Raw genomic sequence first — 243,793 nt, 5'->3', positions numbered from 1 at the left:
AGTGGGCTCCCAATAGGGTTTGAGGCAGCAGGGCGTCCTGACTCCAACACCCCATGGGGTCTGAGGCAGAGCAGGGCCATCAGGGCTCTGGGGGAATGTGGGTGGCCCAGGAAGGCTCTGACCCTTCAAACCACCTCTGGGCTCAGGTTCCAGCTGTGTGTGTGCCAGGGCAAAGCAGTATCTGCTCCTCCTTTCCCCATCTCAGAGGCTGTCCAGGCATGAAGAAAGCAGCTTCTCCAGCCTGGCTTCCCAGACGATGCCCTTTAACTCCAGCAGTGCTTTTGGCAGCAGTTGAGTTCATGACCCTCCTCCACAGAAGAAGGTTATACAGCTCGGAAGGGGCTGCACCTGGACTAAAACCCATCTGGGCTCTGCCCAGTCCCCAGTCCTCTCTGCTTGGGCAAACCCAGTCCATGGGCCCTGGGCACTCACATTCCCCCAAACTGATCCTGCCCCCATCTGAAAACAACCTAGTAATTTTCTCATGTTCTTGAGTTTCCTCAGGGGGCCGTTCTCTCCCAGTAGCCAGGAATAAATTGGCCCCTTGACCTCCCTGCTCTTACCAGCCTTGAGGCATCCCAGAGGGGTTAGTAAGAACCCATATAAGCTGCCTCCTGCAGAGGACAGTGCCAGCTGGGCTTCCAGGGCTGGGACGATGCATGGGGCCTGTGCGCTGGTCTCTCCTGGGAGGAGGGGCAGGCAGGCTTGTGGGGTTCTTGAAGACTCACATGGCTTCCTGTTGTATACAGACCCAAGGACCCCTCCCCCTGTCCCTCGTGCTCCTCTGAATGTTCTCCTGCCCAGAAGTGGCTCTGAGAAGCCTTGAGTCAGTTTTAGAAGTCTGTGGCTCTGGGAGTCTGGAACCAGGCCCCAGATCGGTCACTTAGAAGCTGTGCGATTTAGGATAAGCTGCCACCCTCTCTGGCCCTCCCCCTCTGCATCTGTGTAAGAGTGGGGTCATCACCATCACTGCCAGTTGTAGAGGACTGACTGAATGGCAGGCACTGCACCAATCCACAAGCCAACCCATGTGCCTTCATTTCATCCTCCTAATGACCAGAACAAGTAACATCGTCTGTTTTACAGGCGAGAAGTCTGGGGCTCAGAGGAGTTAAGTAACAATGCCGAGCAGCTGGCAAGTGCTGGAAATGGAACTCAAACTCAGACCTGACCTCAAACCTTACAGCCTTATAATCACTAGTCTAGGCTGCCCACAGGGACCCTCAACCGTTGCACACCAATAGTCCAGGATCCTATGGGGAGAGGATCCTGTTTCTTCTCAGGGGATAAAGCCATAGTTCAGAGGGCTTGAGCCTCCCCCAGAACCAGGGACAGTCTTAGGTGGTGGTTGGGAGATGGGGGAGAGGGCAGGCTGGCCCAGCTATGGCTACCAACTGCTTCAGCTGGAACCAGGAGGCAAGCAGCCTCTCAGAGATGCATTTAGATTGAATGAATAATTCAATTGATTGAGTGCCAACTCCATACCAGACTCCGCCCACCATGCCATCCCACCAGAGGCTTGGTTTAGAAGGTGCTAGGCATGTAGCTGTGACAGTTTGGGTGGGGGCGTGGGCCCTGGGAAGAACCCTGGTGGGAGGAGCTGCATCCTGGAAGTCTCCTGGCTGTGAGGGCTGACTTCCCTATTGCTCCCCCTCCACGTTCGGCTGGGTCTGTGCCCACTGATTCTTGCATCGCTGGGGTTCTCCCCTAGCCTGAAGAATGAGCAACAGGATCACCCTGGGTCCACTATGGGGCTGGATCCAAGGAGTTCCCAAGGAAAGAGGGAACCTGGAGGGGAGAAACCAGGCCTCCCTGACCCTGAAGTCCCTCCTTCCTGATAGAGATTGGGGGTGGTCTGCTGGCTGACCTATTGGCCCAGCTTTTTGGGTCAAGGTCCATGGCCGATGGGGAACTTACAAGGTGACTGCCTGGCTCCTCACACTGTGTTGTCAGGGGCATCCCTCTCCAGGGTCAAGGTTGGAGCTGCTGAGTTTGGTTTGAACGGGCAGGGCTGGAAGCAATGGGTGGGGAGCTGTTTTCTGAGCTGCCGGGTCTGCTCACGTTCAGGTGGATCCCAGCCCCAACCCAGAAGCCCTAACAGTCCAGGACAGGCTCAGAGCATGGCCTGGTGGAAGATGGGACTAGACTGGGCCTGGGAAGCCTCAAGGGCAGCCCCAGAACTGCTTCTCCCAGTCCCCACAGCCTGGGAACTCTACATGGGAAATGGCATACAGTAGGTACTTGATAAATGCTGTGCAAAGAAGGCTTGGGGAGAGCTGTGCTCCCAATCCTTGCATCAGTCTAGGCCAATGCTGTAGGGGGCCTCCAGCTTCTGGGGAGCTAAGCCTTGAGCCCTGTAGAGCTGTTACCATCAGGCCTGTCAGTCAGACCCACCACCAGACCAGGGGTGAGGGACTCTCTACGCCCACAGCCTCAGGATCCCCTTCAGGTCTAGAGCCCCTTTCTCCAGCCAGTGCTGCCGGCCACAGCCCCAGCCGCTGTCCTAGGAGGAGCCTCTGGAAGTCCCTGGAGCGCCACTCCCCCTGACAGCCCCCAGCCCTACCCCCATGGAGGGCCCCTCGGCAGCCCCATCCCCCACAGTGAGATAATAATGACCATAATGAGAACAGTCACCCACACGTGTGCACAGCGCTTTACAGGTTACAAAGTGTTTCACATACATCATCTCATCAATTCCTCACAACAGCCCTGTGAGGTAGGCAGGGCAGGGGGTAATGTTCCCATTTGTACAGATGTGGAGACTGAGGCCCAGAGAGGCCAGTGACCTGCTTGAGGTCACACAGCAAGTGAGCAGCAGAGCTGGGACCAGAGGCTGGGGTGGGCCCCACCTCCAGCCCCTGGCTCTCTCTACTGACTATGCTGTCCCCCAGGAGGACCCCAGCCCCTCTCCAGAGTCTCAGCCACACCCAAGCCAGGCTCCCACCCCTTGCAGTAGTGCCGCCTGGCAGCCCAGCAGACAGGCTCCCACCCCCATCGGCAGACCTGTCCCCTCCACCTGCTCCCTGCAAAAAGCCAGCCCCGAGCTGGGCCCAGGCCTGCCCCCTAGCCTGCTCCTGATGGTGCCTGGGGCGGGGTGGGCAGGTGGGTGGGGCTGGAACCTCCTTTCCTGTTTTCCTGAGTGATCCCTCCCCACTGGGGAAGAGAAGAGAAAGGAGGAAGAAGAGGAGGAGGAGGAAGAGAAAAACAAGAAACTGAGTTGGAAGAGGGCCCTGGAGCAATCAGGACGTCAAAAGTTTGCATTCCGACTAGCTAGAGGAAATAGTTTTTTTCTCTTTTTATTATTTCAAGTTTTCATAAAAATCCATAATTATTGAAACCCAAGTTACAGAGAAAGTTCGTAACTTTTTTATTGAATTATTGACTCTGCCGCGTGTCTCGGTTTGTCGGCTTTCAACTCCAGTCTGTCAATGCCCCTGTGTAGGTGGGGTCCCCAGGCCTGGGCTTCTGAGGTCCTGGCAGAAGGAGGGCAGGTGGTGAGGGCTGGCGGGGGGCAGCAGGGGACGGAGGCAGGAGGGAGAAAGAGAACGTGTGTAGAAGGGTAGGGAGGAGGTGGGAAGGACTGGAGAGTGAGCAGGTGGCGGCCAGGCCCCTTCCCCTGCCCGGCCGCCCGGGGGTCCCTGCCCCCCGCCCCGGCCTCATATCATCTTCATGTTGAACTTGCGGGGCGCGTCGGCGGAGCTGATGCCTGCGTCCGACTTTCGGGGCACATACTCAATCTCGATGTTGTGCTTCGTGTTGCCCTTGCCCCGGCTCCAGAGAAACAGCAGCACCAGGCAAAAGAGGACGACGCCCAGGAAAGAGATGAAGCCCATGGTGGTGGCGATGATGAGGGTCTTGATGTCGAAGGGGAAAGGCACAGTGGCGCGGGTGCTGTTGGCCTCTCCCTCGCCCGGCTGGTTGGAGATGAAGGCGAAGGTCTTGTTGGGCTGATGGGGCCAGTCAGGCGAGTAGCTGCGCACATGCAGGTGGGCGGGCATGGAGTCGTTGCCGCCCGCGTTGGCCGCGATGCACAGGTATGTGCCGTTGTCCTGTACCTGGGCGTAGCGCACCTCCAGCGTGCCATCAGGGAAGACTGTGAGCCGCCCATTGCTCTTGGCTGACACCAGGTGCTTTCGGGGTGAGAGCCAGAGGATGGCGGGCGGCGGGTCGCCATCGGCTCGGCACACAAACTGCACCGTGTGGCCCTCATCCACAAACACTTGCTGGGCCTTGCGGTCCCGGATGCGGGCGCGGCGGCAGGTGAAGTAGTTGGGCAGTAGCACATCAGGGAAGTCCTTGAACTCCTTGCCCTGGACGAACTCGGGCGTAGCGCACGTGGGCTGCTGCCGGTTGAAGTTGAGCCGCCAGCGGCGCCGGAACACCCACAGGAGCCGACAGTCGCAGGCCAGTGGGTTGGAGTCCAGGATGAGTGTCTCCAGGTTGCCCACCGAGTGGAAGACCGATTCCTCCAGCGTGGTCAGCTGGTTGCCAGAGACATTGAGCACGCGCAGGTAGTTGAGGCCGCGGAAGGCATAGGGCTCCACCACGGCCAGCTGCCCGCCCACCAGCTGGATCTCCTGCAGCCGGAGCAGCTCATGCAACATGGAGCCCTCAATGGTGCTGATGGGGTTGTAGGAGAGGTTGAGGAAGCGGAGATAGACTAGGTGGCGGACGGCCAGGTAGGGCACAGCGGTCAGATTGCAGTGTGTGATGGACAGGGACGTCAGGTTGAGGCCGTAGAGGCAGTTGGGTGTCATGGTGTCCAAGTAGGGCCAGTGGGAGATCTCCAAGACCTTGAGTCGGTACAGCCTCTTGAAGGAGTAGTCCCGGATGGCATTGATGTTGAGGTGCCGGAGCCTCAGGACGATGAGGCCGTGCAGGTGTGACAGCGCCTCGGTGGGGATGGAGGTCAGGTTGCATTTCTCCAGCGTCAGCTGCTCCAGGCTGTTGAGGCCGCTGAAGGCGCGGTGGGAGATGTAGACGAGGTCATTGTCGCCAACCTCCAGTGACTTGAGGTTGTACAGGTCCTGGAACATGTAGTCCAGCAGGATAACGATCTTGTTCTCGCTGATGTCCAGCTTGGTCAGGTTGCTGAGGCCAGTGAAGACGCCTAGTGGGATGAGCTTCAGGCGGTTGCTGCGGAGACCCAGCGTCCGGAGGTTGAAGAGGTTGTTGAAGGCGCCGGGCTCCACGGCGCTCACGATGTTCTCGTTGAGCTCCAGCTCCTCCAGGTGCGGGAAGCTGGCGAACTCGTCCTGGTTGAGCGTTTTGATGCGGTTCTTCCCTAGGTCCAGCAGGCGCGTCTCGGTGGGGATGCCCTCGGGCACTGCCACAAAGCGCTTGCGGTGGCACAGCACAGCACGGTCCTGGGCGGAGCACTCGCAGCGGGGCGGGCAGCCCGTGGCCGAGCCTGACAGCACCGAGCCCAGCACCAGCAGGAGGATGGGCTGCCAGCAGGCCAGGAGGGGGCTGGGCATGCTCCTCATGCCCCCCGCCAGCATCCTCTCGCTCACCTGCAGCCGGGAGCAAGCACAGGACAGAGGTGGCAGTTAGGGGGCAGTGTGTGTCTGGACCCCACCCCAAGCCACCTGGGCCCCTCCTGCCCTGTCACGATGACCCTGACGCAGATAGAGAGGCAGGGTCCAGAGGCCCAGGCCAGAGGGCCTCTGGCCTCCTCATGCTGCCCCCTCCTTGCCTCTTACCCTGCCTGGAGTCTTCCCAAAGGACCCTCCCAGCATCCTTGGAATGGAGGGGCTCAGGGAAGGGGCCAGTCACCTCAGACAGCCTGGCATTGGTGCCACCTCCTTTACATTTCACAGGCGGTTGACTCCAAGCACACACCCTGCCCTGAATCACAGCTCCCCTGGTGCTCATCAGGGATAAAACCAGACCTGCTGAGCCGCCCTTGGGCTCACAGTGGGGATCAAAGGGGCTCAAGGGCTGAGGCCTCTAGGAACAGCCCCCAAGAAGCCAGAGCAGAGCAGCCAGGAGTGTGGCTACCCCTAGCCTGCACAGCCAGGGCTTCTGAGGCTGCTGGGGGCCCCATTCGCTCAGCCCTGAGCCCTGAGCCTCCCCAGGTGCAGACGCCATGCCCCCTCCCCATCAGCTGTGTGGCTGGGTCTGCAGTAAACCAACGGCACCTGACACTGTTCACAGGTCTGTCACCCATGGGGTTCCTGGATTGCTGGGGGACACCCTCATCCAGAAGGCCCAGCCCTGAAGCTGCCCTCCCTCCTCCCCCTGCACCTGCAAATCCAAATCCAGCCTGGACTCCTGGTGGGATCTGTGACTCTCCACTTCCTCTGGGTCCCATCGGTGACCCAGCTCAGGCTCCTGAGCCCAGGGCCCGGAGAATGTCTTTTCCTGCCTCCTGGTCTTGACTCCTGCACTTCTTTCCTTTGGTAATGCCCCTTCCCTGGCTGTTGAAATTCCATCCACAGGGCCTAATTGAAGTCCGCTGCTCTAAGAAGTGTTTTCTGTCACCCAATAAGAAGTGAAGTGTGCTCCCCTTAGAAAGACCCTCCAGCCTTCACCTGTCTGTCTCTCAGGGCTCCCATCACCTTCTTCCTAGTACCAGAGTTCTGCACAGCCGCTAGTCTGAGGAAGGCGCAGATTCCCACAGGCCAGGACAGCCAGGCAACCCTGGAGGAGTCTGCCCTCGCTACAGGACCGAGGCTTGTTCAAGCTGGGCCCTGAAGCCATGCAGGGCTTGGGAGGTGGTGACATGAGAAATCGTGCCAGGAGCGGGGTCCAGCTTGCATAGAGGCTGCAGGTGGAGTGAGCAAGGGGTATGTGGGAGCCTCCGTGACCCTCTCCCACCCCCTGTTCAGAGACCACTTGTCCCCACTTCTGCCCCAAACTGCCTCCCATCTCCTCCTTCCCTCTTCTCTCTCCATCCACCCCCGTGAGAAACTGGCCTGGCAAATAGGGTGAGTAGGGGGGTGGGGGGAGGGTAGGTCAGACCCTAGGAGCTGCTCCAGGGATGGATCAGATGGCCTCTGGGAGCCAAGCTGCAGTCATCTAGCTGCTGGTGGGGTAAAGACCCATCCCTGCTCCTCTACTGCAGCCTCCAGTGCCCCTGGGGCTTTGCTGCTGTGTCCACACCCTTGTACTCATGGCCCGGAGGGGGCTCAGTGCAGGAGGAGGAAGCCCAGACTGGATGTCCCACCTCTCCACCTTAGCTCAGACCCTTCCCACCCCTTCCCACACCTCAAACAGCCCCTGCTTTCATGGCCACAGGCCATCCATCCTTGTCATCCATGCATCAGCCATTAAGGCAACTGAGGCTGAGAGAGGCTGTGGCTGTCCAAGGACACCCAGCCAGTAGAGGGAGGAATTCTGGGATGGGAGCTCTGGTCTATCCACAAAACCACACACTTGCAAATGCTCCACCAGTCTCCCAGGACTGACGGGAGCTTCGTGATTGTTGATTGACTAAGTCACTGATTAAGCAGACAGGATTCAGGGTGTCACCGACATGTTATGGAATCTGCAAGGGTTTTGTTATCCCCAAGGGCTTTGTCCACCCTGACCCTCCCTTCAGCCCCTCTCATCCTCTCTCCAGGCTCTTCTGCAGTTCAGCTTCTCCCCACCCCACCCCCACCAGGCTATTTTCCACAGTCACACACGCTCCAGTGACCCACCAGAAAAGCAAACATCCTGACAGGCGATCAATAAGTAATTGGGCCGGCAGCTGGGGCTGGCGCGGGTGTGAGGCTGGGGACCTTAATAGGTAAATAGTACTTTAAGCATCCAGCTTGGGGCTGGGCTGGCGGGTGGTGGGAGCTGCTGGAGAGGAGGCTGGGGAATGAGGGGGGCTAGTGAGGACACGGGCCACCCCGAGGTGCTGGTAAGCTCCTCTCATACAGACACGAATCTGGCACACAGGAAGCTTGCACCACCTGGCCTCAACCTGCCCACCCACCTCTTTTCCCACCAGTCCCTGAGCAAAGCTACCTGGGCCTCCCCACTTTGTCCTGCACACTGCTACCTCTAAACCACCTTCTTCTGGAGAACTGTCCCAGACTCCTGCCCCAGCAGCCTTTGTAACCTTCCACCCCAAAGGCCGCCTCCTCCAGGAGGCCATCCTTGACCTACTCAGTCAGATATCACCTCTTGTCCCCAACATTGTTATTCTTATAGCAGTGATTTTATGTAATTGGTGTATAGCACACCCCATTCCCAAAGTGATTTGAACCAAATGACAAAAATTATGCTACAAGATGATAAAAAGCTGAAAGCTAAAAAAGGGAAGCCAGTCAGGAAAGAATGCCACCAAGTCCTGCCTAATGACGAAAGGTGAGAGCTTCCTAGTGACCTTGAGCAAAGAGGGAAATATGCTCCAAAGCCTCAGCATTTGGCATCTCTCCTGTAATGTATGTTTAATCCTGGTTCAGTCATGGGTGTGTGTGTCTCACCTGCTACAGAGTGAGGTACCCAAGGGCAGAGAGTATGTCTGTAGCTCAGAGTGAAGTGTGGCACAGAACAGACCCCCGTGAACGTTCTTTGAAAGGAAACATGCGCATGAGTGAGTTTTTGCAGGGGTGGAAGCCCTGCGGGTGGGGCTAACCCTACATCAGGCCCAATGAGCAACGAGAAACCTGAGGAATTGAAGTATGTTGGAAGCCGGGCATGGTGGCGCTGCAATCCCACTCTTATCCCATCGTAATCCCAGCTACTTAGGAGGTTGAGGCGGGAGGATCACTTGAAGCCAGGAGCTCAAGACCAGGCTGGGCAACATAGTGAGATGCCCACCTCCCATAGAAATTTAAGAATTAGCCAGGCATGGTGGGGTGCACCTATAGTCCCAACTACTCAGGGAGATTGAAGTGGGAGAATCCCTTGAGCCCAGGAGTTTGAGGCTACAGTGAACTGTGATTGCACCACTGCATTCCAGCCTGGGCAACACAGCAAGACTCTCCATCTGTAAAAACAATAAATAAAATAAAATAAAATGAAAAAGAAATACATTGGTAGAAAAGCTGGTCAGCCTTGCCCTGTACAGCTGCCACCCCCAGGCCTGGCAGTTGGTCCCACAGAGCCATGGGCCATGCTCCGTGGGAGCAGGACAGCTCTGGGAGGGTACGGGCTCTGAGATGCCTCATCTCATGCCTCTTACGTGCGGCTGCCCTAACGGTGGGGAAGCTGAAGCTTAAGAGAGGCTAGGATGCCTGCCCAAGCTGGCACAGCAAGGGCACAGTCTCCGCTGGGCCTAGTCTCCTGGTCTCCCACCCCCATGGGGTCCCTGTCATCTAGGGATGCTGGCAGAGTCACGTCTGAGGGGTCACCCAAACTGCTGAGTGGGCAACGTGCTGCTCCTGCCATCCTGGCACCGTTCATTCTGCCGGCTACTCCTGCAACTGTCAAGAAGAGGTATTTTATGCATTTTAATCAGTGTTTTATTTTGGATCCTTGCCCCCTGAAGGGCTTCCTACAAGGGTAAGAGTTTAAAAATTGGACCAATAAATACAAAGGAAATAAAACATCAAAGACAGGCAGGTGGGCAGGCAGCAGAGAGCTGTGCCTGGGGCACCACACACACAACCTAAAGCATCCAGAGTCCTTCCCAGGCTCAGGGCAGTGGGGGACCCTGAGCCATCAGACCAGCACTGCAGAGGGCAGGCCCCAGGCTCTGCACTGCAGAGTGGGAGGGACAGGCTGCTGGCCACCGGCCACACCCTCCTTCATGTCCCGGGGCAGATACGGCCTGGTTCAGGCAATGCTCCCTGACACATGCAATTCTCTGTGGCCAGCCTGCTGTGTGACCTCGGCAATGCCTGCCCTCTCTGGCCTGCACAGTAAGGGCTCCACTTCAGGGTCCCTGAGGGTGCTGCCAACAGAAACTAGCCTTTTTCCAGCTGGAAGGTCGACATCCTCAAACCTTGCTAAAGGGTAAAGGGGAATGGGAGGCTCAGGCCCAATATTGCAGTTTCACTGGGGCTGGAAAAATCTCTCTGTGGGAGGGGGGCTCAGGATGGTGGGCTCCCTTCTGTGGGGCACTACATTCAGGGTGTGCCCCCAGGGTCTCAGGGTGAAGGAGGGTAATTAGGGGAGATGGAAGCGGCCTGGGATCACCCATGGACAGGTTCAGAGAACACTGAGAGGGCTCAGGAATCACTCTGTGCCATAGGCAGCATCTGGAGGCCAATGGGGGCAGGGGCGTGACTCCCCCACAGCATCCTCTACAGGCTCATCCACCAGACACCTTCTTTAGAAAAGGGGAGGGACTAACACTTGGACAGCCCCTGCTATGGGCCAGATTTAGGGCCTTTTTTTTTTTTTTTAGATGGAGTCTCACTGTGTTGCCCAGGCTGGAGTGCAGTGGCGAGATCTTGGCTCACTGCAACCTCCACCTCCCAGGTTCAAGTGATTCTCTGGCCTCAGCCTCCCAAATAGCTGCGATTACAGGTGTGCATCACCATGCCAGGCTAATGTTTGTATTTTTACTAGAGACAGGGTTTCATCATGTTGGCCAGGCTGGTCTTGAACTCCTGACCTCAAGTGATTCACCCACCTCAGCCTCCCAAAGTGCTGGGATCACAGGCATGAGCCACTGTGCCCAGCTGAGGTTTGGGGCTTTATACACATTGTCTCAGAAATGCTTTCAAAAGAGATCTTTCTTACCCATTTTACAGATGAGAAAAACAGAGGCTCTGAAAGGGAATTTGCTTGCCCTGGGCCTGGGTCACAAAGCTAGAGGGTGGCAGAGCTCTGTGTCTCCTAGTTGGGCTGCCTGCTCCAAGAGCTGCCTGGTTCTGCAGGCCAGGCCAGGGGAGGGGCTGTCCTGTCAGGGTGGTGCTAGGGTGAGGCCCCAGGGCTGAGGGAAGGCCCTAGTCCTCAGAGAGCTACACCCAGGCATCTGCCCCCAAACCCGACAAAAGCCTTTCCCCAACTTCCAGAAAACGGTGTATTAAACGCGCCACGTGTGCTCAGTGTTTTTCCGCCACACTCCTTTCCTGTGCCTGCGGCTGCTGCCTGGGCCTGAATCTCACCTAATGTGGGGCTGGCTGAAGCACAGGATGGCAAGTTTAGTTATTCTAGGTTTATGATATCAGTATTTCACAGTGCTCCCACTCAGCGTTCCTCGGGGACCGCAGGGACCCCCTGCACACCCAGGCATGCGATCTGGCATGGAGACTTCTGCCCCATGAAGGCTGGGGCCCAGGGTCCTCCGGGTGCTCAGCCTGGCTGTGTGGCCAGGGCAGCTTCTCACGGGGAAACGAGGTGGGTGTGCATGGTCCTCGTCTTGCCTTGATGCCCGCCGTGCCCATGACTGAGTGGGCAGCAGGAGGGACGGGGCGAGGAGGACGGCAGGCCTGGGAAAGGGGCTAGAGCACTTCGGGAAGTCTGCCCAGGGCTCTGCCCAGATCCACTGCCAAGAAATGATGGGGAGAGCAGGAGAGGGAAAGAGACAGAAACCAAGAACACCTGGGAGACACATGGTGGGTGAGGCTGCAGAGGAGAGGAAGAGAGAGGCAGAGAAAGCAGAGCTGGGGGAGGGGAGAAAGAGGGGGACACAGGCTGGGGGCAGGGAAGGGAGAGACAGAGGCCAGAGCTTGTCCTGCAGGCACAACCACTTTCCCAGCCCCTACCACCTGTGCATCAGCCTGGGGCCTGTTAACACAGCCCCGTCCTGGCCACTCCACCAGGTGAGTCTGAGCACTTGCATATCCAGGTGGGGAGGGAGACTCAGAAAGGTGAGGGGACTCACGCCGGATCACCAAGGAAGAGAAGCAAAGCCCAGCCTGGGCTCCTTGTGGCTTGTCCTCTCCCCAAGTCCCTGCCTGCCTGAGGTCCCTTCTTTGCTTCAGCTTCAGTATGCGGGATCCGTTTCAGGAAATGATAAAGTGTGTTAGCGGGAACTGCGAATGCTCAGAGATGACTGGGGTCAAGTGGCCAGGAGTGGGGGCGCAGTGGGGCCCATCCAGAGAGGACTGTGACGGTCACCCTGGCCTGGGTTTTTCCTTCTGTCGCAGCGGCCAACCATCCATTCCCCATGCCTAGGGGCCTCCTACTCAGCTTTCAGAAGCAGCTCAGGGTTTCTCCCACGCTGGCTCTCCTCTAGCCTGGGAAGAAGCGACAGCCTCTGGTGGGTCCCCTCTGGATCTCCGGCCACCCTCTGCCCGCACTGCTGCTGGGCTTCTCCCAGCTCCGTTGGCACTTCTGCGGCCTCCTCTCCTGTGGTCCCCAGACTGACAGCCTCCGAAGTGGGACCAGGCCTGATACAGCTCCACACTCCCAGGCCTTGCCTGCAGACGCGCCCACCTCAAAGGAGCAGAGACAGCCCACCAGACAACTGCTGCGAGGAGCAGGACTCACACTCTGCTCTCCAACTCCCAACCTAGCTCTTAATGAAGGCAGGCTTCGTGGTGAGGGGCAGGTGCTGTGTGAGCTCAGGCTGAAATACAAACATTTTCCACAGGCCAAAGAAGAGGCAGGGGGAGGGCACTTCCACAAAGGGAACTGTGAGAGCAAAGGTGTGCAGGGGGGAAGGGACTTGTAGCCTGGTCAACTTGAGAGCATCCTGGGACTCCTAATGGCTTCTCTCTTAGCCCAATCCTGACCCCGGTCCCTGGACTCCTTTTAAAGATGCTCCATTCTGGCATTCCAGGGCTAATCCCCGCTGAGGTGTGAATGGCTGATTTATATGGCTGATAATGGCATAAGGTAGGAACTGCTAATGGGAGAAATAATTCCATTGTTGGCCAGTCTAATCTGGGGGGCTGCCTCTTGGCCCATGGGGAGGTGGTGAGGCAACCCTGAGAGCTGCAGTCCTGCACCCAGACTGAGCTCCTGCAGGAGAAAGCCTGGCGGACTGCGCGGCTCCACCAGCTGGAGCCAGGCAGCCAGTGTCCACCGTCTCCCGGGGGCTGGTCCGCCCCGCCCCCACCTGCCCCCCCTTTCCCCTCCTCCTCCTCAGACCCCCATGGGGACAGAAAAACCAACCCGGCAGAAAACTGAGGTCATGTCCTTTGTCGTGTATAATTCTTTATTTTCCTCTGGCTCTCGGTTCTGGCAAAAAGTTGTTGGGCCCCCGGGGTGTGTGTGTGTGTGTGTGTGTGGCCTCTGTGTGTGTGGTGTCTGTGTGAGTGTGGTGTGTGTGTGAGTGTGGTGTGTCTGTGTGTGTGAGTGGCCTCTGTGTGTGTGTGAGTGGCCTGTGTGTGTGGTGTGTGTGAGTGGCCTGTGTGTGTGTTTGGTGTGTCTCTGTGTGTGTCTGGTGTGTCTGAGAGTGGCCTGTGTGTGTGTGGTGTGTGTGTGAGTGGCCTGTGTGTGTGGTGTGTCTCTGTGTGTGAGTGTGGTATGTGTGTGTGAGTGGCCTATGTGTGTATGTGGTGTGTCTGTGTGTGAGTGTGGTGTGTCTGTGTCTGTGTAAGTGTGGTATGTCTGTGTGTGTGGCCTCTGTGTGTGAGAGTGTGGTGTGTGTGAGAGTGGCTTATGTGGTGTGTCTCTGTGTGTGTGGTATGTCTGTGTGTGTGAGTGTGGCGTGTGTGTGAGTGGCCTGTGTGTGTTTGGTGTGTCTCTGTGTGCAAGTGTGGTGTATCTGTGTCTGTGTGTGAGTGGCCTGTGTGTGTGAGTGGCCTGTGTGTGTGTGGTGTGTCTCTATGTGTGTGTGGTATGTCTGTGTCTGTGTGAGTGGCCTGTGTGTGTGTGTGTGTGGTGTGTGTGAGTGGCCTGTGTGTGTGGTGTGTCTCTATGTGTGTGTGGTATGTCTGTGTCTGTGTGAGTGGCCTGTGTGTGTGTGTGTGGTGTGTGTGAGTGGCCTGTGTGTGTGGTGTGTCTCTGTGTGTGTGTGGTATGTCTGTGTCTGTGTGAGTGGCCTCTGTGTGTGAGTGTGGTATGTGTGAGTGGCCTGTGTGTGTTTGGTGTGTCTCTGTGTGTGAGTGTGGTGTATCTGTGTCTGTGTGTGAGTGGCCTCTATGTGTGTGTGCTGGCTGTCCCTCCTCCCCCACTCCCCGGCCCCCAGCCCCATCACTCAGGTGCGCTCTGGGAAGCTCCATCCTCCCCACACGTGCTCACTGGCCTCAGTGCCTGCTGGAGGTGCCTACTGGGCATGGTGTGGTTGTCTGCCTGTCTGTCCTGGGTCACCCTAGGCAAGCACTCGGCCGCCCTGCACTGAAGGGAGGAATGCCCCTGCCCACCTCACCAAGGCACAGCCATCTCGAGAGCCGCCAGCCTTCCGGCCAGCTCGCAGCCCCCGGCCATTTGCGGGATAAATTATGAATTTTAATTGTCAGAGCATCTTAATGTTTAAAGGCTTCTATATATAGGCTCTGCCCTCCAGGAGCGGCAGGCTTGGTGGAGAGGAGTGGGAGTCGGGCAGGGCTGACAGGAAGCCCATTCTGGGTGAGCAAAATGGGCTCCAGCCAGTGCACCCCGCCCTGCTGTGTGATCTCAGGGGAGTCGTGGACCACTCTGGGCCCTTCCCGCCCCTTGCACAAGGTTGCCCAGTACCCCCACTTAGATGGGAGCTGTCCCAGAGCTGAGGTGGGGCAGGCAAGTGCCTATTCGGGGGGGGGGGTAACCTGAGAGGGGCCCAAGGACAACCCCAGTCCTGCACCCCAGTATCTCCCTTCTCATGTCTTGAGATGCCAACCCAGGCTCTTGGGGACAGGAAGATGCCCCTCAAGGCCCCCAGCGCCATCCCTTGCCCAGGCCAGTGGCCCCTTGGGACACGCTTGCCTCATCCCCACTCGTCCTTTCACACCTTCCTGGGGCCCCCGGGGGACCCCTCTCTGCAGCCCCAGCCATCAGGGCCTCTCTATTTGGGAATAGCTCAGGCCTGGAAATCAGCCAACCCCCACCTGGGAGAGCTATAGGCCTTGTGCTTGGGGTGGCGGGTGTCACAGCCTCATAGACTGAGGCTGGCAGTGAGAGGCTGAGGGGTGTGGTGGAACTAGCCTGGGATTTGGGATTAGCCAGAGAGCTAAATAGAATGATGATGAGAATGATGATTGGAAACCCCTCATAGGTGGCCTTTGGTGTGCCAGGCATTATTTCAAGCACTTTGCATATAAAAATTCATTTAATCTCACACCAACCCATTGAGGTAAGTGCTGCCATTATCCCCATTTTGCAGATGGAAAAAGCAGAAGCACAAAGAGGTTCCATAACTTGCTCGAGGTCAGTGTTAGCATGATTTGAACCCCAGTGGTTTGGCTCCAGAGTCCATGCTCTTCATCACTTCCCTATAGTGCCTTTTTTTTTTTTTTTTTTAATCTAACACTAACATAGCATCAGCTATGTGCCAGGCATGAACCTGTATGATCTCCATAACCACCCTAAGAGGCTAGTATTATCCCCATTTTACTGATTAGAGAACTGAGGTGCCAAGAGGTGATGCACCTTGCCCGAAGTCCCACAGTGATGAGTGGCAGAGCTGGGACTGAGCCTGAGGCAGTCAGACTCCCAGCTGTCCTGCCCACTCCTGCATACTGCCTCCCTCTGATTCAGGTTCAGGGGCCTGCTGAGCTTCGTCATCTTGGGCAAGTGGCTTTGCCTCTGGGGACCACAAATTCCTCACTGGGAAGCAGGGAGGGCAGACGTCACACTGCCCTCACTGCTGGGGGCTTAGAGTTCAGGGAGAGGGAAGGGAAGAGACGCTGACATCGAGCACACACACTAAGTGCTTTGCTGAACTACCCCACCAACCCTCACCACGTTACACACCCGCTTCACTGATGGGGAAACTGAAGCTCTGAGCCATTAGTTCACCTGCCCGAGGTCCTGAGCTTGTCTGGCTCCAAAGGCATAACACCCTTAGAGACCCTCACACAGATGAGGAAACTGAGGCCCAGGGGCATCAGGGACTTGTCCAAGGTCCCACAGCATCTCCGGGCTAGGGCCTAGGAAGGACCCCAGCATCCCAACCGCAGCCACCTTCTCTCCCCAACATCATACAAGGGTCACATGGCCACCCCATGGCGGGGCTGGGTCAGGGACAGGTGAGAGTTTGGGTTATTTCTGCCTCAAGAGGGGAAAAGACTGAAAAACAACCCTCTAAAACATCACAAACCAAGGTCCAGTGAGTTCTGTATAACATGGACAGGCAGATTATAAATAAAACACTTGCCTCTCTCCCAGCCCTGGCAGTTCAAAGCCCTCTCTACTCAAATGAATCTTGGCCACGCCACTGCCAGAGTCCATTTTTCCAACCTGGTAAACTGAGCCCAGTATCCAGGAGGTGATGGAGCCTCCAGTCAGACACATACAGGAGGAATGTCCTGTTCAGGCACAATGGATGCCACTAACCGGCTGCCCATTCATAAGAAGCCCAGACTTGGGAGAGGAACTGGCACCTCCACAAATCTCTAAGGAGCATATCAAGGCAGAGGCTGCAAAGGTCTACTGCAGGCCTAGAGAGGGGAGCCAAGACCCATGGGTGGGCTCACGGGGGAGGCCCATTCAGCTCAGTGTGAGGAATCTGATGAGACATTAGATGGCTCAGGACAGAAAGTCTGCCTCGGTAGTAAGTGAGCAGCCCATCATGGGAGGCATGCAAGCTGAGACCATGGATCGAGGCAACTGCAGGAGGCCTCCTCTGCTGGGATCTACACCTCAGTAGCCCCTCTCAGCTCTGAGATGCCCCTGTGTTGCATCCAAGTAAAGGAAGTTGAGATGGCCAGTCCCCACCCCCCTACTCCCACATCTGCAGCCCTGCACCGGGCTAGGCAGAAGCAGCTTGCTGGCCAGGCCCCCAACCCCTCCCAGAGCCGAGAGCAGGTTCTCTGCAGAGGGAAGCAGAGGAGGTGGCAAAGAGGGATTAATTCCCCGAAACAGGAAAAAATAGAAAAACACACACACCACACACCCTAATAACATGTAATAAGAGGTTGGAGACGAGGAACAATGCCCTGGTAATGTCACCCTGGCGGCAATCAATTTGGGTGTCACATGAAATAGGCATAATTATTCCGCCAGCCCCGGTGCTCATCTTTAACCAGCTCCAGGGGCCCAGGCCCAGAGGCGGGAAAGGCAGCGTGGAATCAGTCGTTGGTGTACCAGGCTGGCAGAGGGAGCTGCTCCAAATTAGCCTCCCAGCACCCAGCTTCTCAGACCCTCTGGACTGGCAAGGATCTGGAGGGCCTTGCGGGGTTCCTGGAATTTGCTGTCCTTTGTTTGCACTAAACACGCAGGGACTTAACCCCTTCTTGCTCCTCCTTCATCCCACTTGCTTGTGGAGTCCTCTCTGATTGCTCGTATCCATCCCAGACTTCAGGGATGGTAGAGACAGCATCCTCACCACTGGGGGAACGGGTGCCGATGGGATGACTGCTTAGTGAGCACCTAGTACACACTGGCTGCTGCCCATCTCTCAGCCTACATTTCATATACCAGAAACCTTGAATTCCAGGAATGCAAATCAAGGCCATCATGAAATACCATCTTACATTCATTCAATCAGTAAAAATCAAGGCCCCTGACAATACCAAGTGTTGATCAGGATGGGGTGCAATGGGAACACTCATCTCCTGGGGTGATGCAAACTGGTCTAACCAATTTGGAAAACACTTTGGCACATATCCTAGTAAGAGTGAATGCAAACATGCCATACAGGCCAGCAATTCTGCTCCTAGCTCTGTGCCCCAGAGACACTGCACGTTGCCTCAGAGATGGGATGAGAAGGTTCCTCGCAGCATTGTTTGTAAGAGCAAAAAATGGAAATAACCTAAGTGTCCATTGGTAGGAGAATGTTAATTACACTTTTATGATCACATGACAGAACATTATACATCAGTGAAAATGAGCTACATCTACTATTATTCACAACAATATACATGAAGCTTAAATGTGATGAAGAGACAAATTCCAGAGGACTGCATATAGTTCATGCTTTTTTTAAAAAGTTCAAAAATAACTAAAACTGAACTACTTATATATGTTAAAATATATAATTTTAAAGAGGAAAGGGATTGTTAAATACATAATTTAGCGTAGTCATTGAAAAGGAGGCAACGGGACGGGGTGTGCAGGAGCACATGGGGAGATGTACATCATTACTGGATTGCTGGTGTTTAAGTTGGAGAGTAGGGTAACAGTGTTCATTACAGTATTAACACTACTACTACGATTAATACTAAATGTCTTGATTAATTAACAGGCTGGGCCTGGATTAGTGAGTAAGAGCCCCAGCCTAGAGGTCAGGAAGAAGGCATTCCAGACTGAACCGCAGGTTTGCAAGCTGGGGACTTACAGCGAGTCACTCGCCACCTCTCTGGCTCTGTTTTCTTGGGTATAAAATCAAACCTCTGCACCTACCACCTACAAGGGTAAGATCATGAGTGTATCACTGATGTAAACTATGAGTAGCCAGCACTTATTACAGGCTTACTGTGTACCAGGCACTGTTCTAAATGTTTTGCCTATGTTAGCACACCTAATTGTCACGTCCTCCCTTGAGGTGGATACTATTGTTACCCTCACTTTATGGATAAGGAGACGGGCCCAGAGAGATTAAGCAACTTGCCCAAAGTCACAGAACTAGGCAATGGTGGAGCTGAGACTTGAGCCCAGACTTTTGGCTCTGGGGTCCACACTCTTGACAACTTCACTATGAAATAACATTGAAGAAACTGAACACACACAAGTAGATTGTTGTCAGCACAGCTCTACTGAGCCCACAGCACCCAGGGATATTCATTCGTTCGCTTGTTCGTTCATTCGTTCGTTCGTTCATTCATTCATTCATTCATTCATTCATTCATTCATTCATTCTTCCACAACTAAACAAAGGTCAGCATCAATAATGCCTTAAATGTATTGGGAAATGAACCTGCCTTCTCACTCTTTCTACAAAGAAACTTCCCTGATTCTGGAGTCCCCTGCTCTCTGTGTCTCTGCAGTCTGCTACTTCCCTAGGACTCAGCCAGCCTCCCTCTCTTCCTAAAGCACCTTTGACAACCTCAACCCCCAGGGAGAAATCTCACCCTTCTCTGAGTGCCTGTGTGGGCTACTGAGTACCCTGTTTGTCTCTTCCCAAACCCTGCCTGGGGCATCTTTGACATCTAGCTCTGTGCATTCATGCACAGGTACTCCTTACCACTAGCCAATAGCTACTCCCTTGTACCTCCAAGGGTCTGTCCCATCCCAGGGGCCAGGCAGGAGGGCAAAAGGAAGGGTACTAGGATTGCTCAGGGTGTTCAAGGCAGATGGTGCTTAGCCCAGAGCCGAGCTGGCAGCTTGGCTAGGATGTGCAGAACAAATGCATGTGTGACTGGGCTGGTACAATATTCAGTGCAAACAAGTGTGGTTCTATGCTGTGGGTGACTGGAGAAGGAGGGGCAATGCCTTGAAGCAGGCGGAGAGGCTTCTTGAAGGACCTTTTGTCAGGGGATGCAGGGCCAAGCCAGGTGAGGATGGGGGGATACGTGGAGGAACTGGTGGAAACAGAACAGAAAGCCTCCAGAGACTAACCATGGAGGTGGGTGGGGCTGGAAGGCCACTTCCACAGCATGCCACACACAGGACAGCTAGCCCAAGAGACTCCAGCCAGCAAGCTAAGGCCCTGACTCTGAAACCACCACACCTACTGCCCACCACCCCCCACCCTTCCCTGGCTCCACTTTCTCTACCCTCCACCGGACACGCTGCCTCATGCCTCCATGGGACCCTGCACGAATGACTGCACTGCCTTATCTCCCAACAGGAACGCACCCCAACCCCAATTGTGCTTCTCCAGATATCTGCGTCCGAAGGCGCCTGAAGAGCAGCACCACACATGAGCCCTCACTGGCACCAGGGATCCTGTCTGGCCTCATGCAGAACAACCACCCACCTCCACAAGAGGTTGTTTTTTTGGCGGGGTGGGGTGGGGGAGGTGTCCCTCTGGGAGTCTGGGTTTTAGAAAACTATACCCAATATAGGAAAAATGGATGCCCAGAGGGCAGAGGACGAAGATGAGCCCAGATGAAAGAGGACTATCGCAAGGGGTAAGTCTCTCCACCTCCCTCCCAGTCACACAGGGCTCTTGGCTTTGAGCACACGCCCATCCCCCTGAAAGCTGGTTCCCACTCTTTAACTCCAGACCCTGGGGAACACTGCAGCTTTAACTAAGCCCTACCCAGGGGCTCATGCTTAAATTGTCAGGGGGTGGGGAGGGGGGCAGAGACAACAAGAACGCCACAGGGGGCCTGTCTCTGCCTTCACTAAGCCCCTTCCAGGAGGGGCAGCTGGGTGCTGCTGGGATCCTTGATGTGAGTCTGTGCCCTCTTTCAGCACGGTTCCAAGGAGTTATTGGTCTCTCCCCTGTGCCACCCTATACCCTCCTTCCCACCTCGGGCCATGGGTGGAAAGCAGGAAGGACAGGCATGCCGTCCCAGCAGACCTGCTGCTAGCGCCTTCCCAGAGGCGTGAGGATTTTGAGCTCCTTCCTGGCTTATACAAGGACAAAGGGTCTGGGAGCAGCTGGCCCTCTTCTCCTCACTGACACTCTGCGCTGGATCTGGGGAAGCCCCAGGCTCTCTGCCGCCTGGGTGTCCCGGCTCATTGCTCCCTGGGCATGGGAGGCACCAGTGCTGAAGCCGCTGGCATGATGACCAACAGGATTGAGCCCAGAACCGCGGGCCGGGCTGGGCTATGCGCCCTCTGGCTGCCCGAACCAAGCAGGGGACTGAGGAAGGGCTGGGCGAGCAGGAAGGGGCTGTCCAGATGCCACAGCCCCCACCTCAGGGCCTCCTGCACTCCCACCTGCTCAGGGCAGAGCTCTTCCCATCCTCTCAGGCCCCCTTCTGCCCCACCCCAACCCCAAGGCCTCTGAGAACAAAGAGAAGGTGCAGGCACACTCAGGCTGGACCGGGCTGGGCTGTGACCCCAGCAGGAACCGGGAGGGGGCTGCCCACTGGCCTGGCCCCACCCCTCCTCCTCAAAGTGGGATCCGCCCAGAGGGACGCATCTCCTGGCATGCCTTGAGAGCAGAGAGCCCACAGCCCACCCCGAAAAGGGCGTGAGGGGGAGCAGGAGGCTCCCTCCTTACCTCCCTCTTCTCAGCTGGTTCCCACCTCCCACCCGTTCTGCCTTAGAATGAAAAGTGGGGCAGGAGGAGGTGAGAAGCCCGGGCTGAACGCAGACAAAGGGGAGGCCCCTAAAGGGTTCCTGGGTGCTCCTGGTCCCCAACTCCCTTCCTTCCACTCTCCCTACTCCCCATCTCCTTTTCACTGGGCAGGAGCTGGAAAGGGGCAATGCTTGTGTGTGGTGGGGAGCTGCCATCCAGGCTGGAGCTTGTGGAGAAACCCAGCCCCTGACCTGTGTCCACCAGCTAGGGAGTGTCTGGTGCTGGTGGGGGCTGCCTGGGAGCACCTGGGGTCCATGAAGGGAGGTACCCACCCAGGGCTGAGCAGGCGGCTTACCCTCTAGAGTGACCAACACTCAGAATGGGAGCGGGGACAAGAAGGGCAGACCACAGCAGGGCTGGGACCCCAGGGGGGCCCCTCCCCAGCTCCAGGCTCCCAGCTTACAAACCCGGAATTTGTTGGGGTTGGAGGGAGGGGAGGTGGGAAAGGAAGAATCTTCATTTCTGAGGCTTGAGGGGAAATCAGGCCTATGACCCCAAAGGAGGTCTGGGTGGCACCGAGGTGCCCTGCAACCCCAGGAGGGCGCAGCCAGGGCCGACGGCGGCCCCCAGGGGCACTCGCCGCGGGGCTGCCCGCTCCGGGCTCGGCCGCGGCCGCCGGGCTCACCTGCATCTCGGGCGCGCCTTCGGTCCGCTCGGCTCGGTCACCAATCGCATGTCTCTCCAGCCGGCCTGGCCAGGCCCCAGCCCCTGCCCAGCCCCCTCCTCCGTCTCCTCCTCCTCCGACACCTCCGCCCGGCAGTCCGCGCGCCCTCGCGGGGCTGGCTGGCCGTCTGTCCGCCCCGCGCGGGCGGCAGCCGAGCCGGAGCCGGGGCCGGGGCTCGGGAGTGGGAAGGTGGGAGGCCGCGGCCCCGGCGGGAGGAGGGGCGGGCGCGCTCAGGACGCGCGACAGGGGCTCCGCGAGCCTGCTTCTGCCCCCTGGGCCGGCCCGGAGCCGCCGCCGCCGCCTCTGCCGCTGGGGCCGGGGTCGAGGCCGGGCGCGCTCCGCCGCGGGGCCGGGGCCGGCGGGCAGAGGCCGCGCATGCTGCTCGGCGCCCCGCGTCGGGATAGGGGCCGGAGCGGCGCGGGTGGGGACTCCGCGCCCTCCGGGGCCGGGACCGGGACCCACCGCCGCCGCTGCCTGCGCTGTCGCCCGCCGCCCGCTCCGGCTCCCGCGCCGGCTCCCGCTCGGGCTCCGCGCTCTGCAGCGGCGCGGGGAGGGAGCGCTAGGAGCGAGCCAGGGAGGGAGGAGGGATCGAGGGAGGAGGGAGCGAGCGAGCGGCGGGAGCCGGGCGGGGGAGGAGAAGGCGCGGCCGCAAAACCTGGTGATGGTGGTGGTGGGGTGGGGGGTGGTTCGTCTCCTTGCAGCGGAAGGGGTGGAGAGCGAGGGGCGCCCCAGCCGCTGCCCTGCACGCTTAGGGCAGCGAAACAGGCAGGGGTGCGCAGGTGAGGGGCGCACCAGCCAGGCGCTCCAGCTCCGCGCCCCTCCGGGTCCGGGGCTCCGGGCGAGTCCCGGGCCAGCCGGGTCTCGGGGAGTCCGGCCTGCGGTCCTCCCTGGGTGTATGCGCGCACACCGTTGTGTGTGATTTTGTGTGGCCACATGCGTGTGCATGTGAGCGCGCGAGTGTGTTTACACGTGTTAACTGGGCTGTGGACGAACACACGCACGAGGACGGACAGGGCTCCCCACACGAACAGGGTTGTTTGGAGGGCGGCATGGGGAGGCCGACCGGGAGCCCCCGTCCCCTCCTCTCGAAAGTCCGCAAGGCTAGAGGGCCCAAATTCTAGCGCAGGAGGGCGAGGCAGGCAGAATGGGAAGCTCCAGGGGACGGCGAGGAAGCCGCGCTGGCCCGGCCGCTCTACCCAGGAGCAGGGTCTCGCGTACCTCCTCGCGGCCGGGGTCCCCGCCCAGCCTGGCTTCCTGCCCAGCAGAGGGCGGCAGGCCTCTCTGGCCTGCTCCGTCCGGAGGCCCTGCATCCAGCGGCCAGCAGGGGGCAGCGCAGAGCCTCCGTCTGGGCTTGACTGTTCCCTCCTCCCGGAATGGTCCCGGGGATCCTCGGCTGGGGCCACAACTTCAGATGGGCCCAAGGAATGGGACCTGTCCTCGGAGATCCAGATCCTCCTTGATCTTCAGATACAGAAACTAGGCCAGCAGGGATGTCTTGGCAAAGCCTGCACAGTAGGTTACCACCCTCAGGACCTCACCTTTTTCCCTGTACTACCCTCCTCCATCTCCTTGAAGCCAGACGCCCTTTAACACCAAGCCAGTTTTATTAGAATAACCATCAATGCTGACACCACTCGGCAGGCCATCCCTTCTCCACTGCTGGGAACAACCCATTAGCACATGAATACTCCTAATAGCTTGAGTCCACAGGGGCAGCTGAGGCTGGGGGAGGGGATCTAGCCTAAAGCCTCTCGGATTCTGGGGCAGACCCTGGAATCCCACTTCCAGTGACACCCCCTCTCCCAGGAAGCCTGCCCAACATCATTGCAGAGATGCCTGGTTGCCACGGAGGGACCTCTCCCCACCCCCAACAGCACCTTGTTTCGCCGCTGTTCAGCCTCACACACAGCCCAAAGGCTTGCACAGACCTTCCGTTCCAGCTGCATCATTTCTGGGTACTTCTCAGTCTCTCTGGCACACCGTTGCTCTGGACAGTCCTGTCTGGAGCACTTTCTCCTGTCTCCTATGTCTATGCCCATCCTCAACCTAGGCCTAGCTAGAGCCCCCTCCTAGCATGTGTCCATGCTATGCTCTACTGTGAACTGCACGTTCACCCTCCAGCAACTCTGGGGGAGGCACTATTGTTCCCCTGGGACAGAGGGAGGGAAGCCCAGGCCCAGAGAGGTTCCAGGCTCTGCCCATGGTCACACAGCCAGCAAGCCACGGAAAGGGAACTGGACCCGTCTTCTAGGGCTGAGTGGACCAGCAGGGGGCAGGCTCGGCAGAAGGACTTACAGGTGGGAGGTGAAGCAGGGAGGCCAGCACAGGAGTCCCCCTCCCTGCCAGAGCCCAGCGCAGGCGGCTCCCCGGTCCCTCAACTCCGCGCGGCCTGGACCCCTCCCCAGACTCCCCAGCCCCCCCACCCCGGCTGTTTGTGAGCTACCCGTGCGCTCCCGCCCTCCTGTGCCGCCTCCTCCCACCAGCCCGACAGGAATAGACGCTCGCTGGCTCCTGCGTAAAGGCTCCGCCAGGCACCCGGCGGGCGCGCAGACCCGCTGGGGGGCGGGGGCGGGGGCGAGGGCTATTCCTGGTGCGGTGACTGACGCAGGCAAGGCGCGGCCACCATCTCTCCGCCCCCGACTCACCTGCTCCCTGCCTCAGTGATCTCGGCGGAGAAATGGGGGAGAGCCCACTCACTCCACCTCGCCAACCCCCAGGTGCTACCGAAGGAAGCTGGGGTCCTGGGGTGGGGTGTTTTGGCGCCCACAATGATCCCTCCGCGCCTCGGAGGCAGCAGGGATGACCACAGAGCTGTGTCTGGGAGGAAGGGCCCCTTGGCCTCGGTTCTCCACTGTCAATGGCATCCAAGCCATTCCCCCTTCCCTTTGTCTCCAAAACACATGACCCCTCCCAGCTCTCCCTGTTTTATTCCAATGGAAACGACGGGGAGCTTTGGGGGAACAACTTGGAGGATAGGCCTTTTTGAGGGTCTAGTTTGGGCCTGGTGAGAGTAAGGGTCCCTGACTTTGTCACCTAGAGACTCCAGGAAAAGGGGGTCTGTCACTGGGTCCCCACCCAGTCACCTCTGCATGAGCTGTGGAACAGGCATCTCTCCTCTCCTGTCGGGTGGGGTGGTTCCCAGCAGAGTCCCTCTCAGGGGTCTCAGGGCCATGGCGAATGTGACACACCGAGATGGCCTAGTCCAAGTGTTCTCTGGCACAACCAGGGGATTGTGTCCAGGAGGTACAGCTGAAGAATGTTCCCCCGCACCCCAGGCGTTTGTGCCCGCTGGACCACCCTCGTGGCATGCCTTTTCCCTGATTTCTACCTGTGCTTCAAAACCTAACCAAGACCCATCTCTTCTATTCCTGCCTCCTCTCCCCAGACTGAAATGACATTCGAGGCAAGGCCCAAATCTTTTCCCTCTATCCTCAGACTAGGCGCTCCCAAGAGCAGGTCTGAGACTGCGTGTCTCAAAGGTGGGCACACAGCAGACCCTGGCTGCAGGCTGAGAACTCAGCAAGTCCCAATAAAGCAAGAGCCGGTGGCTGGAAGGAGCCAGCCTGACTGCTCACTGCAAAGCGGAGAAGCTGGAATGGGTTTGCCGGGGAACACAGGAGGAGGGGATAAGGCCCTCCAACATGTATTCAGCCCTTACTATAAGCCAGACTCAGCCACATTTCACATCTTCGTCTCTCTGCAAGATCGGCATTGCTGTCCCTACTGTACAGATGAGAAGACCGAGGCTCTGGGAGGGCTGGTGACTTGCTCAAGTTCACTCTGTGCAAGAGTTAGAGCTGGGCTTTGAAGCTCTGTGTGTATCTGATGTTAGTCCTGCTCTCCTTTCACTCTGAGAGGCTGAGGAGGCAGGAAGCGGAGCTGGGGCGAGGACCAAGGGTCCCCCAGGCACAGAAAGGAGAGGGTGGCACACACAGGCCTGCCTACATGCCTGCTCTATGCTGGTCCTATCCACTGGCATCCCAGCAGCTCGCAGGGTTTTACGCTGATGATTATTTCTGAAGGCACTTGAAATTAATGATGGCTCTAAAATGGCTGGGACAGCAGCGTCATTGCTGAGACCTCTAATTAGCAAGAAAAACGGAGACCAGGAGCCTGGGAGGCGAGTGGGGGTTGGGCAGCTGGCACTGGGCATGGAGCAGGGCTGGGGGAGTGAGGTGGAGCCAGCATCCAGCTGAGGGGCCCTGTGGAGCTGGGTGCTCAGGTGGACCCCGTGTTCTACTTTATGCCACAAGTTAACTTGTTAACTTGCTGTGTGACCTTGAGAGGGTCACAGCCACTCCCTGGGCCAAAGTTTCCCCAGCTATGCAATGAGAGGTTGCCCTGGGGGTTCTCTAAGCTCAGGGCTCCTTGGACAACCCTGAGCCCCTAAAAGCTGAAGTCCAGAAGCTGGGGGCCATGTAGCCTCCAAAAGCCACCACAGAGACCCACAGCCCTCCATGGTGGGGTTGCTGAGGCCGCTGTGTAATGAAGTACTAGGCTAGAGTGAAGTGGATCGAGAAGTGGCAGAAAATCCATAGGTCAGGCCCTGCGCTGGTGCACTGTGGAGGCCAGCCAGGGATGGAGGCACCTGAGGGGGCTAGCGGGACAGTCCCTTCTTGGAGGTGGTCCTGGAGATGTGGCCAGGTATAGAGCCTTCCTGCCCCCTCCTGACCCCCTCCTCGAGAGTCAGAGGGGACTTGGGGACACCAGCTTCCCATGTAAGCATGTCACAAAGGGTCAGGCCTGAGTATCTTAAAGGAAAGTCCCTCATCCAGTGCTGCCCAAGTCTGGATCCTCCACATACTGCATGGGGCAGCCAACATGGGGAAGGCACAGGGGCTCACCTGAAGGGGTTCTCTCCCCACAGTGGCTGGCCCAAGTTTGTGTGGAGATACGCAGATTCCCAGGGAGCATCCATGGTGGGTGCAGGCTGAGGCCAAGACTCAAGGGCAAGGGTGTGGGGGGCCCACCCCCCTTAACTGGGGCATCCTCTTCCCTGGCATTTACTTCATGCTTGTCTTGTCATCGATAGCTTTCTCAGCCCCTCAAATCCTCTCCCCTTCCAATTCAGGTCCCTGTGTGTCCCCCTCCTTCCAAAAACCTGCTGAGAACCTCACCTTCCCCTCGGGCGGGGCTGTGTGTCCCTGGACACCTTCCTGAGTCTCAGTTTCCTCCTCTGTATGATAATGTCAGTTTCACGGGGTGGTGTGAGGGTCTCATGACTTAACATGTGGCTGGTATCTACCTGATGCTGATGCAGTAGGAGCTTGATAAATGCAGGTATTTTTAGGTGATCATACTGTCATGGTCACTGGCTGCCTCCTGACCCCTTCTCTGTAAAGTCAGGGCTCTATCCTAAGGTCCCTTTCAGCATTCCCACTCGGAGACACCTGGACCACATTCTCTGTCCCCTGAAAATCAGGAATACCCTGAGGGCATGGATTCATCTTGTCTCCTCCAGTTTCCACAGCCAGCCCAGAGCCCTGATTCCAGAGGGTCTGATGTCTGCAAATTACACTTGACCGAAGTCTCTTAAACAGGAAGGCCCAGTAGATTCCCCTAGAGAGGAGGGCCAGGGCGGCATGGGGGCAGGGATACTCTTGAATCCATACTTCTTACTCCCTCTCACCTTGGGGCTTCGTGCACCCCTGCCTCCAAGGAAATGTTTCAGCACCAGTGACATGTCACTTGTCTAGAAGCAACGTAGTCGGCAGCCTCCCCTACTGGGAATCTCACTGGGAATCAGGGGAGGCCCAAACGCTCTTGGAGAACTCAAGACAGAAGCCCTGGCAGAGAAATGAGGTCTGGGCCTGGCCCCCACTCAGTGCTGCCACAGCCCTTCTGCACTGGGTGGCCTGGCTGCTGTGTCTACAGTGGCTGAGAAGCAAGAAATTGGTCTGGGGCCAGTCCGTAAAGGGCCCCTCAGCACTACCCCTGTGAAGTCCCTCCAGGAAAACACCCAGTGTTCCTGACCTTGAGTTACTGTGGGATGCAGTTAGGTGTTCTTAAGAAGTCAAGGAAGTGTGTGCTTCTTTAAAACAAAATTAGGAGCAAAAACAAAAAAAACAAATAGAAACTGTAAGGAGATCACTCCCTGGCTCCATGGGAACTTGGGCTCTGTGCTTGCCAGAGAGGCTCCTCCTGAGAGCCTGGCTCGGCTGTCCCCATGGATCATGTCAGGGGGAATTTGAGCTAATGTGTGCAAACAGGCAGCACTATTAGCAAATCCATTCATTAAGCGCTTGCCTTAAGTTCTGTTGTGCAGGAGACTTGTTTATTAACTTAAGTCGGAGCCTGTTATTAAGTCAAAGGCAGCAGAGTGGCTCGAAAGGTGCCCAGCATCAGGGCCAGTCAGTCTTGGGTTCCAGTTCTGACTCTGTCTCTGACTCCTGTGTCACCCTAGGCAAGTCACTTTACCTCTCTGAGTCTCAGTTGCCCAGTGATAGGCAGCCCCTAAGAGGATTCCCAGTGGTCCCTGCCTGCTGGTATTGCCCTGCTTGTGTAATCCCCTCCCCTTCGGTGTGGGCTGGATCAGTGGACCCACTTTTAGTGAAGAGAATACAGCAGAAGTGACACAGTGTCACTTGTGAGGTTAGATTACAAAACAACTGTGGTTTCCATCTTGGGTACCTTTTATCGATCACTTGCTGTTTGCTATGAGGAGGGCCAGTTGCCATGTTACGAGAAGCCCACATGGAAAGGAACTGATGTCTCTAGTCAACCCCCTATGAGGCCCTGGGACCTTCCAATAGCCACTCAAGTGAGCTTGGAAACAGCTCCCCTTTGAGTTGAGCCTTGAGATGACTGAAGCTCCGGCTGATGTCTAGATGGGAGCCTTGTGAGAGACCCTGAGCTAGAGGTACCCAGCTAAGCCTCACCTGGATTCCCAACTTACTGAAACTGGGAGGTAATAAATATTTGCTGTTTTAAGCTAAGTTTTGGAGTGACTTGTTATGCAGCAACAGATAACTAAACTCATGCTCCATCTGTAAAATGGGTATAATAACTCCTTTCTCCCAGTGTGGCGAGGGCACTGAGATAAGGCAGGCGAAGTGCCTGCTCTCAAGGGGGGCAAGGAATGGCCCGGCAACTTGGTGGTTATCCAGTAAAGGTGAAAAGAGGCACACTCTATGACCCAGCAATTCCCTGAGGCACGAGCACAAGAAGGCAGGCAGAGGAACGCGCATGGCGGGATTGTTTGTTATAGTGAAAAACAGGAAATGGCCTAAGTGCCCATCATCAGGAAAAGGAATGTACAGAACATGGTACATTTGCACAATGGAATACTATGCAGCAGTGAAAACAGCTATGCTGGAGTTACTTGCATCAGCATAGGTGATCTCATAAACACGATGTGGAGGAAAAAATATATGTACAAAGTATACCATTTATCTCAAGCCCCAAGCCCTATAAACTGCATATGGATACCTACAAATATAGGAAAAGTATTAAAACATGCAGGACAGTGATTAACACCAATTCCAGAGGACTGTCACCTCTAGGGAGAGAGAAGGGGAGGTGGCAGAGTCAGGCCTACCCTGATCCCCACACTTTGAACCCCACACCATGAGCAGCACGGTGGTTCTAAGTGTGTTATCCACTCACTCAGCAACCCGCTCAATCCTCTCAGCGACGCTATGGGCTCCCTCCTATTACTATCTCTTCTTACGGTGGGGAAACTGAGGCACACAGAATCCAGGGAGGTATTCCTGGGCTTTCCAGCCTAGTGGGAAGCCAGGGCCTGGTTCCTCACTCTATCATTAACTTGGAGGAGTCCACATTATCTCCCTGGCCTCAGTTTATTTTTCTATGGCTTGGGAGACGCTCACTCCTTTCCCTTGATAGGTGTGGCTTGAGAGACTCGCAAAGTCTTGATTAATCAACCTGGAATATTTGCAGAGACCCTGTGAGCCAAGCCTGGTGCCAGCTACATGGCAGGGGAGACTAAAAACAAGGAAGTGTGGACAAGAGAAGGTGTAAATAAGACAATTCAATCCAACATAATTCAGTATGGTTCAATTTCACATGGGCTCAATTCACGGACAGACAATGGGTGAGGTTAAGGATATTACTTGAGCACCTCTGGCATGCTAGGCCACATACTAGGTGCTTTTACAAATCATCTCATATAAGCCTCAATCACACCCTGTAAAGGAGAGACTGTTATTATCCTCATTTAGCATTGAGGAAACAGGATCAGGGAGGGTGAGCAACTTCCCCAGGTCACACTGACAGCTGAGATTGTCAGGATGTACCCTCCCTCCATTCTGACCTGTCCTCTGTTTGGTGTTGGGGACATAGACGGAGAGACCAGGCCTTGGTGCCCACTGGGGGATCTCAGCACAGACCAGGAGAGTCTGGAGGAGTCCAGAGGAGGTGGAGCAAACAGGAGAGGCTTCCTGGGGGAGGAGGGTGAAGGCAAATGCTTCAGTGGCCTCACTGGTGGTGAGACAGGTGGAGGCATCCATCCATTCATCTCCTCATTCATTCATTCATTTATTTATCAAATGCCAAACATTTGCCACAGTTTTCTGTAGGCCCCAAAGCCCATGGTCTGGCAGGCAAGACAACCGAGTGTGATCCAGGCTGAGGTGGGAGAAGTGGGGGTGGGGCTGCACACATACAGCAGGCAGGTCAGACATCTAGGAGGAAGCAATGGCTGAGCTGAAATCAAAGGGTGAGTTGGGATCAGTCAGGTACACAAAAGGTAGAGGCTGGTGCTCCAGGAAGAATAGCAGGTGCAAAGGCTGGGCCCTGGGATGGAGGGGGGAGACAGCCAGCCCTGAGGAAGGCCGCTGCTAGCCAAGGAGGTGCCACCTCAGCTGAGAGCGGGGTGCAGGGCTGAGGCTGCCACCACCTCTCGCCCAGGTAGGGTGGCTGCCTGCCTTCTTCTCCAGCTGATGGGTCCCCATGCCATCTCTGCCCTGTTGGGTAGGCTGGGCCCCTCTCCAGAGAGATTAAGAGCAGGGGAGTTTGAACCATAACGGTGTATGTAATTATGTGCAAAAACGAAGGAGGGCTCCTTAATAATTGATGGTGGGAGAGAGTAAATATCGGCAGAGGCACCCAGCTGCATCACCCCGGCCCGTCTGGCTGGGACCCAGGGCGGCTGCTTGGCCGCTAATATGCCTATAAATTATTGAAGTTATAAAGAAGAAAGCAGGTGTCATGTCGCACCCATAAACAGCTTGTTAGCTAAGACTAACGAAGGCGCGGCCGGCCTCTTGGCACTGCATGGGCTCCCCCTACACCCTCCCTGATTACAGAAGGAGACAGATGAGGAGTGGGCGTGGTAGGAGGCTGAGAGCCTGACTGGCCCCACACCCTGTCTCCCACCATCTTGACCCACTGTGGAGTCAGGTGGTGATGGGAGAGAGAAGAGGCCCAGAGATAGAGAGAGCCAGAAATGGGGCTGTGGCTGTCCCAGCACTGTGGGTTCAGATAGCAGCTGGACAAACCTGCGACAGAGGATGTCAGAGGTCCTGCCCAGCCTGATAAGCTGAGGCCAGCTAGGATGCTGGGAAGAACTAGACACTGGGGTCGGACACTCAGGGTGCACATCCCAGGGAAGCCACCTGTTGGCGGAGTGGTCTTGGGCAAGTCACCTGCCCTCTCTGAGTCACTTTCCATTCATGCCACCTGGGGATACTCATGCCTATCTTGGTGGGTTGTGGAAAGGGTTCTAAGAGCATATGCGTGTGACATTTCTTGTGGACAGTAGGCCCTCATGAATGGGGCGCTCCTCCACCTCTGCCTTCCACCCCCATCTCAGGGGCTCCTAATTAGATCAGGCCTAATGAGGCTTCCCTCTGCCTGGCTGTTTACGCTCCATTAGGACCTGAGTCCAGGACAGCAGTGGGAGGGAGACAGCCGCGGAGGGGGAAGGTGTCCAGTTGCCAGGGCTTGGTTCATCCTAGGCTTCACCATGCATGGGGGACCCCCACCTCCGGGGAGTGGAGGAGGGAAACAGAGGCAGGCCTCTTGAATCAGAGCTGCCAACAGGGAGAGGCCCCATGGTGTGGGGAGAGGGAGGAAGGAGGATAGAAAGAACAGCTGGGAAGGTTGGCATTTTGGCTCCTCTATGTGAAGAGCTTGGAAGCCCACTTCCCCTCAGGCTGGGGGTCTGCAGTCTCTGAGATGTTCCCTTCCAGGCAGCCTAATTTGGACACTTAGGTGCCCATGGAGTGCTCAGCTCTGCCAAGGGCCACATGAAGGCAAGGAGGGCAGTCTGGGCCTAGGGAAGGTGCCCCTCTCTCCAACCTGGCCCTAGGAAGCCCTTCAGAGCCCCCATAATCTGCTCCATACCACACAGGGAGCAAGGCTGGGACCGTCACTTGGGCTTGGGCAGCAGACAGGCTCCTCTCCGGGTCCGGAAATCCCCCAGCAGGGCATTACTTCTGCAAGTGGTTCCCTTCTCCCAGAGGAAAAGAGGGAATCCCGAAAATTCTTACCAAATATGCTTTGAGCCTCTTCTCCCAGGGGTCCTCTCTGCCCCCCTTATCTCACTTGTGCAGCCTTGGTCTATCCCGCTGAGGCCTCTTTGCAGATGCACAGAGAGGTGCCTTAGCTGCCTGAGGCCACGCAGCGAGTCAGCAAGGAAGCTTGTGGAGCCTGGGCTTGGTGCCTCTCCCCACACCACTGGACTTAGCTCTGGGAGGAGACAGAGACTCACACTCAGCACACTCTCTCTGACAGCCACTGTGGTGTGGTGGTGTGGCATTCCCAGGAGCTCTCTTCCTGCCCAAGAACTCCCCGTGCCCTGGACACCTGCTCATCTGTCCCACCCGCTTATCAGGGTGGGGGCAGCTGGGGCTGGCACTTACAGTATCAGTCGGGGCGGCCTGGTCAGAAAGGGGATGGAGATGTCTTTCAGGTCGCCTGGATGGTGCTGGGAGCAGGACGGCTGTGTGGGCTGAACCAGGCAGGAGAGCAGGGCTATCCATGGGGTCAGGGGAGACCCACGGCCCTGGGGCAGGACTGGGGACAGAGGCAAACCTCAGGGTAGGGAGGTCCTCAGTGGGAAGGGCCCTCTCCCCTCCCTGTCTAGGTCAGACCTTGATAAGGGCTGCTGGGACACCAGCAATGGTCTGGTTACAGGGAGGGGCGGACAGGCCCATGGGGCATCAGGGTTGGATGGCAGGAGGGAAAGCTGGGGAGCCTCAGGCCTGCAGAGCTTCTGCAGGGGCTCTCCTGGCTCCTTGGCCTGCCACCCCCTTCCCTGCCATTCTCAGGCATGCCATCCCTTTGGTTATGAGCAAAGTGTCCGAGAAACTCCCTCATCACATGGGGGACATGGAGGTGGGGGTACTGAAGGTGGTTCAGGGCTTACCCCCCAGAGGGCAGCACCCACAGCCCTGGCCCAGGGGCAGCAAATCCAAGGGAAAGCTTCCTTCCCGAGTCTGGTGCCGCCTCCAGGGAGGACAATTTTCATTCCCACCTCTTCCTGCTCCAGCATGGGAGGGGGCAGGGGGTGACAGCTGTAAACAGGGAAATGGGGGCGGGGGTGCAGTGGCTCAAGGACCTCCTGAAATGTGGACTCCTTTGGGCAGAGCACTCGGCCAAGTCCCTCCCTGCTCCGCCCTCATTCCTGAATGTGGCACCTGCTCCAAAGAGTGGTGAGGACACGCGGGAGAATCCATCAGAGCCTCGGGGCAGGGCCCGGCACTCATGAGCCCTCCAGGGGAGAGTCCTTGTGACCATGCGTCTAGCTGGGGTAGCCGCGTCCGCTTTGCAAATGTATCTCCTCTGGGGGAGTTTAGGAAGGATACGTAGCTGTGTTGTGTTGTAGATCTCTGTGGTATGTGTCATGTTGAACATGTGTGTGGTGTCTCTGTCGTGTGTGTCAGGGTAGGTGTCCCGAGCAGAACTTTTCTGCAGCTCCTTCACCAGTCCACAGGCAAAAGCCCCCATTCAGGGCTTCCCAGCTGTGCTGAAGGAGCCACAGCTGTACCCGGGCTGCGCCCTCTCTCTCTATCCCTTCTCTGCCCAGGCCATCCTGGAAGCACAACCCCCTCAACATGGCTGCCCTGAGCCTGCAGGGGAGATGGCTGAGGAGGGGTACCCTGGTTCCAGGGGTCCCCAGACAGGCTTGAGCATCTACCTGCTTCTTCTGGGCCCACCACCTGCCTGTGGTATTTCCGTCACCTGGGAAATACGGATGGCATTGGTGGAGGTGCTAGCGACCCCAGGAGAGCAAGACAGAGCCCAGGACATGGACCCGGAATATGACAGGAAATGGGTCCCAGAGCAGAGCTAAGCCCAGGGGCAGGCTGAGCCCGGGTCGGCCTCTCATTGGCCACTTTGGAAGCTGAGGGACACAGCGCTGGCTGGCTCCTTCAATCCCTCCAGCAAACACAGAAGTGGCTGCTGTGCCCATTTCACAGACGAGAAAACTGGGGCTAAGAGGGGTGAGGTAAGTTGCACTGGTGGAGCCAGGACCAGCAGCTAGGCCTGGCTCTGGTGATGAGCGGTTTAGGGTTGGATAAATGGCCCCTGGGTGGGCTCTCCTCTATGGGATAAACAATGTGGCTCAGGCCGGCAGCCCGAGGTGGAGAGATCTAGAAGGCCCCAGACGATGGGAGGGCTCCCCACACTCTCAAATCAAAACATGGGCGTTTACACTCAGACACAGTGTGTTCACACCACCTGCTGGGGCGTGAAAACCAGCCATAAATACCTGCATGGTGGTGGTGGCTCATCAGGAGTCGGGAGAGAGGCCTGGTGCGCTCTCAGGAAGTTCCCAGTGACTCACAGGCTGTGGACCCCTCTCTGCACTTCCAGACACCCCTCCTCCCAAACATACACGCTCAGAACGGGCAGTGCAGGGAGCAGTGCCCACCCATTCCCAACACCAGGGGCTGAGGGCACTGGGAGGAAGGAGCCCTGGCCAGCCAGCTTGTAGGGACTCCACACATCACAGCCCAAGACGCTGGGACAGGAGGCCCCAGGGCACACAGTGGGGTGGGTGGGATAGGGTGGAGGCATGGCCCTGAGGCCCATGCCTTATCACTGCCTCTCTCCCAAGAGCTACCCAGGCCACTCAGCAGACCAGTGCCCAGCTCTCTTTCTAGGCTTAAACTTGGCAGCAGAGTCACATTTACTTAACGTGCTGAAGCCAGAGTGAGGTGGACATGCATGCCTCATGGCTAAAGATAAATGCCAGCTAATGCCTGAAGTGTGGAAAATATCACGAACAAATTCAGGGCTACTGTGTTCATCCTCCCATCCCTAGCCCAGTGGGTCTCTGACTGGTGAACACAGGGCTGCTGCCTCCGTGGGCCTCGGTTCTGAGCCTGCCCACACTCTGCATCCCATACACGTCTTCCTGGTTCCACCAGAGAGCTGGCTCCAGACCCACTTTAGAAGAGCTGGTGGCCTTTCCTGAAGCCAGCCGCGTGCACTGGGAACTGAAGTGTAAACAGGAGCAAAGCTCAAGGCCTTGCTGGTAATTCTCCCTTTGTGGTGGACATTAGCTAGCCTCACTCACGAAGGGGACAGCCCAGGGGTATAAGATCCCAAGTGCCCTTAGACACCTCCACTGCCTGGGGGTGCCAGGTGGCCTCGATGTGGCTGGCAGCCCAGGGTGAGTCCTGTGAATGAGCAAGTGCATGAGCAGGCCTCGGTTTCTCCATCTGCAAAGCAGGGATGGTGTCTGCCTCATTTAGAGGCTGGGGAGTGGGCGAGATAAAAGGGGGGGTGGTTGAAGGGGCTTCAGCATGAGCCTGGTGGCGTGTGATGGAACAGACACCCAGCTGCCAAGGGGCAAATACATCCACACCCCTGCCCCACCTTCTAGGCCCAGTAGAGTAGTGAAATAGTCAGTAAAGGCCCCAATTGTCCCCACCTGTGTCTAGCTGCACGTCAAGGAAATGTGCCTGGTCCAGGCATTGTGACCTGTAAGGGACTCCACCCCGCCCTGCCACACAGCAGTGGGCGGGGGATCCGGACCTACATGGAGGTGGATATGGCACCCACACTGGCACCCTCTGGTTTCGTCCCCACAGGAGTTCTGCCTCCCAGCACCCCTCTGTCACGGTGACCAAGAGGGCTAGGGGGTGGGGAAGGCGAGAAGAGGGAGGAGACTCTGCTGTGACTCATAGCAAAGTGAGAGCTTCTTCCCTCCTCTCTGCACCCCAAATACAGGTCATAAGTCTGTAAGCAGGTGGGGCACACACAGGCAGGAACCTGGGGTTTCCCCCACTTCCAGGAGGGACAGACCAGGGGCCAGCCTCTCTCCTTGGGGCAGATGTGGCAGAGCATAAACCCACCTTGTCCCCTGCCAGGGTCTGCCCCGATTATTCGCTCATCTCCATCCCCACAACCTGGGGCTTCTTTGTCCCCAGGAGCACCCCAGGAAGGAATGGGAGCTTTGATAGTCAGAAGTGACTGGACAGGATTAGCTGACGGCCAGAGAGGGTGGCCTTTTCTAAACTGTGCCCAGAAAGGAGGCAGACCCTCACCACAGAGCCTGGGAAACATTAATAATGTCTAATATCTATCAACCCTTTCTCCTGGGTCAGCAGACACCAGGGCCCCCCTAGAATCTAGGCATTTACTCATTTCATACTCTCAATGGCCCTATGAGGAAGGTTCTGTGAGTATCCCCACTTTACAGGGGAGGGAAGGGGCATGGGGAGGCTAAGGAGCTTGTCTAAGGTCATGGTGAAGTGAGCAGTGGAGCTGGGACGGGTGCCCGGTATTCACTCTAGCTAACGAGTATGGAGGTGCGGGAGGGCTCGGGGCTGGGTGGGTGTGGAGTGGGGGGCTTGGAGCTCTTTGGTCCACTTGCCTAGTTTACAGGCACTCCCACTGAGGCTGGAAGGACAGTGTTAGGAGCTTCACTGGTGGGAGTCTAGTGATGGGCAGGGTGGCTCTCAGATCAGGTCCTGGTTATGCCCCCTGGGCTGTCCTGCCCCTGACAGGAGATATTAGGAAGCCAGGGATGAAAGGGTCAGTCTGCCAGAGCACAGTCCAGGGGAGAGGTAGACCCAGCTCACAGGAAGTTCTGACCCAAGGTGGGTGGTGATCAGAGCTGGAAGAGAAGGGAAAGGCAGCTGGGGGGTAGTGGGGGGACGGAATCCCAGGGGTCTCCCTGGAGGAGACAGTCTTGCAGGAGTTGTAGGATCCTGACAGGCAGAGAGGGGGTCAAACATTCTAGCAGGAGGGAATGGCAGGTGTGAGTGTGGAGGCTGGAGAAAGTGGAGTCTGCACAATTACAGTGCTAAGGATCACAATTGCCTTTGAACCCAGGTTCCTGCAGGGTGGGCCTGCTGGCAGCTGGCAGGTCAGAGCAGGGGCTGGGTCAATGGCAGCCTTGCTGAGTGCTGTTCCAGGTAGCCCGGGAAAGTCCCTGGCAAAACCTTGCACACCTCTGTGCTCCCCCGCCCCACGCCCTTCTTGTCCCTAACTGCTTTGCCCTTCCCTCTCACCCCTCCCTTTCTTCTTTCCTTGTCTCTCTCTCTCTCATTGTTCCCTTCATTTTCTTTTTGGCCCTCGGCACTTTTCCTGGAAGGGAACAGCTGGGCTGCTGGAGTCACAGAGGAAGTATTTTTTTTGGCTACGTTGCACATTCCCCTTCTCTATGAAAATTGGTGCCACCATTGCTAACTGATGGACGGACAGTGAGATATCTATTTCCTTGCCTCCTTCTTTCCTCCTGCTCTCTGGGCTCTGTCCTGAGGCATCTGGGAAGGAAAGGGCAGTCAGACAGCAGCCACAGAGAGAGGGTGGTAAGTGGGGAGAACTTTGGTATCAGGTGTGGGTAGCTGGGGCCCTCAGTATCATCATTAACCCCATTTTACAGAGGAGGAGACTGAGTCCCAAGATCACCCAGATATAATAATTGTAATATTAACATTAACCATAAAAGTTAGCATTGAAGGAACACCGGCTGCGTTCCAGGCACTGTGCTAGACACTTCATATGCAGTGAACCTGTGAGGCAGATCCATGACTGGCAACATTGTACAGAGGGGAAAACTGAGTCTCAAAGAAGGCAAGTCACTAGCCCAGCTACTGTCACACAGCCAGGACAGCAGAGCGGCAATGTCCACTCACACAACCATGCACCTGGCCACTGTGTCAGCTGCATGCCTTCCCCACTCCCCAGCCGGTTGAAAACTGGTGGAGCTGAGATCTGAACCCACATTTATCCATGTTCTTACTCCAAGGCTGGGCTCTACTCCCATGTTGACTGCTGCTGCCAAGAGAACTTTAAACAGCAGTTCTAGCCACAGCAGGACCCAGCCTGATTGGGGCCCCAACCTGTGGCCAAAGGGGACAGAGATCCAGGCCCAGCTTGTCTCAGCCTCTGGCCTGACCTCTTTGGGCCTCAGAGGCCCTGCTATGAAAGGGGGAGCTGTAGGTAGAATAAATGAAGTGGGACTGAGGCCCCTGGGACCATACTGACTCACTCATGGTGGCCCAGGGCATGCCCATTTCCCAAGGGTCACCCCTTGTGCACCCTGTTCTCCAGGGCTAGAGACCTCAGGCAGGCCCCTGATTCTCTGGGACCCCAGTCTGCTCCCTGCTGCCCTGCTAAACAGAGTTCCCAAAGAGAGAGACAACAGGCACCCAGGCCTTGGTCTCAAACCTGCAGCCACACACCCCAGTGGCCTCCAGGAATCCTGCACACACATCCCAGAACCCCTCAGCTCTGCACGTGCTATTGTGGGTCCCGGTCTGTGGAACCCCAAGTCCAAACATAGGAAAGTGCCTTTCAGACACATCCAAGAAATGACCTTTAATCCTCCAAGCTAAGAGAGATCATCTGGACTAGACATGGTAGTGACATAGGCTAGCAGTCTGTATTGTCTGCAAACCCAGAACTGTCCTTGGCTGGCCAATGAAAATGTGTTTTAATAGCAACACACACGGTCATATAAATGGGAATGTTCTAGGCAAATGTGTGGTCTATGTAAATGTTCATAAATTCAAAGTAAACATGTTGGGTGGTGACATCTGTATACAATGTAAATGTCCATTCTTTGGTAAGACAGAGGACTTTATGAAAGATACGTCTGGCTGATGGAAATACACACATGTGCAGTCAGTGGAAATGCCTATTTAGTACAAATGTAAGGTTGAGACAAATACCCATGTGAGTCTGTAATATGGGATCAACCATCAGAGATGGAAGTCACCATGGAGAAACAGCAATGTCATTTCCACCCAGGGACCAGGAGAGCAAAGATTCAGGGGTACCACGTGGAAAGAACAGAGTGATTTGGAGGAGGAAGGGGGTTCAGGAAGGAGCTGAGGGGTAGGGCACTCTGGCTTCTGGGTCAGGGTGGAGAGCTGGGTCAGCTGGGGCTTGGGGTACTGGGGAAGGTTTCTAGCTGGAGGACAGAAACCAAGGGAACCCAGAGGGCAGTTAGGGGCTCTGGAATCCAGTGTGGCAGGCAGGACTCTTGCTGAGGCTGGACTCCCACAGCCTGCCTCCCCGAGTGCAGCAGCCCCCAACACTGCTCATGGCTGGGCAGCTGATGGCCACCAAGGGGAGAGTGGAGATGATGAAAGGGTGGAGATATTTCCCCCCCACTCATACCACCAACTCTGTCACCCCAGGGGGTTGGTTATGGCAAAACAGAACTAGAGAGCCAGCAAGACTCAGTTCTAGGTCCACCCAGCCACTGGGTAACATTGGCCAATGCCCCCCAAATCTGAAGCCTCAGTGTTCTCCATGGAAAATGGGAGAGGTGATAAATACCACCCACACGTTCTCACATGAGCTCAGAGGTAAAAGGGCTTTGCAAACTGTTAAGTGGTGAACAATGTGAGATGAAGGTGCTTTTCTGGCCCTGGGGCTTTGTTGCCAATTAACAGGCACTGGGGTGGCCAATTTGATGTCTACGGCGTGGTGTGTAAGCCTGTGTACAGCATGTGCATGCATGTGTGTGTGTATGTGTTTAAGACTCGAGGCCTTCAGAGACTATGCCATGGAGGTTTGGAGTGAGGGAGAAGAGAAGGAATTATCTTAAAAGCAAAAAAAAAAAAAAAAAATTATGTGTCAAAAGGAGTGGGGAGGCTTAAATGGCTCCCAGGTGGGACACAGAATAAAATAGTCCCTGCTATTATTTTGTGATTGTCTCCATGCAGGGAAGACTAGCAGAGGGTCGCCATGGCAACCCTGGGCATCCGGCAGGGGGCAGCCTGGACCCCACAGGTTTGTCTGGGCTGAGCAGTGTGAGTCAGCCCATCAGAACCCAGAGGCCAGGGCTGGGTTCAATCTAGGCAGGACCCTTGTCATGGACTCCCACTTCCTCCTGTTCTGCAAGCCACACGCAATGGGGAAGAGGGCAGACTGGAGTTGCCCAGTAGAGGGGCTAGGCCGGGGTAGGACTGGGGGCTGCATCCAAAGATGGAGAATCTCAAGATGGGGATGGGGTGAAGGCAGGGGCTGAAGGTATGCTGGAGGCAGTGAGGAAGTCCTGCAGGGTGGTCACAGAGGGCAGCGGCTGTATATGGCTAACACAGGTGATGGGATAAGGACTGGGAGGCGCGGTATAGGAAAGAGAAGGTGGAAGAATCTGGGTGCTGGGGTGGACAGGGCACTGTGTGGAGGCTTTGGGTTTGGTGGCTCTCCCAAACCCATCCCCGAACCTTTGCTACTGCAGGGCAAGTAGACATTTAGAGGCTAGGTCCAGGGTGGATCGGGCCTCACTGGTGGGCTTCAAAGGTAGGGGTCGAGCAGAAAAGGAGTGTAGAGAAGGAAAATCCTGACGGGAAAAAAGGTAGCTATGGCAGATTCACGCATTTGGGTGCACATGCAGAGGCCACTTTTGGTGGAAACTGCATTGTAGGGAAGAGAGAGTCCTCTGCTTGTGGAAAGGTAGCTGTGAGCTTGCTGTCTGTTTCACTGCTGTATCCCAGAGCCTGCCATTCAAGAAATATTTTTTGAATAAATGAATGAATGACAGAAGACTGAATGAACAGTGCTCAGAAAGCTACATGGAAGCTCTAAGGAGGCGTTAACAACCTCTTTCTGAAAATTTGCAGGCTGCATTAGAACTAAGCAAGCTATTGATACCACCCTGACCTAAAAATAGCAAATGGCGAAGTCACTGGCCTAGGAGGCTGGAGAATCTTAACACCAGGTGGCCCAGGGCATACCCAGAGCTTCTGGCAACCTAAATCCGGAAAAAGTGGTAACAGTTCCTTCTGGTCAAATGACAAAAGCCTAAATTTGTAACAGGTAGTGGCTGATAACAGTCAATTTCTACCTAGAAGGCACTACGTTGGATCTAGGTGTTCAGGGTTCTTTAAGTCATGCTCCGAATGAATAAGCAATGATTCCAAAGTATGTGAAGGTAGCCACACAGTTTGAAGTCCTTGAAATCACACTTTCCAAACAGCTTCAAATGAAGAACAAGCTCATACAAACTCAAGAGTGCTTGATCGATGAGCAACTCCAGCAAGTGAAGACATCACAGTCTGGGGCAGTGCGTGGCTGACCCCTTTACCTGTTGAACTAGCTGCTTTGGTCCTTGTTTCAAGGGAAAAGGGCTCTAGAGGAATTGGGATTTTGGTGCTCTTAAGGTTTGAGGTCTTTGGGTCTCTGGGTTTGGCCAGGCCCTTAGGGACTGTGGGCAGAGGCTGAGCAATGGTAGCCTTGGGACATGTCTCAAACTGGTGAAGTCAAGAAAGGCCAGAGTGGAAAATCCAGAATCTACATCCCATTCATGCCAGAGCCCTGTTCCATCCACTCTCTGAGCAGATGTCCCCCTATGAAGGCCCAAGGGACTCCTGAAAAGCAGGCACGAATAGACCACAGAGTTAAACAGTGCAAGGGCATGCTGTGAACCCACCAACTTTGGGTAAATCTTTTGCCTTCTCTGTGAATCAGAGAATCAATGGGATAGACTATGCCTCACAGGGCCACCCTAGGGATCGAATAAGATGACGGATACCAAAGTGCTTCATTAACAATAAAGTGCCAAAAAGAGTTACTACTATTCTTGTTGCTATTATTGATTCATTGGGTAGAAGGGGGGGGTCTGTTCCCCGAGTTCCCGGGGACTTGAAAGCATCTCTGGGGCTTCCAGGGACATCCCTTCTCTGCACTATGAAATTATGACTGACAGCTCTTTCGTCTTCCTGAGCAACTCCAGCATCTCTTACCTACAGCTGCAGCTGGGGAAGGAGTGTGTGTGTGTGTGTGTGTGTGTGTGTGTGTGTGTGTGTGTGTGTGTGTGTGTTGCCAGAACACAGAAATCACATTTCCCTGTGTCAATATATCCTCCAGGTGACGTCTGTCACTCACACCCACTCCAGATGTACCCCACCTCTCAGCTGTTGCTCCTGCTGTTCCCCACCTGGAACCTGCTCCCATCTCTGCCCAGCTAAGTGGTTCAGGGTCCAGCTTCCATTCCTCCTTCACCAGGGAGTCTTCCTGGATTTTTCCAGCCCAGTGGTGGTCAATGGCCAGCACAGTGCGGGAGGAGGGAAGGAAACTGGGCTTTACCTACAGCCTGTCTGGTCTGTGCCATGGCTGGCAATCAGTGAGCCTTCCTGGAGGGAGTGTGCCTCTGTCGCCCCACCTGGCTTTTGTGTTTCCTTCCCTGACTGTGAGCTACTGCCGGGGAGTGCATGGTTTGACCCTCAGGGCCCAGCCCAGTGGGTGTAGGGCCACACAGGGTGGATGGATCAGGTCTCTCTCCTATTTGAGCCACCTCAGATTGGGAAGGGGGAAATGCAGATTGGCAAAAAAGCTCTCAGAATCCTGACGTCAAAGGTGGGGACGCGAACATAGGCCAACCCCTTAATTGGGGCAGACTGAGTCCCAAAGAGGAAAAGTGACTTGCCCAAGGTCACACAGCCTTGTGGTTTTGGACTCAAGGTTGATAGTCAAGGTGGCTCTGGATTTCAGGGGTCTCGAGGCCCCATCTGCTGCTCTGGGTTTCTGTGAGCTCAAGTGACCCCAAAGTCCTTAGTCACTGTCCGTGCCTGCTGTTCTCTCCCCACCAGGCCTTGGCTACTCATCTTGAACTGACCTTAGACTCTAGGGCAGACCTGTGGCCTCCAGCCAGGGAGGATGGTATCTTCCTGAGGAATGAGGGAAGTTGCTGAGTGACAGGGGCCTCCCCAGCCTGGTGGGCCATCCAGACCACCCCAGGCCCTCTTGGTATTGAATGGAACATTTGTTGAGTGGAATTGAATTAACTGTTCGATTGCAGGAGATGTAATTTGATCTGGATCTTATGAAGCCCTTAATAAAGTCAAGGTATTACTGGTATCTGCTGCTTTTTCATCTGTTAAACGAGGCACGGGACCAGGGGCAGGCTACTCAGCTGGGAGTGAGGGTGTCCGTCTGCTCTTCCCGCCTTAGCTGCCACCATGCCATGTGCCCCTTGGGAAGTTGCTACTTGTCTCTACCCTAGAAGCAAAAGTCTTCCTGCTCAACGTAGGGAGTGCCCATCAACCCTAACAGTCCATCTGAAAGAGATGGCTCGGAAAGGAACGGGGGTTAGATCTCTTTGGAGCTGGGGGTGGAAGGGAAAAGAGTAACATTTATTAGGTACCTTCTGTGTGCCAAGCTCCCATTCCCTTCAGCTCACTGAATGTTCACAGCATCCCTGTGTGCTAGTTGCCTGTGAGAGTCATTAAGGAATGTTAACTAATATACCAATTTTCTTCCTCTTGGAACTTGGTGCGGAACTGCAGTTCTCTGTCCCCTTTAACATTAGGTATGGCCATGTGATTTGCTTTTGGCCAATGACATGTTAGTGGAAGTTACAAATGTCACTTACAAGAGAAGGCTTTAAGACCCAGGGTGGCCTTGGCCACGCCTCTTCTGCTACCATGGTAACTGGATGCACAGGTCGAGATGGTAGGCACTTCCTCAGCCTGGGGTCCTCAATGAGGAGTGGATATCCCATGCTTGGAATGGGGGTGAGAAATGACCGTGAGTTGTTTGAAATCTCTGAGATTTTGAGGTTGTTTGTTACTGCAGCAAAACCTAGCCTAGCCTGACTGCTCCAGTGCCACTATTTTCTGAATGACAAAAGGGAGGCTCAGAAAGGTCTAGAAACTTGCTGGGGGGAACCAGGGTAAGTGAGTGGCAAAGTTAAGAGTCAGTCTTAATCCACTGGATGCGAAGACCATGCTCTTCCCTAAGTAGAGGGGTCCTGGGGCTACCTCAGGCTGGCTAGGTATGGTTAGAGCCCAGCTGGTGGGGATTGGGGCTGGGGTCTCAGCACCTATTTCTCCTAATTTCCAACCCATCACTGAGCACAGTGCCCCTGAAATCCTCACTGTGGCCCATTGGAGATGCTAGACAGGGGCCTTCAGTCTGTGAGAGGTGGAGGGAGTCATGGGAGGGAGACCTGGAGAGGTCATGGAAAGGGCTCGAGAGCTGGGTTCCAACCCTGGCTCTGCTGCCACTAGCTGGGTAATCTTGGGTAAGTTGCTGTCCTTTTCTGAGCCTCAGTCTTCTCATCTGGTATCAAATGGAAACAATGCTACTTCCCTGGTTATTGTAAGAATGAAATGAGATGTAAAGATCTTGGCACAGAGTAGGACTCAGTACTTGGGCTCTGTTGCTATTGGAGGCACGAGCCATTGCTGAGGTGGCCCTGATGCTCCACCCCACCGCCCTTTCCTCTCTGCTCAAGGGAACAAAGCCAGACTTCTCTCCTGTTTTCCCTAGACACACCCTAAAGGAGGCTTGCCGTTCATCTCATGGGCTCCCACTCAGCCCCTAGGGGAGGGAAAAGCAGCCATCCATAACCCCATTTATAACTGGGAAATGGCAGTCCAGAGGGTGTCACACCGAGGAAGCTCTGAGAGAGCAATGTCGCAGTGCTGGCCTCTCTTCATGGCAGCTCCATTTGCAGGGTCTGGAGGGAACTTCCTGGAAGGAGGGCTGGTTGCCCCAGACACAGCAGGTGAAGTTCCAGGAAGAGGAGTTGGAGAAGAGCTAGAGATTCCATGGGGCCAGTTCTGCTTTAGAGCTGCCCATGTGGCCTGGGTTGGGCCCAGGCTGGTTCTGCCCAGCTCCCAACTGCCTACTTATCATTCATAGACTTCTTCCTCCCATCCCACCTTCTCCTCTGCCAGGATAGCCCCTTCCTACAATGCCACCTCCCCAAACATGGACACGCTGGGTCCCACTGCCACACCTCTGCTCAAGGTGGGCACTCCTCCGGGATCAGGACCATATCCGTTTGCTCCTCTCTATGTCCCCAGTGGATGACCTGAGTGACCATACCAATAGCAGCTGCCATTTAATGACAGCCACTCTGGCCGCTCCACTGGCTGCACACCACAGGAAACCTTCAAGGTAGGTACCACCATCCCCATCTTACAGATTGGAGACACTGAGGCCTAATGAGGTTCATTTGCCAGGGGTATGAAGAGATGGAGCCAGACTCACACCCAGGTCTGTCTACCCCAAGCCTGTGTTCTCAGGATACCCAGCCCCGGCCCCTGACGAGACGGTGGGGCTGATGAGTGGACGCCGGCCTCTCCTGCCAGCTCCCCACCTTCTTGCCCTCCTCCCGGCCTTCTCCTCCCCATTGCTTGCCTCTGTGTAGTTTCCTGTTCTCCAAGCACCCTTCCACATCTGCCCGGGCCACGTGGAGTTCCACTGCCAAGCTACACTAAGCCCAGGAAGTCCGCTGTGGACTCAGGTTAGGGTGGACTCCTGCCCCTGCTGGGACCCTGGGAGCAGGGTCTGCGTCCTCTACCCTCTGCTGCTTCCAGTGTGGCTGCCCACAGGGCTGGGCACTCAGGGGACAGGGGTGACAGTAAGGAACCCAGAAAGGGACCAAAGAGTTGACTTGAATCTCAGGCAGGATGCAGGGCTGTGTGTTTTAAGAGGTTTACCCAAGGCCTGGACAACGAATAAGAGGGAACTCCAGACCCCACTTTGGCCCTGGACTGAGCTTTGGGGAAAAGAGGTCCCTGATCAGCCCTTGCAGCCCCAGACAGCTCCGCTGCTCCCTCCTGGCTGCCTCTGACTCTCTCTCTCTCCCTCCTTGTCTTTTTCCACCCCCTTCCTCTGCCCTTTTTCCCTTCCTAAAAAACACAGAGAAATGGGATTCAGAAGCCTACACCGCCTGCGAAGTATGGTTCAGCCTCCCCAAAAGAGGAAATGCCAGTGTGCGGGTTCTCATGGCAACTCCAGCTCCTCCCCCCGCAGCCGCCCTGCGCCCATATGGTGAGACTCGTGTGGCACCGGCTCAGAGGGGCCTTGGGGTCCAGGGCTTGGGCTGCAACATGGGCCATGTTGGTTCCCTCGGCTGCCCTGTCCAGAGCTCACCCTCTTGGGCACACGAGACCACCTCCTGCAGGGACTCCCAGTCCTGTCCTCGGCCCTCCCCAGGATGCAGATATGTGGGGTGATTCAGAAGCTGCCCCCGCCTAAGTGGGGGGCTTTCTGTGGTCAACAGCACTCTGGGGCAGCCTTTGAACTCTGCTTCTAGCTCCTACAGGTAGAAAAGAGTGTGTTAGGCACCCTCTGCCTCCCCCATCCCTCTGGCTTTGTCCATGATACATGCCCTGGACTTTGGGAGTTCCATGTTAGGTGTAGAGGAATGGGGAAAACAGGAGTGCAGCCAGGAGCTGGTTTCTTTGTCCCTGGCAGTGGCACCCTGGCTGCCAGCCCCACCCCATCCCAAGCTACTGCACAAGTGCCCAGCAGTCCTGGTCTCTGAGCTGTGGAGTGAGGGAGCAAGGCTTGAGCCCTCGCCTTGGCTGAGCTGCCCCAGGACACTGCCCCTTCATGCCCCTAAACTCTCCCTATGCCCACCCAGGGCAGCTCCTACCAGCTGTGTGGACTCTTGGTTTTCGAGGACAATTGGCATTTCCATGACATATAAAATGGAAGCTAATGCCAGGCAAGCTTGGGGACTGGAGGGATGGCAGTGGAGGAGCAAATCTTCTAAGGCTTGATACTCATCCTGCCTCTTTTCCTAGGGCTCAAATAGACAGACAGGGATGCCTGGGTCCCTGGTACTGCCTCCTCCTCCCTCCCCTGACCTCAGGTAGCTGCCCCAGACCTCAACTAGCCACGGTGCATCTTGAAAGAACCACCCTGGGCAGGCTAGGTGGATGAGGGGCCGGGGGTGGGGGAATGCAAGCCCCAAGCCCGAGGACAGTGAAGGTTGGGACCTACTCAGTGTTCATGAATGTGGCCCCTCCACCACCTGGGGCCATTCTCTCTGGGTGCCGTGAATCCCCAAACTCCCCATCTTGATCCCTCCTGCACACTCTCCATTTCCAACCCTTCTCCCCAGACATTCCCATGACTATCAGAATCAGGGAACCCCAAAGGGGATAGGCTTGACCCCAAGGAGCACACAGATGCGGCCCAGAGAGGGTTAGAGCTCTACAAGGTCACACAGCGAGCCGAGGGTAAAGCCGGGCCCAGAAGTAGGTCCCCCACCTCCCTGCCCAGGGTCCTCTCCAGGGCCCAAGTCGCTTCCTCTGAGGATCTCTCCCCTTCAACTGAAGGAAGGAGGGATGGATGTAGGGGGGCAGGGAGTAGAGATTCGGGAACAGATGGGCTTGGAGGCTCCGCCGCGGGGGCTTGAGGGAGGGGGAGGAGGCCCGGAGAAACTGGAACTGTTACAAAGTTGCGAGTTAAAACATTCTTCACACTCCCGCCTCCTTTACTGTTCTGATGCACCAAGACGTGACAAAAATGTGTCAGATTTTTAAAAAACCACACACACACACAAATGCCAGTCCCCGTCTCTGCCGCCCGCCCAAGCTTGGGCCATCTGTTTCCCGGGGGTGGGAGGGGAGTGGGGCTTGGCAGTCGGCGCCATCACTCTGGATGCCCCCAACCCGGGGTCTGGACCAACGGCCTGGCCCAGAAATGGCTCTCAGGTGACGGCGGGATGTCTAGGAAGGTAAGGGCTGTGACACTTCTCCTTTAGCAGCACCGCCCTGCCCTGCCCACCCTGGAGTCCGGCGCACACCTGGCCCTTCACACCGAGCTGGGCAATAGCCCTTCTCTTCACTTGCTGCATCTGGGGGCACTGGGGCTTGGAGAGCCCTCTCTGGGACTCCCAAAGCCCACCCTTGTAGTACAGATGGGAAACTGAGGCCCAGAGAGGAGAGGCTCGGTGAGGTCCACAGTGAAACAGTCTGTGTACACGCTTCACCCATTCGCTCAACAAACACTGACAAGGCATGCTCTGGTGCTGGTGCTGAGCACCGTTCTCACCGCACATGGTTCTGGGCAAGGGGGACTCAATGCTTAACCAGCAGATGCAGGCTTGTTCTCCAGCAGCTCAAGGCCAGAGGAAGGCAGCCGATTCGCGAATAACAGACTGACAAACTGGGACTTCCAACAAAAGAAAGAGGAAGAAAAGAAAGCAGGCAGGCCTAGCAGTAGGGACTGGAAAGAAATGAGGGTGACCAATCATCCCCATTTGTCTGGGAATGTCTGCTTTCAGCACTAAGAGTTTTGCATCCTAGGAGACACCTCGGTTCTGGGCAAACCAGGATGACTGTCACCTGAAGGCTACTTTAGGTTGAGTACACTTGAGCTGAGTCCTGAACATGATGAAACCAGCAATGTGAAGATCCGGAGGGCAACAGAGGAGCTGGAAGACTGAAGGAGGACGGAGTGGGAGAAGAGCAGGGGAAAGGGAGGCAGGCGGATCACAAAGGGCCCGTGGGTCCTGGAATAGAGTGGAGATTTTATCTAGTCACAGGATTCAATTTTATTGTGGTAATTGAGTCAAACTAGGGAGCAGCTTGGTGCAAAGGTCACAGATTGTAGAGAATTTTAAAAATTTATTAAGGTTGGAGTCCTGGGGGCAAGGGCAGTAGCTTGGGTGTCTGGAGAAGCTGGCCGGGACTAGATCTGAAGCTTCCTCAGGGAGTGGGGACTTCCGCCGTAGGGCAATGGGAGCCACTGAAGTGTATAAGCAGGGCTTGATGGGGTTAGAATTGCAAGGAAAAAACTCTAATGCTCTGGGCTGGTCATGGCTCTGTACAGGACCCCTTCTTGCCATCCCCAGAACACCATCCACCACTGTCCCCACTCCCAAACCTTAGGGAGTCCTGTAATCTTCCAAGACCCAGCCCAAATGCCACCTCTTCTAAGAAGTCTTCCCTGACTTGCTGAGAGAGACAGGTGCAATCATGCCCTACCTAGGACTCCCCCATCCAAGGACCCTCAAGCAGACGTCTCAAGGGAGCCCTCATCACAATGGACACCCTTTCAGTTCCCACTTTGTCACAGTGGATCCTTAAGGCCATCTGACCAGAATCATGTTCCAGTTGTGGACATGGAGGCTCAGAGAGGGGATGTAGTTTGCCTGAGACCACACAGCAGTTGAAGTGTGAGGTCAGTTCAGAACCGTGTCGCCTCTGTCTGAGTTCAGAGTCCCTGGGCTCTTGCCTACAGGGGTAGTGGATGGGGAGAAGCAAAGAGTGGCCAGTCACCTTTCCACAGAGGAACAGAGGAGTGGTCATTACCATGGTGGGCTGGATGGGATGGGCCATGGGGCGTGCCACCTGGCCAGCTGGCCGATTTATAATGGAAGTCTCCCAGATCAATTACTGTATTACCAGGCAGCCTGACCTTGAAAGCTGGTGGGGCGGGAGAGGCTGGGGTGGGGTGGGGTGGGGCCAGCCTAGAGCAGCTGCCCAGCCTCCTCCAGCAGAGGGCACCCTGGCAACCAGGAGACCTCCTGGTAGAGAGGAAAGGGGCGGGGCCTGGAATCTTACCATTATTGCATATTCTTCTGTTTAAAACAGTGAAAGTCCTTGTTAGAATGCAATAAACCCTTCCCTACACTATGCTCCAGGAAGAAATCGTCAGACCATTCTTAAGAGGAGGAGTTGGCACAGTTATTTCTCCTCTCTGAGCCTCGATCTCCCTGCTGGCAAAATGGGGATCCTTGTCCCAGCTCCACTCACTCTATAGGGTTCCTTTGAGGCTCATGGTAAATAGGCTTAGAAATGGGCCCTTGGGCATGTCCAGCCTGGAGTAGAGTTAAGGGTGTCCAGGGGGCCAGGCGGGGTTCAGCCATGGTGAGATGTGGAGGGGTGTGGAGGCCTCAGAGGACATTACTTCTGATTCCTCCCATGGTCTGTGTGATGATACTCAGTGCCAAGGGACTTTCTCAGGGGTGCTCTGAGATCCTGAGGGGAGGGTGCCTGGCCTGGAGCCCCACCCTTGCAGGCACCTCATGGGAGAATGGTGAGCCCTGGGTGGAGCAGAGTCTCCCTTGCCCTCCCAAGGCGACCTCAGCAGATGCCTGACATGGTTTGTAGCAACAGCTGGGCTCTATTCTCTGTACCAAGTGGGAGCAGGGATGGAGCCCTGGAGGAGGGAGAAGTTTGCCTCTTGCTCCCTCAGTTTCCCTTTGTCAACATTTCCCCTTAAACTCCCACCAATTAGAAATTCATTTGGGCTAGTGGATGAATTAAGGGACTTCATACATGCACAGTGTTTAGAACAGTGCCTTCCTGGCTGGGGTGGACAGGCAGAGAGAGTGGAGGGTGAGTAGCCTTCAAGGGCTGAGAGTCTGTCCGTAGTTTTCCCAGTGTCTGGTTTGGGAGCAGAGGACTGCACAGAGGCAGGCCTCTTCCCAAGACAGGCGGAAGGGAGGGAGGGAGGGAGGGCTGCGGCTGCGCCTGAGCCTGGCTGCCTGCTCACCACAGTGCTGGGCACTGCAGGGAGAGTTTGGGGAGACAGGACAGGGTCGGGGGTGATTATGGGCAAACGGAGTGGAAAATGAAGGCCTTCAGCTAGCAAATGAGTTTAACAGAAATGAGATGGGCAGAGGCTGTGATGAGAATGGCAATGCTGGGCAAAGGCGAGCCGATTTTCAAACTGGCCTGGGTGGGCAGGCTGGGGTGGGTTAGCTTCATCCCTTGTCCTCAGCAGCCAGCCAGGTTGCAGGGACAGTGCCTGAGCCCCCAGACCCACCCCATACCAAGAAGGCAGAGGGACAGAGAGACCTTTGGATTGACAAGATCCCGCATGAGTGGTGGGATGAAATTAAAGCAGGAGGGATTGTGGTCAGACTTGCAGAAAAGTTCTTGGACATCATGGGAACAAACAGGAAAGGCTGGGAAGTCCTGGGGACAAGCTGCCCCCAATGCCCACCCTCCCAGAGGAGCTACTCCCAGCTCTGCCTCAGGCAGCAAGCAGAGCCTCCTCGCTGAGGGTATTCAGCTGTGGAAGACCTCCCAGAGGCAAGCCTCTCTTTGGGTCTCAGTTTGGATATCTATGAAATGGGAATAACAGTGCCTTGCCAGTTCATATGAAGCCCCCAATGAGACTCACCACCAGACACTATCTGCTTCTTGGGTTGGGCCACCATCCCTGAGAGGGCAGAAGGCAAGCCCTTCTCTGGCCCGAGGGCTCAAATACTGCTGGGTAAACAGCCTGAAGTGTGCCTCACAGCACCCTAGACCCTATCCCCTTTCCCCTACTGATCACCCCACCCTCTGCTTCTTTTTCCTTCCTGCCCTTCCAAGCAAGGCCTGAGCAAACAGGGACAGCATGGCCCCCATCACACACAGGCACAGGCCAGCCCTCTACCTTTGCTGGGCCTCAGTTTCCCTGTGTGGACAAGGGCTGTGCTGACCCAGAGAGTCTTGGAGACTCTTCCAGGGCCCATGTTCTGGAGGGGAGGATGCTGTCTCTGATTCTTCCCCAGTCCTCATGGGCCACTCCTGCCCAGGATGCTGCCTGCACCCACCCTGCCCGACTCCCCTCCACGGGAGCTTCCATGACCTCTGGATGGGGCAAGAGGAGATGGTAGGTAGGTTGAGGCAAGAGCCACCTCCAGTACAATAACTAACAACTGGCTGACAGATTGAATTAGACCTTTTCCAGCTCCATATCCCATTGATCCAGGAGGACCCACATATGTGAGTGTGTGTGACCCTCGCCTACACAGTTCTGGGGCCCCAGTGCACAGCCCCAGTCAGGTAGGGTTAGCAGAGAGAAGGCATGGTACTGGTAGCTCCTACCCCCACCCCACCCCGCTCAGCTGCCCCAGCTCCTGGCCAAGGGGCCTCTGAGCACTAAGTTACAGCTTGGCCTGGCTGCAGGGAATGAGAGAAGGGCAGTCAGAGGCAGGAAGGATGGGGTTGGCTGGAGCCCTTGGGGACGAGGGGGCAGGAAACCCTTTTCTACGAGGTTCTCAAAGAGGGAACAGGCTGCCCAGCCCCAACTGAGAACATGACCCCACCCTCACCTTCTCTCAAAGCCAACACCCTCCACCCTCTCTTGAAGCCTTTCCAGCCCCCTTTAACTCCTCTTTAGCAGCCCCCAGCTCAAGGCCAAGGACTAGCTTCCTTGGCCCTGGGTTTCCCTGAATGCCCAGCCTGGGGGTCTCTACTCCATGAAGGGCTGGTGGGTGAAGCGAGGCCTGCCTGCCTCTCTGTGACATAAAAATCAATCCTTTTAGCCCCTTCTGAAGCCAGAAGTTCTCTGGTTCTATATTTTAAAATACTTTGAAGTCAATGAACTGACTCCTGAGCCATCCTGTGCACATGTGCCCTCAGCTTGGTCACATGCAGGCACACACACGGCACATGTGTATACCAACAGATGCATGTGATGACAGCAATATTTCAACAGCTGACCACTGAACAGAACCCACACTCCCTGGGCTGGGAAAAAGAGGAGGCTCTGGGCATGGAGGCTCTGGGACAAGCAAGGCCCCTGCAGGAAGGAAGCCGGTGCTTCGCCACACTCAAAAGGCAGGACTCTGCCTCTGGGGGAAGGTAGGGATGCCGGGGATCACCCCCGCACCTGACAGGCTTTTTGAGGATCAGCCTCACCTTCATAGACATCCAGTCCAGGGCTAAGGCTGCCCCAGTGGCATCTGGAAGTCCTTCCTAATATCTAACTTAAATCAAATCAACCATCTCTTCCTGCATTCAGTAAACATTCTCCACCCATGGCCATGCCCTTGTAGAAGGAAGCACAGATGTGCTGGGTCACCTAGAACTGTGTGCGGTGCGAGGGCGGAAGAAGAAAGTGGCTTTGATGTCTATCAGTGGTCGGGGTGGGGAGGCTTCCAGGATCCCTGGGTGGATTAAACTGTGGTCATTCCCCATGATTCAGTTTTCTTGGCTAAATAGGGCCTGGTTCAGGCAGGAAACCCTGCCACCTCCCCCTGCCACCCAGTCCAGTGAACGTCTGCCTGAGCTCACTGGTGGGGTAGAACTCCACCCTGGACTTTGGTCCTGTCTAGGGGACCCATTTAACCACTCAGGGCTTTAGCTAAATTCCCACCCAAGATGTATCCTGAAATGGCAGTGATATCTTCAGGTATTTATCTGCCCTTCTCTCAGAAACCCCTTCCCACCTCCTCTGAGGCATCCTACCTGGACCCCCAGCCCCTGCCCCACTGCCTGAAATCCCACCAGTAGGGTCTTCCTCAGTGTTTGGGTGTTCTCTGCATGGGGGTGCTCTTACACGCCCCAGTTCCAGAGATACGGGCCTCCCCTACCACTCTGCCCCTCATATCCCAAGTCCTAGGGGCTGAAGCTGGAGGGTCCAGTGGGGGATGGGGAGAGCCTCTGTCACCCTCCATGCAATCAGCTGAGTGTGGCATAAATGACCCATGAGTCCTGGGGCCTGGCAGAGGAAATGCTCAGGCCCAAGAGTGAGGTCACCTGGACAGGGAGGCCCAGCGAGGGGCTAAGCAGGGCAAGCCTGGGCTCCCAAGGCAGAGCCCCTCTGGCAGAGGCTGGGGCAGGACCTGGGCAAGCCTTGCCTTCGGACCTCGGCTGAGCGTGCAACACCAAGCATCTGCTGGGGAAGGTGGGGAGCTGCCACAGAGCCTTCCCTGGGAGACTGACCCAGATTTCTCTCTCCCTTCCTCTCTTCTGCCACACAGGAGCAGTGTTTGTGTGTGTGTGTGTGTGTGTGTATGTGTGTGTACGTGTCAGCGTGTGCACGCATTTGCGTTCTCAGCCCTGGCAGGCGGAGGGGTGGAAAGGGAGGAGGCTTGCTGAAAGCTCTGGGAAATGAGACAGAAATCCTCCCCAAATCCCTGGCCACTGCCACTAATAGCTGAAATACGCTCTTGACAACAAGGTGAAAGTCCCTGGATGCTGGGGCCTGGCCTTGCCACCAGGAGCTGGTGCCCCAGGCCTGTCTGTTATGGGAAGGCCCCAGGCCTTGTGGATGGTTGGGGGGTCATGGCCAAGCCCTGACCCCATCCTCTGGCACTCCTGACATCTCCTTTCGAGGCAATGTCCCACAGGTTCCCCAGGCGCTTCCCTGGGAAGCAGTGAGCTCCCGGTCAGGAGAGCGGTATAAGTGGCTGGGGAGGGTAGGTCAACATCCTGTGGCAGGCACTCAGGTATGTGTGGGGAGGTGGCTTGCACAAAAGAGAGCTGGAGGGCTCCTCCCAGCCTGAGCTGTTTCTTTGATGCCTACTTCTATCCATAGTGCTGGCCACCAGGAGCCCCTACCCGGTCCAAGTTGGCTGGCCTTGTCCCCAGGAGGCCAAACCTCAGGACTCAGGGGGAGGGCCTTGAGACGGGCCAGGGAGGGCTGGACCCAGGCCTGAGAGCAGCAAGTTCCGGAGCATCTGACTCCACTGGGAGGGGAAGGGTGTGTCCCTGTGGGGCTGCTGGCCGTGGCAGGGGCTCTTGTACACACGTGTATACAGATACAGAATTGTACTTGAAGGGACATGCTCCTTCAGACTTGTAAACACACAGCTGTACACATGTGACACACACACAGAGATCTGCATGTGCAAACAGAGGCACGCTTGTACACACATGTGCCTGAGCTCATACAGAGGTGGGCACACACCTTGGTATACAGGTGGCTGCGTGTGCACACATACAGAGATCTGCATGTGCAGAGGCATGCTTGTACACACATGTGCCTGAGCTCGTACAGAGGGGGGCACACACACACACAGGTCCCTGCCTGTGCACATGTGGGCAGGGACGCCTGGTTCCCTTGTAGGCTATTCTGAGCCCTATGAGGTATATGAGAGACATTTTCCCCAGAGACTGTCCACAGGATGTTCAAGCCAAATCCTCAAAAAGCTTCCAGAGGTGACTCCAGAGGCAAGCCCTCTCCTCTGCCAGCACTCAAGGCCCCTTGCCCGACCCTCAGCCCTCTGGTGGGCTCTGTGTCATGTCCTCTCTAGCCAGGCCTTTCCTGCCTTGCTCCATGCTTGGCAGATATCACGCTTTGCCCTGTACCCTGAGAGCTAGAGCCCTGCTCCTTGTCGAGGACCCCAACATCCTGCTAGAGGGCAGTGGGAACCTCCTGCTCACCCACTGCTTGTCTGTGACCCTGGGTAGGGTTCTGCCACTGCCTGGGCCTCAGTCTCTCTTCTGCCTATTGGAGGGGCTGCTTTGAGGCCTGGGAGCTCTGAGAGCTGGGAGACCTAGCACAGATGAGTGCAACCATAGTCGCGAGTGCCCTCCAGACCAGCCCCAGCCCAGAGCAGCCCTTTCCTGCACCCAAGGAGTATCCTTTGTCCTCATGCATCCCCTCCACAGCTAGCTGGCTCAGTCACCATGCTGGGAATCCCACCCGCCTGCAGACGCCGACCTGCCCACACCGCACCCTCCGCCAGGCAGGTGAGGTGAGATGCTGAGCTGATCCACCTCCAGGCTGCCCTGCAGGTGTCCTGGGCCCTTTCAGACCCAGGGCCTTTGCACAGGCGGTTCCCTCTGCCTGTGGTGCTCATTCCTCTCCCTCAGCCTGAAAACACCTCCCTTTCCTCAATGAATCCATTCAAGTGTTTGCTCTTCTGTGCAGCCTCTCTCCCCAATCCCAGCCACCCCCACACAGTGCTCTGGTTCTGGCTCACCGAGCAAGTTTTCCCCAGCACTGGTGAGCCCTGGCTATGCTTCCCCACCACCAAGGCCATGAGCTTCCCAGGGCACAGCGAGGACCTGTTTATCTCAGTGTGCTCGGACCCCCCAGAGGGCCTGGCCCGGAGCACACAGCATCCAGCAAGTTTTGGCTGAATGAATGAATGAATGAGTGAACGAATGAATGACATGAACATGTGGACATCTCCGCCAAGTCCTGTCTATGAGCTGAGACACAAGTTTCCGAGGTCCCCTTTGAGTGGGTGTTCCTTGGTGGGCAGGGCTGCCTCTCTCTGCCTCAGGGAGTCTTGCAGTCAGAGGCTCGCCTCTCGTTCAGCAAACAGCCCTGGTGGAGGCCCTGTTGTCAGAAAGCGTGCAGCACTCCTGGGGGCAGCAGGCACACATCAGAGAACATGGGAGGGAGGGAACCATGGGGCCTGCGTAATATGGGGCTAAGACGAGTGTGCTGTCATCAGTAATACCCTCATCTGTTGATTACCGTGAGCCGGCACTGGGTGAGGGGCCGGGGACTAGCCTCTGCCTGCCCTGGGGAGCGCACAGGGGAAGAGATGCAGGTGAAGGAAATGACTTAGGGGCTGAAGCTGGAGGCAGAGGAGGGTGATGGCTCAGTAGGAGAGCTTGGGAGCCACACAGCCTGATTCATGCTGCCCACCACTTAACAACTTTGTGATCTGGAGCAGCTAACTTAATCTCCTTGCATCTCAGTTTTCCTTATCTGTAAAATGGAATGCTAAGTGTATTTACCCCATAGCATTGTTATGAAGATCAAATGCTTGTAAGATGCTTTGAACAGTGCCTGGCACATCATAAGCACTCAAAAAACAAGCCCTGCCACTATGAGTTGTTGGATCATTAGTTCAGAGCAGCCCCAGACTAGGCATGCAGCAACTGGGCAGGCTGGCAGCACAGGAGACAGGCAGTTGGCAAGGGCTGAGGAACTCAGCCTCTCTGAATGATAGGTGGCTTGGCTTCTTGTGTTCAAGGAATCAAAGGATCTAAAGAAGTCTGGCCAGAGGCACACTGAGACGAGCAATGTGGTTGGAGGAGAGGATACTGACCCAAGAATTCTCTGGATAAGAAGAAGGAGGAGGGGAAGCCTGAAGTGGATAGGCAAGGAGGGTCTGGGGTCTGGGAGTGCTAATCCTAGCCTTTCAGCTCCTAACAGTGCATGGATGAGGGGGCATGTGCTTGCCTTGCTGTGGAGGTCAGCACCAGCAGAGCTGTGCAGATCGGAGTGTGGCCGGGCACAAGGCAGGGAGCACATTCTCCCACTGGAGGAGCAGAGCAGAGGGCTGAGGGCTGCTCTCCCACCTCCGGCTATCTGGATGGCCCTCAGTGGAGCCCTCCTAGGCTGCGGGTGCTCGGGCTGAGGTTTGTGGATCTTCCCAGGCATGTGGAGCCTGCTCTTTGGGCCAAGCCAGCCTAGCAAAATAGGGAGGGGCGAGGGGCCACAGAGTGGAGGCAGCTGCTGAATATGTGAGATGAGGGGTGCTCCCAGGGGACTGGGCTCGAGGACAGCAAGTCCCTGGTGCAGGAGGGAAGTGGGTGGACTTTCTTCCCTTGCTCAGCCCCGCTGCGTCTCTTGCTGTCTACCTAAGGCCACCCCCTCCCATCCCACCATCAGCCTTGTCAGTGTGACATTAATGGGCTGACATTAACAAGCCGGAGCTCCTCCACTTGTGTGCCAGGTTGAGCCTCAGCCGTGGAAGAATTGCTAATTACAGCCACCATAAGGAAATATCAATGATGGACGTCAATATTATTGCCTCCTGCATCCCCTCCTGTTTATTTGGAGATGAAAAGTGCCCTAGGGTCGTCTCTCCAGGATGAAGCTGAGTGATGACAGAAGGAAGGAGAGCTGCACATGGAGAAAGGGGCATCCTCCAGCTGGATTCATTCATGAAACCAGGACCCATTTCCTCTGGGCAGAGTCCTCTCCACTGAGGGCCCGGGGATGGGGTTGAGGGCAAAGGGAGGAGGAACTAGTGATCCTGCTCCCAGCCCTGGTTCACCAAGTGACTGCACGTATGCCTGTTTGTGCCTCAGTTAACTCATCTGACAAATGGGTATGATAATTCCAGTCCTGCCTACCTTGTGCTTTGTGAGGAAGTGAATGAGGTGCAAAATCAGGGTTTTGGAATGACCCATGGTGCAAATGCAGAGGCTTCGTGGGCTGGAGGAGACACGTGGTGTAGGTGAGCAACTGGAAGCCACCAGCAAAGAGAGGTACATGTCCCAGCTCAGTGAACTCTCTGAAGCAAATATCCCCCCAACCATCCCCTATCAAGCACTTTGGTGGAAATCAAACAAACACTAAACACAAACACTAAAGCCAGAGAGAAGAGGGGAAAGCTTGACTCAAAAGTGCAGTTGCTGTCTGGTGTCTCTGAGCCCCTGAGCCTGTGGGGACTTGCAGGGCTTCCAATCCACACCCTAAAACCTGCATGTAATGCCAGTCACAGGCTGAACTGTCACGCAAGGGAGCCCTTCATCCGCTGAGAGAATCTCCCAGGCGTGCACACCCCTATTCAGAGAAACAGGGGCCCAGTTGAGAAGCCCCTTAGAGACAACCTGGACTGTCAGAGAAATGCACTTTACATGCCAGGGTCGCGACGCATGCGCAGGAATACATCCACGTGGCAAGTTCATGAGATGTGCACAGACTAGAAATAGGCAAGCACACACACACAGAAGCAAAGACACACGTGGAAACACATACACTGTATGGTATTCAACACACATATACACACACACAGGGGAGCTGCCCTGGGGAGCTCACAGGGGAAGACACACACACACACACACACACACACACACACACAGCATCTTAGGCCCCATACTGGGTTCTTCCTAGCCCTTGGGAACCTCTCCCTGTTGAGAAGGAAATAAAAAATCCCATGTGGTCTTCAGACACACGTGGCCTCTCAAGCCACGGACAAGCCAAGCAGCAGCAACTAGACGCTGGGAAGCAAAGCCCAGCGTGGCCTGAATATTTCACAGGAGATTTTGCTTCACAGAAAATCCCTTCTTCGCCGCTGTGCATGTCAGGGTATAATTACCCGTTATGTAGCAGAGCAGAAACCTGGGAGGATGTGTGCACAGCTTCTGGCCTGGGCCGCCACTGGGCCACTGCCTCTGCCTCTGCTGCAGGCCTGGCAAGGGCCATCCTATCTCTCACCTGCTCCCACCACGGGCCAGAGGGAGGACAACTGGATGCCACTTTGGGACATGGAGTTTCCTGGCTTAGGGTCACCTCTGCTCCAGGTCCTCAGACTCTGCCAGCCCCCAGCTGAGGAAGGGCCAAAGTCCCCCATCCCTTTGCCCCCCACAGCATCTCCCTCAGCTCTTCAGCAGGAGCACAGAGCCGCAGCTCATCTCACTCCTTCATCTTCCCCCTTCACCTCGCTAGCTCATCGAGGTGTTTGTAGTCCCCTGAGTGAATGGCAGGGAAGACCGAGAGAGGTACACACCAGAGGAAGGGAGAGAGGGCATCCTGGCTGGGCCCTGGAGACCCTGGAACACTCTCCCTCACTCCTTTTGTTCTAGAAAATGTCCACACATTTCTAGGCTAAGCTCAGATTGTATCTCCTCCAGGAAGCCCTCTGGGACTGCTCTCAGGGTCAGGAGCCTTCTCTGGCTCCCATAGCCCACTGTGTTCCTCTCCATCACTGTTCAGTAATCAAGGGCTGAAAACATAGATGCCTACAGGGGCCAGGGAGGGAATGAAAGTGAGTGAAGGGGCAAAGATAATGCAATAGGGAGGGGGCAGAACTCACAAACTGGAGAGCATGCCCCTGTCTAATGCCTTTCAAACCACATCGCCTTACGGCCCAGCAACTTCACACCTAGAAATCGACCCAGGAAAATTGAAAACGCTTGTGCACAAATATTCATAGCAGCATCATTCATAATAGCCAAAAAGTCAAAACCACCCAAATGTTCATGAATGAATATATAAACAAAATGTGTTATAGCCATACAATGGAGTATCATTCAGCCAAAAAAAAGAATGAAGTACTGATACACACTCACTAGAGCATGGATGAGCCTTAAAAACTGTGTGCTAAGCAATGGAAGCCAGGCAGAAAAGCCCACATATTGTATGATTCAATTTCTATGAAATGTCTAGAATATGCAAATCCGAAGAGACAAAAGTGGATTCGTGGTTGCCAGGGCCAGGGAGGAGGGGAGAATGGCGGGTAACTGCTAAAGGGTACAGGGTTTCCTTTCGGGGTGATGAAAATACTCTGGAATTAGATAGTGGTAAGGGTTGCACAATTGGGAATATGCTAAAAATCACTGAACTGTATGCGTTAAAATAGTGACTTTTATGGCATGTGGATTATATTTCAATTTTTTAAAACCAAATTGTTTAAAATGGAACAACACATCCATAAGCCACATGTCTGTCTGCAGCCTCTAATTTTTAACCTCTATTTTACACATTTGTCTCCCTCACAAGAGTGGAATCTCTGGGAGGGTGTGGCCCTACCCGAGGCACAGCCATGGTCCCCAGAGCTGGCATCTCAGGGCAGGCACTTGAGCCACAACAGTGACCACAGCAACATGTTAAACCAGGGCACACTTCATACTCTGTAAAACCTCTGGCCCAGAGCCATGGCCCCAGTCTCAGGTGAGGCCACTGAGGCCCAGGCTCAAGGTCATTTGCCCTAAGGTCACTTGAGAAGCTGGAGGCAGAACTGGGCAGAAAAGCCAGGCCTCCAGACTCGGTGCAGCAGGACCCAGGGCAGTCGGGGGCCAGCTGCTGCTGGGCACGGAAGATGGACACAAGAAGGCAGGCAGCTCTGTGGCTGTTTCCTGCCTCAAAGCCCCCAGATCCCTGGGGCCTCAGAGTCAAGTCCACCTGCTGGATCTGGCCTCAATCCCCTTTGATGGACAAGCACCACCCCTAGCACCTCCAGCCCAGGCCCTGTCTATCATCCCTCCAGCCTTTGCTCACACAGGTCCCCCTTCCTGGAAGGCTCTCTTAGGCTTCCCAGGCACCAGGCACAGTTCCTCCCCTCCCAAAAGCCTTACTTCATCACCACCTGCCCCTCCCGCAGGGCCCCTCCCCATCTGAGCCCTTGCAGCACCTCTGGGAGGGTGTGCAGGTGAATACAAGGGAACAGCGGGACACGTTCCTGACTGTGGGGCTACCCAGGACCTGGGCCAGCCTTGAGCTAGAAGCAAGTCTGATATCTCAGGGTCTGACTGCCAGCAACTAGGTGCAAGGCCAGGATTGGCTGGCAGGGAAAGGGAGGGAAGAGGGGAGAAGAGGGAGAAGATAGAGGGAGAGAGAAGGAGGGGGATAGGGAGGAGAGGGGGTGAGAAAGGAGGAGAAGAAAAGAGGCAGGGCGAGATGGAGAGGAAGCAGGGGCTGCTCTTAGCCCCAGGGTCCCAGGAAGGCTAAGCCAGAGCCCAACACAGTGATGACGCAGTTGGGCAGCCGGTTAGCTTCAAACACTTGATGACACCCAAAGTCACAGATCAGTGCCCCAGGGCAGAGTGAAGCTAGGCGGGGAGGAAGCCCCTTTGGGACAGAGGCCCCAGCTTTAGACCAGCGGTCACGTCTCCTTCCTATTCTCCCTGCCCCCATGCAGCGGTGAGGTGGGGAGCAGCGGTGGGCAGGAAGGCGGTCCCCGCCTGGTACCCACCTGGGCCTCCTGCTGTGTCCCAGTTCAGCCTAAGGAGCTCAGCCACCCTCCTGGGTGAGACTTCCAGGGTCAGACTCTCCTGACTGTGGTTATAGACTGAGCCTTGACCCTGGCAGGGTGGACTGGCCCCCAGGGAACTGGAGGCGGCCCCAGATGGCTCACTCTCTCCTACGCCACAGGGCTGGGTGGCGATCTGGTCTGTGGGTGTCAGAGACAGGTCCTGGCTCTGAGTGCCTGCTGGCAGCTGGGCCCGAGGTGGCTCATGGGCGGCTGATTTCCTGACCTTCCAAAGACCAAACACATGACAAGCCTCTACCTCCTCCTCCTCCTCCTCCTCCTGGGGCCAAGCACATGGGTACGGGAACACAGCAGGTGCCTAATAGATGCCAGCTCCCCCTCTGAACTCCAGCCCCAAGTTTCCTCAGAGAAGCTGCCACTCCTCTCCCCACCCCCACCCCCACCCCTGCAGTGATCGCTCCCCAGATCTCCCCACCTCCCCTCCACATGGACTCAGTGCCGCCTCCCTCTCAGGCCTGGATGAAGCTGTGAATTGCTGGGTACCCACCCCTCCCCTTTCACCCCTCCCCTCCCTCCTGGCCTTTCCCAACCCAGATACACATCACACCAGTCCCCACTCAGTGTCCTCAGCTGGCTGTCAGCTAATCCCTGCAGAGGTGTTAACTGATAATTAAGATGTTAGCTGTAAACTTAACATGTGATTCCCTGCCAGGAGTATTTTGGTCTTAACAGGTTGCTTTTGGAATGGGAAAACCTTCAAGACCCAGCCAAATGGCAGGCAGGGATGCAGAGTGGGGTGTCAGGGGGCGCTCTGTGCCTGGAGACCTTCCAGCCTCCAGAACCCCCTCCTCACCTCTCACTTCACTGAGGACAGAAGGCAGGCATGGGAACCCAGAGCTCTGCCTTTCAGTGTCAGCCCCACACCTGTGAGGCGATGACCCTGGAAATGAGATGAGACCTCTCGGAAACTCAGTTTTCTCATCTGCAAATGGTGAGATAGAACGCCGACCTTGAAGAATTGCAGTGCAGGCTGACAGGTAAGGCCCCGTGTGCCCAGCACACAGGAGCCCTGAGAGCTCCTGTCGTCCCCGACTTCCCTTTGCCTCTTCCCACACTGAAGGTAACTGTGTCAGCTTCCACTCCTTCCACCTCCTCACACCAACTCTGATCAATCACCAAGTCTATTTTCTCAACTTCCTAAATGTCTCCCCAGGCAAAGATCAATGGAATCAAACAGCAAGGTCTGGACAGACATGAGACTTTGGGGACATTTCAGCAGATGACAGGAATGGAGCTTCAGAGCGGCAGGGAAAGGGTGCTTACCCAACAAACAGTGCCAAAACAACTGCAAGTTATCTGGGAAAAAACCACTTAGATCCCTACCTCAAACCACACACAGAAATACATTTAAGATGAACTAGAGATTTAAATATTTGTGAATATCATAAACAACCAGAAAACAGTATGGGCCAATATTTTTAAAATTCTGCAGTGGATAAGGTCAGGAACTCTAAAGGAAAGGAGTGATAGACTTGAACACAGGACAATCTAAAACTTTTAAGGGGTTAAATAAATCCATAAACTTAAATGAAAAAAAAACTTGTGAATAATGATTTGCACATATGCCAAATAAAGAGTTAATTTCCTTAACCTCTTCTAAATCCACTTGCTCTTGCAAATCAATAAGATGCATTTCACCACCCCCAATCGCTGAAACCACGGTCACCTGTGACCTCCCCGTTGCCGAGGCAGTGACCAGTTCTCAGTCTGCATCCTCGGCCCCATTTGACACGTGCTTGAAACGTGTCTTACCCTTGGCATCCAGGACATACATGCCTGGTTCCTTTCCATCTCACTGGTTGCTCCTTCTCGGTCACCTTTTCAGTTCCCCTTCAGCTCCCCACCCTCTAACTGACGGAGGTCTTGGGGCTGGGACATTGTTCTTTTCTATCTACTCTCCTTTGATGCTCTCGTCCAACCTCATGGCTTTAAATACTATCTTTATGCTGATGGCCCCAAATTTGTATCTCCAGCCCAGACCTGTCCCCTGGACTCCAGTAACATACATCCACCTGTCAACTCCATGGTTCTGCCAGGCTGTCTACAGGCATCTCACAATTTACGTGTCCACTGCCAGGGCTGGCTCACAGGTGTGTGACCTGGGCTCTGCACTCAGAAGGGCCCCAGGCTTGGTTTAATGCTCTATTGTCACCTCCCACTTTGAAATTCTTAATTTTTTTTTTTAGCAAAAAGTCACCCGTTTTCACTGTGCTCTGGGTCCCACACATTATGTAACCATTTTTTCCAAATGACTCATGGTTGTTCAGCACTCCTGTCCACCACTGAGCCACTCCTCTCCCCTACACCAACCCGCTCCTCTCTGATCTCCCCACCTCCTCTCCGATCTCCCCATCTATGGCAACCCCACCCTCCTAGATGCTTGGGCCAAAACCCCTGGAGTCATGGTTGGCTCCCTTCTCTCTTTCTCACACACCGCTTCATGCAATCTGTCAGCAAATCCTATTGGCTCTACCTTGAGCATGCATGTGGAATCCATCCACTTCTGCCCACCTCCACCAAGACTCCCTGGTTCAGGCCTCCATCGCCTCCTCCCTGGATCACTGCAACAAACAGCCTCCTGTCGGATCTCCCTGCTTCAAAGCTGCCAGAAGGATCTGGTTAAAATGTAATTCCAATCATGCCATGTCACTATGCAGAACCTTCCATGGCTTTCCCCACTTTATTCTGGGTTACAGTCAAGTCCTCCTGGTGGCCTGCAGGCCCTCAGTGATGAGGGTGTGGTCCCTGTTTGGCTGCATGGCCCACTCTCTCCCTCACTCACCCTATTCCGGCCACACCAACCAGCCTTCTTGCCATGTCCCCACAAGCCAGGTCTGCTCCTGACTCAGGGTCCTCAGACCTGCCGTTCCCTCTGTTTGGAAGGTGCTCCCCCCAAAACATCCACCCAACTCAGTCTCTCGCTTCTTGCAGGTCTTTACTTAAATGCTACCTCTCGAAGAGACCTTCCCTGACAACCATGTCCAAGTTGCCCAACACTTCCCATCCCCCTCTGCTTGATTTTTTTCTCCTTAGCACTTAACACTCCCATACACATGCTGTATTTTTCCTTGTCTGTCTCTCCTCCATCACAGCTTACATTCCTTGGAGCAGGTATATTTCGTGAGTTTTGTTCACTGTTTGGTCCCTAACCAAAACAGTGTCTGACACATAGTAGGTGCTCAGTAAAACTTCCTGAATGAATGGATACAGCAGCAGAGGACTTGACATCAACAAGCAATTTACAAGTGAAGAAACAGAAATGGCCAACAAGCATATGCAAATATGCTCAACCTCACTAGCAGTCTAAGAACATAAAGTAAAATCATTTTTATCTGTCAAATTGGCAGGGATTAAGTGATTAATAATTCCTGTGATTGGCAAGGGTGAGGGAATGGGGCATTTTGCATACAGTTTGTAGGAGCATAAATCGGCTCAACTTTCTGCAGGTTGATCTGGCTGTCCAGAACAAATCAAATCTGCCCTCTGCCTCAGGAAGTCCACTTCCAGAAACATTCCCAAAAGAACTACAGCACAAGCACACACAGATGTGCAAACCCAGAGGTTCCCTGAGTGAGGTTTATAAATAGCCAAATGTCAGAAACAACCTAAACGGCTGCCAACAGGATTAATAATTGGTGAATAATTTGCAGACCATCATACAAGGGATGTAAAAGGGTGGGGAAGAACTCTATGGAAGGACCTGGGATGATCCATATGACATTGTTAGGTAAAAAAAATCAAGTGCTGGAGCAATATAACTAATATGAGCCCATGTTTTTCCTTTTAAAATATGTTGATAAGTACATAGAAAAAAGTCTGGAAGGGGACATATCAAACGAGTTATCCGTGTTAGCTCTTGGGAGGAAAAGACTACAGAAGGGGCTTGAACTGCATGCTTTAAATACCGAGAGATAGATGGATAGATAGACGGATGAATAGATAGATAGATAGATAGATACATACATACATACATACATAGATAATAGGTAACATATAGAGAACATATTACCTTAATAATCAGAAAAATGATTCTGCTTAGGGAGAAAATACCTTCTGTGACTCCCCAATATTAAAGGGTGCAGAAGTAAGCCATTCCAAGCCCTCCATAACCCCTCACTGCCTCATCCCTGTTACCCCCACCTCCACTCTGGCTCCCCAAAGTGCTCTGGGTTCCAAGCTCATGAAGCAATTTTCTATTCCCGGTTCCTTTCACAGCTCCACGCCTGTCTCTCAGCTTTGTTCACAGGCACAAAGGCCCAACCCGCCCTGTCCCATGACCTCCTCAGCCTGGACTCCGCTGTGAGAGAGCCAGAGGGGGGAAGACGAGGAACCCTACAGCACTCCCAAAGACCAGGACTGCTGCCCCAGACCCCAGCGAGAACTGCCAGGTCTCTGTCCTACGGACAGCCTGCGGCAGCTGGGGGATCAGGAAATGCCCTTGATTGTGGCCTGGGCAGGCTGGCTGCCCCTGGCTCCAGGACACCCGCAACAGCCACTGGAGGCAGCTGATCTGAGGAGGCCAGGGTGAGCCCAGCAAGGAGGTCTGGCCAGAGGAGGAGGGAGACTGGGGGTTCAGCCCCCCAACTTGGGTTGCCAGATTTGGCAAATAAAATTGTATGTGCCATGTAATATTTGAGATATATTTACACTGAAAAATTATTTGTTGTCTATCTGAAGTTCAAATTTAACTGGACAGCAGTATTTTTTTTCTGGCAACCCTAGCTGCTACCCCATCCCATCCCTTGGGGGATTTGGCACCAGGCAGAAAGCCTTCACCTGGGATGTCCAGGAGTGGTGGAGAAATGCCCTCTCTCAGGCCCACCACAGACGGGGACTGAAAGTTGAGACAGCTCATTCCGGGTGCTGACGGGTGTCCCACAGAGAGCTGGGAACTTCCAGAGTTAGCGCCATCAGGAACTGCACTGGGCAGCGGCAGTGAAAAGGCAGGTGACGGCAAAGGGAGCTGAACCTGGGATGCAAAACTTCTGCAGCCAAGGCACTCGGCAGGTGTGTGGCGCAAAACAGAGCCTGCGCAAATGCAGACAGTGAGCATGGGACAGCAACGCTGGGGTTGCAGGGATCGTGTGTCCCAGTGCCTCTGAGCATCCCGGGGACACAGCCTGGTGAGGAAGAATGGCTGAGGGGTGGCCTTCCTTCTCAGAGGTCAGGAACTCCTCCACAGGAGGCCCCTCTGCTGCCGGGGCCTTCAAACCCCACACTGTGTCCCCCACCATGGCTCCTGGCAGAGGCTCATTTGCTAAAGGCCAGCCTGAGTCGGGGGACCTGGTCCTCACACCCAGCACCTCCCACCAAGCACAGAAGCATGAGGCAGGGTGAGCCTGCCTCACTCTCCCCTACCTGGGTCAGATGGCGTTGGGAGGCAAACAGACTGGCCTCTGGGGGCCTGGGGTGTGGTAGCCTGTCCGTCGCGGTCCCAGCATGCACTGTGCGGGAAGAGCAAGAAGGTTAGTGGGGCAAAGATGGGGCTTCCTGCTACCCGGGGTGAGGCCCACCTCAGCACAGCTCCCCACGATGGATCCCCATTGCCCAGCCCAGCGGGGCTCAGGTGCTGCCTCCTAGCACAGCACATGCTCCTCAGAGCCATCCCTACCCACTCCCCAGCACCCTGGAGTGGCCAGCCCTTAACGGATCACACCCTCAGGAGCATGAACTCCCTGGCCTGGCATTCAAGGCCCCGTCTAAGCTCCTAAACTTCTCACTGTCTCTCCATGTACTCCAAAGGTCAGCCCACCTCTGCAAGTTTTGTTCACGTGCACAGATACACAGATGGACAACCCCACCCCATTCTCTCTGAAACTCCCATTGCTACCAACAAACGTGTCCCCTGCCTCCTGGAAGCTTCACCTACATGTCCTCAGCCCCAGCACCCCTCAAGATCCCCAGCAAGGTCCCCAAGGACCCCATCAGTACCCCCAGCTCTCCCACCTCAGCCTGTGGTCTCTGGCAGCTGACCCCCCTTGGGAATACTCTGTGACACCCCGATCCACCCTTCCTCATTCTTCACTACACCCCCATCACTCATCCTAGACATGGCCACAGGTGCTGTCTCCCTTCCTCCCTCCTCCCAGACCATCCTGCCCACACCTGTGCTTCAATCACCCTCTGCCTACGCCCTCAGTGGCACCCACCACGCCCAGAGGAGAGTGAAGCCCCTTAACCTGGCCCACAGGGCACTGCCCAACCCAGCCCTGACCTGTGGGCCACCCTCACCTCCCCTCCAGACCACATGGCCACCTGCCACCTCCTCAGAAAGCTCTGTGACCACCTCCTTCTCATGGTCTCCAATGTCCTCCATAGGTCACCCCTGAGGAAGCCATCCTCACCGTGTCTCACTGCCCTGACAGACTGACTTGTTATTTGGTTTTCCTTGTTTCAATCGTCCCACAGCAAACTTTTTCCATCAGGTTTATTGAGGTATAATTACCCCACAGTAAAACTGACCCTCTCTAGAGAGCAGTCTATGAGTTTTGACAACTGCGTGTGGCTGTGTAACCACTATGGCCATCAAGGTACAGAACAATCCTTTCACCCCCAAATCCCTACATGCTGTCTCTTTGTAGTCAACCCCTCCCAGCCCCTACCCCTGGCAACCACTGATCTGTTTTCTATTCCTGTCATTTTGCATTTTCCAGTGTCATACAAATGGAGTCATCTACACGTAGCCCTCTGAGTCTGGTTTCATTCACCCAGCATAATGCATTTCAGATTTATTAATATCTGTGTTGCCTCTTGAATCAGAATGTCTTTCTTTTTTGTTGCTGCGTAGTACTCCGTTGTTTATCCATTCAGCAGCTGAAGGGCATTTGTGTTGTTTCCAGTTTTTGGAGATTATGAATAAAGCCACTATAAATATTCACATACAGGTTTTTGTGTGAATGTAAGTTTTTATTTCTCTTGGTTAAGCACCTAACAGTAGGATTGCTGAGTTGTGTGGTAAGCCTATTTTTAACTTTATAAGAAACTGCCAAATTATTTTCCAAGTTGGCTATACCATTTTGCATTCCCACTAGCAACCTAGGAGAGTTCCAGTGGCTCTGTACCCTTGCCAACACTTGGTATTAGCCATTTTCAAAGTAAGTGTAATGATATGTAGTGGTATTGCATTGTGGGTTTTTTTGGTTTTTGTTTTTGTTTTTCTTTAAGATGGAGTCTTGCTCTGTCACCCCGGCTGGAGTGCAGTGGCGCCATCTCGGCTCAATGCAACTTCCACTTCCCTGGTGGGGAAGTGATTATCCTGCCTCAGATTCCTGAGTAGCAGGGATTACAGGTGCGCACCACCACATCCAGCTAATTTTTGTATTTTTAGTAGAGATGGGGTTTCACCATGTTGGCTGGGCTGGTCTCGAACTCCTCACCTCAGGTGATCCACCCGCGTCGGCCTCCCAAAATGCTAGGATTACGGGTGTGAGCCATCGCGCTCGGCCTGCATTGTGGTTTTAATTTGCATTTCCTTAATTACTAATAATGATGAGCACCTATCTGATTTATTTTTTTAGTGCCATCACTATTGGAGATTAACATCTTAATTTAATTATTTAAATTATTTACCTATTTATTTTCCATCTCTTCCATCACGTGTGAAAGCAGAGACCTTGGTATTTATTCCCCCAATACCTAGAATAGCATCTGGTACTGGATAATGATGATGACGATATTGGTGGTGATGATGGTTGTGGAGGTGGTGATAGCTAACATTTATAGAGCCCTTAGCATTTGCCTAGCACCATTCTGAGCGCTTTACTCATAGTAACTCACTTATTCCTCACAACCACCCCAAAAGACAGAGATGCTATCAATACTCCCATTTTACAGAAGAGAAAACTGAGGTAGAGAGAGGCAACTAGCCCAAGGTCACACAGTTAATAAGGGGCTGAGCCAGTCCTTGATCCCAGGTGTCGGAGTCAGAACACCTGACTAGGTCCTTGGCCAAGCCCTAAATGCAACACCCGTGGAGGGATCCATTGTGCTGGTAAACTCTGTATCTGGAAGCTCCCTGATTAGCTTCCCACTAGAATCCATCCTCTTCCTCACCTTCCGGACAGTGTAGATGTGATCAGGGTATTACACAGCCCATAGCAACCACTCGATATGCCCCAGGTGGAGAGAATAAACAGGAGTCACAGCCTTGGCTCTTCTGAAACCTGCCTCTGAAAATGGTCCCACGACAGCCTTTGTACCAGAGAATTTTATTGCTCACTGAATGTCAGCACATTTCCTTGGCATTTCCTCAGCCCCTTTAGAGTTAGTTGGGCCGTATGAGAAGTTCTGCCCAACGGGCTGTGAACAAAAGCAATACGTGTCATTGCTGAGCCAAAGCATTTCAGAGCCCGTGCGTAACCTCATCATTGTCTCTTCTCTGCCATGGTGACTGGAGGTCACGTGTTCTGGAGGGGGCTACAAGATGATGGAGCTCCTGGCAGCCTAGGTCCCTGAGTTGTTGTGTGGAGCAGAGCTCCACTACCCTGTCCACATCCCACACCGGGCATGGAATGTGAGTTCACGTGGTAAACGGAGCAAGGAAGAGATCCTTTGTTGCAAGAAATCACTGAGAGTTCAGAGAGTACCGGTTAGTGCAGCACAACCTGGCCTATCCTACAACATCCCCACTGCCCCTTTGTGGGCAGGTCACCTTGCTGCATTTGCTGTTAGAACATGTCTGGGTGACTTTCTGAGTGAGAGAACTAAGCCCCATTTGGGAGTTTCTAAGTAACTAAAATTTCAGTGGGGGCAGAATAATCTCAGTTCCCAAGTTCAAGAGTTCCCTATCCATGAGGAAAAGGGGGAGCTTCCAGGCCCTGCAATGGGCTCCACCAGCAGGACCTTCCCCACATGCAAAAGGGAGGTGTGAGCTGAGGCAGGTAGTGGCATCTCCATGAGAGTTGGGGCCTATGCCTACATTCGAGGGCCTGAACTTGACTTTAGAGCAAAGGCTGGGGCATCTTCAGAGCTTTATCCTTGACTTGGGTCCAGGACCAGCTCCCAGAAAGGCTCTGGGACCCTCCACTCATCTGTCCACAACTCAGGGGGATAAGGATAACTCCCACAGGGCCTTGGAGCTGCAAGCTTAATTGCCGGTTTATATTTTGAACTCACTGGTGTTTTACTTTGGCAATTATCACCTTAAATGTTGTGTGTTCCTGTGGGATAACACAAGGAACAAGGAGAAGAGGCTACCCCTTAAGATAACAGGGGCACTAGCAGGCGACCCAAGGGAAAGCCCTTCCTGTTGATAAATGCCCCTGCAACTTCTCACTTTCCCCAATAAGTAAGACTTGGCTGCAGTGGAATCCACCCACCAAGAATCAACAGGTGTGACTGATCCAGGGCAACTGAAAACAAAGTCATACCAGGAAACCAGCAGTCTCTGCTCCATTCTTTGCCTTGAGCATCTATCTACTTGGGAGTTAATTTTGATGATGAGAAATTCAAAATGGTACACTTGGTCATTTCTGTGGGTTTTTTTTTTCTTTGTAAATGAGACCTGTTTAATTGGGTGCAGGCTGAGGTTTGCACCCTGTTTGAACACCTTTTGCATCCACCATCATGGCCATAGCATCTGCTCAGATAGGCTTGAGATAAGGAACTGGTCAGGGATGCAAGGATGGCTCCTGGCTAGAGTGGAGTTGGCTAGGCTGGGGTCAGCTCAGACCCTCAGCTCCAAAGTCCACCTGAGCATCTCACTCAGGGAGGAAGGGGTTGTAGGTTTCGACTTAATGGTCTAATTCACAGAGGCCCAGGCAATGTTGGGATGAATGCACAGGCCCTTGGAAAATGCCTGACAAGAATCGCTTTGAGGGAGGAGTCCCTGAATGCAACATGAATCGTTTGCCCTTGAATGGTTTTTGCTGATTGATTGGGCTTTAGTTCACTGTCTGCCAAGGGTGTAGGGGGCTGAAAACAGAGGACAAAGGTTCAGAGGCAAATGGTGAAGGCAGCGCCTATGGGAATGGAGGAAGAGCTGGCACAGGAATGAGGGGACAGGTGGAGGGAGGGTGGAAGGGAGGGGAGTGGAGGAGGGAAAGTGGCAGACACCCAGGTGAGGGGTGAGCACCATTGCCGCTGTGGCTGTTATAATCATCACGGTCCCCATAAATCGCACCCAATGAGCCCCCTGGGCTAAGTGCTTTCCTTCTGCTAACTCATCTGCTTCCCGCACATGCCCTCGAGGCGGGTACCCTGACCATCCTGGTTTCTAGGATGGGGAAGCTGAAGCATAGAAAGATGAAATGTCTTGAGAGGAATGGGGTTGTTTCAAACCCAGGCAGTCTGGCTCCAGCACTCGTCCCTAAGAGTCCCTGATAAAATCGCAGTGATGAGGTTGGAAATGAATGGAAGCTCCTCCTCGATGCCATTGGCAGAAATTCTGTCTGTGGGTGGTCAGATCTAAGATGGAGAAAAATTCCTCTTTCTGCCACTTATTAACTCTGTGACCTTCAGCAAATTACCTACCCTTTCTGGGACTGGTTCCCTATCTCTAATGCCACACTCATATGGCAATAGAGATTAAAGTGTGTGTGTGTGTGTGTGTGTGGTGTCTCGTACAGTACTTGGTAAAGAATAGGCACTTCACAAAAACCAGACACCCACGGGGCCACGGTACAGAGGCACCAATCTCCAGAATTTCTAAGCATGTACATATGTGTGCATGTATGTGCTCCTATGTACATGTGTCCCTGCCAAGGTGACCACTCATGTGCACCTGCATGCATTTCCCTCCCTAGTCCTGTCCCCAACTAAGGGTGGTGGTGGCATCAGTCACATAGCCCCCCCCAAGCCAAACACCCAAGCATCACTCCAGAGTCCTCTCTTTCCCTCTTTCACCTCGCATCCTATCACCACAGTCAGCCAATTCCTGAATATTTCTCAAACTCATCTTCTCCCCAATTCTCCCCACCCCCTTCTGGGCACAAAGGTCTCAGCTGTTTCCTATCCTCCTGCCTGCAGTCCGCCAGCCACCCCCATCCACACAGTGGCAATCAGAACGGCCTTTCCCAGTCACAAATATGACCTCATCCCCGCTCCACTTAAAACCCGCCCAGGAAGCCTCGCCAGGCCAGACGCGAAACTCCGAAGCCCTGAGGAGCAGCCTGACAGATTTGACTAAATAAAGATCTAAAGCTTCTCTATGGCCAAAGATACCACAGACAAAGTTAAAAAAGACAAACAGCAGACTAGGGAAAGTATTTCCAACACACAAGACAGACAAAAGTTTTTAAATTCCTAATGCACTAAAAGCTCTTTTATATCAATAAGAAAAAGGCAAAAAGAAAAGAAAAATGGGCAAAGGACGTGAACAGTCCATTCACAGAGGAAGAAACACCCATGGGCAAAAACTGCACGAAAAGTCACTCAGCCTCACTGGGGAGAAGCGGAGTGAGCGTGGAGACCACAGTGAGATATTTTTCTAGATCGGCAAGTATCTGAAAGATTGAGAATGTTCAATGTGGAGGATGGTATGGGGAAACGGTCACTCTCAGATACCAAGGGGGCAGCATCAGCTGGCCCAACCTTGGGAAGAGCAAGGTTGCTATAAAAACTGAGCAAGCAGACCCTTCACCCCGGCCACTCGCATCTAGAAATCTATCCTGCAGAAAGGCTTGCGGGTGTCAGCAAGATATATATAAGGATGTTCCCCGAAGCATTATTTGCAAGAGTGAAAAATGGAAGACAATCTAAATATCCATCAACCCAGGACTAGTTACATAAATTATGCTTTGTACGAACAATGGAATATTAGGCAACGATTAAAAAGAACACGGCAGATCTGGGTGCCGTGACATTGACTGATGCCCACAATATACTGGGAAGTGAAAAATGGAACTGGTGGGGTCATAAGCATAATATGATTCCGTTTCCTTTTTTAGCAATACACGATAAATATGTTTGCAACAGCACAGAAAATGTTCTGGGAGGAAACATACCAGGCCAACAGCAGCAGGACATGGGCAGAGTGGGCTTTAAAGGCAAAGGGGGACTTTCCTACTTTACAGGACACACTTCTATATTGTTTCCGTTTTTTAATTTTGCTTGAGCAAATATTGCTTCTATGGTAAAAAAAAAAAAAATTCCTCCTCCTATAACCCCTCACAGGCTGCAGGACAAAGTTCAAACTCCCTGGCATGGCACCCTAGGATCCTGAGGACACAGCCTCTGGGCACCCCCAGCTCTGGTCTCCCCTTTTCCAGCCTTACCTTAAATCCAGACGCTCCCAACTCCCTTAAATGTCCCCCAAGCTGCCTCTAGGCCTTTGTCCTGTATGGGTCCCTCTTCCTGGAATGCCCTTTCCTGCCTTCTGTGCCTTGCCTTTTAAGTAACTGCTCAGGTGTCACCACCTTCTGGAAACTCTCCCCAAACACTCCCCCACACTCTGCCTTCATGGGCCCATTGCTCCTGTAACATGTAACAGTGGTGACAGTCGACATTTAGGAAGTGCACATTGTTCACTGGGGGCTGTGCAACGTGCCTTGCGTTATATTGACTCATTGAATCATCCTAGCAACCCTCTGAGATAGGTTTATTATCGCCTCATTTAACAGATGGGGAAACTGAGGTACAGAGAGGTTACATGACTTGCTCAAGCTCACACAGCCAGTAATTAGAGGGGGTAAGTGGACCTAAGCAGAGGGTCTTATGCAGCCTTCTACTAGTACTTAGCACACAGGGCTGAAAACCCCTGGTCCTTGTACCTGCCAGGCTCCAAGACTGGCCTGTGAGCTCAAAGCTGGGATTTGCCTTCCCCAGCAACTGCTCCCCCACCACTGCAGAAGCTGGGCATGGTGGAGGGTACACCAGGGTCTGCTGGGTTCAGAAGCCAGCCCCCGTCCCCAGCCAGCCAGGACTAAATTAGGCCCCTCGGGGCTGGTCTCCTGGGTGGGGGGCTGGGCTGGGTGTGGGGACCAGCCCCAAAACAGCCAGCTGACCCAGGACTGCCAAGGAAAGGGATGGGTTTGCAGTCTCTCCCCAGGCAAGGACCCCAGTGACCTCCCATGCACCTACTGTGTGCCAGGCCCAGGGGGCAACTGGCCCAGGAAGCTAGGGCAAAGAGACTCCCCTGCCCTCTGTGCAGCTGCCAAGTCAGACGCAGGGAGGCCAGAGCCTACAAGGCGCTGGGCAACAAGCTCGGGGCAGTGCCTGGGGAGGGCTCTGGGTTCTGACTGGGTGAGTATGCACAGGGTCTCCATGAAGGCAGTGGCACCTGGGCCCAGCCTAGAAGGATGGGGGGTGTGGGCAGATAAGAGTTGGGGGAGGGAAGCTCCAGGGGCCAGAGGCAGCTTCAGCAAGGGCCTGGAGGGGGTGGGTGTGGAGAGTAGGGGTGAGAGTCATTGGCTGTGGCTGGAGCAAGGTGGGAAGCTGCAGGGGCTGGCGTGGGTGGGTATGCTAGAGGCCTCTGGAGAAAGACTGAGGAGGAGCTGTGCCTCCAGCCCAGCAAAGAAGGGGTGATCTGTGGAGGAGGCAGCTTGACTGAGGATCTGAGGATCTGAGCTTGTCAGGCCAGCTCCGCCTTTGCAGTTAGCAGTGTGGCTGTGGCCTGCTTCCAGGACCTTGGCTCCCTCACCTGTGGACGAATAACCCAACCTCCCAGACTGCTGAGGGGACTAACTGAGACAGTGGTTTACGGCACCTGGAACCCAGGGAGGCAGTGGACATGTGTGGGTATGGTGCTTCCTGGGGATGTCTGCCTGTGTACCAGCGAGCTTGTATGCACGCATGCCCCTGAAGGCCTCCCGTCCCAGAGTAGGTATTCAAACACATAGAATCCTTGTTTAAAGTACAACTTTAGGCAGGGTGCAGTGGCTCACACCTGTAATCCCAACAGTTTGGGAGGCTGAGGCAGGAGGATGACTTGAGGCCAGGAGTTTGAGACCAGCCTGGGCAACATAATGAGATCCTGTCTTAAAAGAAAAAAAAAGCCAGGAATGGTGGTGCACCTGTAGTCCCAGTTACTTGGGAGGCTGAAGTGGGAGAATAACTTGAGCCCAGGAGGGTGAGGCTTCCGTGAGCCATGAACGCAACACTGCTCTCCAGCCTGGGTGACACAGTGAGACCCCATCTCTAAAAAATAAATAAGTAAAAGTGTAAATTCAAGATAATGGGATTTCAGACTCTTCCCCTTAAAGCAATGCAGGAGGCAGAGCCTCATGATCCTGAGCAGGTCCCTACCCTCCTGGGGCCTGGGCTTCCCCAGGTGGGTGGTGGGCGGCTGTCTGGGTGGCTTCTCCAGCCCGGCTATTCGGAAGCAGCTGGAGCGTGGCAGGAGGGCAATGGGTGTGAGTGCCTGGAAATCCAAGGAGTGGGACCCGGAGTGGGGAGGGGAAGGTGAAGGAGGCAGAAGATCCTCCTTCCTGGGCTAGTCCCAAGCCCTAAGTCTGTGGTTGGAGGCCTCAGCCTGATGTCCCCCGTTCCCCGCCTAACTGAGGCCCTCTCCACTCCCCCTGCTCTGAGAACCTCAACTGTGCTGGAAGCCCTGCCCCAGCCCTGGATGCCAGGCTGACTGGCCCAGACTCCCCTGACTGGCTCCCCTGCTCCCGCCGATGCCCAGGCTATGTTCACCCAGGCGAGAGTGGAGGAGTCATAAAGAAGCCCCCAGCTCCTACTGCAAGTTCACCCCCAGCAATACCAGCGTGCAGGCCTTGGGGCAGGCAAGACCCGGGAACATGCCCAGCCTGGCTACTTCAAGCCAAGGGGCATCAGGCAGTGCCTGTGCTTCTGTTTCTTCTTCCATGGAATGGATACACGTGCCTCCTTTGCAAGGTGTCATCATCAGCCCTCTCACAGGTAAGTCCCTTGGTTCACCATGAGCTGAGGTGGTCTGGGGGGTCACAGTCAGTTATGCTGGGAGAACACTTACCCTAGACTCCCTAAACTGCCCATGGGCACCATCCTTGCCTCTTCGGGGACCCCATCGCAGCCTCCTCACTGGCCCCTGCCTCCAGCACCTCCATCTCTCACCTGTTGCCAGAGGAACACTCTGAATGCAGAGCCATGTCCCTGCCAGTCCCCTGGGTTTCCCCTACCTCAGCTCTGATCACTTGGTGCTCTCATCACCTGTTTGCTTGTGCCCCCACTAGCCCTGTGGGCAGGGATCATGGCTGATTCATCTAGGCAATTCCAGAGCCTAGTGCAGGGCCTGGCACAGGAGCCTTGCCCAGAGACAGCAGACTTGGTAGTGGGAATGGACAAACAGGGCCATTTACCCCTTCTACCCTGGTACCTGCTTTCCTATTGGCATATCCACGACAACGCTGAGCTCAGTGTGGGGCCAGGGTCAGGGCTCGGTGTAGGACCAGGATCAAGGTTAAGTCTGTTCAGGATCAGGGCTCAGTGTGAGGCTAGGATCAAGGCTCAGTGTGTGGCTGGGGTCAGGGCTCAGTGTAGGACCAGGATCAAGGTTCAGTCTGTTCAGGATCAGGGCTCAGTGTGAGGCTCAAATCAAGGCTCTGTGTGTGGCTGGGGTCAGGGCTTAGTGTAGGACCAGAATGAAGGTTCAGTTGATTCAGGATCAGGGCTCAGTGTGAGGCTGGGATCAAGGCTCAGTGTGCAACTGAGGTCAGGGCTCATTGTAGAAGCAGGATCAAGGTTCAATCTGTCCAGGACCAGGGTTTAGTGTTGGGCTGGGGTCAGGTCTTAACGAGGGACATTTTCTGTCCCCCACTGTGAAAAGCCCAGGACTCTCTACCGCCTTACCCAGGGCTTTGACAATTAACATAACCTGCCCCCCAGGGGCCAGGGCCTGTCTCCTGAGCCCCTACTATGCCTGCCTTCTATCCTGGTTAGGCTGGTCCTATGCTCCACTCCAGGCAGCTATGCTGGGATTCCGATTCCCTCTGCCCTAGCAGAAGTGGCTCAAGCAGGGAAGCTCTTCCTTGCCTCCCCACCTAGCCTTCAAAAACACAGCGAGGACAGTCAGCCTTCTAGCGTGGATGCACTCCCAAGCCAAAGTGAAAAAGTGGGTTATCCACCCACTGCCCCATTCTATTTGCCCAGGTGATCCAGTGCCAGTGGAGGTAAACCCAGGTCTGGCTGAACATGAAAGTGAAGGTGTTGGCTGGCCCATGGCAGCACTGAGATGCACGACCCAAAATACCTCCTCCCGTCACAGGGCCTGAAATCCCTTTTTCCCAAAAGAGGGAAGCAGAACAATGCTAGTCCTGACCTTTGGAAGGCAGAGTGGGCACTGTCCTGGGGCCACCACCATCAGGCTTCAGTTTATCCTTGCGGACAGGCTCAACCCAGAGGCTCCTTGCTTTTAAGCCACACTTGCCGACGCTCCTGTCTGAAACCTCCATCCTGGTTCAGTTTTCAGCTCTCCGAGGGCATGGGCTGTTGGATCCCTGGCCCTGGGTGACCTAGGTTTGACCCAAGCCTACTCACTTACAAACCTCAGAAACAAAGGCCAATTCAGAGACTGGCCTGGATGGACATCAGAGCTGGGCTTGCCTCTGAAGACAGCAGGGCCAGGGCAGGAGGCGGCACCTGCCCCCGAGCCTCCCAACCGCCCAGCCAAGCCCCCCACTGTCTCTGCTACTCTCAAGCAGAGGGTCAAGTTGGTCTGCTGGCAAGACACATGGCTCTCATTTTAATTAATTAAAGAAAAATCTAATCACTGCATTAAACTTCTCATTACTCCACTTGAATACCCGTTAAGTAAATTTAATTACCAGAGGACTGGGTTTCCCAGCCTCTTTCATTAGCTTCTGATAAGATGGGGAGAGGGAGGGAAGAGGGCGGGCAGCAGAACAATGCTAGTCCTGACCCTTGGAGGGCAGAGTGGGCACTGTACTGGGGCCACCGCAGCAGGTTTCAGTGTTCCCTGGGGACAGGCTCAACCCTGGGCCTGGGGGAGACCCTCCCACCCGAGCTGCCCCTAGGAAAGCAAGGGCCTAGCATTTGGCTGCAGTCAGCACTGAATGCTTCATTTCCCGCCACTGTTGGTTATTTATACCCCACCTCCCTCCAAAAGAATTGGAGGCTGCTGAGAACAACAGAAGCAGCACATGCTGAAAAACAAAGGAAGAAATCAGGACAAAGGAAAAATGAGAAAGAAGAAGCCAGAGACAAGGTTATTAAGCAACTGCATGCCACAGCATCCTGGGCACTTATCAGAAATAGGCCACAAACCGAATATGAGCTTCCTGGCAGTCAAGACAAAGACAGCAATGCACTTTGGTGCTGGGATGCAGTGACCAGCAGAGTATGAATGAGGCAATGCACACTGGGCCTTGGTCTTTCATCTGTGAAAGGGTGGAGCTGGAAGATGGACTAATGCAGAAAACCACAAGCCGGGGCAGTCAGCAGAGGCTTCCTGGAGAAGAAGAGACCTGAATTGGGCCTTGAAAAGAGAGTGAGGAAGGGCATAACAGGCAGGGGGAACTGCAGGTGAAGGCTGAGAGGAGAGAAGAGGAATTACTAGAGGAGAAGCAGCAGAAGCAGAGGGCAAGTGCAGAGCCTGGGTGTGGAAGAGGTTTCTCCAAAGGAGGGGCCAAGGTCCCATCCCATCACCAGCCCCCAGGCTGGCTGCCAGCTCCCTAAGGTAGAAGGCACCGGCACTCTGGGGCAGGAGGAGCAAAAACCAGAGGAGAAAACACACTCAGGAGGTCCAGAACTGTCCAGGCTGGGACACAGGTCCCGCCTCCCTGCGCTAAAGGGTGGGCTGCCCAGACGCCCTCTATGGCTGGTGTGCTACCCTGTCCCCCAGCTGCCCAGAGGGTGGGCTGCTGCAGCTCAATGCTCCCTCTTTTCTAGAGAACTGCCCTCCACAAACGGGGGCCACCTTACCTGGGCAATCCAGGCCCTCCCATGGATGGCTCACAGCCAATGACTGATTGATACAGGGGCCCAAAAGCCCGACCTCCTTGTGGGGGGTGGGAAGGGTAATTATGTGTGTGAATTATGTTCCAGGGTCCCCTGGACCAGCCCAAGGCCCATCTTTGCCTGCGCTATCATTCCTACCCCAATTTCTTCTCTTCCTCCCTTTCCCTGAGGCCCTGCCCTCAATACAGCTCATGTACACAAATCTTCATCTCAGGCTCTGCCTCTAAGGATTCTGATCAACAATACACCCTTCTAAGCACAAACAAAAGAAACAAACAAAAAAACCAAACCAGCGATGTCCCAAACTTCCTGGAGGGGGGAGCAAGAAGGGGAAGGGAACAAGGATTTACTGAGAAACTGCTAGATGTCAGTCCTTTCTGTACATCATCTCAGGTAGTTCTCGCAGCATCCCTGCCAGGTGAGGTTCATTATCAGGTGAGAAAACTGAAGCTCAGAGAGGCATAGAGATTTGTTGAAGGACACACAGCATGTCCACATCCATCTAAGACACCATCTAGAATGATTATTTGTTATTTGCCTTCCCTAGTTGGGGAGGGGTCTCCTTTCTCCTGTCAGCAGGATCCCAAGATTCCTTTGGGAAACACTCACCCCTCATTCCTGGTCACATGGTTGGGGAAGGACAGACACTGAGCCCCAGCCCATCAGTGTTTCTAAGTCCTGTGGACCCAGTTAAAGGTTCAGGATGAGCTGAATTGAGATCAACTCGAGGACTTTCATTTGTTCTATCAGGGAAGATTTTGTCTCCACCCCCAACCCTAGTTCTAAACCTAGAAGCATGTTACCACAGAAACTGCTGCCAGGCATCTTTTGACCATGTCATGCCAAATGCCACTAAGCATGGAGCCATCACCAAGGAGAGGAATGAAGGAATACAGACAAAAACCAGGTTCTGGTTGCACTGTTTGACTCACTGGATCAAGCCCTGCCTGAAGCCCATCTTACCACTGAACACTTTGGTTACAAGAGCTGACAACTTCATTTTAATGAAGTAGGGTTTGTTTTAGTTTTTGTAGTTTGCTACTTACAATCAAAGGGACCATGATAGATACAGTGTACAGAAAGGTATCCCTTTCGTTCTGGGGATCAAGAAGGCTTGGATATCTCCAGGAGCCAGGGAATGGGTAGACAGGGGATGCCACCTACCCTGACTGCTGCTGTGTCCTGCTGGGTCCCAAAGCTTGAGGAGTCCCCTTGGCCCAGGCTGGGGTCAGGAGTAGACTTGGGAGCTGGTCCAGGAGCTGGATAGAGTCAGAGCCCTGGAGATGCAGGCTGAAGGCTATGTAGCCCCACAGACTCAAGGTAGCCAGGTCATGGTTATAAGACCCCTAGAAAGGAAGAGAAATAAGAGTGAGTAGTAGGGTTCACAAGGGGCCTGAGGGGTACAGGAAGTAGGGCAGATGGTGGCCACACCTTGGTGAAGGTGAGACCAAAGGAAGATCCCTGGAAGCATCTCTAGACCAGCACTGTTCCACAGAACTTTCTACCACGATGACAATGTTCTGCCTCTGCACCATCCAATATGGCAGCCACCAGTCATATGCGGATATTGCAATGTGGATAGTGTGATAAAAAAAAAATGACTTTTAATTTTGTTTTATTTTAATTAATTTACATTTAAGTCTAAATAGCCACATGTAACCAGTGGCTACCCCACTGGACAACACAGCTCTGGATCCACCCTTGCCTGCCTCCTGGCCACAGTACATGGGAAAAACTGAGGTCCAGAGAGGAGAAGGGATTTGCCTGAGGTCACACAGTGAGAGCGTGGCAAAGGCAAACACAGTTCCTCCAACTCCCAGCCCTGACCCTCCATAGCACCCATTGCCCTTCCCACCACGGCCTCGTGTTTTCCCATCATGCCCATCGCCAGCAGAGTGTCTTGCTGTCCTGATACCCATGCTGCCATCCCTAGGGAAGGGATGTCCCTGGGGAAGGGTGTCAGGCCACCCTTGAAGGGACCTACCTCCTCCAGTCACTGCCACTGGACCCTCCCTCAGCCCCTCTAGCAAAGCAGCCCCAATGCATGTCCTGAGATTGTCCCGGAAAACTGTCACTCAGAAGGGAAGCCTCTTGGGCACAGAGCCGTTATTTATAACAGCAAGACACTGCAGGCTGCCTAAACACTCCATAACAGAGATGACGGAGTGATTCACGGCACCCCTGCCAAGAGAGTATTACACAGCCATTAAAAATGATCAACGCAGAGACCGGTAGTGACGCCGAGTAATGTTTTCGTGACAATAACGAGGGAGAAGAAAACTGACAAAATGAGTGCAGGTCGAGGTTGGGTTGCAGGGTGTACGAGGCCCACTCCCATCTGTCACCTCCACCCACGCTGCGGCATCACAGGGTCCCGATTACAGACCCATTTTACAGGAGGAGCAGGTGCTCAGAGAAAGCAACCACATGCATGCTCCTGGCTCCATGGAGAGTGTGGGCAGAGTGGGGCTTGAACCCTTGATTTCTGATGCCAAAGACAGACTTCTACAGCTGCCCTTTGTGCCATGATGGCAGCAATACGGCTGCCCTTTCCTTCTTACTTACTCATCTTATGTAAACACATATGTACATCGTACTTATTAAGTGCCAGGAACCTTCCTCAGCACTTCACAAATTAAAAGTTAACTCATGGAATCTGCACAACAACTGGGTGAGGGAACAATGATTACCTCTATTGTTTGGACGAGGAAACTGAGGCACAGAGAGGTTAAGTAACCTGAGGCCACTTCTACTTCCCAAATATTCTGCAAGGTCTAGTACTGTCATCACAGGAAGAGGACAAGGGGGCAGGGAGGGAGTGGCTGTTGCCATGGAGGAGTGGAAACACAGATGGAGAGTTTTTCTCCTTTTTAATTTCACGGCAATCTTTTGTATGGCAATTGAATGCAGAAAGTTCAAGAAGTAAAATAAATGTAGCAAGGAAAAGGTTTTTTAAAAAACAAGCACACAAACAAAAATTAAAACTTATCAGATTGAAGTCGCGGATGCATCCGAGAGACCTCGACTGTGAATGTAATACACCTCCCAGCAGCAAAACTCTTGTCCCTAGGCTTTTCTGCCAATTTCCTGACCTGAGACCACTCCCTCCTGCCTGGGTGAGATCCTCACCTCCGAGGGCAGCAGGGAGCAGCCCTGGGCAGAGGTAAACTTCAATAAACACCTCCTGGCTCCCTCCCGCCTCCGGGGCCCCTGCTGCCTACAGTGCTCCAGCCACCGGCAAGTGCTGAACCTCAGGACGCCATGGTATCCAGGCCTCTGCCTCTAGCCCCAGCCAGCCCTATTCCACAGGTGGAGCAACGGAGGCCCAAAAGGTGAAAGACTTCACCAGAGGTCACACTGCTACTGAACACGAAACGCCTGTGTGTGTGCTTATGAGTGTGCATGAACATGGCCCACAGGGACACGTGTGTCTCCTACGCACGCAGGGCTTCAGGCCCAGGTGATTAAAAGGGCAGGTGATTCCCAGCTTACATACCCACGTGCACGTGTGCACACACACACACGCACACACACAAAACTGTCATATCATTAACTGCTACTACAGCCACAATGGCATCATCTGCTATTTCTTCTTGTTTTCTGTGTTATTTTTCATTCATCATCAAATACTTATTCGGCACTTACTATATGCTAGGTATATTATAGGGGCTAGGATTCACTGGGGTATAACACAGACAAGTTTGGTACTCTCATGCGGACAGGGGATACCAATGATAAGTAAATAAATAAGCAAATACATAAACAAGATAATTCCAAAGAGTGACATGCAATAATGATCGTAAAACCTGGTAATGTGAAAGAGAAGACTTGGGCTGGGGCTGGGGGGTTACTCAAGCTAGAGCGGCAAGGAAGGTCTTTCTGAAGCGGTCGCAATGGAATTTATTCTGTGGGAAATGAAGCTGCAGCGGGAGGCTGGGGCCCTGAGGGCCAGGGTAAGGGCTTTGGATTTCATCCCAAATGCAATGAAAAGTAACTGGAGGGTTTTAACCAGGGAAGTGCTATGATGTTTTCTTCATTGTTAACAGTTCTCTAGAGCTGCCAAGTGAAGACTGAACTCAAGGGGATCAGGCCTGGGGCAGAGGACCAGTGTCACAATCACCCAAGGACAAGAAGACAGGCTCAGCCAGGGTGATGGCACAGAGAGGGAGGAAACAGACAGATTCGGGCAGTGTGTTGTGGCAGAACCAGCTGGCTGATGAGCTGGATGTGAGGGGGTGGGGGTAAGAAAAGGAGAGTAATGAAGGAAGACTCGTAGAGTTTCTACCATAGACAGGGACTGCTTTCACAACCAGACTCCACCCCTCAAGAAACCTCGGGGGCCTGATCAGGACTTCCGGTCTCTGATGAACAGACTTGGCATGTGTGTGTCCAGAGAGCAGAGCTAGGCCTAAGGAGAAAACATTCCAGGGAAACAGATCTCTGTTCAGCATGAGAAGCAGTGAGCTTCCTGTCCTTGGAGGTATGCAAGCAGAGGTCTAGGGACCATGTGTGTTGGGTGGGGATTTGCACTAAAGGGGGAGGTTGATTTCTGCCATGAGTTTCTTTAATTCTGTCAATACATGAATCAGGGCTAGATTGCACGGATTGAAGCGGGTGTTACAGAGAGTCAAGGGAAGGCAAGGTAATGTCCAGCATAATAGTTATTATTATTATTAGGACTTTACAGATCACAGAACGCTCCCACTGGTTCTCTACCTGGATCTGCAGCCCACACTGTGAGGCAGATAGGGCAGCATGATCAGCTCAGTCTAACAGATGAGGAAACAGGCCCAGAGAGGGGGTGGGATCAGCCCAGGGTTCCACAGCACATCAGCCTCAGATTCTCTGCGGCCTCACACCTAGGGACCTTCTTCTCCCTCATCCCCGGTAGTCACCCCGCCACCCCTGCCCCGGAAGACGCAGGAATCTCCCCACTCCACCCAGGCTTCCATCCAGCTGCCAAGACTCCCATCCCTGGAGGTTAGAGGCACTCTTTGCCCTCTGCCCCAAAACTTGAGAGGGGGTTTCAGCCTAGAAGATTTCTTCCCTGGTTACACAGGCCCTGATCCTCCACTCTGTCCCCCTTTACCCCTGGTGGTTTTGCCACAGCCCCTTAAGTTGGTCCCTTCAAATTAGACCAGTGCCAAATAATAGGCTTTGCCCAGAAATGAAATAAAGTAGGGTCCCTCCCACGAGGCGTCGTTCTTACCCCACACCTACAGCTGCTGTGGGCCAGGGGCAACCAGAGCCCACCTGACCACCTTCTGACCACCTTCCCCTTTCCTACCAGACAGGCAGAGAGGGCACCTGGGCAGGTAGGAGTGTCAGGAGATGGGGTCTCCCCAGGGGGCCTGGGATTGCCAGGTGGGGAAGCTGCCACCCACTGGCACTACATCATACACTGAACACTCGGGATAATCTTTTTTTTTTTAATTTTTGACCAGCAGTTTGCCCTGACAGACCCCAGGATAGTCTTGAGGGCCAAGTGGGAGCATCTCACTTTTCAGGTGAGGCAGTGAAAGCTGGGAGAGATTAAAGAACTTGTCCAAATTAAAAATATTAAATGGAAAGAAACAGCTTGTAAGTGCTGGAGCCAGAATTTGAACCCAGGGCTGACTGATTCCAAAGATCTGGTTATGTCCCTTGCTCCCTGCTGCCTCGTGGAAGTGCCAGGCAGTTCAAAGAGGCAGCCCGGTGAGCAGATGGGGTGGGCAGGGGGAGGCAGAGAGAGGTGGCGGTTGTGGGGTGGGAGGGAGAAGGCGAGACAAAGAAAGGACAAAGAGAGCAGCAGAGACAGCTGAATGGACAGGGGAACCCTGCAGGGCCAGAAGAAGGCAGCTCTGGAAGCCACCCTCCTGATCAACGCAAGGCCTGCAAGGCCACCCTGGTGCCATCTGCCCCTCAGATCTAGCCATTAGTGTTCCCTGGGCTCATCCCCAGATGCCCAGGCCCAAGGAGCCCCCAATCATTGAGAGTGCTCCCCAATCACTAAAGGCATCCCCCACTCGTTGAAGGCCCCAGGTCAGGCCCTGTGGGCCAGCCCTGGGGCAGGGAAATGGGTTGAGGGAGTAGAGGGGCCAGCTCTGGCCCTGGGCAGGGCCATCTTCCCAGCTTCCCCCTGCCCCAGCCTGGCTGGAGTGTCCAGCCGCCCAGGCTGCCCACCATGCCGGCCGATCTGTGGCTGAGCTCTGGGCCAGCCAGGTGTTCCCGAGGCCGGCTGGCAGCCCAGCACCATCAGCCTGTCCCCAGAGCATGCAAGGTTTAAGCAACAGCCTTTCCATTGAACATTTTAGAAGAAAAATATCTTTTTTTTTTTTCAAGAGAGAGAAAGGGAGGGAGGAGGAAACTGGCAAGGGAGGAGGAGGGAAGGAGGAAGGGAGAAACCTACCCCATCACTGCAGTGAAGGTCACAGGCACCGGCACAGGGCAGGCTGGGCAAGGAGCCTTTAATCTGGGAGTTCAGGCTGAGGAAACTACACGCTTGAAGCCGGAGTACATTACTGCCCTGAATGATCTGTCGGCTTCTATTAGGCTAAATATCTCTGTATAATGGGGAATTATCCTCTGAAGAGGCAAACTGCCGGCCTCTCCAGGGAGGGGGCGGTGGGAACCTCGCATCGTGAGGGCTCTCCCACGGTGGGGAGGGGGGAGCAGGACCGACTCAGAAAGCCAACCCCATCCCACACCCCCACCCTGGAGAGTCACAGCCAGCAGCTGCTTTGATGTTTGTGGCGGGTGCCCGCCTCCCTTCCCTCCTCCCCAGACTCTCCTCTTCCTCCCTCCATAAGAGCCTGGAATGATGCCAGACCTGGGTGGAGACCTGACAAGGCCACTGGTCAGCCAGGTGACCCCAGGCAAGTCCCCGAGACTCTTGGAATCTCTGCTTTCCTGTCTCTTAGATGGAGCTAATAATACCCGCCCAAAGGCTGGCCATGCCAGGGGTGAGTGTGAAGCTGGCATGGAGCCCAGCACAGAGTGGACAGCCTGCTCTGCCCACCGCAGAGGGCCCCCCCTCCTCCTCATCCTCACCGGCTCACCCAGGGCACCACCACCTCCTCCAGGAAACCTTCCCTGCCCCCTATCTCTGGGTATCTCCCACCCTGGGCACCTACAGCCAGAACCCCACCTCTGGGCCCTCTGTTTCCAGTGGCTGAGTAGGAGCTTCAGTTTTAGGAAACTCCCCTGAGCAGAACAGACCCCTCCTCATCTTCCCAACCCCCACCCACACACTCAGGACTGGGCACCTGGGCCTGCCCCAATTTGCAGGCTTGGAGGCAGGGGTTAGGGTGATACCACAGGCATGGGCGGGGCCCACGGAGCGGTGACACTCATGGGAAGGTGGTCAGCACCAGGGTAGCCGGGCCAGGAAGCCAGAAATCCCAGGACGGGGGTCTGCGAGAGCAGGGTAATAGCTGGACCATCAGCAGGACTGGCTAAGGCACAAGGCAGGGCTTGGGGCCAGTTCAGAGGAGCAGAGAGGAGGGCAGGAGCTTGAGGCTGCAGTGAGCTGTGATCATGCCACTGCACTCCAGCCTGGGCAATAGAGCTGGGGCTCAGTGCCAGGTTCCTGGTGCAGGGCAGCGTAGGGGCTGGAGCAGCTCAGGCCAGGAAAGGTCTTGGGGGTCAGGTGGGGGCAGAACTGACTTGTGCGTGTGGGCATGAGGGTCAGATGATGGTGGCAGGGTGGGGATCAGGGCACAAGGTGACAAGGTTCTGCAGACCCCAGGCTCTGTTCTCAGGGCTCCTATGCCACCCTCAACCTGTAGTAAATCCCTGGAATGGTTCAGAACCCCTCGCTGCAGATGCAGCCACTGCTGTTGCAGGGCCTGCAGATGGGGACAATTCCAGGGCAAGATGCCTAGAGCCCAGTGGGACACACAGAAAGGAGGCCAACTCCAGGACAGGTCAGAGGCACGCTGTGTTGCCCACTCCCCTCGGTAGGCCCAAAGGTCCAGCCCAGAGTTCCCACAGCCTGGAGGAGCTGCCAGTTCACTCATTCACTCACTCATTCATTCAGCAAATGCCCTCTAATGCTTTCTGTGAACTAAGGGTACAAACACACCTGAGCAGGATGTGGGGTGGAGCATAGGAAGGTGAGAGATGACAACTCGGGGGCTATGTGAGAGCAGGAGCCTGAGGGGCTGTGGAAACAGGGTAGGGGGCATCTGATCCAGGGCTGGGGTTTGGGAAAGGCTTCCAGGGTGAAAGGATCTTTGAAGGGGTATTAAAGGAAAACGAGTTGGGTTTGGAAGCAGCGGGGAAGGGCACCGCAGACTGCACCAGTGACAAGGCCCAGTGGCTGGAGAGGGAGGCAGCCCCCTCCTTCAGGCAGGGCCTAGTAGGCACCACGAGGGATGGAGCTCTTATCCTAGGAGCCAGCAGGAGCTTGAAGTTCTAAGTGGGGAGTACCCAGAGTCCGGATTCGTGCTTCAGAAAGATCATTCCAGCCGCCACCTGGGGGAGGATGGATTTTAGGCAGGCGGAAGGACAGGAGGAAGTGAGTTAGGAATGAGGCAGTGGCCAGGGGAGAGGTGGGGTACAGCAATATAGAGGAGGGCGGATGAGGGAGGGTTCTGGGAGGTGGAAACTGCAAAGTGAGGACGGCAGTTATAATCCACAGTGCCAGCGTCCCACTGAGCATCCCCCACGCCTTCTGTCCAAACAGCATCTTTAACTCTGTAAAAAATCCATTAGTTACTTTGATCTGCACAACACTCAGGTGAGGCAGCCAGGCCAGGAATTTACCGCTTACTTAGTTCATTAATTCAACAAGCATGTGTTGAGTGCCTACTACGTTCCAGGCACCATTCTGGCCCACCCAACAGAAGGAAAAACTAAGACTCACAGATGCTGCCCAATTTCTACAGGAGTGACCAGGACCTACTACTGGTTTGGGAACCCCGATGCCCTGCATAGTTGGGGAATGGGTGGGGTCACATGCCAGGCAGGAGCTGTGGAAAGGGAATGCCTGACAGTGGGGCTGGCTCATGGTCCTCCGGGGCAGGGACGAGCCTCAGTCTGGAGGAGAAGCACCTCTTCCTCTAAGGCAGGCATGAGAAACCAGAGAGACATAGTGGGGTGGAAGGAGGCACAGTCACGGAGAGAGGCTGACCTCCATGGGCTGGAGGCTGGAAAGGGTGAGGGGACACAGATCAGGAATGGGAGGGCCATTAGGCCCAGCAGACTGCGGGCAGGGCCAGAGGGTGAGAAGGGTCGGGTGAGCACGGCAGGAGGATCGGGAGCGGGTCTGCCTCTTTGAAAGTGCCTGCAGTGAGAGGGGAGAGGTGGAGGCAGAGTCCCTGAGTCCCTGTGGACAAGAGCAGGCCCCTGGACTGCCCTAGTGGGTGCCCCGTGCAGTGGCCTCAGGCTGCTCTGTGCTCAATGGGAGGCTACGGAGCCGAGAGAAGGAAGAACTTCCTCAGAGGTGGCTCCTAAGGGCCCAGGGATGTGTCAGGAAAGGCCAAGGGCAGCCTGACTGCCTCCTGAGCTCACGCTGCCACGACAGGAGCTGCTGGTCAACTCCTTCTCTCCGTTTCCCCCAAGTCCAGCCCTATCTACTCCTAACATTAGCATTTGCTGCTGAGGACCTTGGTAGTCCCCTCGCTTCCCTGGGCCCCACTCTCTTCATTAGCAAACTGGGGTGGCTCCAACCTCACCGATGGTCAGGAAAGCACTAGCCCAGACCCCGCGCACAGTAAGTGCATACTAACCGTCATCCCTACACACAGTAAATGCATACTAACCATCATCAGCACACAATAAGCACATACTAACCATCATCCCCACACACAGTAAGTGCATCCTAACCATCCCTGCACATAGTAAACACATACTAACCACCATCTGCACACAGTAAGCACATACTAACCATCATCTCTGCACACAATAAGCACATACTAACCATCATCCCCATACACAGTAAGTGCATACTAACCATCCCCGCACACAGTAAGCACATACTAACCATCATCTGCACACAGTAAGCACATACTAACCATCCCTGCACACAGTAAGCACATACTAACCATCATCCCCACACACAGTAAGCACATATTGACCATCATCTGCACACAGTAAGCACATACTAACCATCCCTGCACACAGTAAACACAAACTAACCATCATCTGCACACAGTAAACACATACTAACCATCATCTGCACACAGTATGCACATACTAACCATCATCCCCCCACACAGTAAGTGCATCCTAACCATCCCCGCACACAGTAAACACATACTAACCATCATCTGCACATAGTATCACATACTAACCATCATCCCCACACACAGTAAGCACATACTAACCACCATCCCCACACACAGTAAGCACATACTAACCATCATTCCCACACACAGTAAGCACCTACTAACCATCATCCCTGCACACAGTAAGTGCATACTGTCATCTTTGCGCACAGTAAGCACATACTAACCATCTTCCGCACACAGTAAGTGCATACTAACCATCCCTGCACACAGTAAACACATATTAACCATCATCTGCACACAGTAATCACATACTAACCATCATCCCCACACACAGTAAGCACATACTAATCACCATCCCCACACACAGTAAGCACATACTAACCATCATCCCCATACACAGTAAGCACCTACTAACCATCATCTCTGCACACAGTAAGCACATACTAACCATCATTCCCCCCCTCCACCTCCCTGGTGGCAGGGCCCCTTAGAGCCCAGTCCTCAGCATCCCCACTGTCTCAAACACACTAAGTGCTCAATTAACTTTATGGGCTGAGTTTACCTGCTAACCAGCTGTTAGCAATGTGATCAGGTCAGAATTCTGCCCATTGGACCCAGTAGGGAAGAGGCTAAAGGAAGGAGGACTTGACAGATGCCTCAGGGGGCAAGGAAGGAGTCAGCAGAGGCCAAGGTAACAGGGATGGCAGAGGCCCTGCTGTCACCACACACATTAGCATTCTCAGGTTTCAGGAGGTGGCTGGGGAACCAACAGAGGGGAGGGCTGAGGGCAGGGCACTCCCAGGTAGAGGGTCCCTGGGCAGATCGGCCTCCTGCCCATCAAACCTGCTCCAGGCCTCCTCAGGGCACCTTCAGCCCTGAGAGCTCCTCCCCCCAACACACCTCTCCCTATCTTGGAATCTATCCCACTGTCTACCAAGCTCTCCCCTAACAAGAGCATCGCAGAGAAACTGAAAAAAGTCAGAAGGAGATGCCTACTCTGGGAGAAGGGGCAGAGCTGGGAAGATTTCACAGAGGTGGCAGCTTTTCAACTGTGTGGGCCTCACCTAGCCCCTCTGTGAAATGGGATTGCTCTACTATGATGACAACAACTCTTACTACTACTGCTACTAATAGTGAAAGCGTTTTGGGCATATACCTGTGCCGGGCTCTGTATGAGTACTCAGAGAAATGGAGGCAGAGCTGAAGCCAAACCTGACCCTCCTAACTCTTAGTTTGGCTGGACTGGCTGGTGGAGGAGGTGACTGGGGCCTGAGCCTTGGGCCAGCTGCAGGCGGGGTGGTAGGTGGGGTCGGCGTTACCAGTGGTCAAAGTCTCCGAGTTGTATTACTCCAAGTGTTTTTCACATCACTGCAAGTAGCTGCTCCTGCTAAACCTGGGTGAGCAGGGGCGGGTGGGGGAGGGAATCTTCCATAACCAAGCCGGGAGCCAGCAAGGTCAGGGGTTACAGATGGCTGCAGCAGCTCAGCTTGGTGCCCTCACCGTGTTAAAAACACTAGTGCTATGTGAGGCCTGCTACCCGTGGCCTCTCCCTTCCTGTCTTCGGCAGAACAACCTCACCCACGGGCCAGGCTTCAGCTCTTGGTCTAAACAGGCAGGGGTGGGTGGGAGGCCAGCAGCACCATGGAAGAGGGACCAGGGGCAGGAGGAAAGCGGCAGTGTCCCCTGCTATGCGCACCCCTACAATGAAACCACACACTGTGGGATAGGTGTTCTTATTCCCACTTGACAGATGAGGAAACTGAGGCTCTGAGGCATATGTTCCTTGCCCAAGGTCAGGGGAAATGACAGAGCTGGGATGCACACTTAGCACTGTCTGGTTCTAAAGGACAAGGAGATGCCAAAGGCTGAAAGGTGAATGACACAGGAGTTGGGTGCATCTCAAACATAACCAACAGGCCTGGGGGGGTCTTTTGGGGGGAATCCTTCCTGGCTTTCCTCTCAGTGGCTGCAGGTCGTTCCAAGTCCAGGGCCAAGGTGGTCTGGCAGGCTGAGGAGATGAGGAGAAAAGAGGCAGGGGAGAGTGAGAGAGGTCTCTTCTCTGGCTTCCAGCAGCTTTATACCCACCAAATTCCTGCCCCAAAGCATCCCACCTCCCTGGCGGGGTGGGAATCCGGGAGGCCCCAGGTTGATCAAGAGGCCTGAGAAGACTTGTGATATAGTTTGGGTGTCTGTCGCCTCCAAATAGCATGTTGAAATGTGACCCCCTCCCGTGTTGGAGGTGGGGCCTGGTGGAAGATGTTTGGGTCATAGGGGCAGATCATTTATGAATGGCTTGGTGCCCTTCTTGCCCTCTAACGAGTAACAAATTCTCACTCTATTAGTTCCCATGAGAACTGATTGTTAAAAAGAGCCTGGCACCTCCCTCCACCCATGGCTCCCTCACTTCCTTCCTCTTGTCATGCGATGCCAGCTCCCCTTCGCTCTCTGCCATGAGTGGAGGCTCCCTGAGGCCCCCTCCCCTGATGCAGATGCCAGCACCATGCTTGTACAGCCGCAGAACGATGACCCAAACATACTCCTTTTCTTTATAAATTACTCAGCCTCAGGTATTCCTTTAGAGTAACACACAAACAGACTAAGAGAGCTTGCATGGGGCCAGGAGTTTGGGGGTGTGGTTTAAGAGAGATGAAGGCCCAGTCGAGAGCTAGGACCCAAGCCACCTGGGGGCTGAGGCTAGTAGAGGGGGTCAGGGAGGCCCAAGAGAACAGGTGTCACAGGTGGTGCCTGAAGGCCCACACTAGAGCTTCATTCCTTTGGGTGCTCCAAGGTGTTTAGTTCCCCCAAGGCTTTTGCACCTGGGAGAGGCAACAACTAGGAATATTGGCAGTGGATGGTAGGGCTGTGGAGCTCTACCCCATCCTCCACTAACACACTGTTTCTTGGCTCAAGTGTCTTGCCCTCTCTGGTTCCTAGTCATCCTGTCTGCAACATGAAGTGTCCAGGCCTACAGGCTGGGGGACACCTGCATCAGGCGGGTGGAAAGGCTCCAGACAAGCTGCCTCTCCCCATGCCGAGGGGGAGTGCTGACCCTGTTACAGCACCTCCCATTCCTGAGGGATCATGTGCCTGGGGTCAGGTATCACAGATGACCCCACCCTCCACCCCAGGGGCCTGGGGAGGAGGCTTTGCCTCCTTCAGTTGGTGTTCCCATTTGGAAAGCCTCAACAGAACACAGGCTGCATGCTCAGCGCAACGTGCCATGGCCTTCCTGCACCCTCTCAATGAGACCGTGATGCAGGTATCAGTATTCTAATTCTCTAGGTAAGGAAACTGAGGCTCAGACCAAAGTGGCCAGAAAGAGTTGCAGACCGGCCCCATGGTGGTGGTTTGGTTCAGCACCCCGGACAGCTGCCTTCCTGACTACCTGACTACCTCCAGTCCGCCTGGGCTACACACACACACCAACGGCTAAGCTTACTCTTCCCAATCCCTGTTCCTGTGTAAACTCCACCCAGCTTTTCCCAGCAGCTTCAGCGGCATGGCTGTGTTCTGTGCCACACAGCACTGAGACTTCAACAATGCAGCTCTTGCTCCCTAATACTTCTGACTTAAATCTCATTCTCCCAGCAGCTCCTGGAGGGCAGGCGACAGTCTCTTTCCTTCTTTCTATGAGACAGTCCGGCCACACAGAGGGGACTGGGAAGAACCCACTGGCTTTGGACCAGGCAGATGTGAATGAGAACTGAGCTGGGAACTGCTGGGCACATTGCTTTGCCTCACTGAGCTTCAGATCTCCCAGCTGTGAAGCGAACTGCTCTGTCCATCTCGCAGGCTCGCAGATAAGACACGGCAAGGGGCTATTCCTTCCTCATGTCAGCAGGGGCCTCCTTCCAACTCTCCCTGAGTCCCTTCCTCCCGGAACTTCACTTAAATTCTGGACCAGCTCCCCCATGAAATTTTCCAAATGACTCACAAATGGGGGGATTCTTGTAACTGAGAAATGTCAGGAAGGCCCAAGAGAACAGCTGGTACAGTGCCTAGAGTCCCACTCTTAGAACGTGATTGTTTCGTGTCCTCGTGGGTTTTCAGTTCCTACCGGGGTTTTGAGCCAGGAGGAGGGAACACCTAGGAATATTGGCAGTGGGAGGTAGGGTTCTGGGCCCCTCCACTACTAACACACTTTGTGTCTTGGAACAAGTGTCTTTCCCTCTCTGAACCTCATCTGCAACATAAGGTGTCCAGGCCCACAGCAGGAGAGGTGGCAATCTTCCCACCACTTCCTGGAAGCAAAGGAGGAAATGCTTGTGGGGTGATGTCAGGGATGCTGGGAAGGACCCTCCAGAGCTCTAAAATGCAGGACCACCATGCTCAAAATGCCTCCAATGGGGCTGACACATTCCTTTAATCTCTAACAGAGAAGCCCGATCCTTGGGGTTTATGGGACCCTACAGACAGGCTATGCCCAGTCCCCAGCTGCTGGTGACAGGACCTGCCTGCATGCCTCAGACCTTGCAGGAAGGTCTCCTTGTCCATCCTCAGGCCTAGTTGTCCTTCCTAGGAAGTTTTGGCTTGAGTAAGGCTGAACTCACAGTCCCCAGTCTAGGCAGAAAGAGGAAGAAGATTCTATGGGGGACCCATAGGAAGAGAGCTCTGCCAAAGGTCCCTCTGGCCCAGGGAGAAATGCTGAGGGAGCCTGAAAAGGAACAAGGGGACAAGGAGTTTGAGTCCGGGCTCTCCCACCTAACTAGCTGTGACCTCAGAAAGACACTTTATCTTTTTGAGTTCCAGTTTCCTATTCTGTAAGATGAGGGCAATAATACCCACCATCAGTGGCCCACAGGGTGCCTCACACACGGCAAGTTCTGAAGGATCTGCAGAAGCTACGACCATTCAAGCTTCTGCTCATCAAGGCTCAGAGAGGTGGCATCAGCCTTGAGCACTTGACTAACAGGCCCCATGGGAGAGACAAGCAGAGAGCTCAGAGGGAGTGTGGATGAGGCAGGGCCTCCAATCTGCCCCTGAGGCTACACATAGAGCATTATGTTGAGCCCCAACCATGGCCACACATTGAGCCCCGACCCTGGTCACACACTGAACCCCGACTCTGATCACAGATTGAACCCCAACCCTGGCCACACACTGAACCCCGACCCTGGTCAGACACTGTGTCCCGACTCTGGTCAGACACTGAGCCCTGAACCTGGTCACAGACTGAGTCCTGACACTGATCACATGCTGAGCCCCGACCCTGGCCACACACTGAGCCCCAACCCTGGTCACACACTGAGCTCTGACCCTGGCAACACACTGGGCCCTGACCCTGGTCAGACACTGAGCCCCGACCCTGGTCACACACTGAGCCCCAAGACTAGTCACAGACTGGGCTCGGACCCTGGTCATACTGAGCCCCGACCCTCGTCACACACTCTAACCCTTGACACGCTAAGCAATGGTCACACAGTGCGAGCCCTAACACCAGTCATAGACAGTGTTCTGACCCTGGATACATACTGAGCCCTGACTGTGGACACTCTGAGCCCTGGTCACACCCTGAACCCTGTCTCTGGCCCCACAATGTAAATCCTGACCCTGGTTGCACACAGCCCTGACAGTCACCAGCCACCATGCCCAGTTTGTACCAGAGACCAGTGTCATGATCTAGGCCCTAGGGACGGTGGCCAGGCTCCCAACTCCTTGTGGAGCAGTTGCTGGGTTAATCTTCTGTCATATAAGCCGGCTCATCCCTGGCAGGGGCACGGGGAACCTGTGGGCCCATCCTTCTTGTTCCCAGTCCACACCCTCCCCACACCCCTTCCCTCATGGCCTCTGCCTCAAGATGTCTTCCTCCCCCTGCCACGACACACACACACACACACACACACACACACACCAGTCCACTTCCAGCACCCTGGGCCTTGCTTTCCGGGTTCCCCGACCAGTTTTATTCCCTGACCACAACTCCACAACCCAAGCCCTGGAGATGCTCCTTGGCTCCCACCTCAGAAGATAGGAAGGTGGGACTCCTGGAATGCTGGAAGGAAAGGGTGCTATGCTTCACTCGTTCCCGGGGCTCACTGTCCAAGGGGGGAACTGAGGTCACTGGGAGGTGCATGGTGGCCCCAGGGCTCCCATCCTGGTCCAGGGCTCTTTCCACCCAGTCCTCTGGCTGCCTAGGGGTTTCCCTCCTCTCAGTGCCCCCACCACCCAGCTGGCAGAGGAGGGCCCCTGTGGTGGGGGCAGGCAAGTGCCAAGCACCCTCCCAAGACCAAGAAGGTGAGGTGGCAGGGGCTGGCAAAGCCTCGGGGAGCCACCCTGTCCTGGGCTCTGCCACCCCCGGAAAGCCCTGACTTGGAGCTAATTTTTTACTTCTTCTCAGGCTGAACTATGGGATATTCTGGATCCTCTCAGGCACAATGGCGCCAAGGGGCTGAGCTGTTCCCATGCTTGCAGGGTGGCTGAGGCCTTCTGGGCTGTGTGTCCTAGGGGAGAGTCAGCCACTGACTCCAGACACAGCCCCAAGTGAAGACGACCATGGTCACACTGGAGGTGAGGGGCCCACTGATGCCTGAAATCCCACCACTCATTCACCCTGTGGGGCAAAGCACTGCTCTTCTCAAATGCAAGCTGAGATGGGGGCCAACAGCTCTGGGTCCCACCCTGGCTTGGAGTGCTGCCAGCTGTGTGGCCCGGGGTAGGCCACACTTTACCTTTCTAAGCTTTGGATTCCTTGTCTGTAAGATGGGGATAATAATATATAAATCCCATTGTTGTCACAACTAAGATCCTGATATCCTTGCCATCTCCCCTTGATGTCCCACAAACACCTCATCCTTCCTCGTCCCCAAACCACTCCTTCTCCAGGGCTCCTGCCTCAGCAAACGTCTCCACCACCAACCCAGCTGCCCAAACCAGAAACCTCGCCTCCCTGTGATATCCCCACCCAACCCGGCACCTGTCCTGGGCCAGGCCCACCACGGCCCGCCAGACCCCCTGGAGTGGCCCACCTTACTCTTCTGTGTCCCTGTGTCCCTCTGCTCTTCACCTGGCAGCCAGGGCAGCACTGTTGAACCCTAAGTTAGATTAGGTCCCTTCCCTGCTTAAAACCCTCCAGCAACTCCCTCTTTCTCTCAGACCAAAACCCACCCACCCTCCTCACTATTGGCCTCAGGCTCTGTCTGACCCAGCCCTGACCACCTACCCAGCCCCACCTCCTCTGGTTCTCTTCCTGCTACCCCACAAGTTTCCTTCCAGCTCCTCAGCACACCAAGGTTCTCCAGGACATGGGATGCTCTTCCTGCTCCTTGCACATAGCTCCTTCTTATCCATCTGATAATGGGATAAGATGCCTCCTCAGAGAAGCCCTCCCAGACTGCCCAGTCTCAGTGTGCCAGAAGCCCCCTAGCTGCATTCTCTATTGTTCTCTTGTTCCGCTCATTACAATTTGCAATTATACATTTACTTGTTTATTTACTTACTACTTGTCGCCACCCTGAACCCAAGAAGAACTGTGAGTTTCACTCGCAAAGGGGCGATGGCTGCCTTGCTCACTGTATGCCTAGCCCCTAGCACAGAACCCGGAACATAGCAGGTGCTCAAGAAGCAGGAATCCCTGCTGAGGAGCAGACCAGAGACTCCACCCTCTCTGCTTCCCCAGCCAGATCCAGAAGCTATAGCCAGAGTCCCAGAGGAGAGGCTGGCAGGAGAGACACATGGATAGGCATGGTTCTGCCTCCGTGGGCAATGCCCATGGCTGTGGCTGTGCCAGGATGCCACACAGATTCCCTGCAGGAGACAATACAGCTAGGGACTGAGCAGAGAAGGACCTGCAACTACTGAGACCATGCCAGCAGCTGCGTGTTCTCGAAGCAAATTGCCTCAGCAGGTGGCAGGCTGCAGGCAGGGATGCTGGAGGGGAACAGGATGTGCCATGTCTTCTGATGCTCCAGGAGAGAGAGAGAGAGAAAGAAGAGGGAGAAATGGTGGGGAGGAGGAGGAGAAGTCCAAATGGAAGTCTGCTCCACCCCACATTAGGCACAGAGGAGAAGAAAAGGGTCTCCATGGTCAAGCTCCCCTGGAAAGTAGAAGCAACGTAGGTTCACTTCCTGCTACATGCCCAATGATGGGCACCTGAGGCCTGTGGCCACAGACCCTGCTCACCGTGACTCTTGAAGCACAAATGATCCCAACCATTCTGCAGATGAGAAAACAGCTCAGAATGGCCACATGGCTTGCCCAAGGTGGCACCGCCAGCAAGAGATGGAGCTTAAAATCAGGTCAGCACTGGGGCACCAGGGATTTTAGCCAGACATCAAGAAAATCCCCTAAACAGGTCGGGGAAAAACCCTGATCCCAGGAAGGGCTACGGTTCCCCAGAGGCTGGTGGGCAAAAGGACTGGACAAGTGGCTGAGGGCAGGAGGCTGAACCTATTGACCTCCAGAGTCCCACCCAGCTGTGACATTCTGCAACCACTGGGCAAGCTCCAGCAGCCTCCAGGAGGGCAGGCTCAGGAAGAGGCTGGGCAGCCCTTGAGAACCCCTGGGGGAGGCTCTGACCATCAGCGTTTGCCAGGATGCCAGGCAGGAGCACAGGCACCAATCCAAGGTGGTTCTATTCTCTGTGGGAGGTCCTGGCCTTCTAGGGCCACCAACAGAAACGTGGGTGACCACAGGTCCCAGAAGAAAAGGGGCTGGGAAGGATGAGATGAGGGAGAGAAGGAGCTCTCTCCTATGGCCAAACCAGCCAGCGGGGAACCCTGTCCCACAGTTTTGACAGGCACCAGGCACCAGCTTGCCCAGAATTTCTATCTTGCGCAAGGTAATTACAGTTCTTCCTGTGTAATGAGATGGTTTTTAAAGGCCATTCAAAAGAAATTTCCTATAATGAGGTGAAGGGGTTTATAGTGTTAGACATCAAGGAAGCTGGTAATTGGTGGGACCCAGGCTGAGTCCTGGAGTGAAGCGACGAGTTTTCACATATAAAAGGCAAGAAGAGCAGGAGGGTGGATGGCAAGCCCTGGGAAAGAGGACAGACACTTTACCAGAAAAGTTTCTGTGACACCAGCAGCCCTGTGTGCCCTAAAGAGCAGAGCGGGGAATCAGGAGGCTGGAACCCTGTTGGGGCAGAGGAAACTGATGGAGCTGCGGCTGGTCAGGAGCAAGGGAAAACCCACAGGGGTGAGGCCACAGGGTGGAAGTCTGGGCTCAGAAGGAAAACGAAGGTACTAGGTTGAATAGTTCCCCCCCAAATTCATGTCCATCTGGAACCTCAGAATGTGACCTTATTTGGAAATAGGGTCTTTGCGGAGGTAATTAGTTACAAGGAGGTCATACTGGAATAGGGTGGGTCCTGATCCAACGACTGATGTTCTTATACAAGAGGTCAACTTGGCCGGGCACAGTGGCTCATGCCTGTAATCCCAGCACTTTGGGACTTTGGGAGGCCAAGGCAGGCAGATCACCTGAGGTCAAGAGTTCGAGACCGGGAGATTACTGGGTTCAAGGCAGAAGAATCGCTTGAACCCAGGAGGCGGAGGTTGCAGTGAGCAGAGATCGTACACTGCACTCCACCCTGGGTGACAGAGCGAGACCGTCTCAACAACCACAACAAAGAGGTCAACTTGGACATAGACACACTCAGGGGAGGAGACCACGTGAAGGTGGAGGCAGAGGCTGGTGCGATGCATCTTCAAGCCAAGGAATGCCAGCAACACCAGAAGCCGGGAGAGGCCAGGAACATCCTCCCCTAGAGCCCTCAGAGAAAGGACAGCCCTGCATCTTGATCTCAGACTTCCAGCCTCCAGAGCTGTGAGAGAGTAATTTCTATTGTTTTAAACCACCAGGTTTATAGTAATTTGTTATGGGAGCTCTAAAAAACTAACACGATAATCGTTCTAACAACTGCAACTATCTGGCCATGGAAAATGGCCTCAAAATGGGGTGAGCCTCCCACCTGCAGGGGTGTGCGAGCAAAGCTGGAGCATCCCCAGTGCCCCCAGTACTCTGGACAGCTCCCAAGGCAGGTTCACAGTCTCCCATTTGACCTCACTGTATGCAGGGAGCCATACAGACAGGGTCATCATTCCCCTCCCACCGATTTGGAAACTGAGGCCAAGAACCTGCTCAAGAGCACAAAGTGGCCAGTCAGGGATAGCGGCAGGCCTGGAATCCCGGCATCCTGACTGCCAGTTTGGGGCTGGTTCAGGCCCATTGCCCTGGGTCTTCCTTTTGTGCCTTCTCTGTCTCTAGATTCAACTGTGGTTCAACGTCCTGGAAGGCAGAGAAAAACCCAGCCTTCCTGCATCCGCCTGTTCCAGACTGAAAGTGGCATCACTGCTGAAAGGTCTTTCCCAACTCTCTCCTGAAGCTTTCCAGTGGCGCTGCAGGCCCACTGCTCTGATGTGCCTGTCCTGATGGAGCCACAGGCTTCTGACATGACTTGGCTTATGGAGAAGCTACACTGGCTGGCAGACCCTTGATGAGCACCTACTGTGTACAAAGCCCTGGTACAGTGGAGGGCGGGGGTAAACAGGGAAGGTGGGAGCCAACATATCAGGGACTGAGTCCATGCATATCAGACCATCCAGTGAGACCCCACACGGTGTCCCTAGACCTAGTTTGGCTTCTGACTGGGCGTCCCAGACCCTCCTCAGGAGGATGGAAAGAGATGGCAAAAGGGTGGGTCTGAGAAGGGCACTGGGGAGTTGGAGCAGAGAAGAGGAGCCCCCGTGGAGGAGCAAGGGAGAAGAGAGGGTGGCCGAGGGAAGCTGCAGCTCCTATGGCTTCTCCTGCTCCTTCCAGGCCTCTGGACCCCCAGAGGGGGCAGGGGCTGCCCTGGGCTGTCCCTCATCCCCACTGACACCCGGCACTCAGCTCCACCCTCCATGTGTCTGCCTGCATTGCTGGAGAACTTCATGAAGGCCCCTCAGCTCCGACACCAAATGAAGCAGGAGCATGGCCAAGCTTGCCAGCCCAGGCGGCCCAGCTCTAAATGCTGGTTAATTGGCGCTGAGCGGCAGAGGGACGTGAGGAATGGGCTTTGAAGTCACCTGGTGGGACTTGTCCAGCAGGAACAATGGGCCACCCGGCTGGTAGACAGTCTCGGCTCCTAATTAGGAACTGCTTTGAACATGGAGGCATCAGATTAATGAGGTTTACAGCGCTCAGTTTCACGGTGTGGCAGGCTGCCTCTGTTCTCTGATCACAGTTTGATGCCAAAACCTTGTTCTCTAAATCAAAGGTTCTCCAGAAACTCCGTTTTCTGATGCGCCTTGGATTTCTGCTGGGCGTCTCTGCCAGGGAGCTAAAAGCCTTCACCTCCATTCCTTCACTTTGCCACAGTGCTGGCTTTTGTTTTGCTGAAGAAGACTTCACAGGGCTGGAACACCTCACACAGCCCACCTGGGAGGGAGGACGGGGCGGCTGGGGTAACCCCATTTAGCAGAGCGTGCTTGCTCAAGGTCACACAGCAAGCTGGCCAACCGTGCCGGGCCGCCAGGCCCCCAGATTGCAGGGCCTCTCTGCTCTTGGCAGCTTTGATGGTGCCAGGCCATGGAGGATCCACGGGTCAATTTCCCGCTGTTGGCATCTGTTCACAGGCCTCAGGGGCCTCTGGTTCACCATTCTTGGGAGAAGATTGAGACGTCTGCAGGAGGGAGCCCGCACGGCCTTGCTTTCTGCCTCTTCCGTTCCAGTGGGGCGCCTTCTTCCCCAGCCCCCTCTCTGAGCCTTTGCTCACCCAGAGCCCTCCCTTCTTCCCCTCCAGAATGTCCCCTCTCTGATCCATTTCATTAAACTCACACCTCCGTTCAAAACCCAGCTCAACCCTTGCTCCTCCTTTGCCACCACAGTCCCTGGATCTTTCTCTTCTTCTCCAAGAACTTCAGCCCCAAATCCCTGTTTCCTTGAACAACTGCTTCTTGCCCTATGTTCCACTGTTTGACATTACTCTATTTGCTTATTATTTTGTCCTGTCTCCCCTATGAGACTGTGGCTTAAAGAGAGGCATGGTGCCTGTGTCACCTCTGTGTCCCCGACAGTGAAGACTGGCTGATAATGAAGATTCCATCCTCCTTTGGCACTCTGGGGGCCACAGGGAGAGAAGACAGCTTCCTGCCCTGTTTCCCTAACTTCCAAGTGGGCCTGAGGCCTGCATCCTGCTTCCTTCATGAGGCTGCTGAATGATTGTGGGTAAAGATGGCAGCCCTGGGGCAAAGACAGGGAGGCTGGGGTACACTGAGGCTTGGACAAGTCAATTCCTCTCTCTAAGCCTCAGGTTCCCTATCTGTAAACAGGGTTAGCCCGAGGATTCACAGGATGCATGCATTAAAACTCAATCCCCACATCCACCTTGGGAGTATGTACTGTCATTCTGCTCTATTTCACAAATGAAGAAAGGCCCAGAAAAGTTGGAGGAGGCAGTACTGAAACCCAGGCAACAGGTGGCTCTGGAACCCAGCCTCCACCACGCCACTGACTTTCAAGCAGACCTCTGCACGCTTCAGCGGAGCTTGTTCCTTCTGAAATGTGCTTACCCTCTCTGGGCCTCTGTTCTCCCCTCTGAGGGGTGGGCACACAGTGACATTCTGCAGATGATTTCTGTTTGGCCAGGACAGGCTGATGTGCTCCCTGCTCCTCGGGGCTCTTCCAGACCTCAGGTCCAAATTCCACCCATCTACAGTGGTTCTGTCCCTGTGGGGCCTAAGAGGTGGCTGTGCCTCCCCTACCTCCGCCTTCGAACTTCCTGGCCACTTCCCCTCACCCATAGAGGGCTCCTGTCTGTCCTTCCCTGCACCTCAACCCTTGCATCCTTCTAGGTGACTTCCCCATGCTGCGGGTGCCCCGACTGCCTGCCTCCAGTCACCTGCAGCTGCCATTCCCTCCAGCCTCTATCCCAGGCCACACCCTGGCCTGTCACCACCATGGCTCCTGGTCAAACCTCCCAGCTGGCCCTCCAGCTCCTCTCCTTACAATCCTCTCACTGCACCGAGACCTTCGCACCTCACCTTCCATCACTGCCCTTCTGCCCTCACTGCCCTTGGTGAGCTTGAGTTCCATGGTCCATCAGCATAATGGATGCTGAAATGCCTTGCCCCCCTCCCCCTAAGCAGTACTTTCATGAAACCTCAACCTGGATGAACCCAAAAAACATCTTGGCACTTATAGCTGGGAGGCCAAATACAGCTAGAGAAATGACCCCACCGTGCAGGCTGTGCCCTCTGTGAACTTGAATCCCAAACCTCCAGCAATTCCAGCACTGCCCAGCAGTCCCAGCTCCAGCCACCAGCCAGCTCACCTCCCCACTCTCCAACCTGGCAGTGGCCCCACCTCCACCCTCCTCCTGCCTCCCTTCCTCCATCTGACCCATCACTCTCCACTGAGACCTCACTTTGTTTTCACTGGGGAAGCAGAAGCCAGCAAATGTGAACCCCAGTCCTCTGCCCCTGCACATTCTAGAAGCCCACCAGCTTCAGCCTGCACCCCGCTTCCTGCCTGATGAGGGGTCTCGCTGTTGTTAAAGGTTAATGGCTCCACTCGGACTCTGAACCCATCCTTCTTGTCCTCAGGAATTCAGCTCCCTCCCATCATTACATTATCTTTCAACATCACCTGTCTCTCCCTCTTTTCTGGGTCTTTTGTTCTTCCCAGCAGCAAACAATTGTGTTCTGGTATCTGCCATCCTTTAAAAATCCCCTTCCTTCATTATGCTGAGGTTTTGGTTTTTTGTTTGTTAATTTGTTTGTTTTTTGAGACAGGGTCTTACTCTGTCACCCAGGCTGGAGTCAAGTGGTACAATCTTGGCTCACTGCAACCTCCACTTCCCAGGCTCAAGCAATTCTCCCACCTCAGCCTCCCAAGTAGCTGGGATTACAGGCGCGCACCATCATGCCCAGCTAGTTGTGTGTGTGTGTGTGTGTGTGTGTGTGTGTGTGTGTGTGTTTGCAGAGACAGGGTTTCACCATGTTGCCCAGGGTGGTCTTGAACTCCTGAGCTCAAGCACTCCGCCTGTCTCGGCCTCCCAAAATGCTGGGATTACAAGTATGAGCCACTGTGCCCAGCCTATATTGAGTTTTTAAAAAATCAATCTCAGAAGGTGATATACTGTATGATTCCATCTATGTAACACTCATGAAATAAAATTACAGAGGTGGACAAATTAGTAGCAGCCAAGCGGGAGGCGTGGCAGCAGGGATGGGCGGGGAGGGGTGTGCTGGCACAGGGAGTCTTGTACTATGGCGCAGATCTACGTCTCCATTGTGGTGCTGGATACACACACAGGACTATATATATAAACACACACACACACACACACACGAGTGCATGTATAACTAGTGAAATCAGAATCAGGTTCGTGGACTGTGCCAACGTCAGTGACCTGTCTCTGATATTGTCCTGGAGTTATGCGAGGCTGGGTAAAGGTATACGCATCATCATGCCCGCAGCTGACTGAGTTTGCCCTTCCTTTAGGAACCCTCTCCTGGCTTCCGGGATTCCACATCCTTTTGGCTTTCCTCGCACCCCCTAGGTGTGCCTTCCCAGCCTCTGTGAAGGTTCCTTCTCCTCCCTCAACTCTAAATGGTAGTGACCCCAGCGTCCAGGACTTGGTCCTCTCTCCACCATCCATGTTGCTTCCTGGGTGGTCCTTGGCTTTGCCCAGGTCTTTAAACACCATTTACAGCTGCTGGTTCCCATGTCCCCATCCCCTATGCAGACCTCTCCCCTGAGCTCCAGGCTTGTGACCACAACTGTCAATAGGCCACCTCTGCAGAAGGAGGTGGTGAAAAACGAACTCCTGATCCTCCACTGCACCTCCACATCTCAGAGGATGACCTCAGCGGCTCAAGCCAGGAATTGAGGATCCTTCTTGCCTTCTCCACGACCCTCTCCATGTCCCCAGTTCTGCTGCCATGATGGGGTCTGCCACCCCCATCACCATGGTTACCATTTTGACTTAGGCCTCCATCACGTCTGTCTCACTCTCTTTCCCTACTTGGCCCTTCCTGCAGCAGCTGGAGAGATCTTTTTTAAAACTTAAATCAGATTGTCACCACCCTTGCTTAACCCAAGCTCATTCACTGCCCCCTGCCCCTTGGAAAATATCCCATGGCCCCAGAGTGCCATGCAAATGCCCTCATTTGGCCCTCTCTCCCCCTGCCACTGCCCTTTGCCACACAGCCTCCTCATCTCCCTCACAGTCCTCCCACAGGTGCTCCCTCACCTGAGGGCCCTGTTGCCCCCTCTTACAAGCTGTCCCTATTCATCCCATTGCTGCACCATTAGCATTCCCTGTTTGCCCCACTGGCATGACAAGCGTGCACAGCCAGTGCCTGGAGCGTGGCAGGCACTCAGTAATGTCTGTGGAGTGAATGGGCGAGCTCTCCCTGCTCTCCTCCCTCTCAGCAGCATCCTCTCTTCCTCCCGCGATAAGGCTGGCTTGCCTGGGCATGGGGGAGGGTGCGCACGTCTCTACGCGCCCACACACTCCACTTTCCCCCAAACAATAACTGATACCCAGATGACTGGATGACATGATCATTTCCCCACGTCTTGGCTGGGAGCTGCTTCCAGTGGTAAAAGTTTGCTGTTTTATGGTCCCAAGAAGACATCAGCCATAACGTGCTAAAATTATCACCTAGTCAAGTCATCTGTTTAAATACTCTGAAAACCAAATACTCCAGGGCTGAGTGCTATTCCCAGTGGTCCTGGATGCCAATGGTGGGCCTGGTTGTCTGGAACACTGAGCTCTTGGGTCTGAGCCCACCCGAGCTTGGCCAGCCTACTCTGCAGGGTGACTGTGGTCACACGTGGGATGTGGCAATGCCACACTTCATGGCTGGCATGCTGCACGTACCCCATATGGGGTACTCTCCACCCCTTTCACACATCCATGGGGCGCTAGGAGGAAATGGGGCAGCCCTATCAGCGTGGGCCCAGCAGGCAGCCTCAGGGCTGGAGAGGGCGTGGCTTGGGGACCTAGGAGGGGTCTGAGGAGTCAGTCAGTTGTGACAACCAGATTTGGGCCCAGCCTGAACATCACTGTTGGAATGAGTGGGATTACATGAAATGTCATTAACTGTCCTGAGAGGTAGTGAGCTCCCCATCACCAGCGGTGTCCAAGCAGAGCAGGGCATTTTAGGAACAGAGTCTCCAGCCCTGTGATGCTGGGACTTAGACCACAAGAAGAGTGGAGTTCCAGAGCCAAACAGACACAAATTCAAATCCCACCTGTACCACTGACAGCTTGGGCAACCCCGGGCAAGTCACATAACAGCACTCAGATGCAGTTTCCACAAAGAAATCTCCACAAAGAAATAATGGGAAAAAGATGTCTGCATGCAGTAGGTGCCTACTAAACACTAGCCCAGCCCCCCCTGAGCTGGGGCCCATATCATTTCCTACTTCCTCCTCATAAATACCTCCACCTGGGCCTTAGTAGTCTCCAAATATCCTTTCTGCCTGTCCCCAACAGGTGCCCAGGGCCACCCTCCTCTCATCTCAGGACAAGTGCTAGGACCACTTCCTCCAGGAAGGTGTCCTTGGCTGCTCTGAAGGGGGCTGGGCTCCTCTCCACTGGCACGCTGTGCACATCAGGTGTTTGAGGCTGGTACGGCTCTGGTATCTCATGGTCAGCTGAGGGAGGGAAACATACTGTGTGTGAGTGGATGTGTCCTGCAATAATGACGACGAATACTTAACATGCATTTACTATGTGCTGGCCACTTAGCAGGCGACCAGCTCATTCAACCTGCACAACAAGTTATGAGGGAGGCACTCTTATCTCTATTTTACAGAAGGGGGAACTGAGCACAGGGAGGTTCAGTAACTTCTCCAAAGTCTCACAGCAATAAATGGCAAAGCCAGATTTGTAGCCAGGCAGTGTGGCCCCAGAGTCTCCATTCCTCTCGGCTTCTCAATACAGACACAGCTCCCCACTTTGGGCTCTTTTCTTTCTTCTTCTTCTTTTTTTTTTTTTTTTTTAGAGACAGGGTCTCACTCTGTCACCCAAGCTGGAGTGCAGTGGTGTGATCACAGCTCACTGCAACCTCCACCTCCTGGGCTCAATCAATCCTCCCATCCAAGCCTGGCAAGAAGCTAGGACTACAGGTGTGCACCACCACATCCAGCTGGGCCCTCTCACTAGTCCTGCAGGGAGTCAAGAGTCATCCTAGGTGTATGGCTATATACACTGTGATCCTGGAGTCCAAGACACGTGCAGGAATACACACACACACGCACACATACACACACATCTATGCAGCATTAGTAACACAGACTCAGGCATACACAACATGAGTGAAGAGCCATCTACTACCAGTTCATCGCCTGAGTGTCTCTGTCTCCCAACTCTCCTCCTCCCAAGCCAAGGTGGGCAGGGAGCGAATGGTGGAGACTCAGGTACTGTCCACCTCCACTGCCAAGTCTGTCCTAGATGTCAGCATTTCAAACCTCAGTCCCCCCATGTGATAAGATCCCTTTGTAATGGTGGCAACCTCGAGGCTCAGAGAGGGTTGGACACTCCCCTCAGCTCATGCAGCAAGTCAGGGCCCAGGGAGTTCCCAACAAATGCTTCCCCGTGCCTTCCCAGGGTCACCTCCAGAATCTCGGATTCCAGCCATTTCCCTTAGTCTCACTTGCTTTTAGTAGGACGTAAATAAAAAGAGAAGAGAAAACATTAAGAAAAAGAAGGGAAACAGGAAAGAGGAGAGAGACCCAGGAGGAGAGGATATGCGGAGGAGGGGAAGCCTGAGCCGCGGGGTGCTCAGCTCAGCACTCTGCTCCCCAGCGCCCCTCGCCCACAGCTGCCACCCAGAGGAGTGCAGCAAGGCGGGGGTTAACTCTCTGCCGTGGAGCAGAAAATGAGGTTCCAGTTATTAGTTGATTTATTGCTCTGTCCTCAATCTGCGCTCAGGTCCTGGAAGGAAATGTTCCACTCGAAAGCATTAAGCGTCTTCAAAGAGCAGAGGCATTAAAAATTGAAATCATAAAATAGACACGTAAATACAGTGGAGGTGGGGGGGGGGCAGCCCCCAGGCGGGCAGAGGTGGGGGTGGCAGGCCCAGATGCCAGCCAGCCTGTGGGGCCGCCACATGCATGTAGGAGCCAGTGTGTCTACCAAGGCGAGGGGGGTGTTCCTGCCCAGAACTGGCGCCCTAGCCGTGCTCACAGTGCCCAAAAGCCCTCCACTGGCACACCACGTGTGAGGGGATCAGAACTGTCCTGCCTGTGAAAGCACGTTTCCCTCTTGGCAGAGGGTCAGAAGCTCAGCCCCGATAGTTGGGGAGGAATGGGGAGGAGAGGCAGACAGGCAGGGAGGGCTCAGCCCGCTTCTACCTTAGCCGGCACTAAGAAGGAAGAGGGCCTCGGGAGCCTGGGGCAGGGCGGCCCCCACCAAGCCCAGGCCTGGGCTGTTCTGCACAGGAGGCAGCCTCAGCAGACAGGGTGCAGCGGAGGCCCACCTCAGCACGGCTCAGACCCCACTGGATACCTAGGGTCTGGCTCCACTATGGTGGGGAAAGGCCCACTCCAGCCAGGCTGGACCTCAGAGGGGCCCAAGGAGGGTCCGAGTGGACAAGGAAGGCCCCTGCTCCATCATCAGCTCATCTGGGCAGTGGAGTCATGAGGCAGGTAATACAGCCTCTGCTCCCTCTGCACAGGCAGAACTTTCCCAGGGCTGGAGGCCCAGGGAGCTGGGAGCAGGGCCGAGGCCTGCCCAGAAGCTGGTGCCCAAGAGGATGCTCACGAGCAGCTACAGAGACGGCGCCATCCCCCATGGGAGCGGGGCTCCCAGCCCAGGCCTGAGCTCACATCACTGACTCGTTACCACCCACCTAGGGAGCCACCTTCTTCCAGGGCCCACGGAGGGCCTTGCCACAGCCCTCAGCTTCACACACAGACCTACGCAGGAAGACACGTATGTGTGAACATGCAGGGACAGAGCTGGAGAAGTGCAGCACCCCAGACACACGGGTTTAACAGCCACATGTATGAATGCACATGCTCATGCATACCCACGCCCATCCCATGTATACAGAGGAGCATGCCCACGCATGGCTGTGCATGTGATATGCACACAGCGCTCACATGTATACACACGTGTCAACATGCACACCTGGATGAGCTCACACACACACGTCCATGTGTGTATGTGTGTACAGGACCACACACGTATGTATTGTGTGCCTATACATGTATAGACTCACACATCCACACATATTTGCATGGCGCATGTCCACACATACGTCCACAGGCAAGCCTCTGGACCCCAAAATTGGACCCCAGAGATGCATGCTGGGAGCCAGCCTGCAGTCTTCTCATGGGAAAGAGGCAGGGGTCTAGGGACCCACTAGCATCACTTCCTCTGGCAGTACAGACCCCTTAGTCACAACTGCGTGGCCTTGGTCACCCTCATAACCCGCCGGGGTCAGGATGCCTGGGCTCTGTGCCTGCCCCAGCCCCTGGTTCCCAGCTGTGTGACCCCAGCCCGAGCCCCTGACCCTCTTGGTCCATGTACTCTGTGGGCTACCAGGGCCTCCCTGACTGCCACAGCATCTTCCTCAACCAGGTGGTAGGGCTGAGAAGAAGCCCCTAACCTTATTTCCTCGTTTCTAGCAGCAAGAGAGGCTGGGGCTGGGCTGGGGTGGAGGGAATTGGGGAAACTGACAAGGCCCCAGTCTGTGTCTGGGGCAGAGTGTGGATCTGCCTGAGCGGCACAGCAGCCAAAGTCCTCCGTAAATGAGGAGCTTGTCCAGGCAGGGCAGAGGGTCTAGAGAGAACTGGGGCCTCCGGGAGGAGTAGGCAGTCAACTCTCCCTCCCAAGGGCACCTCCTGGGACGTCCTCCTCACTGCCTCCTTGAGAGTGAGGCCAGCTTTGCCTGAGCCCCTCTGGTCAGTGACAGGACTGAGCGGCTCCCCAGGCCTGGGGTGGCTGGGTGGTGAAGTGAGGAACCCCACAAAGTCTCCTGCCAGCACCAGCACCAAGACACTTCTACTCGGGGCTTCTGGGACCCCATCTCCATTCGGTCCCTTTAGGAGAAGGGATGGTGGTCAACTGAGTGCCCCTTCTCCATGTAAGATCATCCCCCACCTCCACCCTCACAGGCAGATCAGAGCCACACAGTGCCACGAAACACAAACGCCTCCCAGGTCAGGCTGGCATGGAGATGAGGACGGGGAAGTCACGAGAGACACACGGGGGCAGCCGCTACGCAGCCCTCGGCTCCCGCCGGCACATGCTTGCTGGGTCTCTGACTTTCCAAGAGACTCCAGAAGCCAGATTTTGATGAGAAACCTCTCAATCTTCCAACGATCTGTGGGCTGAGGTTTTTGCCACACTCTGTGGCTAGAACACACACACACACATGCTCTCATACATATGTGTACTCACATTCACACATATATACAATCTCATTCACACACTCACACAGGTAAACACATACACAAACTCTCACATTCACACACACACATGCACACTCACATGCTTTCATACATATATGTACTCACACACACGCAGACTGGCACTTATACGCACGTGCACACATACACACTCTCACACATACACACACACACACAACTATGAGACAGATTCTGCCTCTGAGCCATCACCTGTGACCTCTAACTTAGGCAAAGAGAGGAACTGAGGCTGGGGACAGTGAAGCTGTGCTCAAAGCTCTTGTTCCCTTTCACTCAGTCTCCCTGGCAGTGAAGCCCCTGCCTCACCACCCCTCCTGCTGACCTGCATCCACCTCTTGTGGCATACACACTATCACCCCCTTGGCTTCACCAAGGACCCCCGCTCCTACCACCAGCCCTACCCCACCCCTCCACTCCAGTACCGATCCTGGCCCTGGCACCTCAGTCCCCCACATGTAATTTTTCTTAATTGGGAGCTCATTAATTATCTCCATGCTTTCCAGAGGAAATAAACAGCAATTAGAGGAGTAAGTGGCGTTTTTATTCTGCAGCCGACTCAGCCAAGCGGTGCCCCGGCCTGTCCCTGCCCCAATGGCCAGTCCCGCCGCCCGCCAGGTCCACGCACCTGCCCCTCTGCCTGCATCCACCCCCACGTGTGTGAGCGCAGTGCCTGCCACCAGGCCACCCGGCAGCAGGTCGCCTCTTGGAATCTGCATGAAGAACCATAAATTGTCCAGAAAGGGCCTCCTTCCCCATGCAACAGAAGGTTAGAGTGTTTAAAGAGAGCAGTGGAACTGTTTTTATTAATCAGAACTGCTATAAAGAAAGCATTTTAATTAACATAATTATCCCAATTGAGAAAAGCAGTCCTTACCCCATAGATACTTTTCAGACTAAAGATGCAAGCTGTCACAATCAGTCATAATTAAGTCAAGTGAGCTATTTTTTTTTTTTTTTCTTGAGCTCCCTTCCCCTCTCGGGCACCCGCTCCTCCTTGGGTTAGATCTCAGAGTGGAGACCAGGCAGACGTGACAACCTCCGCGTGCTCCTGTGCTCACACCCCAGTTGCCTCTTCAGCTGCCTTCCAGAGAGGGAAGGCCCCAGGCCTAGGGCCCAGCACCATGACTCCCTCTCACAGCTGGCTCAGCAAAGCCTCCCTGCCTCCCTCATCTCTCCAGCTACGGCCGAAGGACTGTCCCTCCCAGACACCTTCCGGGACTCTCCTGGGTCAGCAGGCCTGGAGAAGATACAGGGGAACAACGGAGAGCCAGTGGGCAGCCTGACCAATACCATAGTCTGAGCCACCGCCCCTCCTGCCTCAATGCTCACATTTACCCCTACCCACTCCCCAGTCCACTCCTGACTCAAAGCCAAGGTCATTTCCTCCTGTGACAGCCAGAAATCTGTCCATACCACAAATCCAAGTGTCTAACCCTCCTGCCCCAGTCATCCCCCTTCATGGCCCTCGTGAGACCCAGCCCTAGCCCCCTCCAGCCACACCTTCCCAAGCTCACTCCACTCTAGCCACACTGGCCTTTCAGAATCCCCTGGAGCCTCTGCCACAGGGCCTTGGTATGTGCTCTTCCCTTTGCCTGCTGCCCCTCTTCCCCCAGCCACTGCCTCCCACCCTCTCGGCTCACACATTCATCCTGCAGTGCAGCCCTGGTGTCACCTCCTCCCAAAGCCCTTCCCTGCCTCCCCGACCTGGTGGGTCTCCTCTTACTCTGACAGCACCCCACATCTGCCCCTTGGTGGTAGATACACCGCAGCTTCACGACATTGTTGGCATTCTTTATTTGTCACCTCCATTCAACTACAGAAGCTCCATGAAGCACCCAGTTTGATTGACTGTATTTTTTATTTGTTTACTGTTGTATCCCCAGTGCCTACCACAGTGTTTGGCTCCTGGTCCAGGCCTGCTCTAGGTCTGAGAAAGTCTGTTTTGAGGTGGGATGAGGAGGGGCAGAGGAAGACAGGAGCACCTCCTGCATAGTGTCGGCCTTGGGCTTGGGGACCACGCTCGGGGCAGCTCTCAGGATGTGTGACCTCGCAACTTCATCCTCCCACCCCGGGTCTCAGCTTCTCCATCTGAAATGGGCAGCCTGGAGCAGGTAACTTCCCCTGCCCCCTACTTATGCCCTCACCCACCCCAACCTCTAACATGACCCCCCAAAGCATGGCCTCCCTCCTCCCGCTGCAGAGCCAGAAATGCTGACAAATCCACCTGCTCACCAAGTACCTGCTCACCTTCCGAGACCGCCTGTCAGGGGGGTGAGGCCGGGTGCTCGCTGCTCCCGCCCCTCTGCACCTGCAGGGTGACACGTGCGTAGGTGACACCATGGACATATTTCACCCCGACATGCTGCAGTTTCCTCCCCGAAAAGGTGCTTATTTTTTAGTACATCTTAAATAGGAGCCTGCAAAGTGTGTTGTCAGCGCTTTTTAAATGGCTTGTTAATGCCCCCGTAAAGCTCAGCACGCTGGCCAGGGAAGATAGCTCACTTGCAGCCCGTCTCTGAGCACACAACCTGGCTGAGCCTTGGGGCTGGACTCTCGGTTTCTCAGCAGGCCCGGGAACTAGACTGTCCCCCAACAAAAATATGCCAGGAGCTCCTTGCCCTAGGACCACAGGGCATGGCAACCCTTTGGGGATGGCAGGAGGCAAGCTGGGGCCCTGCCTGGCCGAGGAAAGAGGAATGAGCACTGGCTTTAGAGTCAAGTGGCCCAGGTTCAAATCCCTGCTTGGCCACTTACAAGCTATGTGAACTCAGGCCAGTGACTAATCCTCTCTGGGCCTCAAGTTTCCTCGTCTATAAAATGGCGATGCTAACTCCTACCTCAAGGCAATTTTTAAGAGTGATTCAGGAAGTGGATACTGTGCCAGGTAACATTTAATTTTTAAGGTGTGGTAATGGTATCACGGTTCTGTCTTTTAAAGGGTCCTCATCTTTTAGAGATATGCACTGAAATATTTATGGAAAAAATTATACAACATCAAAATAACCTGGTGGTGGTGGAGAGTGCGTGGGCATAGAGGAAACAGGGCTGGTCATAAGTTGGTGCTGGTTGACAGAGCATGGAATTTGAGAACCATCACACGGGTACCCAATGGATGCTCAGTAACCCAGGGGTGCACTCTCCAGCCCCTCACGCAGTAACCCAGGGAGGGCAGCAGCAGGGCTATGGAAGGCACCAGCAGGGTGCTCCGGGGCTGGGCCTTCACAGTGCCCCTGGAGGCTCCTGCAGTTCACAGAGTGGAGACAGACAGGTCAGGGGCCCTCAGGACCAGCACACCTGGGAGCCTCGAGTCAGGCAGCCCATCTCAGGTCCAGACTCCGTCCCAGCTGTGTGACCCAGGGCCCATCGCTTTCCTTCTCTGAGCTCTAGCTTTCTGTCTGTCGTTAAAATGGGGATGGTAACAACATCCCATCCTCCCCTTCCATCCCACCCCGCCCCCACCCCGAGGCAGGCACTGAGGGGAGTGTGAGGACCAAGACAGCCACAGAGCAGTGAGCATGGCCTGAGGCAGGGGTTTCCTCAACCTTAGAGTCCCCTGCCTTCCTCTGCGAACCTAAATACAACCGTGCCATCTATTGAATGCTGCTGTGAGCAGGCGGGCCTCCTGCCGAGCACCTGGATGCAGACCTGCTAAGAGTCATCCTGCCCTCAAGAAGCTCCTAGGGGAAGAGACATTTCTGTGGCCAGGATGAAGGTGGTGGATAATTAAAATAATAACAATGACAAAAACCGAGACTGACGTTTCTGCGTGCTTCTGACTGACGTGCCTGGCGCGCGTCCCGGGCCTTACCTGTGCCTCTCCATCAACCCTCAGCACCACCTACGAGGCAACTGGTATCACTGTCCCCTTTTAGTTGGGAAAACTGAGGTTCAGAGAGATGAAAACAAGTGAGTGCACAGCCAGGTCCTGGACTCGGGCCCCACCCTAGTCCAGGCTCAGCAGGGCAGGGAGGGACTGCCCCCCCAGGCCTGGGCATCCTGGAGAGATGAGCAGCACAAAGTGCCACACCCAAGCAAGCCCTCCCCAGGCCTCAGTTTCTTCACCTGTGACATGTGGGTGGACCGACCCCAGCCCCAGCTGGGGGCATCAGGGGAAAGTGGCACATGTGGGGGAGGGGGCAACAGTTCCAAATGGAGCCGAGGCGGCTGTGAGGTAAGTCAGGGCGCGGGGGCGGGAGGCGAGAGAAAGAGACAGATCTCTCAGGCTCAGCTCAGGCGTTGTGATATTTTTCCCCAGGTTATATTTTTAGATGGACTACTTTCTCTCCCCTCCCCCTGCCTCAGTAGGAGGAGGAACACAGAAATAGCCAGGCGTGCGTGTCTGAGCTGGGCTATATATAGTGGGCACAAACCCAGTCACCCGGGGCTTCTCCCACTCTCTGTACCCGGAGCAGGAGTGGGGAGTGGGGAGGGGGGCCCCTTCCTCTTACCCAGTGGCCCCAGGGTCTGCTCAACTCTGCCCGCTTCCTCCAGGTACCCCCATACCAGCACACACCTGTGCACACACATGCACACATACAGATGCACACGTGACTGAAGCCTATCCGCACCGACTCAGCATTGGGGCTTTCGAGGGGTCCAGAGCAACCTTAGGGGTGTGAATTGGGCAGGGAGGGTGGCGTGAGCCAGGCCAGGAGATGATTTTGGCTATGACTCTCTCAGCCTCGGTTTGCTGGTCTGTAAACGTGGGGACTTATCAGGTCTGTGGGCCCTTTACCACTTCAGAAGACACAACTAATGTCGAACACATTCCCCCAGCTGCGCCCGTCTGTGTCCCCGTTGTTGAGATGAGGAAACTGTGCTGGCACTGGCCAAGGTCACCAGCAAGCCTGCAGTGGCAGAGGCACTTTCTAGTTTCAACCTTGCCTCTCCGGGCTGTTTCCTCATCTGTGAAGTGGAGATAAGGTCAGCACCCACCTCATGGGCTATGGTGAGGACTGGATGAGGGGGAGGCACATCAAGTGCCTAACGTGGGCTTCCATAACTAGGGAGAGGGCCATGAGCACCCAGGGGCAGTAAGCACCCACGACTCTCCCTACCACCTCCCTTGGCCACAGCCCACCACTGGGCCAGGCTCCAGGCTCATGTTCAGGGGCTGAACCATACCCTCCCCCACAGTCTACTTTGGCAGGCCTTCAAGAAAAAGCCCACAGCCAAATCACCCACACCCAGCCCAGGGCAGGTATCAGCAACTGCTTCCCAAATGGTGGGTGGACCCTGCCACCGCCCCACCCCAGGAGAGCCTGAGATGAAGGCCTGGCCTCCTCCCAGGCCTCCCAGTGCTGGTCACACTAGCCGTGCTGAAGTATCAGAGCAGAAGGACCTCACTCCCATACCCACCCTTTCCTGATGGTGGGGCTCCCTTCTGGGTGTCCAAGCTGGTTTGGGTATGCCCAGTCCAGAGGCAGATCTACACTGGCTCTGCTGACTTTCTGCCCTAGGACCTGAGAAGGACAGAAAGCCCTGAATGGGGAATTCAGCCATGGGGGTTGGGGGTTTCAGTTTCCCCATCAGTACTTATTCTCCACAGAGGAATTTAAATCCATCATCTTGGCTGGGCGAGGTGGCTCATGCCTATAATCCCAACACTTTGGGAGGCCAAGGCGGGAGGATCACTCAAGCACAGGAGTTTGAGAACAGCCTGGGAAACATATCGAGACCCTGTCTCTACCAAAAAGAAAATAAAATTATCTAGGCACGGTGGCGTTGCACCCAACTACTGTAGCAACTACTGGGGAGGCTGAGGTAGGAGGATCACTTGAACCCAGGAGGTCGAGGCTGCAGTGAGCTATGATCATACCACTGCACTCTAGCCTGGGAAACAGAGCAAGACCCTCTCTCTAAATAAATAAACAAATAATCAATTATCTTGTTTAACCCTCACAACTTCCCTGAGAAAGGTACAATGGTTATTTTGCAGATGGAGAAACAGAGGCCCAGAGTGGAGAAAAGGCCTGCTGGGTCACACAGAAAGCGACAGGCAGCTCCTGTGAGAGGTAGAGCCTGCATCTGCCAGACCTGGGAAAGCCAGGATGTGAGCCGGTGGACTCCTGTGTTGAACAACTGGCTTGGAAAATTCCTGAACATGTGTCTGTGGGCTTAAGAGAGAGCTGGTTTGAGATGGCTCCAGCATAGCATGCCCAGGGGGCATACATGGAGCGGCCGCCCCACCCCTACTCCTGCATCCATTCCCTGGCCATTGAGTTTTTGAGCCCAAGTGCAAAACTTCATTTTCCTGGCTGCAGAGTTCCATTTGGTTGGTAGGTTTCAGCTCAGAGCTTCCGCCAGCCGAGCACCCACGGTGAGAACTGCCTCTCACTGGCAAATGTGGGACTCAGCACCTTCATGTGAGTCACCGGAAGATTAGGGCAGGAGGAGGCCACAGCCCTAAGCTGCCCCACTGAGACCTTTTTCTCCCCCAGACCAGTGTCCAGTGTTGACCCTTTGGGCTGTTGACCCTACACAAGTCCTCCTGAGTGAGCTGAGCACCTGTGTCTCCACCCCCTGTGTCTCATGGAGTTCCTGACCCCGCCCAGAGGTCTCCAAAGCACTGGAGATGGGTGAGGAAGAAGCCTGCATCCCTGCAGTGGGCTGCCTACCCCGCAGGCCCCCCATACTGCCTACCCCACAGGCAGCCCCATCCTGCCTACCCCGCAGGCACCCCATCCTGCCCCACCTGGCCTGGGTACAGCAAGAACCAAAGACCCAGAGGAGGAAAGACTCAGGGCCAGAGCAACAGCCATCATCAGGAGGAAGGAGCACAGGTCCTGTCCTCATTAGGGCACCCAGATATCCAGACCCTGCACAAGAAAGAATGAGCTTGCAGTTGCTATGGCCTCTGTTCAGTTTCTGGATTTCCACATGCAAAACAAATGAAGTTGGACTCTTACCTTACACCATATACAAAAATTAACTCCAAATGGGTGAAAGACCTAAACACAAAACCTGAAACTATACCACTCCTAAAATAAAACATAGGGGAGAAGCTTCATGACATTGGATTTGGCAATGATTTCTTGGACATGACACCAAAAACACAGGCAACAAAAGCAAAAATAGACAAATGGGACTACATCAAACTTAAAACCTTCTGCTTAACAAAGGAAGCAATCAACAGAGTGAAAAAGCAACCTACGGAATGGGAGGAAATGTTGGCAACCCATATATCTGAAAGGGGTTAATATCTAGAATACATAAAGAACTTCTACAACTGAACAACAAAAATAATCCAATCAAAAATTGGCAAAGGACTTGAATAGACATTTCTCAAAAGAAAATATACAAATGGCCAACAAGCAGATGGGAAGATGCTCAGCATCACTAATCATCAGGGAAATGCAAAGCAAAACCACAAGGAGGTCTCACCTCACCTCAGATAGGGACGGTCACTACCAAAAGAAAAATAAGTATTGGCAAGGACGTGGAGAAATCAGAACCTTTGTGTATTGCTAGTAGGAATGTAAAATGGGGCAGCCACTAAATTAATTGTAAAAATTAAAAATAGAATTACCATTCAATCCAGCAATCCCACTTTTGGGTGTGTGTATGTGTGTGTGCATATATATACATATCATAATTGAAAACAGGATCTCAAAGAGGTATGTGCACGCTCATGTTCATTGTAGCATTATTCACAATAGCCAAGAGATGGAAACAACCCAACTGTCTATCAACAGATGAACAGATAAACAAAATGTGGTGTATACAGATGACGGACTATTTTTCAGCCTTAAAAAAGGAAGGAAACGCTGTCACATGCCACAATATGGATGAACATAGAGGACATTATGCTATGTGAAATAAGCCAGTAACAAAAAGACACATATATATGGTTTCCTGGTATGAGCTATCTAAGGTGCTCAAACTCTTAGAAAGTAGCAGGAAGGTTGCCAGGGGCTGTGGGGACAGCCAAAGGAGCGGTTGTTGTCCAGTGGGTACAGAATTTTGGTCATGCAAGATGAAAAGGAATCTGGTGTACCGTAAGGGGCATACAGTTCACACTGCCTTACTGTGCACTTACACACGGCTAAGATGATACATTTTATATGTTTTTTAAAGTATAATTTAAAAAAAAAAAGAAAAGGAAAAAATGAGCTTCATCCCCATCCTATAGATGAGGAAACTAGCACTCAGAGAGGTGAAGTAATTTCCCCAAGGTCACACAGCTGGCAGGTGACAATATGGATTCAAAGCCCTTTTGCTTGGCTCCCGGGGACGCTACACATTCCTTTGAGAAAATGTCCAGGGCTGATACATGGGCACTCTACAACAGCTTTTGGAGGAGGCAAGTCTTAACTATGCATCCTAAAACAGGATAAATGGCTTTGCAGCACACTAAAGGGCCGTCCCTGGGAGAAGAGGAGGAGTCCCCTCTTACCAGGCCTCTTCTGAGACCCCCAGATCAGGGCTGTGTCTCCTTCCCCAGTCCAGGCCTCTTCCCTGACTGCCTGCCTGGCAGAGATGGCCCCTGGCTGCCCTCAGCCTCCTGGCCCCGCCAGGTCTGGCGGTGATCGATCCTGCCCAGGTGCAGGCATTTCAGGCAGCTGCCTCTCCTGCTGCCTGGCAGTGTGATTAATGCTCACCCTGAGAAGAGCCCATTCATCACGGACATGCCACATGCCCACCAGCTCGAGGCAGGTGGGCTGCACCAGCATCTGCTGAGTCCCAACCCCCAGAGCTCACCCTGTTCTGGCCAGGCCAGAGACCAAAGCCTCACTCGTCTCGGCTGCTGAGGGCTGGGGGCTGGGGGCTGGGAGTGGGTGCCACACACAGGGGCCATACCTGGAAGGGGGCTTTCTGTGGCCCTCACAGCCTCACTCCTACCCTCTCCTCCCAGCTTCCAGGGAGGGGTCTAAGGGCAGCTCCAGCTCCAGCTCCAGCTTGGGGATGGGATGCAGCTAATGGGAACCCCACCTCATCCACTCCCTCCCAGCTATGTGACCTCAGGCAGGCCTCCTTGTTTCTGGGCCCGTTTCCATGTCTGCAATGTGGGCATCACACTTCTCCCTCACCAGCCCTTGGGAGGAGCAATGAAGACAAATGCTTGGAATGTAGTCCAGACTGCCTGGGTTCAAATCCCCACTCTGCCACTTAAGGACTGTACTTTTGGGCAAGTTTCTCATCCTCTGTCTGCACTTCAGTTCTCTGTAGAAACAGTTCATGGATTGTAGTGAGGATTAAATAAATAACTATTTGTAAAATGCTTAGCACAACGCCTGGCACATAGCGGGCACTGAGGAAACAGGAGCTGTTATTACTCTCGGTCTGCTGTTGCTGTCCTATTTCACAGAGCTGTTTTGAGGTCTGGACTTGGCCAAGTATATCAAGGTATTCTGCAAAGTGGAAAACCCACCCTCTGGGATGGCTGAATGTCCGTTCTCTTTAACCCTCCTTCCTTGCAAGGCTTATGGCACCCACACCCACCCAAGAGCCCAGCTGGCACTAGGAGGGCCCAGCCGGCACTGGGAAGGAAGCTGGGAAGACTCCACTCTGCCTTTGGGCAGCTCGGTGCCAGTGGGAGGATGATGGAGGCACATCCAGGTTGGAGAGCACTTGCAGAGTTGGGCTAAGGAAGGGGGTGCAAAGAAGCCCCAAGGGTTGAGCTAGGCTCAGGATTGGAGATCAGAGGCCAGGTGCAGGGAGGCGCAGCCGATTATCAGCCAATGAGGAGACACTGAGGGTCCTTGAGGAGGAGGGCAGAGCAGGCAGAGCTGGTCTCAGGCCCAGGACTGCAGATGTGCAGACCCAGCTTAACCCTTGCTCCTCCCTGTGCAGACCCAGCTAGACAGGAGAATCCAGAGCTGGGAGGGCTGGGAAGCTGCTGGAGGGAGAGCACGGCAAGCATCAGGGGCTGTGGCCCAGTGCCTACCCGACCCGACCCTCCTGGCCCAGTGGTCCTTGTCCTGGGCCCCAGATCACTCTGTGCAGGAAGAGGATCTCCCTGCCTGGAGCTGGCCAGCCCCCTGACCCAGGTCAGACATCTGACTTCCACTCTCCACACTCTGAGCTGCCATGGGCTGCAGAGATGTTTGAATAGACACGGCTCTGCTCCTCCAGGAAACCTACTCCTTCTCAAGGACTATATGCTGTTTTGCTCCTGTGGACAGCACAGTTCTCGTAACTGATAGTTCCCTTTTCATTCTGACTACCAGGAGTCATAGAATCAACTATTCAGCCCAAGATTGGACCCTCTGTGTCCATGTTCTAATGCTCTCCAAGCTTTTCCTTGCTATTGCATCCTATTTTCCCCTGCCTTGGATTGTCTACCTTGGTATCACAATTATGCTTAGCTCTCACAAATACTTATTGGAATAAGGTAGGTATAAATATAAAAATAGTTAATGTGCAAAATGGCAAATCCCCTCCATCCCCCCCACATTTACCTGCTCCCCAGGGAATGAAAAACTCAGGACTGGAGGTCAGGGGTTGGGAGTGTTGTCGGGCGAGTAGGGGAAGGCTGAAGCAGGCCCCAGCCCTGTCCCTCTTGGCTCTGGCATCTAGTTGCACATAGGAGCTAGGAAGGCTCTGCTCTCACCCTAGAATGTTCTATAGCCCTGCTAATAACAATGCCAACTTTGACTAGAATTTACTGAGTGCCTACTACATGCCAAGTGTCATTCCTAGCGCAGTACCTGACTATGACATTTATCCCCTAAAAGCCCTGTGAGGTGGGTTCTGCTATCATTTTCCTGTTACCCAATGGGAAAACTGAGGCCCAGAGAGCTTAAGTAACACGTCTAAGGCCACACAGCTGGTAAGTACTGGAGCTGGGACTCATGCTATGCTGTCTGACGCCACAAACCAGGTTCTCAGTAGCTACCCATCTTGCCTCAGGGGTTCGGGCGGTGCACATGACTTTCTGAGACTGAGATGGTCCAGCGCCTGCCCCGTACCCGTCTGTGCCGGGGCTGCCCCTGCCTCTCTGTCCGTCTATATCCAGACTGGTCCAGGCTCTCTCTTTCCCTCTAGCCGCACAGGCAAGCATCAGGCCTGGGCCACAGCATCAACCTCGGGGAGATGCAGGCAGAGGGCATCAGTAGATGCCCTGGAGCAGCAAGGCAGGGGGAAAAAAGCCAGACTTCGGCATCAGAATGGCATGGGGCCCTCTTGAGCCTCAGTCTCCACATCTGTAACATGGGAACAGGAAGGACCTGCAGACAGGTTAGGCTGAGGGGAGGTGTGGCCCATTCCTCCCTCAGGCCTGGCCACAGAAAGGCTGGTAAATGACAGCTGGGGCAGGGTCCTGGCTCCTCAGCACCTTGAAGTGCTGATTCTGGGACTGCCCACTGAGAAAAACCAGAGCTGGGTCCCCCAGGACCTCTGGCCACCATTAGGGTCAGAATCCTGCCCCACAACTGCCTAGCTGTGTGGCCTTGGGCAAGTCACTCTGCCCCTCTGGCCTTGGATAACGGGAGAATGATGTTTACTCATGCTTGGCATACAATGTATTAGCTGAGAATTATTTTTATTATCCTGGGGTAACTTCCAGCCCCCCGGACACCCCTCCATCCTGGCAGGCAGGCTGGGGTGGGGGCAGAGTCATGGGAGGCACATGTGCGGGAGAACAGGCTGGGCCCAGACACCAGGCTCCAATGTAGAAGCCGCCCCCAGGTGCCAATACTGTAGGAGGTGGCAGAGAGCCGCCCCACTGCCCTAGTTTCCCAGAGAGCTTCCTTGTTGAAGTGGGGAGAGACTCAGCACACAAATGCACATGCACACGCATGCACATCCAGGCCCACGCGTGTCCCCTGCCCGGGACAGCCAGAGCCCGGCACTAGAGCCAGCCCCGCTCCTGGTGCCCTCAGCCCCTCCAGGGCACAGGACATGGGAAAGGGGATTCAATTCCAGCTCTGCCTTTTCTGTGACTTGGGTCAACTCAGCTTCCATATGTGGGCCTCCATTTTTCATAGGGAAACAGGAATCATGGCATCCCTCTCCTACGTGAGAACCAACGATGTTCCATGTGTGAAGAGCCTGTGCCAGTTCCTTCTCCTCACTCTCCTCCCTGCCACCATCCCAATGTGCCAGGCCTCTCCGCTCAACCCCAGCATTGCCACTGCTACCTCTCTGTGTCCCATTAAAGCAGCCTCCTTATTTCCTCGAGGCTCAGAGATTTCATCCCTCTGTGCCTCCCCTACCCAGGTGGCTGAAAGCTCCTGTCACTGAAGCAGGGACAAGCTCTCTCCAGCTGCACATCCAGCTCCCTCCTGTCCAGCATTATCCCTGGCAGCCCTCAGTAACTGACACCCAGAGGGAGACAGCAGGGAAGAAGCTGGAGCCGCCTCCCCCACCACAACCACAGCAGCCTGGATACATGAACCCGAATGTCACCCAGTTCAGACTGAACTGGCTCTGCTGCCCACCCCACCAGCCACCAACCACGGCAATGACAATCACAACTCCATTGACAGGCCCTCACCACGTGCCAGGTCATGCATCATCTCATCTCCTCTTCCCAATATGCCTATGAGAAAACAACTGCTGTGCCCATTTTACAGATGAGGAGACTGAAGCACAGAGAAACCATGAACCCAAGTCTAGCTCAGGACTTGAGGTCTGCACTCTACACTTTACTGCTAGGTCCACCCACAGCTCCTCAGAAATGCCCAGGACCGGAGGGCTGGCAGAAAGAGCAACGGGGCCTCCCTTCTGCACTGGACTGAGGTGAGAACCAACAGCAGTGTTTGCAGCAGACACATTTTGACCTTAAAGTTAAAAATTAAGTCCCCAAGTATAGGATGTTGTTTAGGGAACTGGCCTAACACCCACCCCCGTGGTTCTGCTCTCCTGTTTTAGAAATGAAGGTAGCGCTAGCTTGCATCCGCGTCTCAGGCTAACACAAAATGTCAGGCTGGTAAACTGTGGTGGTGATGATGGGGTGGCGAGAGGTGCCCAGCAAATGCACCCATCCAAGCAAGACCCCTTCCCCAGGCCTGCTGGGCTGTGCCAGATGGACTGAGGTCCCTTCTGGAGTGGCCTTCACATGTGCAGTCCTGTCAGATGGGTGTCCACCCCTTAGTGCTCGAGTGTGGCTTCCCCTGAGGCAGAGCTTCCGGCCAAGGCTGGCCACACCCCACGCCAGCCCTGCCTGCACACAGAGCCCGTGGTGGCTCCCTGCTCTGCACTCACAGATGCCGTTGTTGTAACTGTGGCTCCCGGGTTTGCATAATGCCTCCTTCCCGGCTCCCATGCCCTCCAGCACGCACATTCAGGCTCTGATCCAGCACACAGGCTGCTTTTATTTCAAAGATTTCACGAGGCCATCCCACGAGTTATAAATAATCAAAGGCGCTCTGACGCTGCGTCCAGGTGTGTTGACTGATAGCCCTCCCCACCGGCCGCGGCCGGCCTCCCGGATTGGAGCCTGCCCCTTCCCAGCTCTCCCCTGAATGGCACCCCTTCCACTGAAGCCTGTGTCTGTAGATCCCTGAATTGCCTGCCCACCCTCCTTCCTGTTTCCAGGCCCTCTCAGCGTGCAGCGGCCACCCCCACAGCTCCCCCATCCAGGTCGGGACAAGCGCCTGGAACTCATTCTCACTGAACCGAGTGGGGCTGGGGCCCACTCAGCCACCCACAGGATGGCAGCTGAGGGCAGTTACTGTGGGGTAGCTTCTCAGAAGAGGCACACTCCGAGCAGAGGGGGCTGTTAGTGACCAGGTGCGGAGGAGAGGAAAGAGGGCATGTCCAGGAAGGACGGACGTGCCCCAGAGACAGAGAACCCGAGAGACTAGCCCAGGGGCTCCCTCACAATCTTGCAGGCTGTGGCTGCCTGGTCCACACACACATCTTCATGGATGCAGCCTCCAGCTCCCACCCCCATGCCATGACCCTTGAGGGCCTGACCAGAGGATATGGTGGCCAAGAGCGTGGCCTCCAACCATAGCCCTCCTCTCAGGTGACCCACCACTGGGAGACAAAGTGTAGGGAGAGAGACGGATAGACCCATGGGACCTGGAGTGGAGACCAAGACCAAATCCTACCTCGCGACCGAGGCCTCAGGAAGGGAACAAAGTGCTCCCTCTCATGGGTTGCTGTTGCTAAGATTAATGAGCTAATTAAAGTATGAAGATGGTTTCTTGTACACTTAAAAAGAGATGATCAACCATCACAAATTAATCACAATTAGCAACCCTCCTCCAGGCAGTCTGCCTGGATCAGGTCCACTGAGCGTAGTTTCTCCTCTCCCAAATGACAGGAGGCTGCATTGGCCCTTGCAGGGGCATCTGAGCTGCCGAGGGCTGCACTTCTTGGATCCCCAGAGTCCTTCAAACTCCTTCCAAGGCTCTGCTGCAAAATGACTGTGTGTTTTCACATCTACTGAGCACCAACTGTGTGCCAGGCTCTTGGTACTTGGCCTTCTACACACAACACAGTGCTCAGGAGGATGAGCTATGAGGAGCTTCCTTTTACAGATACCGAAATTTGAAGCCAGAGCCCTAACTCCTGATCTCAGTTAACCCCTGCCCTGGGCCGTGCGGCAAGTTAGGCCAGGAGAGGGTGGAGGATGGACAGCCACACTCCTCCAGCCCCCACGACTTCAAATCTGCTAGTGCTGCTGCTGCAGGCTTGTGAGGAGGGGTGCCGTCTCCCCAACTTCACACCCCTTCTGCTCCCTCCTGAGCACACAGGTAAGGCTGACTCAGAAGAGACACCTGGACCCTTGACACCAAATTAAGGCCAGAATTCCAGAGAGGGAGGGAGAACATGGAATTTTTTTTTTTTTTAATTAAAATACAAAACAAAATAAAACCAGAAACCCTCCCTGTAATCATCCCCACGACAGAGGGTCCTTGGAACTGAAGTCGAGGTTGGGGGCTACTGGGGTCAGCCTTGCTGCCCCTCATCTAACAGCGATCCCCAGACACAGGAATAGTATCTGAAAAATGCTTATCACAGAGCACAACCAGGCCCTAAGGTCAGAGCCTGACCACCCAGAGCACCCCCAGATCCAACAGATTCCTGGCCTGTCCCTCACAGGCCGCCCACCTCACCTGAGTGGCCCACAGCTCTGCTCCTCCTCCAGGAGGAGCCTCCAGGATCCCCAAGTTCAAGGCTGGCTGGTGCCTGGGCCAGGCACCCACACTCCCCAGGGCCCCAGCAGTTGCTCTCCAAGGGCCCCCAGCACCTATAACCCTGACCCATCAGACCAGGGAGCTGCCTTCCTCCTTTCTCCTAAAAGCTGATCCCCAAACCTTCCCACCCCCTACCTCGCCCAGTGACTCAAAAGTGCCCCTCCCCCGGAACATGGCTGGGAAAGGGAAAGGGGGGTCCAGGAGATGGGAGAGGAGAATGAGGTGGCAGAGAGAGGGCTGCTGCTCTGCACAGACCCTTTGGCCCTGCTGCATCCACCAACACAGACAGCAGCTGCGCAACTCACTCAAGCATCGGCTCAGGGCTCAGGGCTCAGGGCTCCGGGCTCAAGATCAGGGCCTCCTCAGTGGGACACCTGCAAAGAGACAGCAGGGAAGAGGTGAGAGGACAGTCAGATTGGGGCCTGTAGACCCGTCCTGCAGTCAATCCCACCCAAGTCTCTGCCCAGCCTGGGCTTTCCCATGCACTGGGCCAGATAGAGCAAGAGGAGACCTGGACCCTGCCCTCTGGAAGCTCGCGGGCAGCCTAAAGATGCCACATTCATTCCAGAGTCAGATTGCACTTTTGGTAAAGCAAGGGCCTGGGCTACAGCAGGCTGGGATTCAGGCACCTGCACAGCCCCGGAGGAGGACACACAAACTAGACTTGCAGCGCAGCCCCCACCTATCCAAGCCTGTGTGCAGCGGAAGTCACAGTTCTCTGGTTCCTGGACACACAGGGCTGAACCTCAAATCCTCCCTCCTGAGGCCACATGTGGCTCATGGTCCCAAGGAGCACAGAGGAGCTGGTGGGAAGGGAGTACCCAGGGCCACCTTCCCATGTCTGCCTGAGGCCTTTACCTGGGCCCAGTCTCAGCTTTGTCACTGGCTCACCCTGGGACCCTCACTGTGCCTCCCATCAGTACAGGCAGGTGCAGCAGAGTTGCTGGGACTTGTGCAAACACAGCTTGCTGGGCTCCACCCCGAGAGTTTCTGACCAGCAGGTCCTGGGCGTGGGGGTGCCTGAGGATCTGCATTTCCAACAAGCTCCCAGGTAATGCTGATGCTGCTGGTTGGGGATCAGACTTTGAGAACTATTGGCCTTGAAGATGTGTCCAGCCTGGAAAGTACAAAGCCCACACTACACCCTCAAGGAGTTCACAGGCTAAATGGGAGACCACTCATACACACACATGCACGCGTGCACACACATCTCACTCCCAGTGGACACAGTGGAAATGTGGCTTCTGAACACTAAGGCAATCTGACAGGGGCGGGCTGTGGGCTGGTGCAGTCACGGAAGGCTTCCTAAAAGAGGCGAAGACCTAAATGACTACCTTCAAATATTATGGCCTTATTATGCAAATAACACATGAAAGCATTCTCTTTTTAAGAGGTTCAAATACAGTAGTCTGTACAGTAAACACTCTCATTCCCAGTCACCTCTCCAGAGGTACTGACTGCCATCCCTTTGGCATGAAACTTTAACTGTGCATTTGCACACATGTGCAAATGTGTGTGCAATCCTACCTGAAGGGGTAGGATCGCTTGAGGTGCACACAGACATGGGGATATATACCAGGGAGTACAGCCCCTGTGCTTGTGTGCACCTGCATTCCTCACTTCACAACAGATTTTTGAGACCTTTCCCTGTCCATACATAGCAATAACCATGCTTGTGCTCACTGAGCACCTACTGTGTGCCAGACCCTGGGCTGAGTGCTGTACCTCTTACCTCATCTGATTCTATTAATAGCTCCCTAAATGGGTGCTGTTTTGATCCTCATTTTGTAGATGAGAAACTGAAGTGGGCCAGGCGTGGTGGCGCACACATGTAATCCCAGCACTTTGGAGGCTGAAGGGGTAGGATCGCTTGAGCCCAGGAGTTCAAGACCAGCCTGGGTGACATAGCAAGACCCTGTCTCTACAAAAAAAAAAAAAAAATTAATTAATTTAAAAAATTAGCTGGGCATGGTGGTGTGCACCTGTGGTCCTAGTTACTCAGGAGGCTGAGGCAGGAGGATCACTTGAGCCCAGGAGGTGGAGGCTACAGCGAGCTATAATCGTGCCACTGCACTCCAGCCTAGGTGAGAGAATGAGACTTCATCTCCAAAAAAGAAAAACCAAAAAGAAAGAAAAGAAAAAAGAAAAGAAAAGAAAACTGAGGTGCGGAGTAGAGTGGTGACCAGTAAGCCGCCTGAGTGTGCAGCCAGGGCATAGTGGAGCCAAAGTTTGGATCTGGGGTGTGAAGCTCCAGCATGTTTTCCTAATGGACTGTCACAGCTGAGCTCTCATGGTGCTGCACTGAGGCATGCCAGGTGGGGTGTACCCTCACCTGTGTAATCAGGCCCCCAAGGATGAGTGCTTAGGTGTTTCTAATTTTTTATTTCAAACATTGCTGGAAAAAAACATCCTGTCTCATTGCATACATGTGTAAGTATTTCTCTGGGTGCCTTCCTAAAGGGTAGATCAAAGGGTATACACGTTTTACATGTAGATACTTGCTGCCAAGTTGACCTCCATAAAACATCTGTACTGATCTGCAACTGTCCATTTCCCCATGTGAGCCCTAAGTTAGAACAGTTCCCGTTTACTCAGCACCTGTTGTGCATCAGATCCAGTAACATCTGGGTTGTCACCTCCATTCTACAGAAAAGGAAACTGGCTCAGAGAGGTTACGCTGCTTGCCCAAAGTCACAGAGCATAGCAATTTGCCTCAATATTGTAAAAGAGAAGAGAAGGGAGGGAAGAAAGGAAAAAGGGAGGAAGGGGAGGAAGTAGGGAGAGGAAGGAGGGAGAGAAAGAGAGAGAGAGGGAGGGAGAGAAATTCCTTGACCTCACATGCCCTCCCATTTGTCTGCTTCCCTTTAATAGCAAAACTCAAGAGCTGTCTCTACTGTCTCCACCCCTTCACTTCCAGTTCCCTCTCCAATTCTGTCCCCACCACTCCACAAAACTGCTCTTATCAAGGTCCCCCAGAAACCTCAGTTTTGCCCAGCCCAATAGTCATTCTCTGTCCCGTCACTGGCCCCTGAGCTCTCAGCAGCATCTGACATGGCTGATTGCTTTCTCCATCAGGTAACATCTTATCTCTGGGTTTCCAGGACTCCACCTCTCCTGGCTGTCCTCCTACACCTTCTCCCCTTTTACCTAACTTCCCTCCAAGCATCCGAGGCCCCAGGGCTCACCAGGACCTCCTCTCCATCCCATCCTGTCTGCACACTCCTCAGCTTAAACCTCTGCTGTGCCCCCAGGTCCCTCTCACCAGCCTCAGCTCCCTCCTGAGTGCCAGCTCGTGTTCAGAGGCCTATTTGTCATCTCCGCTTGCTCATCTAACAGACCTGTCCAAAACAGAACTCTTCATTTTTATCCCCAAATTACATCTCCCTCAGCCTTGACTTCTCTCTTTCTCCCTTGGCCCTTACCCAAGCCATCAGCAAACCCTATCAGGTCTATCCCAGAACACATCCAGAACCTGACTGCTTCCCCCAGCTCCTCTGCCCCACCCTGGCCAGCTCTTGCCTGGATTATTGAAACAGCCTCCTCCCTCACTCAGCTTCTTGCCTCCACCTCTGGCCCCAAACTATCAGAGCAGCACGATGACAGAGAGAATCAGGCCCTGTGGCTCCCTGCCATAAGCCCGTGGTACAGACTGAAGTCCAAACTCTCTCCAAAGCCTTCGAGGCCCTGCCCACCTCTCAGAAATCATCTTCCAGCACAATCGGCTTCCTTCCCACACGGGCCAGTCTCAGGGTCTTTGCCCTCTCGATCCTTCTACCGAAGGTTCTTCCCCCAGACTTTCTTACCATCCCATTCAAATGAGCCCTCTTACCATCCCTAGGCACCCTACGTAAAATGCCCACCATGCACCCCAGTCTCTCCCAATTTTCTAAGCATTTCCTCCGCCTGACATTATATTGTCTATTTATGTGTGGCCTTGTTTCCTGTCTGCCTCCTCATCACAACATAAACTCCATAAGGCAGGCAGGGCCCGAAGCCACCTTGTTCACCTCTGGATTCACCTCTGTACTATGTGCAGTGCTTGGCACCCAGGAGACAGTCAATACATATTTGCTGAAGGAAGGAGGGAAGGAAAGGAAAGGAAAGGAAAGGAAAGGAAAGGAAAGGAAAGGAAAGGAAAGGAAAGGAAAGGAAGAGGAAAAGAGGAAGAGGAAGAGGAAAAGGAAAAGGCGGAAGCGAAGGAAGGGTCACAGCCAACTCTACCAGACTCCAAAGCCTGTGTTCTTACTCCCTACACGAACTGCCTCCCATACGAAGAAGCAGGCAGGAGCCAGAGGGCACGCCCAGCAGGCAGGACACACTGCAAAGGCAGGGAGGTGGAAGTGAGACTGAGGACCGGCCAGCTGGCGCAGAGGCACACACTGCACAGCAGTGGGGCCCCAGCCTCCCTGGGATAACAGGGCCAGCAGCCCCCACCCCAGGGGGTCTGCGGCTCTCACACCTGCCAACCTGTCCCATTCAGGAGGGAGCCTTGGGGGCGGCCGGCAGCTGAACGCGACTGGCGGGGGGCCAGGATGCTTGCCAACAGCTGGCGCCGCTTCCAGGCAGCCCAGTAATTGTGTTCGCAGCGGAAATTGGTCCAGGGAGTTTTTTCCTTTCACCTCCCATTTTCTTTCTCTTCCCTTCCCCCCTTGGAGCTGCAAGACCCAGAAGATTGATCTTTGCCTGAAACGGAGGAGATAACTCGATATAATGAACTCCACAGTCCCTCTTGGTGTTTGGAGCTTTTAAAAAATTTAAAAGGGCTAGGGACAAAAAAGCAAGTCCTTGGGGGCCTCGGGGGCTGCTTCCCCTCCCTCAGAAGCCCCTGGCCCTATTTCTGTGCCCCTCTGCAGCTCCCCATCTCTTTCCTTTCCCCTTCTTTTTCCCTTGGGATGCCTTGATGGAACAAAGGTTAAAAATATCCCCTTTCTCTTGCGGGCTTTAAAAATAATTTTGGTGAGGTCAGGGCTGGGTCCACCAATCACCCTGCCTCCCACGGCCCCCGCCACTGTGACCGCCCCCTCTCCCAAGAGTTACCAGCCAGCCTGGGGGTGACAAGTTGGCTCAGTCCACCTGTTCTCAAAGCATTTCAGGAGGCCCAGCCCACCCACTGAGGTGCTGCCAAAGACAGCTTTTGTTCCTGCAAGTGGTTCTTTAAAGAGCTACCTATGATACACAAAGGGAGCACAGCGCTGGCTGGCACGGCTGGAACAGAGGAGCTGCCCCTGCTTCCTGAAGGTCTGTGCCTACCCCCCAACCCATCAGCCAGCAGCCCCTCCAGCCAGTTGTTCCTGGGCTCTGTGCCCTGCATGCATTCACATATTCAGTCAGCGTTTATGGAGCACCTATCCTGTGCCAGGCACTAAGCTGAGAGCTGGCGACCCAGGGGACCACCAAACCCTTCTGATTCCTGCCCTCAGTGGCTGTAAAGCCTAGTGGCAGAGGCAGTCATTAATCAATGGCCACACTTGGGTGGGAGACACATTGGGATGAGGGCTTTAAAGGAAAAGCCAAGGAGCTCTGACAGCATGGACAGTGTGGTCAGGGAGGGCTTCCCTGAGGAAGTGTCCTTGGAGGAGAGGTCTGAAAAACAAGTATGAGACCGCTAGGCAGAGGGTGTGGGTGGAGGGCTCCAGGTATTATGGGGAGGGTCTGCTCCCAGGAGTGCACCATCCAATTAGAGCCTCTCACCTGGTGCTCTGCCTGCAGAGAAAGGCCAGGTCCCCAAATTACTTACCTGGCATTCAAGGCCTTTCCTAGCCTGATGTCTGCCCCCAAGACCCTCTTGTCTCCAGCGTTTCCTTCCAAGATGCAGCACAAATGTTGCCTCAATGGCCCCATGCTTGTGCTCCTCCCCACCCAGCACAGTCCATGCTGGCCTGTTATGGGATGTTACAGGCTCACCTGCCCACACGGGTCATGCTGTGGGGCCTCTGCATACCTGGTGCCCCACTCACAGCCAAGGGTGTGTGTCAAGGGGAAGAGAACAACTGGAAGCACCCTCAGGAGGTTTTGACTCCGATCAGCGAGGGCTGGAGGCATCAGGCAGAGCTTCCTGGAGGGGTGGGGCGGGGCTTTGAATACACAAGGACTTGGATAGTAGGGTGGGGAGTCCAGGGCAGCAGGGACAGAGGCTCAGAAAAGACCTGCAGAGGTGGGCACCTAAAGACCAAGGCCTGCCCAAGCAGATCTCTAACCTTCAACCCCCGAAAAGGCCAGGAGGAGAAGGAGAAGCTGAGGCTCCAAGAAGGCAGTGCTTCCGCCGAGCTATGCAGCCCGGCAACAGTGGCCAAAGGTGGCAGCAGCCTCCCTCCTGTCCCTAAGCAGTCATTGTCCACATATGTCCATCCCCTGGGGCTCAGGCATTCCCAGCCCCCAGCCCTGTCCTCGCCCCCAGAAGAGCTCACACACCAGGAGTCAGGCAGCTACCATACCATGTGGCCAAGGAAGGGAACCAGGATTCTGGAGGAGTAGCCAGCGGGGGCAAGAGACACCTGAAGTGCTTCTCCAGGAAGGAGACATTGGCTGGGCTGGGGAAGGCACTCTCAGCAGGGGACACCCTGCAAAAAGCCCCAGAGGTACCCCCTCTAGATTTGCTTCTTTGCCCTCTAGGCTTCTGGCCTGGCTGAGCTCCTGGGAACATGAGTCAGCAGCACCCCAAGTCTGAGCCTTTAGGGAACCAACCCCAGCCCCACCCACATTACACTGTCCTGAGAGGCTGGGAAACTCCTGGAACATTCCCTGGCCAGTCTCAGGTTTTCCGCCCTCTGCCTTTGGGCCCTGAGGACCCCTTACCCCAGCCACCTTTAGAGGATACAGCAGAGGCCAGGGCTCTTGCCCCAGGAAGGCCCCTGGCCACCCTTCCCTGATGTCTTTAGGAGCCTAGGCCCCAGCATCCCCAACAGCAGCCCTGGAAACAGGGCCTGGCCACCCAGGAGGGGCAGGCCGCAGGCCCCACAGACTATGCTGTGGCCAGCCACTCTCCCCAGGGCCCACCACTGCCAGCAGAAAACAAAACCGCTTGACCTTGTGGTTCCGCAGACAAGTAGCTTCCCGCCTCAGCTTCCCCAGTGCAGTCCCCTGAGGCTGCGGGCTCTGTGGGCATCAGGTACAGTTGGAGGTAAAGGAAGCTCTGTGCAACCAGCCCTGCCTTGCTTCTGGGGGCCAAAGAAGCCCTGGTCCCCATACATACTCAGAAAGCCTGGCCTAGAATGTTCTCACCTAGAATGTCAAAACACAAGACTTCCCAAGACCTCAGCTGAAACCAGAGAGGAGAGGGGCCAAGAGGAATCCTGGGTTCAGATGGAGAGAAAGAGATGGGCAAGGGAGAAGGGCAGAGGGGGGTTGGGCCATCCACAATGGGCAGGGCCTCCAATGCCAGGCAAAGGTGCTGAGCATCACCCTCTGTGCCCAGGAGCTCCATGGACCCATCCAAGCAGGGCGGGGCCTACTGCCAGGCACTGGTAAGATGAGAGGCCAGGCAGAGGGGCCGCTCCCAGGGAGCTAACGGACCTGGCTGAGCCCCACAAGCCTAGCTCAGGCTGGGCCAGAGAAGCTGTCGGGGACACGTGTGGAGGAGAGTGTTCTCTCCAGAGCCTCTGAAGGTGAGAAGGCCCAGGCTGGCCCCCACCCCAGCTTGCAGGCCAGCCCAGCCAGAGCTGCTCCCTGGCCTTCCTCCCCACAGCCTCTTGGAGGCAGAGGCACAGTGAACAGGGCCTCACAGAGCCACTTGATGGCCACTTCTTGAGCACTTCCAGGTGCCGGGCAGATCAGCTCACCTCCCTCTCAACAGTTTACTGAGCTGGGCACCAGTATCCCCCTTTCCAGAGGAGAAGCTAAGGTGCAGGGTTTGGATGACTCACCTAAGGCACATAGCCAGCACCTGGTGGAGGCATAATTTGAACCCAGATCTGGGTAAATCCAAAGCTGTTAACCACGAGAGCCAGAGACAGAGGGATTCTGCCTCATCCAGGATATAGAAGCCACAAAGCCTCCCTCCCAGCTAAAAACGAGAAAAAGCTGGATATTCTGCAAAACCACAACTTTCGTTCAGCCTGCTGGAGAGCTGGTGTTACAAGGCAGTCAGGGGGACTGAATTCCAAAGACTGGTGTGCTGTCCGGGGAGAGTGGGAGCACGGCCAGCTTCACCTTTGGCAGAGACTGTAGAAGAGAGCCTGCCAAAACGGCTGGAAGGATAAGAAGGAAACAGCTGGAAGGGGAGGAATTCTCAGCAGCTAGGTGTGGACCAGCCCTGGCAGTTCCAGACACAAGCTGTCCACCCTCACAGCCGGTGCATTTCCATGATGCTCCAAGAAAGCCTGGGGTGTGGCGAGAGGATGGACAGAACCCACAGTGGTGCACGGGTGCACAGGGCCCTCAGCCTGACGCCCAACCTCGCCTTCTCAGAAGTTGAGAAGAATCTGGTGAGGAAGGTGGGAGAGATGGAGTGACTGAAAGGGTGGGGGGCAGAAGGAGAGCCCTCCTGGGCTCCATGCTGCCTTGGCTCTCCTGACTACCCCCTACCCCATGCTCCCCCTGCCAGGAGGGCCTCACTGAGGAGTTGTAGGCAGCACCTTTCCCTCCTCCCTCCATCCACCTATGCCCACCTCCAGCACACCTTCACCGGGAACTCACTCTGCTTGGCACAAGCACCCAACATTCTCCAGGGGCAGGGCAGAGGGGACAGACAGCTCCAGGGCCCCTATGTTCTCTGTAAAAGGAGGGGCGTGACTCCTTTCCCCCATTACAGGGAGTCAAGGGGCTAAGAGGGGCACAGATTCTTGAGGGGACAGCGTCAGAGCCCAGGCTTCCTGGCCTCAGGCCTGTGCCCTGTACCCTACCTTAAAGACAGGTAGGCTCCAAAGACCCCCAGTCTAAAGCGGGTTGGGAGGTTTCACCCCATCCCTCCTGGAGACAGAAATCTACTCTGGGCACAGAGTAGGGAATGATTTTGTTTTTCTCTCTTCTCTAAGAACCTTTAGACAGTCAAATTACAACGCAAGATAAAAGCAGAGGCAAAAGCATCGTGTTCAGGGCTGGCTGGGGAGTTATTTCGAGTTAACAAGCAAGCGGGGAGAACCCAGGGACTCAGGAGGGAGGCTGAAGATTTGCCTCCTAGGGAGAGGCAGGCAGCTGGGTGGGCATCAAAAGGGCTGATGGGGGTGGAAGGGGGTGCTGCTGAAAGCCAGACTGTGGGGGTTGGGGAGTCCTCCCAATCTGGAACAGAAGATGGAGGTGTGAGGGGCTCCCACGGTGAGCACCAGGAGCCCTAGAAGCAACCAGGTAACCCTCCCTGCCTTCATTTATTGATCCATCTGTAGCCAAGCCACAAGTATTTCTTGAGCATCTACTATACGCCAGGCCCTGAGGGTCCCCAGTGGATACGGAAGTGAGTGAGACAGACAAGGTCCTGCTCTTAAAGAGCCTCGGGAGAGAACTCACTGTGGGCAGAGCCTGCTTTAACCTCTCCCCAAATGAGGCCTGGACACTGGCTGCATATCAGGCACCTCTGGCAGGCACCAGGGCTGCCTGGAGCAGAGGAAAGCGCATAGCTTTGGAATTAACAAGCCGTGTGTCTATGAGCAAGTCCCTAACCTCTCTGACCCTCAGTAAGAATAACAAAAGCCAGCCTGGCGCAGTGGCCCATGCCTGTAATCCTAGCACTCTGGGAGGCCAAGGTGGGCAGACTGCTTGAGTCCAAGAGTTCAAAACCAGTCTGGGCAACATAGTGAAACCCTGTCTCTATTAAAAATACAAAAAACTAGCTGGTGTGGTAGCGCACATCTGTAATCCCAGCTACTCGGGAGGCTGAGGTGGGAGAATCACCTGAGCCCCGGAGGTTGAGGCTGCACTGAGCCAAGATGGTACCACTGCACTACAGCTTGGACAACCAAAGTGAGACCCTATATCAAAATAAAAATAAAATAAAATAAAAGCCGCTAACTTGTATTAAACAGTTAATATGTAATCAGCATTATTCTAAACTTTACATGTATAAACTCATCTAATCAACACAACAAGACTGTGAGCTAGGTTCTATCAGTAGTCCCCTTTTCAGAGGAGGAAATCAAAACACAGAGAGGTCTAGTGCTTTGCCCAAGGTCATGCACATAGAGCTACTGAGTGCAGCCAGGATCACAGCTGGACAGGCTGGCTCCAGAGGCCTCACCCTTAACCACTGCACCTTGCTTAAGAAGCTGTTCCCTAGCCGGGCACAGTGGCTCACGCCTATAATCCCAGCACTTTGGTAGGCCAAAGCAGGGGGATGACTTGAAGCTAGGAATTCGAGACCAGCCTGGTCAACATGGTGAAACCCCATCTCTACTTTAAAAAAAAAAAATTAGCCGGGCATGGTGGTACCCACTTGTAATCCCAGCTACTTGAGTGGCTAAGGCATGAGAATTGCTTGAACTTGGGAGGTGGAGGTTGCAGTGAGTCGAGATTGCACCACTGCACTTCAGCACTGCAGTCTGGGCGAGAGAGCAAGACTCTGTCTTTAAAAAAAAAAAAAAAAAAAAAAAGGGCTGGGCACGGTGGCTCACGCCTGTAATCCCGGCACTTTGGGAGGCCGAGGCAGGCAGATCACGAGGTCAGGAGATCGAGACCATCCTGGCTAACATGGTGAAACCCCGTCTCTACTAAAAATACAAAAAATTTGCCAGGCGTGGTGGTGGGCGCCTGTAGTCCCAGCTACTCGGGAGGCTGAGGCAGAAGAATGATGTGAACCCGGGAGGCGGAGCTTGCAGTGAGCCAAGATCTCGCCACTGCACTCCAGCCTGGGCGACAGAGCGAGACTCCGTCTCAAAACAAAAAAAAGCTGTCCCCAGCAGAGACCCTTAGCACCATTCCATGTGTCCTGCCAAAATCCAGAACCACTGCCACCCCAATCTGGCTCTGCCCACTGAGCTGGAGCTTCTATTCATTTCCTGGAGACCATCTCAAATGTCCTTTCTTCAGTGAAACCTGCAGGTCTTTTTCAGGATGAAGGAGGAGACCCACATGCACTGGGACCCTGCTGCGGACGAGACCCTATGCCGATCACCTCATACATAATTGCTCTTCTCTTCCTCACAACCCTGGCAGGCAAGACCAGCCATCTTTATTTCATAGAAGGGGAAACCAAGGCTCAAAAGATGAAGTGGCTTATCCAAGGTGGGGCAAACTTTGCCATATTCTGCATGCCTCTAGCAGGGATGGATGTTGTGGGGGACTGTGTGATAGAGGCTGGGGTGGGGTCACCAGATAGTTCCTGAGCCACTTAGGAAGGGTAAAAGAGCACCTGAGTCTGAAAGAACAGGAAATTATAAGAACCAGGAGCTGTGCACGGTGGCTCACATCTGCAATCTCAGCACTTTAGGAGGCTCCCCAGGAGTTCGAGACTAGCCTGGGCAACAAAGTGAAACCCCAGCTCTACAAAAAGAAAAAATTATCTGGGCATGGTGGCATGCACCTGTGGCCCCAGCTACACAGGAGACTGAGGCAGGAGGATCACTTGAGCCTAGGAGATCCAGGTTGCAGTGAGCTGTGTTCACGCCACTGCACTCTAGCCTGGGAGAGAGAGCAAGACCCTGTCTCAAAAAAAAAAAAAAAAAAAAAAAAAAATGAACTGGGGACAGGATCAATCAGTCAGTCAATAAACACTGTTGCCTGGGCACCTTTCATAAGCAAAATGGGTATAAACAACGTGAGTATAAGAGTGGGACTTCCCTCACTTTGTTCCATGAATTCCATCCCTCCCTCAACGCCAATACTGAAAGCACTTAGTCTTCTTTCCACCTGTCCACTTCCTGCCTAGATACATTTTTAGGTCTAAAGCCAGTACTGCCACCTCCTTCCTCCTTTAAGAAGCCAGCCCTGATTGCCCCAGAACCCCTTAGAGCACCCTGAACCTGTGGTCTGGCTGGGGACTGGGGCAGACCTAAGGGGTAGAATTGCCCCCATGCCACACAAGTTGAGGGGCGGTCAGGTGCAGGAGCAAGGCTGGGGGCTGGGGGCGAGGAGCCCTGCCTGGAGGATAACAAGGCACCCTACCCTGCAGGAGGCTCAGGCAGGAGCCAGCTGCACCCTTGGCAGCAAAGCTAACATGATGGATGGCACCATTCAGGAAGAAATAAATCCAGAGGCTCGTGTGCCAGGTGAACTGGGGGGTGTATCCATCTTACAGATGCTTAATGAATGTGCTGGCCACAGCACACAGCAGCACATACATGTGCCTCCCACCCCTCTCTAGCTCCTTGAGCTCCAGAGACCACCCCCCACTCCCAGGAAGGAGAGTGCTGAAAGGGGCCATAGATTAGCTGGCCCAGACCAAAACCCCCATTGGACAGATGGGAAAATTTAGGCCAGGAGAGGGCAGGGACTTACCCACAGTCACACAGGAATCAGCTGCAAAATCTGGACTAGAACACAGGCACCCAGGCCCGGCCCATGGATCTCTCCCTCAGGACCTCTTCAAACCCTCCCTGCCTTTAGCTCCACTGAGTTAGCTAAGAAGAATACCCAACCACCCCATCCACAGGCCCAAGACTGCTCCTCCAGAGCTCCAATCCTCTGTCCCTTGGTCCCCTGCCCAGGCCTAGCAGGGGGCCACATCTCCTCCTCCTCCTCTCCCCTGGCAACACAGCCAGGGCTTGGGAGCACTTCTGGTAGCACTGAGTGGATGAGGGGACATTGCAAGTCGTCTGGAGTGCAGACAGGTCCTGGGGGTGGGGTGGGTGCTGTCTTAATGAACAGGTAAGATCCATCATGCTCAGCTCAGCATGCCCAGAGACTCTTCCCTGGGACAAGACCTCCAGGGTTCCCCCAAGCAGATCAATCACTCCCCCTGCAAGCCTCTTCATTCTTTTGCTATAACCTCTCACTGCCTAAAAGAGCAGAGCTCAGGCTGGCCCTGTCTGTGTCAGAATGCCCACCAATTCCCAATCTGGGCTTCTAGGAGCTGTAGAGTGAGCACACTCAGAACAGATCCCTCAATCAAATTAACGAAACACTGACCTGCCTGCAAGAGAGCAGCGTAAGCCCTGGGGGAGGGGAGTGGAAGAAGGGCCAGAGAAGGAGGCTGCACCAATGCAGAGCCAGGCGGGCCCCCGCCTCCAGAATCTCCCCACAGCTGTCACCATGCCTGAAATGTCACCATTAAAGGGAAACATCGTTCCACTGGGGTTTGGAGACATTAAAGTCTCTTATTAAAGTGAAACTATCCCAGAGAGAATCACACCCTCAGTCATTACCCACCTCCACACATCAGTGGAGGAAGGAGGCAGGGAGGAGGAGGGTGGGTGGGTGGTACCACGTGTGTACTGCGTGCCAGACAGCAGTGGCCATGCTGAGGATCGGGGTCAGGTGGTCAGCCAAAGGGCGCACAGCTGGTGTGTAGCAGAGCCAAGATTTGAACCCTGGTGCAACAGAGCCCAAAGCCAACCTTTCTCCCTCCACACAACTCTAAACAGCGACCGTGGTTGCCCCTTTGAGGCACCCTCTCCAGTGGGTTAAGACGCTGGCCACACCAACAGCCCTGCAGGGCCTCAGAGCGACTACTGCTGGGCCCCAGGGGGTGTGAACACCAGGACTGGAAACCTTTTCAGCACCACACTCTCTGAGCTGTTCCTAAGAGGGCAGTGCCTTCACCCTGCACTCTGACTATGCCGTCCTCCTCCTCCCCTTGGGCCACCAGAGTTTGCCAGTGGGCAAAGGAACTGTCTTTGGAGTCAGATGACCCAAATTCTAACCATGTCCCTCAACCTCCCTGAGCCTCGGTTTCCCCATCTATAAAATGGGGATAGTAGCACCCACTTTACAGTGTCACTGCAGGGATTCCATGAGAGAAGATCAGGAAGAAGCCTGCACAGAGCCTGGCTCAAGGCCCGCCCTCAGGGTAGCCTCTGGGCGTGGCCAACCCCTTTGATGCCCTGCAGAGCCCAGGAACCCTGAGGTGGCCCCAGCATAGTGGGCGGGACCAGGACAGTATGGGAAGAAGCAACACAGGGAGGAAGGCCGGCCCCTGCCTTTTCCTCCCCACAACCCTGCTCCAGGAGGAGGTCATGGATCCCAGTCCCAGCTCAATTTCTTTTTTTTTCTTTTTCTTTTCTTTCTTTTATTGGGGGGCAGTGTGGGGGAGAGACAGAGGTTTGCTTTGTTGCCCAGGTTGGTCTTGAACTCCTGGCTTCAAGCAATCCTCCCACCTCGGCCTCTTGAAGTGCTGGGATTATAGGCAAGAGCCACAGTGACTGGCCCCTAGCCTTATTTATTTATTTATTTTCCTTCCTTCCTTCTCTTTTTTCTTTCTTTTTTTTTTTTTTTTTTTTTTTTGGAGTCTTGCTCTGTCTCCCAGGCTGGAGTGCACTGGCATGATATTGGCTGACTGCAACCTCTGCCTACCAGGTTCAAGCTATTCTCCTGCCTCAGCCTCCTGAGTAGCTGGGATTACAGGCGCACACTACCACGCCCGGCTAATTTTTGTATTTTTAGTAGAGCCGGGGTTTCGCCATGTTGGTCAGGCTGGTCTCGAACTTCTGACCTCAGGTGATCCGCCTGCCTCGGCCTTCCAAAGTGCTGGGATTACAGGTGTGAGCCACTGAGCCTGGCCCCCCAGCCCAATTTCTATGGGGTCCCTAGAGAGAGGTCTGAGCCCAGCATCACCTGCCTGCTCCACTCCAGGCTACTCTGAGGCCCCTGCCTTCAGCCTGGCCACAGGAAGCACTGTCAGAAAACAAGCCCAATGCCGTTCCCCAGGTGGGCCCAGTGAGTACTCAGCACCTCCCACCAGCCCCATCTCCAGGCCTTAAACCTGCCTGAAGCTGTTCCCTGGTTTTATTGCTCAGTCCTTCACATCCTGGCCTCACAGCCCTGGTAAGAAAACAAAAGAGACTCAGCAGAGGCTACCAGCTTTCCCAGACTCTCCACAGCAGAGTGGGTCTGGGTCTCTAACTCCTGACCTCCTTCCTCCAAAGCCACCATGTGGCCCATGCCATGGACCCTTCTTAGGAATGTGTCATCTCCTTTGCCCACTCCCACGGCTGCTGCGTGGACCGCTCCCTGCTGCCCAGTGAAGCTGCTCCCTCCAACCCAACTCAGCCCTCCAGCTCTCCTAAGGGGTCATCCTCAAATAAGGGGCAGAAGTCAGTTATTGGCCATAGAGTTAGTCAAACATCTTCTCTCTGCCAATAAGCTGAGGGCTGGCTGGGCGTGTCCGGAGCCCAAGGGCCAGTTTGAGGGCTGGTGAGAGATAGGAGGGTGTGGAACCGGCCTTTCTGGACAAGCTGCCATGGGGCAGGCCGGCTCTCTCCAATTTAATCCTCCTAGCAGCTCTCAGGGTGGGGTGGGGAGTGGGTGATAGCACTTTACAGCTGGAGAAAGTGAGCCCGTGAAGTTAAGACACATGGATTTGAACCTGGGTCTGCCTGACTCAGGCTGGGCTCTCTCCATGACTCCCCCACACCCACCCCAGGGGCTGAGTGAACACGTGCCCTAGAGTCGGAGTAGGGGCCACGTCCCAGATGCCCCCCGAGAAAGCCTTGCCAATGGCCCCTTCCTCACTGCCCTCAGTATCCACCCCTGAGCTGGGCCCACCCCAGGGTCGGGGGACACCTGCTGCCCTCCCATGAGGCTGCCTCCTGCTCCCTTCTCTCCCCTACTCTCACTAGCAAATGAGTAAGAAGAATAGCATTGCAGTTTGGCTACATGAGAAGCAGAATTAGCAGGATTAAATATAAATAACTATTAAAAGTGCCTTATAATTAAATTCATTTTCCAGTTATTTGTTTTACACACACAGCCACCCACACACATGCACACACGCACGCGCTCCAGTCCTCAGCTCCACATGGAGTAGGTGTCAGGGCCCCCAGCTGCAAACCAGCCTTATCCCTGCTGTTGCCTCTTCCTGGGAGTTCCGGTGCGTGCCTGCTTCTCTCCCTGTCTCTCTCTCCCACCTCCTGGGTCTGCTTCTGGTCTGGTCCACCCACCCAACCCCTTCCAGAAGAATGGATGCCAACAATTACGGCTTTTGCCATTCCCCTGTGCTAAGCCTACTACGAGCCAGACACCTGACACCCTGCACCACCTCCTTTCCACCCAAAGATATTTTTTCACTCAATAAATACTTGGTTGAGTGCCAAGTACTTCATATACATGGTCTCATTTAATCCACACAATGACATTTATTCCACCACTAAACAAGTATTAGGTGAGCCCCTACTGCGTGCCAGGGCTTGGTAAGTGCCAGAAATACTTTGGCCAATGAGACTGGAGCCTCTGCCTGTGGAGCGTACACTGAAGGGACCCCAGAGTCAGAGGCAGGGCCAATCCAGTGGGAGAGATGCAGCTGGCACCTCTGAGTTGGGGCGAGGAGGAGGTCAGGAAGAACAAGGGCAGCGTGGAGGGTATTCTGCGGACCATAACCTGCTTGAGGGCCTGAGTATGTACCATCTCTCTCTCTGTGTCCAGGGCGGGGCACAGAGTGGGCATGCCATCATGATTGTCAGCCTAAACTGACCTGAGCCAGGTGTGAGCACAGGTGTGAATCTCTGCCTTTACTCATGCTATGCCCTCAAGAGGCCCCTCTCCCATTCAGGCCTCAACTTCCTTCTCTGTAAAATGGGAGTCAATCCCACCCTGTCTATCAAAAGTAAGGGAGTGATCCTTGCAGGGTGCCTTGACCTGTGCCTGGCACATGGTAAGTCCTCAGCAAGGCTGGCTGCTTTTAGGATCATTACCTTGAACACCATGACTACTGCTCCTACTATTATCCACCACGCCCATGAGGTTCACGAGTCACAGGTATGAGAAATTTAGAATACCAGAAAGCCTCACAGAGATGGGAGTGAGCAGAAGACCTGTGATAGTGGGGGGCAATGCCCTGGGAAGAACACAGTGAAAGCCTATGGGGTAGGGGGGACACAGAGAAAGAGCACCTCCAGCCCATCCCTGGAGGGCTTCCTGGAGAAGGGTCAGTGCTTCAGGCCTTCCCATCCTGGCCCTCCCTCCTCTGATCACTTGGCCTGATCTTCAGCCCCTTCCCACTAGCCTTAAGGCCTAAACTGTAGGGGAAGGAACACTTCAAATGCTTTTGCCTTTGAATACAGCCATTCAACTGGCCCCACTGCCTCCCAGTCCCTGGGAGAAGTTAGGGAAGAAGATCTCACCCTTCTACGGGGTCAGACGGGTGGAGAGCGGGGCACTTGAGCTCTAGATGAACAAGGTCCGAGCCAATAGCAAGGTAAGGCTGTGATCCTAAGTAATGAACATGAAGCCACCCACATTTCCCAAGTCCCCACTGTGTCCCGGGTGCTTTGTTCCATCATCTCACCAAGCCCAAGAGCCGCCCTCTCACATGTGACCATGCCTCCTTCAGAGGAGGTGACGCAAAACCCAGAGAGTCAGCTGTGTCTTGCCCAAGGCCACGAGGCCTGCAAGTGGCAGGGCTGGGGACAGAACCAGGATCTACGTCATCCCAAGGCCTTTCGTTACCCCATGCTGCACCTGTGCCAGGAAAATGCTGCTGGGGGACAGAAGGCCAAGGAGATAGCGTCCCTGGAAAATGTTGGCCCTGCCTGCCCCAGCCCCTCTCATCCTCCCATTGTCTCCCCCAAGGTGGACTGCCCACCCCACTGGCTCCCCGCAGAGCCTCACCACTCAGCCAGTGACGGGAGCGAACAGTAAAGACTTTTGTCCTAAAAGTAGGCAGCTGAGCTAATTAGCAAAGGCTTTCTCCTTTCCTCGGCGAAGACATTACTTCATTATCCAAAGCCAAACACAGCCCCATGGTGTCCGGCAAACCCGCTCAGGCAGCTGGCAAAAGCAACGCAAATTGATGGGCAGCAAGAGGCCTTCTCCGGCCCAGCCTCCCCACAGGGCTCTGGGGCTCTGTCCCATCTTTTTGACAAATGCCAGGGAAAAGAAAGGAGCCTGTGTTGGATGGGAAAGATTACAGGTTGGGCGATATGGCACAAAGGCCCCATAGACAACCAAAGCTTATTGTCACTTCCAGATGGAATCAGCCAACCCTAGGTAAGGGAGGGAAGGAGAGGTAGAGGCTCGGATTCTGATACCAGAGCAGGCTGTAGCACTGTAGAGGGGAGGGGAATCCCACTGTGTCCCTGTGCTGGTCAGCCTTCCCATGTGCCCACAGGACAGAGACCAGCCCCTCATGGGGCACTGCAGACCTTCCCAGGCTCATTGCCACCAGCTACCCTGAGCCCACTGGATGGACTTCTCACCATCACTCACACACAGACCAGCTTCATTCCAGCCCCCTCTTCAGCAACCAGCTTCCCCCTCCCTTCTGCCTCTCTAGGCTGGGTGCCACTTCCTCCAAGCAGCCTTCCTGAGTGCTCCATCCTACAGGGACCTGCTCTGCCTCATATCTTTCAAGTACTTCTCACAGACACCACAAAATCAAGCACATACATACTGTCATATTTGCTATCCCTGGCTCTCTCGCTGTTGTCATGGCTGTGGCTGTTGTTTCATGGGTCCCGTGTGCTGAAGAGAACAGAGACCTGACTGCCTCCAACTATCCTCCATCACCGAACCTGGTATAAAGGCAGACACACAGTAGGTGCTTGCCCAGTGTTTGCTGACCAAACACTAGGAAGTCCTTCTAAAGCCTCCTTGTAATGCAATGGGGAGTTCAGAGACCAGGGCTGTAGGTCAGCTCTAAAGCTAAGCTTCTGTGGGCCCTTGGATAAGTCACTGGCATTCTCCTGGCTTTGGTGTCTGGCTGTGGAGGTAGGGCTTGGGTCAGAACGACCTGTGGAGGCTGTGTTCGACTGGGAGGAGACTGTGGGCCCGGCTGAGACAGGCGCTGTTCATGGTGCTGAATCTGGGAACAGCCCTTCCTGGGGCTGGTGGGCACAAAAGATGAACATCGCCATGGAGACAGAGGACTGGGGTAGGGGGAGGGAAGTAGGGTGCAGCTGAGAGAGAGTTTATTTGGATTGCTGTTTCTGAGCACTGCCAAGGACTGTCAGCATGGGGCCGCTCGCTCAGTCTGGTGGAGGAGGGTCAGCCTCAGCCATCAGGGAACCAACAGCCAAAGACACAAAGCCATATTGAGAACACGGTCTGAGGGAGGAGGGGGCTGGAGGCACACACACACCAAGTGTGCACACACAAACACACACACAATGTTTATCTAAACAACGTATGGCAGAGCCTTACAAGCGTGAAACTTGCAACCCAGAGAGTGCCCTCCTGGGCACTGCCACTCACCCAAAGAGGCAGGGAACCCCTTATGTACCCATTTAACAGAGGGAAAAAGTGAGGCTCAGCTTCTGGATCCTTCCCACTTCTGGTGAGTGAGAAGCTACTGCCCAGTCTCCTCCTTCTCCAAACCTTGCCAGGTGCCTGTCTTCATGAGAGACAAGACAAAGAAGGCATTTGTTGTGGAAAAGCAGGAAACAGGCCCAGAGCTGGGAGAGGGAGTGGGAGCAGGGATGAGGGAAAGGGAGAGCAGAAAGGCAAGGCGGAAGAAAAGGCGGAAAAGGGAAAAGGAGGAAGGGAAAGAGTGGGGAGGAAGGGAGAGAGAGGGAGCAGGAGAGAGAGGATGGAAAAGAGGGAAAAAGGGAAGGAAAAGAGGAAAGCAGAAAGGGAGGGAGTGAGGGGGGAAGATGATGGCAAGAAGTGTGGAGGGAAGGGAGGGAGGGGAGAAGGAAGGAAGGGAGGAAGGGAGGAGCGGAAGGGAGGGAAGGAAGACAGATTCCCCCATTCTTGAGAAGCAGATCTTGGCAGGGCCCTGGGCTGGCCCAGCCGCCGTCCGCTTCTGAATAATTTCTCCGGCAGAAACTCCATAATTATGGATAATAACAATCACTCTGATTTGCATGTATTGAGCACCTTTCAGCCCAAGTTCTCCAAGTGCTTTGCCAACATTAATTAATTCATTAGGCACACCCACGTCCTGGGGACAGGGCGACAGGACGCTCCACCCAACTCAGCACAGCTGCCTCTGCAGTGCGCAGTGGGTGGCAGTCCCAGCCTAGGCTGTGCTGGGGGTTCTGGCGGTGGGGCTCTGAGAAGGAAGAGCCTGCAGAGTGGCCCCTCCGGCCCTAGGCCCTGCCTCTGGCAACCTCCTCAGAAGTCAGGGCTGCCCTTTGTGCCCCACAGTGCAGCGTCCCTGGCCTGGCCTGTCAGAGGGCCATGGTGAGGGTAGGTCCGGTAGGCAGAAGATGGCCTAGCCCTGCTCTGTCCTCAGTCACTGAGGACCCTGGGAAATTCACAGGCTTCCATGAAACTCAAGTGTCTTTGCCTAAAAGATGGGGCCTGGTGGTCTCCAGCTCCCAAGGCTGTTGTGAAGCTTGAGGCAGGCAATGCAGGTAAGACACTTTTTGACTTATCTGGGGGCTGTGCACACAAAAGGTATGGCCTCTCCCTCTGCCAGCCACATCTGTAGGGAAGGAGACCAAGCCACAGATGGATGCACAACTCCCTTGAGGCCAAGGCCCTCCTTCTAGGACCAGACTGGAGCACAGCCAGGTCCCCACTCAGTTCACTTCAGGAGCGCAGCAATGCCCCTCCCTCCAAAAGGCTCTCGGTACTCTGCTCCTGCCCATCCCAGGCCTGGCCCCATGCTGGCCTAGGGGAAGGGAGGTGGCCCCAGGGATCTGATGGGGAAGGAGGACGCTCCCCAGGCCAGGCACAGAGTCTTACTCAGCAGAGGGAACTCTGGGGTCAAGAGGCTCCAGCCCCAAAGCAAGCCAAATATGAAGTCCTCTCTTCCAGGCCCTCATGGTAGAAATGAGGAAAACGAGGCATGGCGGGGAAGCAGCACAGGCTTTGGCGTCAGACCTGGAATTGAATCCTAGGACCAACACTGATTTGTGCTGTCACCTTGAGCAGGCCACTACCTCCCTGACCCCCCATTTCTTTATCTGTAAAATGAAATAATACACTGGGATAATGTGTGTAGGGTGGCAGGCACAGTGCTGCCTGCACTGCAGGGGCTTAGGAAATAGAGTTGCTATCATTGTTTATGTTACAGTTACACCTTCTGGTTAACACCTTCCCAAGGTCACAAGGAAAACTCCATAACCGGACCCCCAGCTGCATTTCAGATATTTCCTGGGCACCTACTATGCGCTGGGCATTCTGCAGCCACCTCTCCAGCTCCGCGCCTTCGTCAGTGGCGCCACCCCACCTGGCTGCCTCCCTATCTCCCCCACACTCCCACCTCCTTCCTGATGTCACACATCTGCCCTTGATGTTTCCTCCTTCCTCCCCCCAGCAAAGCTAAATTCCCCCTCAATCTTCCAAAGGCTGATCCAGCCCAACGTGGTTTAACATTTAACTGCTCCCAAGTTCTTCCTCATCCTGACTCCTCGGTGGGAGCAGGGTCTCCTCCCCATCCTGTCTGGACAGTGTGGCTCAGCAAAGGCTTGCTCGTGGGAAGTAGGGGGGCGGCAGGGTGTTGAGGCCAGGCTAAGGCAAGGCTGGAGAGGCTAGAGAGTCTCAGCGACAGGGAGGGCGCGGGCCCAGGTACATGCAGAAGGGCCAGGCAGGCCCAGGCTAGACCCTGCCCCACCCAGCCCACTTTCTTCACTGCAGGGTCCTGATCTCTGCATCCCTCCTCCTGTGATCGCAGCAAATGACCCATCATCACAATGCTTTACAGTTATGGAGCCCATAACTCTCATTAAGGTCCACAAGGAAGACTGGGCCCAAAAAAGCTCAGACATTTTGACACCCACAGTCAAAAACATGTCCACACACAGAGGAATGACACAATCAAGCATGCATTCTCAGACATACACACAACAAAACACACAGTGACACACACTCAGAAATGTGTTCATATATGGTTTCACAATACACTGACATACAATGCAGACAGACACACACACACACACACACATACACATTCCTGCAGACAAGGTACCATAAACATACACACACATACCATCAAGGGAGGGCCAAGCCGGAGGTGGGAGCTCAGGCTCAGCAGCCGTGGTTGGTGAGGGAGTGAACGTGACCATTTTCCTGCATCTGGCGTCTAACTGTCTGGCTTTCAATTACTTCTGCACATTTTCATCGCAGTGTTAAGAACATCAACATGCTAACTTGAAAGACAATTGCAAAGGTGTCACTTTAGGAGAACGTGCTCAGGGGAATGACTCTGAACCCCCATGTCACCCACTCCGCCTCCCTAGAGGGCACTGAATGTCCCCACGTATGTACACCCCGATACTCCACCGCCCCCCAATGCCAACGTGCACCACCTCCCACACAGACTCATCCACGTTCACACACTCATCCCTCAGGGACACCTTGGAGCTCAGCCTTGGGGAGGGGCCCCCACCTCTGCTGTGCAGGTTTCCCCACCTATACCTTCAGCCCCTACAGTCTGGGAGAGGGAGAGGGGCAATGGGAAATGAAGCTCAAGCCTGGGAAGGATCCCACAGTCCTTGGGCAAAGTTAGATGCTGGAGGCCCTACTTCCCCGCTCCTTGGCCAAGCCACCCTGCCTTCCCCTCCCCACCAGTGTCAGTGTCCCTGATTCAAGGGCCACCTCCTTTAGGAGGCCTCTCCGGCTCCTCAGGGATCATCTTGGTTTGACATTTGAGACTTTGATATCTTTGAGACGGGTTATCTTGGGCAGTCTGCCGAAGGGGCCCAGGCTCTGGCCTGACAGGACAGAGTATCTGAGCCCCCAGAACAAGAGTGGCCAAGGCTGGGCTTGTCAGGCACTGACCATGCACAGGGGTTGACTCCAGCATCATATGGGGGGGTCCACTCAGCCACAGAAATACTGAGGTGGCTGTGGGAGCACCACAGAGGCAGAGGCTGGGCCCCCACAGGCTCACAGGGATTCCTTTCCATTTTCCTGCCTCAGTTCCTTCATTGGTCGATGGGGATACTGTGAAGACCAAGTCAAGGTGTCTTTTAATCTAAAAATATTAATACCACGTAGATGTCAAGGTCTCATGGTATTTTCCTTGCAGGGTTCTATTCCCTCCATGGGCCATGAACCAGAAAGATATCACTTCAAGTCCCCAGATAAGAGGACACAGGGTGCAGGGACAGGGCAAAGAGAGCCAGCAGGAGCAGGGAGTTGTCCTAAGGGACAGATGGAAGAGGAGGAGGAGAAGGCAAGGCACCATAGGCCTCCTAGCTTAAGCAAGGGCTGGCTGGAATGCCCCAGAACAGGGGCTCAGTCCCCAGCCCTGGCCCAGGTGCCAGACATAGGCCCCCCATAAGGAGCCCAACCTCCGGCGCATTAGCCCAGACCTGCTCGTTAATCACCGTGGGCCGCCTTTTCCTGCCTCAGCTGTGTCAGGCCATAATAATATATGAAGAACACTCATTTATTCACCAACTTCCCACTCAGGAAAAGATATATGACACTGTAGGAATGGATTTATCCTGACACCCAGCTTTCAGCAAAGTGAGGCTAATTTAAACATTTAAGTCAACGGCTCGCCCCTCCCTCGCCTCCCAATTTTTGTTTTAATGGTGGGAAGGTGAAGGATGGGAGGGAAGTTGGAAATGTGCAAGCCTGCACGGTTTGAGGGTTAGAGGCAAAGGAAAGGAAAAAGGGTCTTAGCCAGGCTCCCCTCTGGTCTCTACCCCACCATGCATCTGGGCCTGTTTCTGAAATAAAATCAATGCAACAAGTAGGTACAGAAGAAAGAGTGCTGGACTGGAGGTTGGGAGTCCGGCTTCACCCCTCACTGACTGTGCACCCCGAGGCGGGCACTCCCCATCTGCAGGCCTCCGTTTCCTTTCCAGCTTCCAAAGCCAACTCACTTGACCTCTCCTGGGTATTTCCTCTACTGTGTGGCCCATCTGCAAGCTCTGAGAGGAGAATGGCCAAGACAGCCACCCTGCAAGAGAGAGACAGCTGTACCTGGGGCAGTTCAGAGCCAGCAGGGGCAGTCAGGGTGTATGCTTCGTGGAGGAGGAGAGGCTTGAGTTTGGGCCAGGAGGACAGCCAAGCCTCATATTCTTGATGAGCACATTATCTGGAGTGAGATGCCTGGGCTCATATCCCTGCTTTCCCATTTACTCTGTGACATTGGCAAGCTGCTTACCCTCTCTGTGCCTCAGTTTCCTCATCTGAAAAACGATGAGACTGCCTCCTATATGGGGGTCTTGGGAGGATCAGACGGGGCCACCATCTATGAGAAGCCCCTCATACCATGCTTGGCAGAGAGGAAGAACTATGGCAATGAGAGGATCACCATTGTCAAGGAGAGGGCAGCCAGAAGGGGAGGAGGGAAATAGTTGGGTAAGGTCCCGAATCTCCCCAGTGCTATCCCCACTTCAGCCTGGGCCTGTCTGAGGTGTTCCAGAGTAGGGTCCACTCCACTCAGCCCATAGGGAGCCCACCAGACCCCTAACAGAGGGAGTACCTGAGACCAAACCACCCAACCCTCCCTGAGTAAGGAGTAAAATCAGGGCTTTCTCTGAAGACCTGGAGAGCACTTAACAGCACGGCAGGCAAGTAAGTAGCAGGCACCCAGGGGATGGGCATGTGACCTATGCAGAGTAAATGCCCATGTGTGTGCAGCCACCCACGCACACGCACACGCACACCCACACACTCCTTGCACATAGCTTCCCCTTCCTTCACTGGCCTCTGGCTTGAGGTTACAAGCCCCCTGTGGCCCCCAGCACCTTTGGGCCTGAGAGTGAACTGGCATGGAGGAGAGGTATGGACTCGAAAGCTCTGCCCAGATTGAAGGCTCGAGGGCAGCTGGGAGGGAGGCCAGGGGCCCGCAAGGCCTGCTAACTCGCCAACTACCAGAGCCAACTCGGTCCAAGTGGGCCTGAGGCAGCAAGCTGTGGGCAAGTTTCTCTCAGTTTCCCCACCTGAAAAAATGGAGCCAATGACACCAACCTCACAAGGTGGCTGTCAACAGTAAGTGAGGTTATATACCGAAGCACCAGGACCAGTGCCCAGCACACCATAGGTGCTCAGCAAGTGTCACCTTCACCTCGATGCCCCTTCCCCTAACTTCAGAAGTGCAGGAGAGCTGAAAGAAGTATTCGTCTCACGCCCAGCTGAGAAAGGAGACCACATTAGACAGTGACATGCTGGAGCAGGCGACTGGGGAGAAAGGTGCCAGTTTACATGGGGGCATCTACCTCTCTGTAAATCTTGCTCTAATTGAGTGTCCTATTAAAACGTGTTGATTGATAATACAGCCGTTTTAATAAAAGAATCCTGTGTTATTTTTTAAAGTCATAACTGAACAAACATGCTGAGCGCTCTGCCCTGGCCATGGCCGTGGGGAGCCTGGCACCTGAACCACACCCATAACCAGGGCACTACTGCTCACTTGGTGCCAGCCATGGCCCACCCCAGAGGGGACGTGGCCCGGAAATAAACTGCCAGGTCTCAGAGCCCCACTCACCGCCTCTCAGAGTGGGCCTGGGTGACGATTCTAAGGAGGCGGCTTTTTTTTTCTCCTTAAAAGACAGCGCGGCAGTGACTCATGCCTGTTTCCCTGCAGCAGCCGTGTTTCTGGTTGTCGTTCCACACACCTGACGACTCCCTCCTCCGTGGTGAAGGTAGCGGGGTGCCTCCCGGGGTTGGGGTAGGGAGGGGAGGGGAACATCTAACAGCCCAGGCTGAATATGGAGAGGCTAAAGGAGGTGGGAGACCAGGGGGCCTCTGGAGTGAGCCCAGCCACTAAGGGTGTCCAGGGTCCCGTCCCCCAGCCCCACCAGGCTCCAGTCCCTGTCTGCAAATGCAGGGGCTGAACCAGCAACAGGGGTTACGAACTGAGCAGCAGAATGTTTTGCTTGGCCTGCTCAGTGGTTTTTTTAAAAGATTAGAATCAGTTGCCAACTTTTGCAAATTACATAGAAATCTGGATTTCTGGTTTCTCTTGGAAAAGTTGAATCTGGCCACACAGGGCCCACATTTATTTCCACATGGTAGCAATCCGCTGGGGCTGATGGGTGGCCCTCCAGTTATCCACAGTCCTTATCAACCTGCTTTGCTCATTTCCAGCCCCTTTGCCTGGCCCCTGGGGCATCTGAGTTTGAGACCCATAGGCTAGCCACTCACTGGGAGCCAGACTCCAGTTCTGAGGTTCCAAATATCTAAATCTCCCCCTGTGTCCTGCCTGGGGCTGGAGGAATTGGGACACAGGAGGAGGAATAAATGAGTACATCCTGGGTGCTGGGAAAGGAGGTGAGGGTAATAGGACTCACCACCAGGCCCAAACTGGGAATATGGCCAGAAACAGAAACCACAGAAATTTGCTAAAAAGCTTTATTTTGTTGTGATTGTTAATAAGTATCTTTTTTTTTTTTTTTTTTTTTTTGAGACAGGGTCTCACTCTGTCACCCAGGCTGGAGTGCAGTGGCACCTCAGCTCGCTGCAACATTTGCCTCCCAGGATCAGGTGATTCTTTCACCTCAGCCTCCCAAGAAGCTGAGACTACAGGTGCATGCCACCATGCCTGGCTAATTTTTTTTTTTTTTTTTGTATTTTTAGTAGAGATGGGGTTTTGCCATGCTGCCCAGGCTAGTCTCGAACTGCTGAGCTCAAGTGATCCACCTGCCTCCCAAAGTGCTGGGATTACAGGAATGAGCCACTGCGCTTGACCCAAGTATCCATTTTTAATTCACACCTTTCTATTAAACCAAAAATTTGCTCCAGTGCATTGGGTGGGGTAATACAGGGACCCACCACCAAACTGTGAACACAATGCAAATTGTGAGGAACAAGGCCACAGCAGCCCAGTCCACAGGCACAGGACCACTTGCAACCAAAGGCTGTCCTCACAGTCTTGCTGATGGCGCAGGAGTTGGGACAGGCATTCTTTATTTTCATATTTGGGGACATAACAACCAGTTTAAAGGGCTGAGTTGTAATTGTTCAAATACCCGTAATGGGCTAAAGGGCCTTTTTCTCTGTGATTGTGCTCCTTTGAGTTAAGATGTCCAAAACTACAAATGCCATTAATCTGGTCCAAGTCAGGTACAGGACATTCCAGGTAAATCATCTCCCACCATAACTAAGTGCTCAAAGGAGAGATTCTGACAGGAGTTGCAGAAGAAAGGGCCCCAAGGGCTGGGGAGCCAAGGCAGCTTCTCAGCTTCGGGGACATGGAGTGGAGTCCCCTCACTAGGTGTCTGTAGCCTGTTCGAAAGGGTCCCCTCTCCAGGGGAATGGCATCAGAAGAGATGACCCAAAGAAGCTCATTGACGCCCTGTCACATGCCCAGCCCCTGAAGCCTCCATCCCCAGCATATGGCCTCTTTGAGCCTCAGTATTCCCATCTGTGGAGTGGACATGAGTGATGGAGTCAGGCCTGGATGTGATGTGCAACTCCACGCCAGGCCCTGACCCTTTCTGGCCCCAGGTCTCCCATCTCTAAAATGGGGCTTTATGACCTCTTGGGTCTTTTGAGACCTAGAGTTTGATGATTCGGCCCTTAATTCACCCTGGCAGGTTTGGCTGCAGCCAGAACAGCCTGAGGCTTCCTGGTACTTGAGGGTGAAAGAGAGCAAGGAGAGGCAGAGGCAGCATTAAGCAGTCCTTGCTGGGGGAAGGCACAGTGGACCAAGGGGTGGGTAGAAGCTGTGGCACGAGGACAGTGTGTGCAGGCCAGTCTTTTAGGCTCCTGGCTATGGTGGTCAGGCCTGGAGGGTGGGGCCATGGCACACACCAAGCACATGTGTGTGCTACGCTCAGAGGCTCAAATGCAAGAGCAAAATACAGAGTCTCATAGCTCCAGAGGAGCAGGCCGTGGAGAGGCCTCCTCCAGGAAGCCTATCCTGACCACCTTCTTCCCTGGATTGAGACCAAAGACCCAAATCAATTCCTAGCCAGGCCCTCAGAGTAAGATGGTGTGAGGCCCTGAGAGGAGCCAATACCTGCCCAAGGCCACCTGGTGGCCCTGGGCAGAGCCAAGGTTCTCTGAGGAGCCCCCTAAACTCCTGGGCTTCAAGGCTAAGAGATCTGGATTAGAGAGGGAAAGCACCCAGGGGTCGAGGCTTTGAACACCAGGTCTTTGGCCAAGCAGGACCACCCTCCACCCAAACTCTCAGCCGCCTCCTATCTATCTGGTGAATACTTTTCCACTTTCAACACTCAGTCCACAGATCACCTCCTCCATGAAGCCTTCCCTGATCCACCACCCGAAGAGACAAACCACTTCCTCTTTGGGACCACCCGTGCCTGCCAAGCAGCCCCCCATACCTCTTCCCTGCCCCAGGGCCTTCATTGCAATACATACTTACAAACCCACCTCCCTACAGGGCAGGGAGCTCCCTAAGGGACCCAGGCTGATTGCCCTCTGTCACCCCAGCACCAGTTCCAGGACTGTGCCTGGCACATAGTAGGTGCTTACCAGATGTCTGAGGAACGAATGGAAGACCAAAAATGAGGAGCCATCAGAGAACTGCCGAGAAAGGGAGGTGCCCACCCCGCCCTCGCCCGGCTGGTGGAAGATGCAGAATTAAGCACAAGTTATAATTAAGACGGGATGTTTGAAGAGAAACATAATCCCCGTTTCTGTGCGATCGGCGGGCACAACAGTAATTAACGTCTCATTAACATTCGCTTAATTAAGCAGTTTATGAAAGTGTATGGATTTACATACTGCCACGCCAGGCTCGCTCAGGCGCCTCAAAATTAACCCCTTAGGCCTGGGTGTGCCAGGAGGTAGAAGGCTAGCCTGGGGCCCGGAGAGGAGGAGGGACAGGGATACAAGTGAGAAGAGGCTGGGGATGGGGATGGCCCCCTGACTCTGGGGACCTAGTACCTCCCCCAGCCCTCACCCATCCCCTCTCCCCAGTCACTGGACCAAGGTCAGTTTCTCAAAAAGGACCTTTTACACGGAAATGAAGGACACTGGATCCCTCCTACCACCACTGCAGGCTTTGCCCACCCCCCACTGACTGACCCTCGAATGTGTCCCCATGCAGCCCACTGCTCTGCCGTTCTCCCAGGTGCCCACCCTTCCCCCATAGCTCTCCTCGGGGAACAGATCTTCCACCTGAGAGCACCTTTCTGGCTTCAGGAACTCTTACCTGCATTATCTAACTCAGCCCTCCAGCTCCCTGAGGGCAGCATCTGCATCATTCCCTTTCTATCCAGGAGGAGACAGGCTCAGAGAGGTCCAGAGCCTGCCTGAGGGTCTGGAGCTGTTAAGAGGCAGCACCCAGGGCTCTGTGATCCCAAAGCCCCTCCCACTTCCCCAGGCGGCACAAACACCCCATTGCCAGCAAAAACACAGGGCTTCTGCCATGGGAAAAGGTGGCCGCTCATCCCCTCTTCCCCTGGACACTAATTAACCACCCTCCCCCAAGCCTCCTCAACTCCCAGCCCAGACACCTCAGCTGGAGCTGAGCTTGAATCAAAGTCACCTGTGACCATGGCGGGAGGCCTTAGTTCTCCAAAGGAGAACAAAGACAGGGGCCTTTTAGGAGGGTGTCAAGGATCAAGTAACGCATTTTCCCCCACAGCACTTTGAAGCCTTGTGCACTGTACGCATTTTGAGTTGTTCACTAATTATCCCACTCCTGATCCCCACTCTGTCTGCGTTCATGCCCACCATATGTGCACCTGGGATGCCCGTCATCTCTCTGCCCCTTCCAAGGGCAAATTAGGACAACTTTTCTCAGTGATAATTTAGCAATATACATCAAGAGCCTTAAAAATGCTCATCCCCAACAAGTAATAAAAAGCATAAGCCATAAAGGTGAGAAATTTGACTTTGTTACCATTTAAATCATCCGTTCAACAAAAGACATTACAACGGGAAAAGACAAGCCACAGACGGACCAGAAGAATATACCTGCAGCATATATAGCTGACAAAAAAAACTGTTTCCAGGCTATATAAAGAATCCTGCAAATCAATAAGAAAAAGACAAATCACCCACTTTTTTTAAAAAGTCAAAGAATAGGAACAGGCAACTGGCAGAAGAGGAGCGCTCAAGGGCCAATAAACACGTGACAAGGCTTGCCGAAGCTCAGCAGAGTTCCGAGAAACGCCACAATCCTTCACTCATTAAGCTGGTGGACAGCTAAAAAGCCAGAGAGTGCCAGGCATCGTTGAGACCAGCCTGGCCAACATGGTGAAACCCCGTCTCTACTAAAAATACAAAAATTAGCCAGCTGCGGTGGTGCACACTTGTAATCTCAGTTACTCTGGAGGCTGAGACATGAGAATCGCTTGAACCCAGGAGGTCGAGGCTGCAAAGAGCCAAGATCGTGCCACTGCACTCCAGCCTGGGCAACAGAGCGAGACTGTGTCTCAGAAGGAAAAAAAAAAAAACAAACCAGAACTGTGAAAGCAGAGTCCTAAGCCCCTCTCCTATTAACTGGTAGAATCCAGGCTCAGGAACTGGTAGCACCAGGCACCCCTGGACACAGGAATGAAAGACTGCTTGGAAGTCTGTATGAGAAGCAGACAGACCCCAAGGAGCTCCTTCTCTACCTCTGCCCAGGGAAGACTGGTAGTGAGTTTTTTCCAGTGGGGAGGATCAAACTGAGGGTCTCTGGCCTGGAAGGCACCCAGCCCACCCAGCCTGGGTGGAGAGTGGGGACCCATACTGAAAACTGAAGGAGCAGTTGAGTTTGTACACTGAATTTCAGGTCCAGATCCCAGCCTTCCTCTCCCACTCGCTCCAGAAGAATCAGAGTCCTTCTAGGAGATGCTGCCATTGGGGGTTCTCTGTGAACTGGCCCAGGAAGATCAGCCACGGGGCAGCCATGGTTGACAGGCCCACCCCTGCACAAGGGACACCAGCCTTTAGCACCCCACTCCTAAACAGAAACAACCCACTGAGCATCGTCAAGCATTTGGATGTCAGCTCCACCAGCTCAGGGACTTCTGACCATTTGTTCAGGGCTAGAGAATGGAGCTGGCACATAGGTGGTACTCAATAAGTGTTTGCTAAGGGAATTAACTGAGGGAATCTCTACTATGAAAGACAGAGTCCCAAACAGGGAAGCAAACAGAAACAAAAGTGCAATGTGAAAAAAACAAGTGGCTGGGTCAGCCAGGCATGGTGGCGTGCACCTGTAGTCCCAGCTACTCCAGAGGCTGAGGCAGGAGGATCGCCTCAGCTTGGGAGATAGAGGCTACAACGAGCCATGACTGCACCACTGCACTCCAGCCTGGATGACAGAAGGAGACCCTGTCTCAAAAAAAAAAAAAAAACAAACAAAAAACAGAGAGAGAGAAAGAAAAGAAATGGGCAATGCAGACAGAAGGAAGCTTAAAAAAAAAAACAACCTATCCTTATTTTCCACAAAAAAACCCAAAATACGATATCCATGAATAAGAACTGATTGCAATATATTTTAAGGAGAATTGATATGATTTGGCTCTGTGTTCCCACCAAAATCTCACCTCAAATTGTAATCCCCATAATCCCCACGTGTCAAAGGCAGGACCAGGTAGAGGTAATTGGATCATGAGGATGGCTCCCCTTTCATTCTCGTGAAGTGAGTGAGTTCTCATGAGATCTGATGGTTTTATAAGCATCTGGCATTTCCCCTGCTTGCACTCACTCTGTCCTGCTGCCTTGCGAAGAAGGTTGACTTCTGCCACGATTCTAAGTTTCCTGAGGCCTTCCCAGCAATGCAGAACTGTGAGTCAATTAAACCTCTTTCCTTTATAAATTACCCAGTCTCAGATATTTCTTCATAGCAGTGTGAGAATGGACCAATACAAGAATATTCACCAAATAAAAAAGAATCTTTGAAATGTAATATTGATAAAGCAGAATTTTTTAAAAAATCCATTGGAAGGACAGATTGATAAAATTGAGGAGATTTCCTAGAAAGAGGAGAATAAATATTTTTTTAAAAAATGATAAAGGAGGGAAAAGATAAGGGAGCCAGAGTTCCCTCCAGGAAGCACAACATCTGGTTAACTGGGGTTCCAGAAAATGAGAAGAGAAAAACACAGAGGTTAGGAAACAATACAAAAACTTTTCCAGAGCGAAAAACATGGATTCCCAATTTGAAAAGGCAGACCCTCACCAAGACAGAGCACATGGTGAATTATCAGAACACAGGGAGCAAGAGAAAGTTCTAGAAGCTTCCAGAAATAAAAATTCCCAGTAGCATGCAAAGAATCAAATGTCAGAGCAACTGTGATTTCTTAACACCAGCACTGTAAGCAATGACTTTAAAGAGAGGGGCCCCTTTACAATTCTGGGGGAAAAAAGATCTCCATCTGGAATTCTACACCCAGTTAGACTGTCAGGATTCAGGAAAGAATGAAGAAGTTTTCAGATATGCAAGGTCTCAAAAATGTACCTCCCAGGCAACTTTTCTGGAAGCTATTACAGCGTGTGCTTCACAAAATGGGAGTGCAAACCAAGAGGAAGACGTGGGGTCCAGGGAGCAAGAGGGCCAATGCAAGAGTGGTGAGAGGAATCCCCAGGGTCATGGAGATGGAGATCCTGCATGTCTTCTGCACAGAGGATGTCAAAATAAACCAAATCAGAACAGCTCAGAGGCTCAGGGAGCGAGTTTCTTCAAGAAGATAACATTGGTAGAGGCTTTCATGTATTATGTTGAGAGCAGTTGTACTCAACTGGGGAAAGTTGGGAACCGAATTAGTGATTTTCAAAAAGCCTCTCTCCACCCCCCTAAAAAGACAGTCATTAACTCCGGGGAAAACCGAGTTGTCAAGAAAGGAAAAGTAATCAGAGTACATTACATAGCTCAGCCAATCAAAAATGTGGGTGAGTGGGGTGGAAGCTAAATCCTCAGCTTATATAGAAAAAGTCAATAGTCAATGCCTGAAAAAGGAAAACCAAAAACCAGCAAATAAGCCAGTTATTTAGAAGTAGGGAAGTAAACACTCAAACAATCCACAAAAATTGTTGGAAGAGGTTGCGCCAGAGGAGTAGCAAACGGTCCAGGGAAGGACAGAAGACTGTGTGTGGGTTTGTGATAAAGCAACACAGTGACCTCCCCTCCCCTCTGTGGGGCCACCCTGGGCTCCTAAACACCTGCTTTCCTGCCCTAACCTGCAAATGTTCACTGTCCTGCGTACACCCACCCACCAGGACCCCAGCCTCCCAGCAGCCCCTGCCTCCACTCCTGCGGGGTTTCCAGCGAACACCTGGGTCCCTCCCCTCCCTTCCCATAAAAGGGCCAGATGCAGGGTCCCCTGGGCAGACAGGAGGCCCTCAGCTTCCTCCTCCCTGATTGGTGCCTCCTGAAGGTGGGAGGCCCCGCCAGACGCCTAATGAACTTTTCTTTCTATTTTTCATGTGACAAATATTTTTCAAGTGCCTCCTCCGTCCCAGGCACTGGGGACAAGACTACAAAAAAGGCGGCCACAGCCTCTGTCCTCACATTAAGCAAATAAAGCAATAAATACACATTGTGAGGAGAGCCATGAAGGAAGAGAACCAGGTCTTTGAGAGGGGAGCCCTGGTTTACTCACAGGGACACTGGGGGCAGGCTGGGACAGTGACAGAGACCTGCGTGTCTGGACTTGGAGGAGGGAGGAAAGGAATATATGGGGGAGAGAGGCTCATGAATGTCCCTACCCCTCGGCTCTGTCTCTCTTCCCCTCCTTTGCTCCCCACCCCTCTCGGCAGCCAAGCCCTGGGCCTGTCAGAGGACGGCAGGAGAGAAAAATTCACGACCCAGCCCTTTAATGGAAATTGATGCCCACTCGCCAGGGTAATCTACACCCTGGATTCATCCCCCACTCAGGGTAGATGAGGCACTGCAGCCTTGCGGGGCAGCAGGGGTGTGGCCACCGGTCCCCCTGCCTGGGGTTTCTCTCAGCCCACTGCAGCCCCATCACTGCAGGGCCTTCCGCCCTGTCCCCTCCATAGAACCCTGCTGTCATCCCAGCCTCCACTGCCCAGGACCCTTCAATGGCTCCTGCTGCTGTCAGGGACAATTTATGGGCCCTGGTGTGCAACCCTTACCTGAGTCTCTGGCCTCCCTGCTCCAGACCCTGGCCGCAGCCAGCACCAGGCCAGGCTCAGGGCCTCAGGGCCACAGAGCCACAGAAGAGGCTATCCATGACAGGGTGGGGCCCAGGGTGGGAAGCCCCCATTGGCTGCCTCAAGGCAGCAAAGCCCTCCAGCGGAGCTGTACCAAGGCTGAGGCTTGGATGAGCAGAAATTTGCCAGGAGCTCAAAGAGAGGAAGAAAACCCCACTTGTCTCATCCCCACCTCTGGCAGGGCCACCTGTCTTCTCCTACCTACCCACAGTAACTATCTTCAAGTCCCGCCAAGGTCCCCTGCCAGCCTCCCCTGTGACTGGGCCCTTTCTTGCCTCCCGCTCGCACACCCTGGGACGTGCTCTGGCAGATCTGATGGCTGATGGAGTGGCCAGGGTCAGCCAGGGAGTGAGAAGGCACATTCCCATGGGAGGAGCTATCAGGGTTTGGCTCTCCCCATATCCAGCCATACCCCAGGTTGGACTGGGCAATGTCGAAGCCAACTGGAGGCAACGATGGAGGCAGGAGGACTGCCATGGAGAGAGGCTGGGGGAAGACAGCCAAGCACCTCAGCCCCCACCCACCCCTGGGGGACAGGGACCCCACCCGACAGTGCTGGACGGCTATTTATCTACTCACCTCATGCCCCAACCCCACACCATGGGCAGAGGCATTCCCTGGAAAAGGAGCCAGGGAGGGAGGACCTGAAAGAGCAGCCATCAGCAAGTCTCTCCCAGTGTGGGCACCTCACAAAGACCTGCCGTGTCCTACGTGTGCAGCACACATGAGCCTGTGCAATTCTGAGACCTGATCTGCCCCATTTTCAGGTGAAGAAACCAAGACGCAGTGTGGTTTCGTGATTTGTCCACAGAAACACTGCAGTAAATGGTGGGCCAGGACCTGAGGCCAAATATGCTGTCCTGGGGAGCTCTTCTTCCCGGGGTCCACCTGAGATGGGGGTCCCTGGGATAGAAAGACATAACTTGGGGCCTGAGTCCCAGGAAGCAAACAAGCCTTAGTGCCCTCAGCTGGAGAGGGGGACCCTATGGTGTTCCCAGGCTCACCCCAGAGCAGCGAGCTCTGAAACCAATGCCTTCTTTCCAAGGAGAGACCCTACTAAGTACCAGGCGCTGGGTGGGGCTCTACTGACTGGATCTGGTTGAATCCTCACCACTGCCCAGAGGAGTGGATTGTTGCTACCACTTAAAGATGTGGCAACTCGATGGGCGCAGTGGCTCAAGCCTGTAATCCCAGCACTTTGGGAGGCTGAGGCAGGTGGATCACCTGAGATCAGGAGTTTGAGACCAGCCTGACCAACATGGAGAAATCCCGTCTCTACTAAAAATACAAAATTAGTCAGGCGAGGTGGTGCATGCCTGTAATCTCAGCTACTCGGGAGACTGAGGCAGGAGAATTGCTTGAACCCAGGAGGTGGAGGTTGCGGTGAGCAGGGATCGTGCCACTGCACTCCAGCCTGGGTGACAAAGCGAGACTCTGTCTCAAAAAAAAAAAAAAAAAAGGTGGAAACTGAGGCTCTGAGATCTTAAGAAAGCCACCCAGGCCTCACTCCAGGAAGAGGGGGTTTAAATCCAAGCCCAACTCCAGATCCAGGGACCCTTCAGGACACAATGCATTCTCCTCACTTCAACAGGGATCAACAGGCCCTCCTAAGCCCTAGACTGGCCAGGGCCAGGGACACAGGAGAAGGGAACTCCCAGTCTGGCCTGGCAGGCTGCCTTCCAGGGCCAGAGAGAGCACCCGGATGCCCACCGCCTACCCAGCCTCCTGCCTAGGCCAGTCAGGGAAGTGGGTGTGGAAGCAGTGGGCTGGTCCCCATCTTCAGGACCCTGAGTAGTGACTGTGACCCTTCTCTGGGCTCAAATCACTCAGAAAGCTGAACCCCACCTCTGACATAGCACCTCTCCATGCACCAGCACCTCAAAGTGAGGCAGGGTGAGAGAGAGGAGGGGTCAAACAGAGATGGGATGACAGCATCACAGACCTGGAGGAGGAGAAGCCCTTCTCCAGGGAGAGTTGAACCCGCAGCTCATAAGGTTCCTCCCGACCTCCCCCTGGACCTCCAAACGTCTGGGATTCTAAGATGTCATGATCCTGGGAATTTTATATCTGCAACCACTTTTGAGCACTGACTACACATGCAATATCATTACAGCATCACATTCACACCTTTCCCAACTCCAGCAGGACATGGCATTCTTCACCCATTTTCCAGATGAGGGAACGAGACTTGCCCAAGGTCCCCAGTGATAAGGGCCAGGGCTGGGGTCTGACTCCGGCACATTGATGTGGAGCCACTGGACACTGACCCCACAGTCTAGTGTCCCCATGCTTCACACTATCCCAGGTCAGGGCAAGAGTCTTCAATAGACTCCTCTGACCTAGAAAACCAAGGGTCTGAGAGCCACTGAATTCCCAGTCCTAGGATTCTCCACAGCAAGTTCTCGGATCATGGGAAGGAAGCCTCCAACCTGGTCCCGGCCTCCAAGACCCCCACCGAGTTCTGTAGATAAGTCAGTGCTCATGGGGATACCTGAGGAGGAGGAGATCCCTGGAAGCTAGGCTAGGAGGCTGGGGTGGGGCCCAGGAAGGAATGGGACTCTGGGAACTCCAGAAGCCATGGCCACTCCCTGCCTGCATGTTGACAGGGTGTTGTGGGAAACTCCACAGGGGCAGCAACTAGGGAAGGGGCAGGCCTGGGCTCAGCTCCGCATGCCTGTGTACAGGATACCTGCTCCCCTTCCTGACTCTGGTCCTGGCAGGCCCCGAGGTCGCCTGCCCTCAATGGCCCTGAGTTTCTCCTCGTTCAGAGGTTGGGCCATCCCCCTCCAGCCTGGCTCCAAGGTCTGGTAGACTCATTGGAGGGACCACTCTCTGATTTAGAGACAGCAGGGAAGATGGGACACCCACCTCCACTGTGCACCCCACCTCTAGGCCTGCAGCAAATGCCATCCAAGCAGTACCCTCCATACAGAAAGAGGAACCTTGGGCCTCCTCCCGGGCCAGTGCAGCCACAGGTGCTCCAGGGCCAGGGCTGGCCAGGGCTGGTAGACTCTACCTGGCTTATCGAACCTGAGCTTCCTTTCCCTGTCCCTGAGAGTGACCTGGGTGGACAGTCTCCCACCAGAGTCAGGCAGTGAGATGAAGTGCTAAGAGTATGGAGTTTGGTGTCAGGCAGCCTGGGTTCCAACCTCATCCGCCAACCCTTAAAATTCCAGGGCAATTTAGGGCAAGTCTTTTAACTTCCTGTAACCTTGGTTTCCTCATCCGTAGGAGGAGGGTGCAAGCACTGGCCTCCAGCATCCCTGAGTGTGCAGGAGCGCAGCATGTGAGCAGGGAGACGCTGCGGCTCTGAAGGTGGGAATTCTGACTGCTCCTTGAGCAGTCAGCCTCCCCAGGTCCTGCCAACTTGACACCTCGGCTTCCGCTGTCAACGCCCCAAATCCACAGACTCGGCTGGGGGCTGGGGTGGGGGTCTATGGTTTAAAATAAAGTGGAATCTGCCTCTCATTAAAATGAAATTTGTCACCTCTATCATAAATTGTCCTTCTCAGCTGCAGAAAAAGGTCCATTAACACATTTTTTTCCTTCTCCAAATGAGGCGAGAGTGGGTAAGTTTGAAAATCCCTGTGGACAGTAATAAAGCCAGAAAAGCCCTCTTTCCCCCCACCTCCAGCTGCCTGCCCCCAGCAGCCAAAAACATCATTGTAATTATCTGTCTGGGAGCAGGCTCAGGGGGAGTGCCTTAGCATGGTTCGTTAAGGCGCTAATTAGCAGGAACCAGCTTCGGCTCTGGGGACTCGGGGGCCAGGGGAGTGGGCTTCAGTCTTTCCCTCACCTCCTACCATCCCTCAGCCTACTACCCACTCAGCCTCACCTGGTCTATGGGCATCTGCTCTTGGGTGACACCTGGTCAAGAGCCAAGGTGGGCGTTCCCCATGGCAACGGAGAATAGGCTCATGAAGGGAGGAGAAGGTGGCTGTGGAAAGGCCAGAGAAGAGACTGCCAAAATGGAGGCCCCAGAGCCCAGGTCCCTGCCATAGCCCTATCCTATAAGGCCTCAGTCTCCACATCTGAGCAATGGGAGGCTGGACCATGTGGCTGCTGAAGATCCATGGGACTCCTGGGAGGCTTTGGCATGTTGCAGCAGGCTGTGGGGGAAGGGAGTTGCCAGGAGCTCTGAGCAATTTCAATTCCAGCGTTATAACAATGTGGCCAGCATGAATGAACACCCACTGTGTGCCAGGCTTGAGTGAAATGACTCACTTGACCTTGACACAGCAGCCCCTGATATTGGCAGAGTCCCGACTTTACAGATGAGGCTGGTCCAGTGAAGTTAGGTGACAGCTGGTAGGTGAGATTTGAACCAATGCAGTCCAAACCGTGCCTGGCCTCCTGTGCCCCTCCACCACCCTGGAAGCCCATCCATCCCAGCCCTGGAGTCCAGCCTCAGCTCCCTCACCACACAAGAAGGCAGGCATGACTCCAGCCTGGGCACCTCTCAGCACAAGCGACCCTGGAGACAGAAGCTGACCAAGGCCGCCCAGCACTGATACACAGGCTCGAAGGCACTTGCCTGGGGTCACACAGTCTGGGCAGTGAAGATTTTAAGCATATGACCTCTCTGTGACTTCACAGCCCTGGAAACTCACTCTGGGGCCAGTCAGCCCCCAGAGGCCCTGCCCAGGGCAAAGCTTCTCCTCTAAAGCCCTCAGTCTGGGGACCTTCCCAAGGGGCAGCGGCCTTCTCTGGCTGTCCTACCTACTCAGGGGTCTCTGGCTCCCCACTCTCTCCCTTAAATCCTGAGAACACCCCCTCAGGCTCCTGCTGGTCCTCACAAACAACATCCCTCCTCAGTCCCACACCTCCATGGCTCCAAAGGGGACACGGGGTCAGGAGTTCCTGGAGGGGAGCAGCAGTTGCAAGACCCCACATGGGGAGCCCCTACCCACCCACTGCCCTCCTTGGCTGCACAGCTCCAGAGGACAGAGGCTCCAGGGATGCTGTGGGCCTGCTGATGCCCTCCACAGGGAGAATGGGTGAGCCCTACACCTCCCCCAGGTGCAGGGGCACAGCCTAGAGGGTGGTGAGTGTGCAGGGAGGAAGTTAACTCAGATCCACAGCTGAGCAGGGGAATGGGGGTCTTCGTTCACGTGAAACAGCTGGCACTGGCTTCGCCTGACTGCCAGATGCCCACTTGGGTCCCCAGCCAGACTCTGCCAACAGCCTTCAGCCCTCCGCCCACCTCTCCCAGGGCCCATCTCCCCTCAAGCACCTTCCGATCAGATTCCACCTCAGAATCGAGGAGCAGCCTCCACCAATTCCACTCCCAGCCCCCAGACACCACAGGCAGCAGGGCATCCTACAGGAGCCCTCTCCAACCCCGCCAGGAGCCCCACGGGAACTCCACGGGCTGCCCTGTGAGATCAAGCAAGGCTGCCCACACTCAGTGCACACACACACTCACACACACAATCCCGGGTGCCTGATCCCCAGCAGAGCATGAGCCCAGCGGCGCAGCCTACCCACCACACAGAGCCCATCAGCCCACCCAGTTTGGGCCCCAGGGTGGTGATGTCAGTAATGAGAGCAGCAGGCTAACAGGGTTGATGGCCATGCAGCAGAAGGAGATGAAAAGAAGCCTGCTGACCCCGTACTGGGTCCTGACCCTGGTCACAAGGTCATCAGTGGGTGCGCCTGGATTTCTATCCACCTACAGAGAAGAGTGTCCAAAAGGAGCTGGACTCAGCACCCAGCCTCAGTGCCCAGTGTTCTCCCTCCACAGCCCTGCACCTTCACAGCCTCAGTGCTCCTGCATCCTGCCCTGGAGAGGCCAAGAGCTCCAGCTAAAGTCACACAGCAAGTCAGAATCTGGCTGGGACTAGAACCCACACCTCCCATCACCTGGGGCTGGGGCTCAGAGGAGATGCATGTTGAGGGCGGCAGAGCCACAGGCCTGATGCTGACATGGGTCATCCTACTGCAGGGAACTGGAGATGGCAGCACCTCAGGGCTAGAGGGACAGGCCTCCAACCCGCCCCTTTCTCCACCAAGAACTCCTTCTCCAGTCTCCTTGGCCATGGCCTTCAAGCTCCCACTTGATGACAGCAAGCACACCTCCACCCAAGGCAGCCCATCCATCTGCAGCTCTAATTGAGATTCCCCTCCCTGGACCTGGCTCTGCCCTGCAGCAGTGGGTGCCCACTGCAGGCCCAAGTTTGGGGCAAGGGTTCCAGGCCCTTAGACATTCCTAGACAGCAAGTGCAGCCCCTGAGCCTACCAGTACCCAGTTTGCAGGTCCCGGTCCCTCCTGCCTGCCACCTTCTGTTAGTGTCCCTGTGGGCTTAGGTGGGGCTCAGACTGGAGCATCAACTGGCTGGGTGGCTGAAGGCCAGCTCCTCCCTCTCTCTGAAATGAGACAACTTAAGGAAAGCCTTGGCCCCAGCAGCTCTGGTAGTGTGGGCCCACCACACCCAGCTCTTGACAGGGTCGTGCACAGCAGGCATGACTGGGTCATCCCCTGCTTCATATCACACTCGTTGCTCCTTGTCATACAGCCTCCCATGCCTGAGCCGAGGCTCTCTAGCCCTCCTCCCTCTGTCTGTGCCTCTCTAGACCCAGCCCAACATGGCTAAAGAGTTAGTTTCCTAAGTCTGAAAATATCTCCCAGCCATCTTGGCCTGTCTCTGAGGTTGGCCCTGGGCCATAAGCCAGAGGCTGGAGGGTCTCCCCAAACCCCACACAGCAGCGGGCACCCCACTGCCCCACACACACCCAGTTCCAGGCCTTCGTTCCTCCGTCAGCATCCCCCGCCCCTTGCCCTCATTAGCACAACTTGATGTCTCTGAGCCCCAGGCCTGGTGAGTTACAGTCCATCCATCCCTCTCAATGTCCTCGTCACCGCCTCCATGGACCCATATTACAGCGTGCACATCTGTCAGCCTGTGGCCGCCACCACCACGGCTGTTTCCAGGGAGACAGTCTCCGTTTATGACATTATCCAAAAGCCCAGCCCTTCCCTCCCCCTCCCAGCTCCTCCCCCTGCCTCCCTTTATGGGGACGGAGACTTGGGCTGTAAATATTACCACGTCTTCCCTGCAGATTCTAATGGGGCCTGAATACATTGCTGTTCCCGAGGTCATCACAACCATGAATGCACCGCCACAGCTGTTTGGGCGCATTAAGGCATCACTCTGACTGCCCTGGCCACCCTCCCTGCCATGCCCAGGGCCCTCCCAGCACCCCTTCCACCATGGATTCCCTCCTGCCCTGAAAGCCTTAAGACAGAATCTGCTCATGGTGGAGGTGGTCTGGGGAGCAGGTCACCTGTCCCGGGGCTTTAGCAGGAAGGAAGGAAGGAAGGGAGCTGACTCTGGCTGAACCCTCAACTTTGGGGCCCCAATATGATAAGCCCTTTGCATATCAGCCACCATGTCCTCCATGGCTGTGCAGGGGGCTGGTGTTACCAAGAAGAAAACAAGCCTCTTGTCCAGGGTCCCACACCCGGCTTGAGGCAATCTGGGATTTGAACCCAGATCTTTGGACTGCAAAGCTCCTTCTACCACAGCCTCGGCCCTCAAGGCCAGAGGGTTAAGAGCTGACACATTCTAAGCGTTGTACATATTTTAACTAATATAAGCCTCACTAGACCCCATGAGGTCAGCACTGCTAATACACTCATTTTACAGATACGACACTGAGGCATAGCCAAGGCCACCCAGCTTCTAGGTGGAAAAGCAGGATTCAAAGTCAGGCAGGCTGGACCCAGAGCCTGGCTCTAAAGACTTTGCTTAGAGCCACTACCAGCCTGGCCAGGTGGGGCATTCCCACCATCTAGGCAAATCTCAGTCCCGTGCCAGGGCCCACCCTGCAGAGATGACCCTCATTGCTGACACAGCACTACGGGAGGAAGCCCAGGAGCTGGGCCTGCCACATGGAAGGTGCTCACTCCAGCCTTTCCCCAGCCCCAGCCTCAATTACAGGGGATAGTGAGGATCAAATATTTACGGTGTGGTCAACCAGCCAGTGGTATGTGGTGGTATTATTGATTACTGTCGTTGTTACCACGGTGGGGGGTCTGACCCCATCATTGTAGGCCTTCTGACTTCACACGCCACTGCAAAGGCACACACACTTGCCCCTCCCATACACACACATACACACATACACATATATACACACAAATATACACACCACACCCACATATGCACACACACTCACACAACTGGGTTTTGGCCCAGTGAAACAGATTTTGGACTTATACAGATTTTGGACATATACACACACGTGCACACACAAACATACACACACACACAGCCTCGGAATACAGTGTGAGTGCACGCCATTCACTCTCCCTTCAGGCCTGTCACTGTATTAGTGTCCTAGTGTTGCTGTAACAAATCACCACACACTTGGTGGCTTAAAAACAAAAAATTTTATAAACAGAAATTTATTCTCAGCCAGGCTCAGTGGCTCATGCCTGTAATCCTAGCACTTTGGGAGCCCGAGGCAGGAGGATTCTTAAGGTCAGGAGTTTGAGGCCAGCCTAGGAAACTTAGACCCCATCTCTCCAAAAAGTAAAATAAACTAGCCAGGTATGGTGGCACAGACCTGTGGTCCCAGCTACTCAGGAGGCTGAGGTGAGAGGATCACTTGAGCCAGCGAGGTTGAGGTTGCCATGAGCCATGATTGTGCCACTGTACTCCCTGCCTGGGCAGCAGAGCAAGACCTTGTCTCAAAAGAAAAGAGGAAGGAAGGAAGGAATGAAGGAAGGGAGGGAGGGAGGCAGTAAGGGAGCGAGGGAAGGGAGGGGAGGAAAGAAGGAAAGAAATTTATTCTTTCACAATTCTAGAGGCTAGAAGTCCAAAATCTGTTTCACTGGGCCAAAACCAAGTGTTGGGGGGACTGGCTCCTGCCATAGACTCCAGAAGCATATCGTTCCTGGCCTCTTCCAGCTTTTGGTGACCACGGTCATTCCTTGGCTTGTGGCCACATCACTCCAATCTGCCTCTGTGGTCACATGGCCTTCTCCTCCCTTGCAGTCAAATCTCCCTCTGCCTCCCTCTTATATGGACACTAGTGATTGCATTCAGGGCCCACCCAGGTGATCCAGAATCATCTCCCCAGCTCAAGATACTTAACCATCACTCTGCAAAGACATTTTCCAGGTAAGGTAGATTTCACAGGTTCCAGGGATGCGGGCCTGGATATCATTGAAAGCCACTGTTTTGCCTGCCACAGTTACCTGCTCAACACCGCATCTCAGACAACTAACGGGCACATCAAACTTCACATGACCACAGCTGAGTGCCTCATTTCACCCCAGCTGATTTTGCTGACTTCCCCTCTCAGATCAGATAGGTTACCCCCATCTTTCCAGCTGCCCAAGCCAAAAACTGTGGGGCCAATTCTTTCTCTCATCCTGCAGCAGATCTGCCATCAGCAAAGCCTGTTTGTTGAACTTTCAAAATCTATCCAGAATCAACCACTTCTCACCACTCCACGGCCACCATCACAGACCAAGCCACCATCTCCCTCCGGGATTATTGCAACAGCCTCCCTCTAGGGCTTCCTACTTCTGTCCTGCCTCCCACAGTGTCCTCCACATAGCAGCCAGAGGAATCCTTAAAACCCAAGTCACGGCGTGTCACTCCCTTGCTAAAACCCTGCGATGACTCCAGTCTCACTCAGAGCAAAAGCCAAAGCCCTGAGAGCGATCTCCAAGTTCTGGACCCATCTGCTCCTTGACAACAATTCCTCCCCTCTCTTACCACTCACCCCCACCGCCTTCTCCACCCATTCTGGCCTCCTCCTTCTCCCCTGGCTGCTCCTCACACAGGCCAGGCACATGCCCACCTGGATGCCCCTGTTTCCTCTGCTTTGAATGGTCTCCCCAGGCTTCCATGTGGCTCCCTGACCTCAACACCCCACTTTGCCTAAAAGTCTCCTTCTCAGGGAGGCACCCCCACTGCTGACATTTCCTTTCCCCACTTCTCCTTGTATTTGTTTCTCCTTGACATGATCACTACCTAACACAGTATATATTTTGCTTATTTATCTTGTTTAATATCTCTCTCCCCTACTGCAGCAGTCCCCAACCTTTTTGGCACCAGGGACCAGTTTTGTGGAAGACAATTTTTCCACAGCCCAGGGTTAGGGGGATGGTTTCGGGATGATTCAAGTGCATTACATATATTGTGCACTTGATTTCTATTATTATTATATTGTCATATATAATGAAATAATTATACAACTCACCACAATGTAGACTCAGTGGGAGCCCTGAGCTTGTTTTCCTGCAACTAGATGTTCCCATCTGGGGATGATGGCAGACAGTGACAGATCATCAGGCATTAGATTCTCATAAGGAGAGTGCAACCTAGATCCCTCACATGCACAGTTCACAATAGGGTTCTTGCTCCTATGAAAATCTAAAGGCTCCACTGATCTTATGGGGGCACAGCTCTGGCCATAATGCAAGCGATGAGGAGTGGCTGTAAGGACAGATGAAGCTTCACTCGCTCATTGCTGCTCATCTCCTGCTGTGTGGCCCAGTTCCTAACAGGGCCGGTCCCCAGGGATTGTGGACCCCGGCCCTACTGGAAAGCAAGCCCCATGATGACAGCCTCCCAGATCCTAAAACAGTGCCTGCACTAGTAGGTGCTCAGTAACTATTCACCCATCCATTCACCCTGTAGGCTAGCATGGAGCCAGGCACCAGGAGGATACTGGAACCCAGTGGTGAGCCAGATACCACCCCTGATAAGGACCATCCAGGGTCTTACACACAGTGATGGGGAAGCCCAGAGTGCCACAGGAGCTCAGAGGGAGAGATCAACTCAGCCCAGGGGGCTGGGGACAGCCATGCTGAGGAGGGCTTTACAGGATAAGTAGGAGTTCACTGGCTGGAAGAGACAGCTTTGCAGCTGGCAGGTGGAATGGCAGGGATGAACACCAGGAACAAAATAGTAGGATGTGTTCTTGACACAGGGGAGGGTACAAGAAGTGAGGCCAGTGGGCTGGGCAGGAAGTATTTGAGGGCCTTGGAGAGCAGGCCAGGGGGGTTGAGCTTCTCCCCATGGACAATGGTGGGCCACTGAAAGGGAGAACATGGCAGGTGTGTGGGTCTGAAGGCTCCCCACTCAGATGGCCAACACGCAGCCTAGGCATGGGGAGAGGCTGAGGTATAGGGCCCACCTATCATACACCAAGGTAAGCGGTTGGAAATGCCCCCAAGTGCAGCCTCATCTGGGAAGCAGCTCAAGCTACAGTGTCATTATGGAGTGTCTAGTATGCCCAGGCCTGTGCTGGGAGGAGACCTTGGGGAATACTAAACCAAATAGTTTGCAACACAATGCCAGCCTGTGTGGATGCAATATAGCCAGGGGACAGGAGTACAGGGGTAGCATTATGGACTAAACTCTGTCCTGGCAAATTTATACGTCCAGGTCCAAACCCCCAATGAGACTGTATTTGGAGTAAGGAGGTAATTAAGGTTAAATGAGGTCACAAGGATGGAGCCCCAATCTGAGAAGATTAGTGTCCTTATAAGAAGAGGCACCACATAACACTTGCTCTCCTCCCCCTACCCCCACCATATGAGGACACAGCAAGAAGGTGGCCATAGGCAAGCCAGGAAGAGAGCCCTCCCTCTGACCCTGACCATGCCAGCACCCTGATCGCAGACTTCCAGCCTCCAGAACTGCGCTTGTGTGGTTCAAGCCCCCGAGTCTTGGTATGCTATTGTCACAGCCTGCATGGACTAAGATAGATGAAGAAGTCAAGGAGAGCTTCCTGAAGGAGATGAGGTTTTGGGCTGTCATAGCAAAGAAGACAAGCCTGGGCTGACTGTACCTTGGACACCGCAGACCTGGCCAAGGCCCATCCTTCAGCCGGCCCACAAATCCTCAGTGATTTCTTTGGGATTTAATTTCTCTGCTGAGGAGCACAGGGGCAGTCCCCAGATTGATAGAACTTTTCATCTTGCATAAAGTCCAGCCGGTTCCCTGAAGGCATGGGTAGGGGGCTGGAATTTCTGGCTCCTGAGCACTGGATTCCAGTTTTCCTCTTCTGCCTCCAGCAAAGGTAACTCAGCCAGGCTGGAGCCAGCCAGGAATCAATGTGCAAAAGCCTCCCTCTCACCCAGCTCCCACGCCTAAGGAGGCTGCTTGGAAGTGGGGATCTGAGCTGGGCTCTGAATGGCAGCAATGATCAGGAATGCAGTGAGAAGCTCTATAAATAAATATACATTTTCATAAGACATGTTTAATTAAAGTGGATTAAAATTAATTTGCTTTAAGAAAATTAGAAGTGCCCTAGAGGATTTCAGAAGCAGGCCAAGAGTCCCTGAATCTAAAGGCTCCTTAGAATGCTTGGGGGTGGGAGGCCCCCCAGTCACTGCACGTGGTGCCTCAGAAGGAAGCAGCTCACATCTACATCACACTCCGCACTCCATACACCACCAGGCATGTTCACATGGAGATGGCAGGTGTGATCAGCCCCGTGTTTGCCAGGCAGAAACTGAAGCTGAGAGGGGGTAGTGACTTGCCCAAGGTCACACAGTGGTCTGTGGCAGGCCCAGTGGGGAGCTGCCGGTGTTTTCTGCCAGTCCTGGACATTTCATTCATGCTCCACACACCGAAAGCCTCTCTTGCCCTCAGGGCCCCCGGCCGGAGCTGCCGCCTCCCAGGTTCCTCCCATCTGCAAAATGGTAGCCCTGGAGCTGTGACAATCTGGCTCCTCAGAGGCCCTGCACGGGAAGGCGGAGGGAAGCAGCCTGGGGGTTGGGGACAGGAGCCAGAAAGGGAAAGGACCCGAAATCAACAAGCGTTCCAGAATTTTAAGCAGTTTTTGGAGGAAAACGAGGAGCAGGTTCAGCTGTAGCAATTTGCTCCAGGGGAAAATTATGTTCCCGTGCTCTATTATACAGAACAGAAGGAACATTTGGTGGGTTGAATACTTGTTAATTTATTTCTCTGTTTGTTAATGGGCTCCACACGATGCTCAAGTGTGTGCACGCGTACACACATACACACACACACGTGCCCGCATACACATGTGCGTCAGCAGGAGGTGGCTCTAGGCTCCCACTCCCCGAGTTTTCCTGCCACCTTCCTATCAGGCACCACTCAGGGTCTTGCTTTCTCCGCCCCACGCCAGGGGTCTGAAAGAAGGCCACGTGCGGTCTAAGGACTGAGGTGAGCCCCTCAGTGTCTTCATCTGAAAAATGGGCTGGCAATGAGATGACCCACATATTAGGGCAAAGCCTTTGACCTTGGACCAGAAGTGAGAAGGTCCCCGATGCTGACCAAAGGCCTGATGCTCCACTTGCATGGCTTACTGGCTCCTCAAACCTGGCAAGTCTAAACCAGGATGCCTGCACCTCCACCTGTGCTATATTCCCCATCTCAGAAAACGGTGCCACTCGGGCCAAACTGACCCCGCCCCGACCAGGACTCTCAGCCTTCCCACCCCATGGCCACTCTCCAACCCCTCCCCCAGCCACCCACTCTTCACCATCTGCACCCCCACCCTGTGGCCACGACCCCACCTCCCCTCAAGGCTCCCTCTCTCCCTGCCATGGCCTCTTAATCCATTCTCTCCACCCAGAGGCCAGAAAGGAATTTGGAAAGCACAAATCAGGCCCTGTCACTCACTGGCTTAATCCCCTCCAGAGCACCCCCCTGCTCCTCAGCAGGGCGGCTAAGGCTCTGTTTCCCACCCCTGTCCCCGCTCTCTCCCTCACTCCCCACCCACCAGCCACACTGTCTTCCTCCTGGTCTCCAGACACAGCCAGCTACTTCCCACCTCCCAGCCTTTGCCTTGACATTCAGCCCCTTCAGCCTCAAAGTCACCTCTTCAGAGAGGCCTGCCTGGATGCCCATCGGAGCCGCTCATCCCGCCCCAGCCACTCCCTATTCCACGGCCCTGTCATTTCCCTCCCGAGCTCAGCACAGTCTGAGGTTACCCAAATTACTTGTTTGCCGTGCTGTCGCTCCCTCAAGACGGGAAGCTACCTGAGGGGAGGCGCAGTGTGCATAACGTTCTAGCTGCTGGGGATACAGCACTTCGTAGGTGTTGCATCAACACTTGATGAGCGGGTGAATGAAGGAGTGAATGAAAGGGCAGTCTGGCTCCAAGCCAGACGGGACAGGTGAGAAGGATCAGGGTCCCTGCTCCCAAAGTCTCCTGCCCCTACCTTGGTAGGGCCTCAGCACCTCTTCTGCTCAGGAAAGGGAGTAGGTGGGGCCGACATTCATGGAGCAGAATCTATAATCAGGGCCCTTTTCTCTAAACAACTTCACGAAGCAGCTACAAGGAAGCAGAGAGAACCAGGCTTCACCTCTCTGAGCCTGGTTTCTTCGTCCGTTTAATGGGGATAATCCCAGGTCCCAACTTCTAGGACTGCTGTGTGGATGGATGAGACTGTATCTCAAAACCGTGAGATGCTGCTGCCGCTGCTAAAACAAATCCGATCTCTTATAGAGGAAGAAGCTGGAGAGATTGTGGGAGTTGCCTGGAGTCCCAGAGTCAGAAAGCAGGGAAGCTAGACCCAAATCCAGGCTCGCCTGACTCAGGAGCCAGTGCTTTTTTTCCTCTGTGCTGGACCCACTCCAGCCGGGAGTGGGAGGTGGGATACAGGAAGCCTTTCTCCGTTTGCACCTCAGTGGTGTTCATTTATGTTCCTGGGCACAGACTGACTTTGCCTCGCCTTTCCTCCAGGTTTGGCACAGAGACACTAGGAAGCTGGGAGAGCTGGCCAGGGAGGACGGTGCTGCCCCCACCCCACTCATTCCCGAGGCAAGGGAGCTGGGGAGGAGGCAGCTGCCCAAGCCTGGGACAGGTAAACTGAGGCATGCTGAGAGACAATCTGTCAGGACCCTCCTTTGGGTGGTCTGAGGTAGGGGGACTGGCAGGCCAGGGTCTCCTGGAGGTCCCAAAAGGAAGAGTTGGTTCGCATAGCAGAGGAGGAGGAATTGGCCTCCAGCCAGCACCTTCCCCGCCCTAGCCAAAGGCACAGAGCCAGCAGGAGAGAGCAGAACTCAGAAGGCCATGGGGCTCTAAGGACACACGCAGGGCCCACTCAGTCCCACTCAGGCCAGCTTGTGAGGTTGGAAGGTTGTCACTGAGGGCCAAGAGGCTTACAGGTAAGGCTGCCCTAGCAGAGACCCTGCCCAGAGCGCGGCTGATGAGGGATCATGCTGCAGGCAGCCAAGGTAGCTTCCCCTTGCAGCCAGTGCACATTAAGAATTATTCCTCTTGTGAGCAAACAATTTGTTACAATATCCGCTGCACACTTTTCCCGGCTGGGCGCCCTCCCATACATCCTGAATTAATCCCTGAAGTCACTCCATTCATTTAGGACATGCCTGAGTGTGCCTCTCCTTTTATTAGGGAAATTTTTCATTGTTTTGAGGAGCTCATAGGTTTTAATTTGGGGCTGAGATTTTAAAGCCTCTCTCAGTGGCTCAGAGGCACGAGTAGTCTTATATCTGGGAAGGTCCCCTGGGTTCCTAGACCTGGTAGGGCTTGGCTGGGGCCAACAGACCCCAGGGAGAAGGGATCATGGCACATGCCCTCCAGGGAGCCAGGTACTGCAGACCCCAGCGCTGTGTGGCATTGGGTCACTCCCTCGACCTCTCTGAGCCTCCCTAAGACAGGCAAAGCCAAGGAAGACTGCGTACTTGGGTATAGCTCTTCCAAGCCTGCCCAGGGAAGTCCGGGATCATCACCTCTAAAAACCACAGCCCTGGGGAGTAGCATGGGGCCACTGAAAAAGCATGATGTGTGGAGTTCAATTTGAAACACAGCCAGGGCAGGCCAGTCATTCGCCTCTCCCAGTTTCCAGCTCCTTAGAATGAGTCTAAGAGCCAGCGCCATCTCCAGGCTGTCATGCAAATTATACAAACCCAACTTGGGAGCAAGTCTGACTCAGGGCCTGGCACACAGTGGGTGCTCCACAAGGGTGAGCCTCCCAGCCCTCTCAGCCCACTGCAGACCCCTCCCACATCTCCCTCTCTTGGCCCTCAAGCAGCCAGAGCCCCTGGTTCACACATTTTGGCTGAAGGCGGCCCGCAGGCTGACCTCCACAAGTGGGGTCCTGCCAGTTTGGGCAGCAGCCACCAGCCTCTTCCCAGGCCTTACACAGGCCCTTGCACTGCCCATCTGAGGCCCTGGAGTGTGAGCAGTCCTGTCCACAGACCCTATGCTAAATCCTGCCCCTCCCTGCAGCCCCTAGGTAAGGCTGTGTCCCAGGACCCTGGCTGCATGTTTGCTGTCCCTCTGCCCTTAGTCAAGAGACAGTGGTTCCACCCCCAACTCCTGGTCCTCTACCCCCACCAGGGCTCCAGGGCTGGGACCTCTCAGGGCTCTGACCCCTAGCCCCCAGCAGCTCTCGGACAGCTCATGCCCTGTCCTGGGCTTGCTCCTCCTACCTGGTCTTTGTTCACACTTTGCCCAACCACACGTGCTCTCTGTCACTCTCTCCCACCCCCAGCTTCCCCAAATCCTCCTGAGCTCTAAGGACCAGACATCTCCAGGAAGCCCTCCCTGACTTCCCCAGCTTTTATCTTGTTCCCTTTCCTGAGGCTCACAGCATTTCTCCTTGATCCCTCTAACTTCATGTTGCTACCCAGAGGCAAGGACCATGTCACCTACTCATGATGTGGCGGCCAACCCCAGGCAAATCCCACTGTGTACCTAGGGAGGACAGGCTCATTCAGTGATGCGGGGGAAGGGCACAGAGGACTCCCGCTGAGGGAGTACAATGCCTCCGTGAGGTAGGTGTCATTATGTCTATTGCGCATATGGGAAACTGAGACTAGGCGAAAGGAATCACTTGCAAGAAGCAGGCAGGGATGGGACAGGAACCAGCACCACCAAACAGTGCCATTAAGACACAGCCCACAAATCCAGGTTCCACATGCAAGACCCACCAGCCCTGGGCCCAGCAAGTTCACCTGTGCCATCCTATCTGATCCTCACCACCCCTCAGGAAGTTTACTGTGCCACTTGGGAGGAAAAAGAGGTCCAGAGAGGCTGAGTCACTTGCTCAAGGCCACCCAGTAAGTGGCAGGGCTGGGACTTGAATACAAATTATTTCAGCTCCCGCTTGGTCAGGGCAGCCAATCAGGACACCTCACCTCATCCCGCCCACGACCCCTGGGGTCTGCAGGATCCATTCTTCCCTCCCTGGTAGCCCAGACTGCTAGATAGCGCCATCCCTGTCCCCAACCCCAGGCCTCTGGGGAGTGCCTGCATGGCTATTTGACCTTTTGGAGGGGCCAGGCTCCTACAGTTCTGGGTATTTACACAGAGGGCCTCAGCTGCGATGGCGCCTGGAAAGTAGGCCACGCAGAGGAGGGAGGGGATGGCAGGTGTGGGCTACAAACACTCCCACCGCCCTCCATGCTGCCTGGACAGAGGAGCCACCCATGGCATCATCTCCTCAAATGACCTTGGCAACTGCTGGGGCAGCCCCTATTAGGGCAGAGTCAAAGCCTGGGCTGGCCACTGAGGGGAGGGGCTTGGCCAATGTCTCCAATTCCTCTTTGCTTAGTGACCAGGAAGGCCCTGGAGGACACAGGATGACAAGTCCTTTCAGCAAGAACCCCTCTCTGCATAAAGGGTCACCTCACTTCACAGAGCCTCCGCTTCCCATTCTATAAGAAGGGCAGTGGTAGCTGCCTCTCAGGTGCTGTGAAGATGGGAAGCACCCAGCCGGGCCTGGCACTTTCAGGGTACTCTGCACACTGGTCAGCCCCGCAGGACCTGAGGCTGAGCCTCTCGTGGGACACCCGCAGACACTCAGCTCCAACTGGGACAGACCCAAGAGTCTCCCAGGAAACCAGCTGGATCACACTGGGTGGGGGTGCCCGGCTGAAGGCAGGTAGACATACCCAACAAATAGCAACAAAACCACCCCTGTGAGAGCACAGCCTAGCAGGTGTGGCATGGGCAGGGAGCTGGGGTCTCAGAAGCCAAGAGGACGCTGCCCCCATCCAGAGCGCACGGTCGGGCCTGCGTCCACCGCTGCATACCATCCTTAGCAAATCCCAATTCACCTCTCCCACCTGCCCCGTCCTCTCTCCTGGCTTGAGGGGAAGAGCCAGAGGAGCCTGGCAGGGTGCTCCCGGGATAGCTGAGTGTCAGGAAGTGGTCAGGCACTGATAAAACCGAGAGCCAGGCAGGACAAGAAACACAGCTGCAGGGAGCCTCCAGGAAGTGTGCAGAGGCTAAGCACAGGGCGTGGGCCAGAAGGACACAGGGGTCCCGGTGGAGGGGTCCCATGCATGCGGCTCAGGCTGGGGACTGGAAGTGGCTTCAGGGCTGTGCAGGGTGGGGGTGGGAACAGTCCCCTCCTCTCTGCCCTCCCCATGCCAACCTCCCTGCCAACCGCTGAGCGGAAAAGCATTCCACTCCTTTGCCACCCCATCCCACACGAGGCCGGTGTGCCCATCTTCAGCGTCCCCACCTCCTTGCCGGCAGCTTAGGCTCCACTCCAACCCCAGCTCAGCCTTTTTATTATTCAGAAGAGCCTCTTGATTGAAAAGGCCTCTAAGGCATCTCACAAATAAGAATCCTTTAATTGGGAAGTTGTTAACTTCTCAAAGAGGAATTTTAATTTTGCTTCCTCACCATCTCCTCTCCCCAGAACCTGCAGACTAAACGTAAAGGCTAACAAAGCCAAGCACCAGGCACCAGCTGCCAACCTCCCAAGACGTGGAGCTGTCCAGGGGCAGAGACAGGAGAGGCAGCCTTGAGCCACCGCATAGAACCCGGGAGCCACACAGACCCCCGGAGCTCCACCAACTGTGAGGAGGCTCCTGCCTCTCCCCATGGGCATGCCTGCTCCATACCCCTCCTCATCACCCCAACCCACAGCGGGACACTTGGAGTAGAGGGCGGCAAGCAGCTCAAAGATGAAGGCGATGCCAGCCCCACCCTGCCCTGCCTGGGCCACCATGTTTGTCGGGTTCCAAGAGCCTAAATTCAATGATTCAATGATTGCCCCCCATAACCCCCTCTGCAGCCCTCTATCATGCTCCCCTTGACTGGCCACTCATATTTATCAAGCATTTACTATGTGCCAGACACGGCTCTAAGCCCTTTACATGCCTCAACCTACTTTATCCACGCAGGGTAGACGTTCTCATTATTCCCAGTCAGATGATGAAGAGACTGAGACCCAAAGGCCTTAGGGAAATTGTCTAAATTCACACCACTGACGCATGGCAGAGCTGCGACTGAGTCCCGGCAGTCTGGCTCCAGAGTGGTCATAACTTCAACTACCACCTATACCTGCTGCCCCACCCATGGCCTCTGTACTCCTTGAGGGCCAGGACCAGGACCATCTCTGTGTCCCTGGGGACAGCACAGGGCCTAGCATGCAGCTGAGCTTAGTAATTGTTTGTAAGGTGAATACACACAAAAAAGAACAAAAACAAAGCACCTTCTTATTCATTCTCTCCTGTGAGCCTAACCATAGGCCTGTGACAAAAACAGGCAGGCAGACTAGTCCCCAGTTCAGTCCGGTAGACAGAGGCCCAGAAGTGGAAGCCACTACCTGAGGGCACCCTGCTAAGAGGCGGCAGAGCCCAGGGGTTCTTCCTCCTAACCCAGTGATGGGAACCTGCCTTTCACCCAAAGGATACGGGGACTGGATCACGACAAGTACACACCATGTACCATGTTCCTGGGCCCCAATTAACACCCCAGGCTGAAACTGGTCTCAGGGAAGCCCCGGTCCTGGCCATGAGGTAGGAACCTCCTCTCCATGTTCCTGACAGCTTAGGGTGGCCTCGATACGCCTCCTGTGCACCCCACGGCATGAGATGCTCACCACCGCCAAGGCTGCCAAGGGACAGTTCACTGCTGTGGAAATCATAGCTCTAGCCGCCTGCTGTTACGGATTGAATTGTGTGCCTCCAAAAATGACGTGCTTAAATTCTAACCCCAATACCTCAGTACGTGATCTTATTTGGAAATTGGGCCATTTGAGATATAATTAGCTAATTAGGATGAGGTCATACTGGAGTAGGGTGGCCCCTTAATCCAATACGACTATTGTGCCCATAAGAAGGAGGGATTTGGAGATACAGTCTAAATTGTTAAATACTGGCTGGGTGCAGTGGCTCACAATGGCCGGGCGCAGTGGCTCATGCCTGTAATCCCAGCACTTTGGGAGGCTGAGGCAAGTGGATCATCTGCAGTCAGGAGTTCAAGACCAGCCTGGTCAACATGATGAAACCCCATCTCTACTAAAAATACAAAAATTAGCTGGGTGTGGTGGCACATGCCTGTAGTCCCAGCTATGCAGGAGGCTGAGGCACGAGAATTGATTGAACCCAGGAGGCAGAGGCTGCAGTGAGCTGAGATAGAGCCACTGGACTCCAGCCTGGGTGACAGAGTGAGACACCATCTCAAAAAAAAAATAAATGATTAAATAGTTAAATATTGTATGGAGAACAATTTGGCAATGTGGCTGTGTAAAGAGACACAGGGTAGCCATCTACAAGCCAAGGAGAGAGGCCTGAAACAGATCATCCTTCACAGCCTTTGGAGGCAACCAGCCCTACTGACACCTTGGGGTTTGGGGATTTGGGGCTTTGGGGTTTTTTTGAGACAGGGTATTGCTCTTCACCCAGGCTGGAGTACAGTGGTTCAATCATAGCCCATTGCAGCCTCAGCTTCTCAGGCTCATGTGGCCTCCTGAGTAGCTGGGACCACAGGTGTGCGCCACCACGACTAGCTATTTTTTTTTTTTATCTTTTGTAGAGACCATGTCTCGCCATGTTGCCCAGGCTGGTCTCAAACTCCTGGGCTCAAGCAATCCTCCTGTCTCAACCTCCTAAAGTGCTAGGATTACAGGCACGAGCCATAGTGCCCAGCCCCTGCCGACACCTTGATTTCAGACTTCCAGCTTCTAGAACTGTGAGACGATCCATTTCTGTTTAAGCTACCCAGTTTGTGGTACTTAGCTATAGCAGCCTAGCAAACTAATACACCCACAGACCTGGGTTTTAGTGCTGACTTGGCCCCTCACACTGGGACACTGGACACGCCCCTGCCCCTCTCTAAACCCTAGTTTGTTCAACTTATCCCCAGAATACTGCTTGGCACATAGTAGGTGCTTAGTAAATGCTGGCTGGAAGAATGAACAGGAATGGCAGCATCCACCTTCAATGTGGCTGTGATAAGGAGGAGATGGGATGTAGGATGGGCTGTGTTCTGGAAATACTAAAGCTCTCGACACCTGTGGCGATGGCTGGAACAACAGACACACAGAGGGGCTGGGTGGTGTGGCCCCAGCCAGGGCCTGAGGGTAAGGGTGGGGGAGGGGGGTCTTCCAAGCCCTGCACTGCTCCGTGAGTTCTCTTCTTTAAGAGAAGACTGGGGAGGCACAGATGAGAACAATGCCCTGGGGAGGCCCCAGGAAGGCAGGGGTGGAGGGAGGCAGGTCCTCCACCAAGCCACAGACATTGCCGAAATCCCCACCAGGTGCTCGGCCCCCCGCTGGGCTTGGGGGGGTGGAAAAGGAGAGCTTCCAGATGCTAAACATAGCTCCTGCCCCATGTGGACCCTAAAGCCATCCATGGAGACTTCAGGGAGGCAGATTCAGCTCAGTCAGTATAAGGAAGAGCCATATAAGAGCTCCCTCCATGGCCTGAGCTGCCTTGGAGAGAGTGAGGTTCCTGTCCCTGAAGGTGTGCAAGTAAAGGTCAGAGGACCATGATCTCAAGGATACCTATACTCCCTCATCATGAGCTTGGGTTGGGCCAATGGGTCCCAACCTGGCTGACCATCAAAAGGTGACTATGGGGCTGTGAACCATGCAGATTCCTGGGTTCTCCCAGCAACCCTGGATCAGAAGGTCTGGGTGGACCTCAGATGATTCCTGTCTCTAATAACATCGCTGGGTGGTCCTGATGCAGAGCCAGGCTTGGGCACCCTGGCCCACAGAGCACCATGGTTTGAATGGGATTCTGTTTGGGAAGAGCTTTGACAACAGTACTTGAGGGTGGGGCAGTATGCAGACAGGAGACATGAGGGACAAGAGGATGAGGAGGGCAAAGAGGAAGACAAGCTGAGGATCACGACATCGATGAGTTGGGGTGACCTGACAGGATAGCTCACCACAAGCCATGAGGCCTGGGGGAACAGGCGAAAGGCACACGTGGACATGCAAGGAGGCTGAGGGAGGTGGGGGGTCAGGGAAGACATTCTGGAAAATGTGAGATTTGCTGGTGGTTAAGAAAGCATTCTACATGGAAGGTGAGGCTGAGCCTGGTGTGTGGGGGATGGAGGAGGAGAGTCACCTGCTGGAAAGAAGGGCGGGAAGAAAGCATGGGTTTGAGGCAGAACATGAAAGGCCTTGTACAAGCAGGAGAAGGATTCTTGATGTCAACCTTAAACAACAGGGAGCCACTGAAGGTTCTTGAGGGGGAACATGACCTGGAGGAAGGTCTGCAGTAATCACCACTAGTAGGGCTCAGAAGGGCCTGGGCTGCTCCAGACTCACCAGTTAAGAGTCCCTTGCAAGAGGAAAGGGTGAGAGGATTAGGCCTAGTATCAGCCCCACACTTCCTGCCGACAGCAGCCCTGACAAGCGTTACAGAATGATGGTGCCAGCCATTAGGCCAATTGGGAGGAGCAGCTGGGAGGGCGAGCTGGTAGCAGTTTCTCCAGGCTGGTAAATCTGGGGACCTTGTCTGCAAAGTTAGAGTAACAGCCCACCCATAAGCAGGAAGCTCCCCAGGGGTGGATTCACCCCAAGCAATGAGGCCTGGATTTCTTCTCTACATCATCTCATCCAGGCTCAGAGGCTTCAGAAACCACCCAGATGCTGACTCCCCCCACAACTGCCTCTCCAGCCCAGCTCTTCCCACAACTGCAGGCTGACTGTCTGTGCAGCCTCCCCTCATGATGCCGGCACCTGAAACACTTCCAAGCAGGATCTTGCTTCTCCCTCCAAACCCACACTCCACTCCTGTTCCTCGGCTCCGGCCAAGGCTCCAGTGCCCGCCCCGTTCCCAGGCTGGCCCTCTCCCAGTCCACAGCCCATCCTTCAGCAACCCCTTTGAAGTCTCCAAACGCAAGCCCTCCTCCCGCCCAGGCCCAGCCCCACCATCTGTGGTCTGGACTGATGCTGGGGTCTCCCACTGGCCTGCCAGCTTCTACTCTTGCCCACCCACCCCACAGTCCTTTCTCCAGTAGGCATCACTCTGTAACTCCTGGCCCTGCATGCCTCGTTTCTCAGCCCCTCCTCCTCAAGGGCTGCCCAGCTGTGAGGGCCTCTGTGCTGGACCCAGCTCAAAGCCCATCCAGAGCTCCACAGGGCCTGCTCCCTCTCCTCAGGCCTCTGCTGAAATGGCCCCTCATTCGAGAGGCCTTTCCTGAGAAGGGCTCCAGAGAAGGGCTCCAGAGAAGAGCTCCGATTTCATGCCTGCCCCCTTTTCCAACCTTATTTTTCTCTGCGGCATTTATTACTCCCTAATCTTATATTATGGATTTACTTATCTGGTTTCTTCTGTCTACTCTGTTATAATTTAGGCTCTATGAGGGCAATGCCATGGTCTAACCTATTCACCCATGGATGCCATGCTGGGCACATAGAACAATGCCTCATGTGTAGCAGGCGCTCAGTGAGTATGGGCTGAAGGAAGAATGAACAAACCACTGCACATTCATCCTTGGGAGAAACAGGCCCACACTCACGGGTGATCCCAACCCAGCACGACAGCAGTGCTGGGGCCAACAGATGTGCACAGGGAGGGCGGCACTAGGGAGAGGCCACCAGCTCTACCCAGAGGTCAGGGGAGCTTCCTAGAAGAAACGACAAACCACCTCCAGCCTCCTCCCTGGCCCTCCAGAGTCCCTGTCATAAGCCAACCCCCAGTGAGGGGATGAAGGAGAGGCTGGTCTGACCAGCTGCGCTGACCCAGGAATCCATAAGTATTCAGAGCTGGTGCCTGCATCCCTCCTGCCTGGCAGGAGGAGACCTGGGCAAGGCTCCCCAGAGAGCAGAGGGGCTTGGTTTAAACACCACAGATCCCACCACTGAGGGAGAGGTCATCTGGGACCCCCAGCTTTGCCTGCCCTTTCCTCCCAAACACACAGCATCCTGCCTCCTCCCCTCTAATCACTGGAGCACCGAGGGAGGGAGCAAAGGAAGCAGGGGCAGCAAGGACAAACCTGAGCTTCCTCCAGGAGCTTAGAGCTTTGCTGAGTGAACCTCCAATTCCTCAGCCTCCGGTGCAAGCCTCCGGTGCTCCATGCCAGCCCTGGCCCCTTCTGGCCCCACCACTCCCCAGACACACTCCAAACTCCCCTACCACTGCATCTTTCCTCAGGCTGGGCCTACCCTGCCGCCCTAAGCCTTCCCTGCCCATCACAACCCTACATCCATGACTCTCTTCATTCAGGCATTATTTATAATGACAGAACATCAGAAACCATCAAAATACACAACAGAGAATTGGCTAAACACACTATGGTACACGCAGGCTGAAACACTACACTGCCATTAAAAATCACATTATAGAAGAATATTTAATGATGGGAAAATGATCTTGGTATGGGATTAAGTGTAAAAGGCAAGTTAGAAAACAGTAAGTACAGCTTGATCCCAATTATGTCATAAATACATGTTTTGTAGAAGACTGACGGGCTAAACACCCAAGCGCTCACACTTTTCTATAGAGAACACACATTACTTTTTTTATAACCAGAAAAATAAAATGTTTGAAAAGCACCTTACAGACTTCAAGGCTTAGCCCAGGTGTCACCTGTTCCAACAAGTCCTGCCAGACCCCCAGCTGACTGTGGCCCTCCTGCCCTGTGTCAGCTCTCGCCTGCATCTCCCCACCCACTGAGCTCCCAATGCCCCCAGGCTGTGGTGCCTGTGGGTGCCGACGTCTGCCTGGGCAGTGGGGAGGCTGCTCACGCCCCTGCCCCCTGCCCTTGTCACCCCAGTTGCTGCACAGACAACCCTGACCCCATCCTCTCACCCATCTCCCAGCAGCAATTACAGGTTAAACTGGATGGACTAATTAGCTGCTCATTCTACCCAGAGCCAATTAATTAGCAGAAATATATATATATTGTTTGTTTTGTTTGTTTGTTTGTTTGTTTTTGAGACGGAGTCTCACTCTGTCGCCCAGGCTGGAGTGCAGTGGCGTGATCTCGGCTCACTGCAAGTTCCACCTCCCAGGTTCACGCCATTCCCCTGCCTCAGCCTCCCAAGTAGCTGGGACTACAGGCGCCCACCACCACGCCCTGCTAATTTTTTGTATTTATTTTTAGTAGAGATGGGGTTTCACCATGTTAGCCAGGATGGTCTTGATCTCCTGACCTTGTGATCCGCCTGCCTCAGCTTCCCAAAGCAGAAATGTTTTGATGGTGCTAACTGGGCTTCGGAGCAAGGCCTAGTGTCTGGGAAGGAAATCCAGGCCTCCGCTCCCACCAGCTTCCCAGTGTGAGGACAGGGCTGGCTAAGCCTCAGCCACATACAACCGTCACCCTACCCCTCAGGAGAAGGGAGTCCAAGCCTGCCACCAGGCTTCTTCTTCTGAAAAATGAGGACAATATGCCAAGCCAGCCTGCTGCCCCGAGCCCACCCCACCGTTCCCTCTGTTTAGCAAAGTCCCTCTGCAGCCCTCTTATGGGTGACAGAGGCCTGTTGAGAACAGGGGATTGGCCCAGATATGGGGTAGAGGTGACTTGTCCAAGGTCATGAGCAAGCCAGGGGTCAAGCCAGGCAGCAACCCAGGTCCCCCTCCTTCCCCATCTCCCACTTCTCTGGGACATGCTGTCGTTTCTCCACATCCCCTCACACGGACGATGAAGTGAGAGGACCTGTCACCTCCCACATTCTGGGGGTCCTGCTCCTCGTGATACAGTCCAAGAACACATCTCCTCTGTTCACAGACAGCCAAGGTCACCTGGCTTCCAGTGCCTGTCGCACAAACACACCTGGGTTCTGAGCCTCATCCCGCCCTGAAGGTGTCTGGACCCTCATGTTGTCTCTGGTGTGGAGCCCTGTTAAACTCCACACATTACAGCCAATGTCAGCCTCTTGACAGTTTCTTGGACCCTGATTGTCTCAGTCCACATGTTCTGGCTCCCTCCCGACCTGAAGTCAGGCACGCATTTGGTCAACAATGTGACAGGATCAAGGACAGAGCCCTGCAGCCTGCCCTTAGAGACCTTCCATGCCACGCGGGAACCCATTAGCCGGCACAGTCCGTGAAACCCACTTGCTGGGAAGAATGCCCCACGCTTCCAAGCTGCCTGCCGGAGCCCTGCTTCAGCCAGAGCTGGCAGCAAGTGGCACCGCCACAGCAAACCTCCTGGACGTGGCTGCATGTGGGGAGGGATTGATGAGGAGATCCCCAGAAAGAGGGCCCCATGACAGCCTCCCCTACAGACTCCACACCCTCCATGCCCTGCCACCCAGAGTGGCATCTTACCTCGGGTTGGGTGGGTGTCTGGGGAGTACAGCTGGGCAGGGCTCAGCCTGGGCTGGACTCAGTCGCCCTCTCTGCCTGTGGGCACTGGAGCCTCAGGGCCTGTGGGTGCCAGAGGCTGTGGGGAGAAAGAAGAGGTGGCTGTCAGCTAGAGCAGGGCAGCCAGTGGTTGGGGTGCAGTGGGGGCCACGCCTGCAAATGGGGTCTGATCCCGCCTGGCTGAGCCATTAAAAACTCATACATCCCCCACACACACTCTCTGACACACACACACTTGCACATACTCACACATGTACTCTCATTCACTGGCAAACTCATGCTTACACACATAGATGTGTTGTCAGTTGTGCATGCCTGTACGTGCATGCATGCACGCGCACACACACACACACACACTCGTGGCACTCGCTGGGGGCAGGCAGGGCTCTGGGAAGGGCAGAGTTTGTGGCCCCAGGCAGGCTGGAGTCTGACTATGCCTCTCCCACCAACCGGCTCTATGGCCCTGGGAAAGCCACTTCTCTTATCCATAAAAGAGAGATACCATCTCTCCTGCCAGGACTGCTGGGAAGATAGAGAGAAGGCACACATGGCCTGGCTCACAGTAGGTGTCCAGCCAATGCCACTGCCTGCCTTCCTCCCCAGCCAGTTCCCAGGAGGCAGGCCCCAGGCTGACCCCTGAGAGGGGATGATGGGCAGCACCAGGGTGCCTCTCCCTGGGCCTGAGCCTCAACTTCTCAACCCCCCCACCTACTCACCCTCCCATTCCCCAGCCTCTCCTGCCATTTTTTTTTTAAGAGGCAGAGTCTTGCTCTGCCACCCAGGCTGGGCTGGAATGCAGTGGTGCCAACATAGTTCACTGTAGCCCAAACTCCTGGGCTCAAGCAATCCTCCCACCTCAGCCTCCCAAGGAGCTGGGACTACAGTTGTGTGTATCACCACGCCTGGCTAATTTTTAAATTTTTTTGTAAACTATGTTGCCCAGGCTGGTCTCAAACTCCTGGCCTCAAGCAGTCCTCCTGCCTTGACTTCCCGCAGTGCTGGGATTATCGGCGGAGCCATCATGCCCAGCCATCCTGCTTTATTTCTTCATCATATATTCTCCAAGGGTTCCTCTAGACCAGAACCTCCATCCTCTGTGAGTAGGGGAGGGCACTAGGAAGTTCTGGCTACTTGGCAAGGCTCTGAGGCCTCCATGGTGCAGCACATAACCTCAGCTCAAAGTCCAAGGAGGCGGGTTAACTCCTAGCTCTCCCTCCTCCTGGCCAGGTGGCCCCGGGCAAAGCTTCTTCCTCTGTACCTCAGTTTCCTCAACCTCTCAGACCAAGTCCTAAATATCTTTCTGAGCTGCTGCCGAGAGGTTTCAATCAGATCTGTGTTTCCCAAAGAAGGAAAAGTGTGTGCACTTTTAGGAGTGCACAAGGGGATTTCGTGGTGTGCAGACAAATGTTTTCGTTTTCATAGTTACGTGTTTCTCTTTCTGTGTATTGGAAAAAAAAAACATGACAGGCACATCACAGGTGTGATTTCCTGGATGTGTGCTTAGGGAGCATCATGGTAATCCACCTTCAAACGTAAGTCAACACAAAGACAAAGATTAAGAAAACACGAGTGCAGGTGGTGCCCAGGGGTGGCTTCAACTGTGATGGTGAAAGGGAAGCTCAGGAAGCTGGCATCGAACCCAGCACCTGGCTCCCAGCAGCCCTTGGGAGGGCAAGCAGCTTCTGTCTTCCCTGGAGGGCCAGGCCAGCCCCCGCTTTCTGCTCGATTCCCTGTTGGGTGCCGTCCGGCACAGGCCTAGGACCCCAGGGGCATTCACAAGGCCTTCCGGATGGGATAGATGGAAGGATGGGTGGATGGGGCTCCCAGGTGACTGCTATAATATGGGCAGAAGATGGAAAAGCCTTCAGGGTCCCTCCCAGAATCAACATTCTAACAAATCTAAGATGCAAATGTTGGAATTTCTAGCCGCATGGTAGGTGAAGACGTAGGAGATGCTTTGGGGCCAGGGTCTTCCTATATTATGGGCTGCAGACTTCTCCAAGGAGGCAGAGAAGTGGGTGCTGAGCAAGCTCCAGGGCCCACTTTGGCTTTCCAATCCTAACAACAGAGCCACGAAGCAGCCCAGACCAGTGAAGAGAGGCCTGCCCAGTCCCACGGTTCACCAGCCCCAAACTAGGCCCCTGTTGCCAGCTGGCCCTGGGTGCATCCCACTGGTTGTTGATCCTGGAGGACAGGACAGAACATAGTGGTGCCAACCTGGGACAGAGGGGTAGCAGAGCCTGGGCAGCTTCTCAGGCCCGGGTACCCCAAGCCAGGTCTAGTCAGACAGGGGCGCTGTCAGCGGCCTCCCGAGCCAGATCCCGATAGATTGGCACGAGCCAGCCAGGCCCAGGCCAACCCGGGCAGCCCTATCCCTGGAAGGCCTCCAGACCACCTGGCTGGCAGCCCTGAGCCCAGCTCCACCTGAGCTGGCAGGGTAAGCCATCCCCACAGTGCCATTCCGGGCCCCCAGTGGCCATGCTCCAAGACAATGAATGGGCCTCCCGCTCCCTTCCCCCCAAACCTTCCAAACCTTCCTAAAGCTCCCACTCTCCTCTGTGGCATCACAAGGAGTTGCTATGGAAATGGGACCACAGGCAAAGCATGACAATGATTTGGGGCAGGGGAGGAGACGCAGTGGGAGCCGGGCACTCTCCTGGACATGAGGTCTGCCAATGTGCCAGGTCCCAAGAAAGACATGAAACTCCAACTGCAGGCCTCACAGCCAAGGAGGATGGAGGGGGCTGCAGCCAAGGTTGGGGGCCTCTTATCTGCCCTCTTGGCTCCTTGCCACCTCAGTGGAGCCCAGGGAGCTCTCAGCCTGCGTAGTCTGTGTGTTCAGCAGAATGAACAAATGCCCCGGAGAACGTGAGACCTCCACAGAAACAGCTATTCAAGGACTCTGACAAAGTGGGTTCAGCACTGAGCAGGGCTGGCACCCGGTATACACTCAGCAAACACTGATCAGAAAGCAGGGCCCTGGCATGTGTGCTGTGTGGGTATGTCACATAGGCCTGTGCCTGCTCTGGACAACATGGTGCATAATCACAGAGCTTGAGAGGCCCACGCCCACTGTACAGATGGGGAGACTGAGGTCCAACCAGGGTCAGGGTCACACAGAAAGTCAACCAAAAAGCCAAGTCCAGAGCCCAGGTCTCCTCTTCCCCAGACCTGAGCCCTCTGATCAATACCCCTAGCTATTTCCTCATTATTCATTCTACTTTTGTTAAGTACCTACCATGTGCTTGGTCACTGGAACAGAGAGATATAAAGGACACTGCTCTTGCTCAGAGGAGACAGACCGTCATGATCAGAGGGTGGGCGCCAGGCCAGAAGGCCAGGGACTGCAGGTGCCCAGGGAAGGGTCCCTCAGAGTTTTAGGTTATGCACTTCTGAGCCATGCTTCTAAGAGACTCTGAGTTTCCCCAGCTTTTCTCCCAGCTGCTCCCCAAGCCCAAGGCCCCCTTACACTCCACCCGGGGCCCACGCCTCCAGGAGGTAAAGGTGGGTATTTCTCATTAGCACCCCAGGCCCCAGGAATGAGGGACTGTGAAGAAAGTGCCTTGCTACCCAGGAGTAACTCAAAGAATGTGGGCCCCAGACTTGCCTCCTCCTCCCCCAGCCTCAGCAGTTCCCGCTTTGTTCATTAGGTCCTTGCCCTTTCTCTCTCTCTTTCCTGGGCACCTCCCATAAGCCAGGCATGACATTGCACCTGGGGTGAGCAGAGAACCAGTAAGCCCTGCTGGCCACCATCCTGACGGAAGGAACACAAGTCCCTATCTCTTTGTCAGCAGCATGCAAGCTCTCCCCTGTGATTTTTAGTGGGTTTTGTTTTGAGGGATGGGGCTGTATTGAGAGAGTAAGAGGGAACACCTTCCAGAGTTTAGCTTGGAAACCCACCAGCTCTGTGTGTACCATGCCTCCCAGCAGCTGCGACAGCTGCCCAGGACCTATGTTACACAGGTGGAAACCAAGGCCCTGAGAGGTGGCCAGGTGGACTCCAGGCAGCTCAGCACTGAGAAGGCAGGACGGGGAAAGACCCACAAGGAAAGAAGGGAGGGCCAGGTTCAGAGCTGTGGGAAGGGAGGAAGAAGCTGTCTTGGAAGGCTTCCTGATGCAGGAGGGACTAGGACTGGCTCAGAGCCCTCCCTTGCGCTCTGGCAGGAAAAGAGTCTCTTCCAGAGAGAGAACCAGGCTAGGGCCTCCCCTTCCAGCCCACATGACTTGGTGCTAGGCTGGCAGGTAGAGGGCAAGGGGGGCACATTCTGTCCCCAACCCACTAAGGGCTGCCACCACTGCCACCTCACGTCCCTAGTTACTGCTGCCTGATGGGAAACCAGCTGGGGACAGGAAAACAGCTGAGACAGAGGAGTGGAGGCAGAGCATACGAGAGATAGAGGCTCTGAAAGAGACAGAGCAGCAGTGACCCCAAAGCCAGCTGGACAGAGGGAGAGTAGAGAGCTGAAGATGGAGATGGAGCATGGATGGATGGGGCCACCCCTCCCCTCCCCCAGAGCCAGGCCTGCAGCTGCCAAGAGGAACAGACACACAGCTGGGAAGGAGCCTACAAACCAGGGCTGTGCAAAGATTTTTCAGCAATAAAATTCTTATTTGAAATGAAATCTGATGCAGTGGAGGAAGCGTTTCTATGCCAGACATTAAATCCAGAAGCCATAAAGTGAAAATTCAACAAATCCAACTACTGTACATAAATGTGTAAAACATCCGTACAGCAAAAGACACACAAACAAAGTTAAAAGGCAAATGAGACAATGGAAGAAAATGCTGCTAGTATGCAAAGAGCCCCTACAAATCAATAAGAAAAAAGACAAAAGAAGAGAAAAATTGGCAGTGAATTAGAAATCTGCAGAGGAGGAATTAAATTGGCCAATAAATGCATGAAAAGATGTTCTATCTCACTAGCAATCGGGGAAATGCAAATGAAAGCAACATGCTACCATTTTTTGCCTATCAGATTGGGAAAAATTTAAATGATTGATAACAAGCAGTGCTGGCGAGGATGTGGGGAAATGAGCACTCCCAGACCATTGGATGGAGGGGGAATTGGCTCAACCTTTGGAAGGGTAATTTGGCAACATTGATTAACAGTTTAACCCAAACACTCTACAACCTAGTAATTTCACTTCTGGGAGCCTCTCCCATGAAATAATAGCACAAGCATTCATGTATACACACCCAAGGATGCTCATGGAAACATTGCTGGTAAGACTGAAAAAGAAATTGGAAACGGCCTAAACGTTTATCAATAAGGGAAAGTTCAAATAAAATATAGCATGTCCACGCTATGGAACACTCTGCAGCCATCTGACAGAGTGAGGCACGTCTATGTATAACAACAGAGAAAAAAATCAAGCTGTAAAATGCTATTTCAGCATGAGCCTATTTCTGTAATTAACGATTTGTTGCTATATGCCCCAAAAGGCTGGAGGACAATACGCCAGGCTTTACAGCAATCACCTCCGAGCGGTGGGACAGGGGGTTTTCAGGGCCTATTTTCCACAAATGTATTGTTGGGTCTTCTGTTGTAATCAGAAAAACAAAATCAATAAAGAGTTAATGGGTTTTTTTTAATCCTTATCAGACCCTAATAGGAAATGCAGATCTAAGCAGGGCTGCTCTGGTTGAAGGGGGAGGGGACCAACATCCATCTATTCAGCCCCATCCAGCTCCAGCCCCACCCTCGTATCCCTGAGGCCCCTTCTGGAAACGCTAGGGCTCTAGGACCAGTTTGAGAACCTCAGCTGGAGACTGTGGAACCCATGCCTACGCTCCCCCAGGCCAAGGTCGACAGGGGCAGGAGGTCGCTCAAGGTACGCCGGCAGCCAGGGCCTGTGGCTCCTCAGCAAGGCTCCAGCTCTCCCAGGTGAGGGTCAGGGATTTCTCTAGGTGTCCAGAAAACCCTGAGATGGTCACCGCCCTGGGGAACCCAGAACTGGGGCTGAGGGATAAAGGGAACATAGAAAGGGCCTTTGCAGAAAACTCCAGGAAAGGGGGGCTTCAAGGCTCCAGTGCTGCAGGGAGGGAGAGAGAGAGGGAGGAAAAGAGGGAGAAGCTGGGGTGTGTTTCTCCCTATACGTACAGAGAGTGGGGGGGATGAGCCCATGGGGTGCGTGGAGGTGACTGGGGCATGCAGGTATGTGGTGCTTACAGATAGAGGGCACATGTGGGTCTGCAGAGGTGAACTCTGGAGGGTATGTGGGTTCCAAGTGGTGCAGAGGCGTGTCTGTAATCTAGAATCAGTGTGTGTGTATGTGTGTTGTCACTCTCAGGGATGACAGCAAAGAGACAGCATGTGTGTGTCTGGAGGGAGAGGAACACAGCAGACCCATGTATATGTGTGCATAGTGTGTGTGTGGTGTGTCGTGTTCCCCAAGGTGTGTGTGTGTGTGTTTGTGTGTATGTTAGTAGGTATAGGCAGCCAGCAGGCCTGCAGAGGGGCCAGGAGCAGGTGGCAAACTGCAGAGATCAGGCCATGCTGGAAATGCCCCTCCCACTTGTGAGTCAATCAACAAATTCAGAGAAAACTGCCCAGAAGGAGCATAAAGCCCCCTCCAGTTCCAGAAGGCCCCCTTCCCTTGAACAACTGTTTGCACAGCTCGTGTTCCACCTTCCTCCAAGAAGCAGGGACTACAGGGACCAGCAAACTCCTCCTGATGAGTGGTGAATGACACTCTCTACCTGGGTCTGAGCCACAACTAACACAGCTTCCTGGAGGTCTCCTGTCCCCACCTCCACACTCACCCATGTTCCATCTGCAGCTGCCAGGGGAGCACTCCAAAATGCAGATCCAAACACATGGCTGCCTGCTCCACACCCTTCTAAGGCTCCCTATTGCTCCCTGCCCGCACTCCTTACTGGGACCACCAGGCCCCCTGGGGCCCATCCCCAAGTGGCCTTCAGCTTCATGCCTGACCCCAGTGCCTCCCAATACTACCCCCCAATCAGACTGGGCCTCCTGTGTTCCTCAACAGAACTGAGCCTCCAAACCTTTGCACCTTCTGTTCCCCCTGAGGGATGCCTGTCCTCCCTGACCAGTCCCCACCATCCTCTAAGAAGCCTCTCCCTACAGGGCTGGGGTGAAGCCCCTCTGGTACACCTACCCTGTGCTCACCTCTGTCCCACCCTCATCCCCTAAGCTGTGACTGCTGACAGGTCTGACTTCCCCAGGGGTAGGGGCTGGGTCTTGCTCTTCTCTGTACCCTAGAAACCAGCCTAGGCCTAGCACAGAGGAGGCATTGGGCACAAATGTTATAGACTGAGCCAGGAGTGGTGGCACACACCTCTAGTCCCAGCTACTCAGGAGGCTGAGGTGGCAGGATCGCTTGAGCCCAGGAGTTTGAAGCTGCACTGAGCTAAGACCACACCGCTGCACTCCCTGGGCGACAGAGCGAGACCCCATCTCCAAACAAAACAAACAGACAAAAAATCTGAAAAAAAAAAAAAAAAAAAAAAAGATGTTTATAGAATGAATGAATGGGTTCTCACAGTGATATAGTTTGGACATCCCCTCCAAATCTAATGGTGAAAGGTAATTCCCAGTGTTGGAGGTGGGGCCTAGTGGGAGGTGGCTGGGTCATGGGGGTGGATCCCTCACGACTTGGTGCTGTCCTCGTGATAGTGAGTTCTCAATAGATCTGAGATCTGGCCATTTGAAAGTGTGTGGCACTCCCCCATCTCTCTCACTCCTACTTTCACCCTGTGAAGTGCCTGTTCCCGCTTCACCTTCTGCCATGAGTAAAAGCTCCTGAGGCCTCCCCAGAAGCTGAGCAGATGTTGCCACCATGCTTCCAATACAGCCTGCAGATCCATGAGCCAATTAAACCTCTTTTCTTTATAAATTACCCAGTCTCAGGAATTTCTTTATAGCAACACAAGAACAGCCTAATACACAGCTCTCAGCCCCTAAGCCACACACAGTGGGACCTTCTTAAGGCAGCAGGGTAGAGCAGAAAGGGTGTGGCCTGGGGGCTGGGACACCTTGCATCTCATCCTAGGTAGCACAACAGGTGACATTAATTATGTCACCTGGGGAATGAGTAAAGCAGGAGTTCCCAACAGGGTTCCCAGGGAGGGAAGACTACAGAGGTCTGTGAGCCCCGAAACTGCACAAAACTGGCTATGACGATACACATGCAGGAGGGGCTGGGCCGCCGTCTCTAACACAGGGCCATGGCTTTCATCAGATTCCTCCAGGGGCCCCCAGCCCAAAGATCCAGAAGCACCAGGCAGAACAGGGCAAGGCTAACCCCCATAGGAACGCAGACTCCAGGCACGATATGCGCTGCACATCAGGAGAGAGTGCTGGGGGGAGGGACTAGGACAAGTCCTGTGGCCCCGGGCCCCAAGCCAGGATCCATGTGTGAGTCACTAGAAGTAGATGGCCAGAGAGGGGAGGGAGCTGTCCAAGGCAGGCAAGCTGTCTGGGTAAGGGGTGAGCTCCCCTCCCCATCGGGGAGGGCGAGAGCACAGGCTGGATGGGCAGAGGTCAGAGTGAGTGAGCAACAACCCTGAGTCTCACTAGACAAGGAGGTTCACGTGAGTCTGAGTGTGTGCAAGGATGTGCAGGGCTGTGGCTGGCCTGGCCCCGGCTCCAGGCTGGAGGGCTGAGAGGTCTGTGCAGTCTGCCCACCCAGCAGCGGCCTGAGGCCCACTTCTCTCATCCTCCTGCTTCCCAGCTGCAGCAGGCTACTGGCTGCCTGGGCTGTCCCACACTGCTAAGTGAGCCTGCAGAGCCCCAGGTCCCTCCTGGGTACTACGATTACCACCTCCCACGTTATAGTGACCATAGAGATGACAGGAGTGAGAGGGTTCATTATGAGCCTGGGGCCAAGGGAGCCCAGCGGCTGGATGGGAGTGCTGAGCACGGCTGGCAGCCAAGCCCACGCCACATGGCCTCAGTGGCCCCCCACCAACTGCTCCTGACCCCTCCAGGGGCCTCCCTCAGCCTGGCCTGGGTCACACAGGGGGTTGGTGGTATATTTGAGCCAGGATCCCAGGCCTCGCACCCTCGGCTGGGCTTACTCTGGGCACAAATGCAACTTGTCCCCTTTGGATGATTCTGTGCATGCCTCAGCACCCCCTAATCCTGCCAGAAAGAGATGGCCAGCATCGGGGTTCCAACAGACTAATTCAAATGCAGGCCTGCAGTGTTCCCTGGATCCAGCCACCTGAGCCTGTTTCCTCCTCTCTAAAACAGAGTACAAAAATTGCCCTCCTACTCCTGCTGGGAAGATTAATAAGGGCAGGGGTGCACCATATAACAGAACAGAACAGAGACCTTCCACCCACCCTCCATCTCTGGGCCTCAATTTCCCCATCTCTAAGCAAGAGGGTTACTCTGAGTGATACCCCAGGTCCACAGAGTCTAATGCTTTGTGGGAGGCCTGCCCAGGTGCCCAGCCCATGCCTAGCTGGGCCTGCCGTGGAAGGACAAGCTGCAGGGCAAAGACCGGGGCCTGCCCTCAGGGGGCTCTCTGCTAGTTGGCAGATGAGAGCTGCGGCTGTGGAGCAAGGGCACTGTCTACTTAGCAAAACTGTGTGGAAGTGCCCATGGTAGGGCTTCCAAACTGGTGGTCCTGGTGCCTCCGTGTTGCCACAGTCTCTATCACCCCATATTGCATCACACCCAGCCAGCTGCATGCATTTCCTCCATGCATTTCCTGCCGGGCCCCTATAGGCTCCAAAGGCCACAAGAAGCTTAAAAATGGGAACAAGTGTGAGCTGGGCATTGATCAAGGAAGGTTTCTTGAAGGAGACAGGACAAGAGGGCCAAGGACTCACAGGAGGCCTTGAATACCCAGATGAGGATCACACAGACACCCAGAACCACTGATGGTCTTCCATGTACCCCCTCTCCTCAGGCAGGGATACCTGACCCCACCCGGGGCTGACCTAAGAGCTGTGACCCCAACAGAGGGCTTTGGCGGGAGTGGGGACCTAAGCTTGAGGTTCCCTCCACCTCTCCTCGGCAGCCATGGACTGTGAGTCCATCCTGGAGAAATCAGTCCTGGTTGGTGATGTCCAGCAGCTGCCGAAGCCTCATTACAAACAGCGTTGCCGCTGGTGAGTGCCATCTGACCACGGAGGGCTTCCCGGCAGATTAAGAGCAATGCTGGCCCCAGACTCATTCATATTCCGGTCTGGCTGCCAGCTTCAATATGGCTGAGAGACGCGAGGGCAGAGGCGGCCCTCCGAGAATGCCCAGCGATGATTCCTCTCCGATTCCAATTTATTTTCTATCATTAATTCTTTTGAAAAGCCCCACATTCTCTGCAAACAGGGAAGAAGCACAGGGCTCAGGAGGAGAGGTGAGGAAGAGGGTCGAGGGCGGAGGGGTACTCAGCAGAAGTGGAGCAGGCAGCAGCCTGGGTTCAAATCCCCTCCCCAGCTCCACCTGCCTTCAGGGCCCTGGGGCGAGCTTGACCTACATCTGTCCACAGGGGATGGGTATCCTGCTCTGCCCACCCCAGGAGACTGTTTTCAGATCTACCTAGGGATCAGAGGTGAGTGGGCTTTACAAACTGTAAAGGGCTATACACTTGAGGAACAGAGAATGAAGCAAACCCAACCATAGCGGCAGAGGCCTATGAACTGGACGCCTGCTTCCCCAGATACTCTAGGGGACCCCGACCCCCCAGTCCAGGGAAGACCTGGAGTGCCTCTCCCCACAGCACAGGCAGAGGAGGTGAGTGCCAGGATCTGGGTCTCCAGGCTTGTTTCAAATTCACACTACCATCCTCCCATCTCCCCCCAGGCTCGTGGTGACCAGCCTCCTAGCCAGCATCTCTCCTCCCCTATCATCCACACTGTGGAGCCAAAGGGATCTTCCCTGCATGAGTCTCCTGCTTGGAACCCTTCCAGGGCTGCCCGTTACCTTGAGATCACGTCCAAACTCCCCACCTACCATGCAAAGCTCTCCCTAGCAGCTCAGGCCCATCTGGGCAGCCTCGGCTCCAGCCACACCCAGCTTCTCAGAGGTCACCCTTGCCTGCCTTCGCATGCTGTTTCCTGCCTGGAATTCCTTCCTCCTTGGCCCAGTTCATCCCATCTCCTACCCCTTCTTCAAGGCGCAGTCCAAATGCTTCTCTTTCCTGCAGCTTTTCCCGAGTCCCCCGGCATGCCCTGCTCTGGGCTCCTCATACCCAGGACCCACCTGTAGTGCAACTCAGTAATGCAGTGATTATATTTGTGTGGTGGTGCCCCTCTAATCAGTGAGCTCTCCTGGGCAGGGGCTGCCTCAGATTCATCCTGCACATTCCCAGTGCTTGGCAAAGTGCCTGGCTGCCAGTGGAGCTGTTTATCCAACTGGCCAAACTTAATGGAACACCCACTATGTGTCAGGCAGCAGCCAGTCCTGGCCCTCAAGTTGCTTCAAATGGATGTGCTCAGGGAACCTCTAGGGAATGAATCAATGGACATATAATCACTTTGTAATGGGGAAACTGAGGTGCAAAGAGGCAAAATGCCCTGTTTGTGGGTGTTCCTGCCTCCCTGCACACGTCTCTTCTACTCCATTTCTCTCCCAGGACCACAGCAGCAGTGCAGAGAACTCAAAACGAAAGGTTAGAGTCAAAACGGGGGGGAAGAAAGGAAGAAGAAAATCTGGTGGATTTTCCCCTTTCCTCCATAATGTAAAGAAAACTGCTTTTGCCAACTATCACAGCTTAAAAGCAATTAGAGTTTTTGGAGGGGACTCTGGGCATGAGCAGAAGCAACAGAGTGAGCGCCCGGCACGGAATTTTTCCAGCGTTCGTTTGTATCAAGCAAAAGAAAAAAGGCGTTAAGAGCAGCAATTTCCAGCAGCAGAGATGGTGGAGACAAAATATTTACAGTCTCTGAGGGAGGGGCCTGGAAGGGGCCAAGGACCTCCTCTGCTCCCCACCCAGCTCCACATTCTAGGAGGCAAGGAATGGGATGGAAAGAATCGAAGATATGGAGATGAGCCTTACCCATGCAGGCTTGGAGCAAGAGGGAGAGAAGCCCCCAGCTGCCCCCTGCTAACTCACCCCTTCCCCACCACCCATGGCCCCCAGCCACCAGAGATCCATCCTGTAAACCTCAGACCTGGACACAATTCTCCCCTGCTCAAAATCCAGAGAACATCCACCACTGCAGGCTGGCACTGGAGGCCTGCACAGCCTGGGCCCCTCTCCAGCCTCATCTGCAGATGCTCCCCAATGTGGCACACTGCCCTGACTGTCTTCTGAGCAGCCACAGTCAGTCTCACCGCAAGGCCTTTGCCCAGATATAGGAGCATAAGGATGCATTCCTGTATCCGGACAAAGGCCTTGAGAGGGAGGTGAGGCAGGTTTGAGGATCTGGATCCAGTGAAGGGAAGCTGAGCCAAGATCACACAGCCCTAGACCCGAATGCTGGCCTGCCAGCCAGGCCTCTGCTGCTGAATCCCTCCTTCACCTGGACTTTCGCTGGACCCTTGACCTCCTCCCTCCAAATACAGAGCAGACACCTCTTCCTGAAACCGCACTGCCTTCGTCCCAGCTGCAGCACAGACTCCCCTGCCTGGCACACAGACACAGCCTCCTGTAGAAGCAATGCTCCTATGTTCAAATGCCAGCTCCTCCATTCATTAGCTGCATGATCTCCAGCAAGTCCCTCAATCTCTCTGAGCCTCAGTTTCCTCATCTGTTAAATGGGGATAGTAATAGTGCACATCTCATGGGGTTGCTGTTAGGATTAAATGAGGTAATACAGGTAAAGCATCTGGCACTTGCCCAACACTTAACAGGGGTTCAGTGAACTCTCCTCTGCCCTATTTCACGCTCAACCCTCAGGTGTGACTCCCCAGGCCCCGATGGCCCATATATGCGCACTCAGGCTCCCACTCCACATGCAGTCACCCAATAAATGCTCACTTGGAAGGCACGTGCCGTCTAGGAGCAAAGGGCACTGGAGGCTCTAAGAGCTTTGCACACACATGGAGGCCCAATCCCTGAGCACAGGGCCAGGATCCTCCCATTTTGTTTGGCTTAGGAAGGATTCCTCCGAGAATGCTGGTAAGCCTCAGCCAGAGCTCTTAGAATCTGCCAGGCCAGGTGGAGGAGGTGAATGGAGGTTCAGCCTCCCAGAGAGACGAAGAGCACGCCTTCCCTCCAGCCCGAGGCCTGCAAGTCAGCCCTCAGCCATCCTCCCAGCCCTACTGGACAAAGGCAAGCACCAAGACCCAGCAGGCAGTGATGAGGATGAGAGCAGAAACCAGGCCTCAAAGACAGCGGGATCTGGGGAAGCCAGGCAGTCCTGAGCTCAAATCTCACCCCCAGCCCTAACCAGGCGGATGACCACCCTGAGCCTCCGTTTCCTCATTTGTAAAATGGAGTCGATAATGCCCACCTTGCAGAACAGCTGTGCACACAAATCAGGGTAACGTTCTTCCAGGTCCCTCTGGGATCTAGCATATAGTCACTGACCCCTGATTCCTGGACCGTAAGCATGGTGCCCTCCCCCCACTCCCACAGCACTGGGAGAACAGAGGGAAGGCCTGGCGGGCTGAGGGGACACCAAGGACCTGTGCTGTCTCCTGTGACCCTTCCAGTCTACTTCCTGCCTGGCAGGGGGGTGAAGGACCAACCTACAGCCAGCCATGACCCGTCCTCCCCACCTGGCTCTCAGAGCAGAGGAGGCCCAGCCCCTGCCTCGTTTTGCCAGGGAAGAAACAGTTGCCCAGGAGAGGTGGCGACGTGCCCCTGTCTCACAGCTCCCATTGAGCCACTCGTCCGAGGTAAGGTGGTTTCCTCTCCTTCGCCAACTGCAGAGAACACACAGGCTTGCTGTGGGTCCGGTGGCGCTGCAGGGCTGGAGAGCAGGGATCAGGAGGTGTTCTGATGTCTCTGCCTTTCACTCCCGCTCTGGCTGCCTTTCTCCCAGTGGCCTCTCCTACCCTACTCCCCCATTGACCTCAAGAATAAGCCCAGCAGTAAGCCTGGCACTAATCGGGGCACTCCTCCTTGCTGTGGGGGCTCACTATGGACAGGAGACCAGTCTCAGCCCCAGATGGCTGAGCCTCAGGACACTCCACTGAGGCCTCCTCCCCAACCTGCACAGCTCTTCTCCTCTCGGGTAAGTAACTAGGCACACACACAAACACACACACGCACACACATGCACACACTCACACACACATACACAAGCATACACACGGGTAACTAGGCTCACACACACACATACACGTGCACACACTCACACACACGTGCACACACACACAGGAATCTAGGGAGGAGAGGGAGAGCGAGGAGGGCAGACCCTAATAGGGGAATCCTAGGCCCACCCCCTGGGATGACTGGCAGCCCTTCCGCAGCTGATCCAGCCTCCCGGCTCTGTACCCAGGAGAGCACTAGTGGGTCCTGAATGACAAGCCCATGTGGCCTGGAAGCAGAGGATCCTGGGACTGAGAAGCCAGACGCCTGACTTATTGCCAAGGCTCTGCAGTACTTTACCATGAGACGCGAGACAGAACTGGCCACTCCCTGTGCCTCAGTTTCCTATCTGGAACCTAGAGGAGGAATGAGATCATCTCTAAGTACGTCTTCTAGTTCTAGCATTCTGTGACTCCATACCTGTGACCTCTGGGACCCCTCAGGGAGTCCCAAGCATCGGAGAGTGCTGGAGGAGAGATCACCCTAACCCCAAGGAGGCGGGGAAGCCCAGGGAGACCTATAGCTACCTTAGGCTGGTAGACGGCAGTCATCCTGCTGCAGCCTCCCAGGGAGGAGTCCAGGCTCGGGCAAGAGGCCGGAAGACAGAGGAGAGCTCCTCAGTGGGGCCTCAGGCAGCCCAAGGCCTTCCCCAATGTCCACACATCCCTCAGAAGCTCACCCCCTTGAGTTTCACTTCCGATCTCTGTTCCGAGGTTACAGAGTCTTTGGTCCAGCCCAGATCTCAGGTGCAGCCCCAAGCCCCCAACACCCCCCGCCCCACCCCAATTCCCACAGCTGTCCAGACCCGATCCCAACCCCTCCTGCCAGACCGGCCTTCCCACCACCTTCCTGGTTGCACCCACAGGGTGGCCGGTGGGGACAGCCCAGCTGCTTGTGCCAATAGAGGCTCCCCTGGCCCTGCATGGCCCGAGCCTGATAACATTCTCCTAAATTAAACAATAAACAAGAAGTTGTTTTAGATTTTCCTGACGCTGCAGTTCCTGATTAATCCTCACAGCAAATAAAAGAAAGAGATAATTAACCCAAAAGAGGGTCACTTCCTGTTTCCAGGTGGAACCTCCAGTCTGAGCCAGAGGAACCTGTTCAGAGGAGTCCAGCTCCAGACCACCTCTCCCCTCCCCCACCTCTCCTGTGTCTGTCCAATCCTGGGCTACATCCGCAGCCTGCCTCCTAGATCCCACCTAAGCAAGTTGGGAGCAGGCACTCCAGCCTGGGGTTTTCCTGGCTGTGCCTGTGGCTTGCTGGGCAGGGGTGGGTGGGGTGGCTGGGGCCTCAGGGCCTTTGCAGAGGACCCTCCCCTTCGCTGCTATGTGACCTTGGACAGGCCAAGTCGCTTCAGAGGTCCCAGTCTGCTCATCTGTCAGATTCTTTATCTCCCAAGGACAAAATGAAAAAAATTTGAGACCACTTATGATTAGGCAGAAATATTTTATCTTACTTTTTAGAGATGGATGCTGAAATATTTAGGGGTGAAAGGGCTTGATGTCTATAATTTAAAATATTCTGGAAAAAACAGATAAAGCAAAATGTGGGAAAATGTCAACAATTGTTAAATCTAGATGAGGGGTATATGGGAGTTCCCTGTACTATTATCTCTACTTTTTCGTATGTCTGAAAATGTTCCCAACAAAATTAAAAAAAAAAAAATAGCACAGTCACATGAGCCAGGCAGGAGCCCCACACACAATGCCTGGTGCTCCTGGTATGCCTGAAAGACAACTGGGTCTCTGAAGTAGGTTAAACATCCCCCCCGCCATCTCCTTTATGTTGTTTCCCTAGAAATCGCTTTTCACAAATTCCACTGAGCCCTAGCTGCGCATTTAAAAGCCTTAACACATTCAGAAGCCAGACGCTGCCCTTTATTGAGGTGACTGCTGTCTTGTGACCACACCTCCCCCACCCACCAGGCTCCCCATGCCCTCTGCAGAGCAGCCCAGGGCTGGGGGTCCTGATACTGATTCCATCCTCTCAGAGCCTCAGAATGCCCCTACCGGTGGAGCAGAAATGATGACAAGTCAGTAACTGCCTGGGCATCTCATTCAAAGGCAAAGTGTCACCGGACAAAGAGACTGAAATCTCCACTTAACAGATGGGAAAGCTGAGGCCCAGGGCCAGAAGAGACTGGAAGCAAAATAAGGCAGGTGAAGAACAGAGGGTGGAGGAGGTGGGCAAAAGCTCCCCAGCTGCTCCAACTCCCCCTCCTCCCCAGCCCTCTATCCCCACCCTGGCAGTGTGGGTCGGAGATGGGGGTTTGCGTCTCTTTCTCTGGCTCCTGTTTATCGAGCTTCCTGGTCAGAAATAAACGGCCATGATCGCAATCTCCCAGCCAGGCCCAGCTGACCCTCGCCAACACTGGCCAGGCTCACCTCCATGGATCGATAATGGAGAGTTATCAGTACCCCAAATGATCAATCGCTAATTGCTGAGAGCTGTGCAATTCATCGGGGAGAGTTATGTATGGCCAGTGACTGGGTGGCCCCACCCCATCCTGGCACAGCCCTCAGGGACAAGGAGGGCCGTATCTATGATGAGCATCTCAGCAGCAAAGCAGCCCATAACTCGGGAGCTTCTCAAACAGATGTTTTGGGCCTAGCCCAAATCCCCAGGCCCAAGGGACTACCCAGGGAGGAAGTGGCAGTGGCCACAGAGGCCCCAAGGGAGGCACTGCATGCCCACGATCAGCCTGGTTGGCCCCCAGGCACGCCCAAGGAACCCAAGATGGATAAACCCAGTCCCTGCCACCAAGGTGCTCCCAAGTCAAAAGAAAGACAAAGCACCCCCAGGCCTTGCACACAGTGGGTACACAGTAAATCATAAATGTTCCCTAAATGTAAAGCTGATACACTGCTCTCAGAGTTCTGAGGAAGGATGGGCTGCTTCCAGGAGGGGTGGCCAATAGAAGTTTTTTTTTTTTTAATGTGGCATTTGGGCTGAGCCTTAAAAAGTGGGTGGGATCTCCATGGACAGAGATGGGGGAGAACTCTCAGGTGGAAGGGCCACGGAGGAGGACAGCGACAGCATACCTGATTGGCTGGAGCCTGGGGACACAGAGAGGTGCTTGGGAGAGAGGGCTGGGGTGGGACATAGGGTTGTGCAAGGTGCCGAGGTGTTGGAACGCCAGCCTGGAGTTAACAGGGAGTGCTGGAAGGGTGTTGGGTGACAGCATGACAGCCAGCCTGGGCTTGGGAAGATCTGTCTATGGTTTCCACCAGGCTGCATGCCCCAAGAGGGCAGAGGCTGGTCTTACTCATCTCTGTCCCCACAGCACCCAGAACAGCCAGGCCCAGAGGAGGCGCCCAAACAGTGATTCATTGAATGATCATAGATCATCAAATTGCAGGACAGGGGAGTCCTGGAATTACAGGCGTGAAATAGCATGTTTTTATAATGCCCTGCCATGTAGAAAAATACGTATTAGAGCCTCAAAAATAGCCTTGTAAGGCAGGCAGGGAGATCATTCTGTCCAGTGTCCAAAGGGGAAAGCCGAGGCTCAAAGAGGATAGTGATCTAAGGTTATACACCAGAAAGGGCCAGGGCCCAGCGCCCTCCCCACCCTGCCCCAGAAGGCTCAGGCCTGCTCGCCTTGGCATGGCCAGGGTTGCCTGGGAGGTGAAGGTCCACCCCTCACTCATCCCTGGGCTCTCCTGCCCCCAGGAAGCCCCCCAATCTCAGCCCCTTGCTGTGCTGAGGCAGATGGAGAAATACAGCAGATGCTGCCTCATTGAGCATGCCTCATTGCAGCCCCAGCTGAGACTGGCTACCAGTCCGTGACAGCCTGTCCTTGCACCTATAATGGAAACAGGGCCGAGAAGGGAGTCTCTAGAACACCCAAGCTGGTCTAGACAGAAGACAAAGCCACTCCTCCCCTAGTCTCCACCCCAGAAGTTTGGAAAGCCTCACTGTGGAGCAAGAACACTGGACCAGGAGTCCAGAAACAGGGTCAAGCCTAACCCACTGTGTGGCTTCTGGAGACTCACTTCCCACCGTGGCCTCAGTTTTCTCATCTGTGAAATGGAACAATGTTGTCTGCCTACTTTATTGGAACTACCATGAGGACTAAACAAAAGAAGGAGTATAAAAACACAAAATTATAAAGCAGATTTTGCCTTGGAAAATAATAATAATAAGGCTCCTCTTTACTTCTACCTGGACATTGAAACTCCAACCTGACCCACTTCCCTTTCCTGCAGAGGGCAAAATATCAGCTAACATTTACTGAGATCCTACAATGCCTCCGGCTAGTGGCTGCTTTACATGCATTATTTCCAAGTGGGCTATGGTAGACATCATCCCCCCATGACACCCACGAGGAAAGTGAGGCTCAGTAAAGTGACTTGTCCAAGCTCACCCAGCTTGAAGCAGCTGAGCCAAGATTCAAACCCATTTCCATCTGGCATCCAAGCCCAGGCCCTTTGGATCCGCCAGGCTGATTCGAGGAGCCACTCCACACCCCAAAGTCTCAGAGTTTCAGAATCAGCGCTTAGGGTGTGGGCACATGTCACACTCCACTGAGGCCAGTGACCCTGACAGCAGAGGCACTTTGCCATCCCATGGTAAGGCCATCAGAGCTGGGTGGGGCATGTGAGGAGGGTGGCTGGCACAGCTGGCCTTGAGCTAATTGGATCAGTCCTGGGCATGGAGCTGCCTAGCTGGCTGCCCTGGCAGATGGGTGCTGGAACTGGGCCACCCGCCAAGGCCCAGCCTCCACGTCCAAACCAATCTGGACACCGAAGTTCCACTTTGGCCCCCTCTCGCCCTGACCCTGGTGGCTGGCAGTGCCCACATAGATCCAGAAGACCATGGTGGCAGCTGCTATCCCTCCTCCAGTGGCTGGCACCTCCCCTGATGTGACCATATGGCCTCATATGCTCTCTGACAGCTGGAGTGCTGAAATGACTGCCTAAGGACGTCCTCTGCAGAGGCCCCGAGGCCCCGGCCACCCCACCCACCCCTGCCCAGCAAGCACAGGCACAGCCAGAAAAACCCGAGACTGCAGTGCCCACTCCCAACTTGCTTAGTGACCTTGTGCTAGTCACTGCCCCGCTCTAGGCCTCAAGCTCTTCCTCTATTAAACAGCAATGCCGAACAGCCCTCTACCCCTTTTCCTTTGTAGCCCTCCTCCGAGGTCACAAAATCCCACTCAAACTCACTCCAGTTATCCACGGAGACAAACAAACGTGTCCACTTTACAGACACAGAAACTGAGGCAGACCCATGGGCCTCAGGGGCTTACTTAAGTGCACACAGTGGCAGGGCCAGTACTGGAGGCTGCATCTATGACTTCAGGACACTTGCCACCTCTGTATGCCCAGGTGGTGGGACTGGTGAATCCTGAGCCCTCGCCAAACTCTGACGACCTAGATCACCCCACCCAAGTCTTCCCAGCCCCTGGACAACCCCACCCAAGACCACCAGAGAAGTGGTTTATATCGCAAATCGAATTGTGTTCCTCCAGAACTTCAACCCTGCAAGCCCTGAATTCAGAATCAGCCCACACTCCTCAGATGGGCACTGAGGATCCTCTTCTGTCTGGTGCCAACCTTCTCCATGCCCCCGTGTGAACTACCCCATTGCAAATACGTTCTACCCTTGCCCAGCGCTTCCCACCTCCATGCCTTTGCCAGCGCCGTGCCATCTTCCTAGAAAGCCCCCACTCACGTTCGCATTCTCCATTCACTCATTTAGTCAACGATTATTTACTGAGCATCGATCAAGTGAAGGAAAATCTCAGCAGGTCAAGGCCCTGCCCGTCCCCTCCTTCTGAAATAGCCCCTTGCCACTCCCCCACGGAGCCTCTCGGTTACCCAGCCAGCTTCACTAATACTCAGAGGTATGGGTCCAAATCTGTTTCCCCTTTGAGAGCCCATCCGGGGAGGGGCCCAGGCTCATCACTGGTATCCCCAGCACTCAGTCCAGGTCTCAAGCCAGAAGATACCTCCAAACGTGAAGTGAGGCACCAGGCCACGGAGAGTAAGAGCCAAGGCGTGGTTCCTGGGAACAGTGGTCTGGGCCCCAGAAGCCCACGGAAGAAACTCTGAGACTGGTCAGGGTAGCCCTCAGCCCCCACAAAGCTATGCCTGAGAGGTCAGGGGCAGCTTTTCCCCCTTGTCACCCCAAGGCCCAGCCCACTCAATAAATTCTTATCACTGGATTTGTTAGAATATCTTTGCAATTTAAAACACAAATATAGCAGGGTCAGGTCTTGCCTGGGGAGGGAAATTAAGGGGGTCACACTGGGCACTGCTCCCTCCCAGTCAGGAGGTTGGGGTGAGGAAGTGGCTGTTTTCCTAAAGGGGGCAGCCAATAGGGTCTGGGAGCCCCTGGCTGGAATTTTCACCCCCGGCAGAATAGACCAGGCGCCAAATAGGTGCCCCTGGTCTCCCCCTCACCATGGGCTTGGGACCCCAAATGAAGGGTTCATTTTGCGGAGTTGGTTGGGGTGGGAGTGGAGCTACCAGAAGAACCGGGGCAGGGGTTCAAGAAGGCATGGATGATAGGGGTGGAACCAAGCTAGGCGTCTTGCCATGCTCCAGCCACCTGGATGTCAACCAGAGCTTTGGTCAACACTCAGGAGGCAAAAGTCTGGAGCTTAGGGAGCCACAGGGGAAGAGGAAGAGGAGCTGAGAGACAGAGAGAAGAAAAAAACAATGGCAAAGAAAGGCCATTATCAGCCATAGCCAACAAGAGAGGAGCGGGGAGAGGCAGAGAGAGGCCGCCTGGGAGGGGGAAGCCAGCAAAGGCTGAGGAGGCCACCGCCAGGATCCAGCAGGCCTAGCCCCACCCCCAGTGGTAACTCCCAGGCAACAGCTCTTACCCGGAAGGCCCTGGGAATGACTCCAGGCTGCCAGCAGGACTGAGGGAAGTCACAGAAGCCTGCCTGGGGCTGACAGCTCTGACCTCCTGTTCTTCAGGTGGGCCACCTGGGGAGGAAGTGGCCACGATAGCCACCAGAGTCCTCTCCAATTCCCCCAGTGCACATTTAGATCTCCACGGGGCATCTTTGGCCCACAGAGGGGCTCTAGGATGGAGACGGTAGGAAGGCTTCTGGGGCCCAAACACAAGGACAATGCCAGGACCCAGCATAGAGTGCCAGGCTGGGCGGGAGTGATTCGGATCCCTGGGATGGTAGTGAAATCCCAGAGCTGTGCAGAGGATGACAGGATCCGGGCTTCCAAACCATCAGGCAAAGCACAGACAGCCTCTGGCCCCAAATCCAGGAAGCACATATTTAACCAAGCTAGGGTCAAAAGGTCCCACAGGTCAGGAGCTTTTGCTCAACTGCCTCCAGCTAAGAACAGCCGCTGGCCCAGTAAACGTGCCACACGCAGCAGGAGCCCGCCTGCCAGGTCAATAAAGAAGGCCTGGGTGCCCTCCATGCCTCACCAAAGACCAGGGTCAGCGGATACCCTCGCAGTGGAAAAGGGCTGTCCTGAGACTTAGAAAACTACCTCCATCTCTGCCACAAAATCCTCCTCTGTGAAATGGATAAGAAACTTGCCCACCGGTCCTGCATTCTCACAAAGTGGCTGAGAGATTCCAGAAGGATAATGGAGGTGGAAGTAAGGTTTAAGCCTGAAAGCTGGTATTACCATAGACATTACCATACTCCAGAGACCCAGGTAGATACTGACTGGTCCAGCCACCACACCCCTCCACGCAGCATCCAGGCTGAGATCAAGACTTCTAACCACACAGGTTCACAGGCGAGTGGCAGGAAAGAAGGCATATGGATGGGGGCTGCTTGGGATCCTGGCAGTTACAACCCCAGGGAAGTCCAAGCTGGAAGGACTCAGGAGCAACCAGAGAAGGCTTCCTAGAGGAGGAAAAACCCGCCCTGGAAACAAGGAGGATGAGGACCCTGTAGGAGTCCTGACCCCAGACCCTTCCTTGGGCCTCTCACTCCAGGAGACACGGGGTTCTCTCCCTCTCAGAGGCACCATCTTGGACCACAGCTTTCCATCCCATCTTCCACAGGACTGGCTGGGTTGGCAGTTAGGGGTGTGGGGAGGTTCCCTCAGGCAGCCAGCACAGGTCCAGAGTGTGGGAGGAGACTCACGAGGAGAGAGGGTACAAAGCACAGCCACAACCTCAATGCAGAGCGAGGCACGCGGGGGGCAGGGCTCCAAGCAGGGATGGGGCACCAGGCTGGCAGACCTGGAGACGCCCCCTCCCATCCCCGGCTTCTTGGGAGCTCCTGAGGGTCCAGGTCTGGTGGGGCGCGCCTTGCGGCGAGTTCCCTTCTTCCAGCCACCGTCCTGAGGAGCAAAAGGCGCGGGGACACACACATACACGCCCGGGCACGTCTCCGCACTCCCCCAACTGAACCTTGGTGTCTTCCGCCTGCCTGCAAAGACAACCTCCTGGGCCCTGGGCCTGGGAGCTGTCGCCGCGCGGTCCCGCCTGACCCTGGCGGGGTCACAGCAGTCTGGCGCCCGGAGCGGCTCCAGCGCGGCGCCGCGGGCCTAGGTGGGTGTCCCAGAGAGCCGGTGGCTGCGCGACTGAGGAGGTGGAGGCGCACCCCTCCGCCCGCCAGGCGGCCTGGCCCGCGCCCCCGCCTCGCTCCCCTCGCGTTCTCTTCTCTGGAAAGGAAGGCCGGAGTTGCACCCTGAAAGCGCCTCCGTCCCCACCCCTCCCGGCCCGCCGCGCCCCAGGGGCTCCACAAAGTTGCTGCAAGTCGCCGGGGCTGCAGCGGTAGGTGAGGGTGAGGCGGGGCCGCGGCCTGGGGTGCCGAGCACGCCCCATCCCAGCCCCAAGCGTGCACGCCCCCCACGGACGCGCACCCAGCACCCCACCCCCGCCGCTGCCCCCGAGGCTCCCGCCCAATCAGAGGCCGCGCACGCCGCGCCGCCGGCGGGCAGACAAACCGGCTCCCCGGCCTGTGCCCCTGCGGCCCTGGCCCCGCTGGAGCGGCCCGGCCCGGTCACACTCACCGTCCCGGGCGCGCCGTCCGCGCGCGGCTCCGCTCCGGGCCGGCATCCCCCGGCTCGGCTGCCTCCGGTCCCCGCTCCGGCTCCGGTTCCCGCTCCGCAGGGCTCGGCTCCGCGATGGTGGCCGCGGCGGCGAGCGCGGCAGGGAGGGCGTGTGTGTGCGCGTGAGAGCGCGCAGCGTGTGCATGTGCGTGTGCGCGGGAGGGTCCCGGCTCCCCTGCGCGTCCCGCTCCTGCCTCCTGCTCGCCACGCCGCGATGCCGGCAGAATCTCTACCGCGCGCCCCCACTGCCCGGCGCCCACACACGCGCACACCCGGGCGCGCACACCCGGCTCCGCACTCCCGACTCGCCCTCCTGGAGCGCTCACAAAGACCCCCTGCCGGGACGGCCGGAGCCTGCGGAGGGCAGCCCTGGGCCCCGTCGGCCTCAGGTGCCCCGCTGCTCCCCGTAGGGACCCCGTGAGCTGCCCGGCTCCCGCACCCTGCCTGGCCGGGCCGCGTCCGCGCTCCCAGCCGGAACCCGGGCCCAGGTGCCGACTCCGGCTTCCCGCACTCCTGCAGGAAGCGCCGGCCCCCTCCGCGGCGCCGCTGCCCTTCTCCCCACTTCCAGTCCGGCCTCTCCGGCGCCTCCCTGCCTTCTCCCACCTGCCCAGCCCGGTCCTCGTTCTCCCCGCTGCTCTCCGTCTGTCTCGCCGCCGCCCTCTCCCGCGCCCCTTCCTCCCCACCGCCCTGCGCTGCCTCTCACATTCTCCGCATTACAGCGGGTGCCGCCCGCCGCTCGCGGGGCCCAGGGTTTGAGCGCGCAGTGGGCGGCGAGGGGACCCGCCGCGCCCGGCCCCGCCGCCCCCTCCGCTCTCCGCGGCTCCGCGGCTGCTAGCTCCGGCCTGGCACTAGGGTGGCGACGTCCCGCGCTAGCCTCGGCTGCCGCTGACAGCTCTCATCTCGCCCGGGCTTAAAGGGATAGCGCACCCGGCTCGACCGGCCCCACCCGGGGGCGCCGGGGAGGGGACCTCGCCGCGCGGGAACAGTCCGCGGCGGTGGCGCAGCCGGGACCGTGCGGGCGACGCCCTGTCCGCCGCCGTGGAGCCCGGCCCTCGGGGCTGGAGGTGAGTCAAGGAGAAGGACGGTCGGGAGCTGCCCGGACCACGCCATCCAGGGGGCGCTCAGCGGCCAAGCCTCTGGGCCGACAATGGGTGTGCGGCGGTGTAGGCTGAGCGCCCTGGACTGCGTGGCCGGGGAGGGGGATCAGGGAAGCTGCCGTCTGAGTCTGAACTCCAGGTGAAGACACCTGTCATGCTGGGAGGACAGGGCTCACGGGCTGGCGTCCCGCTCCTGCTGTGTGACCTTGGGCAAATGCCGACCCCTCTCTGCACCTCAGTTTACCCCCTTTGGAAGGGCATGGCTTCCATCATTTCTGAGCCCATGCCCAGCTCTGATATGGTGTTAGGTCCCCATAGGAGGGGGAGTCCCAAGGTAGTCCCTCAGCCCCCAGAGTCCCACCTCCTTGCCTGTGACAGCTGAGGCCACCGCTGAGACTGCAATCCTTGCCACCCCGGACACTCACCAGTACTGGTCTGCCTCCTCCTTCCAACTGCCTCGTCAGGGGAACTAGGGAACCAGGCAAAGTTGAGTCAGTATAGGGACCTACCGTTTGCAGAGCTCCCTCACATCCAAGATCTCCCTGGACCCTCATGACACCCCTGGGAAGTAAAGTGCACCCCTACGCTCCCGGTCAGCCTGATCCTGGACAAGTCTGGCACGTGAGCATTTCGTCTTCAGGGCCCCCTCCCCACCCTTACTCCCACCCAGGCTGTCCCTTGCTCTCCAACCCTGCAGAGGGATGCATTTTGCCCATTGTTTAGGAAGTTTCTGTCATGTGCCCCATCCTGTGCTAGGTCCTGGAGACACAGATGATTTAGACACATTCCTACCTTCAGAAAATAAGAATAAGGGAGGTATGATAGAGCTATGGGGGGTGGAGGAGGTCCTAGAGGAGGTGACATTGGAGCCAGGTAGTGAAGGATGAGTAAGAATTGGCCAGGCAGAAAGGAACAGGAAGGGTATCCCATGCCAAGAGAAGAGCATGTGCAAAGACCTGGAAGTGGGAAATGGAGTGATGGGTGTTTTGGAGGGAAGAGAAAATATAAATCCTTGATGTGATGAGTTTCGACTTTGTTCTGGGGCAGCAGCAGAGCTGCCGCTTGGCAAATCTAGGCAGCAGCCCCCACCCCCACCTTTCAGCCATCACAGGTATGGCTAAGGGCTTCCCAAACCCAGCAGCTTTTGCCAGAGGCCACCCCATCTTCTGTTTCTCCCCTCTAAGCCCAGACCCAACCTCTGCGCCCACATCCACAGCCAGACGCAGCACAGCCTCCCCCTGCTGTCCGGAGCTGGAAGTAGGAGAAGCCCAGGCTGCGCTGTGGCTGTGATGTGAGTCCAGAAGGGCCAGGCTCCTGTACCCACCCATCATGAAGGTACCCTGTGAAGACCCCAGACTTTGGTATCAGGCAGATCCAGTATCAATTCCAGCCTCAGTGTCCTCCTCGGTACAATGGGAATAAAAATACGTTGCCAGTAACGTGACTGGCAAAGAATCCACAAGGGACGATGCTCAGGAATGGCTCAGCACACAGCGGGCATGCGGCAAGTGGCCTTTTCTTCCCCGTGTCTTGAAAAAGAAAAGAAGAAAATGTCTTTTCTTCCACAAAGCTTGGCTTTGTGGTCCATCCCAAAGTCCCTGTTGTCTCCCTCTCCCTCTTTCCCTGGCCATTTTCCTTCTACCTCCCTACCAGACTTCCTGGGGGTCTCAAGGGAGATGAGCTCATGGCTGTTGCCTGCTCTGGCTCAGCACGCCTCCTGAGGAGTCTTCCCAGGGCTTCCAGGTGAGCCCTAGGGAAGCCATACGGAGACAAACAGCCTTTCCCCAGAGTCTCTGACATCCATGCAGAGCAGCGATTTCATCCTGCATCCCCATCCGTTTCCCACCATCCAGATCTCCCGCTTACTTCTGCTGTCTTGGGAGCCACACAGCCTTTGGGTCCGTGCTTGGGAATTTATGCCCAGCTATGAGGTGCAAACTCAAATAGGTGGCACACTTTCTCTGAGCCTTAACTCCTTCCGTAAGTATGGGAGCAAGCAGGTATGCACCACAGGGATGACGAACCTAAGTCTATGTCATTTATTTTCCCCAGCAAGTCCAAGCCTAGGCCCTCTATCCAGGAGTTCTGCACAAAGGCAGTCATGTGCAGAGGCTGCTCTGGGATCTCCTTGTGTCCTGCCCTTGTGCTGGTGGCCAGAGGCTGTTGCCACCTCTTCCTTCCAGCAGGCTTTACAGAGAGGTGTGGCATGAATAATGACCAGGCCCACTGTACGGCCAGAGCAGTAGTAGCTGGGGGCCTGGGGCAGGGACCAGGAACAAGACTAGTTGGGCAGCTAGCTCCAGGAGGTAGCTCCTCTACCAGGGGCTGGTGGCTGGCTGCTTCCCACCACAGAGGCTGGGTCAGTTCCCCCGCAAATGCCTGCCCAGGGCCGCTCTGCTGTTTCCGGCCATCTTCATGGGCCAGTCATGGAGAACTTTGGCAGTGTTCCAGATCTAATCATCACACCAGGTCCAGCCGAGACTGAGAGTGGCCCACATGGAATTCGAGGAGGCAGTGGGCATTTCCCACCCACTTCCTCTGAAACCCCCTGGTTTCCTAAGCCAGGCTGAAAAGTAGGTCACCAAGGGTTCAGAGAAATGCCCTACCCAGCTGGGCTGTCTCCTTGCCGTCTCTAAACACATCCAATCTCCCCACCTCCACGTCTTTCTCCACCTGTCCCCATCAACTTTTGGTTTCCACATGTCTCAAATCCTTCCATGCCTAAGCAGCTGGCGTCAACCACCCCCTCCCCACCCCGATCTCTCTCCTCCTCCCTGCTTGTCTTTACTCTTGGCAGAGTGTGGCCAGGAGATTTTCATTCATTGGCTCACCCTCATGCTAATCTTGGTGTTATCATTCCCATTTCAGAGAAGAAAAAAGCAAGGCTCAGGGAGAGGTTCCAGGATTTGAACTGAGAGCTAACATTCTTTATTCTTTCCATGAACATGCGCTGTGGGCCTACTTCATGCCACACACTGTGCCAGGCATGGGGAATACATGGTGGAGACCTCAGAGTCCAGATGAGACAGGAAGAAACCAAACCACCATGCAAACAAATGTAAAATGACAACTGGGACAAGTGCTGTGACAAGGTCTGTGGGGACCTGGTCTAGTCTGGACTAGGGAGTCAGGAGAGGCTTCTTGCAGGATGCAACATTCAACGTAGCACCAGAGGTGGAGTAGACAATGACCCAGAGAAGTGGGGACTCCAGAGAGAGGGAATAACGTGTTGAAAGTCCCCATGGTGAGAAGAAAGAGAGAAAAGTCATGTGGCCAGAGCATGAGGAGAGAGGATTAGAGATGGGGGTGCAGGTGGCATGGGTCAGGTTCTAGTGGGACCAGCGAGGAGTTGGGGTTTTAGCCTAGAGGCTCTGGGCTGGCCCTGGAGGTTCAAAGCAGAGGACAGTGCTGCCACTGTTCCTCCAACTATCACCTCCCAGCCCACCGCTGTGCACCCAGGGACCACTTCCACCCTCTTCTCTGATGCCCAGGACCTGGCACAAGGTGAGACATCCTGGGGAGTCAGACTGGGCAGCTGAGTGGGCAGCCTCATGACGGAGCAGGAGGCCTTGGCCCCGCCTCTCGTCAGATGCTAGCTGGATGCAGGACTGTGTGCGGTGCCATCTCCCATCCCCCACTGCGTTCCCTCACAGGTTCAGAAAGCAGCTGCTCCCTCCCAGGTGACACTGCACCCTGCCATCTGTGTGAGGGGCCTCTTCTTTTGTGTGAGTTGCAGTTTCTGCTTGGGAGGCTGCCTTACCTTGTTAAGGCCCTGCCTAAAGAGGTGGGGATGGCCCTGAAGGTGCTGTCCCCAGGTCAGCACAGGGCCTTGAGCTCATGGAGCAGGGGCCAGGCCAGCTTGTTGAGAGGGCCCAGGTCAATCCACAGTCTGCCACATCAGCTTTTTTTATACTGATCATGCCTACCTGAAACGTGGGGAGTGCTTTGCTGTCCACAAGTCTAATTGTACGTGTCTTCTCAGGGAAGACAACCTACAGCCCAAGGAAGCAGGAACAGGGATTATCCGCATTGTACAGATAAATAAACCAAGGTGCAAGGTTATGGCCATCTGGACGCTGGATCCCTGCAGTCCAGCACAGTCACACAACAGGGCCTCAGGAAAGGGTGGTGCTGGAGGCAGCAGGGCAGCAGGAGCTGTGGGTGTCAGGGTTCTGGGCAGAGAGTGGACCTTGCCTGTTACTGAGAGATAGAGATATGACTGGACTTGCCCTTTGGAAGGCCGAGGAGTGGGGTGGGGGTGGGTGGTGGGAATCTGGAGACCTGGGATTATGCATAGTTTGGGGAACTGACCGGCCATGCAGTTCCCACTCACCACGGTGGGCCCTGTGCTGGGCCCATGGGGTCTATCCTCAGGGAACACACAGGCTGTGGGCAGACAGACACATGGGTAGCCATGCACACAGAGGAAGGCCAAGGTTCCAAGTTCTGGAGTGGGCACTGTGTTGGGGTGGGGCCTGGAGGCCAGCAGTGTCACAGAACTGAGAGTCAGGAGTCCATGGAGCCTGGACCTGAGGAAGGGATGGCCTGGCGACGCATCTATGCAGGCATCAGCGGAATCTGGCTCTCCCAGAGAGGCGAGAGACGATGGTTCACTGGGCTGGGGAAAAGGGCCTGGGGCATGGGGAGTACCCTGGGGGAGGAAGCACGACTAGGTCCATGTCCCTTCTGAGTCCTCAACTCCCACCAGCCCAGGCCTGGCCCGATGCAGGGGTTCAAGGAGTATGTGCTGGCCACGTGGATGTGTTTGAATGCAAGAATGCAAGAAAGAAGAGCGGGGAGAGGGAGAGAGGGAGGGACGAGGGACCAGCATGAGCACAGAAAGAAACCTATGAAAGTACCTCCACTGTTGGGGAAGGAGCAGGATGGTGAGTGGGGTGGGGCTGGAGGGGACCCCCAGGCCTTTTCAGCAGATGAACTGTTTCCTGGGAGCTGACCCCTGCCAGGCTTCACAACCTTGTTCCAGGGAACCCTCACCTGGACACCTGCTGTGAGCAGTCTTTGGATGCAGCTGCCCCTGGAAGGGCAGGAGTGCTGCAGCCTGAAGGGGCTTCTGGGCAGTGCCCTCCTCCCCTGCTGCAGGGATGCCAGAGCTGATAGGCCTCAGGTGAGTACCCTCCCGCTGACGAGGAGGCTGAAGAGAGAGCCTCCTTGCCCAAGGCCTTACTCTTCTAGGGACAGCTGCATCCAATGACTGCTCCAAGCATGGGATAAAGGCTGCCCCTTTTGTCCCATCTCAGAACACTTCCGCAGAGACAGCTTGGATCCAGAGCTCCTCACAGAGTCTGCCTTGTAATGGCATCATGGCCCAGCTCCCCTGGCCCCATCCTGCCTGCCTTCACGTGGATCTCCCTCAGAGTCTGCTTTCTAGGGAACCAGCCTGCCCACACTGGTGTTATCATCCCCATTTACCCATGAGGGAACTGAGGCACAGAGGTTGCCCAGCTGATAAGTGGCAGGTCAGGTCCCGGCTGGGGAAGGAGAAGACCAGGGCCCCGAGGTGGCTGAAGGTGGGTGGGAGAGGTCCGTCCCCAGGTAAGGCTGGCCCAGCCCACAGGCCAGCACTGGAACCCGCAGGGACCTCTTCCATCTGCCCCCTCTCCCCATTCCATAGACAGAGAAACAAGTCAGAGAGAGAACAAAACTTGCCCAGGCTCATGACATCAGTTAATGATGGCCCCAGGAATATTCTCTAGAGTTCTGCCTTCCAGCCCAACATAGGTGTTACCTTTGGACAGGAGTGATGTTCACTTTCTGCCTGCCCCCCTTTCCAAACCCTGCACTGGGTCTCAGGGTCACGAGTCTGGCTGGCTTGACCCTTACCCAATTTCCCATGGCTGGAATGAGGTACCTGAGGTTCCCCCAGGCCCTTCACAGAGACCCCTGCAGCTGCCTGAGCTGTCCAGCTCTGGCATGAGGATGGGATATATTGGGCTGGGTGGGCAGGCCGGCATCTGACTGGCACAGCAGAGCAAACAGACAGGAAGGAAATCAATTTGAGTGTTTGATTAATTTTAATTTTTAATTTGCAGGGAGAGTAATGCACCCCATTTGACACTGCACACTCGCTGTGAGCTGCTGGCATTCACCATTGCTGCTACTACTGCAGCCTGGTATGCCCAGTGGCTCCCTGCCCTTCTGTCAGGTGAGCCTGTCCCCTGCATGGCAGACTGGCCTTCTGCAAAGCTGGGAGAGAGAGTCCCCTTGCAGGATCGTCCACCCCTTCCGCCTAGAAGAAAAGTGTCTAGTAAGTTCCCTCTGTGTGAGATGAGTAGGGCCAAAAATATGTTCCCCTGGGGAAGAGCCCAGTTGGACAATGTCTGTTCCAAAGTCAGGGTGTGTGAATGGACTCTCAGACTTGGTGGCAGACCAGTTTAAGGGGCAGGGGAGACTCTAAGCGCACCTAGTCCCACAGGTACTGAGTAGTTGCCCAGCCTACCTACATTCATGGACGGCCCTATACTTAGAGTCAGGTCTGTCTTAAAACTGGAAGAGTCCTAGCTCTGTGTCCTGCCACTTTGAGAGTCAAAGCTCTGCTGTCTCTTTGTTTATTTGGAACTTGACCATGCATGGGCTGGGGAAAGATGGCCTGACCTGGGAGAGACTAAGTCTTCCCCTCAACTCTGTGGCTTCTCTCCCCCTGCCAGGGCCCAATCCCTGAGAGCAGTGTCCTATGAGGTTGACAGCAGAGGCCCTGGAATGAGGCAGGCCTGGCTGGAACCGTGGCCCTGCCACTTGTTAGCTGTGTGACCTCGGGGAAGTCACATATTCTTGTTGGGTATAGCCTTCAGGGACCCTTCCAACTGTTCTCCTTCAGGACTCACCTTCTCTTGGTATCTTCAAAACGCGAGGGTCAATGGCCTCCTCCAGGAAGCCCTCCATGATGAAGCCTTCTTTTTTCCCCACCTCTACTATTCCCAGCTCTGAACATGAACTCTCTCTGGCCCCTCCTTGGCCCTCAGTAGTTTGACTTTGTGCACCTCACCCTCTGCATGTGGTGTGTGCCAGAGACAGCATGGCCTTTGAAGCAGACATCCCTGGTTCAAATCCCAGCTCCACTCTGTGCTGGCTGCGTAGGCCCATCCCTTGAGCACCTCAGATGCAGTGGATTCAAAACTGAACTTATCATCCCTCCCCAAGTCTACCCTTGCCCCTTTTTCATCTCAGTAAGCAGTACCTGAGTTTACCAGTTTCTCAAGTCAGAGAGTTAGGAGTCATCTGAGACTCTCCCTCTCTCCTGCCTCATTCCCTGCATCCTATTCTGTCCCTGTCCTTGGCTACATACCCCGTGATGGGGCAGGCAGAGGGGAGGACGGGGATTCTCTACTGCCTTGCATGGCAGGGCTGGGAGAACACTCAGAGAACACCCAGTTCTCCCCTCCCATTTTATAGATGAGGACACTGAGGCTCAAAGAGGGTCAATACCTGCCCTGGGTCTGATGGTGAATTGTTCATAGCAGAGCTGAACTGAGAAGCTAGGTCTCCTGTGCAACGTAGGTTGGCATCTTGGTCAAGGCCAGGCCCTGTGACAGTGGCAGAAAGAGAACAGATTTCCTGAAGCCCTGGCCCACTTCCCCCCTACACCCCAGGCCCAGAGAGTTTGCAGGGAAGGAGCGAGGGAGTGGGGTTGTGCTCAAGTTCCTGGGCAGAATGAATAGTCTACCAGTGAGAGTTCATGAAACCAGAGACATCACAGTATCCAGAACCACATCATCATGGGTGATTCTGCAGCCTGGCTCCTGGGAGTCCTTCTTGAATCTGCCCGCAGGAGCAAGCGAGGAGAAGCCTCAGTCATGGAGCCAGTGGCCACCCTCTGTGTCTCCCCACCCAACTCTCACTGAAATTCCACTGCTGCGTCTGACCCAAGTGCAAATTAATACATTCTCTGACCAATGGAAGAGCTTGTACAAGGGTGGGAAAGAGGGCACAAAGAGGAGTCAACCAGGCTGAGGGTCCCATGGGGCATCCAGGATGACAGGGCTTAGTCCCCTTTATTTTTTTATTTTTATTTATGTATTTATTTATTTTTTGAGACAGAGTCTCACTTTGTTGCCCAGGCTGGAGTGTGGTGGCACAATCTTGGCTGACTGCAACCTCCACCTCCTGGGTTCAAGCAATTCTCTTGCCTCAGCCTCCCAAGTAGCTGGGATTACAGGTGCCCAGCTATTTTTTTGTATTTTTAGTAGAGACAGGGTTTCACCATGCTGGCCAGGCTGGTTTCGAACTCCTGACCTCAAGTGATCCGCCCACCTCAGCCTCCCAAAGTGCTAGGATTGCAGGCATGAGCCACCACACCTGGCCTAGTCCCCTTTATTGAGCACCTTCTGTATGTTGGGCATGATGCCAAGTGCTTTGTAAGCTTTAGCTCAATTTTTCGTCCTTGTAGCTCCAAGGTTCCCCACCATGAGGCCCAAGCATCACCCAAACTTTCTGGGTCTCATTGTCCGCCCCTGTGAGATAAAAGTATAATCATATCTGACTGACTCACCTGGTATCCACAAAAATTTTTTAAGAAAATTTAAGAAATGAAATTAGTAATAATAACCGCTTCTAGAGGCTGCTGGATGATTAAACAAGAACATGTCTATAAAGGGCTTCCTACAATGCTGGACACAAAGTGGATGCTAATTAAATGCTGATTATAAATGAACTGACTCACATGGTAAGGCACACAACCTGCTCAGTTCATGCTTGTCAAATCTGAGCTGTTAGTAAGGTAAATGCTTTGCCACTTTCTCCTGGAATGGGGCAGAGCTGGGAGTAAAGAGGGGTGTCTGGCCAGGGCTAAGGCACAAAGGAGTTGTCCAGAAATCCAGAGCACTGACACTAAGACAAGGCAGAGAGAAGGAGTGAGGTCACAAGGAGTGAGGTCACAAGAAATGGGCCACAAGAGACCAGCCCCCGATCTTGTCTTCTAAAAGCCTCGCTCCCTGAGGTTTGAGTCTGGGCAGGCCAGATCCAAAGTCTCCAAGTTCTCTGGTGCTTCCAAGCCTGGAAGTCAAGAAGAAGGAAGGAGAGCCTCACCTATTGGGAGGGAGAGGGGAGTGGCAGAGACCCAAAGTGAGACAGAGACGTCAGGATAACAACCACGTGACAGCCACGACTATGAAGCACTTACAGCATGCACACGTGCTCAGCCTGCACTACGTTTTCTCGTTGTAATCCTCTAAACAACCACATCAAGGGTACTGTTAGACCCATACACAGATGAGACTCCAAGAGGCTAATTATGACTCGCCAAGGTCATGGCCTGTAAACCTCAGAGCCAAGATTTAAGCCTGGCTCTAAAGACCATGCTTGGAACCACTACAAAAAAGAAGAAAGAACGGGGAAGTTGGTGCCAAGGCCCAGCATCTCCTCAAGGTCCCAGACTTCCTGGCCCAGGGCAGTGGGGCCTCCAATCTCCCAAACTAATACTTCCTTAGACAGCCTTGCAGACACTTCAATGGCTTACGAGCCCAAGGAATATCTGCCTATTCCCAGCCTTTGACCCTGGAGGTAAGAGCAGGGGTACCATGGGAAAAACCTGGCCATGCATCAGAGCTGGGGCAGAATGCTTGGGGTTAAAAATAACATTTTTACAGCAATAAGTCCATGCCAACCACTGCTGTAAGTTTTATATATATATATGTTTAATTCTCACAATAACATGTAGAAGTGAGTACTTTATCATCCCCATTTTATAGATGAGGAAACTGAGGCATACGGTGCTTAATGCACCTGAAGTCTCACAGCCTGAGTGGCAGAGTCCAGGTTTAATTTCAGGCAGTGAGGTTGCAGAGGCTGTGACTATAATCATTCAACATCCTGCCTATAAAAACAACCTAGGGCTGCTCTCAAGCCCAGAGCCATGCAGGATGGTGTTGGGGATAAGATTTGACTTACAGCTACTATTTGCTCACAGTTTATAGAATGCAGAAAATAAGACACTTGTGTCTTTGCAGACTTGGCACAAAGCAGCAAGCTGGGCTGCTCCTGTTCTTGCCTTTGCTTCAGGAGATATAGCCCCAGGCAGTGAGGCCGACCCACTGAATGACTTGGGCAAGTCATGTTCCTTCAGGGCTCAGGCCCCCCACCCTTTTTTTTTTTGAGACAGTTTTGCTGTTGTTGCCCAGGCTGGAGTGCAATGGCGCAATCTCAGCTTATGGCAACTTCCGCCTCCCAAGTTCAAGTGATTCTCCTGCCTCAGCCTCCCGAGTAGCTGGGATTACAGGCATGTGCCACCATGCCCGGCTAGTTTTGTATTTTTAGTAGAGATGGAGTTTCTCCATGTTGGTCAGGCTGGTCTCAAACTCTCGACCTCAGGTGATCCACCCGCCTTGGCCTCCCAAAGTGCTGGGATTACAGGTGTGAGCCACCTCGCCGGCAGCACCAGCCAGTTCTAAAAACCCAGCCTCCTCATTCCACCCACCTCCTGGAGTCCGAGGCGCTCTTCAGGGTTCTGAAATACCTCTCCTGGCTGTAGGCCAGTGGTCTGGAAACCCTAAAGCTGACCTGGTTCTCTAAACACGTTCTTTAAATCCAGGCAGGAAAACTGACATTTTGGACATGGACTGTTACCCTAAACACACAGGGGGAGCTGTTTCTTAGATCCCCCCACCCCAGCAAGAAGGGTCCCTTTGCGAAGTTCATAAATTAATGCACCTCTCTCTCCTCCCTGTGGATGGCTCCATTCACATCTGAATTTTGATGTAATGGAGGTGCCTTAATGAGATGGGCTGTTCTGTAACCCCAGAATTGGGGTGAGTGCAGCAGGAGGTGTTTAGCACGGGGCTCAGTAACTGTCATCAGCTATCGTCATCACTACCACTGTTGTCATCTGCCCTGGGCAACCCCTCTTCTGGGACAGCAACCACACCCTGTTGTGCACCCCCCAACTTGCAGCTCCAGAAAGCACGCCCAGGAGGAAGGCAGTGGTCTTCATCGCTATCTTAGAAAGGTGGCCAGATGGCAGTGTTCTGGGAAAAGGGGAGGAAGCTCTCCCTTTAGAGGCTGCCGGCTGGGACACAGGACCTCATTAATCAGTCTCCATTGCAGAGTAACCATGTTGGCTCCACCACTGGATCCAAGGGCCTTCAACTCCTTTCGGAGATCCCCTTTGTGCTAAAGCCCCCTGCCTTGGGGGACCTGGAATATCCTTGTCCCTCTTGTGCTTTCAAGCTAAAACTAGGTAAAGGTCTAGAGAGGCTGCACTGAGAGGTCCTGGAGGGGCAGCCCCATAAGGTGGCTCCATGACAAACTGACTATGAAGCCAGCTGTTTCCTCCACACCCCACTTCTTTGGGCCCCCAGGCTCCCCATCCCAGTTGGAAACCAGGCAGCCACATTCTAGCTATTGAAGAAGGCAGGGGCCCTCCCCATTTAAGAAAGGGGCCCAGCTCATGGGGAAAGGGCTATGCACCCACAACAAGGGTGGGGGGTAGGGAGAGAGGAGAAACTGCCTCTTCTCTTTGCTTCCTCACCCCCATAGTCTCCCAGCTACCCCAGCTCAGAAGGGGCAAGGCCCAGGGAAAATGCCCCTCACTCTTGTCATCATATCTAGCCCCAGCGAGCTGGGACACAGGACCTTCTTAATCAGTCTTCATTGCACATTAACTATGCTGGCTCCACCACTGGATCTGGGGACCTTCAACTCCCCCTTTCAGAAACACTGAGTACCAGCTGTGTTCCTGACCTGTACCAGGCCATTCTCTTACACACTTTTGATCCCATTTAATCTTTATGACAGCATGTGGAAGTAGAGATTTTACAAATGAGGAAACAGTCTCAGAGAGGTCAAGGCACTTTCCCAAGGTCACACAGCTGAGAAGGGGTGAATCTGGAAACTCCAGTCTGCCCTTTTGTAGCCTGATGAGAGCAGCTATTCCAGCCCTGCCCCAAATGGTTGACCCCACAGGGTGGCCACAGCACCTCTGCCTGAAACCCACATTGAGGGGTCAAGGGGAAAAGGAATGCCTGGCCTGGCACTGCTTACACCCGCTCTGGGAGAACCTGTCCATCTGGCTCCCTGCGCCTTCAGAGCAAATGCCGTGTGGGTAATGGTCAAGGTGTTAGATTTTCCTGGAGAGGAAAAGCAGTCACCCCCAAGGCACAACTTCTTCCTTGCTCCCTGCTTGGCATGGAGTCGGGCACCCAGCACACTGCCAGGGCTGAGAGTGGGAAACAGAGAGGGAGTGTGCATTGAGGGGTCCAGGAGGCAGCTGTGCCTTCCTTCCCACCCATTTGACCACAGGCCGCTCACTTGACTGGGCCACTGAGACTCATCAGAAAATGTTAATATGTTCTGAAAGAGTCGGGTCACAAGTGTCACCTATCCCCCAGGAGTTAGGCAGTTAAGAGGAAGTGGGCCCACTGAGAGGGTTAGGGAAGTGCCACCCCACATAGGCACACAGTCTCAGGGCTACCAGGCCTCCCGATTTTTCAAGAGAAGCCAAAATTCAGACTTTGTGCAGAAAATGCCCATTTTTTAAAGGTTGGCCACTAATTCAATTTTTTAAAGTACCGTATGGGCCGAACATCTTGCTTCTGCCCTTAGATGTTACCACTGACCCCGGCTCAGTGGATATCAGCACAGTGTGAGCCCTTTGCTCACACAGGGCTCCCCACCTTGGACACCGTCCCCTTCTTTCTGAATCTTCCCATGTCACTTCTTGGGTCTTCTCCATCCCCAGCCTCCGGAGCCATAGAGGGGTGCCTGGACCCAGGCCCAGCACTTCCCAGTTCCCAGAGCCCCTTTGCTGTGGTTTGAGTATTTCTGTCACCTCCAAAATTTATGTTGAAACTTAATTCCCAGTGCTACAATATTGAAAGGTGGAGCCTTTAGGGAGGTGGTTAAGTCATGAGTGCTCTGCCCTCACGAATGGATTAGGGCCTTTAAAAAAGTACTTGTGGCTGTCTGGGCACAGTGGCTCATGCCTGTAATCCCAGCACTTTGGGAGGCCGAGGCAGGTGGATCACCTGAGGTCAGGAGTTTGAGACCAGCCTGGCCGACATAGTTAAACGCCGTCTCTACTAAAAATACAAAAAATTAGCTGGGCATGGTGGTACACACCTGTAATTCCAGCTACTTGGGAGGCTGAGGCAGGAGAATTGCCTGAACCTGGAAGGCAGAGGTTGCAGGGAGCCCACATGGTGCCACTACACTCCAGCCTGGGCAACAGAGCGAGATTCAGTCTCAAAAGAACAAAAAAAGTGGGGGCTTGTGGTATTTGTGGGCGTGAGATCACCCTCTTTTACTCCTCCACCATGAAAAGAAATCACATTCCTCCCATCAGAGGATGCAGCCTTCAAGGCGCCACCTTGGAAGCACAGAGCAGCTCTCACCAGACAGCAAACCTGCCAGCACCTTGATCTTGGACTTCCCAGCCTCCAGAGCTGTAAGAAATGAGTTTCTGTTCTTTATAAGTCACCCAGTCTCAGGTATTTGTTAGTGTGGCACAAAGGGAATAAGACACCCTTTCCATACACTCTCATCTGAGCCTCAGGCATCATGGTCCCTTTCTAAAGATGTAGAAACTGAGGCTAAGAAGGGACAGAGTCTTAAGTGGGTGGGCTCTGACCTCAGCCCAGGCCTCCTCCTGCTGCCCCAAGTCAGTGAGCTGATCCCTCCTGCAGCCCAGGGAACACAGGCAAGCCCTTTCCTCCTGGGCTCCACCAGACTGAATTGGCCTGAGCACAGATGAGGACACCAGGCTGTTGTGAAGAGCAAGACACCAGGATCCTGGGGGCAGAGGAGGCACTGATTTTACTCAACTCTCCATCCTCAGTAGGCCCTTTAGAAAAAAATTTTTTTGCAACAGGGTCTCATTCTGTTACCCAGGCTGGAGTGTAGTTGTGCGACCATGGCTCACTACAGCCTCCACGTCACAGACCCAAGCGATCCTCCCACCTCAGCCTCCTGAGTAGCTGGGACTACAGGTGTGTGCCATCACTCCCAGATAATTCATTTATTTCTTTTTTTGAGACAGCGTCTCGCTCTGTTATCCAGGCTGGAGTACAGTGGTGCAATCTTGGCTCACTGCAATCTCTGCCTCCCAGGTTCAAACAATTCTCCTGCCTCAGCCTCCTGAGTAGCTGGGACTATAGGTGTGTGCCACCATGTCCAGTTTTTATACTTTTAGTAGAGATGGGGTTTCACCATGTTGGCCAGGCTGGTCTTGAACTCCTGACCTCAAGTGGTTTGCCCGCCTCAGCCTCCCAAAGTGCTGGAATTACAGGCATGAGTCACTGTGCCCAGCCTTAATTCATTTGTTTTTTATAGAGATGGGGTCACTATGTTGCCAGGGCTGGAAGTGGACCCTTTTGATTGACATTCTGTGGTGGAGGAGGGCCCCAGTCCCCAGAAAGGGCCAAACTAGGCTGTAGGTGGGCTGCTAGTGGCTTTGGTAGTGGGAATGGATGATGGATTGATTGGATTTTTTCTCCATTTGGAGGTGATGCTGGCTCTGTTATGTGCAGTCTCATTGATTTTTTTAATCAAGAAATTGCTCCATCGGTGGGGTAGGCAGGGGTGGGAACTAGGCTTAGGGGCCAGGGCTTACAGAGAGCTGGGGCTCAGGACCCAAAACACAGATCCTCGTGGGAGACTGGAGAGGTGAGGAAATCCACAAGCCTAAGACGTGGAAGCACCAATGTCCTTTCTCTGTGTTTTACGCATATGCACACACATGCCCAAGGCATGTATGGAAATACCAGCACATGCACACACGTGTAAACAGGCAGATATACACACGTACACACTCATAAACCTCCAAGCCTTTGCTCACACAGGGCTCCCTACCTGGGACACCCTCCCCTTCTCTCTGAATCTTCCCATGTCACTTCTTGGGTCCTCTCCATCTCCAACCTCTGGAGCCATAGAGGTGTGCCTAGACCCAGGCTCACACTTGGGGTAATACCCACACCCAACCCTCTACAGGAGTTCTGCGTGTCAGTGGGGTGAGGGCTGGGGGAAAGGGTCCTGAAGCAGGTTCGAGCCCAGTGCCCAGGACAGTCCCAGGACCGACAGCGGGGCAGAGAGGCATCCTGAGGCTGCCAGGATGGGAGTGCTGAGCCTGCTGGCAGGGGTCCCATGAGGCCCCTCTGTAAGGAGAAAAGAACAGCCCAGGCTGGGCCAGGAAGGGCCTAAAAACGCCTCCTTCAGTGCCCTCTCCTGGAAGCCCTCCAGGACTGCCACGAGCCAGCTGCTCTCTCCTTTCCCTGAATTCCTCAGCCCTGACTATTGGCAGAACCCACTGGATACTATGCTCAGGGAATTTTAAATCCATCTTCCTGGAGCCCCCAACCTTTGGGATCAGCTGAGACCCAGGATTGGACTTACAAAATCCGAGCCCCTCAGCAGTGAGGAGGCAGCCTCCTGCACCTACCAACGGAGAAACCAGACCAAATATGATTGGTCACTTCCCTCTCATGGGAGGGAATGCATGAGCTGATTGGCTGGTGATGCTTATAAAAGGGAGAAGCCAGTGGGCACAAAGAGGCAAAACCTATACTAAGAGAGATGGTTGGGTTTGGCTGTCTTCAAAGAGGACAGTCCCAGTTCAGAACTCCCCCTGTCACCCAGGCAGGCCAGAGCAGAGAACTACCCAGTGGAGGGGTCCCGTTTCAGCCACACTCCCAGCAGATTTCAACCTTGGTATTCCCAGGAAGGTGGGCCCAAACTCTCAGTCTGCTCATGGGGCAGAACTATTTGCAATAAAGTGAAAGGTTCTGGCACTCGGAGGGTTAAGCCTAGATTAACTAGAACCAACCCATGCACGTTCCCCAGAGGGCCCCAGTACCCGTAGGTGAGGGTGTGTTTCTGGAAGGTAGGCAGGGGTCCAGCCACATCTGGGAGAAGCCAAGAGCTTCCAAGCTGGAGGGGCTTTGGGGATGATGTAGCCCAGTTGCTACTACACAGATGAGGAAACGGTGGCCCAGAGGAAGGGAGGCAGGGGAGAATTTGTCCTTGGTCACTCGGGTACTTACAAGCAGATGGGACTGGGACCCAACTGGTCTGTCCAGAACTCTTTCCTCTGCACCACTCAAGCCTGCAGATCCCGTGTTGGGCCTGGCTCTTGTTTACCTCCCTGCCTTTGCATATACGCCTGGAACGCCTTTCCCTCCACCTCCACCAGGTAAGCCCCCACCCACTCTTCAATTTTCAACCCCAGGTTCACCTTGTCTAGGAAACCCTCTCAGGTGCCCTCTTTGTTCGTCTTTGTGCTCCCGAGGCCTCTTGCACACCCAGCTCTGGTCACACTGGACTCTGTGTGTTTACATATCTGTCTCCCCACAAGGCTGTGACCCCTCGAGAACAGAGTCCATCTGCTCCATCCTCATGTCTCCGCCAGCCCGGTCGGGTCCAGGGCACAGCTAAAGGCTGATAAATAAATGTCTCTTCAGTAGAGGAATGACAGACTTTGGTATTTTAATCTCACAGTTTTCTTCCAACATGATTCCTGTTTTCTGTGTGCCCAGCCCTGTGCTTGGTCGGAGAAAGAGGGGGAAGAGCGGAGGCCCAAGCCCCACCCTCAAGAGCTCCCAGTCCGGACAGGGCAGATGTGTTCAGTCAAGGGTTCAGGCGTCGTGAGCTCGGGGTTATTACTTAAGAGACCTGGGTGCCAGGAGTGGGAGCACTAGACGCAGCTGAAACTGGTTTTGCCCTGGCCTGGGTGCGTATGCAGCAGGCAGATCCTGGGAGGGGGCTGTCTGCTTCCCTAGGTCTTCCAGGCCCGTTGTAAAGCTGTGAGACCACTGCTCTAAAGAGCTCTCAGGCCCCATTGCACAGCTCCGGGGGGCATTTCGTACGTGAGCAGCACACCCCTGGAACACTGCTTCATAGACTCCAGTGTGAATGATGCCCCCCCCAACCCCACCAGAGCTGTGTGATATGGTGGCCCTTTTGGCTCAGGAAACATGAGCTGATGGTGGGCCTGAGCGGGAGTCCTTAGCCTCACCTCTGCAGCATCCCTGTTGGTGGCCACGGATGAGGGCTGATGACAGACTTCCAGCTGAGACATCCCTACCCGGGACAGTCTGGGTGCTCCCAGCTCTGTGTCTCTTCCCAGCCCCTGCTCTCAGCTCCCGCTTCAGGCTTTATCCTGCCAGGGTGGAGGTGGCCAATGGCCCTCTAGCTGAACAGGCCCCTGGATGGCAGCCATGCAGTGGTTAACCACAAGATGCCCAGCTGCTGCAAGGCCATATTTACATTTTCCAATATCAGGCCAAGAAATGGCTAATGTAGCAAAAAACGGTTACTCCATGTAATAGTGGCACTACCAAGCCATTGTGTGCGAGACACCATACATCATTCTTAACTCTCACACAAATTCTGGGGAAAATGTGTTATTAGTCCCATGTTGCATATGAGAAAACTAAGGTTCAAAGAGGCTCGGGCCACACTGTGTCATGGCAGAGCTGGGACTGAAAGGTGTCCTGCCTGACACCAGAACTTTCCACCTGTCCCCTTCTATCCCCTCTCCTAATCACCCTCTGGCCTCAGCGGCTGTAAAGGCAGCAATGGATTGAGTCTGAAGTAGCTTTGGCCAGTGTGAGCAGAGAGCACTGTACAGAAAGGGTTCCCTACTCAAGGCTGTGGACTACCCTCTCCTGCAGCAGACAAGAGCCGTCTTCTGTGTACTGCATGTCAATGTGATTACGTGTACATGTGGCAGTGTGTACATACATGTAGATGTGTGTGCATGTGGCTGCATGGGCATGTGGCTCTGTGTACATGTGCCACATGAAACAGTTATGTGCCCTGGTCCCAAAAACACCAGCATCAATTTCACTCATTCACACAGGCACTAAGAGCAGGGAGCCTGGGAGTCACACTGACTAGGTTCATGTCCCAACTCTGCCACTTATCTGTGATCTTGGGTGAGTTACTTAATCTCTCTGTGCCTCTGAGTCTTCATCTGTACACTGGGGATAATAATAGCTTCTAAGTGGAAAATCTGCAAAGGTCTCTTGAATGGCCAAGATGTCTGTGGAAACTCATAGGATGTGGGCAAACAAGGCATTGAATCCTTCCTCACAGAGTTAAATGAGTTTCTATCCAGGACCTGTGCCTGGTAAGTGCTATATGGGTGTTAGCCACTGTATTTTTCAGCAAAGGCTGATTGAGCACCTACTGTGTGCCAGGGAGCATGATAGGGGCTGGTCTACAATGCTAATCAAGACAAACAATCCCCGTCCTCAAGGGGATCACAGTCTTTTGAGGCTCCTCAGAGTAGTCTCCTTCCTTCATCCACAAACATGCACTGACGGAGGAGACAGGCAATGACTGAGGCCAATGCATCTGGGAGGATGGAGGAGGGAAGAGGTGACATTGAGACCCCACCCTCTCTAGTTTTCCTCCTGTCCTCCTGGCTGCACCGTCTCAAACTGCCCTTGGGCTCCCTGTCCTCTGCCAGCCCCAGTCCTGTGGGGTGCCCAGGACTCTGTGCTCCAGCTCTTCTCTCTTCCTGCCCACCCACCTTCTCCCATCTCCACACAGATGGCCCCTACATCTCTGTTCGAACCTGGCACCCCCAGCTACTCGGTCACCCAAGCCAGTGGCCTGGGAGTCCCCTGTATCCACCCCCATGCCCACCCCACTCAACCACTCCCTAAGTGCTATCGACCCTACCTCTGGCACTGCTCTTGAATCCACCCATTTCTCTCTAACCCCACCAGGCCCCTGCTCCAGTCCATCTGTACTAGGTGCTGTTAATGCCTCACCCAGATCCGGTTTTGAAGCCAGGACATTTGTCCACTAGCTGCGGGTGGTGTTGGCTGTTAACAACTCACAGCTGTGCGCTTCTAGGGAGCAGTGCCCTCAGCCAGTGGAGACCAAACTTTGGTCATCAGGAAATGCCTGGGGAGGCCTACTCTCCCCCAGGTGTAACCCACGGTCAGCAGGCAGGTCCAGGATCAAAAGCCGCCCCTCATGCCCTGACAACTCTGTGGTACAGTGCAAGCACCAGAGCTCCCCAGGGGATCGGGTCCAGACCAGACTTTGGATGAACCAATTCCACACCTAGGTTCTGCTCCTGTCCCACCCTGCTCCCCTCACCCCTCATGCGTGTCACTGAAAGCACTCAGATCCCTTTCCAGGCTCTGCCTTCCAGGAACCCAACCTAAGACCCCATCTCCCACATAGGGCCAGTCACAGTGACATCTCCAGGCCCTGGGAGGCAACCCAGAGGACAGGTGGGGCCTGGGCTGGGGCAGAGGGCCACTGGGGCCTGGGGAGGCGAATGCCAGGATGCTGAGCCCCCAGCCACCTTGCCCCCAGGCTGGCCTGAAGGAACCAGCCAGAGCCTACCTGGCCTCCCTGACGCTGTGATTAAATTTTATGCCAGACGACGGGGAGCTGGAGTTTTCCCTCCTCCCTTTTTCTTTTTACTTCCCTTTCTCTTCTTTTCAAAGGCTGAGCCCAAGTTAATCAGATAAATTACTCAGCAGTTGCACCAACAATTTTTCTAAGGTTCAGTCTCCCCAGAGCTACTCATAATTACTCCAGACTGAGACATTAAAGCAAAGGGGAAAGAAGAGTGGGGAAAAAAGATGTTTTTAATTAAAAAATTAATTTTTCCAACACTGACGGCTGCCCAGCTGCGGCACTTCCCCACTCAGGAGACCATCCCCTCCATCCCTCTCCTCCTCATCAAACCTCAAGGTTGGGGGGTGGGCCTGGGAAAGGCAGCTCCCTCCCTGAACAAAGTCACCTCCCCCTCCAGCGGAAGCCTCTCTGTCTCCCCTCCCTCACCTGCAAAGTAAGTGGTAGGACTGCAGGATTCTACATGCGAACCGCAGACAGAGGACACAGGCTTTGGAGTCGGGCAGACAGGGGTTCCAGCTCAGTCACTGAGGATGCATGTGGCTTGCCTAAGTCCCCTCACACTTCTCTACTCAAGTGAGATCCTCAGGCCAGCGGCATCGACATCGCCTGGGGGCCTGTTAGAAATGCAATTTGGACCCCATCCCAATCAGATGAATCAGAATCTGTGTTTGAATAGGATTCCCTGTGACTCATACCCACAGAACCTTTCAAGAAGCACTGCTTTGGTCAATCCAAGCTTCAGCCACCTGGAAAGTGGCTTAGTTTGCAAAGATTATGAAGTTGTACAAGAAAACAGTTTAACAATCTGTAAAGCAGAAATCTTAAAAAAATATTGACGAGTTGTTAACCTGCGCCATTCCAGTGCCTGGAATCAAACCTCATATCTGGTTCAGGAGCTTGACCCCATGAGCCAGAAGCTTTCCTGCTCTCTTGAATACTTTGCTCCCTGTATCTGGGGCCCAACCAGAAGTTTCCTAAAGGAACCAAAGGGTTTGTAATGCAGGAAATCTTGACTGGAGAAAATAGCCACCCGCTGTCTGAAGCACTGACCATTGTCCAGGTGCCTCCCCTGCTCACCGCGTGCTGGGGCTGCTGGTGGCGTTAGGGCTGCTGTGGGTGAGGGGAGCTCACTCCAATGTCATGAGGATGGACCTGTCCACTCTAGACAGACATCAACAGCCACGGGCTCCCATCCTTACCTTGCCATTGCTTTCTGGGGTCTTTCCTAAGGACACAATCCGTAATATGGACAAGTTTCACACCAAGAAGATTCATCAGGTTACCTTTAATAGGGAGTAAATATAAATAACACTGAGGGCAAGGCTAAGTGATTGTTAGTAAGGACCTTTCAAATGTTATTAAAGACTTTGTAATGACAAGAGAAAATGTTTATGATGTAATATGGGATACAGAACAGCTATACACGCATCTATGTTAAAAAAAAGTTTATGTACAAACACATCCTTATGCTGAAGCCCTAACTCTCAGTGTGATGGTATTAAGAGATGGGACATTTGTGAGGTAATTAGGTGTAGATTAGGTCATAAGTGTGGGACCCTTATGATGGAATTAGCGCCCTTATAGGAAGAAGACAAAGAGATATCTCCCTCTTCCTGTACATGGTTGCTCTGAGGAATGACCATGTAAGCATGCAGTGAGAAGGCGGCTGCTTACAGCCAGAAAGAGAGCCCTCATCAGACACCAAATCTGCCAGCACCTAGATTGTGCACTTTCCAGCCTCTAGAACTGTGAGAAATAATTGTCTGTTGTTTAAGCCACCCAGTCTCTGGAATTTTGTTATAGCAGCCCAATCAGACAGTAATACGTTTTAAAAGAGGTAAAACCAAGATAACAATGAAAAAATCCAAAAACTGATTTAAGGCATGGTTTTGTACTGGAGACTTCAGAGGACTAAGGAACAACTGCAAAACCAATAGTTACAGGGACAAGAAGAGAAAGAGAAACCCTCCCTCAAGATGACTGTGCAGAGTAAAATTTTAAAACACGTGAAGAAGATTGATGCCAAAGCAAAATCAACAATGAGGAGGCTTATTGATTGCAGAAAAAGTAAACAATAGGGAAATATTTAAATGACTCAATAGAAGCCTATTTGGACCCCTTAGAAAACTGAAGGAAGGCTGGGCATTGTGGCTCATGCCTGTAATCCCAGCACTTTGGGAGGTTGAGGCAGGTGGATCACCTGACATCAGGAGTTCAAGACCAGCCTGACCAAAATGGTGAAACCCCATCTGTACTAAATACAAAAAATTAGCTGGGCATGGTGGCGCATACCTGTAATCCCAGCTACTTGGGAGGCTGAGGCAGAAGAATTGCTTGAACCCGGGAGGCGGAGGTTGCAGTGAGCCGAGGTTGTGCCATTGCAATCCAGCCTGGGCAACAAGAGTGAAACTCCATCTCAAAAAAAAAAAAAAAAAAAAAAAAAAAACTGAAGGAAGGAAGCCAGGCACTGTGGAGCATGCTGGTAATCCCAGCCAGTCAGGAGGCTCAGGTTGGAGGATCACTTGGGCCCAGGAGTTTCAGTCCAGCCTGGGCAATGTAATAAAACCTTGTTCTCTTAAAAAAAAAAAAAAAACACTCAATAATTGGACAAATTTTAGACTAGACATGTCCAAAGAAAAATATAGTGAATTATAAGCTTATATTAAGAAATTTACACTCACACCTGTAATCCCAGCACTTTGGGAGGCCGAGGTGGGCGGATCACGAGGTCAGGAGATTGAGACCATCCTGGCTAATGCAGTGAAACCCCGTCTCTACTAAAAATACAAAAAATTAGCCAGGCATGGTAGTGGGTGCCTGTAGTCCCAGCTACTTGGGAGGGTGAGGCAGGAGAAGGGCGTGAACCCTGGAGGCAGAGCTTGCAGTGAGCTGAGATTGCAGCACTGCACTCCAGCCTGGGTAACAGAGTAAGACTCCATCTCAAAAAAAAAAAAAAAAAAAAAAAGAATGAAAAAAGAAAAAGAAAAAAAGAAATTTACATAGAAAATAGTATAAAAAGATAAAGAGATGAAAAATATGGAAGTTTCATTAAAAAGAGCAAATATCTAATGTTTGAGGAGAAGAGAACCAGGGGATGAAAAAGAAGCAATAGTCAAAGACATAAAAACAGATCATTTCCCAGGATTAAAGAGAAAGATAAGTTGTCAGTTTGAAAGGAAAGTAAACATTGAGTGGCCGTGCATCATAAACACAGCCAAGCCAGTACCTGAACACATGGTAGTACACTGAAGAATATAAAAGACAGAGACAAAAACTTAAAGGTGACCAAACAGAAAAGACCATTCATTCACCAAAGAATAACAAGTAATATGGTTTGGATCTGTGTCCCCAACGAAATCTCACATCAATTTTTGGTTTTTTGTTTTTGTTTGTTTTGTTTTTGTTTTTGAGACAGAGTTTCACACTCTTGTTGCCCAGACTGGAGTGCAATGGTGCAATCTCAGCTCACCATAACTTCCACTTCCCAGGTTCAAGTGAGTCTCCTGCCTCAGCCTCCCGAGTAGTTGGGATTACAGGCATGTGCCACCATGCCCAGCTAATTTTTGTATTTTTATTAGGGATGGGGTTTCTCCATGTTGGTCAGGCTGGTCTCGAACTCCTGACCTCAGGTGATCCACACGCCTTGGCCTCCCAAACTGCTGGGATTACAGGCGTGAGCCACCGCGCCCAGCCTCATGTCAAATTATAATCCCCACTGTTGGAGAAGAGGCCTGGTGGGAGGTGATTGGATCATGAGGGCGGACATCCTCCTTGCTCTTCTGGTGATAGTGAGTTTTCATGATATCTGGTTGTTTAAAAGTGTATAGCAGCTCCCCTTCTCTCTTTTCCTCTGCTCTGGCCATGTAAGACATGCCTCCTTCCTCTCTACCTTCTGTTGATTGTAGGTTTCCTGAGGCCTGCCTGGCTGTGCTTCCTGTACAGCCTGCAGAACCATGAGCCAATTAAACCTCTTTTCTTTATAAATTACGCAGTCTCTAGTAGTTCTTTACAGCAATTCAAGAAATGAGTAATACAGAAAATTGGTACTGGGAAGTGGAGCATTGCTGTAAAGACACCTGAAAATGTGGAAGCGACTTTGAAACTGGGTAATGGGCAGAGGCTGGAACAGTTTGGAGAGCTTAGAAGAAGACAGAAAGATTAGGGAAAGTTTGGGACTTCCTAGAGACTTGTTAAATTGCTGTGACCAAAATACTAATAGTGATATGGACAATGAAGTCCAGGCTGAGGTTGTCTCAGATGGAGATGTGGAACTTTTTGGGAACTGGAGTAAAGGTCACTCTTGCTATGCTTTAGCAAAGAGGCTGGTGGCATTGTGCCCCTGCTCTAGGGATCTGTGGAACTTTGAATATGAGAGTGATGATTTAGGGTATCTGGCAGAAAAAATTTCTAAGCAGCAAAGTGTCAAGATGTAGCCTGGCTGCTTCTAACAGCATGTGATCATATGCATGAGCAAAGAGGATCTGAAACTGGAATCTATATTTAAAAGGGAAGCAGAGCATAAAAGTTTAGAAAATTTGAAGGCTGACCATGTGATAGAAAAGAAAATCCCATTTTCTGGGGAGGAATTCAAGCCAGTTGCAGAAATTTGCATAAGTAAAGAGGAGCCAAATGTTAATAGCCAAGACAATGAGGAAAATGCCTTGAAGGCATTTCGGAGATCTTAACAGGAGCCCCTCCTATCACAGGCCTGGAGGCCTAGGAAGGAAGAATGGTTTCGGGGCCAGGCCCAGGAAACCGCTGCCCTGCGCAACCTCAGGACACTGCTCCCTGTGTCCTAGTCGCTCCAGCTCCAGCTGTGGCTAAAAGGACCCCAGATACATCTTAGGCTGCTGCTCCAGAGGGTACAAGCTGTAAGCCTTGGCAGCTTCCATGTGGTTAAGCCTGCAGGTGTACAGAGGGCAAAAATGAGGCTTGGGAGCCTCTGCCTAGATTTCAGAGGATGCATGGAAATGCCTGGATGTCCAGGGAAAAGTCTGCTGCAGGGGCAGAGCCCACATAGAGAATCTCTATGAGGGCAGTGCAGAGGGAAAATATGGGGTTGGAGCCCCCACACAGAATCCCCACTGGGGCACTGCCTACTGGAGCTATGAGAAGTGGGCCACCATCCTCCAGACCTCAGAATCATAGATCCACTGACAGCTTGCACTGTGCACCTGGAAAAGCACCAGGCACTTGAAGCCAGCCCATAAAAGCAGACAAGGGGGCTGTACCCTGCAGAACCACAGGGGCAGAGCTGCCCAAGGCCCTATGAGCCCATTCCTTATGTCAGTGTGGCCTGGACATGGAGTCAAAGGAGATTATTTTGGCATTTTAAGATTTAATGACTGCTCTGCTGGGTTTTAGACTGGCATGGGGCCTGTAGCCCCTTTATTTTGGACAATTACTTCCTTTTGGGACGGGAATATTTACTCAATGCTTATAACCCTATTGTATCTTGGAAGTAACAACTTGTTTTTTATTTCATAGCCTCATAGGCAGAAGGGATTTACATTGTCTCAGAAGGACTTTAAACCATGGACTTTTGAGTTAATGATGAAATGAGTTAAAACTGAGGGACTGTTGAGAAGGTATAATTGTATTTTGCAATGTGAGAAGGACGTGAGATTTGGGAGAGCCCAGGGGTGGAATAATATGGTTTAAATTTGTGTCCCCATCCAAATCTCATGTCAAATTATAATCCCCAGTGTTGGAGAAGGGGCCTGGTGGGAGGTGATTGGATCACAGGGGCAGACCTCCTCCCTGCTATTTTCATGATAGTGAGTTCTCACGAGATCTGGTTGTTTAAAAGTGTGTAGCACCTCCTCCTTCTCTCTCTTCCTCCTGCTCCAGCCACATAAGATGTGCCTTCTTCCTCTTTGCCTTCCACTATGATTATAAGTTTCCTGAAGCCTCCCCAGCCATTCTTTCAGTACAGCATGCAGAACTGTGAGCCAATTAAACCTCTTTTCTTTATAAATTACCCAGTCTCTGGTAGTTCTTTATAGCAATGAGAGAAATGACTAATACAAGTTATGCAGACCTTGTGCCAAGGAGAAAAGAGGCCAGAAAGCCATGGAGCAAACACTTCAAAGTACTGAGTGTGAGAAAATGGAGGGTAAAATTCCATTTGCAGCTAAATAATTACTCAAGATTAAAAAGGAAATAAAACCATTTTCATACATATAAAACTGGAAGAATTTATACCCAAAACATATTCACTGAAAGAAGTCCTAAAGATGTACTCTGGCAAAATGAAAAGTGAACCTAAGGGGAAAATTAGAGTGTGAAAAAAAGGAGTGAGTGCAAAATTGATAAATATGTAAATTGAGCTATTGACAATAAAATAATAACAATGATTATAATAATAATACCTATAGCTGTGTTTGAAAAAAAGATACTACCAAGATTCTAGAAAACATTTTAAAAACTTCTTTACTTGTCCACAAGGATTATAGAGATATTGAATATCCTTGGACTTCATTAAAATAACTTATAACTATATGTATATTGAAATACAAATGACTTTAATATCACACTCTCAATGAATGGAACAACCAGAGAGAAGGTAAGTAAAGAAATAGAGGACTTAACACAATAAACCAACTAGTTCTAACAGACATATACAGAACACTCTACCCAACCACAGCAGCATACACATTCTCAAATGCACAAGGCATAGTTTCCAGGATAGACCATATGCTAGGCTACAAATAAACTCTCAATAGATTTTAAAAGATACACATCATGGAAAATATATTCTCTGACCACAGTGGAATGAAGTTAGAAATCAATAACAGAAGTAAAACTGAAAAATTCACAAATTTGTGAAAATTAAACAGCATACTCTTAAGCAACCAATAGATCAAAGAATAAATCACACAGGAAATTGGAAAATACCTAGAGATGAATTAAAATGAAAATGTCACATAGAAAAACTTATGGGACAAAGCAAAGGCAGTGCTAAGGGGGGCATTTATAGCTACCAACATTTACATTAAACAAAAAGAAAGCTCTCAAATCAACAACCTAACTTTACAACTAAACCCAAAGCTATGAGAAGGAAGAAAATACTAAAGATTACAGCAGAGATAAATTAGAGAAGTGAAAATTAATGAAATCAAAAGTTGGTTCTTTGAAAAGACAACAAAATGGACCAACCTTTAGTTAGTTGAAGTAAGAAAAAAAAGAGAGAAGACTCAAATTACTTTACAACTAAACCCAAAGCTATCAGAAGGAAAAAAACAATACTAAAGACTAGAGCAGAGATAAACAAAATAGAGAATTAAAAAATAGAGAAAATCAATGAACTCAAAAGTTGGTTCTTTGAAAAGATAACAAGGGCTGGGTGTAGTGGCACATGCCTGTAATCCCAGCACTTTGGGAGGCCGAGGCAGGTGGATTATCTGAGGTCAGGAGTTCGAGACCAGCCTGAGCAACATGGTGAAACCCCATCTCTACTAAAAATACAAAAATTAGCTGGGTGTGGAGCCAGATGCCTGTAATTCCAGCTACTGAGGAAGCTGAGGCATGAGAATTGCTTGAACCTGGGAGGTGGAGGTTGCAGTGAGGTGAGATTGTGCCACTGCACTCCAGCCTGGGAGGCGGAGGTTGCAGTGAGGTGAGATTGTGCCACTGCACTCCAGCCTGGGAGACAGAGCAAGACTCCATCTCAAAAAAAAAAAAAAAAAAAAAAAAAAAGAAAGAAAGAAAAGATAAGATAACAAAATTGACAGAACTTTAGCTAGATGAAGTAAGAAAAAAAGAGGACTCAAATTACTAAAATCTGAAACAAAAGTGGGGACATTACTACTAACTCTACAGAAATAAGAAGGATTTTAAAAGAGTATCACAAGCAATTGTGCACCAATACTGGACAGCCAAGATGGAATATGGACAAATTCCTAGAAACACAAAAACTACAAAGATTAAATCACGAAGAAAGAGAAATCTGAATAGATTCATAACTAGTGAGGAAATTAAATCCATAACCAAACATCTCCCAACAAAGAAAAGCCCTGGACCTCATGGCTTTACTGGTAAATTCTACCAAATATTAAAATAAGAGTGAACACCAAATCCTTCCAAAACTTTTAAAACTGGAAACACCTTTTTTTAATTAAAAAAAATTGTTTTAAGACAAGGTCTTGCTCTGTCACCTAGGCTGGAGTGTAATGGTACAACCACAGGTCACCATAGCCTCACCCTCCCAAGTAGCTGGGACCACGAGCACATGCCTGGCTAATTTTTCAAATTTTTTGTAGAGCTAGGGTCTCCCTATGTTGCCCAGGCTGGTCTCAAACTCCTGGCCTCAAGTGATCCTCCCACCTCAGCCTCCCAAAGCACTGGGATTACAGGCGTAAGCCACCACACCTGGCCAGCCATATAGAATCCTAAGGAACCCTAAATAGCCAAAACAATCTTGGAAAAGAAAAACAAAACTGTAGGACTCATACTTCCTGATTTCAAATCTTATTACAAAGCTTCAGTAATCAAAACAGTGTGGTACTGGCAAAAAGACAGACATATAGACCAATGGAATAGAAATAGACAGAAATAGAAACATCACCCACAAAAATTAACTCAACATGGACCAAACACCTTAATGTAAGACCTAAGACTGTAAAACTCAGAAGAAACCATACGGCGAATCTTCATGACATTGGTTTTAGCAATGATTTCTTGGCTATGACAACAAAGGCACAGGCAACAAAAGAAAAAAACAGGTAAATTGGATTTCATCAAAATTTTAAAACTTTGTACATCAGAAAACATTGTCAACAGAGTAAAAAGGCAACCCATGGAGCAAATATTTACAAACCATGTATCTGATAAAAGATTAATAGCTAGGGCTGGGTGTGGTGGCCCACACCTGTAATCCTAGCACTTTGGGAGGCTGAGGTGGGCGGATTGCCTGAGCTCAGGAGTTCAAGAACAGCCTGGGCAACATAGTGAAAACCCGTCTCTACCAAAATACCAAAACTTTGTGAGGCGTGGTGGTGCATGCCTGTAGTCCCAGCTACTTGGGAGGCTGAGGCAAAAGAATTGCTTGAATCTGGGAGGTTGCAGTGAGCCATTGTAGCACTGCATTCCAGTCTGGGTGACAGAGCGAGACTCTGTCTCAAAAAAAAAAAAAAAGATTAATAGCTAGAATGGGATGGATGAGTTGGCTCACACCTGTAATTCCAGCACTTTGGGAGGCTGGAGTGGGTGGCTTATTTGAACTCAGGAGTTTGAGACCAGCCTGGCCAACATGGTGAAACCCCATCTCCACTAAAAATACAAAAATTAGCTGGGCCTGGTGGCAGGCGTCTGTAATCCCAGCTACTCGGGAGGCTGAGGCAAGAGAATCACTTGAACCCGGGAGGCAGAGGTTGCAGTGAGCTGAGATCGCGCCACTGCACTCCAGCCTGGCAACAAGAGTGGAACTCCATCTCAAAAAAAAAAAAAAAAAAAAAAAAAAAATAGAAATAAAGAAACTATGACCCATGCTACAATTTGGAGGAATCTTGAGAACATTATGCTAAGTGAAATAAACCAGCCAAAAGGACAGATACTGTATGTTTCCACTTACATGAGGCATCTAGAATAGTCAAAATCACAGAAATAGATATGTTAGAATGGTGGTTGCCAGGGACTTGAAGGAGGGGGAAATGGGGAATTATTTAATTGTACAGAGTTTCAGTTTTACAAGATTAAAAGAGTTATGAATCTGAATGATGGTGACGGTTGCACAACATTATTAATGTATTTAACAACAACAACCCTGCACTTTAAAGTGGTTAAGGTGATACATTTTATGTTAGGCGTATTTTACCACAATGAAAAAAATTGGAAAAAAGTAACCACAAAAGGTTATAAATACAATTTCTAGCTTGTGAGGTGCAGCTAAGGCAATATTTGGAAGCAAATATATAGCCTGCAATGAATTTACGAAAGTAGAGAAAAGATTTAAAGCAAATATCAGTGATTTAACTCAAAAAGGAAGAAAAATAACAAAAGAATAAGCCCAAAGAAAGTAGAAGGAAGAAAACAGAAAAGAAAGGAGCAAACTTTTTTTTTTTTTTTAATTGAGATAAGGTCTCACTCTGTCACCCAGGCTGGAGTGCAGTAGCCCAATCTTGGCTCACTGCAGACTCAACCTTCCAGGCTTAAGCGATCCTCCCACCTCAGCCCATCAGTAGTTGGGACTGCTGGTGCACACCACAAAGCCTGGCTAATTATTTTTGTATTTTTAGTAGAGACAGGATGTCACCATGTTGCCCAGGCTGGTCTTGACCTCCTGGGCTCAAGCCATCTGCCCGCCTTGGCCTCCCAAAGTGCTGGGATTATAGGCATGAGCCACAGCACTCAATGAAAACTTTTTAAAATTGGAAACAAACAAAAAAAACACAGAGAGGTAGAGAGGTGAAACAATTTCATCTATCACAACTGAACTGCAGAGTCTCATTTTACATCCTGTAAAAATTTTTCATTCTAACTGTGTCTATCTTTGAAAAGTTATAACTTGTTTAGGTAGTCTCATTATACCTGACTTTTTTGGAGATCTGAGGATGGACTTTAGATAGAGGCATGAATGTGTTGACCAAGGGACTGGGGGAGAAATCTTTGCCAGATACTTCTAGGGCCCTAGCCTCATGTTTATCCTCTCAACACCCAGGGAAGTAGTGAGTGGCTGAGGGTCAGAGAGGCACAGGCGCTTGCTTATCTGTGGTCATGTGATGATTAATGGCACAGCTAGAAATGGAACGCAGGTTGCCTCCCCTCACCACCCCAGCTTTTCCCCTCTCCCCAGACCACCCCCAAGCTGCAGGGAGATTGTGAAGTCTCCTTCCTGGGGCTGATTCAGACCAATCTTATGTATGAGACCTCGTTCCCCAGGCCAGAGACAGGCGATGCCAATGCCCCAGGCGATGCTGTTTAGCAGTCCAGCCTCCCCTCATTCTCCCTTGGGGAGTCTGACAGATCTTAGAACCAGATGGAGCTGTGGCATTGATGGACAGAGCACTGTCTCCATCACCTGGTGTCTGAGGCTCACCTTTACTCGCAATCAGCAGGGAAGGTTGTCTTACAAGACCAGAGATAGAGCATTCAAGGTGGACAGAAAAAAAAGCTCTTGTTAGAAAATCATCATTCTTTGCAGCTGCTTAAAGTGAGGCCCAGCCATTCTTTAGTTAATATCTCTGCCTACTTGGGAAGAAAGGTAAATCATTGACAACTGCTCATGAAAGTGACTTGGCCCAGCACTGCGCTTATAAAACCCCGGACTGGTAAATTCCCTCATCTGTGAAATGTCCTTCCCCAGAGAGCTTCTACAGTGCACAGGCATCCAGCGATCTGTGGGCACAATTAGAGCAGAGGCTGGATGCAGCTCTGGGCTCTCTGCCAGGCCAGCTCTGCCACTTCTCTCCCTTTGTGGGCTCCCATTGATCGAGTCAGGATGGCATCGGATTCCCCCACAAGCTCTGACCTAATGGGTTGGACTCTAAGGCAGCCTTGAAGAGAGTCACCAGCCCACCGGCCTGGGGCTAGTAACATGTATCCCAAGGGGAAAGAGGAGTGATGCCCCCATTGCCTGGAACTCCTGGGGAGTAGAGGGAAAGCAGGTCCCACCCAATTCCTTCACACTGGCACAGTATTAGAAAACATTGTACAAATTCACACTGAAGACTCAAAAAATAAGTCACGGAGCAGTCAGGGCTAAATGAAGCCTCAGAGCACATTAGCTCAATCCCCTTATTGCTCCGGGCAGGAGATGGAGGCCCAGAGAGGGTGAGCCCCCTGCCCAAGGTCACACAACGCGGAAGCAGACCTGAGTCTGCAGCCTCCAGAGTCGCAGCAGTTGCCGGCACCTCACAAACCCGAGGCCTGTGGCAATGGGGACCGAATCTCCACTGCCCAAAGCGGAAGCCTCAGGAGCAGAAGAGAGAGGAAAAAGAGGGGAGAACAGAGCGCAAGGGGCAGGAAGGGGCATGAATCTGCTCAGTCCAATTGCAGCTTGATCAATTGCAAATGGGGTGTGGCAGCAGAGCGGCTGCTGGAACCGCAGCTCCCCGGAGCCCCATCAGTCAGCGATATAGTAATAAAGTGGCCGGGGCTGGAAAAATGCTATGAGACTCCAGGGCGTTCAGTCTCATCCCGCTGGATTATAACCCTGTTATGGACACCCCAGGGGCTTGTTCTGTCTCCTTCAACCCAGCTCGGGAGATGAAACCTTCCGGGGGCGCTAGGGGTGGGGTGCTGGCTGGTGGGATGCAGCCCAAACCCAAAGGAACGGCTGGGAGCAGGAGAGGCAGGAGCGGGAGTGGGCTCCTCCAGAGGCACGTCTGCCAGAGATATCTGGGGCGACCCTTCTCCCTGACCCCCAACTCCAGTGTCCACTGAGGCCTCAGCTACGCACTGGGCTGTGCCATGGGGGTCAGAGGGAGGAGAAGCTGGGGGCCTGGCCTGGGAGTCCCAGAGTGCCTGGGGCACAGTCCTCACACGCCAAAAGATCAAAAAGAATAGCAGATACTGAGCGGTTCAGCTGCTGAAATGCAGAAGACAGAAAGGGCCTTGGAGGTTTCAGAGTGGAGGACAAGCTTCTTGGAGGAGGCGAGGCCACACCAGGGCTCAAAGGGTCATAATTTTGTTGCTGAACCTTGGCCACAGTTTCCTGCAGGCCTCCACCTCCTCCTTATCCTCGCATCCAGGGTCAGAAACTGTCCTAAACAGCAGGTGTTCTCCGACTATAAAACTCTCTTGGCAACCCATTACGTCCAGGAAGAAGTCAAAATTCCATCACATAATAATAAAATTCAGCCATAAAAAGAAATGAAATTCTGATACATGCTACAACATGGATGAAACTTAAAATCATTATACTAAATGAAATAAGCCAGACACACAAGCACACGAGGACAAATATTTTACGATTCCACTTACATGAAGTATCTAAAATAGGCCAATTCATAGAGACATGAAGTAGTATAGAGGTCACCAGAGGCTAGGGGAAGGGGGATGGGGACTAACTGTTTAGTGGGTACAGTTCCTGTTTGAGATGATGAAAAAGTTCTTGAAATGGATAGTAGTGATGTTTGCACAACATTATGAATATACTTAACACCACTGAATTGTACATTTAAAAATGGTTAAAGGCCTGGAGTGGTGGCTCACACCTATAATCCGAGCACTTTGGGAGGCTGAGGCAGGAGGGTTGCATGAGCCCAGGAGTTTGAGACCAGTATGGGCGACATGGCAAGATCCCCTGCAATGGGCTTCTGTCCTGGCCACTGCAAATAACTCACTGCCTCCTACTGGCGCCAGATCCTGTCATGGCGCTGCACATGCTATTCTCTTGGCCTGGAACTTCAACTCCTCTCCTCTTCCTGGATAACACGAGCTGGTTCTTCAAGACTCCACTGGTGCACCACCATCTCTGTGAATTCCCCTACCGACGTGTTCCCTACACAAACAGAGTCAGAAGCACCCTCATCTAGGGACCCACATCTCCTGGGCTGCCCACATCAAGGTTCTTAATTTGTGGGTACATACAACAATGCCACTCTTTTGAAATGGGGCTGGACGAGGCAGTCCAAGACATCACAATAAAGATTCCAACATGCCAGGCACACGCCTATAGCCCCAGCTATTTGGAAAGCTGAGGTGGAAGGATGCTTGAGCCCAGGTGTTCAAGATCAGCCTAAGCAACATAACCAGACCCTGTCACAAAAAAATGAAAAGATTCCAGGGTCACTTCCCACAGGTATTCTTAATTAAAGCAGCAACAAGCCACATGACTGATCAGAGGTAGGATATGGGTTCTTTCTCCAGCATTTCAGATGTGAATGTAAGCCATGGCTCAAAAGCAGTGGAAGCATTGCTATAACATTAGGGTCAAGCTGAATATTAACTTCCCAAGGGAATGCAGGGATATTTTGGTCCACCAGCAACTGAGAATAAAAAGAAGAAGATAAAGACCTGGAGAAGATCAAAAGCACATCTGAAAGCTGCAGCCAGCCTATCTCTCTAGGGAAATTTTAAAGTGACCCAACTAGAAGCATTAAAAACAGGTATTAGCTCAGGAACTTTATGATCTATAAAAATAATACCCATCAATCAAGATCTGGTTTCTCATTCTATCCCAGTATAGATGATGCCAAATTTACATAAATGAAATCATGATTATTAGATAGGCAGAGAGAGACATACAGACATATATGACTAGACATACTTAGATTTATAAAATTGCTGTGAGACTTAGACACCTGCACATCTTATATGTCAGCAAAAACAGTGATTTATTCATGTCTCTGTTTCCTCAACTTGACTATGAGCTCCTTGAGGGCAGGTCCCTTATCTTTGTGGTCCCACTCTAACAGAGTACCACACATAAAAGGAAGGAAATAAATGTCTGCTTTGTAAATGAATGAGTTATTCTTTGCATCTCCAGCACCCAGCACAGTGGGTGTTTCTCAGAGGAAGCTTCACACCTGACATGCTGCCCTCACCTGCACTACAGCTCTGCCTCCCATTGTTAAGATGAGAGCAGCAGGAAGCAGAAGTTGTTGCACAGAGGGGAGGGTTGTGCACTGGCTCCTTGCTCAGCTGACTGGGAGGGACCACAGAGAATTGAGGAGCCTCCACCCTGAGAGGCCGGACTGCCTGGGGCCTGGGGCCTGAAGACTGAGGCAGGAGCTTCACAGAACTCTCAGGAGCTGCAAGTAGCTCAAAATCTGCAGCTTGGAATGATGAAATCAAAATGAATTTGCAAGAAGAGACCATTCACAGGAGCAGTGTCCATTACAGCAAACAAATTAGAACAACTCAAATGCCCTTTGAAAGGAAAATGGATACATGGGGGCAGAATCTTTCCATGGAATACTGTACTGCGATGAAATTGAAAAAAAAATGACCACTATGTACAATAGTATGAGTGAATCTTAACATAATGTTGAGTGAAAAAGTAAATCTCAGAAGATCATATATAACATGATGCCTTTTTATAAAGATCACAAACAGCTCAAATCAGCAACGTATTGCTTAGGCATCCACGGATATGTGGTTGTGGTGGCATTACCCATGCTGAATGAGTCTTCTG

The 243,793-nt window shown here is 54.0% G+C and overlaps 1 protein-coding gene across 4 annotated transcripts; it reads right to left on the bottom strand.

Moving 5' to 3' along the window:
- Positions 1–2,625: 2,625 nt before the first annotated feature.
- On the bottom strand, positions 2,626–208,403 carry LINGO1 (leucine rich repeat and Ig domain containing 1). 4 transcript variants are annotated; one of them, XM_055277598.2, is made up of 6 exons: positions 208,259–208,403; positions 185,101–185,215; positions 125,041–125,109; positions 80,233–80,414; positions 66,595–66,680; positions 2,626–5,513 (listed from the first exon to the last, which is right to left on the bottom strand). In XM_055277598.2, exon 6 carries the CDS (start codon positions 5,499–5,501, stop codon positions 3,657–3,659), a length of 1,845 nt encoding a protein of 614 aa, XP_055133573.1. In that variant the 5' UTR covers positions 5,502–5,513; positions 66,595–66,680; positions 80,233–80,414; positions 125,041–125,109; positions 185,101–185,215; positions 208,259–208,403; the 3' UTR covers positions 2,626–3,656. The 4 variants fall into 4 exon arrangements, with proteins under 4 accessions (XP_055133573.1, XP_055133578.1, XP_055133576.1 ...); XM_055277603.2 differs by lacking the exon at positions 66,595–66,680; XM_055277601.2 differs by lacking the exon at positions 125,041–125,109.
- Between the last annotated feature and the right edge of the window lie 35,390 nt (positions 208,404–243,793).

The sequence above is a fragment of the Symphalangus syndactylus genome, chromosome 5, assembly GCF_028878055.3.
Source record: "Symphalangus syndactylus isolate Jambi chromosome 5, NHGRI_mSymSyn1-v2.1_pri, whole genome shotgun sequence".
In the NCBI taxonomy this organism is placed as follows: domain Eukaryota; kingdom Metazoa; phylum Chordata; class Mammalia; order Primates; family Hylobatidae; genus Symphalangus; species Symphalangus syndactylus.
Note: the sequence above shows the minus strand (reverse complement) of the source record. Positions and strands in the feature narration are given on the sequence as shown.